At 37.3% G+C, this 202,354-nt stretch overlaps 5 protein-coding genes across 8 annotated transcripts; 3 read left to right on the top strand and 2 right to left on the bottom strand.

Moving 5' to 3' along the window:
- Positions 1-4,404: 4,404 nt before the first annotated feature.
- On the bottom strand, positions 4,405-44,697 carry LOC132113522 (proton-coupled amino acid transporter 1-like). 2 transcript variants are annotated; one of them, XM_059521319.1, is made up of 12 exons: positions 44,625-44,697; positions 42,959-43,068; positions 42,070-42,181; positions 41,900-41,990; positions 40,302-40,390; positions 39,885-39,974; positions 39,386-39,470; positions 38,709-38,927; positions 37,178-37,276; positions 36,909-37,075; positions 24,905-25,074; positions 4,405-4,780 (listed from the first exon to the last, which is right to left on the bottom strand). In XM_059521319.1, exons 2-12 carry the CDS (start codon positions 42,984-42,986, stop codon positions 4,512-4,514), a joined length of 1,419 nt encoding a protein of 472 aa, XP_059377302.1. In that variant the 5' UTR covers positions 42,987-43,068; positions 44,625-44,697; the 3' UTR covers positions 4,405-4,511. The 2 variants fall into 2 exon arrangements, with proteins under 2 accessions (XP_059377302.1, XP_059377301.1); XM_059521318.1 differs by having other exon boundaries at positions 44,493-44,634.
- Positions 44,698-46,399: 1,702 nt separating this feature from the next.
- Positions 46,400-48,255, top strand: atox1 (antioxidant 1 copper chaperone). The gene is made up of 4 exons (XM_059521320.1): positions 46,400-46,487; positions 46,665-46,737; positions 47,390-47,525; positions 48,016-48,255. The coding sequence occupies exons 1-3, from the start codon at positions 46,482-46,484 to the stop codon at positions 47,512-47,514; spliced, it is 204 nt and encodes a 67-aa protein (XP_059377303.1). The 5' UTR covers positions 46,400-46,481; the 3' UTR covers positions 47,515-47,525; positions 48,016-48,255.
- A 10,602-nt stretch (positions 48,256-58,857) lies between these two features.
- Positions 58,858-68,414, top strand: sparc (secreted protein, acidic, cysteine-rich (osteonectin)). Its single transcript, XM_059521317.1, has 10 exons — positions 58,858-58,933; positions 63,435-63,504; positions 63,741-63,767; positions 64,151-64,238; positions 65,061-65,182; positions 65,391-65,511; positions 66,000-66,133; positions 67,464-67,612; positions 67,734-67,882; positions 67,965-68,414. The coding sequence occupies exons 2-10, from the start codon at positions 63,448-63,450 to the stop codon at positions 67,991-67,993; spliced, it is 876 nt and encodes a 291-aa protein (XP_059377300.1). The 5' UTR covers positions 58,858-58,933; positions 63,435-63,447; the 3' UTR covers positions 67,994-68,414.
- A 4,703-nt stretch (positions 68,415-73,117) lies between these two features.
- On the top strand, positions 73,118-79,640 carry LOC132113519 (ras GTPase-activating protein-binding protein 1-like). Of its 2 annotated transcripts, none has more exons than XM_059521315.1 (12): positions 73,118-73,280; positions 74,438-74,554; positions 74,671-74,752; positions 74,839-75,012; positions 75,892-75,982; positions 76,088-76,178; positions 76,422-76,632; positions 76,764-76,865; positions 78,101-78,218; positions 78,511-78,639; positions 78,734-78,843; positions 78,929-79,640. In XM_059521315.1, exons 2-12 carry the CDS (start codon positions 74,460-74,462, stop codon positions 79,157-79,159), a joined length of 1,434 nt encoding a protein of 477 aa, XP_059377298.1. In that variant the 5' UTR covers positions 73,118-73,280; positions 74,438-74,459; the 3' UTR covers positions 79,160-79,640. The 2 variants fall into 2 exon arrangements, with proteins under 2 accessions (XP_059377298.1, XP_059377299.1); XM_059521316.1 differs by having other exon boundaries at positions 73,123-73,280; positions 74,425-74,554.
- A 5,163-nt stretch (positions 79,641-84,803) lies between these two features.
- On the bottom strand, positions 84,804-130,000 carry LOC132113518 (glycine receptor subunit alphaZ1-like). 2 transcript variants are annotated; one of them, XM_059521313.1, is made up of 10 exons: positions 129,073-130,000; positions 123,510-123,634; positions 117,033-117,071; positions 110,010-110,077; positions 106,999-107,222; positions 102,305-102,387; positions 100,816-100,953; positions 97,009-97,223; positions 94,498-94,644; positions 84,804-86,875 (listed from the first exon to the last, which is right to left on the bottom strand). In XM_059521313.1, exons 1-10 carry the CDS (start codon positions 129,117-129,119, stop codon positions 86,588-86,590), a joined length of 1,374 nt encoding a protein of 457 aa, XP_059377296.1. In that variant the 5' UTR covers positions 129,120-130,000; the 3' UTR covers positions 84,804-86,587. The 2 variants fall into 2 exon arrangements, with proteins under 2 accessions (XP_059377296.1, XP_059377297.1); XM_059521314.1 differs by lacking the exon at positions 117,033-117,071.
- Positions 130,001-202,354: the final 72,354 nt, after the last annotated feature.

The raw sequence follows: 202,354 nt of genomic DNA, 5'->3' as shown, positions 1-202,354 counted from the left end.
CAAATGGAGCACATCAGAACATTTTTAATTTAGGAGACATGTGAGAAGATTTTCAGGTTATAATTAAGATTATGATTAAACCTAAATCTACATATCATTTGATCTCAGTTTAATTTACTCAATCAATTAAAATTCACTAGGGTGACAGAGGTCACATATTTGAAGAAACTTGGGATGTAATATTAAATAAGAAAATATATCTATGTTACGAATGAATTAAAGTTAGCATATATTAATGAGGATGTTAGATAGGAGATTTTGATAGATTACATATATGAGCATATTTTTGCAGAGCTAAATGAATTTACTCATCTGATACCTCGATTGCAAAAAAAGAATGTATGACTTACATACATATCATTTATTTTACACAAATGTAATTGATAATTAATATTAGTTACATTATTAGTTAATATTATAGCTTGTTTTCTGGTTAAACACAGAAAATGGATCACAAGTAGAAAGTTATAGCAATTTTAATAATTCATGAATCATGAACTTAATGTTGCATAAATTTTCTGTTTTGCAATGGAAAGCACTTTCATGTATCCCTCAAATATTTGTGTTTTTGTGTGTAAAAATGCAAAAAGTGTAAAACCATGTTATTTGAAATCTCCACTGCACAATTTCTGATCAAATATTTATCAAACTATAATATTTTTTTATGGGAACATTAATGCACTGCATTCATGTTTTAACAGTAAGAAGTCTTAATAAAATTTAATCACTGTGCAACATATGTTGTGAAATATTCACTCCACTGTGTGGAAAGAAAGGAACATTTTACTCATAAAGAAACTTTTTCTGACACTGGTCGTTTTCATGGATGAACACCATAAGTACATTTTTGACAAGACACATGATGTTTTCAGTCAGTGCCTCAAGTGTCTCACACACAATACACACCCACTAGTCAACACACGTTAGAAACTAACACTTGCCCTGGGCAGTTTTCTTCATGGTTTGCTGCCAGTCATCATTATCCATTCAGAGCAGGTTCAGCAGAAGAAAAAGTATAGATCTCTGACGGGGAGCTTTGTGGGTCAGTGAGGACAAATAGCTTGTAGATGGGGAACAAAACAGGAAAATGTCACGCAGATGCTGAGACTCAAAGCCCAAATCACAGTAAACGTTAGCTTTTAACACTGCTTAAATTATGCTCAAAAGTAAGGAAGAGCTATGTTCAGACATGCTTGTTAATGATAAATGATTGTTCCAGGTCTAATGTAAGTTAAGCTATTGACAGTACAGCACCATTACTACGGAAAATCTTTTATCATGGATCGCATTTACAGTGGAAATCTATGGGCGGGGCAATTTATATTAAATGTTAAAATACTTACATGTGATATTATTGATGGGGGATTTCAAAACTGCTTCATGAAGCTTTGAAATTTTATGTATATTTTTTAAAACAACAACAAAAGTGATTCATGCATGTATCCAAACTACCAAAGTCATGTGATTTCGGTACATGAGGCTTTGTAATACCATAAGAATTTCAAAGTTTTAATAGTTCCCCACTAGGGGAAATTAATGCAATAGCATATAATGCAGACACGTCATATTGGTATTAGAGTCACTTGCAATTGTTTTGTAACAGGTGTTTTTAATGCATTTATGAGCCTAATTGCATCTCCACCGTTCTGACCACCACTATGTTGAGCATGTTGAAAAAATGAAGCATTTGGTTCAATTGGTTTAAAGTTTCAAAAAGTTGGTAACACTTTATTTTAAGGAATAATTCTCACTGTTAACTAGTTGCTTATTAGCATACATATCACTAGCATATTGGCTGCTATCGCTTTATCGTCAGAATGAGCTCAGAGAACTAGATCATTGATATTACTGACATTATTGTAGTAATCAAAGAGAAATGATGGAAGAGTTTCAGAAATCATTCTGAACAGTTCAAGGCAGAACAGGGAGATTTCAAGGTATAGAGAATGCATTGAAGAAACCCTATTTTGTTGTTGGTGTTACTTATTAACCTTGTTCACAGCTGGTAGACCCTGCGACTTTCTCATGAGTCATGACATGCTTCATATTTTGTTGATGTCAAAACTTACAAAATTACACAGACTATATTAAATACAGCTTCACTTGCTGCGAGTATAAATATGGTTTATGATAATGTGACTCCTCAAATAACACTCTCTATTGCATGGAAGAATATCAAGAATTTAACAAAAATATGAGTCCCAATTTTTACTTTAAACTCAGACGAATACCTTTTCCCATAGCACTCCAAATTACTGTGTATTGTAATGGACAGCATGCCACAGACGCTGTCATTACAGCTTAACTTGCAATGTTGATGCAAGTCAGATATTACTTGACCTTCATTACTTCCTGCAAACTGTTAGAAATTGCAGTTTCTTTTGTTGTTGTTTTGTAAAAACGAGCAGCTGGGGGAAAAAAAGCAAAGACATTCGAGGCCGAAACTACATGAGAGAACATGGTGAAAACTTGACTTTCGTCCACACTGTATTTTTTCCCTTATAAATAATGACAGCCTACCATAGCAATTTCCTTTTGATCTGTCGAAGTACAAAACACTGTTACTGCAATCAGTGACACAGTATTGAAGATGTCAGCCTTTATCACACCAACCAATCAAAGGCTTTGACATGATGCAACTTCAATGAAAGAGTTGCAGATTATACAAATCAACATTCTCAGCAGAAATCATATTAAGAGAAAGGTAGTCAAAGTAAAATGAACAAATAATCAAAGCTATAATTCACACAAATTGTTCATAAATGTCTGCAGTAGGCAAACACAGGTTATCACAGCTATGCTGATATTCAGTGATGAAATCTGCATTTTAAAAATGCATTTTTTTTTAATTCATGAGATTTTCACAGACACAAACATGGTTTTATTTTCTTTTCTGTCTAAATACAGTAAACCGGCAACCAAACAGTACCTTTAAAAATACTTCTTGGAGTGTTGCCCTTTCAAAAAAAATTTAACTAATACAACATTTCAAAATACCTTCACCCTTAACAAAGCGAAATCTTCCCAAGTACCATTGAAGCATGCATATACTTTTGGTTGGAAAACACTGCTTTACAACAAAAGACACATGCGAAGAAGAGTCAGAAGAACAAGACAGGCTATCAGTTCTTTAATTAAAACACACAGAGCACAGAGCAGCTCTCAAGGCCTGCTGTTTTAAATCAACTAGAGAGACACAAAGGGGCAACTCAAAAGCTGGACCATGAAACTCATGCTGATGATCAACAAATAAATGAACTCTGTTTTTAGAATCAATATCAAATATTTTAAAGTTTTAAAATAGAGATATGTTCATTTTCCACCAGGTCAGCATGAATTAAAGACCTACAGCATACGTACAACAAGGCGGAAATCCATGAAATCACAAAAAGTCAAATCAAATAACAGCAATTACAAAAGCTGCAGTCGAGTGAAACTAGAAAAAAATACAGTAAAAGATAAAACCGTCAATAACTTTGGCACTGCCATCAATATACATAGAGAATTCATACAACTAAAAACTAAAATTCAAGTACCCCAGTAAAAAAGTGTTTAACACAACAGTACAAGTGTTTTAAAATTAAAGTTACTCAACGTACATGCACTTAACTCCTGTTGCTTTGCCTGAACTTGAAGTGTTTTGTGTGCTAAACATCATGAGATCTGGAGCCTGTTTTAAAACTATTATATACTGCACGCATCTGGATAAGAGAACTGGCCACATGTGGATACTGAAATAATGTTTTCTAATAAATATATCAACAGATTTCTCTGTAAGATGACTCACTGATGGCACCTGCTGATTATAAACGACTGTTTGATGAGCGAGATGGCACAAATAAAAGAATACACCTATGAAACATTACTTAAATATGTAAATCAATAAAAAAAAAGACTAAAACAGCAGACACTGTGCAGATAAAATAGTTTCAAGACCACTGAATTGAGTGTTTTATGACTCAGTGAGACTGAGAGGTACTAGGTATTGTGTAATTGTGCAAACATAAAACATTCTGTATCTCGAATGGATTTTCCACATATTTACAATCAAGTCTAGGTTGAGTCTGTGGGTAATACGCAGAAGTAAATAACTCGCTTTTGGTCATGAAACAAATACCAATACACAGTTCCAAGCAGAAATCACTGTTCACTTCACTTCTTTTCAATTTCAACATGTAGAAACACTCAGAATGAGTAATCAACACATAAACCTGATAAGTCTAAATGAATGTGAAAAAACACTATAAACAAAACATTCAAATGAGCAACATTATTCCATTAATATTCACCATACAGTTTGAATAAAAGGCTTTGGCCCCAAAAAGTTTGTAAAAATGAGTTCTCTGAAACCAGTGTAACTTGGGATATGAAGAGACTTCAGTGCAGCAAAAACCGAAGGACAAAAACACGTTCTGTAAGAGGAATCCCAAGCGGAATTCAGCAGAAATCAAAGGAGCTATAGTAAGTAAATGATTCAGTGGGTCTGCATTTATTCTGTCGCTCTGTCAGCATCACAGCAGCTGCAGGTGTGTGCCGTTGTGTCTGCTGCTGTTCCGTGCCACAATCTCCTGGATGGAGATGTACGTCCCCGCCACAAAGCCCACAAAGCCAATGAGACTGATGCCGATGTCCTTGACCATCACCCAGCGCTTCATGTCTTCATTATGGAAGGTGATGATCTGAAGCAGGGGAGGGATGATGAGGGCCAGAGCGCTGCTGCTCACCGAGCCCACCAGAGAGATGACCAGGTCAAGCTCTGGGATCAATATGGCCAGAGCACCTGTGGAGAGACAGCAGAGGAACATCAGGTTAAACCGCTCGGGAGAGTGTGAGCGCTCCTCATGCGGTTTAGATTGTAACATGCTGTAGACGTTCGTAAGAGTGCATGTTTTATCCCCACAGGTTTACAATGAGCAGTCGGTGACAGTAAAGCATAGACTTTTCATAATCATAATTCAGGCTTGTTTATAATTAAAAGTCCTGTATCATGCATTGTAAAGAAATTATTTTCTTGATATTTTAAGTCATTTTACTTGCCCCACTGTCCGATATTTTCTGGTTTTAAACAAAAACTAAAAATTATTATTATTATTATTTTTCAGAAAACAAAAATGTAAGTAATTTTGCTTGTATCTTTGCTTGTAATTTTGCTTGTAAGTAAATGTATCTTGATTTAACAATGTTTAGATATTTTTAATGGAAAACATGGAAAAAATATTAAATTAGAAAATCTTTTTTTTTTTCCTCTTCATGTTCATTATTGCCATTTTGGTTACAGAATAAACGGTTTAATTTATATATTTAATATATACATTTGATTGAATGTAAACTCTTGTAGCTTCTGTTTCTTGTAGCCCGTCACAAGAAGGAAAGCCTAATTACAAGCTCTGACCCCTAATAGTTGACTACACATTAGTTAATTAAAAGAGGCTTAGTCGACCATATTTAAATTAGTTAGTTGGCTGCAGAAAAAAAATAAAAATAAAAATAAAAACCTCAACAGGAAGTAGTGAAGTCACAGAAAAATCTTTAACATGGTTGATAAATATTAATTTATTCATTTTTATGCAATGTAGCCTATAGAGCTTATGTTGCTCCGCCCCTTTTTTAGCACTGTGCTCACTGACTGCCTTTAGGCGAAGTCTTATGAATTTATGAATGAACTGCTCATTTTATAATCTTCCTGGTCTACTGACATTTGTTATGACATACACTTCATACATTACATTACACATAACTTTTGTTAACTCTGCAATAAATAAATCCACTTCACCAGCTAATTTCTCTTCAACAGTGATGCTACAGAACTACAGAAAAAAACAACAACAACAGAAATTCAAAGAAAATAAATTCTAAGTCTACATTCTAAATGACTGTGCACCTGTTTCTCAGTCATAATGTGTATAGGCCTAATAATAACTCATAAAGAGTAAAAGAGATAAAATGTTTTAAAACCTAGCATACGTTTTGTATTTTAATCAATAAAAAAATCCTTGTGAATGTCTCCTTGCATCCCTTTATAAATAAAAAAAACACATTATTTGATACATTTTCACAGTGCCTCTAATGTTCCTTAATGCGCTCCTTGGGAAGTAAGCGTTAAGCCCTGGAGAGGGAAAAAAGTAAAAAGCCAGAAGCCGAATGTAATGCTGATGAGTGCACTGGATGTTAAGGAGTGGACACTGGTCATGCCGTGCGCTGCTTTGGGAATGAGTTATCTTGATCGGTCACTGAAAGGAATTGAAGTGGGCATAGAAAGGCACTGTTTTTCATCAAACAAGCCGTCTCTGATGTCTGACGCTCTTCTCCTAACGCTCTGTGCACGGCGGGAACACCGCAGCTTTTAAATCTTCAAACACTCACACTGCAAATTACTGTCTGTTACACATGAACACACACCCACTTCCTGTCACTTATTATTATGTAGGGGTTGTCGGCTGTTTACTTTCTTCTCATTTGACACACTATTCTTTTTGAACCAGGATATCTGATAAATCGACATTGAAAGACTGATCTTTTGAACACTGTGCCATAATGCATGCTCTCGAAGGCCTTGGAGAGTGAACCGAACCGAACTGAACCGAACTGGACGGCATGTTTTGTGATATGATGTTTTGAGAGGCCAAATTTTAAGCCCAAAGAAGACACTGACCAAAGCGGCTGAGATGTAGGTCACTTTGAAGATTTGAGCTGCAAACTTCAAACAGATAAAGCAGACCCAGGTGACAGATTCCCCTCGGGGACTGAGAGCAGAACAAGGCTTTAAAAGCTATTGCAAAGTAAATTCACATTAAGGACAAGTGCTGGATCAATTGATGGATCCTACTAAGCTCGGCTCTTCCAAAAAGCTAAATTGTACAGGCCTCCTTGAGTCCTCGGCCGGTGACTCATTGTGATGATAGAGAACATACATTTGTAGAAAGATTAGAAACACATTACAGAAAGACTATTGTATGGGTCAATGACTTGATGCTAATTGTTTTAATCAGAAACACTTTAAAAATGCAGTTTATACATACGGGATTACAATGACTTGAATTAACTTCTATTATGAGCATGTTTCAATTTCTGAATTATATAAAAAAATAGATTTAAATTAAGATTCATTTAAGATTTTTTGTTGTTGTTGTTGTTACACCACTTGACATTTTTGAGTCAGCAACTGCAAATATTTCTTGAAAATGGTATAAAAGTTTACAAAACAATTTGAAGACATCATAAAAAGTACATTTTTTAAATAATGTTTTACACTAGACTGCACACTCTCAAATGTGTTAATTATCAAAGCCAATCGGCTTTAGTAATATTGAGAAAATACACCTGAAGAGGTTGGAGGTCCTCTGCACTGAACACTCGGACATCTTGTCTTTATTTGTTTGCAGTTGCCATCATTCAGTCAGAAGGATTTCACAGGGCACGTGTTTTGGACAACAGCTGGAGCTCTACTGCCACATCCTCACCTCTCTGCTCAGTGTTTAGTAATTCATGTCCTTTCCCAAATTTCAGAGATCAAGGCCAGTGCTGTATCGGAGACAGCTGCCATCTGTTTCTCTGTTATATATCTATATCTCCGTTTGGGATCAGTATGATCAGTACGAGCCTCGAGCTCATCAAGGCTGTATTCATTTGATAAAAAATACAGTAATAATCTGAAATCTTATTGCAATTAAAAAAATTTGCATTTTTCTATTAGAATATACTTTAAAACATAATTTATTCTTGTGATCAAAGCTGAATTTTCAGCATTACTCCAGTCTTCATTGTCACATGACCCTTCAGAAATCATTCTTAGATGCTGATTTATTATTATCAATGTTGGAATCAGTTGTGCTGCTTAATAGTATTTGGATCCTAACTTTTTTCAGGATTCTTTAATGGACAAAAAGTACAAAAAGAATAGCATTTATTCAAAATGTAAATATTTTTTACAACTATACACTACCATTCAAATGTTTGGGGTCAAAAGTTGTTGTTGTTGTTTTTTTTTTAAGAAATTAAAAAATGTGTTAAATTGATCACATGTGCTAGTAAAGACTTACTGTTAAAAATTATTTCTACTTTGAATAAATGCTGATCTTTTTAATGTTATATTTATCAAAGAATGCTGAAAAAAAGTATTACAGGTTCCAAAAATATTAAGCAGCACAACAGTTTCCAACACTGATAATAAATCAGCATATTCAAATGATTTCTGAAGGATCACGTGACACTGAAGACTGGAGTAATGATGCTGAGAATTCAGCTCTGCATCGCAGGAATAAATTACATTGAAATGTATTTTTGATCAAATAAATGCAGCCTTGATGTGAATAAGAGACTTCTTAAAAAATAAAAATTGTACTGATCCCAATCTTTTGAACAGTGCAGAGAAATGGTATTTGATCAGACAGGCCCATCCTTCGGTCTGAGCGAGAGTCCCTCATCCATTTCAGGACTCACCTCTGGCTCACCTTGACACATCACTGAAGCCACATCTGCAGTCAGCACATTTCTCCTCTTGGAAAAGAAAACGGCTATGCCTTGCCAATTGAAAGGCTTCTAAATTAATGAGGTCTGCCACTTTATTAAAGCTATTTTTATAAAGGCAATTCTCACACAGCAAGTATTTGATTTGCACACACAGCAACTTTGACAACTGTGCTTAGAGGAAACTTGATTTATGTATGGAAGAACATGAGAGAAGCCTACTATCAGACCTTTAGAGCAACTCAAAAAGTGTCAAGTGAAAAAGGTGTCAAACTACAGAGGATATAAAGCTGTTGACAACAGACATCATTTCCTATTAATCATATTTAACCCCAGAGCACGGTTTTACAGGCTCAGCACAATATGAAAATCATTATCAGATCCAGCGCATATCAAGCAAATTTGCTACAGTATATAGTTTAAAGTGGCATAAGCAGACTTTTACTCTTGCTGAAGAAAATGTGAATGTGCACATGTAACCCGCCATGATGCTTTGATCAGGTCTATTTTTCCTGTTTAAAAAAAAAAGTGAATCACAGAATCCCAGAAACCAATACAGATAACTCTATTGGGCTTTCACCCGGATAAAATTAGTGATTATTGCATTTTTTTTTTCATAACAATTAATAGGTCTAAACTGTAAATTATTAGACTACTAAAAAATTAAATATGGTTTGACTATCATTCTAAAGTTTGGGGTTAATATGTTTTTTTTTTTACTGTAACTGTAACATTATGAAATATTATTATTATAATTTAAAATAACTCTTCAATACTCTAGCATCATTACTCCAGTCTTCAGTGTTACATGATCCTTCGGAAATCATTTTAATATTGCTGCTCAAGAAACATTTACTATTATTGTCAATGTTGTGCTTCTAAAGATATTTGTGGAATACAAACTATATAAAGTTAAAAATAACAGCAACATAAATATATATATATATATATATATATATAAAAAACATCTTTATTGTGACTTAAAATCTCTAGTTTTATATAACTTTGCCTTTATATATTTCATCTAAAAATAACTCCAGATGACGCATTGATTGATTTATTTCTTTATACTCATAACCACATTTAGAGAAGGCAATAAACAACCAACAGCCTGTCTGGTGATTATTAGCCTTGGAGGTAACGAGATCCAACAACGCAAACATCACCACAGGATCAGGTATGAGCTAAAATCAGTCTCAAGGCAACAATATTCAAGGCTATATAAATGTTACATATCCATAGTCTCTCAATTACCAAATGCAGCGAACCTCAGGGACACATTTCACAATTGTAAACCGAAGACATATGGGCATATCTGCACTCCCCAGACTCATCGTGTCAGAGAGGGAGTCCACATTAAGAGTTTTGCTTTTCACAACACATCTCTTTCCCATCTCTGACGACCAGAACATTGGTTAGATGAATTTGGAGCATGGCCAGGCTTATTTGTTTATTTTATGCTTTAAAGGTTTCAGCGTATTCAGACCACACAAGTGTGATAATTTAATAACAATCCAATTTACATTTGTACACAGGGCAAATCCCTTCGGCCATGTGAAGATTTCTAGCGGCGGACTGTGACAAAACTACAGAGGGGAGCGCAGACGCTGTGACAAATTACCCATTATCCCCTTGTGAACAATTCTTGACTGTCAGACAATGACTGTTTGAAATATAAATAGAGGCTCATCATGGGCTCATTGTCAGGAGACAGATGAAGCGGCCTGTATTTGAGCAGCAATGAATGTTTGCATCAATAAAAAGTAAACTGAAAACACTTGAAGTGCACAACGAATCACCTTGGAAGAAATATCTTTAAAAAATTTAACTATTTATACATTTCTGTCTTCTGAAGATCACAAAGCGCAACAACACAAACAGCAGTCAGCTGTTGTTTGACGCAACCCAGGGCTGCATCTCTAATGAAAGTTTGATGCTGGCGATGTGATTGATGCGTCTTTTTCAAGTTTTCCTTTCTCTTTGGAGTGTTACAAGCTCTTGGTGCATAAAGAAGATCTGTAAAGTTGCAAAGACTAATAAGTCTCAAATCCAAAGAGATATTCTTTATAAAAGTTAAGACTTGTCCACACCCTCCTAAAATGTCTCGTTCTAACACGCCCCCACATCTCCACATCACTATGTGGGAAGATTTGCATAACACCGCCCAAATGTTCACGCAAAAGAAAGAAGCCGTACCTTTTATTCTTGCTGTTGCCGCTGGCACCATGTTGTGGAGACAATGTTTTGTTGTGAAAGCGAAAATACTTTGTTTGGCCTTCCAAAAGAGGACACAACTAGAATCAGTGGTTAAGTTGTATTTACAATACTGTTCCAGAACAGTTCAACCCAAATAGTGTGCAGCACATTTTATGAAGGACTGTTTCCAGATCCTGGGAGAGAAGACTACAATGCCGGCGCTTCTGACTCACAGTCTGTAAGTATGTTTACATATGTAAAGGATTTGCTACTGATGATTAAAAACATGAGTTTTGAGCAGTTCTCAATTCCAGTCCTCGTGCCCCCTGCTCTGCACATTTTGTAAGTTTCTTTTATCACTTCAGACGTTTGTTTCTATTCAAACATAAGTGCCCTGTGAAGTTGAAATCGTAGGATATTTCACCATGATTTCAGTTTGAAGTGAATGTATATATTCCATTCAAAGTGCATTAAAGTGTGCGAGACGTGGATTTTAATTGTATTTATTTACAGAGGTATATGATGTGACACTTGTTCGTATGTGAAGACGTTGTGCACTGCAAATCTGAATGAATGAATGTTTCGAAGTGAGGTAAACTTTAACAGATTTCCCCTGCTCAGAGAGTATGGAGCAATGAACACTGTGTATGTCAATGGGAACACCGTTCATTCACAGAGCTCACTTCTAATGAGCTGGTTATCTGAATCAGGTGTGTTAACAAAGAAAGACTTCCAAAATATTCAGAGCTGGGGATGCAGGGACTGGAATTGAGAACCACTGGTGTAGAGTGGAGCTTGTTGTTTGTCATTTCTCCAATCACAAGACATGGTTTTATGTTCACGTGGCACAATGCAACCCAACGCAACATGTAAAAACACAGTATAAGTCATTATAATCCATAATTATGTCCCCACTGGATTTGTTGCATCCCATTTTTAATGGGGTTTATTGTTTTTGTCTTGTGGCGCCGTTGTTCTGACCAGGACATGCATCAAAGTATGACAAGGGGCGTTACTTTTTCGTCACACACTTGAGGCATTTGGCCAAATCACAACACACTGGATGGCTGGCCATTCAAAGCACATCTCGCTTTTCAGACCGATGAGCTTTATAAAAAATTACGCGTTTCAGAAAGGTGGGGCATAGAGGAGAAAGAATAATGTACAGAATTTGGAAAATAACTGTTTTTTTTTTACCTTAAACTGCATGAACACATTTAATTACACCAAATGCACAAAGTAATTTTCTTTTTAACAACATTATATGTCCCCTTTAACATGTGATCCTCAAAAACATGAGCCAGCATTTATATAAATCATGCTGTTGTGTATTACGCCTCAAAAGCAAATAAACAGTTGCCTATTACGTTATTACAGACTGGCTGCAAAAAGAGATCAGTCTAATGTGATGAAAATGTATATCAAGGCTTTTGCCCATTCTTACAAGAATGAATAGAGAAATAAATACATGCATATTGCCAGTAACAAGTCAACAAGATGAACAAGATGTGTTCAGTCCATTAAGAAGGCCCGTTGTCAGTGGCCATTATACAAAATTAATAATTTAATCTCAGACATATCAACCACAAAATAGCTATTTATTTCTCAGTAGAATTTCAAAATGAGCAACTATTACACTGTCAGAGGGACAGAGAAGCACATGGAATATGCTGTTCGGAATAAAAGAGCCTTCAAAGATGGGAGGGAACACCACATAACGCCTCATTACAACATCTAGGAAAGTTAGTGTCATGAACACTGTCATATTAGCCATGAAAAATTCTTATGACAGAGAAGAAACTACCTATGGTCAGAATGAGGAGACATAATGAAGCTGAGAGTATAATGTCATTATAAATTAAAATATGAGTTGTATCTTAGCTCCAAAAATACTCCAGGAAGGGAATGGCAGGTCTGCTTGTACCATCTCATCAATGCATATGTATATGCATAACAGCTGGAAAAAAAAAATCGTATAATTAGAATGTGTTTAGTCAGTGTCGGGGATCATATGTTTGTTCTGATCATTTGATTCAGATTTTTTTGTATGGCAAAGTGTAACGGAGAGTTTGCAAAGAAACTTTTGTTGACAGATGAAGCAGTCAGTTGTGTAAGTAAATAATTTCATAATGCTTTGTCTGTAAATGATGGACGGTTGTATATGAATAATGTTTTAGAAACATTTACGCAAATGCAACAGGTTTGATACTCCGGGCTGCCCCCCTAATAGTTGATTAAATCTCAGTCGACGAGAAGAGGCTTAGTCTACTAAAATTGTATTCGTTGGTTGGTCGCAGAAAAAAAACATTCAGACAGACTGTTAATTGCTGCTCCTTTAGGTAATTACAGTATATCGGGTAGGAAATCCAAACATTCGCCTATCATTCGTCAACCTCAAATTTAACTTATAATTGAAACATGTAAGTAGTAGCAAGTTTACATGTAAACTAGATACGCTAACCATCCAAGTATTTGTACAGAATGTTATTAGCGTGCTACTGCATGACATGTCGGCGCGATCACTGGCATTTTTCCTTATACAAGTATAAACAAAATAAGCCATAATTGTTTTGCACATGCAGATAAGAGTACTATACCATTCGAAACTTTCATGGGTCTACTTGCATTTGTGTAGACTCATAACAACAACGTTATAGACGTTGTGCTTTTGTAAAATAAAGAAAACAAACAGCATGTTCGTTCTGCCGTCTCAGTCTCTGTGAACTAGTGCAACTCACAAAAATGAACCGAAACTCAGCATGTAGGTTACTGGCCTCACAATATATATGTACATTTAGGGGGAAGTCGTGGCCTAATGGTTAGAGAGTCGGACTCCCAATCGAAAGGTTGTGAGTTCGAGTCCCGGGCCGGCAGGAATTGTGGGTGGGGGGAGTGCATGTACAGTTCTCTCTCCACCTTCAATACCACGACTTAGGTGCCCTTGAGCAAGGCACCGAACCCCCAACTGCTCCCCGGGCGCCGCAGCATAAATGGCTGCCCACTGCTCCGGGTGTGTGCTCACAGTGTGTGTGTGTGTGTGTTCACTGCTCTGTGTGTGTGCACTTCGGATGGGTTAAATGCAGAGCACAAATTCTGAGTATGGGTCACCATACTTGGCTGAATGTCACGTCACTTTAAAGCTTGACATTTCTACTTTAAAATGAACAAATTCTAATCGAAAACAAATAGATTACTCTCTGATTCTGTAATCCGTATGAAAGGTGCATTTCTCTCTGAAGGCACGTCCACTGTGTTGAGTCAGCATCATTAGCTTCATCAGCTTCATCTTTGATTAGTCAACTAAGAACACTGTTAATCAGCTGTTATGATGCGCCCCTTAAAAAGGGCCAGAATGAGGATTATAAAATTTTCCTAATATAATCCTAATATATAATATTTGTTGTTTTTAGCAAAAAGACAAAATTATAATCATTATAAATGAACCTCAAAGAACACAAAGTAAAAATCTAAAAATCATCCAGAGTTAAGCGTAGGACTGTGTTTTTAAACATTAGGCTTGTGTTTGCAGCTCCTCAGTTCACAGTAAATGTTGCTCCACATGAGTTAAGGTTGTTTTAACACTCATCTGAGAATGCAACATGAGCATAATAACCTAAAATCTGACTGTACATTATCCCTCACCTACCAGGGGAAAAATGTTAAGTACAAATATATACATTAAAAGGTCAGATGTAAGGAACGGTAAGTGGGTCTCTAAATGATTAAAGGTCAGATCGAGCACAGTATCACGCGAGTTCATATAAGTAGTTCTGAAGACCTTCACTCTTTACTGGATGCCATTTTCAGAGACCTTTGGAGTCGCATGGTTCAGGTGCCTCCTTTTGTTTCAGCAGGACCGAAGGAAGCATGTTTGGAGCCTCCCTGGAGCTGCTGGAGGTCAATTTCAGCAGCTCCTGAGGTAAAGTAGAGGAATACGGCGCAGTCAGAATGCCCTGGTGCTCATGTGTCAGCATGCTGTCAATGGTAGCACTGCACTCCCGGAAAAAGCACAGGGCCAGAGGGGGCTCACGCACTGTCCATTCCACTTTCCATTAAGAGTGCACCCGGGCACGCTCAAAACCCTTGGAAACACAGTAATCCTGCTCTCGTCATTTCCGAGCTTTGATGTGCTCTTCTGTGAAGTTGATTTTGAACAGGCACTCCACTGTGAGAATGGATGATTTATGGGAAGCACAAATGGTTTGATTGTTAATTTGTGACACGCCCACTTCATTCCTACGGCTTTCTTCAGGAGAAATTCCGAATTGAACCATTGGGGAGCAAAGCAAACAGAGGAACTTTCTGTACTTGATTCATCCAAACATGATTCACGCAGAGGGGATTCTTTGCAAAGTCTTACACAAATGAAAGAGAGACAGCTTGCTCACCTCGATAAATCAAAGCAAGACACAACACTGTGACACTAACAGAATTAAACAACTCAGAACCCTAAGCTCTAACCATACTCCAACAATGCTGTTTGAATGCAAAATGCGGTCCCTGGCATTTAAAAAAGCACTCGGGACTTTTTTGAAAACACAGTTTACTCCATAGGATTATAATTATAAATGTATAATGCATAAATTATTATAATGTAAAACAGATGCTGGCAGCTTCAAAAAAGACGGCAAGTGTGAACAGAGCCTAACTTGTATGTGCCTGCCTAATACATACCAAGTGTTTGTAATGACTAGACAGGAACGATAATGTCACATCTTACAAGTTGCATATGCATGCTTGCTGTCATACACAAGCAGATTTTGTTTTTTTTCTTTTGACATTTAGGAAACTTATTTTTTGTATGTGACACCCCAATTACGCGCCGACAATGTCATAACAATAGCTTTACAATAAAAACAACACACACACACACACACACACGCACACGCACACGCACACACACACACACACACACACACACACACACACACACACACACACACATACACACACACATACACACACATACACACACACACACACACACACACACTAGTTTTATGCAGCAAACACAAACACTCAAGACATGGTCTCGTCTGCAGTTATAGATGCTCAACTATGCATGTCCATGATCCATTTTTCATTATTCATCTCTTATTTTGACGTTCCATTTCACTGGCACACTGGCTGCAGGACAATACCTCTTAAATATCTTGGTTATTAACATCACATATCAAGCCTAATGAGAGAGAGTTATTGGGATTTAGCCTTCTGTTTTGCCTTTGGCATCTCTGCAGCTTTTAAACAGGACACTTTATGCTTTATACTCAAAAAAGTGGAATATACAGGTGATTTACACAAAGTGCAAAGTTAAACAAACGGTGAAATGCATGTTTTGACAAATCGCATGCTAATATTAATCAGATAAATGCAGAGGCTAGACAACATAAAGTTATGTTTTAAATGTGGCTCTGTTCTAAATCCTGGCTCTGTCTAGACAAAATTAGACATAAGGGCATCATAGGCTCCTTAAAGGAATAGTTCACACAAAAGTGAAAATTGTGTCATCATTTACTTGCATTCTTTCGCATTAAAAAAGTTATGAGAAATGTTTTAATGCTTTTCTATAAAAAGTAAGTGGTTTTGGAGGCCACTGATTTACATTGTTTCGACAAAAAACATTTTGGTACGAAGCCCCACACATCACATGAATTAACTAAATTAGAATGATGCAACAGATTAGTACAAAATGGTTACAATTTACCTAAAACAAGGGATAAAATTAATAATTACAATCAATTTTTTCTTCCGCATATCACATGTGGAGCCTCATAGTTCAGCAAACCTTGACATGATGTGAGGGCTTAAATGCTAGGGGAAAAACGGAAGCTGATGCTTCACTTTATAGAATTTAATGCATTGACTAATGCAGACGCAAGCCATGGGGGAGTACACTACCCTTAAAAGTAGAAACATTACTCTTAGGACATTGCAAACTTTTTTTCTTTTTTTTATGATATGACTTAACCTGAGTGTGTCCTCCATCAGTCATTCATTCAGTCTTTCTCTTGCACACTGCACACGGCATGTTTTGTGCCATTGATTGTCCTCTTCATCAACTTCCTCAATAAATAAAACACTTCTTCACGCTAGGGTGTCACTGGTGAATCCACTGGAAATCCCCTCACAAGTAACTGCAGACTGGCATTCAGGTTTTCCCTTCATTTTGTTAGCAACGCCTCAACTTCCTATGGTCCAATCAATTCCCGAAGGACGAAATCTAGTACTGCCCTCTCATTACAAATACTGTTTCACTCAGATATATGTCACAGTAGAGAAAAAAAGACTTGCTTCTTCCATTTCATGCCGACTTTAAAGGTGCCATAGAATGCAAAAATCACTTTTATCACAGTGGGGGAAGTTGTGGCCTAGCGGTTAGAGAGTTTGACTCCTGGGTTGTGGGTTTGAATCTCGGGCTGGCAATACCATGACTTAGGTGCCCTTGAGCAAGGCACTGAACCCCCAACTGCTCCCCGGGCGCCGCAGCATAAATAGCTGCCCACTGCTCCGGGTGTGTGTTCACGGTGTGTGTGTTCAAAGTTTGTGTGTGTGCACTTTGGATAGGTTAAATGCAGAGCACGAATTCTGAGTATGGGTCACCATACTTGGCTGACTGTCACTTTCACTTTTTTTATATAGTGTTTGAACACAGTTGTGTGGCTGCAGTGTGTGAAAAGAACCAGCCTATAATGGTAAAAATTCACCCACTCATTTTTTATAATCCCAATAAATCATAAACAATCTCTCCAAACAAGCGGTTCCAGATTTCTCCTTATTATGATGTCATTCTCGGGAAAGTCCCACCCATTTCTGATGCTCTCTGCCCTATTAACATAGATCCCGCCCTGTGTGAGAAGCAGCGGTCCGCCATTACTGTGTACTTGCGGTAGCTGCTGTAAATATAATGTCAGCACCAAAGAGGCATTATCAGTGCTGTGTTTCGGGATGCACCAACGGACATAGGAGTCATCATAGACCGATAAAGACAAGGTGGTTAAATTTTATTTTTGTCCCGGAAAAAATATGAAAAGTCTTCTATGTAATATGTTAATACTGCCTCACAAATGAGGGTCAGTTGTGCAAAGGTTGCTGGAGTTGTGCAAAGGTTGCTTCTGAAAGAGAGACTGATACCAACATTTCGTGCGCAAACGTCGAGACAAAGTATGCATCACGCGTAATATTTTGTTTCCCAAAAGAGCTTCTTGTCTCTCTGTAAGCCTAATGTTGCTAATGCTACCATTTTCTCTGCCTTTTTTCATTGATGATGCCTTCACGAGCTACCAGAATGATCGTAAATAGGAATGTGGTAGTTTAAGATTGTATTTGGAGACAAATCTGAAGTCCACCAGTTAAACCGTAACTCCGGTGGTATGCCTGCGAGCATGAGCTCTTGAAGCTCCACCCTCTTCTGAAAAGGGAGGCGGGAGCACCAGCTCATTTGCATTTAAAGAGACAAACACAAAAACAAAATACCTTAAAAGTGGCAATTTCAACAAGCTATTAAAATTTATGGGCTATTTTGCGCTAAAACTTTACATACACACTCTGGGGACATCAGAGAGTTATTTTACATTTGTAAAAAGGGGCTTAATAGGGCAACTTTAAGTCTGCTATGTGTGTTTTTAATGCTAGTTGTTTCAGTGAGGATGTTGACAGAAGACCATGTAACATTGTTTTGTACCATTCATAATAGCTTGGTTGCATGATCTAATGTCTACACACTGTGCTCTTTTCTTCAACCTCAATAAAGGAAAAACATTAATAAGGCTCACAACGGATGAACAGGACAACAACTTTCATAAGACCTTAATCTTAAAGCAAACAGAATGAACACTTTACACAACTAGGTCACTGATCATGAGCCAAATGACGAGGTAAACTAGGGACTTTAACATCGTTAACATCCTCAGGCCAAATGCTAGATTAATCAAATTTTCTCAACATATTCTTGTTGCCTCAGTCTGATAGTTTTAAACTGGACTGACTTCTAAGTGGTGACGTGACGAACAGAGTGCTGCTTTTTTATCTCCTGCTGTGCATTTCCTTGGCCTATGGTGTTCATCTAAGTACTTTATACAGCTGGGGTGATGGAGGAGTGTGGAGGGATGTGCAGATCTATAAGCTCACTCATCTGGAGAGATACAACTATACAGTCCCTACTGACACCAATTACAGCGCAGCCTCAACTTCAAAAGTCCTTGAGAAGCTCTCATTAGTTCCTAAGGTGAACAAGTTGATTGACAGTTTCAATCTTTCAGAAAGAGGCCATATGAGGAGAGGATCAAAGGGTTGTGAGTTCGAGTCTCCGGCCGGCAGGAATTGTGGGTGGGGGGAGTGCATGTACAGTTCTCTCTCCACCTTCAATACCACGACTGAGGTGCCCTTGAGCAAGGCATCGAACCCCCAACTGCTCCCCGGGTGCCGCAGCATAGAAATGGCTGCCCACTGCTCCGGGTGTGTGTTCACAGTGTGTGTGTTATCACTGCTCTGTGTGTGTGCACTTTGGATGGGTTAAAAGCAGAGCACGAATTCTGAGTATGGGTCACCATAATTGGCCGTATGTCACTTCACTTTCAAAAAAAAAATAAATAAAACAAATGCTTAAAAAAATGAATATTTTACAATATTACAAATTAATTACATGAGGGAATTATATCACCTACTGAAATTATATTATATGGATATTTGTTTCTTTATTAAACAGGATTGAATGTTTGATTGAGAGTATGAAGTTTGTGCTCTGGCTTTCCAACTGTAAATGATGTCACTTCCTGAAAGATGATGACATTAAAGAAAAAAGACTTCAGGTAGTTAAACAGGTATTAGAAAAGAGCAGTTCATGCCAAATACAATAAGTTGTTATCGTTCTAGTTTAATTGTTCTAATTCTATGACCAAAAAAAGACACACAGGAACAATATTTTTGGAAACACTTACAGAACGATTTTGTCCCAGCTAATGAACAACAACGATAATAAAAAAACAACCTCATGTTGTTCCAAATCTGTATGACTGATTTTCTTTTGTTGAACATATAACAAGATAATTTGAAGAAAGTGTGTAACCAAACCATTGATGGTAGCCATTGACTTCCATAGTATTTTTTTTCCATACTATAAACTCAATGGCTACTGTTTGGTTACCAACATTTTTGAGTTCAACAGAAGAATTTCATACAGGTTTGGAACAACATGAGGGTGAGTAAATGATGACAGAAGTTTCATTTTTGAGTGAACTATCCCTTTTAAAAAAATGCAAATGCAAACTGCAAGTATGGCACCACTCAAACCATAGTAATGAAATAGTTTGAAATTCATCGCTACGTTAACAATTAAAATATAATCAAATAATTGTAAAACTATTAATAAAAAGGATTCTTCAACTTTTCTTCACAAATTTCCCTTTTATGGAAAGAGTGTATATAAAATAACCTATAATATAGCCTTTGCCATTTAAAAACGTCAAAACAGAATGCAATTGCAAAAAAATTTAACATTGAAAGATAGAAATAAAGTCACTTCCACATCAAAAATGTTTCAATACAAAAACACAAGCCCTAGGAGTTTAATTAGCTCTTAAAGAGAATCGCTCATGACATGACAATAAGCCTTTGAAAAGAGTACATCAGTTTAGAGGTCGACTCATATGGGTTTATCACTATAAAACACCCACGCTGCATTTTAATGTTGAAACGCGAAGTGTTCATTTTATTCAACAAAGTATAAGGGGTGTAATTAATTGGCCGGTGCCAATTAATTACAAAAATCTGAAGATTAATCGGCCGGCCGATCAGTCGGTTGACCTCTAACATCAGTCCCAACTGAAATACACATAGCCAGAATCGACCTATTCAGCTTTGAGAGGGATGAACAGACAATATAAATGCTCTTGGCTGCCCTTAACATCCATGTTTCAGCAACTGTTTTCGTTCTGGTGAAAGTGGTGAAGACTTCATTTAGCTATTGTCTCAGAGTATCAGTCTTGGTGTCACTTACTCTCACTGAAATGGAAAACACACTTTTCCTTTGAATCTGCATGTCAATTGCATCAAATTGTAAAGAATGATAGAGCCTAAAAGAGGAATTAGGAGAAAAGAGGAAAGCAGTATTTGCAAAGCATTTATGTATTGGCAAGCTGGTGTTTGTTCCTTTGAAGTCTGGTTTGATCAAATCACAACATGAGAGCCTGAGAAATGGCAAATAAGTCTTTAATCCGTTTTCATTTTTCTGTACACCAAAACTAAGCACAGAGAGGAAAATAAATGCAAAATAAACTTAATCAGTGTGTGTCAGATGATTTTTAAAGTGAATTGGGATTTTACACTCTGCATATCCCTTTAAGGCATTTAAATCTTTAAACTGCTTGATTAGAAGCAATGAGCAATTCGTCCCATTTCTGCAGCGTTTGAACTGAACAAACCAGGACAGTTTCCCACAACGCTGAAGAATCTCTCATCTTTTGTGTTGTTAAAAGAATAGTTCACCCAAAAAAAGTTAAACTTCTGTGAGAAATTACTCACTTTCATGTCGTCCCAAGCCTGTATGACTTACTTTTGCGAAACATACACAGAAGTGTGACGAGCTCTTTACTCATAGACAGAAGTCGTGTGGATTATTGTGATGTTTTTATCAGCTGTTTGGACTTTCATTCTGACGGCACCCATTCACTGCAGAGCATCCATTTATGAACAAGTCATGTAATGCTACATTTCTTTAATTCTGATGAAGAAACAAACTAATCTACATCTCGGATGGAGCAAATTTTCATTTTTGGGTGAACTATTCCTTTAAAACATGTGCCAACCTTTAAATATAGTCCTTGTGACAACTTTCCATTGGAACAACTAACCCCAAAATCAACTGACTTGGATTTTGTATGTATACGTGTTTCTGGCATGTATATATGTGTATGTTCTGGAACCAATCACTACTTTTGAAGTGACACCACTCTTTTGCGCGAGCAGCTCTACTAATTCTGTATGCCAGCTATATGTCAGTCAGCAGTGAAGCCCTTGAAGCACAAAGGATCAGTCCTCCTGCCAAACACGGTGTTCTTATCTTCTGACGTTATTCTCTGCGACACATGCTTATTGCATCCGCACTATCAGCACAGCCCAGCCACTGCTGGCCTTTGATGGATTCTACATACACTTGTGATCATACGAGGAGAAAGAGGAGCATCAGCTCTGCGCACTAGATGAAGCCCTCTAGCTACTCTCTGGAGATCTTTGAATCAGATGTCACATGCTATACACTCTTGGTCTCTCTTCATCTCCAAGATAAAGGCACTGTCAACTACATCCTGTCTGCCCTCAATGAGCCAATGCAGAGAGCCTCTAGTGTTTGATTTTGGATTCAGAATTAAAAAAAAAAGGAACTGACTTGCTACAGAATGGATATTGATGCAAATTGCTGAGCAGACAGAAGAACGCTGTACTTTATTCTATGCTTACACTGAGATCATCCAATGGACTGAAAACTTCCAGCGAAGCTGTAAACCGGGACAAAAGTTGGAAAACCCAAACGCTTAGGTATCGAGAGGTTGTTGCAATAAGAAAGTTTAAGATATAGCACATATTACGCACACACAAATACATATTTTGAGGATTTTTATCCAGCTTTCTAGTAAAATTATCTACACATCCTTAAAGCAAGTAAAAATTTGCATATTAATAACTGTGTAGATGTCTATATCTTGAATTAAGTTTGTTGTTTTTCCCCCAATAATTGGGGGAAAAGATTGTTCTTGTTTTAGGCATAAACCTCAAGAAATGCTGTTGCATTTATGTCTCAATGACCCATTAAAAACATAGCATTCATGATAAAAAAAGGCAAAAACCTTTTTTAAATCGAATTTAATTCTAGAAAAAAATAATAATAATCCATGTCGTATTTATGTTTCATATGGAATATTTTAAATATGTCCAGTGATTTAATGAGAAAGTAAAAACTCCTTTTTAATGTACACTACAATTTAAAAGTTTGGGGTCTGCAAGATTTTTAACAACTCACCAAATTTTTATTTATTGGATCAAAAAATGCATTTAAAACAGCAATATTATGAAATAATAAAAATTACTGTTTTCTAATCCAATTTATTTTTAAATGTAATTTATTCCTGAGATCAAAGCTGTATTTTCAGCATCATTCCTCCAGTCTTCAGTGTCACATGATCTTCAGAAATCATTCTAACATGCTGATTTGCTGCTCAAGAAACCTTTCTGATTATTATCAGTGTTGAAACAGTTATTTTTCTGGAAACTGTGATACATTTTTTAGGATCCTTAGATTAATCTTTCGCAAGATTAGAAATTTCACTTTTGGTTCACTGAATGCATCATTGCTGAATAAAATATTAGTTTAATTCTAAATTAAGAATCTAAGTTTCATTTTTTAATAATTAGTTTTTAAAAACAAAATCACAATTAAAATGTTACTATAAAAAAATACCAATTGTACGCAGTTTTGCTTTTCAAGTATCTATAACATGTTTTAAAAACAAGACACAACAACAAAAAATCTGACTTTGTCATCTGTGACAGAAAGGTCTGTCAACTTAGCTGTATTTTTGGCTCCACAGTTTTGACCTGAAGTCAGTGACATTCAAATGGAGGGCATGATGAATGGCTAGCTGAAGACCGTCTGAACTAAATGGTTAGTGGAGCGTCCAACACTCTGTCAAAGTATCATTCTGAGGAAATGACAACAGATTGCGGTCGGCACAAGCTTTGATGAGGTACTCCTGAACATGCCCATTTGTAACTGCCCGATGTAAAGCGTGATGAACTGTGAAGGGGCTTTGATGGCATCTTCACCTCAGAGACTCGCATCCCGTGTGAATCAGTGTGATTAATATTCAGAAAGCTGACCAACCCACAGTCAATATGATAATGATACGAAAATAGAGCTGCACACAAACTTATCCAAAAATGGAAATTTGGTCATCATTTACTCACCCTCAAGCTGTTTTTTTGTTTTTGTCCTTTAGTAATATCCACTAATATGATAATCACACGTGTTCACACTGGGTCATGTATGAAAAAAACATTCAGGATTTAAACTGTCAAAAATAAACTGTCAAAAAGCCAAATAAGAACATCAGACATGTTACACATGGTCAGATAATAGATACAAAGCAAATTTCCCGAAAACTGTCAAGAACATGTTTCATGTTTATTCGAACAAAATAATACAAATATATATAAACTGCACTTTTGTTCAAAAGTTTGGGTTTTACCATGATAACCGTGATGTTAAAGACCAGAGTAATTCTATGGAAGCATGTTTTTGCCACTGATAAAAAAATAAAAAATAAAAAAATTAGTTGTTGTTGCAAATCTGAAATTTTCTCAGAATTTTGACAAAAAAAAATAAGTCAAATTTGTGAGATATACATAAAGATACATAAAGAGCTTTTTTTTATTTTTATATTCTATATAATTCAGCTTAGCCTTGACAGTAATAAATTATATTTTCAAACTAAAAATAGAAGACTTGTTTTAAATTGCCACAGTATTCCTGTTTTTACTTTAATTTAAATCAAACAAATGCAGCCTTGGTGAGTATGAGAATCATATATGAATGTATTCTTCCATCTAAAGGAATATATTATTATATGTTCTTGACAGAAGTTTTTCTCAAAACAGTAAGACAGAAAAGTGGTGTAAAAAAATATTGGGTAAATGATAAATAATAAAAATGAAACCTGGCAGGAACGTGCATTAATATGTAATCTACATGTATGATCGTCATGTGACACCTGAGATTAAGTTAAATATATTAAGATTAATAGGCTGCCGATGTAAGTGGGAGAAGGTATGATTTCTTTCATTTACAGATAAAGAGGGACACATTCAGGTTCACTAGCCAACCACCCCTTGTGAGACCCACCTACATCATGCAATCAAAGCACAAACCTCATTTCCAACACCCCGTCTGAACATCTATTGCACGGCTGAGTCACATGCGGAAAACATTCGCTGTTGTGTTCAAGGTCCGGCTTATTTCAGAAAGAGTGACAAAAGGTAAAAATAGACTTATAACAATGACAAATGCTCTGTAAAGTGGCTGAACAACCTTGAGCCACAATTCGACACGCGCATGAATGCGTGCAGAAGTAAATGAGCCATTGAAAACACTCCTGACTTTTGACGCAAGCGACTAAACGGCTGATGGTTTTAGCTGAAAGACTAAAGTGAAGAGGTTTTGGGTTGTTTTCAGGTGTTTTGTTGCAGTATGACTTACATGTGAGGCCTACGAGAGCCACGCGGATGCTGAGGTCCACCATCAACGCCCATCTGGGACCGCAGCGTGCCACCGCCGGAGGGATCAGGATCTCTGCTGACACGTAGAACTGCAGCGCATACGTGATGTAGATCCCAAAAGAGTAAAGCAGCTTCACGCTCTGATATAACCTACAGAACAGACAGACAACACACAATCACTGAATATAAACCACTTAGACTAGTCTTAAAAAGTTAGTCGTCTAATTTCTATTCTTTAAGACTGGTCATAACATTTTAAAGTCCGTTATAAAAAGGGAGAATGGTCTAATTTGAATGCAAAAAGTAAGTCCAATTACCTCTTGGTAACACAGCATTAACATTAACATAGTGGCACCGACTGGAGTGTTTTTGAAGCTGCTGCCATATCATATGGACGAGAGCACAGAACAGATCTGTTTCTGTGAGGATATCTATATTCCTACCAGGACTTATTTAACATACAACAATGACAAACTATGGAACACAGCAAAACTGAGCAGGATGCCTAAAGGAGTAGGGTCAGAAAAATGTATAAAAAGGCCAAAAACACACTGACATAGGAGATCAGAGTCGCTAAGAGGTGCTACTCCAAAAAGCTGGAAAACCTGTTTACTGCCAATGACCCTGCATCAGAGTGGAAAGGACCGAATTGCAAAGCACAAGACACCAACTGGCCGATGATTTGAATTAGTTTTATTGCAGATTTGAAAAACCCTGTCTCACACCTCACACCCATTCTGACCTTCTCTCCATGGATCGATTAACACGTCCAGCAACCCTCCTCTCCCTCCCATTACCCTCCATTCACTTCAGTCCTGGAAACTGGCAAATTAAAGGGGTCAGAGCATCAATCTGGCAACCTGTGTGTGCGTCAAGTCTGAGGAGGAGGGGCCGTGTGAAAAAAACTTTCTCCAAAATTAGTATTTTTGGTCTGCAATACCTACTTCAACCACTCAGTGTCAATCATACATACAGCACCTTAAAATCTGACAATGCATCTGTAATATGGCTTCTTAAACATAAAAACACACAAAACAGACAGAGTTTGGTTAATAGATGTCTCTGTCGATGGATACGCATTCTGGCTTCCCAATACATCACAACAATGTTTACAAAAAAAAACACATGGACAAACCAGTCACTCATTGTCTACTTTGTTCAATGCAAGTGCTGCATGCTGGAATATGACCAGTCAGTTATGCCATCATCACCCGAGTGTTGATATCATGTGTGCATGGGTGAGATCTGTGTTTAAACTCAGTAAGCCTGGCCAGATTAAATAATCAAGAGCCAGAAGATGCCAATGAGAACTTGCACGTACAGTGAGAAGATTTGTGTGTGCGCTCATCGCAGATCTCAGAAAGTGTGTGTAACGGGTTATTACTTATAAATTTGGACTTCACTTTATGAACCAATTAGGAGATCAGAAGATTGTTATGTTCGACTACGGAGATGGAGAGTTATTGCTGAGGGATGACAGGACACCACTGTTAAGGTAAGTATATAACTTTTATAAATGTTTGTTTGAACACACAGGCCTTTCCCCTTTTAAAGTAAACACAATAAAATAAAATAAATAAACAATTAGAAGTGAATCACTTAAATTCAATGAAAAGAAATAGAATAAGTCACTGAACAAATCACTGTCAGTTTTACACTAGAAATACATTAATAATGTACCCAACAGCAAATTGACAAAACCTGTTCAGACTCAACCACAATTTTGTAATATCACGCTCACGTCGACGATAGGTTCAATTTCCAAATACTCAATCACTGATATCAGTCTTTTCTATTAGATATCTCAGTTCTCAGTCCCGTATGGAGAAGGAAAAAACAGTCTCTGTGCAGGAAAAGTTTTACCTTGAGCAGGGAAAAACAAAATATGAAATCAAGATACTCTCTTGGTCCTTTAAGATGAATTTTCTTCTTTTTTTCGTCCAGTATCCGATTAGGTTGGCTCGCCATCCATGAGAATCAACTCCACTCAGAAAAAAAACCTGACCACATCCAGATATTCACTTTCCAGCAATACGACGATGTAATTAACCCATCGATCGTCACAGGAGTAAAACAACTACAGAATCCACTCAATATCGTCCTCTTTTAACAATCCTGAAGAGATGTAAAGACTATTTTTATAGTTTTACTCAATTATTTCTCAATTTTCTTTATGACTAAACTAGACGAATTTCTCTCAGACTTCTCCACTCTCCGGTCTCGCGCATCTGCTCTGTGGGCGGATCACATCAACAGTATTCTGATTGGCTGAACCAATAACCCTAAATATTACAAATTATTTTTCCCACATAATTTATTCAACGAAAAAGGTTTGTTGACATCACCAATCTTTAATTATTTACGTTTTTGTGAACCCATTCATTTACAAAAATATATTTTATAATACTGAATTAGTCTGGGTTACATCCTCCCCTCCTAACTGTGCACGTCCCGTGACACAATAAAGAGTGACTCACATTTTATACATCCTGTATTGAGGATATCTCAGCTAAACTATTCAGACTTTCAGTGCCGCTCAATGCATTAGCGAAAGCAGTGTTTAACCCTTGAAACAAGGACTGCACTACATGTATCAAGGGGTTTCCAAGCTGTGGATAGGTAAGTATTTTAGGCCTCTCTCTTCGTCGAACCGATCGTCTGGGTAAGTCTCCTGAATGCTCATTTTTCTCCACATCGGAACTCTGGTTGTGTCCACTACATTCATCTTCAGCATTTACTTGGTCATTAACTGGTGTTACATCAGGTAAATGACTTGCCTCTACATATTCCGCAACATCAGGTAAGTATTCCACTGGAACTTCAACAGGTAAGTGTTCCCCTACAGCTCCAGTAGGTGAAGCTTGCTCTTGAACATCTACAGGTGAGTCACTACTCTGAACCTTCATAGCTGCATCATCTGCTGAGGATGAATGGACAACCTCAAGATTAGGAGAATCTTCCTTCAGATTGTTCGGCTTAAGAACTTTATGAACAGTAGTAAACCTTGTTTCATTGACTGGATATATACTTTGTACAGGATCAGGAATTTCATCATCTGTCTCGAGAGCAGAATCCAGACCATCAGGGCCTTGTGAATCAGGATTCAGCCGAGTCCTGCGCCTTGTGGTAGGTTTACTCACAGCTGGTTCTAAGGTTTCAGAAACAGGTAGGAACCCGCAAGGAAGCAAAAGATCTCTATGAAGAGTGCGAAGCGGACCATCCTTTGTCTCTGGACGAACCGTGTAAACTGGTAAGTCAGAAACGCGTTTCACAACGACGTAGACTTCAGATTCCCATCTGTCTGCTAACTTGTGCTTCCCGCGGATACGGACATTCCTGACTAACACACGATCTCCAACTTCCAAAGAAGAATTGGTCACATTTTTGTCAAATCGAATTTTGTTCTTTTCAGCAATTTTCTGTGCATTTCGTGAAGCAACCTCATAACTCTCTTTTAAGTGAGACTTAAGATGTTGAACATACTGTGAATGAGATACTTGTGAACTGTCTTTACCAGGTAATCCCAAAGCAATATCAAGTGGCAACCGAGGTTGACGGCCAAACATCAGTTCATACGGGGAAAATCCTGTGGCTTCATGCTTGGTGCAATTATATGCATGGACCAAAGGTTTAACAAAATCCTTCCAATGGCTTTTATCCTTTTCTTCCAATGTTCCGAGCATGTTTAACAAAGTCCGGTTAAATCGTTCCACAGGATTCCCCCTAGGATGATATGGTGTTGTTCTGATTTTTTGGATCCCAGCAATTGCACAAAGTTCCTTGATGGTATGTGACTCAAAGTCTCGTCCTTGGTCACTATGTAACCTCTCAGGGAAACCGTAATGCACAATGAATTGATCCCATAGGCACTTTGCAACGGTTCTTGCTCTTTGATTTGGTGTTGGTACAGCCACAGCATACTTGGTAAAAAAATCAGTAATCACCAAGATATCACGAGTGTTGCTCTTGTCTGGTTCAAGAGAAAGAAAATCCATACAGACAAGCTGTAAGGGTCTTGTGGCTTGGATGTTTACCAAAGGTGCACTTTTTTGTGGCAAAGTTTTCCTGCGGACACAACGATTGCAGGTCTTAACTTTTTGCTCTACTTCAGCTCCCATCCTTGGCTAATAGAATCTGGAGCGGACCAGATCCAGCGTCCTTTCCATTCCCATATGACCCATTTGATCATGCAAACTGCTCATAGCAAAACTTCTGAGATCTTCTGGCAAAACCAATTGATGACTGACAGAGTCCCCATCTCGTCGCCGCCTATACAGAACTCCGTCCATCAACTCAAGACGGTCCCATTCTCGTAAGTAAAAGGGAAAATCTGGATATTCCTTCCTTAATGCAGGTGGAGGTTTTTCACCTGATTCCAGACACATTATCACCTCATGAATGATTGGATCAGATCTCTGCTTTTCTATTAATTCTCCCTTCGTCAAATCAGGTAAAGCAGGTAACCCACTTAAGTTATTTTCTTGCTCAAAACACTCAGGCACTGCTTCAGGATGAAACGCAAGGGACTCAACCAAGGTAACACCAGAATCATCAGCCTGTTGGATAAAATGTTTATCGCAGATGGCTCTGATTGCATCATTATCAGTACTCTGTAAGGTTTCAGCACCCGTTGTATGGTACTGCACAAACTTCTGGATCCTCTCATACTCTTTTGACGACAATTGATCCTCTGACTGCTCTTTGTGTGGTCGCCTTGACAAGCTGTCTGCATCAATGTTTTGTTTACCAGCCCGGTACTGCAGCTTAAATGAGAATGTGGAAAGTGCAGCGAGCCACCGGTAGCTAGTAGCATCAAGCTTAGCGGTTGTCAGAAGATAAGTCAATGGGTTACTATCTGTTACGGCAGTAAATGTGCTGCCATAAAGATAGTCATGAAACTTCTCCGTTACAGCCCATTTAAGGGCAAGAAACTCAAGTTTATGAGCTGGGTAACGGGACTCGCTTCGCGATAAACCTCTGCTGGCAAATGAAATCACACGTTGTTTCCCATCCTGCTCTTGGTACAGTGCAGCCCCCAGTCCTGTGGTGCTGGCATCTGTATGAACAACATAAGGAAGTTTGGGGTCCGCAAAACCCAAGACAGGAGCGGTGGAAAGCTTTTCAATGAGGGTCTTGAATGCTTCTTGGCAAGCAGTCGTCCAACGACCACCAAAAGGCTCTTTGGGATCGTAATACTGACGTTCTTTATCAGCCTTCTTACAACTTTTCCTCAGTGGTGGATAACCAGAAGTCAGGTCATTCAGGGGTTTTACTATTTGTGAGTAGGCTTTAATAAACCTACGATAGTAGCCTGAAAAACCAAGAAACGACCTTAACTCCTTAAGGTTTCTTGGACATGGCCAGGTTTTTATAGCCTCAATCTTTTCAGGATCCGTTTCCACCCCACGCTCGGATACCACATGCCCTAAGTATCTGACAGAAGTCTGGAAAAAACGGCACTTCTCTGGCGAAAGTTTGAGCCCGTATTCCTTCAGGCGAGCTAAGACTTGCAGCAGCCGCCTCTCTTGTTCCTCTAGGGTTTTGGAGAACACAATCAAGTCATCCAAAAACACAAGCACTTCTTTTAGATTGATGTCTCCCATACACTTTTCCATCAGCCTTTGGAAAGTGCTTGGTGCATTGGTTACCCCCTGTGGCATCCGATTAAATTCCCAAAACCCCAACGGACACACAAAAGCAGTTTTGGGCTTGTCCACTTCTGCAACTTCAATCTGGTAATACCCAGATTTCAAGTCTAAAACAGTAAACCACTTCGAACCATTTAAAGCTGAAAATGTTTCTTCAAGGTTCGGTAAGGCATAAGCGTCCTTGACTGTTTGAAGATTTAACTTCCGATAATCTATACAGAGTCGTACATCGCCATTTTTCTTCCTGACCACCACTATTGGCGATGAGAAAGGGGATTCCGACTCACGTATGACTCCGCTTGACAAAAGCTCCTGAAGGTGTTTTCTTACTGCTCCAAGGTCTCGTGGATGGATTGGTCTAGCGCGATGTTTAAACGGGGTCTCATCATGTAATTTGATGGAATGTTTCACTTTCTGTGTATGTCCAAAGTCCAGATTGTGTTGAGCAAAGACTTCTGGCATCTCACATAGCTTTTTGGTGATTCGGTCCTTCCACTCCTGTGATAGTGGAGAATCACCAAAATTCAAAGTGAACATTTCCTCTTTGACCGCCGTGTGCTCATTACTTTGAGAAGCTAACTTAGACACAGCACTGTCAGAAGAAAGTACCGACTCCAACGCATGGATTTCTGCAATAACACACCTCTGCGGGATAGTGATGTCATGATCGGTTTCATTTGTAAGAACTACAGGAAGATGGCAGGATTTCTTAGAAGGAAGGGTAAGTAAGCAGTTTTTTACAACAACTCCTCCAGGTAGGGAAGATATGGAGGGGTGTTCCACTACAACCCACTTATCAGTTGAAACTCCACTCACATGGGCAATCCCTTCTAAAATGACAGTTTGGCCAGCAGCCATGACTTCAGGCACCCTACCCCTCAACCCAACATGACCGAGAACACCAGTTGTGCCATATTCATGCCGCAATCTGAGGGTATTCAGAACAGACCTGTAGCCAAACAATGAAGGTTGGAATGTGGTAGAACTCACTTTCAAGTGTTCCTCATAAAGGGTGTCCAAAGTATTTGTCCCAATCAGGACTAAAGGCATGGTGTGGGACTTTGGATCTGGAACCACCAAAGCAACGGTGGGTACATCAACACTTGTACCAATGAAGTCTGCCGGGAAGGTCACAATCAATTCTATGTACCCAATGTAGGGTACAGAAAGACCATTCGCACCTTCAACCTCCAACAAATCAGAGAGGGAATTGATAGGATATTCTGAAAGACATTGCTCATAAAAAGACAAAGGAATAGTGGTAACTTGTGAGCCAGTGTCTATCAAACAATTGCATTCCTGCCCTGAAATAGTAACTTGTGCTATACATTTTTCGCCAATCAAACCCTTGGGCAATCTGGAAATGTTCATCTTGGAGCAATGGTTTTGTGTGGAGACTTTGGTTTGAAGGGGACAGTTCAATATTTCAGTCCCTGGTTGTCCCACAACAGGAACTGATTCTAGTTTAAAGTGCCTTTTGTGATGTTGTTTTGAATTTCCCACTGGGATTGTTTCTCCCTCAAAAGTTTCCGCTTTTCAGCCACCAGGGTTGGGTTGGACTCTGACTCACAGGAGGAGGCAATGTGGCCATCCTCCCCACATTTAAAGCAATACCACGGCCTGGGTTTGTCAGTTTGTTTATGATTCACAGGCATTGTGGCTACAGCACTCTGTTTGCTTGATCTTTTCTCTGTGGAAAAAGTTTTCCGATCCACTGCTTGCGATGAAGATTTCTTTGGGGCATCAGCTTTAGAGGTAAGTTTTGCTAGTTGGCTCTGGAGAGTCGCTATCTGTTTTCTTAGCTCTTTAGCTTCTGTAGCCAACGACAGCACATTGGTGGATGAAGTTGGGTCAGTTTCATCAGACACCCAGGTTCTTTGGGTATGCATCAGTGCGCGCTGCTTAGTACCACCTAGATGTTGTTTCATACGCATGGTTTTTGCAGCATGTTTATCTTCCTCAGTCCGTAGCATCAACAACAACTGTGCAAAGGGTGGAGGATCATCACGTTTTTGTGCCAGTCGCAGATCAGTAATCAAGCCATCATCCCAGCAGCCCCGGCAGAACTGCTTCAAGAGATGCCGGTCTGCTTCACTGGGTGAAACACCACCACGCTTAATTGTTACACCCAAGGCTGCCTGAAGCCTAGACAGGTAAGCTGAAGGTCTCTCCCCTGCATCCTGCAAGGTATTCATAAATCTAGCAAAGAGCTCGTCACCGTCTTCTACTGTGCCGAAAGCAGAATCCAGTAACTGCAGGTAAGCTGCTGGAGAAGAATCAGGGCTCAAGTGTTTAATAACATCAGCAGCTGGAGACAAAAGACTGTCCAGGATCTTTCTTGACGTATGAAGATCAGATATTGCAGGATCTTTCAGAACAAGATCAACACTAGAACGCCATGAGTCATAATCCGTTTCATTGGCAGGTCTAGGTTTTCTCCCAGAAAATAATCTGAGTCGCATAGGCGCGTGCACCTGAGTAATAGCTTCTCCATTCCTCACCACGTGTTCAACAACCAACCTCTGGACTTCAGGTGGGTTAAGTATTGTGGGAGAGGTAAGAACTGAGGTGTCAGCCACGTAAGAAGCAGCAGGTTGGGTCTGCTGGGTTCCTCCTTTGTAAGGCTGAGCGGTGAATGGAGTTGCTTTGCCTTCAAGCGGTTCTTGAACAGATAGTCTAATCGGGTCTTTGTCAGCAGCTTCAGATGTAGTGCTTGCTGGGAGAACCACAGAACTCATTTCTGTCAGCATTTCACTTAGCATCACTTCAAAATTTGCCCCACTGAGTTTTGCAATTTCTTTTAACCCTTTGAGGTAAGATCTAGTAGCACTACCCCCCAATTGTCGGGTGTAAACACTAGATAATGATCTGACTATGTAAGTGACATTTGGATCACTGGTTAGCTGGTAAGTAAATGGCAGCGTGGGCTCTAACGACTGTAAAGCACTGCCACTGTCAAACTCAATAATTAAGTCATGATAAAACTCAGATTCAGGGTCCTGAATTTTCACTGACCTATCAATAGAACCATGTTCTTGCAGAAGTTTTATCAGTTCGTCATCCTCTGTTGTTCCAGTTACCCCACTAACTATTACAGCATTTGGGATTTTGATACCTTCTTGATCAATTACATCCATTTTGACAGTGAACTGGTTGATTTGTCTGAGCACTAAAATGGGTTTAAATTTCAGCTGCCTGTCCTCAGCAACACATCGCCATCTCCTGGCTGGCTCGCCAATGTTATGTAACGGGTTATTACTTATAAATTTGGACTTCACTTTATGAACCAATTAGGAGATCAGAAGATTGTTATGTTCGACTACGGAGATGGAGAGTTATTGCTGAGGGATGACAGGACACCACTGTTAAGGTAAGTATATAACTTTTATAAATGTTTGTTTGAACACACAGGCCTTTCCCCTTTTAAAGTAAACACAATAAAATAAAATAAATAAACAATTAGAAGTGAATCACTTAAATTCAATGAAAAGAAATAGAATAAGTCACTGAACAAATCACTGTCAGTTTTACACTAGAAATACATTAATAATGTACCCAACAGCAAATTGACAAAACCTGTTCAGACTCAACCACAATTTTGTAATATCACGCTCACGTCGACGATAGGTTCAATTTCCAAATACTCAATCACTGATATCAGTCTTTTCTATTAGATATCTCAGTTCTCAGTCCCGTATGGAGAAGGAAAAAACAGTCTCTGTGCAGGAAAAGTTTTACCTTGAGCAGGGAAAAACAAAATATGAAATCAAGATACTCTCTTGGTCCTTTAAGATGAATTTTCTTCTTTTTTTCGTCCAGTATCCGATTAGGTTGGCTCGCCATCCATGAGAATCAACTCCACTCAGAAAAAAAACCTGACCACATCCAGATATTCACTTTCCAGCAATACGACGATGTAATTAACCCATCGATCGTCACAGGAGTAAAACAACTACAGAATCCACTCAATATCGTCCTCTTTTAACAATCCTGAAGAGATGTAAAGACTATTTTTATAGTTTTACTCAATTATTTCTCAATTTTCTTTATGACTAAACTAGACGAATTTCTCTCAGACTTCTCCACTCTCCGGTCTCGCGCATCTGCTCTGTGGGCGGATCACATCAACAGTATTCTGATTGGCTGAACCAATAACCCTAAATATTACAAATTATTTTTCCCACATAATTTATTCAACGAAAAAGGTTTGTTGACATCACCAATCTTTAATTATTTACGTTTTTGTGAACCCATTCATTTACAAAAATATATTTTATAATACTGAATTAGTCTGGGTTACATGTGCAAATACAGAGTCTGGTGCTTGTGCAGACAAATTCACAAAAATGATAACATGCCTGTCTTGGTGAGTATCCTAGAAGACAGCTGAACGTACAGTATCAGTGTACTGGATCCATGCATTGACTTAAAAGTTTTTAATGTTAGTCAAACCGAGAAAAGACAAGGAAATCACTCACTGCTGACACTCACTGTTATTTAACTTTTGATTACTTTACTACATTTCTGTAATTAAAAACTAATGGTAGACCTACCTAAAAAAAACAAAACAGAAAAGCACTGTTCATTTTATTTGTATCTTTGCTCTATTGTATTTGTTTGTGCTGTTGCTTGTATTTTAATAATTTGTTCTCATTTTCTTTATTTGACAGTATAGTCCTTTTTTCCCTAAACATAGCAATAACCCTAACTAGGGCTGCATGATAAATTGCATGCATCTTGTCAGTAAAGGCAGCTCTGTAATCAGCGGTAAATCTCCATCACATGCATGCTTTCACATGGAGCAGCATTTACTACACAGAGCCGTTGTTCACCTACAAGCTGCGCAAAACCGTGATCATATATGAATGTGGTTTTGCACAGCTGGTCATCTAAACAGTTCTACTCTGCAGTCATTGAATCCATCCTCTGCACTTCTATAACTGTCAGCTACCAAATCAGACCTTAAAGTCCCCAGCGGAGACTCCAGACTGCTGAGCCAAGCACTGGCACAACCCTCCCCACTCTCCAAGAACTGCACTCATCCAGAGTGAGCAAAAGAGCTGACAAAATCATCCTGGAGCCCTCACACCCAGGCCACTTCCTCTCTGAACTGCTGCTGTCTGTTCTGCGCTACAGAGCACTGAGCACCAGATTGGACAGGCATTACAACAGCTTCGTCCCTCAGGAAATACATCTCATGAACACTTAGCTTGGCAATAAACGTGTAATACACAACACTATCTATACACCTCTTTTTATATTTCCTTGCATTTCCACATAACACACCTGTACCCACAAATACCATCTATTGTCTACTTTGCATATTGTGCTTTTTTTTCTTCTGTATATTCTTATTTCATATTTACTCATCCCATTTCTATTCTTTTTATTATCTGTATCTTGTCAGTGCCATTCTGTTCGTTCTGTGGAAGCTTCTGTGACCAAAAATAATTCCCTGTATGTGTAAACGTACCTAGTATTGAAGCTCTTTCTGTTTCTGATTCTGAAAGAGCATTTGTCTCTGGAGTGACACATCTATCACTAAACTGTAATAGCAAAACAAGACGCACACTTCTGCAATTCAGCAATTCAGTCCACAGTTTTTGTTGTTGTTGAAAGGCTAGGTCTCACTTGGTGTGAACAGATTTGGTACATAAAAAATAGATATAAAAATACTATGAATATTATTACAATGTTTATTATTGTGCACTTTTATAACTTACACTATTACAATATTTTTATCAAAATATTAACTTATCAAAAATACAGTAAAAAAGTAATATTGTGAAATATTATTAATATTTAAAATATTTATTTACGTTTATTCATTTTAAAAATTCATTTTTCTGCATCAACACTCCAGTCTTCAGTAAAACAGAAATAAAAACAGTAATCTTGTGAAATATTATTACAGTTTAAAATAACTGTTTTCTACTTGAATATTTTTTATAATGTAATTTATTTCTGTGATGACAAAGCTGAATTTTCAGCATTATTACTCCAGTCTTCAGTGTGACATGAGCCTTCAGAAATCATTCTAATATGCTTATATTAATAAATATTTATTATTATGATCAATGCTGAAAACAGTTGTGCTGCTTCATATGTTTGTGGAAACCATGCTATTTTTTCAGGATTCTTAGATGAATAGAAAGTTCAAAGAACATAATTTATTTAAATTTAAAACAATTTGCATGATAGTGCATGGTTATTAGTCTCATGTCCATCCTAAAAATCAGGATAGCTTTTATGCATTATATTTTTATAATATCTTGTATAATTTCAGTTTTTCATAATAATCATCATATTCAACATTAAAGCTCTCCAGGCACTCACCAGCACAATGGTAAGTTTAAAGTGATGCTGCCCCGGATATGCTCTCCGAAGCCAATGTAGCCAATGGTGCCCAGAGAGATGTAGAGGGTGGTGACGATGCCCATGCCCAGATACAGGACCCTGGGGAAATCTCTGGGATTCTGCATCTTATTCTCAAGTGGGAGCACCTGATGAAGATTGAGTATGACACCTTTTTAAAATCAACTTTTTTCACTTGAAGAATTTTTCTGTGGTGGCAAACAAAATATCAGAGCAAAAGAAAAACGTACAACTCCAATTCCCTCAAAGGCGAATATTGCTGTTCCAAAGAAGAGAGGATAGTCAACTGCTCTTCCTGCCAGCGGGAGGTTGATAGGGTATGGGATATTCTGATAAAGCAAAGAAGAAACAGAAAAAAAAAAACATTTTAAATGTTAAAATATATATATATATATAAATAAATAAAGGTTACATGGATATATAGTGGACTCACAAAGTCTGAGATTATGAAAATGCTTCTATTTAACATTTTATCTTTTTTTCTGCTGCATTTACTTGATCAAAATTTTTGTTGTTTAAAATAACCCGTTTCTATTTGAATATATTTGAAAATATAATTTATTTCTGTGATCAAAGCTGTGTTTTTTTTCAGCATCATTACTCCAGGCTTCAGTATCAAGTTCCTTCAGAAAGAAACATTTCAATGTATTATCAATTATTATCAATGTTGAAAACAGTTGTGCTTTCATATTTTTCAGTAAACCATGATACATTTTTTTTTATTAATAGAACAGCATTCACTTTAAATAGAAATATTAATTTTAGAAAGTCTTTACTGTCATTTGATAAATTTAATGCACCTTTAAAAGTTTTTATTTCTTACAAAAATAAATAAACAATAATCTTAATGACCCCAAAGTTTGTACGGTATTGTTAAAACGTCATAATATTATATATAAATATTTATTATTAATTATATCTTGCAAATATTTATTTACATTTGTCAAATTTTGTTATAAAAATATTATATAATAGAAATATAATATTTACAAAGTCTCGATACTTAAAACACATTGCATAAATCAGATCTTTAAAAAAAATATTTTGAGCAGAAATGTTGACTACAATTCACAGTATTAATTTACAGTGATTGTATGTGTTGGTTCAAGATGCATTTAGAGGAAATGCTTTATGTCCAGCCATGTAAGCATTTTTGAAACCCTTGACTCTTTACAAAAACAACAAACCAATTTGCAATCTCGAACCAGCTAGACAAAGAAAGACGATTTTCTTTCCTCACTGAAAAATTCTGTTACCTTCTTGCTTGTTTCTCAGTAGCTGCCTTGCCGATTACAGGAGGAGGGTCCGATTTAAAGCATTTAAAGCTGTTCAATATGAAATGGGCTCTAAAAAACAACACTGAAACCTGTCATCGACACTTAACTCTTCATCAATAACCTCTGAGACCCGGAGAGCCCTTGGTCCTGACGATTGCTTTTAGCAAAGGATCTATTGTTGTATCATTTTAAACATTCCGTTTGAAAAGTGTATCTGTGCTACATGTGTGTTTAAAATAAACAAAACTGTGTTTAATATTTTGTTTTCTAATGCATATATAGTGTTTTATATATTATATATGAATACACTACAGGCTATTCATTTATAGTGTGACTTGTGCAAATACTTTTTGGTCCACTCAGGATGATACAGTATCATACATGACACTAAATCACTATAAATAATGATGCAATATATGAAACGTAACTTGTTAGTAATTCAGGCCACATACTGAAAGCCTTTACCAGTTGAAGTGTGTCTTACCGTCAGACAGTAGTAGTATATGAGGACCAGGCTGATGCACATGGAAATGTTTGCTACAAACGAGAGAGGAGCCAAGTACTTGAGGTTGCGGATGAACACCAACACGATGATAAAGGGCAGGAAGAAGAGCATGTAGAGGCGAGAGTCATAGCCGGGGACAATCACTGCGGTTTCGTTGTTGTGACAGTTCCCGGTCGTCCCGTTTGCAGTCTCAACCACCTACAACATGCAAGCAAATGGAAAGATTCTTTAAAGGAAGTAACGATGCTCTTTTAACACCCTAACAGAGAATTTTACTTATGTGTAAGTTCAAATTATAGAAAGGAAGAACATGTTTTTGTTGGGGGAAGCAAACTTTGGAACTAAAGCACTAAAGAGCAATGCTGCCCTCTTGTGGTGAGTTAAAACAGTTGCTCACAAGTGTTTCTGTTGCATTTACTGATCTAAAAGAAACATATATTATTTTTTTAAAGGTTATGTTCACTGTGAATTAAATCTAGCAGATTGTATGTTCGACCTACGTGAACACTACTGCTTTATCTGGATTTTTATTTTTTTCTATGACAATAAAGGACATTATGCTGTTTGCAATTCACGCAGAGTATTATTTTAATGTGAGCAAAGCCTTTATTGAAATCTGAAAAAAGTCTCTTCTTCCATATTTCTAGCTCTCTTACCTGTTTGACATTGTCGCTGAGGAACACAAAGTAAACGCAGCAGAAGCCCAGCTGGGTTATGTTGAGGAACAGATTCACAATACGCCTGAAAGCCAAAAACAAAACACAAATCATTGTTCAGCTATAGCTCAAACTATTATTTTGGGTAATTACACAATCTAAATGTCACAAATCCTGCCATTTAGACAAACTGCCCTCTAATCACACATACATTACCGTTCAAAGATCAGTAAAATTTCTATTTTTATTTTATTTTTTTATTAATACTTAATAACATCTTCAGATTATCAGATGCATGGGTGATGTATGTGTGCTATCATCATGTGCAAGATGTGGAACGGTGACGTAGCACAGAGATCAGGTCCCCAGAGAGTCATTTGACAAATGGTTAAAGATCATGCTGAGAACAGCAGAAAGTGTCAAGTCAACTTTAACATACTGCTGAACTTAAAAACTGCTCTGTTAGCACTGAAAACAGACAGACGTTCAGTTACTGTACCTTCCCCACAGAGAGTGTCTGCTCAGCCACGACACGTTCTCCATGCCATACTCCACCGCATCTCCGTAAGAAAGAAAGGGCTTGCCCATCCTTATGAGACAATATTTCATTAAAACAAATGTGTGCTTTAACGGTCTACTGCCTACAGACACACAAGAACAATCAAACTGAACAATCAAACACATAAATTAATGACTAGACCATGGGTGGATGAATATATATATATATATATGAATGGATAGATAAATAAATAAATATACAAATAAACAGATAGGTAAATGAACAGAGATTAATAAATATCTCCCTATAACTATGTAGGCCTAATGATAATGATAAAGGAACCTACACTAAACCGTGACAGAATAAAAACAAAAAACAGATAAAAAAACAGAACACATTCAAGCTGTTTATTCTTACTTTGCACTTAAATGATGTGCACATTTCACGAGGAGGTTCATGCAGTGAACAGCCACGATACCCATAACCAGAAGACTCAAAGGCCCCAGCTGCAGAAAGAGAAGAGACAGAGAGCATCAGACCATTGAGAAAGCATTTAATCAACTACAACATCAAGTCTTTTAAAGAACATGGATTTCAAACACAGCCCACCAGGAACAGTCTGAAATCTTGTGCTTTAGCATGGCACTCAACATGTCGGTCATGGCTCTTCTACTGATTAGAACTGATCTAATTATCTCATTTAAAGTGTAATTCATTCCTGTGATGCACAGCTGTATTTTCAGCATCATTCCTCCAGTCTTCAGTGTCACATGATCTTCAGAAATCATTCTGATATGCTGCACAAGAAACATTTCTATTATTATCGATGTTAAAAACAGTTGTGCTGCTTCATATTTTTGTGGAAACTGCCTTTTTTTCTGGATTATTTGATAAACAGGAAGTTTATTTGAAATGGAAAATTTATAACATCATAAATGTCTTTATTGACAGGTTACTGCATTTCCAATTTGGGAGGAAGGGTTTTATATGATAAGGAATAGTAATGATACGGTGCAGCTACATCTCTAACTACACAAAGCAACTGACGAAAAAGGCAGAAGTGTAATATAGAAGTCTTGCATTGAAGCAGAAAGCATCCTTCAGGGACATGTCCACACACGTGGCATCTTTGATCAGGTGGAAAGACAGATTGTGTCCTGTTGAGTCCTCAGCTGACGCTGAGAGAGGTTTTAATGGTCTTCAGAGGCTGAAAACAATGACACAAGCATGCCTTAATGGTGCGGCTGCGCCATACACACAGACAGAAGACAAAGAAAGTGATCACTCAGTAATTAGTTGCTTTCAAAAAAAAACTAAACATGTCAGATGCTAGTGATGGTTAAGGCTCATACCTATAATTAGGGACTTAAACATTACTCTGCTACAGTCATGAATGAGGCCACCCTCAAAAAAAAGAGGATTGTTGAGAAAGGGCATGCTTTTACTCTTCAATGTGACCAGAGACATGATTTGATTTGGTGCATAAAATGGAAAGAATAAAATCTAAAATGATTTATTTTCAAAGGTTTGGGGTCAGTAACAAATACATTATCCACAAAGAAGGCCATATCGATTTGATCTGAAGCTACAATAAAAACATTTATAATGACACAAAATATTTATAGTTCATATAAATGCTGTTCTTTTGGACTTTCTATTCGTCAAAGAATCCTGGAGAGAAAAAAAATCATGCTTTCCACAACACTTTGAAGCAACACAGCTGTTTTCAACAACAAAACGTGTCCTAGGTGTGCAAGTTCTTAAAAATCACAAGACTTACGAGAAACCTGAGAGAAACGAAAATGAAAGGCTGACATGATATTGACAAAAGCAGATCATGTTCAGATAAGTACATACTACAGCTGCCACACTCATACAACAGCAATCTTAAAGAGAAGCGTACGTGCAACGAGACACATTTTAAAGCAATGATTATGATTTTATTAAAGGCAACCAGAACATTCGAGAACATAACATCATGAGCGTTTATCTCCAAATTAAATGTTCTGTCCTACCACGAGTCCTGCATTCTTGACAGCCAGAGGCAAGCCGAGGAGTCCCGTACCGATATTTCCTTTAAGTAAATGAATTAAGGTCTGAAAAAACCTAAAGAAAAAACATATTCACTCAAAATTAAAGCAGGCCTATGAACATGAAGGTTTCAAAAGGTGATCACAGTGCTTACGAGGATCCTGTTCTTCCTCCGATTCGTTCGTATTCTGTCTGTCGTGGGGAACCGGGGGAATGGATGGGCTCATCTTCAGCGGGACTCTCATCTCTTCTGGAAAAGTCTGGGCCTAGGGTCAACACATAAATATAGCTTTCACATAATCTTAAACAATGAACTAAAAACACTTCTGCTGCCCTTCAAACCTTTATGAAAAAAGTCTTGTGTTCTTCAAAGCTGCATTTATTTGATTAAAAATAGTGTACAAACAGTAATATTATTACAATTTCAAATAACTGATTTCCATATATTTTCATAAGTAATTTATTTGTGGGATGCAAAGGTGAATTTGAAGCATCATTACTCCGGTCTTTAGTCCAGGGTTATTATAGTTAACTATATAGACACATTTAAAAAAAGAAGAAAAAAAAAATACAAAAATTGCTTAAACTTCTAAATTGAAATGAAAAGAGAAAAAGTTAAAATAAAAAAGATTAATATCTCATTCATACATATAGAAATCATTCTAATATACTGATTTGCAGCGGAAGAAATATTTTTGTGGAGACATTACACTTTTTGATCACTTTTTATCAATGTCTTTGAAAAAGAATCTTCAAACTTTACAATATGCTTGTTAATTTATTTATGCATTATCTTTTAACAAGATTTTTTCTTAAGCTTAGCCACAAAATAATACAATTAAATAAAATTTAATTAAAAATAAAATTAAATTAAATAAAAAAATTAAATTAAAAAATTAAATTAATTAATTAAATTAAATTCTAAAGTAAAACAAAACAAAAACAAAATAAAAATAAATAAATAAAAATAAATCAAATAAAATAAAATGTAATAAAATAAAGGTCACCATCAGTGTCACATAATGAAAAGGAAATTGGTTTACCATCCTGATAGTTGATATCAGAAGCCATGCTTGATTTGCTGGAGTGTGATTTGCCACTGATAGCTTCACTGATCAAAAGCTTCCCTGCGGAGACGCTGCATCTACAGGCTCTGTGACCGCAGACAAATGAACAGTTAATAGCCCTCCCAGAACACACCAATGACGCACAATGTGCCCTTTCTGCGTCATTATATTCTCTATCATCTCCTGGGGCTAAAAACAATATGAGGATTTCAAACATGCCAAATGATAGTATACAATCAACATTAGTTATATCTAAAACAGCTGTGAGGATTTCACAGAGCTACTTCATCATTCACAGCCTCCATCTGTATTATTACGCATGTAGAGTAAACGATTATGAATTATATTGTCAAATATGCTTTTTATGTCAGCTGTAAGCACTAGCTATATGTTTTTTGGAGCTGAAGACAGGGTGTACGAGTCAAAAAGATGTTCCAACTATTCCAAACCACACATGTGCAGAACCATCTGATACAATACAGCAAACTCATTCAGCCACTGAACAGTAAACACTAACTAACATTAACACACAACAACAAAAAGACTTGGCTTTTACAAATACGCAACTCCACCAGCACACAATGTAGTTATAAACTGAAGCAGTGAATAAGTTAAAAAATAAAGCTTGATTATTTTGCTAGTTATGTGTGCATAAGATAATGCAAAGCAGCTCTATTCAGTCCTGTCAAATCTAAAATCAATGTTTGACTTTGGAGTGGCCGCTGCTTTGCCTTGAACACATTTCCCATTGACTACTTAATGTCTCGGTATGTAAAAGTCAAATCAATAGAAATACAGATCAATGGAAAAGAAAAGCCTTCCATGACCATGCAATTCACTTGCTATTTAATAAACATGTTGCATATAAAAACATGCTTTAAACAGAAGTCTTAATCAACAATAAAAAAAACATGCTTAAAATGTATAAATAATAAAAAAAGTAAAAAATGCAATAAAAAAACATGCAATAAATAAGATCCCATTTGTTTATTAAAAACATGCATTAGCTAGCATGACCTAACAGTAAATAACTAATTTCTTAAAACATTTCTTAATATTTATAGATGCTAGTAACGTTAAACTGTCCTGCTTGTTTCATGTAATTCATTCAATTAGTGTATTAACTAATAACAATGTTTGCTTTTAAAATATATATATATTAGTAGGCCTACAAACTGCAATTCACACTAATATTAATAAAGGTTTCGAAGTATTGTTAATTCATGTAAACTGATATTAAGTAACGTTAACGTTAACAAATGAAAGCCTACGGTTACCAAGCATAACCAGGTAAATATAGTACAGAAGAGCCATATACTGAATACCTGAACACTGTATAATAACTGACATGTATGTTTGCATCGATCACGACAATAACCCGTAAAGAGTAAAATCATAAATAGCAATAATTTCATAAATAGCCAGTGATATGTCCTTTAGACGTCGGCAGTCAGTGCTGTAACAACAACAACAACAGCTGTGCTACATGAAATGACAGATTTGTACTTACAGTAAGCACAGTTAAACGATGTACACATACTATATAGACCTCATAAAATCCATATTTGAACCCGGACGTGCTGTGACAGCTCAGAAGTGCACAGATGAGCTGAAATGCTATGATTTGAAAAGGCTTTCCTACCGAGATTGTGTTTATCCGCGTCTCCAGTCACATGACCATCGACGAAGTGTCGGTCAGCTGATCTCACTTCTGTTCAGCAAACCAACAAACATGACTCATAATTCTGTTTCTGATCGTACAGTTAAGAATTTAACGTTTAAAGTGTATGTACATGCAGTGTTGCGACCTTGATAAAAATTAAACCATCGTAAATAATAATTAAAACAAATGGAATCTGTTGTATTACTTCAATCCACACTTATTTTATCTTATATTTTATTTTATTTTATTGTTATATTTAATTTTATTTTAATGCATTGTTTTATTTTCTGGCAGCTGAAGGCGTTTCGAAAAAAAAGGGATCTTCTAAAAATTAAGTATTTTAATTACTCCCCCCCTCCCTTTTTTATGTATGTTGGTTACGTCTGTGTATCATTTTTGTGTCAGAATGATAACATCTGAGCTCTTGCAATGGAACATTTGACAGTATCAGCTCTTTAAACTGCATTAATTATATGTCACGAGGTTAATTCATGCATTATGCAGTTTTAATTATGATTTAGAGCTTTTTTGCATTTGGCTCCCATAGGGAAGGCTAACTCTGGAATAGCCTTCCTTATAATGTTCGGGGTTCAGACACACTCTCTCTGTTTAAATCTAGATCGCTTTGGTCAAGCATTCAAATAATGCATCTCATAATTTGTGACTGCAGTTGTATCTGATCAAATGTGCATTCTTATTCTTTAGCCTGGGTTAAACAAATTTTTTTTTTTTGGTTGGAACAGCAGCTACTCTAATAATATCTCTATTTGTTTCTCTGTTTTGCCATAACCAGGATTTACAAAAGCTCCAGTCTGGATCCAGAGATGACGCCAACTCTGAATCAACGTACAGAACTAACACATTTTGCTATAAGTGTGATTTGCATCATATAATAATTGCTGTTAATAGTGTTCATCGTCTGTTTGACTATGTCTTTAATTAATTTTTCAGAAAGTTTCTGCCATATGCACATAAACTGACAGTCACCACAGATAAGCTACTACTAAGTATTGTAGAAACGTAATTTTCTGTAAAGTTGCTTTGCAATGATATGTATCGTAAAAAACGATACAAATAAACTTGAATTGAATTGAATTTATGTAGAACTACACAGTTCACTATTGTCACTGGAACACAATCATCATCATTAAATGATATATCACTGGTATCATTGTTGTGTTAAAATATTTGCATGTAATTCGTATCCCAAATCTGTGTTGATCCATTGATCAGAGACCAACCTCAGCCTGGAGGTCAGCGTTCACTGACCGTGTCACGCGTTCAGCCCCAACGGTCATTCAAAAGACAAAGTAATACATTATTAAATAACCAATGAGTGATTATTAAAAAAAACGTTAACATGTTCATCAGTAGTTAATGCAAAATTTAAATACCTGAAATGATTTTTGTAAATCTAGTGGTCAAATGCTGTATATCCACCTGATTAACTCTCCACAAAATTGAAAGACTTTCTGAATGTATATAAATGACAGGCTTATTTAAAAAGAAATATTTAAAAGACAAAAAAAAGAAGAATTAGGGAGAAAGAAAATAATTTATGAATAATTTATTGGTATTGTGTGAATAATATGCAATCAAGTTATCAACAAAAAAGTAACTGTAGTTTGATTACGAGTATTGTGAAATGTAATTTAAAACTATTTACCGTACGTTTACTTAGTTAGTTCCAATGAACTCTTTGTAAGAAAATAGTAATTTAGAGATGGTCCCTAAATTGAACAGCGCGTCATCTGACTTAACGGCTCTGATCTGACTGAACAGCAACAGTGCCACAGAAGCCATTCATTTGAGCTTGCAGCGACAATCTGATCGATCATGACGGTATTTTCACATTTTATTTACAATATAACTCATAAAGATATGTTTATATTTTTCTTGCAAATTTCTGGGCACCCAAAATCACTTTTTGTTTAGCATAACTCCCCAGACAATTAGCTTTGTAGCTAGCTGGTGAATGGAGATTGGTTCTCTTTTAGATGTTTTCTTTTCTCATGACAGACTCACGAGTTTTTTGTTGACATGACATGTGAAGGATGCTCTGGTGCGGTCACTCGAGTGCTTCAAAAACTGGGTATGCTTTTTATTTTTTCAGATTTCAAACAGCTTCCAACACAGTCCTGCTGTAAGACATTTGAACTTTTTTTATTAATTAAGTGAAACTACTTTGGTTAAACGCATCAAAGTAAAAAAAAAATAAAAAAAATTGTGCTTTCAAACGATTAATCGCATCCAAAATAAAAGTTTTTGTTTACATAATATATGTGTGTATGCTGTGTATATTTATTATGTATATATAAAAGCACACACATACAGTATATATTCAGAAAATATTAGCATGTATTTATTTATATTCATATAATTTATATTACATATAAATATATTTAATATATAAACATTGCATATTTTTCTTAAATATATTCACGCATGTGTTTGTGTTTACATATACATAATAAATATACACAGTACACACTCATATATTGTGTGAACTTTTATTTTGGATGTGATTTAATCGCGATTAATCGTTTGACAGCACTACTAAAAATATATTAAATATATAAACATTGCATATACATTGCACATTGCATATCAAATGTGAACAAGACTTTTATTTTGGATGCGATTAATTGCGATTACTCGGTTGACAGCACTTCTAAATATATATATATATATATATTGTAGATGTGCTTTGCCATAGTTCTTTGTTCAGTTGTGTTTCTCAACAGATGTCAAGTTTGACATTGATCTGCCCAACAAGAAGGTCTTCATTGAGTCAGACAAAGGAACGGATATCCTTCTAGAAACACTGAAAAAGACTGGGAAAACTGTGACTTACATCGGTATGAAATGAAACATTCTAAGGTGAGAAGCAGCTGTTTAATACAAATAAGCAAATTAATACATTTGTTGTTAACTGAAGCATTACCTCATATAAATATATTTTGATTCAATATCAGAGAAGTTTCATAGTGTTTGCCTTTGAACAGCCCTGAAGTTTTCAGTTTTGTGATCAGTTTTTGTGTTGTATTGTGATTTTTTTTTTTATGTTAAATTGTAACATAATGGTTTTATGATGAGTTTCCATCCTGCTGATAAGCTCGCACAAGTAAATTGTGTCTCTGCTTTTGTATATTTTAATACCCTAATATACCGGATATATTTGTTTTTACGAGTGCATGGCCTTTTTTTTTCCTTCAGGTAGTGAAGATTTTAGTTTTTCTTTAATTGTCATTTTTCTTCTGATCCTCCTTCTCATGATGAAGATCCTGCAACACACAAACAAAGCATTTGAAATGACCTAAAGTGGACTTGTGTTAAGCTCTACTTTGATCTTTGAACTGTGTTTTAATAGGTTTGAAAATGATGCAGCGGGACTCCCTCATTGGACAAATTAGACAAATTATTACATATCTTTGGGACCACTAAAGGAAATCGGTTCAGCAGGGCCTAATGAAGAGCAGCTACCAGGCTTTATATCATCTGTATTATGAGAATGTTGGAATATAACTGTTTACAATGTAGTTGTTTTCCTGCCACACATACTTGTAATTGTATAAGTGTCTAGAACTTAAAATAAAGGTTCCTGTATTCACTGAGAGGAAAGAAAAACTGTGTGTGTTTGGCTATAATAGTGTTATTATAGTTTAAATTAAAATGCTACTATAGTTATTATTAATATTTTTATTTTTATTTATATTGTTTTATTAATTTTAATTTCAATTTTAGTTATTTTAATACGTCAAGTTAAACTAAATGAAAATGAAAGTGTCATGGAGTCCTTCAGAAATCATTACAATATGCTGATTTATCAACTGGAAACACATATATATATATATATATATATATATATATATATATATATATATATATACGTATATATATATCCTGTGATACTTTTTCAGGATTCTTTGATAAATAAAGTTAAAAAGAACAGCATTTATTTAGAATAAAATATTTTCTTACAGTATAAGTCTTTATCTCTTTTTATCAATTTAACTAATCCTTGCGGAATAAAAGCATTAATTTCTTGAAATAAATAAATAAATACTGAACCCAAACTTTTGAATGGTAGTGTATATTGTTACAAAATATTTATATTTTGAATAAATGTTCTGCATCACAGGAATAAATTACATTTTAAAGTATATTAAAATAGAAAACCATTATTTTAAAATGCAATAATATTTCACAATTTTATTATTTATTGAAGAAACACTTTTTGAGACAATTTTCAGCTTCAGTGCTAAGGCTCCTACCAGGCATCTATACTGGCCATCGGGACTACCGGGAGATTCCCGGTGGGCCGCGGTCTGGTTGGGCAGGTGCGTTATGTATTTTGTTTTTAAATCATTATTAATCGCAAATATATTCGTAAGTATATTGTTGTATAGTCCAGTTCCGGCCTTATGTGTCTCTCTCATGAAGCCGCATGATACTGATGCTGATGCGAGACGTGACGTGGCGTGTTCACTGCTCACTGGCCAATCAGAATCACGTTCTAGCCTTGAAAAGCGGCCGCATTACAACTTCAACGAAATTCAATATGTTAAATAATAAAATATCTAAACGTAAAGGAGGGGCCGAAAGTTGAGAGACAGAAAACGACAAGCACTTGAGGCAGATGCCACCAAATGTGTCAAGATAAATAAATTATTTGCTGGAAGGCAAAAGATTTAAGTGAAGACGTCAGCAGGGCGGGACTTGACTGCTGAGGTGAGACAGAAATGTAATGATACACGTAGGCTTCTGCATTGTTTTGTTTCAAAAAGTTAGGATATTCCAGCTGTAATATGCCACCACTCACTGATCTATATAAATGACGTTTAAAATTCTCAGCTCTCAGGTTCTGTCCATTTTATTACAAAATTCAGACAATACCGTTTTGGCGTTAGAAAATGTGACGTGACAGATCGCTTTAGCGCCTCAGTTCAAGTAAACCAATCTTTCTGTTACTTTCTGTTTAAAGATACAGTACAACTTACCGAAATGTATATATGCCTCATAAATAATATCGATCAATCAGTCATCAGTCAAAACAGCAGGAGAACAATTATGACACAGAACGTTACATTTACCTCAAGAAAGTCATTTAAAGACCATAGCAGGTTAGTTGAGAAAAATAACCATAAGAAAGGAGTATTTTGCTAAATATGTGCACTATAGTACATATTTATAATATTTTCACCTGTCATTAAATAATTGTTGTTATAATGAAAACTGCATTATATTTAATTTTAACTAGTTATTTTTAACCTTTAATAATACCAGCTGATGCTCTATGTCTCTGTATGTTTATAGCATTTATGTGAGATATATTTTTTCAATTTGTAATCAATTGAGAAAAAAATTCCTTAAAGTGCCAGGGAGAAGCCTTACCTGTCGGTCTGTGTCATTAATGTGAACAAAAGACAAAGAGAAATAACTCACTGCTCTTGAATAACAGCTTTAACAAGGATATATATGTATGTATATGTATATTTGTGGGTGCGTGCGTGTGTGTGTGTTAAGTGAAGTATTTTACATTTGATTATGCAATATATGTATACCTGAAAACGGTGCTATTTATGATCATTTTTTCTTATTTTATTGCTGACTGTTCACTTGTCTTCATTAATGTTTGAACTTAATAGTTAGTGTTTATTGTGGTGTTGAAATTGGAATTGTGAGATGAGATTGCAGCTTATTTACGAAGAAAACAATAACAATTTTATTTTTATTTTATTTTTATTTATGTATTTATTTTTGGCAGGGCAAGTACAGTTTTGAACCCTAGCATTGAGCTCTGCATTTGAATATATAAGCCAGTCTACTTCAAGTATTTTTTAAAGGCCTTTGATTATGTTAAGAAAAATTAATTATAAATCACTACACAACATTCTTTGTCTTAATTACTCTTTTATTTTATTGTAGATCTTTATAAATCACGTTTACTGTAGATCAGTGGTCTTAATACTAGCCTACTATAAGCAGGTCAGAGGTAATTTGTGTAAATTAATATAATAAAAAAAAACAAGTGTTATGCTGCACCACATTAAATAGTTACAGCAGAAATTGTGTACCCTTAGCATTAATATTTCTATTAGAATGATAATAAGCACATACATTAAGACCTTTAGATATTTAAAATAAAGCCTGATAAAATCATTTGCATTTTCTTTGTTTATTATTTTAATAGTTTTTTCTTGGTTTTGATAGTAATACATTCTAATCAGTAATTTTACATGCAGATTAATGTATGTATAGACATGTAGTGTTTGTGTGTGTGCGCGCGCGCATGTTTACATGCATAGTGGGCCGGTCTGGATGAAGTCCAGGGCTGATTTTTTGTCCCAGTCCAGCCCTGGCTCCTACTGGAGTAATATACCTACAGTACAAAAGTACATTTTGTATTTTTGTGAAGGAAACGTCACTGATATGTTTAATTGCCCTCAGTTCGCCAGTAGGGGGCAATGATACCCTGTCAACAAAACAAAGCCATTTCTCCAGGCAGCATTCTTTAAATCTGCTATCTGGCTGCTTTTTCAGGCCAAGGACCCCTAGCTGTACAGAGATATATTAATATCATAACTGCTGTACATAGTAATATAGTTTTGTACACATTTGAATGTGGGAGAGACAATTAAACACTATATAAGTTTTAGCTTTCAAACTTGGTTATCTTATATTGCATTCTCTTTTAATGCATAATTTAAATTAGATGAAATTAAATGAATGCATTTAGCAGACTCTATCAATATTTACATATCATGTGTTCCCGGGGAATCGAACCCCCTTGCGCTTGATAACACAGTGCTCTACCAATTGAGCTAAATGTTAACTGGACATACGTCACATCTAAGAAGGCAAAAAGCATGAAAAAAAAAAACTGCTGTACATCTACTTTAGAAATGGGTGTTTGCTGGATACCAATAACAGTTTTGTGCATTATCAGCACCGTCTAGTGTGTGGAATACAAATCCACAAAAATAACAGTGAGTGTAATAATTGTTCTCATTGATGCAGAACAGGTTCGTACCTGAACAGAATCTGAAAGAGTGAACCAGAGGCTTGCTTTCTATTGTTCAAGCTGGTATAATTGCTAAGGGAGTAGCTTATAAAAGCACAGGACATGCTGACAGATAATGCAGCTGTACTGAACCAGGGCCATCATCAGGGGTAAAAAAAATTAAAATATAAAAAAAAATAAACACTGTCAAGAGGGGCTATTTGAGGTCCTTTATGATTTTTAGCAACTGCACTGTATATAGAAGATAATTATTTATTTACTGATTAAACAAAACCATTTAATTGATTCCAGTCTGGATGGAATGCAGCAATATTGCAGTTGCATATCACTCAACAATTAACCGAAAGACGAGTAAAACCGTCTTCTGCCATTCTTTTCAAAGTTTGCCATGGAAACTCACTCATGCTACTGTGGTGTCAACACAATTGATCTTTTGTTTTTTGTGGAATGGCATGTGAAAAGAGAAAATGCAAGGAATGCTCAGCCATCCAGATCATGTGTAGTGACTGGAGAACTGTAACAAGTGTCAAAAAATATCTCCAGCAGTTCTTGTCGGTTGGAGAAATCAGTGAATGGAAAGGAAACCCCTGTATACAACACGGACAAGTGTCCTCCTTTTTGAACAAAGACAAGTATTCACTTTTTTCTTTTGTTTTTTCTTTTTTTGCATGACAAATGAAGTGTCACCACACAAATCTGCAGTACAGGGTAAATCCTTGCTTGCTAGCAGGAGCTTTGTCTCAAGCCCATTCATTTCTCTGAAGTAATGAATCACTGTTAGAGACTTACTGTGTTTTCAGTGTGATGCTGCAGATCACAAATAGAGGCCATTAGCAAGTTATTACTGGAATCTTTGTTTGTTTGATTCGACTTAATTTTAAATAAGAAGCTTGTTTTTTTTTTAAGTCCTTCTCTAAATCAGTGTTGCCAAGTCTGTGGTTTTCCTGCAGAATTGGGATACTTTAACACTGTTGATGTGGGTTGTTTTTAATTTCTGCGTGTTTGAAGCGACTCCAATAACATGATGTTTATCCCCGGAATGTGAATTTTAGCAGATAGACCCCACCAAAAAATGTGTATTTTAACCCCCAGAGGGCCAGAACACAAGGGACCCCCTCGAATGGCAATTGGGCTAGTTTTGGGCTAGATTTGAGACATGTTTTCTTGTGAATTATTTTTCAAATAATTAATGCCATTTACTTTGTTTTCCTATTTATTGATTTTAAAAGTAACTTTCCCCAACACTGCACAGTGGTTTGTAGGGCATATATTGATTTACAGTTTACTGCACTTTTTATTCAGGCGCTAATGCATCGGAAGTCTTGCGCATTCAAAGAAAATAGCCAACTAATTTACTTCCAAGATGCAAAAAAAAAAAAATAGATATTACATTTGTAAATAATTCAAATTACTTAAGTAAGATTCAAACAGCAATTTACACTTACTAATAAGACAGCAGGTAGAGTAGAGCTGCTACAGAAAATGTAAACATGACAGTAGTTCTCAGACAGCCTTTAAAAAAGAAATAACCTATAGGCTGTTTATATAATTACATACATTATATAACTGAAATAAATTGTATGGCTTAAATTGTATATTCATATTTTTAATTGGCTAGTTTTAACTTTTTTTGTATGTTTTTCAGTAATGATAAAAAATAACAATATTATACATTTGAAATAACATATACGTTTAAATCCTAAGCCTATGAAAACTGATTTGTAGTAAATGCACCAGTAAATGCCACTGCTAACTGGCCAGCGCAGCGGCCAGATTTATCAGGACAGACTGTAGAAAATAAATATTAAACATATTTTTTCAGTGAAAAGCACAAATTCTTTAGTACTTTCATAGTGTCTTGATACTGTATCAGATGTGAGTGTAAACTGTTTAATGCTCGACAGGGCTCAGTTCAGTGCATGAAACAAATGAAGTGTAAATCTATTGCCTGATGAATTTGATTTGAATGAAATTAAGTAAAATTCTGAAATTTAGACACAACTGTTTTGTGACAGGCTCAAACAGGACTTTCCATGTTCACACCAACGCCTTCATAAATGAACTCCTACTGTTTCAGGACTGAGTATCCTTTCAGGGAACTGAGTCCTGACCAAATCCAGTCTCAAACGACAGCTGCTTGATAGAATATTTGGACTTTTCGCCTTGGTGCTTCTGAAAGCAGTAAAACATTTTTGCAAAGGATAAAATCTGCAGAAAAATGTCAAATGGGGCATTGAAAAGAATTCCTTCTTTTCTCAAGATTTTGAGCCTGAAAGACGTGACTAAAGGGAGATGCCATGCAGGTAGAGACAAGTGCAATCATGCACTCATCAAGGTAAGAAGCATCCAATGTAGCAGAAGCACAGTACAGCACAGCCTTTTCCAATTAATCTGCAGACTTCAGAATGCCCAGCATTTTTAAAAATAAGAAAAAAATTATAATTATAAACAGATTTATGAACAAATTATGCACTTTATTGTGTATTGTTGTACACCCAAAGCTCTTTACAATCATATGGGGCTGTTTCTCTCCTCAATCACCACCAGCTTTAAATATTTATGCTTAAAACAACTGTGCTGGGGTGTGTTTCCCTAAAGCATCATTAGTCGACTATAGTCTGTTGTTACCAACATAGTCCAACCTCTAAAAGTGTAACATATAAAACCGTAGTTCAAGTGAACATTTGCGAACTGCATCTCAAGCATATGTGGTTGGAACTACAGCTCTCCACCTGTAGTTGGAAGCATATAATATAGCACAAGTTTTGTACAAATGTGCCAGAGCTGGTTTTCATACAGTAACTCTGGGTGAAAAGCGGTGCTAACCATATTTCTAAATTACGAATGTGAACATACCTTTACCCAGAGATAAAAGTGGGGTTTGGATGACGATGACCCAGAGTTAAGCTCAGTGTTAAAATGAAAATTATTATGAAAAATCACCCTGTGATGCCAAAATGATTATCAACATTAAAGATGTTTTTTTTTTTTTTATTTTTTTTTTTTTTTATGACAGCATGTTATCCAAGCCCTGTGCATGTGCTTGTTCGATTTCTATGAATTTAAGTACACCCTGGGGCCGGTTGTATAAAAGCTTAAGATCAGTCTTAAAAGTTAGTCAGCTATTTCTTTATTTCATTTTTCTTTAAGGCTAGTCTAAGTTGAAACCAAAAATAAGACTGATTACCCTTTGGCTAACTGCTAGGTGGTCAAACTTTCACTGACTTAGAGGCTTTAGAGGCTAATTTATGCAACTGGCCCCTGAACTTAATTTCTAAGCTTTAACCAGCTTTTAGCCTCTCGTCACCAGGTCACTGTAACCAGCAGATCTAGAACAAGACCTAACAACTCAATAATCACACAAGCACAGCCTGCTTACTATCCAGACCATTTGCTCCATCTGTCAGCTCACCATCTTCCTGATGTTTTCCATCCACGTCTATCCGTCCATCTGTAGAGAAAAAGATCAAAGGGATACAAAGGAAGCGCTATTGTATTTTGTCTAGTATGCACTTCTGCCTTCTGCATCTTCACCCATACAGAGTTCTCACCACAACACGGTTTTCTTTAATACCTCAGCATCTCTTCACTGTCAGATAAAATGGACACTTTATAGTCACAGATTCCATCTAATCTTACACGCAAATGGATTTGTGGCATCACTGACAGTGCTGTTAAATCCATGGCTTAATCTGCACATAGCAAACCATATGGAGATTAATTACACATGTACTCTCCACAGGCAGCACAAAAAAATAACAATTGAACAAAAAAAATGTATATATATTAAAATTAATGTAATAATACAAATATTGGGCATTTAATAAATTAATACTTAATTGTTTTTACAACTTTATTTGTGGACCTCATCCGAGTAACTGAAACTGGCACTACTTTTATGTCTCTATTTTTATACAAACACAACTTATTTTAATATTTCATATACAGTGTGCGTGTGTGTATATATATTCTGTAATATAGTGTTCATCTTGATGCAAGGCACATCAATGTCACACACTGTAATGGATATTTTGTCTTAAAGGAATGTTTAAGACAATGAACAGGCAAGATTTCAAAGCAATGTCAACCTTGAATATATGTTGATGTTGTTGTTTTTTTTGTTTTTTTAATGCTGCTTGCTAGAAACCAAGCTGTAAACTAAAAATTCCCAGGGTGTCAATTTTTGATATCAACACTTCAATTTTCACTATAGTTAAAATGATCTTTCTTGATTTCAGGAATTGAAATTTTACTACTAAAAATTCATTTCCTGATATCAAAAATTCCAATTGTTCCTAGTGAAAATTCCATTCATGACATTAAGAGTTCACTTTATCTAGTGAAATTCGAATTGTTGAAATCAAAGATTCATACCCTGGGAATGATTAACAGTCAGAATGGCTTGCCACAGCCAGGGTTTATTTTGCCGATAGTAACAGGATGGCTTTACATTAGTCCCTATATAAATCATTCATACATCTTACAGTCGAGAGTAGAGGACACTTAGGTTTTACGTTTTGAATCAAGTAAGTTAATTTGCGAAAACCACTGTGCTATTGAAAAAGGGACCTCTTTATACTGTAATAATATGAAACTGAATCTCATAAATAGTGTGTGTGTGTGTTTGTGTTTTGTGGCAGTAGTTTACACAGTAGCCACACTGACAAAAATGATAGGGTCCATTTCCAAATGACAGAGCAGCTCTTGAGACAATGAGATGGTTCACTGTGAAAAGACACATTCAGTTTGTGTGGGCTTCTTTCAGCTGACGTAATGAGAAAGAGAGATTTGTCTTGCCAAACATATTCTGTCATTGTATTTGCCATCACAACTTTTTCTGAGGATGAAAACGAATTGCTTTACTTACTGATGTTATAAGTTACATAATCCTGTATGCTGGACTCTAGCAGTTTAAATTACATTTCAGCTCTATCAGCATAATGCCACTTGAACCTGACCTGTAAAGTATATGATTTATGCACACATCCTCCAGTGTAGATGTACAGTAAACTAATGTGTGATGATATATTCCTGTCCAGTGTTGATGTTATTAGCTGATTCAGTTTATTTAAATTCTAAACAGGAATTAGGATGAAAAGAAACCTTACTCCTAAAAGTTTGTGAAGAGCCTTATTATTTAAGTTCAATTACAAAATATTTGCACATTTCTAGTAATAGTTTTATGTTAATACAAAAAATCTGATATGTTTACTTTTGACTGTGTATGTACCCCCCCCCCCACACACACACACATAGGTTTAGTTTTTTTTTCTTCTCTTTATTTTATATTCTTAGTAATACAAATGTGTTTCAAATCCTGTAATAAGTTTCAAGGAGTCTGTGACCCTTTGTGATCTTTTCAGGTCCCACAGACAGCGCCACGTCTGCAGTGCATAGAATAATTACACCTCCTCCGTGGCCCTGCTTTCAGTGTCTGCAGAGGCCAGAATGGAAAATGCCACGTTGCAAAGAAACTATTTTTTTCCAGCGTTGTCTCATCCAGATGTTTCTCTGCTTACTGTTCTGTACACTCAGAAAGTACAGACATTAGCAATCTATAGCAGAGTGAATTTCTTCAACTGTGTACTTCATGTGATGTCATCACGGGTGGAATGAAATGGTAGGCGTGATTAGTTTAGTCTGCTGGTCACACAAAACTAAGAGACAGTACAGTGGAATGGGCCCCTGGAATCTCAGACAGGATTTTTTTTAGAGGATTCAACTATGTTGACACTCTCTATCCAAAAAAAGAAGAAGAAGAAGAAGATCTGATCTGAAATGCATGCTACATTTGCAGTCAGCCACTATAGACCCTTTTCACAAGACTGTGATGACACGTTTCAATGGCCATCATCATTGTAAATCCTCCAAAGTTTTTGTGTTTATTTTATTTTTTCATCAAATAACACACACACACACACACACACACACACACACACACACACACACACACACACACACACACACACACAACTAGTTAAAGATAATACAAGGGTGTTTCTAATACAGCGTCTATGGAAGTGACGGTAAATTTGACATCGATCTCTCTCACTGGCTGCCTTCATCAGTCTCTTTTTTTTCCTTTTTTTGAAAGTCATGAAAACGCTATCATGGACCTTTTGCTATTTGAGCAAATGGGATTGCAAAAATTATATTTATGGTAGTCTCTCATTCACTGCTGTAAAAGTTTACCCAACTATGAGAACTTCTGCTGCTGAGAAACCTGGAAATATGAAAAAGGTCAATAGATTATATGTGCACCATTGTCGGATCATTAATGAGTTTACTTAAGAGTGAATTCAATGCAGAAAATCACTGAGTCGTTTGAACTTAATGAGTGAACACTAGAGAGGTTCTACCAGGTCTTTTTGCTTTCCCTTTTAATGAAACAAAGATGATAAAAGTGCATATAGCGTATAACACATAGAAATAATACATTGTGCAACAGATTTATAAAATGATTTATAAATGTTATCTTTCGATCACATAAAACAAGTACAGTTGTATGTACAGTATACTGGTTCTAATTATATTGGTGCATTTTATATGTATTTTTAAATGTTAAGGCAATTCATTTATTTATTTTTTTAATTGGTGCATTTGTAACTAAATAATTACATTTGTATCAATAGTTTTAACCTAATTTTGCCTAGTACTAAGTCTAACTAAAGCAATGATACTTTTAGGGTATTTTTAGTTTTAACAAAAGAATAAAAGGCACTTCCAGGCAAACAAACCCAAACCAGTTTTCTTTGTTATTCAGTCTATCCTTGCTTCAACACATGATCTGACATGAAGCTTAATTCAATAATACTTCGCTGGAAGGAAGAGTTTTTGTAGAGCAGGCACAAATCATGATCTGGACTGTTATGCTAGCTTATGTTCACTTCAATTAAAAGCACTTTTTATTACACAATTTATTACAACTATTTTAGTTTTAATCTTTTTAGCAAATGTTATGAGATAAACCAACTAGTTTTCCTAAACTATTGGACCAAGTAATGTTTAATACATTGAGATGATGAATATAGTGGTCTAAAGTTCAAACACGAGTGTGGTGGAGAGTATACATTGAGTATAACGCTCCACATGAGTTGGATGCACAGAGTTAACTGTGGGACGTCCCACCCTAACCGAGAGAAGTGAGGGGGGTTGACCGGATCTGCCCACAGCAAATGTCTTCTGAGTGAACTGTTAGATAGTTTCAGACCCTTTCACCAGCTGACTTCTCTCTCCTCTGGCTTCACTGTTAGACGGACAGAAGGTAAGATCTTTCATTCGAATCCTCTTCTCATTCTTACATAGACTGAATAATCAAAACGAATAAAGTCTCACAGTCAAGTGTTGATTTACTAATAGCCTACTTTTCAAGCCATCACCAAAACAAGTCTTTCTAATAGTAGCTTGATTTTAGTTTTTGTTCTACTACTTGCTTGTTAAAATGATTACAAGGTTTTAAAGATCATGTTCCCATGTGCATGTGATGAAAGCACAGATTTATTTAAAGCACTGGCTTTGCTCTGAAACTTCCACTGGAAGCAGGTGTCTGTTGTTCTATGTGAACTTTGTGTGCTGCTTATTTATTAATGATGAAATCATTGTAAAATGAATGCAAACTGATTATTTACCAAGCTAATGTTCTTATTCAATGTTTGAACCTAAACCGTGCAGTCTATGGCTCAGAGCAACACAATATTGAGGTATTGTGTGCCACATATGCAGCAGGAGGGGTGAAGATGGAGTCTGGGATGGAGGGGGAGGGGAGAGAGTCGGCGATAGGCCCCTCCCCTTCTAATTACTCCCATCAAAAGGCGATTTTTCACCAGCTGTTTAAGACCATGTTGTTGCTGTAGACATACAAGAATCGTGTGAACTGTCATCCTACAGCTGCTGGAAGGGCCCGTATATCTCTATAAAGATAAAAGAAAAGTTTACTTGAGAAAGTTGGAAAATCCTTATTATTATTATTATTTTTTTTATATATAAAACTTTATTGCTAAATTTACCATACCAACTGCGTTATCTTACAATATTTTATAAGTAATGTGTGCACCAGTATGGATAATATTTTTCCCCTGGTCTGCCGAAAAGATTTCCACAAGAGGGAGATGGCATAAACATTTTATTGAAACTCAGAAAGTTTTTATGTGCCTTTGGGTGAAACAGAAAAGGTTAAATGTGTGTGTGTGTGTGTGGTTTTTTTTTCATCAATTCTGTGTGGCTTATATTTACAATGCATATGGATTAGAGAATCGAAAAATGAAACAAAATTGAAAACAGTGAAGTTGTAGAAACTGCAAAGAGCAACAAATCAGGTTAAGAATGTGGATCTGGTTTTAACCCCATTTTTTACTCGGCGGTTCGTGACTCGCGCTCACCTTGAGGATTACATGTGGAATATAAATATAAATGAGTCATATTTTCTCGGCCACAGATAAGGTCTTTTCAAGGTGATACGCTCATATTTATAGGATGGAATTCATTTCCTTTCTCACAGACAGTTGCTCTTTGCACTGAATAAAAGAGAGAGCTATAACAGAGTGGTTTAACTTACAAACAGCGGTGAGGGGGAAGGGCGGGCGACTTAAAAAGGTCAGGTGATTGTTAACTCGGGTTACATGGATCCTTTTATGCTCAGTCACTCTCTTGTGACTGTCTTTTGTCTTCTTCAGAGGACCCTATACTCCTTTTCAGCAGAGGATGAAATTTCCTCTTCCCTCCCACCTTGTTTCTGGACACAAGCTCTAGCTTTGTAATAGCGATTCCTCAGTACTACGAAAAACAAGATTGGGTTCCAGAGAGATGAGTTTTAATTTCCTGTGAAACAAAACCTCGGGACTAAAACGTGTTGCTTTGGTACATTTCGGCATTAGCATGTCAATGCAGATTTGTTTTGAAACCCCACTTTTTGTGACATTAACTCAAAGGGCTGGCAGGTTCACTTTTTGTTTCAAGGATGCTTTCAGTCAGAAGGAGTCTGTTTTTCTGCTTAGCGCTGAACGTCACACAGATGCAAGCAAGTAATTGTGCTATAATGGACAGGTGGCTCATGCAGAGGTCTAGTGCTCATGCTAAGTGGTTTCCTGCTCCATAAATCAAGCACGGCCACAACGGCACTATCTCAGCATTGGGCACTGATATTTTGTGTGTGTTTAACATGCTAAGGCTACAAGGGATGATATTAGAGTAAGCAAAGCAAAGGTATGTTTGTTAGAGAAATCATATGCCATGTATTGTGTAGTATTTAAAAGAGCAAGACGTGCATTGGCATCAAGTCAAATGTTGTGGATCTAGTTTTGTTTATGTAGAGATTGAACCACCTGTTCTGTCACTCTGGAGAGAGGGAGGGAGAAAAGTCTTTCTGCAGAGCTTCTGGAAACTGACTCTTTGGGAAAAAACGCAGAGTACTGAGCTGCTGTTTTCCTCCCGGTTTACGCCCCACAACCTGCTTACCTAACTAAACTCTAAATTAAATATTAGGTTGAAAAGGGATCCTTTATACTGCTGACTTTGCTTCAGTTCAGGCATGTTTGATTTTGAATACGACCTTCCAAATAAAATAAGTTGTTTTGCTCTAAAGTGACTCCACCAGAGTAATGGACTTATACTTCAGCCAAAAAATGACATGCCAAGACGCGTCCTGAAATGAACAGAGTGCACCTCCAAATTAAAACGAATTAATTCATCCTATGACTCACATAGCCTCAAGGCAGTTAAAAAAGGGATGTTTTTTTTTTGTTGACGGAAAGCAAAAAGATTCTTTGTCTGCCACGTTAAAAGACGTCAACATTTGACGAAGGTGACAAAGTCTCTGTAGTTTTCCACGATTAAGTCTGGAGATGTGGGGTGTCCTTTCTTTTCCTTTGCCAAAGAAAACATTGAAGGGCTATTGAAGGGTTCACACACCTGCTTACATGGTTTTATGTGCTGAATACAAGAGATTATGTTTCGTGCACTCAACAAAAAGAGCTCTTTGGTGAAATTAACAACAATATTTCCTCAAAAATCAATTCTAATGTAGGACCTATGGATCTCCATGACATATTTGAAGATTATTTGAAACCTAAAACCACATTTGGCAACACTTAATGTGGTCAATCGGAGCCAAAATGTGCATCCAACTCATTTTGCATCCAATGTAAGATGGTGTTCTATCCAATAGTTGTTGATGGGCTAGAAGCAGATCTCAATGCAAACTTGAGATCCATTGTAAGAAATGAACAGGGTTTAAGAAGACAAAATGATTTGAGTCCAGTACATGTCACCAGAGAAAATTCTGTCATTTCAAGGGGAATTTCAGCAGTTGCTTGCCAAATTATATTCAGGTCATTGGTTTCAAGAAGACCCCTTAACTCCCATAGGAATTCTACAACACTGCTAATTATAAATGCACAGAAATTATGCAGCATTATCCACTAATGCACAAAAGGCCCACCACAGCTTGAGGGGTAGGACTTAACGTTGATTTCAATCGCTTACAAAGTCAAACACCAAATATGTCGCGATGCATCTTCATCATACTCACAACAAGAATTTGGCTGATGGATACTCCCTCAGTAACAAATATCTTTCATAACCACACATAGTCATAACAGTTTTTCTGCAACATTAGCATCTCAAATGCATAACATTCAGAAAGGGCCTTTTATATTCAGAACTGGCAGGATATCTGTTGTTTTGTAGCTGGTGTCTTTAGTGCATTTGTGTTTTTATAGAGAAACAATAGTGTCTGGCTTTGATCGTTAGTGCACCAAAAATGCAAGTTTGATAGAATCACCCACTGATGGTCTACCTGTGGCTGCTTTGAACTTTCCAGCCATAAACAAAATATATCTATAATGAAACAGAGAGATAAAGGAAGAGGGATCTTTGGTACAGAGAAAATGGACTAGAGAATGAGTGCTTTCAGACGAACAGCCCCTATCTCCCCGCAGGAAAGTGTCGTTTCTCAACAAGAACGTATCACATCAGTCAGTCTTCCGGATGCCCTTTAAGTAAGAGGCAAGCAGTCGAGCTAGCAGAACAAATACAGACTGAACTCTTATCTCGGTCAGCTTCTGTCTGGAGAGACTGACTTCTGTAGGTTAGTTATCTGTCGTAGAGCATACAGAGCAGGTCTGGGGGCCCAAACGCGTGTGGTTCAGCACCTGAGGTCTTGAACTGATGTGCTATTGATCTCAAGCCACCGGTGGACTAATTTAAAAGGAACATAGAGACCCCAGTAGCATGCATGTGTGTGATTCTGATGTCTACAATTTTCCTACTCCATGAAAATACACATCACATGCATGATACCAAAGACTGTAGAATACCCAAGTCTTGTCTCTCGTATAGTTTTGAATGGGGAAAAATGCAATGCTCAGTATGGCAGCTCTATCAAACAAAGCTCCGCCTTCTGAGTAAAAGAGCCAATCGCTAATCTGTAAAGTCTTCATGTCACTGCAGCTGCCAATAGAAGTCCCGTTTGCTAGAAAATGGTCTGCGTTTAGAGACGTGCACTTTATATGCTATTTGAGCAAAGGAAACAACATTTATGAGAAAGCTGTTGACAGGTTTCATTGGTGATTTCAAATATGAAATGCAATCTTGAGCTTGGCGAAGAGTTTTGGGGAATTTGATGTTTGCCAAGAGATAGGAGCTGCACTTTCAAGGAACTTTGATAATATTTACATGATATTGTGATGCAGTGTAAGTCTAAATCAGATTACCTTCAGTTTTCGGTGTTGTAGATTTAGAGGATGATGTGTGTTTTTATTTTTGCTTAGGCTGAAACTCAAGATGAGGGTTTGGATCTTCTTCCTGTTCTGCCTCGCTGGCAAGACTTTTGCTGCTCCAGTAAGTAAACCTGTAAAGGAAAAAAAGAAAAAAATATATATATATATATTAGATTTTTCTATATTTTATTTTTTTTATTACTAAATTTATATTCGGAAATATAATAAAATTGCATGAAGAGGGGAAAAAAAGAAAAAACAAGATTTTAAAATTCAAAACCAGAGAGCATTTACCCTTTTTAATGCCGCTTTGTGACTAAACTTTTTTCTAAATTCTATATAAATTTCATTTTTCAGACTGAAGAGGAGCCAGTTGTTGAAGAGGTATGCTGTATTAAATACATTTTAAAAATCTCTTAGCTTAAGGCCAAACTGCATTTTAAGCAGACTTTGACAAACCCGTCACTGGGCAAAAATAGAAAACTCGCCCCCATTATGGGACCAGATGTGTTTACATATGCAGCTTCCTGTTACATTCCCCCAGGGGACTGAAATCCATAAAGTTTGAAAATATATCTAAAAGGGACTAATTACAATTCACTGGTTTCCCACATGTGCAAACAGATGCCAGTTGTGTTGGACACAAAAGCAAAACTCTTGTTGTGGCTGTGCAGTAAAGTTTCCTCACACAAAAGAAGAAAGCGGTGTTTAAACTGGACTTGATTGTACAGGCCATACCCATAATACTTTTCTGTCTCATAATTCAGGAGCTGGAAGTGGGAGCCAACCCAGTCCAGGTGGAGACCGGAGAGTTTGACGAGGCCATTGAAGTCGTGGAGGATGTTATTGCTGAGAGTGAGTTTAATGTCTTTTCCACACCTCAAACTATTTGCCATTGTTTTGAGGCTGTGTTTCATGCACTAAAGTTACAGATTTATTTCCTTTTGAGAGATTTATCTGCTGTTTGCATCATGTATTCTCTTTCCCTGTGCACAAGTGAAGTTGTGTTTATGTGTGTAGATTATATATATGTATATTGTAGAAGTACACAAGGCTATGGGTAATAACAGGCTGCAGCTAAGTCAAAAGTAGACAGCTGTACTTATAGGACTAAGTTGATTCCAGTGCCAGTCTTCCAGCCACATGCCCACCACAAAACATCTAGGAAGAGCGAAGGGGTAAAAAATGTAAGTCCATTGGTGAAAAACATTTTTGAATATGTGCCCATAAAAGGAATCAAACAAAATCAAATCAAATCAAATCAAAGAAAACAAAATATAAATTATTTACACAATTAAAAAAAAAACTTTAAATCTATTGGAGAATATTTTTATTATATTCCCTTTAAAGCAATGGAATAAAATATAAATTAATAACAAAACAAATATAAATAATTAAAATATAATGCAGAAGGAATAAATTAAAGTAAAATGTAAAATATAAATAACACAATTAAATAAGATAATTTAAAATACATTGTAGATAAACTTGTTTGAATATTAGCCCTGTAAACGAATAAAAATTAATAATGTAAAAATATATTAATAACATAATATAAAATAATATGAAAAATATAAATATTTTGAGTATTAAATGAAAAATATTAAATATATACTAGAAATTATAAAAAAAAAATAATTAGAATTATTTTTTGTCTTTAATGCATTTTCTTTACAGACCCCTGCCTAAACCATCACTGCAAGAAAGGCAAAGTGTGTGAGGTTGATGACAGCAACCAGCCCATGTGTGTGTGCCAGGACCCTCTGACATGCCCCGCCCCAGTCGGAGATTTCGAGCATGTGCGTGTCTTTAGTCATTTCCTTCATTTCACGTCTGTCTCATGTCTCTACATGTGTAGTGACAGAAGTCCCTAGAAGCACATGTGCACCCTGTGAGCAGATTGATTGAAATGTTGGTTTATGCATTTGGCATTAGTATGACAACATGGGGAAATCAAACCTGTCAAGTTGACAATGGTTGTTCATATTTATGGCTTTTATTTCACAGGTCTGTGGCACTGACAACAAGACCTACGAGTCCTCCTGCCACTTCTTTGCCACTAAATGCGCCCTGGAGGGCACCAAGAAGGGCCACAAGCTGCACCTGGACTACATCGGACCCTGCAAATGTGAGCACATAACAGTGAAGTAAAAAAGGCAGACTTTGAAAGTAGACCACTCACAAACTCAGCTGTGAATGTAAGTGGAATTGAGTGCTCTGGAATGATTGATGGCTTGTAGCTTTGAGGCAACCCCATTGCCTCTTCAAACACTGAGCACAGGACGAGTCTGAGCTTGCCAGTGCTGCTCCACAAAGCAGACCCAATCCCTCTAAATCTTCCTCATCCACAGCCGTTGTGCGCCTGATGGGATGAGTCGGGAGTGAAGGGCTCAAATGGAGCTCCTGCTGTGGTGTGGTCTCATCGCTAAGCAGGGTGTCTCAGTCAGAGACTTGGCATAAACGAATTAGATCCTAACAGCTATGACACTAATATTAGCCAGAGGGCTGCAATTTGGCCCCTTTTAGACTCAAAGAGTATGATACGATAGGTGCATGCTGTTTGTGTTTAGTATTTTTTTTTTTAACAAATGTGTTAATGTTTGAATGTTTCCTCAGACATCGCTGCCTGCTTGGACAACGAGCTGAACGAGTTTCCCCTGCGCATGAGGGACTGGCTGAAGAACGTGCTGGTGACCCTGTATGAGCGTGATGAAGACAATAACCTGCTCACCGAGAAGCAGAAACTCAGGGTCAGTTCACCTGTTTGCTCTTTATAGTCTGAAAAACCTCTGAAAATGGCCCTAGTCAAAAAAAAAAACTATGCAATAATTTATTTCTAAACATACTATTAAGTATATTTCAAATCCATTAACATTTATTGACATATCACTTAAGACTCAATGATATAAAATTATAATTAAACTTTGGAGTATTACTTTATTGCACAATGCACATTTCTAAATATTATGCTTAATATGTGTTTTAATATCATTATTAAAAAGGATTGAATGATTTTGTATAATATCAGTCTTTAAATGCAAGATATTTAAAGTGTACCTGGAATATACTTGCAATAGTTCCACTTTAGCATTATCAGATATACTGAAGTATATCTTTTAGATGGACCTCAGCACTACTTCCACACAATTAAAGCGCATTAAGTGCAAAATTAGTTCAGTATACTAAAAGTACAATTGCAGGTTTTTTTTAGTATACTTAGCACAAAATAAATGTATTTCAACCCCCCCTTTTTTTTTTACTAGGGTAGGTCCATTGGAAAAAAAGTGCCTCTTCCTACATTTTCGCTCTAAACTCTAAAAACGTAGCTATATATTAAATTAACTGAAATTTCCAGCTGAACACTGGAGGCAATAAAACACCAACAACCTTTATTACTTTTCACAGTAATTATGATAACAGGTGCAGATTATTATTTGTTAACTAATATATTTTCATGATTGTATCGCATAACCAGCTCCATATGTATGTCTTGTCTTACATAGTAAACTTACTCTGTAGCTAACCCGGTACAGACCTGTAATATCACAATAAAAAAAAAAAACCAAAGACATATACAGTAAAATTATGCTAAAATTGCATGGTTGCTTTAGTTAATGCATTTTTAACATTATCGGTTATGTCTTGTGTAGGTGGCACAGACAACATTTTTGCACAAACCACCAGAAAGTTTGTTTCTGAACTGCTGCCATGTTTACAATAACCAATGTTAATGTAATACAACTTTGCCAGATTTATGTTCATCCAGGTACTCCCTGGAAATTTCACTTTATACGTACTGTGAAACATGCAAGAAGCAACATAATATAATTTAGCAGAAATGCCGCCAGCGGCACATTTTTCCATTGAGCCTGGGTCACAAAATGCTTTTTTTGGCCTGCTGAACATTCCATTGTCCTCTACATAACAATGTAAACAAAATTTGAACTAAAGAGAAGTTCAACAGCAGCCTTATCTTAGGGAAAGAAAATGAAAAGGAGTGTAAGCATAATTGAACAATATATTCAAATCCAGATGGCAAAGACTTCTGAAATGCCTCCAAACTTTATGGTGTGTTTGTAGGTGAAGAAGATTTACGAGAATGAGAAGAGGCTGGAGGCTGGTGATCATTCTCTGGACCTTCTGGCCCTGGACTTCGAGAAGAACTACAACATGTACATCTTCCCCGTTCACTGGCAGTTTGGCCAGCTTGACCAGCACCCTGTTGATGGGTATGTTCAACTCATTTTCACAGCTAGTTTTGTATCAACTCTCTGCCTATCTGCTGTTACCTTTTATGACAATAATAAGAGATAACAATTGAAATGTGCATGTGTTTGTGTGTTATATCAGCTTCCTGTCCCACACTGAGCTGGCTCCTCTGCGCGCTCCTCTCATCCCAATGGAGCACTGCACCACCAGCTTCTTTGAGCAGTGCGATGCTGACCAAGACAAGTACATTGCTCTCGAGGAGTGGGCCAACTGCTTTGGAATCAAAGAGCGTGAGTTTTTCACCATGCCGTTTATATATTTATTATGCTCGGTTGATTTGATTTGCTAACTTTAGCTGTTTTCTGCTTTCAGAGGACATCGACAATGACCTTGTCATCTAAGCAAGTCTACCATTGACGCTTCCTAGTTACTATTGGGGCGAGGTGCTAACCCTTAAGTTAAAATCAAAGTAAAGGTGCTAATTGCGATTTCTAACAACCTGCATATACCACTAAACATTCATTATGTTTAAAAAAATATAAGTGCGCAATCCACACAGTAACTATCACAATGAGTGACTGAACACTATGGTTTTTAAGTTGGCCAAGCAGCTGTTGCACAGGCTATATTAAAGACAGTTGAATATAATGAACAATGTATGTTGCAAGATACACCTTTTTTTGTTTTGGAAATGGATCCACAAATGTTTTTTACACCCGGAATCAGGGCTTGAATTGTAAGTTTGGAGTTTTGATGGTGAAAATGTACAAAAACAGAATAAAGTTTCCAAATAAATGTTCTTTCTGCTTGCTTTATAAACTTTTAGATTTGTTTGGTGGTGGATTTATTGTTTTGATTTCTTTATTAAATTTTTATTTGAGCCCTGAGTATCTGCAGGCTGATGTTTTTAATTGCATATTGTTTCCTGCCAGAAACCAGGGCCAAATGTTGAGTGTTTTAAAAGTTGAAATATTATTTGAATTCAAGAGGACAGAATCTCGCAGGATGAGATGATTTTTTTTTTCTCCCTCTAACATGTTCACATACATTTGAGGTATTTGCCACAATGTGAGCACTATGAATCTCTTTACATGAATAAAAGCTACTGAAATTTCCAAACTCAATCTTTGCATGCATTTCTCCATTTATCTTGATCTGTTTCCCCCATGTATATAATTGCATAACCCATTCATACTTTAATGCTTGCTATGGGCAAAATGAAAAACATTGTCAAACATGATGTTTGCAGATCATTTGTTTTATTCATGCACCCAAATTAACTTTAGCATTGAAGTAAATATGAATATGACTACATAAACACTGTATATGTGCAAAGGAAACAATGCTGCAATGGTCAATGAGGCTAAAAATCTGGAGCACATATGTTAGTAGTTTCTTTGAGGGTGGAGTGAATGTTTACGTAATTTCCTTTTTGCCTTTTTTTCAGGACCCTGTATTTAAAAGATTATTTTTAAGCCTACGTGCCAGTGTGGCTTCCTCAGTGTTTAACTGTATGATGCTGGATGGACTGAACAGTTAAATGCTGAAAAACATGAAACGGTCCTTTCAACAAGCATGTATTTATAGATTCGTGATAATACTGTAGGCTAAGAACAGAGGTCTCATGTAGAAAATATTTCCTTAAACATTTTGGATTATCCTAGATTCAGAAAGCAGGGAAATTTTGACAGTCTTAATGTTTGTTTTTGTGTGCTGTAATGTTTCTATTTATTCATATGCTATGTTCATACTTATAAACTCTCAGTCAGGCTCTACTATTGTTCAAACTAAAGCAGATTTACATTTTAAGTATGTTGCATGTGCTGCATTGCATGAAGCAGTGGGGAAAATAGTGTATGGTCTCAGTGGGGATAGCCAGTCATGGGAAAGCAGAGCTAGAGAGAGCAGGATTTACCCCGTCACCAGGCTTACCCTTCCAGCCAGACTCTCGCGTCAGGAATCTCAAACAATGGCAGAGCTCCAGCCAGAACACTGCGCTGCAGTCCAGCCCTCTTCTGCACCGGGGAGGGGGGAAAATACTCTTCTCCGCTGCTTCTTAACCCTAAAAACAGATCACAAAAAAATGAAACATTACCAACCCAAGCCCTAAAGTCACAGCATGAATCACTAGACATAAATCACATACTATTTCAGTTGATTTTCACCTTATTTGATCAAAATTATGACATACATGATCACCCACTAGTCACTACTACAATTACTGAGAGCGATTTATTTTATTTTATTTTTTTCATGTTTTAAAGTCGATTTCAATGTTTTTATCCAAAGAACTTTCAGTATTACAGCTACACATTCATCATCACTAATAAAGTTTTAAATACAGAAATCCATCACTGATCTGGAATAAAAGGTGTGAAATGCTGTGTCTTCTTTAATTTGGAACTAGTTCACTACTCATAAAACAGCCTGTGCTCAGACAATACAAAGTGAAGTGACATTCAGCCAAGTATGGTGACCCATACTCAGAATTTGTGCTCTGCGTTTAACCCATCCAAAGTGCACACACACAGAGCAGTGAACACACACACACACACTGTGAACACACACCCGGAGCAGTGGGCAGCCATTTATGCTGCGGCACCCGGGGAGCAGTTGGGGGTTCGATGCCTTGCTCAAGGGCACCTAAGTCATGTTATTGAAGTCATGTTATATACTATTAGTTTGCATAAAACTTTTTCCCCCCAGTTGATTGTAATAATAAACACTTAGTTTGAGAGATTAGCTGAACTCACTCTCAAACAGCCGGTGAGGTCCATCTCTCTATTGTTGGTAGATATTCTTTAAAATTTTTTAAAACGTATGTATTTTTTTCAACCTCAAATTGTTGCATGTATGAGAAGCGTGTCGCCCCCTAATGGACATTTTATTATGTCATTATATTCACATTTGCAAAATAAAATTTTATACAATTTCTAATGCAGTTCTGTGTGAGACATAGGATTTAGACTAAATTAATGTTAAGGATATAAATATGTTATAAATAAAACAATGTTCTAAATTGTTATAAAATTTTATCTGTGGTGTATTTGTATGTTAAATGTAGCAATAATATTGTTAAAATGTGTCAAGAATATTTTTTATTTGAAGTAATCTTTATCGTCCCACTTTAGAAAAGGACTTTTCAAGCATGTTTTGACTATCGTGGGACCATCAATATAATGTTATTAAATTTATAAAATGTGCATTAATAAAGTTTAATGCTATACGTACATGCATTTATGATACATTTTTGGGCTTGTAATGCAGAAACATTATTAGTTTTAAGATCCAGATTCAAAATTTAGAGACTAGAGGACAATGGGATCCTGAACCATGATGAGTCCATGACTGGTAAGGACTGTTTATTACAGTTATGAAGTGTTTTTATCATTTCAATTTGCTTGAAGGGATAGTTGACCTTCAGTTGCAGGTCTCTATTGACTATTGGCACAGTGTTTCTTTTTTCCATACTATGGAGATCAATGGGAAGAATCTATTCTTACAATGCACTGAGTAACAGCTTTAAAGACATTCCATGTTCCATAGTGTCTTTAAAAAAACATTTATAATATTTAACATCTATAATATTTTAATTTATTTAGCTTTTTTATAAAGTCCAGTTTTACATTTTGACATAATAACATGGTTATTATTGCTACTTTAAATAGGATATGATTTCTGCGATTTAAAATTTCACATGTGAATGTATAGGATACTAGTTTTTTAGACACCAAACACACTTTAGGCCTGCTAAATTAATTAACCAAACATATGCACATTTAACCAGGAGTGATAATGTGAGGTTTGCGTTGTAAAAAATACATAATTTCTAATTCTAACCAGTGTTGGGGAAAGTTACTTTTAGAAGTAATGCCTTACAATATTACGTTACTCCCTAAAAAAGTAACTAAATACGTTACTTAGTTACGTTTTATGGAAAGTAATGTGTTACATTACTTTTGCGTTACTTTCACGTTACTTTTTAAATATGAGCAGGGCTTGATTGTTTTTAATATAAGAAGTTCTACTTATAGCAAATGTAAAAGCCCTTTCACACCAAAAATTGTAATGAATAAACCTCAGGCTGAAGGAAAAGTAAATTCACGTCTGTACAGTAGAACACAGGAGAAGAAGGTTCAACACTCTTCAGCAATAAAAAAAAACAATGAAGCACAATTGTTAGTTTATCAAGTCATTTTTTAATTATTAGTATGGTTGAACTGGATCATTAAAGGTCAGCAGCAAAGACACTGTTAATAAAATGGGAATAGATACATGTGTTATTTAATATATTTAGTTATTGCAGGTTTGCGTCATATTTTGAGTTTGCATTTCACTGTTTTGATTAATTTTGATGAATACTAAATCTGTTTTGTTTTTTGTTTTTTTGTGAGTGGGATGAATTAATGCACATTTACATTTAGTCTAGAACTACAATAACATCATGTTCACACAGTGCACACGACGCCTCCATACTTCCGATTTCTCCCAATATGGGAACAGGAGGCTTGTCAGTCAAAAAATGGGAATACAAAGTAACTGGCATTACTTTTTTGAAAAAGTAACTCAGATATTTTCTTGTAAATTAAAAAGTAATGCGTTACTTTACTAGTTACTTGAAAAAAGTAATCTGATTACATAACTCGCGTTACTTGTTATTATTCTGTGTTATTCTTGTTACTATCGTTATTATTCTGATTCGGATGTATTGTTTTGGCTTCATGTGGAAAAATAATTGAAATTATGATTCAAAATGGCAAAAAAAAGTGTCCCACATTGTTCTAATCTGCAGTAAAGCAATTGTTAGCCTAATGAATATAACAGACCATTTGTTAATCAGCATAAATGAAAGTCTGTAAAACAAATATTAACATGATATATAAACAGATCTAGGGGCCGATACTTCAATTGAAATTATTCTTAGATCTCGGTAATTAAAATGCTTTTGAAATTTATTATTAATATTATCATCTAGTATTTTAATAAAAAGAAAGAGGTAAATGTTTAGTTGTAATAAAACTAATATCACACACACACACACACACACAAAAGGTCAATGCTGTTTAAAAAAGGGCTTGGTTTAATTTTTTTTTAAATGTATTTTGATTTTTGAAGTGAATGAGACTTGCACTGCACATCTCATTCACAAGCGTCCTAAGCATCACCTAACCACGCTCTTTCTTCGTTTTAACGTTTTCTCTCATGACTAAGAATGCAAGTTGAATGTTTGTGGTGCACAGCTTCTATTATACATAAACATCACCTGGCAACTCGTTCGTTAGGCAAACAAAACTGCTTAACGCAACAACAATACGACCAGCTGCTGCGTAACTATTGTTCTCCACATCGATTTTTCACGTCTGTCCGTGGTTAGTGCGCGCCTAACAACCTTGTTCTGAGCCTTTTAATTGGTTGCGAGAGGTCCGTGTAGTTGACGTTAATTGGTTGATTTGGGGTGCTCTGCGAGAGCTCAAATGCTGATAGGATGCGCCAATCCACTGCGTCGATCTGATTGGCTGTCGGGTTCTGTTCAGTAGTAACGAGTGAAACCGGCGTCTCTCCGCCACACGCGCTCGCGCTGTTGCCAGTGTCTGAGCTGAACGACCGTCTCACAGCTACCGGCGCAGGAGCTGCTACAGTCAAATTCCTACAAATTCAACACAAACACACCTTACTGATTCTCTCTCGGTAAGTGTATTTTTTGGATTTAATGTTGTATTTAAAAAATATATGAAGTCTTTTTTGTGTGTGTGTTGTAACGTTAGCGGTTACGCAGCTAGCAAATAGCATGTGCCTTAAGTGCGAAATTATTTAATGTAACGCTACGATTTTGCCAGTTGTCATCCTAAAACCTCCCGGATGGTAAACGTCAAACTTCAATCGAGTTTTGAAGCGGTAAAACACACCGTTAGGCCGCTGATTGGGTTTTCGTCGGTCGACGCTCTGAGGATTGTTAGCTTTAGCTGCGTTTCCCTGACGTTTCCGTCAAAGAGAGATCCCGCGTTTAACGTTACTCGGCTAACGAAGTACGTTACGCGTCTTTTATGAGGCGTATTTCCTCTTTAAGATCACTTAAACTCATTTCCGTTTATAATTTGGCCATTTGCTGTAGATAACGATCATCTCATCCGAGCTAATGCGACAAAGTGCTGTGCACGTGCCTTATTCATGAACGACGATTTCAAGAATCGAGGGTTTGGCTTAAATTGTGAGCGGAACGTTATCTCAATTTGTTTATTCGTTATATATATATATATATATATATATATATATATATATATGTATATATAATATAACATCATATGTCTCAGTGTGATCTCAAAGGAAACTGGTTTATGATAGTAACGGGGCGTGTGGCGGTTGGGCCTAACGTTACGTTAATTTCAGTCCATTTCGTGATGGATCCGTCTCATTAACCTCAGTTTCCATTGGCAGAAATGTCCCACCCTACACGAGCAGCTAAACCAGCAGATCTGTGAGGTTTCAAATGTTCTTCGTATAAGGGTGTGACGTTATTTGCCATAAATAGAAATGGAATCGACGTTAAACAAACCGTCTCAGCCTCGTTGCGACTCGATCTTGATGGGCTTAACAAAGGGATTTGTTTCAGTTTCACTTGAACGGTCTGTCCTGGGTTTCCCTCAGTGTTAAACAGGAATGTGAATTGTCATACCTATCATGTTCAAACCCATATGAATTTTTCTTGAGGAACACAAAACGAGAGGTTCCTGAGAGTTCCCTTTGTGTTCCCCAGGAGAAAGTCATATGGGTTTGGAACAACATGAGGTTATAAAAAGGCAATTTTCTACTTTTAGAGTTGATTTTTAAGCAGTCTTTTGTTTTAGTTGAAACCAGTTGACCAAAGAAATGGTGATGGAGAAGCCAAGTGCCCAGCTTGTCGGGCGAGAGTTTGTCCGACAGTATTACACCCTTCTGAACCAGGCTCCTGATTACCTACACAGGTCAGAATTTGCAGTTGTGTTCAGATTTCCTTTGACATGAGTCAAGTGAGTTTGCAGAAATCCCTTACATGTGGTACTTAACTGCAGTACAGCTGAACATTTCTTTTGTCTTTCAGGTTTTATGGCAAGAACTCGTCTTATGTGCACGGTGGTCTGGACAACAATGGCAAACCGGTTGAAGCGGTCTATGGGCAGTCTGTGAGTTTGAATACAAGTGTTGTGAATTCTGTTTTTGATTGGGTGCAGTGGCTAAATGCAATATATATATTTTTCGTTCTGAACAGGAAATCCATAAGAAGGTGATGGCTATGAGCTTCCGTGACTGCCACACTAAGATCAGGCATGTCGATGCTCACGCCACTCTGAACGAGGGAGTTGTGGTGCAAGTGTTGGGGGAGCTGTCCAATAACATGCAGCCCATGAGGAAATTCATGCAGACATTTGTTCTGGCACCTGAGGTATGGGCATTTCTTCATAAACGTGTTATCAGATCGAATTGTTAACATGACCTTGGGTGATTTTTAAACGGATGTCTTTGAGCATATGCCAGTGCAGATGTAGATCATTTTAAATGTGAGGTTGCACAGTGCAAAGCCTGAATTCCAAAGACCTGCAAAGTGAGTTGTTAGGCGTCATTGTAGGATTTAATGGAAACAATACTCATAGTCATGGAAATATCAAAGATTTTTGAAAGTCTGCTTGAATTGGAAATTACAAGCCATTTCTGAAACTGAATAGTGAATAAAAAAAATAAAGAGAACTAGGCACCCCTTCATCACCTATAACTTTAGACTTCTTTAAGGATGTCCTGCCCAAGCCATCAAATTGAGGCCAATTGAAGGAATGCCATTCCAGAGGGGAAGCACATTTTACAAAGGCAAATGTTTTCTTTCAGTTAACACCGATGAATTGTTCAACACGTGATTAGTAATGTCCGCTAACAAAGTAAATGGGCTCGATCTGTGATTTCATGTTGACTTAAAGAAAAAAAATCATTGGCTAGATATTGATCCTGTGAGGAGTAAAGCATCCTTGCAAACTGTAGTTGTCCAGTTTGTACACTGCCCATTTCCACATTGAGTCTTCTCCATTCATTGACTCAATTGAGCTTCAAATAATTAATAGTCCCTGACTAGTATACTCGCATGACTAAAAAAGTTAGACATTCAGAGGCTGACCATTGTGGTAACTTCGGTTTGTTCTGATGTTTAATATTTGATTAGTGCAAGCAGTAGCTCAATGTGTAGGCCAAATAAGTATGTTTATCCTTCACACTAACACAAAATGTTTCCTTTCACATAATTATTCTTTGTTTTTATGTTGCTGTAATCTTTTAGGGAACAGTTGCAAACAAGTTCTACGTACACAATGATATCTTCCGGTACCAAGATGAAGTGTTTGGGGACTCAGACTCAGAACCTCCTGAGGGTGAGCAGCTGATATTTTTGGTGTATTTTAGGGATCTTCCCAGTAATGTCTCCCAGTTGCTCCTGCTGTGAGCAGATGACTTCATTTATCTCCTGTTGTTCACAGAGTCTGAGGAGGATGTGGAGGAGCTGGAGCGGGTGCACTCGCCTGAAGTGGTCCAGGAGGAGTCTGCTGGGTACTACGAACAGCCGCCTTGGTAACTAGCATTTGTTTTTGCGGCTCATTTAATCTAGTTGTTTGGTAGTCATTAGAGTAAGGCGGGATGCAAACTATGCAGGTGTGTTGTAGGTCAAAACAAACCATACACTTTATTTTTGATCGGTCATTACATAAGAAACACTTCAGTAACCTGTAGTTTGTCAAGTTGCCATTCAATATGATACCCTCAAGAAAGAGGGGTGACAGTTTGCAAGTTTCATACAAGTTTGTGCGTTTACAGTGTGGAGCCCGAGGGGCAGCAAGAAGAGGGGTCCGTAACCCCAGAGCCCCAGCCTGAGCCAGAAGCAGAGGTGGAGCCTGAGCCAGCAGCTGTGGAGCTGAAACCAGAGCCTGTCAGCGAGCCTGAGGTTCACATTGAAGAACCGATTCAGAGATCTCCCCCTTCACCCACACCTGCTGACACAGCACCTGCCATGCCAGAGGACAACAGGGTAAGACCACCCTCATTCATCACTGTCTGTTGGGTCTCTCTCTTGTCAAAAGTCCTGTATTTGTGAAGATGTACACATCACAAACCGGATAAATGAGATCACCTGTGAAGACAATTGCTTTTAATTTTCAGCCGTCGTCTTGGGCTTCAGTCACTAGCAAGAATCTCCCACCAGGAGGAGTGGTCCCCATCACAGGAGTCCCTCCGCATGTTGTCAGAGTCCCATCTGCACAGGTAGATGCAGTTAGGGGTTCAATCTCTAGCTGGCTGGCAGCACAAGCCACTGGCAAGTCACCTGAGCTGCCAGCGGTCAGTGGCACCTGGAAGTCTGATAGTCCACTTCCTCTGCAAGTGTCAGGGACCATTGATTTATGGCAGACTTTGTGTTTTGCTCTCCTTTCATTCTAGCTCCGGGAATAATATTATTTTGGTAACACTTTACAATAAGTTTCCATTAGTTAATGCAAGTCGATGCATTAACAAACGATGAACGATACATTTATTACAGTATTTATGAATCTGTTAATAAAAATAGTTCATTGTTTAATTCACAATTCACTTAAGCACAACGTTTGATTTTAGTGCATTCGTAAATGTTGAAATTAACATTAGCTAACATTTAATAAATGCTGTAGAAGTATTGTTCATGCTTAGTTTAACTAATGAACCTTATTGTAAATTCGTATTTATAAAAATGAAACATGTATTTCCTTGCATGAGAGCATTAGGGAACACGTAATACTAGCTGCTCAGTAAGCAACCAGTTGGGATCATGGCTATGACACATCCGCAGATATATAAACGATAATAAATTAATGTTTGCCAGCGCTAGAGAGGAAGGAACACACACACAAAAAATCTGCCACAGATCAATTGTTGCTGAAACTTGCCAAGGTGGACTGACGGTTCACATGACCTGCCAGAATCAGACCCCGGCTGTCATGTGACCTGTCAGGCGGCTCCTACCAGACACTCGGTAGAGGTTCACAACCAACTCTTTCATACTCAAGGAATATTGTAAGGTTATCCTGGCTTTTAGACTTGAAATTAGCTTTTTCTTTTACATTTATATTAAGTATTATTATTGACTGCTCTGCTTTTAATGCAAGTAGATGATGATTAAATTCTTAAAAATATCATCACTTTCAATATTGTAGGTTTATTGTTAGGGTTTATCTTTTCTTTTATACAAACAATTTCTATGACCATCTGTTCTTAAGTGCAATATATTAAGTCCTCAGCAACTGGCCAAATCAATGGGAGCAGTGTCTAAACAAACTGTATGAACTACTGTGGGTAAAAGTGTTTTTCAGTCGATGGGATCAGACCCCAAATTTATTACTTGCGTTAGGCTATATTGCTTTTCTATAAACTAATGCTGCTACATTAATATTTATAGTTAAAATATACTACTAATAAAATATATTTATAGTTTTTCATTAGGTGATTAACTGTATTTGTGATCATAGTCGCGTGTGGAGGTGAAAGCAGAAACACAAACCACAGCACAGAGACCCCAGAGAGACCAGAGACCACGCGATCAAAGACCAGGACCCTCTCCAGCCAACAGAACAGCAAGACCAGGAGGTGTGCAAAAGTGTAATCAATCTAGTATGAGTGCATGTCAACATTTAGATGCATTTTAATTTATTTACGAAAGACCTGATTCGTTGATTTATCAATCTCATTGGCTCTGGAAAATTTCTAAAGGCTGCCTGAGCTTTTTAATGAACCTCATGTCTGCATATAAATAGCATCTTCCACAAAATCGAAAGTTAAATTAAAAGCACAAATCATGGCTGGTCCACTAGCAACCTGAAAGGACATGCATCATATCCAGATGGCAGCGTCATTTATCTAATGTTTAATCTCTGGTTAGCACCGCGGGAGGGTGAGAGCGGGGAGACAGAGGTGCGGAGAACGGTCCGCTATCCCGACAGCCACCAACTCTTTGTGGGAAACGTACCTCACGACGTGGATAAGAATGAGCTCAAGGAATTCTTTGAACGTAAGTGATGCAAGCATTTTTTCAACTCGTACTGAATTTAAAATGAAGATGAAATCCCGCCGCATTGACCTGCCTGCTTATTTCTCCTGCACAGAGTTCGGCACTGTCCTCGAGCTGAGAATCAACAGCGGTGGAAAGCTGCCTAACTTTGGATTCGTGGTGTTTGACGACGCTGAGCCCGTGCAGAAGATCCTCAGCAGTCGGGTATGTGTGGCTTTCAGATGTTGTGCAGTACAGGATGTTCTGACTAACGCAGGATCATCAGAATGACCTTTAATTTATTCCTTAGCCTATTAAACTGCGAGGAGATGTTCGGCTGAATGTAGAGGAGAAGAAGACCCGCTCGGCCCGTGAAGGTGACCGGCGAGACATCCGCCCCAGAGGCCCGGGGGGACCACGTGACAGGGTAGGCGGGTCAAGGGGACCACCCACCCGTGGAGGGATGGCTCAAAAACCCAGTTTTGGAGCCGGTCGAGGCACAGGACCCAGCGAGGGCCGCTATGCTGGACCACGTCAGTGAGGCAGCTCCCACATCATTCACTGCTGATGCAAGTCACCCTGGTTAACACCGATGGCTTCCCTGTTCCCCGTCTCCATCCTTCACTCCAGGACCCAGGAGTTGTGATTTATTCTTCTTTATCTGGACTCTTCCTTTTATTTCTGAGATTGAACTTGAATTTGTTGTAGAAAAACAAAACTACTTGAATTGGGGAAAGGAGAAACCTATCATTTGGTTTTAGCATTCTCTCCCTGTTTCTTAAAGGAACGTGTTTTTACTGCTTGGGCAATCCTGTGTATTGCTAGCACCCGCTTTCAGGCCAAGTGCAAGTATGGTTTTATTTGGATTTGTTGCCAAGTCAAATCATGGTTGTGTGTGAGTGACTGTCTAGCATGTAAAGAATCCTGTTTGCCTTCTACTGTTGCACTTCATCAAGAATGACAACATATTTTAACAACTCCACTGTTGAGAGAACAAAATAAACTCTATGTACTATTTTGAAGCATGGGTGTGTCTTGACTGGGGGAGGAAAAATTCATTTTAAATGGTGATTAAAAAATTGCTCAAAGTTGATTTTAAAATGCTTAAACAGGAGTACTGAATGAATGATATAAGTCAAGGAAATCTGAGTTGTCATTGAAATCACGTGACAAACGCTTCATTGAACGCGCTTCTGCAAGAGGCTCTAGTAGCATCGTGTTTGGTAATGCAAAGAACAAAAAAAAAATAATTACTGTGCTAATTTACTATGCATTTTTTTTATATCAACATTTCAACATCATGTAATCCATAAAAAGAAACTAATCTTATGAATATTTTAAAATGCAATATACTCTAATTACAAGTATTTAATGTATTGGATAATCCAGATTGCATGTAATCAGTTGCTACCCAGCACTGGTTTTAAACAACTATGAAAATATGATGCTGATCTGCTTTAATAGATGGCAGTGCAATGTCAAACACCTTTGTGGTTTTGTTACTTAAAGTATCACTAGCCTAAGAACTACTGAATGCATCTTTAATTGACCAAAAATTGGGGAACCTTTGTATAATATATACATATGTATATATTTAGGCTCAATCTTTTTTCCATTACTGCTTGGGAGTGCTGTTCATAACAGAAAAGTCAAGTTTGCACTTATAGACCTCCATCAGCCAGTCACCAAAATGATGAAATTTAGCAATATTGTGCTGCCACTCTCATCAATATGTAATACTGTCCCAGCAGTGTTCTTTATAGATACCTTATCCTGAGGCACACACCGGCCAATCATATTACTATTTTCTCAGTGTGATTGCGTTGCTGAGATTACTGGGCCTAATTGTGAATTCATGTGCTTGCGTCAGATTGAAACTCACGAATGGATTAACCGTGAGTATGATTAGCTGTAGCTGATGTAGGGGATGCAAGCAGGTGGCCCAGCATTAGTATTCATGAGAAGGAAAGTGCAGCTTCTCTCCCCCAATTTATTTTGAAGCCCCATGACCAAAAACTTCATACGTACGGCCCCCAGCTGGACCCTCACAAAGCCTTGGGCTTTGAACAGTGCTGAGGAGCGCTAGCTTGACCCCCTCTCAACTGTTCAACCCCTGCTCGTTTGTCAGGTTGTCAAGGTGGGGTCAAGTGTCAGATGCCTCCAATCCTGTGATTGGTCAACAGAAGATCGAAACGCTTGATCGTCACGTGATTCAAATAAGACTTCAGATAGTTCCAGAAAGTTCATAGAAGGCAATCGAATACTCCGTTAGAGAGACAGAACTTCGATTTTCTTGTAATTAGTAGACTATAAATTCATTTATTTTCAATATTTATAAAATACATGGACATTAATCAAATAACTATCGTTAGGTAACTATCAGGTTTTAACTAACAATCGTTACCTGCCGTCTTGACATGTTTTAGGCTAAAGTTACCTTGGTTAAAAACTGTTTGTTTTGAAATATATAGATATATAGATATATATATATATATACACACACACACACACACAGACACAAACAAATAATAGTGCTGTCAAATGATTAATCGCATCTAAAATTAAAGATTTTGTGTGCGTGTACACGTATTTGTACATGTCTTTATTTATATTCATATAATTTATATATATATATATAAACATAGCATAAATATATACATGCATATGTGCCTTTATATATCCGGAATAAATATATACACAGTACACACCCATTTATTATGAAAAAAATTTAAACTTATTTTGGATGGAATTAATCTTTTGACAGCATAAATATATCTATATGTATCTTTATATATATATATATATATATATATATATATATATATATATATATGTTCTTAAACTTGTATGTTATACAAGTGCAATCACGTGTTAATGTTCATTGTTGTTTCACTAATTTCATGGTAACTGAGGGCCTAATTAATCTTAATGACACATTGTTTAGATCGTTGTCTTAAACAATAATTCCAAATACAGTAAGTGAATTTTAAGTTATATATCCCTACTGAGGAGGAAATTTTTTTTGCATCAAATTTGAATCATTCACATTTATTTTTATAGGACGTTTTATTATACACGTTGTTTCATATCAACTTTACAGAACATGGGGCAGTTTTGTGTGCTTATTCAGAGTTGGCATCATCTGAAATCCTCTCAAGGGCTGGTTTTGGGTCATCTGAAGTCTTCGTAAGAGGCAGGATATAGTCAGGAGGAGCAATCTAAATATAGCTATAGCTTACAAAATTGTATTCTTACCTTTTAAAAGTTTATCACAAAGTTTCACATTTTATATCTCTTCCTTATATTCTAAAGCAAAGATGTATTTGTGTTGCCATGTTTTTTGTACATGATTAATAATAATAATAAAATAATAATAAAAAACAAACAAACAAAAACTAATATATATATATATATATATATATATATATATATATATATATATTAATCGCCATCTAGTTCACCCAAAATAAAAACTCTGCCGTTAATTACTCACCTTTTGTCTTTGCAATTAGGTTAATCCCCAAGGGTGCTGACGCTTAAAAAAGAAGAAGAAGAATATATATATATATATATATATATATATGTTTATATATTATACGAGTCTTCTGAAGCGTTTGAGGAACAGACAGAAATTAGAGTCATTACTCAATGGGAATCTTTCATTTATTTCCCGGCCCTTTCAGATGTCTGAGTACTGATATATAGGCCATTTAGTGAATGTAAACAGCTGAGAAACAAACTGAGACAGAAGCTGAAATTATTAAATTCCCATGTAAAAGAGTGACCTTCACATTCTACATTATGCATCCATTTGTGTTCCACAAACACATCTATGCAAACTTGGATCAACACGATGGTGAGCAAATAATGACCGATTTAATTCCATTTTTGACTGAACTATCCCTTTAAATACATTTCACCCCCAGAGTTTTTATTGTATTGCAAAGTTGCTAATAAAACAAAATGCTCAAAATTCCCAGCTCAGACTGAAAATATTCATTTCTCATATATTGAAGGAAAAAGCATTCTGTCAAAGCCTTCATGTTTCACTGGCTTCAGGCCCCGCGGCGGTTTTCAGTGTCAGCTGTAATGTAATTCCAGTCCCACTGTAAAGCGTGGGCCGAGGCAGTCAGAGGGGTCGGGTGGTCTGGAGATGGGGGAGGGGGGCTCTTCCAGACGACTCAAGCCAGGGAAAAAATTGACTGAGCCTTTGTGGTTCATAATCCACCTGTATAATTTAAAAGCCTGAGCGAGGATGGCCATAAGGCCGAGTATGGATGGATTTAAATGCAGCTATACAGGGCCTCTGGGAAATTTGTGCAAAGTGAGTGTACTTTCCAGTGCCTGAATCTGCTTAATAGACTTTCCTCTAAAACTAGTCGGGGTAAATAAAAATTCCAAACAAAAAACAAATGCTTCAAACTAAGAATATTAATTTGAATATTCAGCTTGATATTGACTTTTACATTTAAAAGAGGGAGAAGTGTAATACAACTGGTTATTCCAGTTTGCTTAACTGTTTATATATAGTATATATGTTTTGTCATATATTATGAGTAGCAAAAGCAGTAACATAACTGCTTCACGTACTGCTCTTTAGAAAAAAATTAAACACTTATTTTTCTTTTTTTTTTATCCCCACAGAAACATAAAAAAGAATTTCAATTCAGAAGTTGAAAACATCATAGAAGAGGTGTATTCAAGTCATTGTAGGTGTGGAATGTTTTTTTGGAATAAAAGAAATTTAAGAAACACACAGAACACGTCATTGAAACAGGTCAAGGTGATTCACAAACCCTTCAGATGTTTTAGTTCAGAAAACCTTTAATAGTAGAATTCGATTTAGCATTATGACATATTTCAATAAATATCGTGTTATATACAGATATAGCAGAAATGGTACATTCCTTTTTTTCTTCAAATTGCTCACATTTCTGTACAAGCCAAAAAATATCTGCCATTTAAATTTGATTCATGCAAAATTCCATGTTTTAGTATTGGAACATAAAAATAAGAATTTGCTGTTCTTTTCACTGCTTGGAAGTGCACTCGGATTATGACAAGAAGCAAATGAAGAGATGCACTTTGTGCCAATACACAATAAATAGAAGCAAATAAACTCCCAAAAAATTAAGGCCATACCAACTTGTGCAAAAATAAAATTTTACCCACAGTTTTGCGTACAAGTTCCATATGATCGCCATGTCCATCGTCACTCAGAGATCAACATTTCCAATGTGGCATTAATCAAAATAAAAGAATAAATGAATGCTAAAAAAAAAAAAAAAAAAATCATGCCTCCAATTAAAAACAATACATTGATATTTTCATGATTATTTAGCCAAAGAACAAATCGTATTTGCATATAGCACGTTTCACATCACACTGTCTTTATGTTCCCGAGCCAGTATTATTAGTTGTTATAAGTTGTCTTGTATATTGCGTTTAGCATGTGGTGTGTGTAAAGGCTCGGGGCATCACTGCTGTCATTTACACACGGGACAGTCCAGCAACATCGTGAATAGCCTTAAGAAATCGGTCATTAACAGCGACATGAAGCTGAACATACTTCTACAAATGTTCTCTAAGTGTGTTTTTGACTACATATTTGAGTTTCGAGAATGAGCACATCAAATGTATAAGCAACTTGATCGCTTTCCACACTGTGATGTGCCTCTATCAGTCTCACAGATGAAGTGTAACCCGCTGGAAGAATGACTCGTTTGGTGACTAGTTGAAATAACGATGATTCATATTGTTTGTAATGTTACAAATCCACTCGTGAACGCTCCTTTCAGCACAATTCATCATGTGTGAACATTCGAATGATGTGTGGAATGTGCTCTTGCTACATTGTGCTGCCCGTGGAGGTAAGCGTAGGGATAGCGTTTCACATTACAATGTTCTTCCTGTTCGAGCAGAATTCAGCTTCTGCTTAGGTCTAATATATCGTGTAAAATCCAGTGTCTTCATCGGTGAGGTGTAAACCAGTTTTTTACAGCACTGTAATCACAAGCCAATTCATTTGAGGGAGAAGATTTGACATTAACAATCAAAAATAGCCCTTCAAATGTAACATGGTGCATGGTCATTTTGATGAAATTTAAATAAAATTGATAAAAAAAATTAAAATACAATTTTTAATTATATATATATATATATATATATATATATATATATATATATATATATATATTTTTTTTTTTTTTTTTAATATTAAATCAAATGTTTCCATCAATAAACTATTTACTTCAAGCTTCACTCTTGACCAAAATTATACATGCGCAACAAAACACTATACCATTATTTAGATCTAAATTAAAGTTTGTGTTTCTTGATATTTTGCTGTCACAAAATGACTGACTAGTTGATGTATAAAGACAAACCTTTGTAGGTAAATACATGTTTGAAAAACTGAATAAATTACAAATGTTACAGGTCATACAAAATTGGTAAATGTCCACAATGTCACATCAAACTGGATGAAATGGAGACAAAAAAAAAGGTAAAATTTGAAAACCTGAAAGGCAATGTAGAGTAACAAAACTGCTCTTTGGTTTTAAACAAACAACACACACACAAACACAAAAAAGTATGTTACGCATGGCAAAATCTTGCATATCCTGCACAGAGCATCGATCACAAAGCCTGACACATGCTCACTTTATATAATGGTGTTTCTCTTCAGGTCGGCAGTCAAACAAAACATTACAAAAGTAACAAATGACATCTAAATCATCTGCGCCACAAAACCTAGCCATGCATAGACAGCAAATGAGCATGACTGTAAGAGAGAATTGAACATGTACGAAATAGCATTTTTTGGGGGGGCCTCCAGAATAAAACATCCATATTCAACATGATGAACACTGAAAATAATTGCATATCCGGTTATTGCATAGAGAAGCCAGATGAAGATGCATCCTAAATTTCATAAACTAAACCTTTGTGCATTGTTTATTCTGTTGCACAATGCAGTGTTTTTACATATAGATTGAAAAATCACTGTAATATACATTTGGTTGGAAATATAGATCTATTATCATGGCACTGGCTGTACTGCTAAACCATGCTTAGAAAAATAACACTGTATGAAATTTGAATTATGAAAGATCCCTTCGTTTTTCTTTCTGCCCATGATGAAAATGAAAAAAATAAAATAAAAATAAGAAAAAAAATTTGCTAAGATTTAAAAGTATATTTTATTTACAAACATTTATAGTTATTTTTCACACCCCTATGTATTTTAGCTTTAGTTTATTTCGGTTATATATCAAAAGGTGAACGCATGAATAAATCAATGGAATTGTGGAATCATTTTTTGGTGATGTTTGGCACATGAGTAGAACATAATCTGATGTTTTAAACAAAGATTAAGAAACCTGAAAATGAGCACAGATAGAGGAACACATTGACCACAGCTCGAATAAATATATATTTTTTTCACTGGCACTCATCAAGATCCATTAATAATCGATATCAGAATGAAACATCATGAGACCACAGGACACATGTACCAAAGCACATTTTCATTGTGTATTCATGGAAGCCCCAAACTGCCTGGAGACGCCCGAAAATGTTTCATTTTCAATGGCTGAAGTATTATCATTTAGATATATGATATATTACAGCAGTAATGTTTTTCCATATTCTCGTAATGCAGTACGTCTTCAAGTTGCAAAAAAAGTTTGACAAGTATTCCTCTCGGATTCCCAGTCATGAGTTCAGAAGTTCTTAAGTTGAATATTTACTTTTAGTCATTTTCATTTTTTTTAGTAAATATATTGCCACATTCATATATCATGCATTTTACTGCATTGCTATTGCACAGGTCCGGATTATTCAGGAGGACAGGAGAGAAAGAGATGAAAAAAAGGAATAAATACCTCTGCTGGGGACTCGAGTGAGAGCGCTGCAGTGAGAGGAAGGCGGGCACGGTGGGACGTGGGGAGGGTGTTTTCGCATCTCTTTACTGCTTGTGAACATCCTCGCTGCGTATGATCTTGTAAATGATCCAGTAAAAAATGTTAAAAATGAGGAAGACCAGTGGAAAGGCAACGCGCGACACCGTGTCGATCCGTTTGGCGCGGCCGATGAAGAGCTTGCGCATTTCGTCCACGGTCTTCTCAGGGGGGTTGGCAGAGGTGGGCGCGTTGTTGTTGTTGCCCTTGATGGCCATGCCATCTTTGGCCTGGAGACACGCCGGACCCATGCCATAGCCGGCGAAGTTAAATCGGCCGTCTCCCGCTTCGTCCTCCTGTCAATCGGTCAAGAAACCAATTAATCACACACTCCACCTCATGCACTGTACACAACCGTAGTTTCTTTACCTTAAAATATAATTTTACCATTCTGATGATAAACTGATGTTTTTACTAGGTTTCTTTCTTAGCTCCAACACACTTGCCTGGAAGTTTCTCCTGGTCTTAAGACCTTGATATCTTTAGCTCAAGTGTGTTTAATTGGAGTTGGCACTGAACTCTGCAGGACAAAGGCCCTACAGCAAAAGGTTTGGACACCCCTGCTATAAATCATCCTTTCATGCCAACTGTCATCATCCATGGGTTCATTAGTTACACTTAACAAAAACAGCAGCATATTGTGCACCATGGAGGAAGTGCATTGTTTACAGCTAGAGAGGTTTTAAACACTTATTTTTCTCACCCACCTATCACTTTTTTTCATATGGATTACCATCATTTTGTGTGGTCTTTGAGACATCAACTTTTGGGATACCGTCCTTGGATTTTTCTTAAAAAAATAAAAAGATCTTAATTTATGTTCTATCTAAAGAAAGAAACTCCTATATATCTGGGATGGCATGAGGGTAAGAGAATTTCAATTTTGGGGAGGAGTACCCTTTAAAATCCTTCAGTCTTGTTGGATGGATTACATGTTTGTATTGACATATGTGAGTTAGACAGGCACAGGGTGTAGTCAGAGGTCACAATATCTCACGCAAGTTAATGGACTGACCTTGCCCTGCTCCCCGCCTCCACACGCTCTTATTTGAGATTCAGCAGATGGACTCGATCGTGCACGTTAATGAAAACAGCCAAAATAACCACCCCAGTTAATTACATTTCAGTGTAGATATTTCACCGTGATTGTGCCTGTTTAAACACAAAACGCGGATGCGAAATAGGATCATTATGTTCGTAATGCATGTTTCCAATTTGCAGGTGCAAACATCTAGCACGAGGAACTATCCCGCACGCTTTTCCTGAAAGATCAGCCATTTTCTATGCAGGACTCCATTTTTAGACACTTAGTCCTCCTTCTGTCCTTGTCTTTCAGCCATCCCATTTATAACTGGTAATGTGTGTCGGGGTAAATGGAAGAGCACGCAAGGATGTGTGTGTGTGAGGGGTGATGTTATTCCACTGCCTCTTTGTTTTTGTATACAACGCTATCTTTGATGCCGGGGTGCTACGACCTTTCCTTGTCCTTCAGTTGCACTGGCTCACCATTTGTAAGTATTACAGATGCTCGGCTTTATTTCTGCTGCCATATGATTAATGTGGTGGCTCCGAGACGTGACGTGGAGCTGTAAAGAGAAGCCGGGCTGCAGCACCACTGTGTCCTGCGTCACTTTCCCTCCCGGCCCGGCCCCTGCCAGATTCATTACCCTCCCTTCCTAATTAAAAATCCGCCATTACTGCATTAGTCGTGCCAGCCATGTTCCCAGTCCGACTGTTAGAGGGGAGGGAAAAAACAATAAGCAGAACGCTCGTCTGAGTCCACAAGGTTTACAGCGGAGTGCAATATTATGGCCGCACATCAGAATGCAGCTCACAGCAGCGTTTGCAAATCAGGGGTGTGGCCTCCACCGCTATATACAGGACCTCTCGGCTCCTTCATCAATCAAAGCCCGTAGATCTGACTGATGTCTTTTATTGGGATGTTGTGATAAATGTTAGAAAGCGAAATAGCTGTAAGAAAGCAGCCTCAAACCTTTATCGTATATATATTCAAAATATTTAGCATCAGATGTACGGTGATGATTTTAAATAAAACGTATATTAAAGTGAAAGTCACCTCTGTCGTCATGTTGAGACTAGTATTTTGTACTACATTGATATGTGTAGACATTACACTGCATTGCAATTACATATGTCTGCTGTTTTATCACCTATGGGTGAGTTGGAATTAACATTTTACGAGTTGCGTGTGAAACCGATTCAGGAATTATACTGATGTGCCCAATGGTTATGAGTCTTGAATGAATATATGTTTAGAAAAAATTAGATTTTTCTCCAATAAACATCTGTGCCCTCATAAATGCTGGGAATTTAAATGAGAAGCTGACAAATAGCATTTGCTTGGTGTATATCATGCAAGCATATTATGCCTTTCAGGTTTGTTTAATGGCCAGAATCATTTTCAGCCCTGTTTCGAAACATTCTCTGAAATCAGCTGTAACAGGTCCAACCATATCTAAAAATCTCCATTCCTGTCGCCCTGTGCAGTGACCTCCAGTTTAATGAGGACCGCTGGCTCCAGAGCGACATTTCAAGCCAAGCATTGATTCTAACTATGCTTACTAAATGAACACTTCCCTTTTGCATTAATAGTGCTACGTATTTAGCCTTGTGCATTTTCTTAGAATAAAGAATTTGCCAAAAATGCAAATGCTTGCCCATGCAAAAGTTACCACCCCAAAAGAGGTCACTATAGGAATGTGTCCTAAAATCTAAAATCAATGGGTTTTTTGAATGGGTTTTTGGTTAAATGCCTGAAATAAGGTCTGTGGTTAACACAAGCTCAAAATAAGCCCTATTCAGACGGGACTAGTTTTACAGGGGGTCGTTTCACAGACGTACTTGGTGATGTTAATCCCGTCCGAATCTGCCACGTCTGTGTTTTTCTCACACAACCTCTGTGATAATTCCAGAGCAAATTACCTACTGTTTTTCAGCAAACTCCTCTGAGAAAACTAGTCCCGTCCGAATGTGAATGTCTGTGATTGCCGTTGATATTTTATTTCACAACGCGTTTCCTTGTGTGTTTTGGCCAACGTGAATTACCGTAGATGCTCTTACCGCGCGCATGTTTGATATATTTGCTTACCGACAAAGAAATAATAATAAAAAAATAATACAAATAATAAAATCAAGAGCAAGATCACGTAAACTGTCAATACCGGCTATAGTAATATCAGCATCAGGTAAGATTACTCACGTTCATTTATGCACTCAGTTACATAATATTTTAATTACATATGTACCTTTATGAAAATTAAACATACGGTAGGTTTAGCCTACTACACAAAAAAAGGAAAACAAGTTAAACTAAAGGAACCACGCATTAACATGGTTTTGCTATACTAGCCATTTAAGTTAGTATTTATTGTGTAATAATACTAATGGCAATCATTCTGAATGAATGCAATGCACGCATACAGAGCGCGTGATCTCTGTGACGCCCAGATGCACAAATTAGACCCTCCCACCTCTGTAATAAACACGGAGATGTTAGTCCCGTCCGAATTGGTACATGAAAATAGGGCTTTATTCTACCACATGAAATACATCAATAATATTCCATAAGAATTTTTTTTTTTTTTTTTACACATTTGCACAAGTCTTGCCAATGATCGGCTAAATGGGACTGTAGAAGTTGTCAGGTACTTTAAACATCATTACGCTGAGCAGGTAAAGTCATCTACACACTAGTCTTTACAGCCTCATTAATAGTCGCACTAGCAAATTATTCTAGCTTAAACTTTCAAATTTTTAGATTATAAATAAAGACTAAAAGATTTAAAGGGGTCATCGGATGCCCATTTTCCACAAGTTGATATGATTCTTTAGGGTCTTAATGAAAAGTCTGTAACATAGTTCGGTTAAAAGTTACTGGACACTACTAAACTATTAGCCTGTTATCAAATCATAAAACCCCTGAAGTTCATTCAGTCTGGGAAACCTGGAGTGATGCAATGTCAAAAGCGATCAGTTGCCCTGGTCGATGGACATTATTCAAAAATACCTGACATCTGAATGATTTGACTGAACAATAGGAATCAAGAATTCCAGAGTGTGGCGTAATAAGCAACAACAAAAGACTGCAGTACTTTGCAGCAAGCTACAGTCCAGTGCCAAGTCCACTCAACACCTCTGACTCTGTTAAACACTCCAGCACTCTGAGCTGCACTATAATTCAGGCTGCACCAAACGAATCCAAACAAGACAGGTCAGCCTTGCTCAACACCTTTACCCACCCAACTTAGGACGGCAAGCCAGAGGAGCGCGACAGTGGTTTACTTATCAGCTCATGCTTATTTGCACAGACAATCTCCCCTCATATGAACAGCAGCTGCAGCGTTCAGAGCTCCACCCTGCATCACAATCCGTCCTAACCAGGTGATTACTCTCCATCAATAGGCTACTAGCTAATATGCTCTTGTCTTTATTAGGCAAAGCAAAGACATCTGCAGTCCTGAGGTCACTGCTTCACCCAGTTATCAACACAGCTCTACCAGCCCATGCATTCTGGTAGTCTACTCAGGTTAAACCTGCATGGTGTAGCAATAAACTGGACTGGTTCCAGCAAATAATCGAACTATTAGTCAAACGCTATTAAAGTACATTTCATTAAAGAATGAGAGTTAAATTACAGTCTATTTATGCAAATGAACTTGTTCTTGAGTAGAAGAGTTTTAAGATTAAACAGTGGGAATTGGGCTCGCATTTTCGTTTGAACTCTAAAGGCGCTGCATGCAATAATGATAAATTATATTTACATGTTTTATTTAATTTTGGCTTTGTTCATTGACTGGTGTATTTTGCACACCAAACTGGAACATTGGTACATTAGTAATTTTTATTAACAGTTAGTATATATTAATAAGTAGTACTAGTAATTATTAGTTAGTACATTAGTAATTCATTCTAATCACATTAGTAATGTGTAGTAGCATATTAATACTAATGTTTCATATCTTTATGTGCTATTATGCTATTCTCAGCTTTTTATTCTTGATCTAACATCCTTCACTCTGATTGGTAGAAATAATTCATAGGTAAAACCTGAATAGTTGACTTTTGGGAGTAAACACACATTTTTTTTTTTTTTTTTTTTGCTATTCTCTAACTGGAGGAGATTTCTGTATTGAATCATGGATTTTTTTTATTTATTTTTGTCACTGGAAATTCCATGATTGAACATACATATTTAAAAACTAAGTTGAAACAACGCAGGCTGATGGCTTCAACAAAATCATTGATTAAGAATCTCGTAGCTCACAGTAGGTCTGTCTTTAATGGGTTGTAAGTTAAAATCAGTTTCTTTGTAGTTAAAATTAATGGGATTTTTACTTCCGGAATCCAACTATGGACTCTATGGACACTTTACTATCCCATGGGGCCACAGGAGAGGATTTGTGAAGGACAATAAATGCAGTACATCCAGATTTCATTCATACTACCTAGAACATATTTTTTAATGATTGCAAATTACAAACTTACTCAACAGAAGTACCTACTCAGAGAATGCAATTTTGGAAGCAGCCTAAGAGTTTGAGGCAAAAATAGGGTGATGGTGACACAAGCCAGATTCAGGTTGCCCAATGTGCACTCCCTGCCAGGACTCAATACTTCATTTTAAAACCAGTTTTCAATATTTAAATATTAACACATTTTCAGGTATTTTCAAGACAAGCTTCCTCTGGGGTCAGTCCCTTCACTGCTGAGCACACATCTCTGCTTTGTCCAGCAGGGGGAATCCTCTTTCTACACCCGACGCCAGCTGCCTTTCAGAGGGACATGCAGGAGGAGGAGGAGGTGGATAAGCTCCTGTGGTGATGCCGTGGAGTTGTTTTATTGTGTAGTGCAGGGAGGTGACAGCTCCGGGCTGCAGTGCAGAGAGCAGGCACTGACTGATAGCCCCAGTGAGGCAGAATGAAGGGCTGAACCCCAGCCGTGGATCACTGTGGCTGGGGAATTTCATTAACCAGTGGGTGATAATGATAATGCAGCAAACCTACTGCTGAGCTGCGCCTCCTGAAATGAAAACACTACATATACACACTAATATTTAAGCATGCAGCCATGGTCATGTGAGCTTCCTAAGAGCTGAGAGCATTACTTTAGCAACTATCCAAAGCCATGACGTCAAACACAAAATGGAGAAACAGTTCTAATCAGCAAGGATGCATTAAATTAATCAAAAAACACAATAAAGACTTAAACTGTTACAAAAAGACAGCTATTTGGTGTAGTTATCTGCACCATGCTAACCATGCAAACACTAGCTGCTTGGGATGCAGATCTATTGGATGGAAAACTGTGGCATTTATACCGAACAGCTGGATTTGCAGTTTGCACCATTTGCCCTTGGCGTCTGAATGGTGGAAGACTTGCTATCAGCGAGGGCTGTGTAGACTGTCTCTGTGGATTTACCTGTATTGGGCTAAGAGAACCAGAGACTAATCTCACTGCACCTATTACAAGCAGCCCAGAGGCAAACTGAGGATTACAACGGTGCGATTCAGGATTTATTCTGAGCTTCTCAGCCACTTGAAAGATCACACCATGCCAACTCACATTCCTCTATGAATGGAAGGAGCCTTAATGTTTCAACTTCCATTCGCATTATCTTGGTTTCAGTCTTAGCTTGCTAAGGTCAGGAGAGGAGATCAAACTGGCACTTCCAAATATCAAGATTTCATAATGGAAGACCCCTTTATTAAAATATAATGGCAATACATTACCATTCAAAAGTTTGAGGTCAGCGAGATTTTATTTTAAATAAATTAATACAATGATGCATGAACTGATCATAAGTGACATTAAATGCATTTATAATGCTACAAAAATATATATATTTCAAATAAATGCTGTTTTTTTATTTTATTTATTATTTATCAAAGAATCCTGAAAAGGGTATCATGGTTTCCAAAAAAAAAAAAAAAAAATTAATCAATAAAAAAAATTCCAGGATTAACAATTAGAAGAATTGTTTCTTGAGAAGCAAATCAGCATATAAGAATGATTTCTTTTTTTCTTTTATGCCAAAAATCATTAGTATATTAAGTAAGGATCATGTTCCATGAAGATATTTTGTAAATTTCCTACTGTAAATATATGAAAACTGAAGTTTCGATTAGTAAAATGCATGGCTAAGAATCCATTTGGTTAACTTTAAAGGTGATTTTCTCAGTATTTAGATTTATTTGCACCCTCATATTCCAGATTTTCAAATAGTTGTATCTCGGCCAAATATTGTCCGATCCAAATATACCATACATCAATGGAAAGCTTATTTATTCAGCTTCAGAAAATGTATAAATCTCGTAAATTTCGTAAAATATACTGGTTTTGTGGTCCAGGGTCACATATATAAAACCACTATGTGAAATATTAATCTTGAATTAAACATAATAAAGACAACATGTATTTTTTCTAAAAATACTTGAAATAGTGGCATATATTATTATTTTATTAAAGGAATTTAAACAAAATGTTTAACTATTATATTTATTTTCAGCAATATTTATCAGTTCTGTTAAATGTGTTAAACATATTTAATTAATATGTTAGCAATAAAAAAAAAATCTCTAAAATGTCTGCAGACCCCTAAGCATCCCCTCTTAAGGACACAGGTTTGACTAGTATACTAGTGAATCTAGCTTGTGATTTGTATGTTCATCAGCAATAATGCACACGTTTTGAAAGCGCTGTATGTGACACCATGCCATTTCTCATCAGCCTCTACTCTTCGATGCCCTGATGAAATTTTTACTATATATTGTAACTCCGAATGCAATCATGAGAACACTAAAGGTTTGAATCTCCAACACAGTGAATATTCATCACAGTGCAATATTACCTCTGCAGGGCTTATACTGTAGATGAAGTGTGTTTGGACTGTAGGGCTCACCTTAAGATGCCTTCTTCTCCTATGGAAGCGCAGCAGCTCCTTGTGTTGGCGTGCAATAAAGTTGACTGCCGCATACTCCAGAAGTGCAGAGAAGACAAAGAGAAGGCACACTGCCATCCAAATGTCAATGGCTTTCACATACGAGACCTGCAGCGAGACAAAACCAACAGGACTGGCAATAAGCAACGAAGAAGAGTCACCACCTGGCTGAAAGTTCACTCACTGAGTCACTCGCTTAGCTCAAGTGCTCAAAACTTTCCAGTAAAAAAAAAAATACTAAATTATGCCCATCATAGGGAAGAATACCTTTCATCTGAAATCCAGAGAGCTAAAATGACTGTTCTATCCAGTATGAGATTGAGGATCAAAGTGTTAATGAATAAACTAAGTCAATTTTAAGAATTTAGACTCAGCATTTAGAGTCTTTATGCACATTTGTGTGACCGGTGTCAGAAAGTGTGCTCCAGGAGACACGCTGAGAGCTGCTTCTTTGGCCTGGAAAAGAGCTCGGCTACCGGACCGACAGCTTGGCTGAGACTCACTTTATTTGACAAGCCAGTGACCAAAGTGGTTGTGGAGTTTAGGTGGCATTACAGAGCGCACGGTTCACAAAGCCCTGATGAAATACTCCACTCTGATCTTCACCGCTAATCTCCGATGCTCTTACTGAAACATTTCTCCTTTGTTAATTGAAACTTTAATAATTATTTGCATCAATAACACCTACTTTAAAAACCTAGTAGTCTTTTGAGCCTTATCCAAAAGACAAAGCTATAGTGGAGGTTCATCAAGCCAAAGACATGGTTGAGTGCTGCCACTAAAAACATGCATGATCATTACTGCTGCATAGGGGTGGGAGATCTGATCAAAACATTATATCATGATCTTATAACACAAAATCACAATCTGAATCGCGATCTTCCCAATTTTGAGATGTACTATTGATATTATCTAGACTGGAACAAGCCATCGATGTCTCTGTTTGCACAATTTAAAACACAGTATTGCATTAAACAATAAGTTGTCAAAATGGTTATTAAAACCTGAGTCACTACCAACACTATGCAGTCAAGAGCAGTAAGGGATTTTTTCATCTTTCGCAGTTTAATGTGCTTTTAATAGCAGTCACGTTTAAAGATTTGACTGATTTGGATGTTAAGTTTAAGTGCATTTAAGGTCACAAATAGAGATTTGGAAAAGATGGACATAATTTATGTTCTGTTATAAAGTAATAAAATGTCAACAACCAGAATTAAAAATGAAATAAGCTGAATCTAAAAAAATAAATGGCCAATAATAGCAGTTCATTGAAAAATCATCAACACAAACAGCTATCAATGCAAAGCATTAATGAATAATGAATCAGCTGTACAGCCTAATGCTGGCAATCCCAATGCTGCAGGCTAAATAGGTATAAAAAGGACTTATTATTCTTCTTATTATGATTATTCTTTATGAATCCCCAGGATTTTTTATTTTTCAGAGGCAGTCCCTTTGTCCCTTTTGAACACTGAACAACCATTTCAGTCCTACAGTGGGAATTTTGCAGTAGCCTTATATAAAAGTATTAAAAAATATGTGTTTATAAATTATAAAATGCACTTGATGTTTCATTTTACTTTCTTACATGGCTGTACGATGATTGTGTTTTCTGTGCTTGTTTGTACTGCGCAGTCTAGCCTATTATTATTAATAATAATACATAAAAAAGTAAATAAAAGAAAAGATTAAAAAATTTTTTTTTGAACATTAACTAAATAAAAATATACAAATTACTAAATATAAAAAATACTATAGCAATCTCACTGTAAAATACAAATAGAGTATTTAAAAAAATGTAATAGAAGAAGAAGATAAATATTTTATATATATATATATATATATATATATAAAGATAAATATTTTATATATATATATATATATATATATATATATATATATATATATATATATATATTGTTTTTGTTTATTGTTTGGGAAACTGCATATCAACCAAAAACTCATTAGTTTGGCAATCTCTTCTCATTACAAGTATGTGAAGATAGTTGGCACATGTTAAAGTGACCCAAACAGAAAAGATGCAGAGACAGAGTTTGTGTGGAGCAGCATTTACAAAAAAACAAACAACTAATAAAGAGCATACAATATTTCCTTTGCGATTTGATAATTGCACAAGTCATGTTAAATTTTATTTTGATTAATGGTGCAGCCCTACTTTCTTTTCTATCTCAGTGTGGGCAGATACAAAGATGCATGTGACACTGCCATTATTTTCTAGCATGTGTGTGATTGTAAACAAAGCTGCTGCCTATTACGAGCATCTCAAGACTTAAAAACTATTTACGAGGTTCCAGCATGATCAGAATGAATGTTTATGTCGACAGCAATTGAACCTAGTACAGCCAATGACACACTGCAGTGGTACATCAATAATATCCTTCTGAACAGAGGGAACGTTACACAATCAGGGATTTGTATTGTTGGGATGAGGATGATGGAGACCCTACTGACCTTAGGAAGAGAAGCTCTCGATCCTGAGCTCTGGGTGGTCATGGTCAGCACAGTAGTGATGCCCAAACCTACACGGGCAGGAGCAGCGTCCATGTTGATCCAGAAGGACACCCAAGACAAAATGACGATCAGGAGACTGGGAATGTACATCTGGATCAGATAATAGCCCATCTGTCTCTCCAGGTGGAAACGAGCCTCTATGCAGGTGAACTTCCCTGAAACACAAATAGTGTGCTGTTTTCATCGTCAACTCATGTTTTATTTGATTCTCTAGTGTTTTGTCTTTGCAGGAAAGAGATGTCATTTAAATAGGGCTGGGAAGCGAGAACTGGTTCTTATTTAAAAAAAAAGGTTCCAAAATACCAGAACCAAATGATGTGCGATTCCATTAACAGTTTACCAAACTAGAATACATATGTGAACCTGGTCCACAAAACCAGTCTTAAGTGTACATTTTTATAATCTTTCCATTGATGTATGGTTGGTTAGGATAGGACAGGACAATATTTGGCAGAGATACAACTATTTGAAAATGTGGAATCTGAGAGTGCAAAAAAATCTCAGAAAATCCCCTTTAAAGTTGTGTAAAAATTAAGTCCTTAGTAATGCATATTACTAATCAAAAATTGAGTTTTGATATATTTAGGAAATTTAGAAAAAATATCTTCATGGAACATGATCTTTACTCAATATCCTAATGATTTTTGATATAAAAGAAAAATCAATAATTTTGACCGAAACAAGGTTTTTTTTTTTTTTTTTTTGGCTATTACTCAAAACATACCCCAGAGTCTTAAGACTGGTTTTGTGCTCCAGGGTCACATATACTGAATCTATGAGGCAAATCAGAGAGCATGACCAGCGCAGTCCAATTACAGAAAAGATGACTCTTAAGAGTTGGTGCAAGTGCAGTCTGTTTTTTAGTGACTCAAATATATACAGTTTACAGTTTTGGATCAGTGAATTTACTGACTGGTATGTAGTATGTGTTTGTCAGTAGTACTTTGTAAAAGTAAATTAATTAAACGTTTCAACATTTTGGATTAGCAATTATCACCTCATTAAAGAAATAAATAAATAACTGCAAAATCTTTGCAAAAGTCATTAAAAGCCTATTGAAACTTTTTGGAAGAATTGTTTAAAATTGATTTATTGATCAGTAACTGCCTACCAGGAATCTGTAATGTCAAAAATTGATAAATATGTTTTGACATTTTGGTTTGTTTAGTATTGCTTGTATAGCATTTATACCACCTCAAAAATAAATAAATCTGCAAAAATCTGTAAAAAGTCACATTTTGGGAGAATTGTTAAAAATGTATTATTAAAATTATCTAATCATGCAGCAATACATTTAAAAAACGCAACATATGATTACAATTGCAAAACAATTACAATATATTTTAAAAAAGAAGAATCTTAATCATAAACCAGGAATCGTAAATCCAACTATAATTGTCAAATCTCATTCCTATATTTAAAGTAAAAAAATAAAAAAAGAACTGCTATAAGAAACAGGAACTGTAACCAGAAATGTCAAATCTAGTTCCTAGTTTCAAAGGCTCGTGGCTCTTCCATGTTCCCACACTTTAACTAGACAGCTGAGCTGAAAATGTCACGGTCAAGGTTCATTTAACTTCTAGCATTTATTCAACTGAATTGTTGAGTTTTCGCAGTTGTTACTGAGCTGATGCAGCATAAACCTCTAGATTATTCCCATACCCTTAGGAATATTATGTATTGATTACATTGTTGCATTTATGAATATAGATAAAGATAAAGGAAAATGCTAGTATAAAAAGCAAACAGAGGAATTGACTCAAACCGAAGCTCAAACACAAAGAGCAAACATTTTCTTTGGACTGCGATCTTTGTTGTTCCTAAACAGCCAAGTGAGAAACAGGAGAGATGCAACTGACCAGCGCTAAAATTAAAAGCACATCTATTTCTCCCAAGGGACTTGGAGGATGGAATTGGATGAGGAAGACAAACCAAGAGGAGCTTAGGCCTGCTCTGCAAATCAAAATAGATTGCCATTAATAAATCTGAAAAAAAACGACACTTTAATTTCCAGTTAATGCTTGACTGGGGAGCAGCAGAGCGCAAGTACTCAAGCACAGGGCCGACTGTCCAGAACAACAGGACTATACAGAGAGAGAGAGAGAGAGAGAGAGAGAGAGAGAGAGAGAGAGTGAGGGATGATCAGGGCATCTTCAGGCTCTTTCCATGGACTTGATGCGCACAAACACCAAGGTGATAGGTGAAATGCAATCAAGCAAACCAAAGAAACATGATCAGTTCCTGCATATGAGATGCATTTCAGACAGGAGTGAGAGAGACGGAGAGATAATTGTGCAAATATTGATCCTCATTATGGTAATGAATTCTGACTGGTATAAGTTTGTTCTGGATTATCTCATGGTCACATTTGCAAATACAGAGAAAAGTGATATCTAGATGAATAATACTTGATACAAAATGAAAATGACGGGTCTGCATGAGCAGAAATATGTGTAAACGTTTTGTTAATAATTTTTTTTAAAATTAATTAAAAAACTTTTTTTAATAGCAAGTAATTAACTTTTTGTAAATATCTTGTTATATTTAATTTTTAAACTTTAATTTTCCAGTAATACTTTAAAAGAAGGCAGGGCCGGCCCATCACATATGAAATGCTAGGGGCGCTCAAATGAGTTCATAAAAAAAAAAAAAGTTTTTATATATAAACTCAAAGAGGAGAAAAGGAAGAGTTCAGATGCAAACGCTTCGAAGTGCCTTCTGAAATTTTCTTCTAAAATTATCATTTTTAAATTCAACTTATCCGGGTTTAGATTGCGTTATAAACACAAAGCTCGACCAGTTGTCACAAAACAAATAATGTCTAATCTTATTTCTTAACTGAGAATTTTTGTTTTGATAAAATCCATTTTTTTTGTTATTTAGATAATTTTTTTTTTATTTCAATTAATTGACTTTTTTCAACAAGAAAAAATATAAAATATAAAATATAGATTTTTTTTAATTGGATGAATACATTTTTTTCACAATGTATCTCCGGTTGTAACAATGCCTGTAATTGTTTGTTATCAACAATGAAAATGATGTAATTGTCTTGGTCTTGAGTAAATTCAATTTAAAGCAAACATTTAAATATTTAAAATTCAAATTTAATTCTGCTTGTTTTTCGTGACTGAACATCAATGCTATAGGAATAGTCCTGTATTTTTTCCCATTATGATTATAGAATTTAATTGGAATGGTAAAATTTGAATCACCTTTTTAATGTAACATTAATCTAAAAATATTTCATGTAATTGTAACTAGTAACCTTTTTAACCCTTACAAGTTCTCTTAGTTATCAAGCCTGTTTATTATGATTTCAGCGGACCTTCTTTAAAAAAAGCCTAATGTTAATGCAAAAGTAAAGAAACTTTACTGAACACAACAAAATCACACAAACTTTCATTATCCCAATGATAATAATTCAGGAAATCTGCTCCGACTGTTTGGCTTGCATCTTTTTTTCGATCTGAACTGGTCTGGCCTTCAGCAATCTTCCGGTTTATCTGGAGTGTATCAAATCCTGACTGTCAACGCTGGCTGAACCAGATGGTATTTAACTCAATCGAAAGTTCACAAAAGAGATTCAAAGCAGAGCTGTGGTCCACAACCTTTCACTGAACCCATTTTGGTACCAAGTGCTTCATAACAATAGATCCAACAACAGTGATTAGCACACATTTAGTGTTGTGTCAGCACTGAACAAACAGCACAGCTTCACATGTACAGTAGATGAACCACACTCACCGGTGTTGTAGTGCTTGGTGCAGTAGCGCAGATCTTTCTCTTCCTTCAATATAAACTGAGGTAAAGTCAGTCCGTCTGCTACCTGCACGGCTCCCTTCTCGTCCCACTCGAATATAAGATCGTTCATCGTGTAGCCAACTAGTGGAGGAACAATGAAACTATAGATGAGTGTTGTCTATGGCAGAAAACAAAGCTCAGTTTGTGCCAGCAGGTCTGAAAATGGTTTCGAAGCCTATTTTAGTGGATCCCCAAACTTTGAAAGAAACAATCTAAACATGCACAGAGCTGGGTAGATTACTTACAATTTATAGTCCATTACTGATTACAGGATTACATGATGAAAACTGTAACATTAGTACCGTAATCTAAATTATGGTACTAAATGTACATTTACATTTATGCATTTAGCAGATGCTTTTATCCAAAGCGATGTAAATATAAAGATATCATTTTACTTAAATTCAGAAGCATGGTTTGCAAATTCATTTACATGACATTAGTGAATATAGTCGAAGATAAATGGTATGACAGTAGGATTTTTAGAAAAGGAAAAAATACATATTTTGGAGAATCAATAAATTATGAATAACTAACAGCCATTGTATGAATCGTACGTAATCATATAATCCATAAAAAAGTAACAGTAATCTGATTAGGAGTATTTTAAAATGTGATATACTGTAATTACAAGTATGTCATTTTTGGAATCTGATTACGTAATCCAGATGACATTTAATCAGTTGCTACCCAGCACTGAACATACACTTCATGAAAAATCTATGTATATAATGGCAAAATATGGAAATAAATTGCACAGACCTTAATCAAAGATAGTGCGCTTGCCTGCTTGACATGCAGAAAATGTATTTTAATGGGAGAGATTTGTTCAAATATTACATAACCTCCTCTGTCACCCACTCTCTTCACTCTTACAAAAAGAAAAAGTGCTTCACGATGCCATAGAAGAACCTTTTTGTCTAAATGGTTCCATAAAGAACCTTTAACATCTGAAGAACATTTCTGTTTCACAAAAGGTTCATTGTGGCAAAATAAGGTTCTTCAGATTATAAAAAGGTAAGAAAGAGATGGTTCTTTAAAGAACCTTTGACTGAATGGTTCTTCGTATGGCATCGCATAAAGAACCTTTTGAAGCACCTTTATTTTTAAGAGTGTTCCCCTCAACAAAAAACCCTGCCACATCTGTCATTTTACTCATGGTAATCAATAAAGTTAAATCAAAGTTTCCCCTGCAGAAACACGCTATAATCTGGTGAATTTGCGAATCAATAGTAAATAAGAGAACTGTAAAGGCAGGAAGGGCCAGTGCTGGCTTCAGCTGGAAGCGTCTCTCTGCTGACTGCTGAATCTACTCGAAGGTGGCCTTAAATCACTACGCTCTTCATCTGCTGGTGCCAGCCAGTACAACATCCATCTCTGCACCGCTGAATAAATCCTCTCCATCTGGCTGAAAGGATCAGGGCATACTTACAGCTCTCCAGCTGCATTATACAGGTCTGCACATCCATAGGGAAATTCTTCAGGTCCATGGGGCAGGCCAGAATCAGTGTTATTCTGAGAAACACAACAGAACAAATTACTATTTCCTCTTTGGTCAAAAGGTTTACATTTAAAGGAACATTTCACCCAATCAGTATTTTTTTATTATTATTATTATATAATATGGCATTTATTAATATTTTGAATTAGCCTTTATTTTTTATTTTCAGAAATAGCATTTATTATTTGTATTTATATTATTAATGATTTGTTTTAGTGATTTTAATACTTTAGACATTCTTCACCAGCATTTTACTTTTTTTTGTCAGGCACCACAAGCATTTTTTATTAATGTGTTATCATTTTCACATAATTTTTATGGCCCCCAGAATATTTTGTTCAAAAGAAAGAATAGGGTCTTCATGCATTTTTTTTTAATTTTTTTATTAACACTTGAATGTGGGTGAATTTCATAAAAAAAGCAACATTTTGTTCAAAAAGCTGAGAAAACCACTTTATTGTTCTGGATTAGATTCAGATTGATGATCAAAACACAGATGGAGTAGATTGCTTCTTCCTCTTCGACCAAATGTTCACAGTCCAAAAACACTTCCTGGATCGACATTTTACTCAATAACGTTTGGCAGTCTTGATTTATATGCCATTTAAGATCTGATTATTGCGTTATTTTACATATGCATCTGCTATTCTGCCTACATGTAAAATTACATTGCTTCTGCTTCATCTTCTGCGTGTTTTTATCCAGAGAGTCAATACTTGTTCCGAACATGTTTAATAAAGCCTCCTACCATATAATAGTGAAAACACACTGAAATGGAGGGAAAGCCTTGTCTCATTGATGGAAAATTCCATCAATGGCGGGAAAGAGTTAATAATTCATTTTAGAATGTTAGTTAGTTAGCAACATTTATAATTCTCTGATTTAGTTTTTTTCATCTAATATTACAATACCCAGGCTTAAACCAGATGTGATGGAATAAGACTCCAGCAACAAGTAATTCATTTGTCAACAACAGACTACAATATAAATACAATATCAATCAGAAAATCACAGCAGTCAGAAGGGTGTACGTACGGAGCCCTGCACGTCACCTGTAGGAGAAAAAAAACCAATCCGTGGGCGACGGTTTTGCAATCCGTCCCCTCAGTTTATAAACCATACTCACGAATTCATAAACTGTTCCCTTGGTTTAACAAACCATGCCCACAAATTTCCAATCCGTGCGCTCAGATTTTGTAAACCGTACCCTCGGTTTTTGAATCCGTGTGCACGCTTTCGCAATCCGTTCTCTCGGATTTGTAAACTGTATTCACGGATTCATGCAGCAAGCTCCTACGTGTTAACATACAGTTTTACTGAATATTATTATGTGGTATAGGTTTACAGCAAAGTGTCTTAAGTGATTCTCTATCATGTGTAATACGATCGAGGTGGAATACAAAGATTTAACAAGAAAGATGTGCATCAAAATCTTGTTCAATTTGTAATAATCTTATAATAGCACTTGATTATTATTGTACAATAAACCTGGCATTGTGACTGACTCTGGAGTAATTTTTTCCTCGTTTGTAAGTCGTTTTGGATAAAAGCTTCTTATGCATAACCTGTATAATAATATATAATAATGATAAAAATAAAATAAAAAGTTATTTTTATAATTTTAATTTATAGGCTAAATAAATGAGTACACTTAAGACAGTAAAATGTTTGTCATAAAATAATTAATGAATGCTTTACTTTTAAATAACCTTTGACAGTTTTGTAAATGCTTGTGTACAATTCTTTCTTAACATGTTATGTTTTTGATTTTATTAAGCTCCACCCATCCGCCCCCACCCGTTACATGCACGCGTCACTGTTAATGTTATTATTAAATAATTAGGCCAAAAATAACATTGCATTCAGTTAGAGAGAAAAGGAATGAAAACATAGCCAGCATATTATTTGTTTTGTATTGCTTTTTACCTTTTAACGTAATTTGGCTTTAATTTAATAGCATAATTTTGGCTATAAAACACAGGCGGTGGTGTCTTCTATTGCTGATTAATGAAAAATAAACACTAAGAAGACTATTTTGTGAATGCTGATCATGGTCTCATTGGATACTATGAAAAATAATGTTTAATAAACAAAAATGAATCTGCCGGATTGCGAAAGTGTGCGCACGGATTCAAAAACAAAATCTGTGCGCACAGATTGGAAATTCATGGGTACGGTTTATTAATCCGTGGGTACGGTTTATTAAACCGAGGGAACAGTTTAAGAATTCGTGAGTACGGTTTATAAACTGAGGGGACGGATTGCAAAACCGTCGCCACGGATTGTATTTTTTCTCCTACAGGTGACTTGCGTGGCTCCGTATGTACGACTAGTCTCTCTTTGCACTGCATGCATAATGAAATGGAGTGAACAATCTAATTCATAATTATCAAACCATTTTAAAATGATCCTAATATATACTGAGTAATTGATACAATTTTTGTCTTGTCGGTTCACAATGAGTTCACAGTTTTAATGTTTATGCTTTCTTTAATTTATTTTTAGGGCTACAAAGGTGCTGCAAACTAACATTACAAAAGCACATAATCAGAACCTAAGATTATTATTGTCATAGTTTGTGTGGTTTTGTTTCAGCCACGACGTCACAGAAATACAAATAATTTCTAAGATAGAATTTGATGTTGCTCGTCTTAGATTGCCTTCATGGCTGATTAAGACAAAAACTCTGATTAACAAGGAAAAAAATACCTTTTATAATGTGCATCTGGTTACAGTGCAATATTATTCATATTTGATTCGATTTCAGCTTTACTTCAAATAATGCAAACATTTTTTTAATGGTTTTAGTTTCGATTAACAATATCAACACTGCACCTATAATAACAAATCTGCCATTATTCGCTGGCTGCCATCAGTTGTTTTTCACTGATAATTTCCACCTCTGCTGCAGCTCTCAAATCAAATAAGCCGTTTTGGTTTTATGAGACACCTGGTTATGAGACACTGGAAAACCAATAATGTTTGATGTTATTGATGTCCAACCTGGAACATAGATGGCAAACTTAAACTTCATTCTGCTCTTCACTTCAGACGACTAAAAATGTGGTGCTGAAGTTGTACAGACCATTTCTATGGTGCTTTCTGTCAGCTTGTGGTCACTATGAATTGTTATTATCATAGAAATAACAGCATACAGGACGGGACCAACATGAATATAAGCAAATATTGAGTCATTTATGGGTGGCTATCTCTTTAAGAAATGCACCCAAAGTGTATTAAATCTATGATTTTTAACTCGGTCTCGAATGATCCTAAAGCTAGATAAAGAAACCCACTCAAGGCTGCAATCATGTCACTATCACAATATAGAGGTTATTTACCTGAAATGTTCCATTTAACTGTGCACTGTGGCTGGTGCAATCTAGAGGGAGCTCACAGCTGAGACCAAACTGATCTGAAAGGTTCATCTGATAGTGTCACATGGCTATTAAATTATAAGTTCAGTCCTCTTTAATGCTACAATGTTAAGACATAAAATGAATGGAAACATGCTTAGAAGGATACTCACATACAAGGTTTAAGCCTAGTCCCAGACGAAAGTGTAAATCTAAGCCGTTTTATCTGAAATAAACTTGCACCCATTGATCTTGAAATATATCAGTGGCTTTGTTTTGTCTTAAGATGCACACAAGTAATGTTTTTTTCTAAGCCATGTTAATAAAAATTACTTAAATGTCTTAATTGAACTATGGGCTAATCCTGGTTTAGTCTGTGACTAATCCTGTCTGTGAAACCGGGCCATAATCTTTTTGCTTTAAGCCTTTTCATTCTTTAATAATAAAAGAATTTTCATTTACACCACACAATTAAGCAAACATGCTGTGCAGTTTAAACTGTGTGATGTATGAATTTAACAAGATTCAGAACCGTTCGAAAGCCTGGGGTCAGCAAGAAGTCTCTTATTATCACAAATGGGCTGCATTTATTTGATTAAAACAATATTAAAACAATATTAGTTAAAACAGTTATAATTTGAAATATTATTTCATTTTAAAATAACTGTTTTCCGTTTCAATATATTTTAAAATGTAATTTATTCCTGTGATGTGCAGCTGTATTTTCAGCATCATTCCTCCAGTCTTCAGTGTCACATGATCCTTCAGAAATATGCTGATTTGCTGCTCAAGAAACACTTCTGATTATTATCAGTGTTAAAAACTAATATTTTTCTGGAAACGGTGAAAAATGTGTTTTGTTGTTGTTGTTTATATACATACATACACACACACGCACGCACGCACGCGCACACACATATATATATATAGAAAGCATTTATTAGAAATAAAAATCTTTTGTAACATATATATATATATATCATGTTTTTATTATTATTTTTTAATTCTATAATATGCATTTAATAGCAGGCTCCACTGCGACAACTTACCTCATGTATTGTGACAACATGACCTGAGCCATGTAATCCAAAAGGTCAACGTGTGTTTAATGAACTGTATGTCCTTTTTTCAAAGGGCACAAAGAAATAAATCCACCCTTAGAAATACAGACTGCTGTAAACACTGTTGTGACAACTAGTCCCTAACAAGTGTGCAAACACACCGTATAATATATTTCTAACAGAATAAGATTATATATGGCCCTCTTACCTTATACTGTACAAAACATTCCCGCTTTTGGAGATCCTCAAAAGCTTGTTGTCAGTAGTAACCTCGTGGAAATTGGCTCCCTTTTCATTGGCAAAGAACAGATCGGGTTTCCAAATGGAGTCCAACATGGAGGGATCAAGGTCAAGGGAGTCATCGGGATACTCGCTGTAGGCCAGCCGAGGGTCGTTCCACTGCTGTCTCAGGAAAATGTTCACTCTGTAATCCTGTGGCACACAAAGACAGCCATGTCAACAGATCACAGGTGAGGAAGCAAGCACATTTTATCAGCTTTAGGAACCTGTGAAGTGAAGTGAAGTGAAGTGACATTCAGCCAAGTATGGTGACCCATACTCAGAATTTGTGCTCTGCATTTAACCCATCCGAAATGCACACACACAGAGCAGTGAACACACACACACACTGTGAGCACACACCCGGAGCAGTGGGCAGCCATTTATGCTGCGGCGCCCGGGGAGCAGTTGGGGGTTCGATGCCTTGCTCAAGGGCACCTAAGTCGTGGTATTGAGGGTGGAGAGAGAACTGTACATGCACTCCCCCCACCCACAATTCCTGTGAAGCTTCACAAGAACATGCTACTATTTCTAATATCAGTCCAGGTAAATTTGGTGTCATCTCAGTATATATTTAGCTTGAGATAACTGTTATCCATACAGGCAGACAGGTGAGACGGCCAGTGTGTAAAAGCAGACATCATAAAGCAGTGGCATTTCGCCCCAACACACTGCCATAATTGTCAATTCTTCTCCAAAACAGGCATGCGGTCATATCATTTCAGGGAGACCATTAAACTGTCTGGGCACTAATGTACCTTGGGGTGACATGGGGTGATCGGCACAGCACAGAATATAGTGGATGACCTTTGCAATGGCAATCATTTTCAACATGCAAGGATATTTCAGGGCAATTATCCTAATGTAAGGTGACCCAAGACTTTAGAAATATTTTGATGGAGGTGAATCATCTGTCTCGGGTTATTAGATTTCCCTCTCAGAGAGCGCAGCCACCGTAGCACGGGAAAAGAACAAGTCCCATCGATTTAACTTTGTCAATATTTCTCCTTTATGATAAACAGCCCACGGATGCAAAATGAACCCTGCAAAAACAACAGAGCGATACATTGCGGCTTCATTAACGGTAGCATTATCTCAGGTGTTATGTAAACACATCGGTTCTCCACAGCAAGCAAACATTACACACATTTAACGTCACAGAAATCATGCATATATATATATATATATATATATATATATATATGTGTGTGTTGCAAAATTAGTAAAACCTTTTGCTCTTGTCTAATGCAAATATCTGACAGCCATTACTACAACAGAACAGGATGCCTGCAGTTGAACGCTTCAAATATACAGCTAGTTTTCGACACAATGATTTTGCAAACAAGTGAGGAGTGGGCGCACATTCATCAGTGCGCACGCGGCTTTTTTCTGATTTGATTTCTCTAGGCTAAGGAGAGTGATTTATGGCAACAACCCACTCATAATGCGATTCAAGCCCAAGGCCAGATCCTATCCTGACGGTGACATATTAGAAAAAGTTTGCACGACTCTCTCGCGCCCAACTCTGCTAACAAATGACGGACGTTGAAATTTACACGTTCGCTCTCTCATGCTTCCTCAAGAAAATGAAAGAGCTGGCGAGCTAATTAAATAGCCACTCGCCTCTCCCGTGGGCTCCGTGCCTTACAAAAAAGGGTAAACAATTAGGACAGTGAAAGGCCGGGGGGAACGCCCATCTCAGTAGTCGCTCAGATCATTACTGGATGAAACATTGTTCTCAGCTGCCCTGTAAGCGCTAAAGATTTATCGATATCGCTGGCGTTCCCCGCCACCTCGCCGCCGCTTGCTCAGTGTGAACACGAGCATGAGCAACTCTGATCAATTCTGCTGCTTATGGAAGAAAGAAAGAGTGGAAAGCACTGCATTTGTTCTGCTTGAGGGGCTTCTGCAAGCTGCAAGTTTTGGAGCTGCTCAGCTGGTGCCAAACATGAAATCTTGGCATTACTTATTGTTGCGCTCATCAAGACTTGAAAAAAGTATGGCCTTCACCAAACCAATGTTTGGAAAAAATACCATTGCTTTTGTAACCATCTAGCAATGCATGGACATGGAAAACACATTATAAACTTACAGGCATATAATCAATGGGTTCACATATTCAATTGACCATTTTCCCATTACTATGCAAAGAGTGGTGATCACATAAAGCATCAGGAATGATAACTATATTAGCCTTGGATGATAATGGTCTGGTTATTATAAGCTTGTGCTGCAGTTTAGTCTCCTGCCTCTTGAAATTCTCCAGCTGTTTAAAAAAAGATGAATTCTGATTGGGTGTCAATGATTTTACTGATTTTTACTGAATTTGATTCCAACAATATTGTTTCTCTGTGTCGTTATTGTTACCTTGTAGTAAAAAAAAATGCCATAATTTATTTAAAATACATTTATTTCATACTACGTATACTTCAAATCCAGTAACATATTTTTTTTCACATATCACTTATGACTAATATAACATTTTGGAGTATTTCTTTACTGCACAATGCACATTTATTAATATTATGAATAAAATGTGTATTAATATCACTATTAATAAGGAGTGTATGATCTTTGTACAATATCTTTAAATGCAAGATATTTAAAGTGTACCTGAAGTTACTTATACTTAAAACAGTTCCACTTTTGCACAATCAAAGATACTTCAGTATATCTTTAATTGGATCTCAGCACATCTTTGTACAATTAAAGTGCATTTATAGACTTTAATTATTCCAGTTCAGGATACCATAAGTACAATTTCAGGGTATTTTTATTAAGCACATAAACACTTAAATGTATTTGTATTATACTTAGCACAAAATAAATGCATTTAAAAATATATATAAAAAAAATTTCACTAAAATAGTGTGAACTTTCCTATTTAAACAGACATCAGATTTTTTCTTCGGGCTGCATAACATTAATCAACATACTCACCATTGTTGTTTCCGCAATGGATCCAAAACTGTTAATAAAAATGTTGCATGTTACGTTCACAGGTGGACCTGTGGGAAAAGAAAAAGGATAGAAAAAGAACAAATAAGTTAACTAATACTGATAACATTAAACGACTTATCCCCTAAATTTGTATCTTAAAATAAAAAAATACATTCTTTATTAAGAAACAACAACTAATGCTAACCAAAACTTACCTGTTACTGCTAAATAAGCACATTGTCATTGACATAATGCATGAAATTTTTTTTTTTAAGATTTTTGCATCACCTTAGCATACAAAACAAAGATATTGTAAAATATGGAGTAAAATGATTTATACAGGATGTTGAGGTGAGTCTTCTGTAAAGAAAAGACAAGCGTTTTTATTATTGGGACAAGGCAAGCCACTGTTCCTCCAATTTCTGTTTTAGGAATATTTAAAGGGAATCTCTTATGCTGGAGCACAAATGAAAGCCTGCAGTCATAGAGACGCTGAACAGAAACCATACGTCTGTTGTTAAAAAGAACCGAGCGATAAATCACATACGGCTCTGTAAACACAGAAAGGGGGATATTCTGAGTGACACGGCGCTCATGGCCTCGTAAAGACCCCGTCAGGCTTCTCCAGACTTCTGATTTAGTTAGATACAGAGCTGCTGAACAGCATGAGGAAACCCTCAACCCCATTTCTCTGCCTGCTGACGAGCCACTCGCAGCATCCTAAGGTGCTGAATGAGTAGATTACTGCAAAGAAACATATTGCAATCTGCAAAGTCTGGCAAAATCTGCAAATTTCTCCTGACGTGCAACCCCTAGAAAAACTATTACCTGGAAATAAATCCACCTTACATTGGACAAAATGTGAAAAAACAAAAAAATTAATTGACAAATAGCCCGTAGTCAGGGTAGCACCATATATAATCTTCGACAGGAATGAAAATGAGGCTGTGAGGGACAGAAGTACATACTCCATAAAACTTAAAAATAAAGTCAAGGAAAATCAGAGTTGTGAAAATGACATGATGTAGGACCTTCATACAGTGTGTGAAATGTTAATCCAACCCTTCACTGCATTGTTTTCATCCATGTTAAATTCAATACGGTGCCTAGTCTGACTAAGGGTTATATCTCCCTTAAGAACATTAACCATGGTTTGATTGGACAAACATTTTATGGTCCCACTCCTTCCACAGATGATATACAAGAGCCTTTTTCTACTAAAGAACATGAAAATGTTTTATGGATGTTAAAGGTTCTTCATAGATTCCTTTATTCTTAAGAGAGTGTCTATTGAACCAGCCTTTGCAGGTAACTAACTAGGTTTGGAACTGGCTCAGATCGTAGCACATTATCTGGCAGTTCCTGTTTGAGCCTCTATACAGTGTCAGACCCCTTAGTTTCTTGCTCCTAGCTTATTTCTTCCACTGGGTATTATACCGGCTGTAATCATTTGTCTCTTCTTGGCTTTCCTTGCCGTATGTGACGCAGCGCAGAGGAAATCTAATGTCCTCACCCCCACTGCAGTTCATTTGTGAGCTCAGCCTCCAATAAGGAGAGAAGAGAGAGAAAGGCAGAGCTCATTAACTGTCAGGAAAGCGCGAGTCATCGCCAAGAATGATTTGCTTTGCCATGTCTTTGCCAAACAATCTCGCTCTGCTGTCCTAAGAGCCGCTCACTGCAGCCAGCCAGTGAAGGGACATTCGGTTATTTATACATTTTTTACTCCACTGTCTTTCCCAACGAATCAGACCTTAATTTTTGAGCCGTGCCTCCGTCCTCGTCTCGTAGAGGTGACGGTAGTTTAAAAGCCTCACACGTTTCACTGCACTTCTCTTTCATTACACAGACACAAGCAGGACACGTGAGTCGCGGAGATCAGCTTTGAGAAAGTGAGGGACGAGCGTTTTTTGGTACTGTATTGGCGTTGAACCATTAAATATTTATGGAGAAAAGAAAGACATTCAGAGAGTCATTACCGTGATTAATTTTGTGCATAAACATAACAGTCATTAATCAAAAGTCCCCTGGGTAAGTATAACCTCTTTAGAGCTCCCATAAATTACAACGAACACAAAAAAAAGACCAATTACTTCTTCATAAACCAACAACCACAACTCATCTTTACAGTTACCAGTTTATAGTCATTCATTAACAAGGTCCATGTCTGAACTGATCAATAGAGTCCATCTCTTTACCTAGAATGATACGGCCTCAAAGCCATTGCTCTGTTTTACGCCGGTCAGCTGGTGGGAAAATGGCGTACGAGATGTTGTACCCGGAGGACACTCTCAAAACAGATTTATTACAAACAACGGGCACTTAAGATGCCTCCCGGGTAAGTGGACCACCACAAATGAAAGTGTCTGATATAAATAAAGAAAGCTTAATGATATTGCTCATGTTAAAAATCGAGCTGCTCTCAGCAGAAATACAATGGCACTGAGGCATTCAATATTTATAAGGCTTGGGTAGTACCTATAAGGTTTTGGCAAAGCAGCTTGCGATTGGAGAGAGATCTACTGGTAACAGAGGGACAGCAAAGCGCCCTACCAGCTTTTCCATGTTAGCACACTATTTTCATCACACCTCACTGAATCAACGCCGGGGCAAATGTCAAGGGCTTCCTCTTACTCCTCATACGCTGACATCCGGGCTGATGCTGAGTAAATCTATTGGCATGGGGCAATTTTCAATCTGCGCTGCTCTAGTTACACTGACATTGTAAAAAAGGTTTTAAGCTCTAGTGAAGGAGCGGAGCTTCATGCTGCTACATAATCCAAAATCCATTTCTATTGAGATTTTGGTGTTTGATGTTGTGATGGCATCAGCGGGGATATCTTCAAGTTTGAAAGAATTAAGTGCACAACAAAAAACATTTTAGTACTTAGAATATAACAAGTAGAGTAGATTTATAGTACACATAGTATACAGTATAGAATATTACAAGAAGATAATATAGTATAGATTACTACAAAACTGACAGAATTAATAGAATACTGTACAAAAACTGAACATAGTAACGTTTACTCCAAAAATGACAACATATATAATGTATACTACAAATAAATAGTTAAAGGAATAGTATTTTGAACACCAAAAATACAATATAATACAAGAATTCTATAGTATAAAATACTTCTAAAAACTACAGTACTACAGAAAATAGTGTAAAACAGTACAAATTTAAATAAAAATATTACAATACAGAAAACTACAAAATAAAGAATTGAATAGTGCACAAAAATAATAATATACTGGACTACTACTAAAAAAACCCTGTATAGCAGGGTTACACGATTATGCCAAAAATCATAATTGTTTATTATTTCCTTGAAATTGTAATTGCGATTATTAATTATGATTATCACAATTTACATTGAATGATGTTCATACCATTGTGTGATGCAACTGCATGCCGTATTTTTATATGAAAATAAACAAGTTGAAAACACTAACTCAAAACCTTTAGTGCTTTTTTATGGTATTAAGCCTCAAATGTCAGATCTACATTAGATAGTTTTTTTCTTATTATAAGTAAATAAAAACGTAAATGGTATTATAATGTTAAATTAAAATTTAAGTAAGGAGAAAAACCCTTAAGATAACATGTAGAAAGAAAAAAACACATCTTAAGCACACAGAATAACATAAGTGGACTTTGAACAATTAATTGCCGCTTTGAATGGTTACGTAATTGTGCCATCCATAATTGTAAATGCGATTTATTGTGCAGCCCTACTGTATAGACTAGTAAAAAAAATTAACTATTTCAAAGAATAATAAACAATGTATCACAGAATAGTACAAAGACAGAATACTACAAATAGTACACAAAAATAATAATATACAGGACTACTACTTAAAACTGTATGCTGTGAATAATGTAAAAAAACAATGTTGCACAAAATAGTAAAAAAACAAACAGAATGCTATCTAAAACAACATAATTACAAAATACTATTTTAGAATACTACAAAAAACGGAACATAATATAGAACAGTAAAGCAGAATACTATATCAGAATACTACAAAAACAGAATATAGTATAGGATATAAACAGTGCACTATAATAGACTAACATTAAAACCAGAATTATAGAAGAGTAGTACAAAAACATAATACTAAAAATACAGAATATACTATTGAATGGTACACAAAAAAACTGACTAATACTAAAACAGAATATAGTATAAAAATACTATTTTAGAAATAAAACAGAGTAAAAAATATTACAACAACACACAAACACACACATACAAAAAACCTTCTATGCATAAAAAATGCATTATAGCACAACAAGCCCTGAAATGTGTTAGCAAAGGACTACTACAAAACAACAATTAGCAAAACAGCTTGGCTAATGTACATAAAAAAGCAGCTATATGGATCCCAGACTGAAACATCATTCTATATTCCATGTGTTCTCTACTTAAAACAACCCATTCCAGCAAAACCAAATCCAGATTGAGCAGGAGTCACAGCCATCCATCACTCCAGGTTCGGTTCAGCTAGAGGCGACCCTAACCATTAAGGGGATTGTATTAAAATTCATAAGAGTCGGACAGCGGCGGCTCAGACGGGAAGAGATCCCTGTGCAGTGACAGCTAGTTTCAGAGAGTGTCTGAGTTAGCATTGTCACATGCCTATAAGTAATGACACCCTGCTAAATTACCAGCATCTCTTCCTGCCCCTGAGGCTAGAATCACTGATAGGGGAAACATGACAGCCTTGGAGGAGAGAGGCTGGAGAGAGACATAAATCAATAGGAGGGCTGAGGCTTTGAGTCCAGAATAGAGAATGAGTCGACTACAGTTTGATTACACTGGATTACCTGTGTAGCTGCGGCCGCAGAAGTCATGAGATAAAAGGTCAATATCGTAGCAAAATTGATTCACACTGAGGTTAACTGATGATTTAACATTATACAGAGCAGCTATGCATATGAAATAAGAAGATTTGAAATAAGAAGAAATTTATATTAATGTGACGAGTCTCTTTTAAACTCACCAAAATCGCAGTTGCGGTAGCGATGGCCCTGTACTACTTAATGTCCAATATAGGATTCAGTGGTCATACTACTGAAATGCTACAGGGGTTATTTACATTCAGATATTTAATAATCATACTACAGTCCTATCAGTGTTAAGAATAATTAGCTAGAAGTAGGAATGATGCTAGAAGATTTTTTCAAATATTTTGAACATTATCAAAATAGTGTAATTTTTTTTCCATTAACAAGCACTTCTTTAAGCTGTGTAGTTGACAAAATGCAAAATATGCTTTTGAAGCTCTGTTTTTATGAGCAAACAGAGGTAATACTCAAACATGCTCTGCTAGAAATGTCTTTTTCTTTCAAATAAATTTGAATATCAAAATTAAATTAGAATTTTATACACACACACACATATATATATAAATATATAAATGCCACTAAGAGGATGTTAAATGCCTGGAAACTGATCGATGAACAATGAAATGCATAAATATTTCAATATATAAGGCAATACCAATTGGAATTCTATATACCAGGTTATAGAATTTCAATTATATTGCCTTATATATTGTAATATGAAAGCATTTCATTGTTTGCATAGCTGGAAGTGTAGTTAACTACTTTTGCTAAAAAATAGCTTGATTTCAACATTACATTGTGATTAAAAAATCCTCTAACACAGAGTCCTACATTTTGTCAAAACAAATAACAACAACAACAAAAAAAAGAAACAACACACACTGGAGTAACACAAAAATTGTGAGGAACCTAAATGTTGCAGTCAAAACGACCTGGTTCCTCATCCCCAGCAAATAAAAAAATCATAAGCAAAGACATCTACAAGCCACTGCTTCAAGCAGCAACCTTTACATGGTCATGCCATACAAGGTGTCAAGGCTTGAAAGGAATATGACTAATAACTAACATTATGAGCATGGTTCTTAACGCACTGCTAATGTATGCATACAATACACATTAAACCCACTGCAGACATATTTTACCATACACCATTAGCTAGCAGTAATCTCAGCTGGGATAAATGATGATTAAACATTGTGTGATAAATACAGTATAATACTGTAGTAATATGATTTGTGAATACTCCTCCTATGATCGAAGACTGACAACACTGGAGCCATGATAAACATCCAGAAGACTAGACATAAGTCTACATAAAGGGGGTGAACGGTTTATAATTCCTTTAATAAAGCTAAATAACAGGGCTCTAATAAGAATCTAGCAGCAGTGTGTGGTCCACAGGACTAAAACTGCATCTCTGCAGCCTCAATACTCACAATAACAACATTGCATGCAGTATGGGAGTGACTGTACATCAGAATCAGATATGATCATTTTTAAATGCAATATCTGAAAGCATGGCTTGTTATCTAAAAGCAACACAATTTGATAACATTAGATGAATAACAGCGTCAACTTTTTTTTTCAGTCAGGTGTATACATTTATTTGCTCTCCTGATTTAATTATAATTTAAGCCAAGATTAGAAGAAAAATCAATGCTGCACAAATGAAAAGCATGCCCGGTTACACAAAGGGATGCACTGGCACTAAATAGCAGCAGTCAATAAGCTCCAAAGCTAAATCAACAACTGGAGGCTACATCCAAAATTAAATAAATACTCATTTCCCCAGCAAAAACAAAAGAAAGCGAATTAATAATTAAATGCATGCTTTTTTGCAAATGTCCCATCTGCAGCCCAATAACTATGATCCTCCCACCAGTAAATAAAGGTCAAGCAATGATACCCAATTATACCACAAAGTAAACTAAAACCACTATGCCCATGTGAATGTGTAATTTGGTGTTAGCATGCCATTTCTGAGAAGAAAAAAAAACAGGTGCATGTCTGATGTACGGCTGATTGCATTAGTTGGGTTACTCTCAACCATTGACCAAACACACAGACATCTCTAACTCATTATATCATTTAGCCCGTTCTCAGATGTGATATTGCCCGGATTGCATGAATCATTATGCTTGTACAATCCTGGATAAATAAAAAGAAAGTACCTTTCTTGTGAGTACCATCCGATTTGGAGCCTTGTGGGTCTAATGAAAAAAAGATCAGGATTAATAACATGATATTCTAACAGCAAGATGTTTAGCTTTTTTTTTTTTTTTTTTTGCGGAATCAACAACAACAAACAAATAACATAAGCTCGCTTAATCTACTTTACACTTGCCAACACTTGAAGTGTGTGGCAGGGAATATTGGGTGCTAAGAGCATACTAAGGGCAAGAGCAGGTAAGGAGGGATGCACTTATTCGTCCAAAACTTCAGAGCGGGCAGGACAAGAGGCAAAGCACTGAAATGAAAGAAAGGATGGGGGTTGCAATGCATATCTGGTCATGGGAGGCAAAATGCACTATTAAATGCAATACACTAGAAAGAGGGAAAATGCTAAGACTACATGTCAAACTGGCTTCACTTTTATTTTTAGTTTTTATGTCATTTTGTATATTTAATTGATTTGCCTGGCACTGGGTTGCAGATTTGTGCAATACAAAAGGAATGGGAACGTACTTTGGGAACTACAAAACAGCATTTTTTTTCTTTACAAAGAGAACCAATTTGGGGCATTTTCCTTACTGTTCAACCTAGAAAACATATGGCAGGTCACAGTGCACTCTATTCCAGTCAGATTTCTCTTGTGATGTTCATCAGAACCAGACAGAAAATACAACAACAGTGCATTTCTTGTGCAGTTCTGCATGGTAATCACAAGGTTAATGATGCTACTCATAAAACACTACCATGCACATGTGTGACCACAGATATCGTGTACAGTAATGCTTCACAGTGAATGCAGTACAGTCTATACCTATGATGAAACAGCACTGTGGGAGGCCGTCATTTGTGCGTTACCCTAAACAGAAATCACTCATCCTATGGATCCTAATTAATATAGATAAACACGAAAGATACTGAGTGATTTAAGGACTTCAAAATCAGGCTGTTCTTCTTCAGCCCAACCGAATGTTCACCAATAACGCAGACGTCGGCATAATCCAGGATTTCCCAAGAGGCTTATCCTTTGTGAGAAAGCTACTTTAACCATTCAACTCCTAGTCCCCATGACCCGCCATTGATTATCCCATCTAAAGCTCTTAGATAAATGACATTACCAGCAAATATTTTAGAGGAGCACATTTCTGTCGGTGCATTTCCATCACCAATGATACACAGCTAATATTGAGAGAGATCAGAGAAGAAAAAGGCATATTAATTTTATAAAAGAAAAAAATATATATTCATACTTTTAACTGAAAACCAATCTGGAAATGAAACAGCAATTCGATTAAGTGCACTGATATATGAATATGAACAATAATCTAAAGCCAATCTCAACTGAATCTCAATTTGTATATAAAACAAAGATTATTGGAGTATGTTTTATAAGAAAATACTATTTCAGTCTTAAAAATGACATTTAATTCACCATGCGACTTGCTGTTTCTTTGTAATAATTAGTAAAATTTATAAGCAAATTCTGATTGAAAATCGTTTCAAAGTTCAGCTCAATTCAAGTTTATTTGTATAGTGCTTTTCTTGATACAAATCATTGCAAAGCAGCTTTACAGAAAATTGAGTTTCTACAATATATTTAGTAGTAGCTTGTCAGTGGTCAAATTGATGTATATATGGCAGATATATAGATATTTTTTCAGTGTGCAGACAGACAGTGACAAATCGCTCTGGAGTTGCACCCAAGTTCAAACGTGAATAACAGAAGTTTTTAAATGAAATTTCCATGGATGATCATCTCCCCGGCCCTGTGAGAACTGGAACAATTTGTAGGCGACGAGGTAAAACGTGTAAGAAAAATTTTAATCACATCTAACCTTGCTCCGTCTCGGTGTCGTTTGATTGTTCTGTTGTGATGTTTCTGGAGGCCCGCAGCCTGCTCACATCCACCCATTGCCTTCTCTCTCTACCCATGAGATAAAAACGCAATTATCTAGCGCGATCCAGAGATGCTTTGTTACCCTCATAGTGGAAATACAGTTTATAGCATCTCTGAAAGCTTACAGAATCGTTTACAGTGGCCTCTTAAAGCAGATTGTGGCAGGAACATATATTCTACTACTCTCTGAAGACAGCAGATAAGTTATCCAGACATCGCACGAGAAACACTCTTGATCAGGATTTCAGTCATCTGTCATCATTTAAACCAAGTGAAAGGCATCTGTAGGTTCACCATTGCCATTCGTATGTGAACGCTGCACCCCGACTCATTAGAGAATTCCCATTAATCCTATTAAAGTCCCATTAAGCATGTGCTGATAGCACCAAATTAACATCAAGCTCCACCAGCTAATAAAGCTTCGCTTCTGCACTTTACATGAATGAGGAGGAGATGCAAAGAGGTAACAGAGACATACAGGACATCCAAAAAGAAATTAAAAAGCAATCAGTAAATATACCGCAGCAGATTGTATATTTACAAATGAACACTTGTCTCATCGAACCCATTCTGAAGCAAAGTGACAGTATTCAGAAAGCATTACATGATCATGACTATTGCATGGTGGCGGCTCATTGGAAACGGGGCGGGAGGGAGACTGCTGGTCTATGGGTTGATTGTTGACGGCCGATGATTGTGCTATTTGGGCAGAACCTGTAGCACCTCGTGGCTGTCAGCCTCATAGCTCTTCACTGTGACTGACTGATGAGAAGGGACAAGGTTAAGGTGGATACAGGAGGCGCAGCTGCACTCCAAACCATTCATCACTAGCAGCCGCAGATTACAGCTCAAGCTACTAACGAACAGTCCCTGCTCCTCTCAGGTTCAGACATCCCTAATTTGTCTAACGCAGCACTTTGACTCTATCAGCCAGCTCTACGAATTGGCCTATTGGGGGGGGGGGGGGGGGTGATTTTAAAAGCTGTAATATCTGTGGTACCAAACGGAATTTGAAAAAATAAATAAATAAAATAATAATAATAATAATAATAATAATAATAATCAATTTTCAAACAGGTTTCTGTTTTCTGTTCGCTATTAGTCAGATAGCCCAATGTGAGCCAATGACACTGTGTTGAGCTGGTCAGGATGCACGATATATTTGCATACGATATGCATATTTTGGGAGGAATTCATATGAAACTGGTACAGGAGAAAGTATGGTAATACTGATCAGCAAGATTTAATTGGTTAACATCAGTTAATGCAGGTATCATGAACTAACAATAATAATGATTATTATTTTTTAATTAACTAATAATACTTTAAATATGCACTACCATTTAAAAGGTTGGGTTCAGTAAGTTATTTTATTTTATATTTTAATTAATACTTATTAATAAATTGAATACTTCTATTTAGCAAGGACACATTACATTGATCAAACAAGACATTTAAAATGTTATAAATATTTTTCCTGATAAAAAAAAAAAAGTATCAAACTTTACCCAAAAATATGAAGCAGCACAGCTGTTTTCAAAATTGACCAATTCTGAACATGTGACACTAAAAGCTAAAGAAATGATGCTGAAAATTCAGTTTCACATCACAGGAACAAAATTTAATTTTACAAACTATTTAGATAGAAAACAGTTATTTTAATCTATTAATATTTCACATTATTACTGTTATTACTGTATTTTCGTGAGCATAAAAGACTTCTTTAAAAACATAAAATACTAACTTTTACATGGTTGTGTCAATGTAGATCAATCATATTTGTTATAATAAAGTTAATTTTAACATTAAATTAATTAAAATAAACCTGGATTAATAAATCATATGTTATCAATTGTTAGCTCATGATAACTGTGTAGTATTTCAACTTAAAAATCACACTTGAGACGTAGAATACAATCCTTACATAATTCAGTGACTGAAGAGATACACGTTAAAGATCTGAAAATATATCTATCCCTGTCCTAGCTGCATGGGCTGCCCCAAATATGCCAAGCTATGAGCTTTCCGTTTTAAATGGTCCCAAGTAAATCAGCTGGAAGGATTTCCCACAGCGAGTCCCAGTCATGATCAGTGTAATTTCTTCTCACGCTATCACATTGGGAGCTTCAGGCAATTCTTATGTTTTTCACTCCCTTTTTTCAATGTACGACCAAATTTGCAGGAGAAGCCGAGTAATCAGAGGAGGTGAACTCCTCCTCATCATGAGCTGGAACAATGTCTTCTCACATCAGATGTTGTTTATGCAGGAATGTTGGATCTTTAAATGTTCTCTCTCTGCTTTTTCTGTCGAAATTTGTGGAGAGATGCTGTCAGGCCGCTTGCTGTATGAATTTAAGGGATGCGGTCTATAGCGGAGCAGAGAAACCGGTCCGAAAACGCACGAGCTTCCGGCTCAGAGTGCAGTTACATGCTTGACCTGACAGCCGTGACCAACCTTTGTATTTCATAATGTCTAGTCTGTCCATGTGACAACACAGGGCCCATGTGCCCTCATGAAACGAGCTGAATGAATTACATAATCAGTTCACGTGTTATTGTAGCTTGATTCGTTTTCAGTGAACTCGATTTCTGGCAGCTAGGGTTTAAATGACACATCGAAAGCATAAAGGCAATGCGGTGTTTGTGATGTTGAGAATATCTGCTAGTTCAGGGTAAATTAAAGTGAGAAAATAATCAGCCAACTATGCAATTTGATGCCGGTCACCATAAAAAAGGTTGCAGCAAAACTCAGCAAAGATACAATTTAAGATGTCAGAAATCATTCATCATATCACAGCACTGACTGTCAACAGAAATAAATAAAGAAATAAATCCATTGCCACGAGCAAGGTTAAGATGCAAGGTCTCAAGCTCAGACAGGGGCCCTCTGCCATTTGAGCAGGTTTAACAGTCTGGACAAAGTCTCAGCATACATCACTCTAATATTTCTATCATTAAGTAATGCTTTTACCTACCTAGAGCTTCAAAGGAAGAGTGAGACTGTCCACATATAAACTGTACACATTTTCTGATATTTTACTCAATTTCAGTGTCTGCATTACATGAAACATATCTTGGTCAGAAGACAACACTTTATAATAACTTTCAATAATCAATAATTCGACATTTATTTATTGCTTAACAAATCAGTAGTTCATATTTCAATGTACTGAAATGATTTGTTAAGCATTATATAATATTGTGCTTGCTAAATGTATTATAAAGTGTTATTGGTCAACACACATGCAACATATCAAACATCTAATCCATTCGGCTCCAATAAACTATAAGCATTCAAACATTATTTTTGGGAGTCAAGATTCAAATTGAATCAAATATATACACAAACGTAATACATAAGCAGGGAATATATAACATTATTTCAAACAATGCTGAACATTGTGAAGTAACTACAATTTAATCTCCCAAGGTATTTATGTCTACATAATGTCCAAAATATTAGATTTTAAAATACACGTTTTGTTTTAGTTTTATTATTTAGTTGTGTTTAGTGTTTAATGCAATTCCTATATATGATACATTTTTACACTTCTTGTTTTTACTCATATTCTTTTGGGGGGGGAAAAAAAGAAAAAAAAGTGTATTTCCAAGAATAGCAAAGGAACAGGCAGACTATAATTTGCAGTGATTGACATGAATATATTGTTGAATATTAGGAAACCCCTGACATGTATCTTGCAGTGGCTATTTCTGACACTCCGGCACACGTCACACACACTAATATACAGGATACCGAGTCCCACCATAGACATTCACTCAGGATAATGAGTCAAGATCATGGACCTAAAAACAGGAAGGTACCCAGCTTGGGGACAGGTTTCTTAATATAACGACTACACAACTTATCCTTAGTAAATCAGAAAAAAAAACCATAATATGTGACCCTGGAGCACAAAAGCAGTCTTAAGTCGCTGGGATATATTTGTAGCAATAGCCAAAAAATAACATTGTATGGGTCAAAATTATCCATTTTTCTTTTATACCAAAGATCATTAGGATATTAAGTAAAGATGAGTAATATGCTTTGCAAAGGATTCATTTGGACAACTTTAAAGGGGATTTTCTCAGTATTTAGATTTTTCTGCACCCTCAGATGCAGATTTTCAAATAGTTGTATCTCGGCCAAATATTGTCCGATCCTAATAAACCATACATCAATGGAAAGATTATTTATTCAGCTTGCAGATGTATAAACCTAGGTCTCAAATTATGACTGGTTTTATGGTCCAGTGTCACATATTGTGTGTCAACCACTGAGGTATAAAGCAGGCTGCTGTTCTTTGATTATTAAATAACCTTCGGAGTGAATAATTCAAATTTGTGTGCGGAGTTGAATGACTTTAAAATTAGAATTTTAACGTGTTGGTGAAAACTTGTTTATCATTATACAACAGATCACTTGTTTCTACCAACTGACACATACTCAATCGTCTATATTCACTTACCATATATATATATTTGTGCACGTCAACTCTTTAAATATGTGTTTGAAATAGCTTTTTAAAGTAGCGCTTGGCTACATTCCTGTGATATCCAGCAGTGTCTTGGTGAATGCACCAACCTTTGAAATTAGGTCTGATTCTTGCATCATAACCGGACACTTTTCCCATAAGCTTGTCCAGGAATTCTGACGGGGGCATTGGGGTGGCAGCTTTCCGAGCTGCTGCTTGTTGGGACGCTGCCAAGCTGTGGGGGACAAGACAGGTGCGTTAAAGAACAGAGGAGGACAAGCGTTATGCATAATGAGACATTTTTTTCATTATTAGATTCTCTGACCTGAGGCAAATGTATGTCTCTGACTCAGGCCACTTTTTTCATTTCAATCTGATGTTATATGCTGTCATTTTCAATAATAACAATTGATTATAAATAGCTTTGGATTTAAAGTCCATGTAAAGGCACGTTACAAAGACTGTGAACTATGTAGTACTGAATTGTTTTTATTTCGAATTTGAATTAGTTTGAAATTAATTTGAATTAGTTTTTCACCAGCTTTCCCGCAAGTGGGCGTGGTTTCAGCACCAACAGCGGACACGCCCCCAGTGTTTGAGAGCCGACAATACTGCTGTTTTTTCACGATCTGGATACTTTAATATATTTACTTGCCTTTTTTTATTATTCATAATGGACCTAAAAACAGGAATGTAGCCAGTTTGGGGACAGGGTTCTTAATATAACGACTACACAAGTTATCCTTAGTAAATCAGAAAAAAAACACAATATGTGTCCCTGGAGCACAAAAGCAGTCTTAAGTCGCTGGGGTATATTTGTAGCAATAGCCAAAAAAATTACATTGTATTGGTGAAAATTATCCATTTTTCTTTTATGCCAAAAATCATTAGGATGTTAAGTAAAGATCATGTTCCATGAAGATAGGTTATAAATTTTCTACTGTAAATATATCAAAACTTAATATTAGATTAGTAATATGCTTTGCCAAGGGGTCCATTTGGACAATACTGCTGTTTTTTCACGATCTGGATACTTTAATATATTTACTTGCCTTTTTTTATTATTTAAATTTGGTTGGGTTTATAACAACACATTTTTCTGTCATGTAACAAACTGAAAACACATATTGCTTTACACAGACTTTAAATCTCCAGAGCTGAAGCTCACTGACTCTAGACTATAGGAGCTAAATGAACATGGAAATTAATCAAGACCTTGTCATACAATATCTGTGTCCTCATTAGCATTAGAAGTCGCTAGAACTTAATTAGTGATAATAGGGTGCAAGTCTGTTGCTTTGACACCTCAGTGTAACCTGAGTTCACACCGGCCTGTGAGTCACATTATAACTTATCCCATGGACTTTTAGCCTGCAGCCATATTAGTGCTGCTCAGTAACAATTTTAGTGCTTCCAGGGTTCTTTATCTGGCCTTCATGATGGACTTCAATATGTATCGACTTATTTTAAGTCCTCCACATACAGCTGAAAACCCAAAGGAACAATGGACTTTTTTTTAATCTAGCATCAGTGCGTCTGACAAAATGGAGGATAATAATCATAAAATAGCCTGTGGTATATTGATTTCATCTAAGTCCTTGAGACATGGTCCTCTTCTTGCCAATTTCATGGGTCTTTCTTTGTGGGGAATTGCTCTATTTTCTTAACCAGCCACTGAATCCCGAGTCTAACTGTTTTGGCAGCATATCCATTATTCTTTCATAGCCATTGACTTTCTGTGTCACCAGCTATCCTTTGTTTTCAAAGTATCCAATAGTCTGGCTTTTTCTGTTCTTGCACATCATTATTCTTTTTGCTCATTAACATTTACTGGTGTCTGGTCTAAACTAGAAAAGTGTTTGGCATTTAAATGTGGATACATCACAGGAAAAACTTTTCTTGGAAGTGCTGCTCCACATCTCTCTTCTTGAAGTAAAAAAAAAAAAGTATGATTTGTCCTAAGAAAACCTGAACAAAAATATTATGTAAAAAAAAAAAATAAATATATATATATCTATTTTGGTATCATTGAGAAATATATATATCATGTTGATCTTTATACTATGTAAATAGTTACATTGTGAGAAACCCATTTCTTTGTTTTTACTGTAAAATTTTCCAATGCAAACATAATAAGATTAGTCACGGTGTGCCAGATTATCGAGTCTCTTCCAGAGCCATTCTCTGTCACTACAGACTCTTTACATGAACGCGCCATTGAAAGAAATCTTTGTGACAGTGTGAAATCTGTGGATACAGTCTCTATTAGTTTTGCTTCCCTGCAAATTCATCTCATCGCAACCAGCAGCCGGATACGTAACGTGGGCTTTAATCTGCATCTTTAGTAATTAATGGCTTCACTAATCAAGGCAGCGCTGAACAAATGAAACTGGATCGATGCTGGTCATGGCAGTGGAGACGGTCTGATCCTTCTGCTGATGCAGCAGGAACCAAAGCAGAGCATCCTGCCAGAAAATATATGCAAACAACCCAGAGACCTGCATACTTTAATGTGAGCATCCAATCATTAGCTTTAAGTGAAGCTCATTACGTTCTTTGGACCACTGATGAACACAATCCTTATTGATCTTGTAACACTCGAGAAATCAAAGGCCTCTCTGGCACCAAAATGCCATTTCTTCAAGCCGCTCTTAATTTGTCAGTGTGAGAACTGAAGGACAGAAGAGAACAAATCCCAATAAGCCCAAAAAATCTAGATCTTCAAAAATTGTTGCATGTATACAACAGACCTAAATTTAAAGGAGGTGGATCCAAAATCAAAATGAGCATAGCTAGTGATGGGACAATGCTATTTAGGGTACAATCCTGTCTTTGATTATTAATTATGAATTAGGAGTTAAACTTATGCAAAACTCAACTGGGAAAATCAATGAAAAGCTCTGAAGCAGAGTGAAAATTTGAGATCATGCATCTGCTTATTTCAATGCTTTCACTACCTGTGCATATATGATGACCAAAGAGACTAAAACTAAACTCTGACGCTAATCTCTATTAGCAGATATTAACCCTTGAGGCATGTGCGTTTTTTAATCGCTGAGCTTTTAGCAGTAATATGCAGTAATGTCCTAAAGCAATGCAACTACTTTCAAAGTGAGTGAAGGGGCACATCTGGGTCTTCATGCAAACCAGAAGAGATGACGTAGTAAAAAATTATAAATAATAATAATAATAAAAAAATAATTAAATAAAAATGACACACTACAAATCAAGTGCTTGCTTGGTTTCATTTTATATATTTTTTCTGACTCTGCCTGAAAAAAAAAAACTATGAAACAAATAATTTCATTTTTATTTATTTTAATCATTTAATCTTTCATACGTTTTATTTTTAAATTTCATTTGACTATTATTTATTATTATTATTATTATTAGTTTCTTTAGTCATTTTAGAATATTAAATATTTTATTATAGTTTTATCATTAAATATTATATTATTATATTTTAAGATTATATTATATAATTAAAATATACTATATTTTTTATTATGAAATATATGATCATATATTTAGAGTTTATTATTTTGTATTATTAGGATGTTTCCTCAAATATTCTTATATCTTGTAATATGTTGCTTTCGTTAGGCTAAATTAAGGATTATTTTGTCATATTAAATAATGTTTCTGACTTATTTAGATGTTTTTTTCTACAGTCCATAAACTACATGCACACTGTTGTCTCTGCCATTAATTGGATTAGCCATTCACGGCTTTACCTGCATATTTTAGTGTGATAGTGTTATAACATAACATCATGTCTACTTTATGCATGTGCTGCATTTTAATTGCTATGCCTCAGTGACATACAGCAGCCTCTCACATGACAAATGCACAGGCTAATATGGAAATCAATTAGAGAGATGCAATTCATAGAGCAAATTATGTTTGTGTACAATTTGTATTCGTCAGTGGCATTAGCATTGACAGAGTGATCAATGTCTAGTAATAAGTCTGCATGTGAAATGAGCTTGGGGTGTAGGCTGAAACTGGGAAAGAGATATCAAATAACAAGCTCTGTAAAAGTTCAACAGCAAGAGCTGAGACTGCAATATCCTGACTCTAGTTCATTAACTAAACACGGGCCATAGGATGCAATATAATTGCTGCAAACCACTGGCAAGATAAGGTGAATGCTTCTGTGGTACATTTATTGTTATAGAGGATTCTTATATTTGAGATAATCAGTGTTATGACAGAATAATCCATATGTGGACCAGCTCGAAATTGCATCTGTCAAATTAAATATTCATTTTTAATTAAACTGGAAAGTATTAATGAATAAATCTGCATAAACATGGGAGCATAAAGGTGGTGTAAACCTTTTACAGGCCTATAATTTGTCATATAACTGAACTCTGTCATTTAATGCATTGTTCCTTGAATGAACAAATGGATAATGGATGGATTGATAGATATTATTATTATTATTATAATTAAATCAAATTATTATTATTAAATCAAATTTTTATTATTTGACAATAATCTAAATTAAATAATCATAATAATTATTATTATTAACATTTAATTGCGTTTTTATCATAATTTTGTCATAATAAACCATCATTTATGCTGGGAATTTTATTTTGTTTGTTTTTGAGAGGTTCTGATTCGCTAATTAAGGCATGAACACCCAAAGAAACAGGACATGGGTCTTAAAGGTATTTATTGCTTTTACATAATTATATATTTTAATATCGTTTTCAAATAATGCTTAATTAACAACAAAAGTTTGCAACGCGCTAAATGTAATAATTTATGAAATGTCATAATTTTTTCGCATAAAATTCAAGGCATTAATGTTTGCCTACAAAACCACCAATGGCTCTGCACCCCTTTACCTAAATTAATTACTTCAGCATTATGTTCCCTGTAGAAGCTTGCGTTCTGCACGTGAACGATGCATTATTGTGCCATTTGAAAGAGGTACAAAATCACTTTCACACACTTTTTCATTAACTGTTCCCTTCTGGTGGAATGACCTCCCCAACTCAATCTCAGCAGCTGAGTCCTTAGCCATCTAGAAGAATACATATAAACACCTTGCTACGTGTTCTGCATTAGACTAACCAAGACTTGCACTTACACATATTGTTGCTCTTTTGTTAATTTAGTTTTGTTAGTTAAGTTGCTTTGAATAAAAGCATATGATAAATGACTAAATGTCAATGTCGTGTTCGAAAACGATCTTATGAATCTCAACCCAGAACATTACTGACAAAATTATTATTTAGCCTACTTAAAAAAATTAATAAATAAATAAAAATTTGCACAAACTTTTTAATAACAGCCCAATTCATTAGAAACAGTGTGTTGCCTTCATGCCTGTTGATAACATTTCATTCGTCAAATCACCACTAGTGCTCGCTGTTTAGCTGATTTTAAAGGGAATCCTTTGCATTTCTGACTAGGATCCCTGAATGACACGGAATTATGATTTATTTTTAATTAGCATACATGAGATTACAGTTGATGAATTAGCATTCCAGCGAGTCAATCAGTATACTTGAAATTATCATAACTATTTCCTGAAAAAACAATATTCTGAGCAAAAGTAAAGAAACCTAACGTTATATCGTTGAAACAAAAGAATATCACAAACAAAATAATAATAAATAAAAAAAAAACACTCCTGCATTATAACAGCGCGAGACGTACCTGAAAAATACAATAGTTTCCCACAAATAAATCCCGAGTGCGAACATCGTGTCAGGTTGGAGATGAGAGGACGGATGTAGTTCGCTACAGCTCAGTGCACGCTACAATTCCTTCTTCTCTCACTTCTGAGGTGAACAATTCGTCCTTTGCTCGTTTCAGATTCCCAGGAAGACCAAACACATCTCAGGAGCATACAGACAAGGAGCTGGTCATCTTCCCGACAGCGGCTGTGCAGGTGAAGCGGAGCTCCTGTTTCACGAGGGCTGCGGAATTTCAGGTGGAAGCAGCGCTGTGAAAAACAACTCGATGAGACCAATTGAGATGTTCATTCCGGACGATCCATAGCAGCATTACGTGCGCAGTCGCCAATATTCAAAGACGCTCCATCGCAAAGATTTAAAACAACCGAAACTATGCACTATATCTCCTCAGAGCGCCGGAATGTCTCCAAAGTCATTGGAAATATATACATACGCGTTTGCTCTTTTCGTCCGCGCTCCCTTTCACGCGCATCCCTATGAACAAACGTGCCGCTTTTACGAGCCACGCGTTAGTTTTAACTACCTCTGGCTGAGGTAGTCTGATTTAGTGCGTTCTTGTTTCCCAGGGGTGAAATGTTAGCGCTGCTTGAAGCTACTTCCATTGTCTGGTCCAGTTAGGAGACGCTGCTCATTCTCGGTTTCAACGCCTTTCTTGAATCCTCGTCAGAAAAGCCCAAACGGTGATATTTCGGCACACAGAGCCTGTTCAATCGCTCATAAGCCCCTCAGCCCCGCTGTATTTCTTGCTGCAGTCATTTACTAAACTCAAAAAACACCACACACACTCTCAACACACGCCCACATGCTGCTGTCATTGGTCTGAATGGCACTCCACACAAATGCCTCCTCTCCTCCTCGGATTGGAGATGCGCACTGCCATATGTTGGACTTCGAGGACTACGCTGTTTTGCGGCTACATTTATTCATGGCACAGTTTTTAAAAACATACTACAAAAAGACATTGCAAGGCAGAGAGCTTCTGTGCCTATTAACTCTGTTCGCGCCACTGCCAATTGTGTTTATTAGATTGCCAAAGATATAATCTGTTATTTTGTTTATTTTTACGCAAAACTTAAAAAAAAGTATAACAAACAACTATTATTATTAAACATTTTTATTCGTTCACCTTTTGTATGGCATGTTGTCGCAACAAGGTACAACAAAATCATCCATAAAAAGCATTTGATATGCTTTTCATCAAAATTTGAACAACAGTCATGAAACAAAAACAATTCATAAACCAATATATATATATATATATATATATATATATATATATATATATATATATATATATATATATATATATATATATATATATATATATATAAGTAAACACATGCACTGCAAAAAAACAACAAAAAAAGAGATTTTAAAAATGACAGTTTTAATACAGAATGTGTGTTCAGAGACTAATTTTATAGAGTGTGCATGTGTTAAACTGGATCCCATATCTATCAAGGAAGGCAATTTAACAAACAAATGTGTCATTTAAACACATTGTTATGTGCAACTGAAAATTACAAGAAACTGCAAATCAATGCACAACAAAAAAAATAAAAAAAAATTGACCAGCCATTTGTAATTCTACGAAATCAAAACGGGAAGATATAAAAACGATTCATTTATGGTCAAATGGTGTCAGGGTAGATATCAATGCATGCACACAGGCACATCAAAATGTTTTAAATCTCAATTTCATAAATTCTGCTTAAGATGATTAAATGGAACAAATGCTTTGTAATGTTCTACAGCTATTTGCAACAACACAGTATACATTAAAAACTGTTAAAAAATGATGGTCAGATCATTTAAATCTAAAACTTTTTAAATCAGATAACAAAAACATTCCAAATCTGTCAATGACAGTCAATTACAAAAATAATAAATTGGAATTTTGCTTCATAACCTGGGTTCTCAATCTCACAAATCTCAAATATTACAATCAGAACATTAGCCTACTGACAAAAATGATCATATATATATAAGATAATATATATATATAAAACCACTGAATTCTCCTGAAACGTTTTAATTAATAAATTGCACAAAGTTTTTAATAACACAGCTAAACTAAATCAGCACTAGCTAATCACACACAAAGCCATATGACCTTCAACTGTTATTAGCTGTGGTCCTTTTGATCAGCTCAGCATGAAAAGAGCTTTCCTGGAGTGTTTCAGTCTTCAGTAGTGCAACTGAAGCAAACAATCAACTATAGTTGGTGGCAAGGCACTGTCAAAAGATCTCCAGGATAAAGTGTATCTCAGAATGCTACTGACACAATAATGTGTGTCGTTTTTTGACACATTTTTTCAATGTGCAGTTTTAGCATAATGTTCTTAAATGTTCTTTCCACTTAATTCTAGGATCATTGATTTGGAACATTCCAAAAACTTTTAAAATGTCCAGTTTCTTTAATATTAACATAATGTTATTTAGAGGTTAGTACGATGTTCCTGAAATGTTCCTTCAACTAAACTGTTATCAACAACTCATCATTTTAGGATGTTGATCTGGAACTTTCAAAGAACGTATTAACACATATTGGTGTAATTAAAGACTTATGTGTCAAAATTGGAATTACTGAGATTTATTCCATGTGACAACTAGCCCCGGCCTCCCCCTCATCATTCCTGCTACACACATCAGGAGTGAAGTTCACTGCAGCTCAATGTCACTTCACTGCAGGCATAATAACATGTACAATGTTTGCCAGCACAAAGCAGCGAGTGTAAAAACAAACATGACATAATCATGTCAAACATGTATTTCAAATGAACACTCTCAGTGTAATACAGTCAGCATCTAATGAATATGATACCCGAGAATAGAATTGTGAATCATGGTTTATTAAATGTTAAGTATTAAATATATTATTAAATATATTAAATATCCAGAACAGAACAGAAAGAAGTGATTAAAGACATCAACAGCTCTGAGACTGGAGGTAGATTCGCCCGTTCTGCATCCATTCTGTAAGTGGGCCAAAACACTGACAGAATTGAATAATGTCAGTTCAGGCTGCTTTGAATGCACATTAAAACCTTTGAATAGGAGGTTAAGATTACAATGTTATATACCACGCAAAATTGCTAACACTAGCATTAAATGCTGAACAGGATGACAGAATGACAGGACTAATGCAATAAAACACAACTTTAAAATGTTTATTTCCATTCATGGGCCTGTGTTATGCATTACCAGAGAGCCAGATCATTTTATATAGGATAAAACAACAGATCCTTCCACTTATTATACATTCGGACATGTATCTATCAATAAAAGACAAATTAAAAAATGCATTAGTCAGATACCAATGAAGAGAAATGTCTAAAATATACTGTAACTAAGCACTGAATTAACATATCTAATTGTTATCTAATGAGAAAATGCTCCTAATTTAATCCACTTGGTTCCATATTATCAGTGTGACGAATGTCAGTTTTCAATGGTGCTATGCAAACCCCGTCACTTATTGTTCAGGCACAGAAAGCTCTTACTTTCATCCCACATCTCCATCAGTGGAAGGTGAATCAGCTGACTGAATCATCTAGATTAGTACTTCCCAATCCATGGACCATGAAGTGATTCAACACTGCACATTTCTTTTGAATATCTCTTTGATAATGCAACTTGGAAAGATTACTTTACATTAGAAATGAACTTTCAATAGCTAAATGTGTCAGTAGAGATCACTAGCCTGTATACCTTTTAAATACACAGACAGACAGACAGACACATTTTTTTTATTTCAGACAATACAGTTTTATGAAGCAGACATGGGTTATATTCTAGGTGTAATCAACGTTGCGTTTCCTCTAGAAAGGCCATGAAATTAAAAAGATGAAAATGTGTTGTATGTTTCATCATAAACGAGAAGCTTTTTTCAGTAGGAGACACAAACTCATACAGTAAGTTCAATGTAGCGTGTGCATATTATCTCTCTTGATGAAACAGCTTGCTGGTAATCATCTTTATACATGTGGTTCAGCAGCAATAGAAATGCGCAATAAAACATCTTCTGCATGCATTTACAGCCGATAGATTAAACTGGTAAATAATGTGAAGATAGTGATGTGACTGACCTTTGGCGGTCAGACTGACGTATACTATTGAAGTAATAGTTAACCCAATGAAAAGTTTTGCTGAAAATGTGGTCACTCTAAGGCCATCCATGATGTAGATGAGTTTGTTTCTTCATCAGCTCAGGTTTTGGAGAAATGTATCATTACATCACTTGCTCACCAATTAATCCTCTGATTGGGTGCCGTCAGACGTCCAAACAGCTGATAAAAACATCACAATAATACACAAGTAATTCCAACAGTTATAAGAAACAAATTTATCATTGAAGTGTTTTAACTCTTAATGGTCGTTTCTGGCAAAAATACCAGTCCATAATCCATAATAACACTCTAGTGAAACAGTCCATCTCCTGTTGTCCTCTCACATCAGAATCTACTGATATATTAGTTTCGATCTGTTTTGGACTTGTAAACTGCACTTGATCTGTGAATATTTCTATCCTGATGCAGATTTTTTCACTGGAGAAAGCAATATCATGGATAGAGAACATCTTAATGGTGGATTTGTTTCTCACAAACATGCAACTTTTCACTTCACAAGATGTTAACTGATGGACTGGAGTGGTTTGGATTACTGTGATGTTTTTATCATCTGATTGGACTCTCATTCTGATTGCACCCATTCACTGCAGAGCATCCATTGGTGAGCAAATGATGCAATGCAAAATTTCTCCAAATCTGTTCTGTTGAAGAAACAAACTCATCTACATCTAGAATGGCCTGAGGATGAGAACATTTTCAGTACATGTTCATTTTTGGGCAAACTATTCCTTTAAAAATAAAGGTTCCAAAAGAACATTTTATTCAGTGGAACCTATTTATATCCATTTAAAATGAGCTGGAAAAGCTATCCTTTGGGGAAAATATAGATGTTATTTTGCTTCCTCGCTTTCTGTCTAGACTGATCATATTAAAACACAGACCCATTTTAGCAACTGGGAAACACATTCCATCTCTGTATACAACAGGATGGCACATAACGGTGATCATTCATGCTGAATGGGCACACCTGTGTTTGGGATCGAGTGTCTAGGAGCAAGGATGCGCTGGAGAGCCAATGTTTGCAGGTCACACATGCCAATTCTGGGATCTGTCAGCGATTTTTCAGCCCTCGCTGCTGCATTGATGCCGATTTCCCTTTAGAAGGAACACCCTGCTGCAGAAACGGGACGAGAGACAATTTGCTAGTTATGATTCCTTCCTCCATCTGGCTTCAGTTTTATGGGAATTATGTGTCTAGCATTTGTTATGGGGATGATAAATCCACCTGTCTCTGAAGTGAAAGAGCACATCCTCTGGTTCTCATCCAGGCTCAAAATGATCAGAGGGAGCGCGTGCCACTGATGCCGTGTGACAAATCGGCAGAAGCTGTTGCAAGATTATTTGTCTGTTCTGACAAATTTGTTTATGTGTTAACTGAGTGGCTTATGAATGATTCTACCAACTTGCCAGAGTAAATTACCACATTCTGTATCGGATGTGAGAGCGCTACCATCATGTCTTCAAAAGTATCTCATGCATATGAAGAGAGGAGAGCTGGCTCATTAATTTTAACAGGTGCTATTTCAAAGCATCCACATGTACTGTTGTCGCACACTTAAGATAGCTATGAAACCACTCCCTGACCACAAACTCCCAGCCCTAACCTTGACTGATGGCACAACCACCTCCGGCAATCACATTAAAAGCCACATTTGTTCATATTCGCACAGGGAACCACATTTTGCAATCTCCTTAATTTAGCCAGACTGATAAATCGCAGGGCTGGTGCTTTACTGCCACAGCGTGTTATGTCCCCAGCATTGACTGCCCTTGAAATGAGGACTTGTCCTATTTCAAAAATAATACTAGTGATGCATGTTTTGAGGTTGCAAAGACCTCTGAATTTGATCGCTTGGGGGGGATCAATGGGAATCTGAAAATCTGAGGAATGGACCGTGTATTAATTCATTAATTGTCATGATACCAAGGACGACCAGATATGATGATCTATTTGCAATGTATCCCCTTCTTAAAAGACAGCTATAGTTTTGTGCATTTCAATGCATTTATACTGTGTGAGAAAAATATTAAGTGTTATAGTGTGATATTACATCAAAAAAAATTGGGTTTAAAAGCATAGGGTCAGTAATTTTTTTCTTTGAGAAATTAGTACTTTTGACATTATTGACAAATTGAGAGTAAAGACATTTATAATGGTGTGAAAAGATTTCTATAAATAAATTGAACTTTCTATTCATCAATGAAAAATAGGGGGAAAGTCTGTCACGTTTCCACAAAATTGTTAAGCAGCACAATGTTTTCAACATTGATAATAATAAGAGATCAGTATGATTTCTGAAGGATCATGTGACACTGAAGATCGGGGTAATGATGCTGAAAATTCCGCTTTGATCGCAGGAATAAATGACATTTTAAAATATATTCAAATAGAAAACAGTAATTTTTAACTGTATTAATATTTCACAATATTAAGTTTTTTTATGTCTGTGTGTTTCTGATCAAATAAATGCATTCTTGGTGAGCTTGAAAGACTTCTTTCAAAAACATTAAAAAAGCATCCAAACCTGAATGTACAGGTGCTTCTCAATGAATTAGAATGTCGTTGAAAAGTTCATTTATTTCAGTAATGTGAAGTGAAGTGAAGTGAAGTGACATTCAGCCAAGTATGGTGACCCATACTCAGAATTTGTGCTCTGCATTTAACCCATCCGAAATGCACACACACAGAGCAGTGAACACACACACACACTGTGAGCACACACCCGGAGCAGTGGGCAGCCATTTATGCTGCGGCGCCCGGGGAGCAGTTGGGGGTTCGATGCCTTGCTCAAGGGCACCTAAGTCGTGGTATTGAAGGTGGAGAGAGAACTGTACATGCACTCCCCCCACCCACAATTCCTGCCGGCCCAGGACTCGAACTCACAACCTTTCTATTGGGAGTCCGACTCTCTAACCATTAGGCCACGACTTCCCAATTCATCTCAAATTGTGAAACTTGTGTATTAAATAAATTAAATGCACACAGACTGAAGTAGTTTAAGTTTTTGGTTCTTTTAATTGTAATGACTTTGGTTCACATTTAACAAAAACCCACCAATTCACTCAACAAACTATAATATTTGATAAGACCAATATTAGTGCATTGTTGGCCTTCTGGAAAGTATGTTTATTTACTGTACATGTACTCAATACTTGGTAGGGGCTCCTTTTGCTTTAATTACTGCCTCAATTCGGCGTGGTGTGGAGGTGATCAGTTTGTGGCACTGCTGAGTTTGTATAGAAGCCCAGGTTTCTTTGACAGTGGTCTTCACAGTCATCATTTTTTTGGTCGCTTGTTTCTAATTTTCCTCTTGACAATAGCCCATAGATTCTCTCTGGGGTTCAGGTCTGGTGAGTTTGCTGGTCAGTCAAGCACACCAACACCATGGTCATTTAATCAACTTTTGGTGCTATTTGCAGTATGGGCAGGTGCCAAATCCTGCTGGAAAATGAAATCAGCATCTTCAAAAAGCTGGCCAGCAGAAGGAAGCATGAAGTGCTCCGAAATTTCTTGGCAAACGGGTGCAGTGACTTTGTTTTTCAAAAAAACAAAATGGACCAACACTAGCAGATGACATTAGATTAGATTAGATTAGATTAGATTAGATTAGATTAGATTAGATTAGATTAGATTCAACTTTATTGTCATTATGCAGAGTACAAGTACAGAGCTAATGAAATGCAGTTAGCATCTAACCAGAAGTGCAAGAATATAGTGTTTTATATACATATAAGTGCAGAGTAAATGAAGCTAGGATTTACAGAATGTACAGTGGAGTTGCTATATACAGTATTGAGCAGAGTATATACAGAATATAAATAGAAATGCAATGTAGAGATTGTATGTACATTATGAACAGAGCAATGAAGGATTATATATACATTATGAACAGCAGCAACGTGAGAACAGTGGTAATAAATGCAGTTGGATGAGTGTGCAAAAGTAATGTCAAACAGTGTATTCCATGCAAAATAACAGTAGTGCAATGATATTTTTGTAGAAATAGTTTACTGTGCTTTGTACAGTAACAACTTTAGACAGTTTACAGTGCGATAGCTAGAACAGTGTGCAGTCTGTGCAAAATATGAGTAGCAGGCACGTGCACACATAGACATGAAAGGGGGCTTGAGCACCTGCCCTTTTTATTCCTGGAGAGAAAGTGCCCTTTTTTCTGGGATGCATTTTTTTATTTTTGAAAAATAATATACATTTCTGTTTGCACACAGCTTCCCTGTCAAACAAATATATTTATTGAAATATAGTGTCACGGAGTGACTTTGTAAGGGCGGAACTAAAAGGACGGAGATTGGTTCCGCCCGGACCATAATTCCTCAAACACCGGTTACTTCCGGGAACTCCGGGGAAGGAAATTAGGGTTTCATTGATCGCAGGTGGCTAGATGAACGGGGCGATCGCGGATTGGGCAGTGTGGAGAGAGGGAGGACTATAAAGAGGGCCGCAGAAATTGCAGAGAGGAGTGGTTTTATTCCAGCCGATACGGCGAGTGAGTTGGAGTGTTTGGGCAAGGGCAGCGGAAAGAAGGCGGAGGAATATTGTTGGCTGGGCGAAGAAGGAGACATATTGTTGGCTGGGCGAAGACGGAGACAAGGGTTTGGCAGAAACAGAAACCGGGCTGAGTATATTGGGATGTCTATCTAACTGTGAAATGCTCTATGGACATGTGTAACGAATTCTGAGTGGTTGAGAACAGGAAGACTCACCGGAAATATCGCTGAAGGAGGCCCTTTTTGGACAGGTCACGTGGCAGCAGGAGAAGTATCCAGGAGCTGAAAAGAGGGAAAAGAGACCTCGTGTTAGTAACGGTGTGAGTACTCCAAACCATCATACAGCAGCATAATTATCTGGAGTGAACTATCTGTGAGCCTTTTTGTGAGTTTTTGGCATAGTAAGTGAGCGGCCCCACCGTGGAGGAGGATTGTGGGTGAGCCGGGACCAGGAGTGAGGAGACGTTGGGGTGTCGTGGCGGCGACGTTCAAATCTGAATATTCTTTGCATCAGTGTTCTCATGATTTCCAGGACGAGTCTTTGGTCAGACGGGGGGTTTGACCCTAAATTCACCAAGAGTGTGTGGAGTGCAGTGGGTGAGCCTTTGTCCTTTGCTGTGAGTGTATACACTTGAAAATTGCAGTGTTGTGCTGTATTTGTGTCGTCAAAAACCACCCTTTCAGGCCCGGCGAAATCCTGTGGAGGAAGTACTGAGGCGGGCTAAGAAAACAACATCTCTAATTAGATGCCGTCAATGACATTCTGACCCTTCTACCCCACGTAACGGAGGTGGGAAACAAATTAAAGTAAGAACAGTGTGGATATAGTGGGAAGTATTAATGGTAAGGAGTTGGCTGCTGGAGCAGGAAATCAGCTGTGCGTGTATTACCTGCGGTGGAGTTCTTCAAAGGTTCGCCCCTGTCTAGAAGACTCACCCTGTTGGTTGGCAGAAAGGAGAGGGAAGCGTTCGACCTACCCAGTGTAGCACTCCCTGGGTGTAACAACTTACCTGTGTGTGACATCAGCGGAGGCCGTGTTCGGCCCAACGCAGCAGCTTTCGACCTGCATCCCTATCAGCAGTTGGTAAACCTCAGAAAAGGAACGCCTGATGTCTATTTCCCCAAAAGGTGTGAGTAACATCCCTTTCTGCTTCCCTGTATATTCACCGTAAGCTATTGCCCAAAGCTAAAGCCAGCATATTGTGTTGTACACCCGCCTGTATGCCCCAGTGAAGCCCTAGTTACATTTGATGTACTTACCTTATGCCCAAAGCTAAAGCCAGCATATTGTGTTGTACACTCGCCTGAATGCCCAGAGTGAAGTCCCGGTTACCTTTGTACTTCCCTTATGCCCAAAGCTAAAGCCAGCATATTGTGTTGTACACTCGCCTGAATGCCCAGAGTGAAGTCCCGGTTACCTTTGATGTACTTCCCTTATGCCCAAAGCTAAAGCCAGCATATTGTGTTGTACATTCGCCTGTATGCCCAAGTGAAGCCTCAGTTGTCTTTCCTACAGACTTACCTGTGCCCCGAGCAAAGAGCCAGTGGCCCCTCGGTCCACCGTCCATGTCCAGTCCTGTCATACATACTTGTATGTTCTTGTGCAGATCTAGCAGGTCCCTTTGACGTGTCTACCTGTACGTCGACCCGTTACTCCGGATACAGAAACCGCAAACACCTCCCGTACACTTACCAGTATGGTCTCAGTCGGGTCCCGACAGCCATTGTGCAGCTCCACCAGCATCTGGACGACTGGGAGTCCAACCTGCTGGGCAGCCTTGGAGTTCGCCACGGGAAGCAGCAGGTATCCACCGTGCATTCAAACTCTAAATACTTACCACTTGTATCTGATACGTCCAGGAAAAGGAGAGGGTGTGACATCAGTTTCCAGGAAAAGGAGAGGGCCCCGGGCAGCTGTCCTGCAAGCTAGAACAAAGGGGCACTTGTGAATAAGCTGATTGTCTTCACATAGCCAGAAGGAAAGAGGAGTGAAGGAATTACCGAGATCTCCCGTGACGGAGTCTAAGAGACTGATACTCCCCAAACCCCCCCATCTCCCCCCCCCCCCCAAATTGGAAAGTTGGATTTTAGCCTCCCTCCCTTCCCTATACCTTTTTTTTTAGTGATTTAATAAAGCTGTTTTAATACTTTCTTACCGTCTCTCGTGTGTCTGGTCATTGGGGTGTTCTTGGGACCTCCTCGAGGTGGAAACTAGGGAGGGGCGTGACTCACGACATCTGTGGTCCGCTCCGACCTGTGACAATAGTATCTAAATATCAGGTCAGGAGTTCTGAAGCGCTCTCTCCCCCGATTGTTAAACTCGATTGTATTGCTTCCACTAAAGAAAATAGTCCGCTCCGTCTCTACGGTTAGAATCCTGTGAGTCCATAGCAACGCTCTGTTTTTCATGGCAACGGTCTGTTATACTCCGCTCAGCGGTCTGTTGGTTATAACAGACCGCATTCTACATTGGAATTCAACCAAGCCATGTAACAAAATAAGTTAATAAAATAAGCATATATCACCACCAGGTGATATGCTTTAGTTATTTTGTTTATCCTATTTACCTGCATTTCCCTGTCAATTAGATGCAAATGTGCACATTTTAACTAGTTGACGCATAATTTGCATACAGAACGTCCCCAGTTATTGACTTACATCAAGAGTCGTTCCCCCTGAAATTTAGAAATCTAAATTGGTGAATTTAGAAGAAATCTACAGATGGAGGATACACTCTGAAAAATTTAGTAAATCTGAGTAACTGCATCTGGTACATTAATAAATAAAACGGAGTAGAAATAAGTTAACATTAAACCTTAAAAATAACAATATTTATAAATTAACTAAGTAATTTAACTTATTTCCTCGAAACCTTTATAAAATAGTACTCCATACCACCACAAATACATGACATTGGCTTTTATTGAATTTTTACTCTATTTTGGTAAGTTTAATTTTAAAGTTATGTATTCTGATAACCCCAAAATAATTAAAACGATGTAGTGCCTTGTGCAAAAATAAACAAATTATTAGTAAAACACGCCCCTCTGTTTGATGCAGTTATTTAGGTTATTCTAAATATGAAGAGTTCAGATGAAAAATCCTCTAAGTGCCATCTGAAATTTCCTTGAATAATGATAATTTTTATCAAGCTTGTATGTTTATGTTCATTTATTTCACATTACTGGCAATGAAAATTACCTATTAATTGTCATTTAAGTTAAATTACTGAACTTAAGTACGAGCTTGAAAAAAAAAGCTCATAAGAAAATTTCAGATGGCACTTACAGGCTTTTGCATCTGAACTCTTCATATATATATACTTGAAACTAGTAGCATAGATAATGTTTTCAAAACATGCACATTGTGGAATGGTTTCCTTTGCTGCTCTATAAACCTAGTGAATACTAAGGAGACCATGGTTTCTGTGTGAACTGATTATTTTGTAGACATCTTTTGAAAATGAAACAATTGCGCGAGTTTGAGGAAGATAAAATTAATTAACTTTTTTAATTATTTTTTTTAAAAGGAAGTCAGAGTTGCGTTAATATATATATATATATTACTTTTTTGTTAAAAAAAAAAAAAAACTAATTATTAGAAGTGCCCTTTGTTTCACATGAGCCCCTGCCTCTCAAAATGTCTGTGCACGTCCCTGATGAGTAGAGCAAATAAATTTATGTAAAGTACTGTGACCAGTGCAGTAATAAAGCAGGTGCCGGTTAGATTGGTGGTGTGGAGTTCAGAAGTGTCACAGCCTCACATTGCACCCCAAAATCATCACAGACTGTAGAAACTTAACACCTGACTTCAAGCAACTTGAGCTATGAGCTTCTCCACCCTTCCTCCAGACTCTAGGACCTTGGTTTTCAAATGAAATACAAAACTTGCTATCATCTGAAAAGAGGACTTTGGACCACTGGGCAACAAACAGTCCAGTTCTTCTTCTCCTTAGCCCAGGTAAGACACTTCTGACGTTGTCTGTGGTTCAGCAAATTCCTTGACACGTCTGTGTGTGGTGGCTCTTGATGCCTTGACCCAAACCTCAGTCCATTCCTTGTGAAGTTCACTCAAATTCTTGAATTTATTTTGCTTGACAATTCTCATAAGGCTGCGGTTCTCTAGGTTGGCTGTGCATCTTTTTCTTCAACATTTTTTCCTTACACTCAACTTTCTGTTAACATGCTTAGATACAGCACTCTGTGAACAGCCAGCTTCTTTGGCAATGACTGTTTGTGGCTTACTCTCCTTGTGAAGGGTGTCAATGATTGTCTTGTGGACAACTGTCAGATCAGCAGTCTTCCCCATGATTGTGTAGCCTAGTGAACCAAACTGATGAGAGACCATTTTGAAGGCTCGGGAAACCTTTGTTGAGATTCTAATTTGTGGTGGGTTTTTGTTAAATGTGAGCCAAAATCATCACAATTAAAAGAACGAAAGACTTAAACTTCTTCAGTCTGTGTGCACTGAGTTTATTTAATACACAAGTTTCACAATTTGTGTTGAATTACTGAAATAAATTAACTTTTCCAAGACATTCTAATTTATTGAGAAGCACCTGTCCTTTTAGACATTTAGTGTGTTTTATTAATATTAATTAATTAATATTGCTTGCATCCCCTTGACCACAAAGTTTCAAACCCACCACTCTAAATGACAAGGGTCTGAAAATATTTAAAGAAAACAGATCAGCAAAACAATGAAAAGCCCTTATAACAACATGTCTTCTTGGTGCGTTTATGGAGAGCCCAACAGATTTGTAATACACCACTATCTGTTTGTACTGGTAATATCTGTGCCTTCACTACCCCGCGTATGAATGTCAATGATCAACTTCATTCTAGAGAAGAGAAATGAGAGTGTCTCTGTCGTTAATTGCGCTCTTAAGGTGTTAGGGTGAGCCTGCTGAGTTATTGAGCTCTCTCGCTTCAGCAGAATCAATGATCAGGGAGAGTTCCTGCAGCGTTTCAAGGTGAGGAGATTATGACAGTTAAAAGAGAGAGAGCTGGACAGAAAACACCTTGTAAAGTACCTAAACCACATGGTGGTACTTGTAAATACAATGAAGGTTTTATGGTTCTCCTTCCCACCACAGTAGGAGTTTATTTCCAGTGGGCTAGTGTAATATCATCCCGTCCACTGCTAGATGATGACCTCTAATTTGAACTACAACTAAAGCAAAGGGAATGCAGATGAATTATGCATAAGCCTTGTCTGCTGGTACTGTTGGTCTGAGGCGAATGCAATTACACGTCCCTCAGGAACTAACCTAAAGTTACTGTATAGGGAGGATTCATGTATGAGGAGTGGAGTGTATCCTGAGTGAAATAGAGACATACTGTAACTATTCAGCTGAGTTTTAAATAATCCATGGTCGATTTTTAGTGCATAAATCCAAAGTAAATTAAATCATGATTGTAAATGACTGACTTGTAGTGCTTTCAAGGTAATTCATTTCCTAGAAATCAAACCTATGGCCTTTACATTGTTTGCACCACAGTCTACTGCTATCATCTAACTATATAGTTAGATACGATAGAGATACAAATAAAAAAAATGTTTTAACATTTAACATGTATACATTAATTTATACATCTTCATATTTATACATTATCTTTTGTTGTTTGATTGATATTGATAACAAAGACAGGTATTTAATTAGGCTGCTGTTCCTTTAAGACCCAATGGATGGATGTAATATACCGACAAATAACCGGTTTCACCCACCTGTTTACTTTCACTTAAGTCATAACCGACTGTATTTACGTGAGATACTCCACTCAATGGACATACTGACAACTGTATGTATTTGACAATTCAGGTGCAAGGAGAACTAATCGTGTGTCGTTCAGCATAATTTCGCCTGTCCCGCCTACACTAACTGCAAGTTAATCGATAATGAATTGTGATTGGATGGTAATTTGGATCAATGATGGGCTTGGCTACCTTTTGGTTAGGCTGTTTTCACGTGACAGAACTCCACTACTACTCATTCTGATCTCCTTGTTGTAAAGAAATTTTGAAATATGGGACAAAACATGATTTTTCTGAATATGTCAAGGTTTTTTGGGTCGATACCCACTAGCCGAAAGCATGTAGTTTACAGCTAACCTCAAATGCACTATGCACTAAAAGCCAGAAAAGTCCGGTTTGATTTCACGAGCTCTTAATAGCTCTCTCTCTACGTGGAGAGATTCAGTGATTCAGGACACCGAGCATGTGAGCAATCTATCGATCGATGAACCTAACCGTCTGCTGAGATCAAGCATTGTGCATCTTCTGCATTAACATCATTGATCAGCAAACGCCCCTGTGCTGACCAACGGCAAAGAGGCTGTTGAAACCAGTCTCCCTAAATGCTTCAAGAAAGACAGTTAGAATAATCCACTTGTCAGTCTGAAGAATCTGTCCAAAACCAAGTCATTCATGTAATGAATACGGCCTTCTTTATCAGGTTTTCAGACATTCGAATACATGCAAATCCCTGCATAGATTAAAAGAAAATAATGGCAGCTTTCAGGTTTCAGAGCAGGAGTGAATAGAAATGCTGTCTTTCTGTTGGACTAATAATTGGCAAGGTCAGCAGCGGTTGACATCTGCTTGTCCCACTCAATGCTATCAAACAGATCTGACTTGCCCCAGAGAGGAGAGTCAGCCAGCCAAGGGATCCGGGGAGCCAAGACAACTCTAATACATCGACTGCCTTGTCCACACCTTCCTGTGGAGAGCGAATTTGCAGTATTACAACTGGTTCGACATCCCAGGTGTCTCATGTATAAGAAACACATGAGTATTTCTAAGGGTGCTGACTGCTTTGATGATGAGTCCCTCATTTACCTACCAAGTACTGTTTACAAAAACACACTGATTACATGCTGTGCATGATGGGTGATTATGCAATTAGTCTAAATACAACAGCAGTAAACATGAAATTGCAACTGGCTTCCAAAACAATTGAAGAATGCAACTAGCCAGGCGTTTAGAATATTTTCTTGCTGCTTTTTGTAGTATTGTTTCATGTAGGCCACAGCCCAGCTGGATTTCCTGAGGGCATTACAAGCAGATGCAGTATGCAAGAAGTCGGAATGACCAAAAGCTGTGTGCCGCAAAATCAAATTGAAAGCATCAAACGGCACTTGATGAGTCATATGGCAGGATATATGTAGAGTTCTCTGTGCAAACACAGTCCATGACTGAATACTTGTGCTTTTAATGAAATGCATATATGAACAAGCGATTAGCGGCAAGTTTCGTATGACAGAGAGCTAAGTACAACTGTTCTGTTTGACTCGAAGCTGCGGGAAGTCGTGGCCTAATGGTTAGAGAGTCGGACTCCCAATCGAAAGATTGTGAGTTCGAGTCCCGGGCCGGCAGGAATTGTGGGTGGGGGGAGTGCATGTACAGTTCTCTCTCCACCTTCAATACCACGACTTAGGTGCCCTTGAGCAAGGCATCGAACCCCCAACTGCTCCCCGGGCGCCGCAGCATAAATGGCTGCCCACTGCTCCGGGTGTGTGCTCACTGTGTGTGTGTGTGTTCACTGCTCTGTGTGTGTGCACTTCGGATGGGTTAAATGCAGAGCACAAATTCTGAGTATGGGTCACCATACTTGGCTGAATGTCACTTCACTCACTCACTTAAACAGACTCATCACTACACCCTTTTGGGGCATGATTCCCAGTAAAATATTACTGATAACGCCTTATGTGTCAATGGGATTGACGTATACTGTACCTTCCTGAGAATCATTTTCTCTGATAATATTCTAGCAATTGAGTCATGTGTATTTTTTTATGTGTGTGTATGTGTGTGTGTGTGTGTGTGTGTGTGTATGTATGAACACTTGTCACAGATGCAAAAACCTCCATTTGAGACTATTTCTTAAAAAAAAAAAATATATATATATATATACAGTATGCTTACACAGTAGTGAGTGATATGCATGATATGCATTTTAAAATGCTTATTTTGCTTGGCTGCAATGCACATGAAATGACAATGTTAAAAGCTAAGCAGTAGGCTTTGCCAACTGGTTTCTTTGGCAGTGAGTGAAAGCTCAGGTTTAACGCTTGTACCAACATTCACCCTTCAGGAAATCAGTTCAGGTGAATGTCACATGACATAAATAATATTCATGACCAAAGCTGCCTTCACACTTTTTTCTACACCTCGCTAACAGCATACTTCAATGTCCGAATAATTAGCAGTCTCTTTTTAGATGGTTTTTGCATTTATTTTTAATTCCGAGAGGTCAATATTAATGTTAGTAATAATTCAGCAGCAGATACTTTAAAGTAATGAAACCCAGTCCTTCAGACTGATAGAAGCTGGTAGAAGTTTAATCACAGCTAGGATTATACATGAAAAACTAGGTAATTGATTATTAATTGATTATTAAATTGTGTAGTTAACTACACAATTTAACATCTTAGGTTATGTTACTTTATTTATACCCGCAGGTAAATTTGTCTTGCAGTAAAATGACAGTGACAACCATCCATGACACAAATTCAAAAACACATTTAAAAATATAACACAACATACCTGTATAAAAAAAGTATGATACAAGATACATGATATAAATTCTCCAAGATTCCCTTATCCTACAGCTTATTTAACAGGAACTACATATGAACTTACCTGTATTTTGAATTTTGCAGTTCATAACCGTGTTTAAGGGTTAATGGAAATTATGTAAAAAAAAAAAAAAGATTTAAAGGGATAGTTCACCCAAAAATGAAAATTATGTCATTAATGACTCACCCTCATGTCTTTCCAAACCTGTAAGACCTCCGTTCATCTTCGGAACACAGTTTAAGATACTTTAAGAGCTTTCTGTCCCTCCATTAATAAAAACATCATCAAAGTAGTCCATGTGACATCAGAGGGTCAGTTAGAATATTTTGAAGCATCGAAAGTACATTTTGGTCCAAAAATAGCAAAAACTATGACTTTATTCAGCATTGTCTTCTCTTCCGTGTCTGTTGTGAGAGAGTTCAAATCAAAACAGTTTGTGATATCCGGTTTGCGAACGAATCATTCGATGTAACCGGATCTTCTTGAACCAGTTCACTAAATCGAACTGAATCGTTTGAAACTGTTCGTGTCTCCCATACGCATCAATCCACAAATGACTTAAGCTGTTAACTTTTTTAATGTGGCTGACACTCCCTCTGAGTTAAAACAAACCAATATCCCAGAGTAATTAATTTACTCAAACAGTACACTGACTGAACTGCTGTGAAGAGAGAACTGAAGATGAACACTGAGCCGAGCCAGATAACTAACAAAAGATTGACAGAAAGTTTCAGATCACCAGTAGTGATGGGAAGTTTGGTTCTTTTCCGCGAACCAGTTCTTTCTGGCAGTTCGATTCAATAAACTGGTTGAAGAAAACGGTTTACCGGTTCTTTTGCGTTCGACGTAATGCGTCATTGGCGATGATTGCCCTTGATTCAAGCCTTCGGTTTACCTGGGCTCATAACACTAGCACAGAATCAGTTCAGAATCAATCACCAAATGAATCAGTTCAGTTCAGACGCTCTGTGTGTCGGTCTGCTTCACGCTGAATCACACATGCGCAGTATCATCAGCTCCTAGGTTCTCGAATCGGACGCGTCTGACAGAAATGGTTCTTGACTCGAGAACGAGTCAATCTTTTGTTCGTTATCTGGCTCGGCTCGGTGTTCATCTTCAGTTCTCTATTCACAGCAGTTCAGTCAGTGTACTGTTTGAGTAAATGAATTACTCCGGGATATTGGTTTGTTTGAACTTTTGAGGGAGTGTCAGCCACATTAAAAAAGTTAACAGCTTAATTTAATTTGTTAATTAATTTGTGGATTAATGCGTATTGGAGACGCGGACAGTTTCAAACGATTCAGTTCGATTTGGTGAACTGGTTCATAAAGATCCGGTTACATCGAATGATTCGTTCGTGAACCGATATCACTACACTGTTGTGTTTTGAACGTGCTCACAGACACGGAAGAGACGGAACAGACACGGAAGAGAAGACAATGCTGAATAAAGTCATAGTTTTTGCTATTTTTGGACCAAAATGTATTTTCGATGCTTAAAAAAAATTCTAACTGATCCTCTGATGTCACATGGACTACTTTGATGATGTTTTTCTTACCTTTCTGGACATGGACAGTATACCGTACACACAGCTTCAATGGAGGGACTGAGAGCTCTCGGACTAAATCTAAAATATCTTAAACTGTGTTCAGAAGATGAATGGATGTCTCACGGGTTTGGAACGACATGAGGGTGAGTCATTAATGACATAATTTTCATTTTTCGGTGAACCAACCCTTTAAGTTACAATTTGTAGGTTAATAAATGATGTAAAACACAATACTCATTGTTATAGTTCATGCTAATTAATGCATTAACTAATGTCAACAAATGAGACTTAAGTGTAAAGTGTTACCTCATTACTAATGAAGTCTTTAAGTCTTACTAGTGATATACATATTTATTTAGTGTTACATCATTCTATTGAAGGCTATTTCTGACTAAAAGGGAACTTACAAATTCTCTTTACTTGCCTAGCTAGTTGATTGATTATATTATGAAATGTACACATTTTTTTATATTAAAAGGTTTCATAAATATAATGTTTGAATATTTAAATGATTCTTAAATTATTAATTTATTATCCATAAATTATTGCAAAAATATGAACATTGGATGAAGCCAGGTTCATAAAAATATGAATAGAATGCTGTATAAAATCAGGCAAATTATATATGAGCAACATGTTCTGTAAAAAAAAAAAAACTTTAGATTGGAATAAAACGGGAAAGTTTGGTATACAGTAGGAAAGTGCTGCTCAAATGGAGATTCCTGGCTCATGCAGAAAATAAAAAAAATAAAAAAATCTTGTTTTCATGTATTGTAATTGAAACTGAAATCAATAAAGTGCAACAACATAAACACTTAAAAGTGTATTTTTGATGTTTTCTTTCCACTAGTCTGTAGCAACTTGAAAAGCAGCATGAAAAGCCAAATGGCCCAAACAATTGCATGAAAAACCTTTTTTTGCCTTGCCTTGCCTCTAGAAAACATGGGCAGTGAAAATTAAACATCGCAACAATACAACCTGAAAAGACTGTATATCACAGCAGCCTTGTTTTCATTACATGAAATTACATATTGCATCTACTCTGACTAAGATCTATTGCTCGGTGTATATAAAAGAATAATAATATTTGTGGACCTCAATGGAAAAAATCTTCCCATATGGCTAAACAGTAAATATTACTAACAAGTTCCTTTGTTGAGATTATAACCCAGCTTGTGTTTGATCAGTGTTCGTGCTGCAGTACTATTACAACACGAAACACATCTGTGCTGTGTCGTGCTTCAGATTCATTGCACCGTCACTCCTGTTTTCATCAGAGTGATTTCATAGGATGGAGGCAAGGGCTCCTTGCTAATTACACTGAGTGCTTTGTTGTGCGATCTGCAGTTCAGCTCTCTGTGATGGTCTCTCACTGGTCTTGACGTTCACATCAATAGCAGTTTGAGAATTATGGATTTTCAATGCCTGCAACACAAGTTGCCTCTTGTTTAGAAAGTCTGCATGTCTTGTAGTCACAAAGTTTATGTGGAAGGTCAGATGTAGGAAGCGTAATGCAGGCGAATCTGGGTTTCAAAGTCCGTTCATGACTCTGTGTTACTCGTTCAGATGGAATCAACAGTATCCTCTGACATGTCAGAGCTGTAAGACTCAAAGGCCTTTAGTCATAATGAGTAATCCTGCATTAGTAAGGTGATGTCCTATTTTAATGGAAGATTCCCTTTGAGACCTTTTTTCTGTGACTTACTTGAAAATAAAAATGTTTGCTGAGAATTTTGCCCATAAATGTGGTGTTTTGGTGCGAAACAAATGCATATTAAGCCATGATCACACTGGACACTTAACATGCAAAATTTCTTAGGACATCATACGAACAAGTCATGTGCTAGAGATTCTGTTTAAATGAATCGTGTACAGTACTGTTCAGTTAGGTGTCTACAATTTGTTTATACTTTTTAAATAATTATCTTATGCTCACCAAGGCTGCATTTATTTGACCAAAAATACTGTAAAACCCTAAAATATTATTACAATTTAAAATAACTATCTTCTATTTAAATATATTTTTAAATGTAATTTATTCCTGTGATGCAAAGCTGAATTTTTTTAAGCATCATTACTCCAGTCTTCAGTGTCACATGATCCTTCAGAAATCATTCTAATATACTGATTTGCTGCTCAAGAAACATTATTGGTGTTGAAAAAAGTTGTGCTGTTTGATATTTTTGTGGAAACTGGTGCTGTACAGTCCTAAAAAAGCAGATCATGCTAGTCTTCTACATTCTTCACCTCTAACCCAAAAGATGGAGAACTATGCCGTTCAAATTACATTAAGCACTAATTTTGTGTGCATGTTTGCCTGATTTGCATAATTCCTTTAGTGAACTGGGGATTAAAACAACCAAAAAAAAAAAATATAGTAATTTCGAGTAAATTCTCCAATTGATCTTTTATGAAGTTCTGGATATATGACCACATCGTGAACGCATAAAAACCATGCTGATAAGTCTTGCTGTGCTCTATTAAAAACGGAAGGAGACAGAATGGGGGAAGGAAAGAACATGTTTTCTCAGAAGACAGTGCTTCCAGGAAGAAGAAAAAAAGGGAGGGTGCTTCCTCAACACCGAGGTGTGTTTTTTATGACTTCATTTGGTCTGGGACAGGCTTCAGTTGCAAGCCATATTCTGACTTGCATCATGATGAATTGTGGTATACGGCAGGCCAAGATGAATGCAAATCACCGAACAGTTTTTCTGGTGACCCTGCTATTGATACCAAGGACTCACTCCAAATTATTCAACATCTTCGCTCGCATTAGTTTTGTGGCCAAGACTGTCAGAGTGAGAGACTGCAAATTCTGAGCGCTAACTACAGAGATGTTGTAAATAAAGGTCTGAGGACATATTGGAGAGGGAGCGTCCCCCCGCCCATCTCGATCGCTGCACTGCTGCATTCAATCTATGTAGGTCTGAACTGCAGCTAAATTTACATTCTATATCCTGTGACTGTCACAGGCTCCTGCCTTCAGGTTTATTGCCATCAGATTCTCAGCTGAACATGCTGCTGCATGAATATACTTCATTTGGAAACTTTTTTACTTGATGTCAATCTGTCAGCGTGTTCCTTATTCCCCAAATGTACATTCTGGTAATACTCGGCCACCTGACTGTGGGGCAGATTCACTATGTGTGCTACTTTTGCCCAGGACTAATAAGACTAGTGGGACATAGATATGTCATAACAATGTTTCTGCAACATTGTGAAAACACATATTTATGATGTTCAAATAGCACATGTATTTGTTGTATTAGGTGCCTAAGAAACTTTTCACAACATGCATTTTTCTTATGACGCAAAAAAATATTTTCACTACATTTTTAAGTGTCCCAGTTAAGTAAATTTTAAAACCTAGATAAAACATCCACAAATATTGCAGCTTGGAGTAGTTATATCGCTGTAGTACAAAAAAATGATGTTTTTATACTGAGATTTTGAGTCCACTTTAAGGTATAGTTCTTCCTAAAAATAAAAAATTTACAGAAAATGTACTCATCCTTAAGGCATCTTAGAGGTACCCTGTAGATGAGTTTGTTTCTTTATCAGAACAGATAGAAGTGAGAAAAATTAAAGAAATGTAGCATTACATTACTTGCTCAGTAATGGATCCACTGCAGTGAATGGGTGCCGTCAGAATGAGAGTTCAACTGATAAAAAAAAAAAAATTGATCATAAGTAATCCACGCGACTTCTGTTCATCAGTTACCATCTTGTGGAGTAAAAAGTTGCGTGTTTGTTTTAAATGCATCCATCATATCTATAATATTGTGTTTTCAAGTGAAAAAGTAGTCTTGTCTGAATCAGGAGAGAAATATGCACAGATCAAGTGAAAAGACTTCTAAACAGATATCTGGGTGGATTTTGATGTGAGAGGACAACAGGAGACTTTTTTCACAAAAGGGAAGAGTTATTAATGGATTATGGACTCAGAAGCAATGGCTAAAATGTAAAATGTCTTGATGGATTTGTTTCTTACAAACACATAGCTTTTCACTTCACAAGACGTTAGTTGATGGACTGGAGTGGTGTGGATTACTTGTGGATTATTGTGATGTTTTTATCAGATGTTTGGACTCTCATTCTGATGGCACCCATTCACTGCAGAGCATCCATTGCTGAGCAAGTGATGCAATGCTACATTTCATATTTGTTGGTAAAATGCTACAAAACTGCAGTGCAGTACTGCATATTTCTGTTAATTCTCATAAGTTACTTGCATGTCATCACATTATTTGGTTACATTACTTTTTTACACCACAAAACTGGTTTCTTTAACATTTTTAAAACATTGTACTGCAACCATATATATATATATATAGTATTAGCTAGATTAGCTGTATTTTATTTAAAAGAGATTGCATCTTTGAGATTATTTCCATAATTCCTTGTGATTTGGGTGCTTAAACAACACAGTTACATTTTTTAAATCAAAGCAAGTAAGCAATTTACGGTTGTACTTTCCCAATTGTATGTTTGTAAAAATAGAACAAGCTTCCAAAGGTCTTTTTTTTTATTAAATTTTTTTTAAGAAAGAGAATCAAAAATTGCTTTCACTGTTTCTATTTGGATGTTGTTTGGGAACAAAGGAAAAGCCTCCGCAAAAGTCAACCTTTGTAAGAGCTGCTGTTTTGTTTCCACAGCTTGGAAACCTGTAGTTGCTAATGAATATATACTTCTACCAGAAAGACTCTGGAGATAAATGATGTACGAAGCATACATTTATTGACAACTCAGCAAGCATAATTATAAATTTCTTTGGTGGAAGGCCCCGTCCATGGTTCGTTATCCGAGGGTAGCGGACCTGCATTTCCTGCCTGAAGACGAAGGCAGGGGCGCAGCCGACCCCCCTGGAAGGTAAGTACAGGACCATCCTGGTGGTGGTGGGGAGGGTTGAGGTTGTTATCACGTCGGCATCTGCGAACTCAAACATGTGTGAGTACAATCTTTTATACCGAAGTATAAAGACGTGATTGGATAATGATGAAGGTAATAAGTGACGAAGTAATTGAGTCTTCCTGGCAGAACTTAGGCTAAAGCTTTCATTTCTTGAATACTGATCAAGCAAGCCTTGCATAAACATACTTTAATCGTCCCACCTGCCGTTCTGATAACTACACAGAAACATAGGAAGTTTGTTTGCTCATTTCAGCAATGTTTCAACCATTTGTTTTACACAATTTGAGTGTGTAGCGGCGTCAATAGTCTGTGGTCACGCTTTGAACATTACATTGCCAGTTTAAGTCTTAACATAATACGGCAGATGTTCATGGACGGTCTGTTTGCTGAAGTGAGGAAGTACCTGTCTAAGGACGTACTGTGAGCATGAAAACATCGAGACAGAAAGACAAAACAGTATTTTGAATTATTTGCTTCAGAGACCGATTCCATGGATGTCTGTCAGGGGTTTTGCATGGCAATTCCTGGCCTTTCCTCTCGGCTCACTTGTTGCTTTTCAAACTCACGCTGAATTTGTTTCTCAAAGTGTCTATGGCTAAAGCTGTGATATTAAAAAATACTAGAGCAGGACTGACATGCATTCATGATCCACATGCTGTCATTCAGACTCCATTTTATTTGATTGTTGATTTGATCCTGATTCGATCAGGCTGCACTGGTAGCGATGTATGTTTCTGATGAACTACAAAGAGTCAGCTTATGAGAGTCATTTGTTCATGAATCATACCACTCATTCCCATTGTATGACTGCAGTTTAACAAAAAGATTCACATATTCTCATTTCTGATGAGCATACTCTTGTTTTAAATAGGTTCAATTCTGGAATCTGGCTACACTGGTCGTACTGCATGTTTCTAAATAATTAAAAAGAATCATCTCAAATGAGGCATATGTTTTTGAATCATTGTACTGCAGTCCTGATGCAGGTCAACTCAAAGTTCAAGTTTTACCTGGGTACATTACGAAAACCTGCACCATACATTACGAACAACATGCACCATACGAGTTAAAGCAGAACATGTGATGTGAAGCCTTATGTGTCATCACAGAGCCACTAAAAAAATGTGAAAGATCGATCCAAGGACTTTAAGAAGCGCTATTGGGATTAACTGACAATTGAGATTAATCGGAAGGGGATCATTTTACTCAGCCCTATATATGAGGCTATATATGTCATAATCCACTGCTTCAAAACCAAACCACTGTAAGCAGCCAATCACAAACACTCATTAAGTAACTATGTTGCTGCTTCACAGACATAATTATTTTATGGTACATGCCAAGCTGTTTAGTTAAGGTTGAAACAATGTTACAAGCATCACTGCATAAATTATATATGCATACAATATATAAGCCATAGTGCCATTCTGTTTTCATTACAAGCTGATTTGCAGCCTGTTGAGGTCCAAGAAAGCAACAAACAGTTGTCAGTTGGACTAGATGCATCTGTTGGCTCACAACCAGACCACATGTCCTAAAGGTGCCTGATCACTTAATTAGGCCGCCACCTGGGACTATAACTCACTTTCTGTTTCAGTTAGATGTGATAAATCAATAAATCAAATTCATTGTGTATTAATCATAAAAGTGGACCTCTCTAAAGCTAACAGCTCTCTATAATGTGCAAATAGTGTGTAAAATGCAATTTAGTGGGACTTAGAAATCTGAGGGTGCAGAAATGATCAGCAGTGAGAATTCTCAATCTTTTCCAAAATGGCTGATTAAGGACATTAATTAGCATGCAAATGAACTTGCTTTAGTGCTGACTTCAGTGGAGTGGCTAACACCCTTTTAAATCAATAAAGTACACTGGGATTGGGCTGCCATTATAGCTTGGTAATATCTAAATAAAACGAGAGTCTGCGTAATGAAAGTTGGAAAACACATTTATAAGGCTGGGAAGGTAATAATCAAATATTCATAGCAGGAATTAAAGCCTAGATGTCTAAAAAAATAAGATATATTTAATCTACACACACATGGTCTGAAAGCATATACAAAATAAATAAATAAAAAACACCAGATAGACATGTAAACAACAATAAAAACCTGATTTTCACCACAGGGGTACTTTAAGCTCTGCATGGTGGTGTTCCCTGTAAGAAGAGCTTTGATACAAGGTCTTTTTCTGGACTCTCTGTGGTCTCATTTAGCACTCTTTCACTCTTCCCACCGCAATCCTCCACAACACAACCACTCTCTGCTCCCTTTACACACATGTACCTCTGCTCTCCCTCTCTCTTTCTCCATCTGTCACTCACAGAAATGCCCCACACACAATCACAAACCCCAAATACAGCCATGCTCAAAACAGAAAGATGCTCAATTTGTTTCCAGATTGAGCTAAATTCGTACATTTCCACTGGATTCAGAAAGCCGCGGCTTATTAATCATTCCATCGATGGGAAGATTTTGCAGCACCTTTGCAGGCAATTAATCAGTCTGTCAAAAGCGATGCTTGTTATTCACTGCATGTGCATTTTAAAGGCATATCTAGGCAGGGATTGCTGGCTCAGACGCAGCACCGCACTGGCCGTGCACAATAGATACTGGCCGAAGCTCAGCGCTGGATGTAATTATATACATTCATAGCCGTCTGGAGAGGAACAGCGCTGGATTTCACGAGGCATGTGCACTCAGAGGCCTCCGTACTCTGGCAGTGCATGAGGAATTACCCTCTCTGCCCAGCATGGCAGCCACAGATTCTGGTGGCGATGGAGGTCATGTCCTCATGCAGCAGTTTTGACAATACGCCTGGAGTAAGTTGCTAATTCAGTCGCTGTGCTGGCCCATCTCCCTCCCTCCCTACCTCTCTCACTGCCCCATCTCTTTTCTTCCCCTCTCTTTTCATCATTTTCTTTTTATGTTAGATATATACATGCACTTAAGGTTATGAAACCTTCAGCTGAACAATGCTTCTGTGTAAGGCTCCTGTACAGGCTCCAGGAAAGGAGCGAAGTCACCACACCATTTTAATTTGTCCGGGCATTAGTGGGAGGTTTCGGTGACAGCTTCATTTGGTAGCTGTCATTCCAGTGTATAGGACACTTAGACCAGGGTGTTGTCACCTTGTAGGTCATATTTGACTTGAGTCTTGAATCTCTTATTATGACTCTGGGCCACTGAGGTGTTATTGCTCAAGGTGAATAGACCCAGAAACCTTTGAAATAGAAAGAAATCCCATTTTAATCCCTGTTTTGAGAGCATTTGCCAGACACACACTTACACAGCATTTTTTTTTAAAAAGAAAAAGAAATTCCAACAGAAATAATGGAGAATAATATATGGCAACTTATTTGATTTGTTTGTGTAATAGAGTGATTTAGTACATGTTAATAAATGCATAAATTAAAAAAAGAATAAATAAACAAATACAAAATTTGATGGTGAACCAATGGCACCCTTGATGTAAAATGTGCCTATTTCTGGTCCCAGAGTATATGAGGATCAAAAAATATACTTTGTTTTTATTTAAATATTTATTGAGCAACACAAATTGTGAAAGAAGAAATTTGTGTGAAATAAACTGCATTTAAAAATATTAAAATAGAAGACAAATTTTAACAGTATTTCACAATATTACTGTTTACAGTATTTTGACCAAATAAATGCAGCCTTAGTGAGCAAAAACATCAAATTTATTTCTTAAAAAATACAATAAAATGAATGCAAAATAATAGATAAATAAATAAATACCTTTGCAGCTGTTAATGAAAAACATAAAAAAAAAAAAACTTAAATACATTTTGGACAATGCAACATTTAAAAAATTACTAATTACCTCAAATCATCTATCATTGTAGGCAATGACCTCATGGGTTCACAGTGAAAACCAGGTATTTGGAAAAGTAAACAAACAGCTGCTCCTCAAATCAAGTGAAGGTTAAGTACTGGTTGTCCCTCACAGAAGACCTCAGCTGTTTGCTCAAGTTTATATTGCTTTATTTTTCTTTAAACTGTAGCAGGTCTCGGCTCAGGCTCATCCTGGGCTCACTTTCTTTCCAGCAGTCATCATCCAATCAGCATGCTTCACTGGAATGCTCACAAGTCAAAAGGTCAGAGCAGATCTGACATAAAGAGAAGATCTCTGCTGTAGACACTTTAGTGCAGCTCCATTTACTAAACAGCCTTGCTTAACCTTGCATACCAGCAATTGGGTGAGAAACAACATGAACAGAGCATAGCTTTTGTCTCCGAATTCCACAATCAGACAAGCTCAGTACAATGTGCTAAATGTATTACCTCTAATCCAGATGAAATTACAGTTTCCAGGCCAGGATAATGTATCAGAATGTGACAGTGGTAGAATCCCTCTTATCTGAGGTGTACATAAGTGCAGATTTTTCTGCTCTGTGCCAGAATGGGAGTTGCTTGAGATTTGAAGTTCACAGACCTTTGGATTTGTGGGATTTGTACCTTGCTTTACATGTATAAATATGTGGGAATACAATGCTGAACGGGAGATTTAGGCCTCAAATAGAGATAAATAAAGTAAAGTGAAAGTCTCGACAGGCATTCAGTCAGAAATGAGTCAGCGTTGCAAACTAGAGAACCATCACAGACACATTCAGAGCTGTTTTGAGAAGGGATTACAGTTCGCTTCCATTCATTTGTGCATTAACATCTGAAATTTGGTATCTATTCAGACATTTTTGACATGGACTCCTTCATTTTTTTTCCATTCCTCATTTGACTTCACTAACCAGCCTTGATTTGAGATCACAAATTAAAAATAAAATGGATTTTTTTACAGTTGCCCATTCAAGCTTTACTAATGGGTGTGCAGTGATTTGGTACAAAGTAGAGCTCGCTTGATAATAGCTGGTGAAGTCTGGTCAAACGGTTGACATTTAACTGACATTAATTAAGGCGAGTTTCCCACTATCTCAGGAGATACACCTAACTGAGTGTTCTGCTCGGCTTATTGACTTAATGTAGGAATGTAAGTCTGAATTTGCTTTAACATATCTAAAAGGGATGATTTCTGCAGTTTTGTAACATCTTTGTAGCCCATATGGTGTTTCTATAATCTCCCTAGCATTGCTTTCATAGAAGCAAAACAACAACCTCTAAACCACCACAGCGCCATGGTCTCAGGCTTCCCTCTCTGTCCTGCTCAAAGACAAACCATCTGGGAGCAGCCGAGCATTTTTAAAGTCTTCATTATAGGATGGGAATGTTTCAGCTGCAGAAGCTCTTATGGCAGGGCCGCTTCACTCACCATAAAACGAATCGGCGATAACTCACGCCGTGTGTCGTTATGCTAATGGTAAAGGCCAGGTAAAACCAGGAAAAGTAATTTTTCAAGACCAATATGTATACGACCCAATGGATGTGGCTTTGCCCTGTGCATTAAAATTCTGACATCGCAACCCTTACAGAAAGAAAGACTGTGTGCTATTAGTCACAACCCTATTTCTGTCATGACAACTCTCGGAGGGAATGGCATGGTAATATACATGACAATGTTAATGTATTTGGTCTTGGAGGAATTGATCTGCTATGCTGCTGCTGCGGCAAAGCAAGTACAGAGACTTGCCACTGCCAATGCATCCACAACATGCTACAGTGAGCGTGTAAGAAATATTACTGCAGCAACTATAAAATAAATGAAATAACCCCAATATGGCATACATGACTCACCTCGTTGCATATCTATACAGGTGGAGCTGGGGAAGGTGGAGAGTTGCACTGCTACGGCAAGCACTGTTCATATATTTGAATGTTGAGCAGCAAGCTCATTGGCTACCAATACAAGAGGGAACCAATCAGCTGTGCCATGTGATAATGTCAATAGGTGAGATTGAGTTAGACCTATCAGACTGCACCATCTAGAGTTTAATGCCAGAACTTTGTATTTATTCTTGGTCCTGTTCACAGGTTTTACATATCCAGAGTGTCATGTGTGCAGTCTCAGCCTCTGGTGCCAGGCCATGGAAAAAATCTTCAAGTAAAGAGTGCAAATATAAATACGGACGCAAATACGATGCACCATCTGGCCAAGGCTGTGATATCCATGATTCATTTGTTTCAGAGTGACTGGGTATACATTTAGATGCAACAAGCCAGTCGTTAACATTGGTGATTTTTTACTCCGAATCTGTCGGCAACAGCACAGGAATACATTACTCTTGCTGGAACACTCCTGGAGGCGAGTTCGGTACAGTGTGACAGCACGCTTAGACACACGATAGAGATAGAGAGAGAGTACATAGGGAGGGGAGCGATACGGCTATTCCCAGCATTAAGCCGAAGGCTTTTAATTGGAATGTGCCCTGGAAAGCCCAGAGGGTGAGTGATGAATGAATGAGATGGCTTAGGTCTCCCCAATACGGGTTGAGTCAGCACTACTTTAGCTGCATGAAAACACTTAATGGCTCATAAACTTGCAGGCCAGCTGAATTTCCCATTGGCTTTGTTCTATGTTGCTGAAGACCGATATCTCGTCCAGCAAGCATTTGGCCAAAGCTCTTGTTGTGCAAGAACGCCAGGATTGTTTTATTTTATCACTTTAATTTTCCTGTTTTTATATGCTTCTCTCTCTGAGGACAGTTATTTATCATGGGCCCTGCTGAGAGGGAAAAGCACAACAAAGCACAAACTCAGAGATGGGGAATGATTTATCTCCTCTAGCGTTGCTCTACTTTTTCCTCACCGGAGCTGAACACAGAAAAATTCACCCCTCCATTGCGGCCATGCAAGATTTAGGTCCTCTGCAGGACCCCAAAGCAATCCCATTGGCTGATGATTTTGGTTATTCTATTCATGCCTGATTGGAAAGCTGACAACATCACTTGATGATAAACATAGTCTTAACCATGAAAATATAGCAATTTAGGCATTTTAGATCATATACAACGTATGAGACATGACATAACTGAAGTAACAAATGGTCAAATATTTATCTTTCTCATGTTTTCAGTTAGCATGCTGTTGCTAACCACATTCTGTCATTCATTTCCTTCGGTTAGCATGCTTCATTTAGCTATTTCATATAATCATGTAAAAAAAAAATATATATATATATAATAATAATAATTTTGTGTTATATAGTAAAAACCTTTTTCATCGACATTTAGCAATATTTTATTATATATATGTTGACCCATTGACAGCTGAACATAATTTTAACATCATGGTATCATCACTGTAATTGTCATAGATAATATTAATAATCACACACACACACACACACACACACACATACATATATATATATAATATGTGTGTGTATTTTATAAACATAATAAATAATGTATAAATAAATATGTAATTGCTAAAATATAATATAATAAATTATATTAAAATAGAAAAACATTGTTTTAAATTGCAATATTATTTCACAATACTAAAAAAATTATATACTCAAACATTACAACTATTATAATAGCATCAGCAATATTAAAAACAAATTCATACAATATACACTATATTGCAAAATATATGCAGAATAAATATGCTATTTCTGTAACAACAACAACAACAAAATAAACCAGTCTAGGCTGGTCTGTCTTTCCGTATTAAGAAGGGTTTGCGGAACTTGAGAAAGCAGGTGAAGAATCAATTTACTCTTTAATATTGTCCAGTACAGTTTAATTATAGCAATATTAGTATTACATACATAAGCAGAAAGATCTGACGATATTTCTGATCAGGCATTACAAACAGCTACCTTTTGGAGTCCAAGTGACATTGCATCACATCTGCAAGAGGATCGAATCTTGCACAACACTGGCATCTGCTCCCTCACTAGTACCATTGCATGTCGATTTCACATTCCATCTAATGCTAAACAAATGAGAGTGGAGGAGGGCTCTCCATACAGCTGCTGCTGTGCATGTTCCAGGGAGGAGCCTCAGTTAATTACTCCACTAGTGAACAAGCGGCAGATTGTATTATGCGTCGCCTGCCATGAGACTAGACTGGGTAATTTGTGCTAAGGGACAGCTATCTCTTCCAGTCATGCACTGCATCTGTCAGTTGACCACCCATGTGACAAACTGTAATCCTGTACAACCAAAACTGCCCCGTGGAGAACGAAGACAATCCTACAGAAAAAAAAGTGTCAACACATCACACAGTGTCTTTACACAGTGGAGAAGATGACTCCATTAAATTACTAGCATTGCAGCTCACGGCAAAGCCACTGGAAGCCCTTGGCACACTATACATTCAAAGCATGGCATTCTGCATGATTCAGCTGTTTGAACAACATTGCCTGTAGATATTCACGATGCCATTGTGCTCTTTGGATGCTTCAACAGCCACAGATTGTGAGGAGCATTAAGAAGGGGAAATAGATTGGAAGGCTAGATGCCTTAAGATGTTAGATGTTGTTTTTTTATTATTATTATTATTATAAACACATTTTTTTTATTATCATTTTTAGTGTTAGGATGCTAATGACATCTTAAATATGCAAAACTGAAATCTCTAAATGAATCCTCTTGATTTCTAAACTCAGTCCCCTCTACATATGTCTAAAGCTTGAGGCTAGTGAGCTGCCTTGCCATCTGCATAGACAACTGTCTACAACAGCAGCATCCAGACTGAAGTGGAGCCTCATACAGTAAGTGACTGATTTGAGCTCCATGTGTCATAAAAACAGTGCTCTGCATATAAAGCACACAGGAGGCCTGACTCAGGCTGCAAGAGGAATGATGCAATCCTTCAACAAGCATACAAATGTTTGGCAAAATAATATGTTTTTCATCTTTTGATTGTGGTTATTTTTTATATAATTTTCAGTGTTGAAAGAAATATTGAATGTATTATTATAGATAATGTATATAGATATATAGATAATATTTATAAAATACATTTTCTCTTGCCCACGGATTACAAATCCACTCAAAGATAGTGTTGGTTTTGTATACTCTAGTATGTGCATTTATTTGATCAAAAATACATTAAAAAGAGTAATATTGTGAAATAGTATTACAATAAAAAATAACTACTTTCTATTTGAATGTAATTTATTCCTGTGATCAAAGCTGAATTTTCAGAATCATTTCTCCAGTCATTTTTCAAGTACCTCTGATGAATAGAAAGTAAAAAAAATGCTTCCTTTCTAAATAAGTGTTTTTTAATAATCAAATAAATAAATATCTTATTTGCACCAAAGTTTTAAACAGTAGTGTATTTTTTCACACTTGTTGCAATGCATTGAGATTGCCTTCTCTGCAATGTACAATCTTTCCTATTTTTTTAAGAGGCAGCCTACTTAAGTTGCCATACTTTTTGATGCACTCTTCATTGTGTACTTACTTTGTGTATATCCTTTTAAATCAGCTCAGTGTGAGCTCAGTATATTTCCCATAAAACATGCAACAATGCCATAAAGAGATACGACATTCAGTAACTTAACTACATGTGAAGTACTGTTTACATGGACCAAACTCCAAAACATTTGTCCACTTCAAAAATTGATGATGTACACAGCTTTACAGATCAAATAATACATTTTTTTTTATCAGAATCATGAATTAATGCTTTAACACAAATACTAGCTTATTTTTTGTGCATGCAAACACATTTTGGTTAAGTGTCACATTTTTTACACCTTAGATACTTAAACTGAAAACAATTATTGCCTACACTTTTAAAAATGAATACGGGTTTTCTTAAACTCAGAGATAGGGAAGAGCTGGTCGGCTCTTTTCAACAGGGTACTCAGACCATCCATCAAAACAGCTGACCACTGTGAAGCCCCACATTACATAAGTTTGCCACTGTGTACATGTCATGTGTGAAATACACAGTGTTGGGAAGGTTACTTTGGAAATGTAATAGGTTACAGATTACAAGTTACCTTGTTTAAAATGTAATAGTAGTGTAACTTTTTCAATTACTTTATTAAAGTAATGTAACTAATTACTTTTGAGTACTTTTTGATTACTTTTCTAAATTTGTGAAAATTAAAGAATAATAAATAAAAGCATATACATCAACTTAAATACAGTTATCTAATAAGCATGTGACGTATTCTGTGTAATAAACTCCTGAAACATTGGTGTTTTTTTTTAAACTGCTGTCTCTTTGTATATGATGATAGTTTTCTCAAAATAAGTAAAAAGCACATTAAGTGACACAAAGCAGTTCTAGAAATTATGTTTATGTGCTTGTGTACTCCTATATTGAGATGGCAGAGGTTGAAAACACTGCGAGCTTCAGTAGGCCTATGTGTAGTAAATGAAACCATGTCTTTGCCATTAATTTACAGCAGGGGCGGACTGGGAAAAAAATTCAGACTGGAAAATTCAAACTCATACAAACAAATTCATGGACAAAACTATTTTTTTGTATGGACCTGACATAAAAAAGTTTTAAATCTTTAATTTGGGGACATGCTAAATAATTAAAAGTTCTCTCCTGAACTGCACCTTCACTTCCATTTTTCTCTTCAGTCTCTTTATTTTGCCCTGTTATCCATCTCTCTCATGACTTTAATACTCAAGATTGAACAAAACTATACTTTACAATACAATACTCTACAATACTACAATATCTTTATAGAAAAATCCTAATACTGTACACGAGTCATGTTTTTCCCTTACAAAAATTAACCTTGCTTTTATAAGCCTATATAAAAGTAAAATTACCTTGTTTTGTTTTTGTTTTTTTGCAAATGGATTTGTATTTATTTTTAAATAAATACATTTGTAAAATAATTTTACATTTTTGGTTACCACATTTAAACAATAGTAACCATTTTCTCTGGATTTATAGTTAAATATTAAAATGTAAATTTTCGTAAGGGTTGTGTTGTTGTCTGTCGTAGCTCCCCCTAAACCTATAAAAAAATCGGATTTTTTTTCAGATAAATTCCTACTGTAACATTACAACAGATAATAATGATGTCCTTTATATAGTATTTTGAGTGATGACTGATGAGCAACGTGCTGCTGCTTGATTAAATAAATAAAAAAACAAAGACAAAAAAGCATCTTTACAGATGAAACCGACCTGAAACCCTGAACAGGAGTTCTGCTTCTCTGCTCCAGCAATTCACTCTATTCTCTCTCTCTCTCTCTCTCTCTCTCTCTCTCTCGCATTGATTACTCTGAGTTTGATCCGGCAAACGGAGGCAAATTAATTATCAAATGATAATTAATTTGATTAATTATCAAATGGCGGATTCGCAAATGATCGCTTTAGTACATTCGGCAGGCAATTATACAATAATGATATTAAATAGTGGGGCAAAATCGGCTGCCAGGTCACCGGGAAGTGTCCCGGTTCTCCCGGTGTCCAGTCCGCGCCTGATTTCCACAGACACGCAGAATGTGCAAGTCCTATAGGCTATTGCATTTTTGGGGCTTAATATTCACAGACACTAGTCCATGTCATGTTTTGATTCAAGTGTACTGACCTACTTTTGATTTAGTCATCCAAAATGTGGGATATTCCGTCCGCGTTAGGCATTCCGTTTTTATGACTGGATTCTACGAACCAGAGTGTGTTTCCGCATCCCGGAAATTATTAGGGCGGTATGTCTCAGAATAGTCAGCGCAATTTGGGAAATAAATCAGTTAAATCTGTATGTGGATGTGTGTAAATATTCAAATGTAATCCCCTTTGTAATCGTTAAAAATTTCATAAGTAACTGTAATTTAATTACTCATTTTTTCGTAGTAACTGTAACTAATTACAGTTACAATAATTTTGTAATTAAATTACGTAACGGCGTTACATGTAACTAGTTACTCCCCAACACTGGAAATACAGAGGGCCTGTTGTTATTTTTAATCTTTGTATACAGCACCATTGGGTGTCTGAACCAGCCACAGATATCCCATTGGCTGAGAAATCATCTTCTGCTCGCAGTGATAAAAATCATGATTGTGAAAAGAACTCATGCAAAACCTGCTCCCCTGTTATTTTATCTCTCCGATTCCCATTTTTCACTCTTCACTTTCTCCAACGAGGCCAACTCTCACTTAGCTCTTTCCTAACCGTTTTTCTGTCCAGTATAATGAGTCTAGATAACAGCCTTCGCAACAGAAAGAGGGTATGAAAGATTCAATAAAAACGTTTTACATATGTTAACAATAGCAATAGTTTTAACAATTCACATTATAATAGAAACAAAGTCACATCTTATACTTTCTTTGTTAACACTAAACCCAGTGCCTGTACAGCTGCCCAGTCTGTTGTTTCTCAACATTTAATTCCAAGTCACATTGTGCCCTTGAAAAAAGCTCATCATCATTAGTCTAGAGCTGCATTTGCTCAACACACGCTTGCTCATTTCATTCACTTGGAGCTAATGGTGCCTTCAGTGTCACGCCGCTCAATCAAAGTCCTGGTCTCTAGGCCTCTCTTTCAACGTGGCATCACACATTTGTTCGAATGCCACGAAGCTGCGATTCAAATTGATTCTCTGAATTTGACAAATGGTCGTTTAGCAGCTCAGCTAAAATCATTGAGACTGTAATATTTCTTAGAGCACATAAAGCACATTTTTAATAGAGATGAATCGAATGGAGATCTAAAAAAGAGAAATCCCCACTGTAGGCCTCTGCTGTAAACCGCCACGGGCACAAACATCTACAGTGCCAGTGTTGGCCTACCACTGAGGCAGATAATAGGAATAACCCAAATGACATTTAATGGGTGTTTATTTTGGAGGGAAACTCTGTTCTAAAGGCTGCCGAGCCACTTGTGAAGGTGGCTGGGATGCCTTTTGTATGCTAAATGATGTTCTCAAGTTTCATGTGGTTACAGTTAAATCCGCTAAAAAATCATCACAGTTGTTTTGCATTCTGCTTCAGAAGTACTAAACAACTAAAAATACTGAAACCAAAGCAATCAGCTACCTTAGACCTTTGCCACCATTTTCCATCTGCTCTATAATTTGCTGTAAATGATGCCGAACACAAAAAACCTGACCTGCACTACCACAGATATTCTCAAATGGCAGCCTGTGACATTAACATTTACTGTGGATTGTAATTAAAGTAAAAGCTTTTACATGCTTTAGCAGGCTACTTTGATTCACTTCAGTGGGTGAAAAGAGTAGCATGGAAATAAATACTATAATCGAGAGAGTAGTGGATTGGGATGAAACTTTCTGTGTTTTTGAATGTACTGTATACCTACCAAATAGTTCATCCAAAAGGGGACAATTTGCAGAGAAGTTACTCACCCTCAGACCTTCCAAGGTGTAGATGATTTGGAGAAATTTAGCATTTCACTTGTTCATCAATGGATGCCCTGCAGTGAATAGGTACCGTCAGAAAGAGAGTTCAAACAGCTGATAAAAACATCACAATACTCCACATGTAATCCACACCACTCCAGTCCATCAGTTTATGTCTTGTGAAGCAAAAAGTGTTTTGTTTGAAAAAAATAAATAAAAAAACATCCCTGTTATCCTCTGATATAAAGCTCCAGCTTTACTTAAAAAAAATTAAAAAAAAACTTTTTTTAACACTACTTTTTTATTTTAATAAAACCCTTCAACTCCAGTCCAGTGTATTGTTAATAGATCTGAACGTCATCTGGGACAGTGCATGCAAAAACGTGGTGCATCTGTATGCTTTAACTTTAAAATGTCAAATGTAAAAAATAAAACCAATGCTCTTGGGTTGAAGCCTATAAAAAAAGCACTTACCATACTGGACAGGACATGCATTTCAAACATTAAGGAATAAGCAAAGCTGCTAAATCTAACTGTGCAGGAACATTTGCAAAGCATTTGGGTCAGAGAATAACAATTACTTATTTTCATTTGTGTTCATCCAGCAAACGTTGATAGTTTAAATAATTATGTTTATATCAATCAAATATTTGCAGTCCAGTGGATAAGATTCATCGCTGATCAAAGAACAGTTTCAGCCCTATGTTCAATTCTCTAACTCAATTCCCCATTCAATCAAGAGAAGAAATAAATATTTTAAAGTGGTCTGCACTGAAGGTTTTTCTCCTTCTTGGTATATTAAATTTGAATCACAAAAATGTCTCACTTTTATTGGATAAAGTAAGTCATTTTTATATAGTTTTATGAGGATGTGCAAATATGTGTGACCTCAAAGCATTTCTTTCCTGAGGAAGCTAAAAAAAAAAAACAGTAGCATTGCAACTGCAAGACAAAATAAAATATTCCCACTAAAGCATCTAGATTTATTTGAGAATTTAAACATTTACCCTTTAGCCAACATAAACTTTTACACATTTTTACCTCACATAATGTACTGTATATACACAAACACAATAAACTGCAATAAACACAATGCATCATGCAGGTCCAAATGGTCCATTCCCTGTGGAATATCTTTATGCGCTTAATCAGACAGAAAAAAAATGATTTCAATGCTTTCACTCTTCTCATACATATTTTATGACTGTTGGCATAAATAGAACATCATATGTAAGATGAAGACATCATTTAAACTACATGTTTTGATTATGTCTAAGCCATGTCTCTATGCTATAGCCATTTCATTTGACACCTTATTTATTTATGGATTCATGCAGTTTGCACTTTTTCATGAAATTGTCTGCAAGCATTTGCATAATATACACTAAAATATAGTTCCTAAATAGTACATAATTTATTACATTTAGGATTCCCGATTATGATACATAAAGGGACTCCATGTATATAATAAAAAAATAATAATCAGCAGGGAAATGAAACCTAATAGTGGTGCATTTCAGTGGCTCAGTAAAAACTAATTTATCAGGGCAAATGCAATGAAATTTTACTGAACAATTCTGTTGAAACAATGCTGTTTCATTGTGTCATTATCATGTTACAAATTAGACTTTAATATTATTATACGCTGTAGAACAAACAGCAGAGAAAAACAATCTCTTATTAAATTAACTGTTAGAAAGAACTTGATGACTTTAGTTAATGAACAGTTTGTTTCTGTTTTTTTTTCCACTGTAGTTTGTTTCCCATGCAAAAATAAATAAATAAACACATTTGAAGCGTTGCCTTTCAATTCTTGCATTATTTCAAATGGACATTTTTATTTCCCCCTTTTCAATATTTGATGTTGACACTGTTTACAATGAAACTCTCTCCGAGGCCTGAAGCCACACATATATGTGTCACACAACACTGTTTGTAACCCATTCTGCTTTCATTCTAAAATGTTTTCTATATTGCTTTGAGGATATTTGCAGTTCAGAGGCACAAACTGCTGATGAAGTGGCAGAAGATAAACCTGCAAACAGCACGGCTCATTGATTATGACACCGTCACGTGAATGAGAGACGCTGTTCACTCACCATGAGCATGACTGATTAACACATGGAAATTTATGCTGAAGGCTGACGTTACATCTTTATTTCCACATATTAGAGAAGATGCTGCAATGCACACCAACGGTGGTGGAGATGTAAGTGATGCTTAAGCACTCGGCTGCCTCCTCAGTATTTTCTAATTAAAGTCAGTGCAGGCTTTTGCAGAATGGAGCAATAAATCACCCATTCTCAGGTGCATTGCCCATGTGGCGGCATTTTACTGTCAGTTAAAATGACTGTCCCTTCCCTCAATATTTCTTAGCAGAAATAACTCAACTGAAAGAAAAAAGCAAGATCACTTCAGATACACATCTTATGCCATACATGGCCTACACTAGTCATTCCCCTTGTCCCCTTCAAGTACAAAAGTCAAAGACCAAACCACACCAAAGTTAAGTCTGGTGACTTTGGGTGCAATATTTTTACACTGTCTTGAGCGCTGAAGCATTAAAGGGAAAATTAAAGGGTAAATATTTACCCCATCGGTATAATGTTGGGGTCTACAGGCCTATACAGGGTTCTATACACTTCTATACACTGAAAGACGTCAAAGTGAAACTAGGCCGCTGAACGAGCGTAACACATGGCTTGAAAGCAGCAGAGTTTTTATTATGTGATGTGGAAAAAAAGCAGTGCTGTTTTATCATACTAGATACATTTGAAAGTTCTGTTAATGCTACTCTGTGCAGTCATCACCAGTTTATCAAAACAGACAACATATTAAAGAGTCTTTGGTGTTTCCATGTTTTCGACAAAAAAGAACAAGAAATCGAGGGGTTATGATGTTATTGGCAGGCGACACAATAACGCTATGGACACGGTCCATGTCACTAGTTAAAATTGCTTATTTCTCTGGATTTAAACATTCTATGAAACATTTGGGATAATGTAAGTACACAAGTCAGCAAAATAAATAACACTGTTCTGGTTTTTAGATATTTTAATAAAAAATCTTACATATTGTGCCTTTAACTTACCAGAATATGTTTGTAAAATTGTGTCGGATGTCTTATCTTCAGAATGGAAAATGTGGATATTTTGTTTATAATCAAAATACGTTTTTTTCCACTTCTTCCAATTAATGTCATAAAACAAGCAAACTAAGCCAATAGTAGTACTGACAGTGTCGTATAAACGTGCAACAGACCGATTGAGCAAGTCATTTACGCTGGAAGAGCTCCGATTGATTCAAACTCAAACTCTGATTCGATCATTCATTTCAAGCTATCGGAACGCGAATCTTTTGATTCAGGTAGGAACTTCGGAGCGAATCGTGAATCTTTTGAATCAGGTCGTAACATCGGAGAGTATCGCAAATCTTTTGATTCAGGTCGGAACTTCGGAGCGTATCGCGAATCTTTTGATTCAGGTCAGAACTTCGGAGCGTATCGCGAATCTTTTGATTCAGATTGGAACTTCGGAGCGTATCGCGAATCTTTTGATTCAGATCCGAACTTCGGAGCGTATCGCGAATCTTTTGATTCAGGTCGGAACTTCGGAGCGTATCGCGAATATATTTATTCAGGTCGGAACCTCGGAGCGTATCGCAAATCTTTTGATTCAGGTCGGAACTTCGGAGTGTATCGCGAATCTTTTGATTCAGGTCAGAACCTCGGAGCATATCGCGAATCTTTTGATTCAGGTCCGAACTTCGGAGCGTATCGCGAATCTTTTGATTCAGATCCGACCTTCGGAGCGTATCGCAAATCTTTTGATTCAGGTCGGAACTTCGGAGCGTATCGCGAATCTTTTGATTCAGATCGGAACCTCGGAGCGTATCGCGAATCTTTTGATTCAGATCGGAACTTCAGAGCATATAGCAAATCTTTTGATTCAGTTAGGGGCTTCGGAACGCAATTGAACAAAGATAGATTTTGAACCAGTAAATTTTTGTTTATGTATGTGAAATTTAGCAAGCAGCAAAAAAAAGTTAAATTATATTTCCCTACACTGTAAAAAAAAAAAAGGACATTGGGTTGCTTACCATTCCCATATCTGGGTTACACATGGGGTATTCTAAACGTTTTTTGGGTTATTTCTATAACACCGCAACCAGATGGGTTAAAATTGCAACGTTCGATTGGTGCAATTGAGACAGAACATACATTTAATATCACCTTGTTTCATGTGATTCCGAAGTTAAATGAATGTTGTGTGAATGAATCACTCTTTAGAGCGATTCTTTTTTTTGGTGGACCAGATTGCAAACTTTGCAATGCAAAGATTGAATGATTGATTTGCGAGTCAGACTGGCGTGTAGCAGTTTTTCCCGAGTAACTGGTGCGGTTTAGACCTTGATCATCAAACTAATAGAGCTCGACTGTGCAGCAGATTTGACTGATGGATCGAGAAATAAGTTAGCAGATGAATGAAGCACGGGCATTAAACATATTGGCTAAAAATGGTTGCATTTTCAGAGATGCATATGGATTTGATTATGCTCTTCATATGACACTCGTCTTATTAAGACACTATGTAACGCGAACACATCAATAACTATATAAATAAAACAGCACTATTAATATATTATGAGTCAAATTGTTCCATAAAGTGTTCCTTTTATGAAGATTTATTTACGATTTTTTATTTTTGGTACTTTAATTTAAGTAGGCCTATATAATTTGTACAAATCCCTGTTATCATGTTTCTGTAGGCCACTCAATGATACCAATGTTAGAGCACAAGTGTTTACAGACTACTGTGAAATTAGCCTATAAATTGTGTGCATTAAGTTGGGATAGAAGGTGCTTTAATACTGGAAAATGACACACTTCACCTATAATATGCAAGCTTAAAAATAATAAAAATGCAATCAGGTAGAATAAAAATACAGCGTAATGCACCTGGAATGAGGTAAAGACAGAACCCTGCAAACAATTTAGATTGCAAAGTGGGTTTTACTGTCACATAAATTAACTTTAATGGAAAGTTAATGAGATGCACAAGCAGAATGCATTAATAAAATCAATCTCTTTGCAATTTAACAGAGGTACCCACTCCCAGGTAAGGTGAATGCATAAAACTGTTGCATCATCCACACATGGGTTCATGCAGCAGTGTGCTGAAATTGATGTTCTTAGCCACTGATTTAGTTTAATGTCCTAAGACCAATAATTAACCACAACAGAGCATTTGGGCTGATCTTGAGGCAGTAGGATGCACAGTGTTTGCAACATTAATTGGAGGCCTGTACAACAGCCCCTTGTTGGCATTATTTTAACTTATTCTTTTTTAAGTTATAAATATTACTCAAAATTGATTCTTGTTTTGATGCCTGCAATGAGTGGAATTTATTCACTGGGAACTGATTGGATTGTAAAATCTTTTTCTCTCTTTGGATTAAAATGAACTAATGAATTGTCCATTGGTCCAAGCAGTATTGAAAAATGACACTTTTTTTAAAATCTAATTTGGTCGCACAGTCACAGAACGTACAATGTAATTTTATTGATAAGCGAGGACGGGGCAGGAGACACTTCTTTATCTGTACTGTGTACCGGGGAATGTTCTTATCTGCTCTGGGCTCTACACAGATGGCTATAAGGTGACTGGCATGAATACTAATAACTTACCACTCTTCATAATGCATAATGAGTAATCTTGAGTGAAGTGAAAGCTGACAAGAATCCTGTTGTTTTGTTCTCAAAGAAGTGCACTTTGTGTGGCTTGTATGTTCCATTAGCAAAATGTCAGCTGATCTTCTAATGCTAATAATAATAATAATTCATTACATTTATATAGCACTTTTCTAGGCACTCAAAGCGCTTACATTGTCAGGGGGTATCTCCTCATCCACCACCAGTGTGCAGCATCCACCTGGATGATGGTATAGTGCGCCAGAACACCCACCACACACCAGCTTACTGGTGGAGAGGAGACGGAGTGATGAAGCCAATCAGCAGATATGGGGATTGTTAGGAGGCCATGATGGTCGGAGACCAATGGGTGAATCTGGCCAGGATGCCGAGGTCACACCTCTACTCTTTTCGAAATACATCCTGGGATTTTTACTGACCATAGAGAGTCAGGACCTCGGTTTAACGTCTCATCCAAAGGACGGTGCTTGTTGACAGTATAGTGTCCCCTTCACTACACTGGGGCACTAGGACCCATACAGACCACAGGGTGAGCACCCCCTGCTGGCCTCACTAACACCTCTTCCAGCAGCAACCTAGTTTTCTCAGGAGGTCTCCCATCCAGGTACTGACCAGGCTCAACCCTGCTTAGCTTCAGTGGGAAACCAGTCTTGGGCTCCAGGGTGATATGGCTGCATACTCTTTACTTCTCTCACTGCATCCTCACAGTCTCGACATTTCTCAGGATCCATAAGTGCCACACAGAGTGGATCATCATATTACATGAAGAGCCACTACTCAATTGGAGCTATATGGCATATAGAGAATATAGAGTCTGAATTTTTATTTTTTTTGTTTTGTTTTCCAGAGAAATATACATAGTAAAATGTGTTTACTTGATAAGAAAAATGTCACAATATATTAAAGTTTATTTTCCATTTATTTTCTTAATTGTTCATCAATTTTTAGACTGAAGCCAGAAACTGTGTGAACCCTTTGACTAAGCAGTAATTATGACAGGGACTAATTTACAGAATTTTACTTGAGGCTAATCTAATGGATGGTTCAGTCCATCCAGTGTTTTGCAGTTGACTCTGGAACTAACTCCTCATTAGATCAGGAGAGGGAGGCAGTGGCTTATTAAAAAGCCTCGACATTCAATAGACAAATGCCACAGAGAAATCTAATTAGATATACTTAAAGCTGGGACCTGTCCCTAAAAAAAAATGCAAATGCATATCATTTTGAAAACATTGTTACTTTTGAATGTTCTTTGAACGTTATGAAAAGAAGTAGTAACATTTAGACGAATAACTAAATAACTAAATAACTAAAACATTTTAGAAAAACCTTCCATGAACTATGTATATATATAATTATTTTGTGCTAATGTTTTGAGAAATATTATTAAAGACTCAATAACTTTGAATGAATATTCTATTATTGGATGAACTGGATGAACATTTAATGTCTAACTTTGCTGACAGAACATTAAAGGGATAGTTCACCCCAAAATGAAAATTCTGTCAATAATTACTGACCCTCATCTCGCTCCAAAGCCATAAAAGCTTCTTTCATCTTCAGAACACAAATCAATATATTTTTGATGAAATCTGAGAGCTTTCTGACCCTGCATAGAAAGCGAGGGAACTACCATGGTCAAGGCCCAGAAACATAGTAAAGGCATTGTTAAAGTTGTCCATGTGACATCAATGTTTCAACCTTAATTTTATGAGGCTACGAGAATACTTTTTGTGCACAAAGAAAACAAAAATAACAACTTTGTTCAGCAATTTTGTCTCTTCTGTGTCAGTCTCCGCCACCATTCATGACAGTACCACAATGTATTCCTCCGCTTGCAAACCTGAAACTTGCTCGTGAAACTCTCCTGAATGCATTATTTTTAACATTTATTAATGTAAATACTAAGTAATAGGAAATAAAATAATAAATAAATAATAATCTACACATTTGAATACTTTTCAGTTGGGGAGCATATAAATGCAGTTTTTTTATTATTATTTTTTTATGATTTTTGATATTTCCACAGCAATAAATAATCATGTATTATTTTTATCATTTTAAGTCATCCTGAAGCACCCAGGTTGAGAACTGTAAAATAATTCAGCTCAAAATCTCCAATTTGTTCCATTTAAAAACATTTCGGTCCAGAAGAAATACATCTAAGAATCTCATTAGTGGGTTTTCTTTCCTGTAGGATCCAGTTTCTGATTCAATCCACAGTTCCACCCTGATTGGAAGCGATATTTCCTCCTTTTTTTGGCAGATGAGGATGCTGACTTTGATTGTATTTTGCAGTATTCTGCATGACAGGTGACACCAAGAAAGGCTTTACTGTTCACTGATGCTTGAGCGTTGAAAACATTTACTTGAGTAAGGACTATGACCATGATCTTAAGTTTTACCCAACAGTATTGTGTCTGAAAAGCAGCTCTGTCAGGCTGACAAACACAATACAAGAGTCAGAGATTCATTTGGTATGCTGTAAAGCACAGATCCTTTTGACTCTTTTAACACTGTGGGAGCAGTGGTCACTTGTTCTCAGTTCCTGTGCCAAAACAGATGTACAGTAATTGGGCAGGAATGGTTGAAATGTCCAGTAATTAAATGTGAAGTGTGTAACCAGCTGGGACATTTGCTGACCTCTGTCTCCTAGACTCCGGCTAGTGTTCACTGTCCTGAATGTGCTTTGAATTTAGGATTTCCACCTGCTCAAGTAAGTAATGGTATTTTATGCAGATAGAAATCCTTTTGTTTAACCCTTGGTCAAGTTATACTGGAAAAAAACATTATGTAAATGTATGGCCTTGTGAGTGCAGAACATGTAATGCATCTTAAATGCAAAGCAGTTTTGTTGTATTCACGACATGTCACCTTTGTGCAGAGGAAACTTATATAAAGTTAGGTGGAAAAACATTCAACAGTGAGCAGTGGAGCTTTGACACAACCTATCAGCTTTTCCCTTGGCTGTCTCATCTTTCACGATGAAGTGCATATCCTGGAAGGCAAGGAACCAGCATTTTTCCCCTGGGTTGCTGTCGTAATCTTTCACTATCCACTGGTCCATGCTTATACAAGCACAAAATTACATCTGCAAGGCTGGCCAGTTGCTACAGTCCCTTATTTGATAGCATTCCTGTAGGGTAAAACTGAAAGGGAGGAACTCGATTACAAGAAGTCTTTGCTTTGAATCTCACCAGTGCACTCAGCACTCTTTCTGATGTGATTATTGTGATCATCTTGATGGGCAGTCTTCAGTTGGCCTGGATACTTTGTCACATTGCAGAAGAGACACACTCTATTGGCCCAAAAGAAGCACGAAAAAACTTGAGTGAGAATCCAGATATGGAGCATGAATCAATTTGTATGTGTTTTTGTCATTTTTTATTTGATTTGATGTTTTATTTCATTTCTTTTTATGGCTTTTTATATTTCTGTATAGCTTTTAGTAATTTTAGTACTTCATCTTAAGCTAATTAATTAAAAAAATCTAAAATTGATATGGTTAATATAACATATTGATTTTATTAAATGAATTAATTATAGCTTACATTTTAGTAATATTTTATATGAACTTTTGTAATTCTTGTTTGATTTGATTTTAATTTAATTTAGTTTTATATTCCCATCTTTTATTTTTATTGTAGTAATTTTAGTACCTCATCTTAAGCTTATTTATTTAATTGAGATAAATTTTTTATATTTTACATATTTAATCTTTTACTAATATTATTATCCAATATTAGATATCTATATTAGATATATCAACATTAGGTGTTAGCCTAATACTTCCATTATTTCTTTTTTATTTGCTTTTGTAATTTTAAATGTTTAATTTCATTAAATTATATATATATAGTTTTAATTTTATATTTAGTACTTTAAGCTTATTCATTAAATGAGTAAAAACCCTCTGATTCTTGTACATTATTCATCTAATACTGATACTATTTATTGTTCAAATGATTTTGGATAGTTTTGGTTTCACTTGACTCTAACAGCTCTGTTATGTCTTACACTTACTTGAATTTGTTGACATGATGTTTTGATGCTCTGAAAGCCTGTTTGAATCTTCTCTCAGAGGAATCTTCATACACGAACCCTGTCTAAGTCACTGAATAAGTGGACACCGAGGCAGATGTCTTTGGTGTCGGACACACAGCCGCTGACAGGTGCTCCGCTCAGTCAGTTTGACTTTATTTTTCATGTGATGCAGAGCACAGAGACCTGTTATGCAGTCAATACACAGACACCCAGTGACCATTGCTTTCCACACACACAAAAGAACAATATATCAGTTTTATAATACAGTAAATGGCACAACCACAGAATCCAAGAACAGCACTATAGAGTTTCCAAATTTCTCTAGGTCTCACAATTCTGACTTTCTTCTCATAATTCCAACTTTATTTCTCGCAACTGCACGGTTATTTCTCACAATTCTGACTATATAACTTGCAGTTCTGAATTGCAAGAAAAAAGTCAGAACTCTGCCCTATAATTTTGACTTTCTAACTCACAATTGCAAGTTTATATCATGCAGTTTTGAGAAAAAAAGTGAGAATTGTGAGATTAAAAAAAATAGCAAATAGCTTTTTAATTTTTTTTATTCAGTGTTGGTAACATTCTTCTATAGGTAATAAAGCAAAGCAGACAGTGTACAGAAATAATCTACTTTATGCTGGATGAAGTGCATCTGTAAAATCAAGAAATAACAATAATACTTCAGTGTTACTCCACTCCATAATACATTTATGCCAAGAGTCAGTCACACAGCTCACTTGTGATGCTTTGGGGTAAAAATGGAACTGTCTCTGATATTTCTGTGATAAGCTAATAGACAGAAGAAAGTCATAAAATAATAAGAATTTTCCCAATGTGTCCTGAATTAAATTTTAATGATCTTCCATGACATAATTACATCTGACTGCCTGAAACCTAATGAAAAACTGTTTTATTAACAAGACTTTACTTTTCAAATGATATTAACTTGTCTTGTGTATTAAATGAAGAAATGAAGAAACACTGCAACAATGCAAGCCTAATGTCAACTATGTTGTGCTGTGCTTAGAATACTTAATTTTGTTACCAGTCAAAAATGACTGGTCTTTAAAAATTGTGTGCAGATGTGGTATATTAGCATCAAATCTTGGATTCAGTCTTAATCATTTTGTTTTCTTTCTGTTAGCACAGGTTTTGTATTTAGTTCTGGAACTGATTGATCGTGTGCCTCATTGGTCTGAGCTTAAGCGCATCAGTTTTTGAGTGAAAAAGCATTAGTTTTTGTGGCAGTATTCACTCAAACACTATTATACATAAGCTCAGATAAATTAGGCCTACCATCAGTTCCAAAAATAAATACAAAACCTGTGCAAATTAAAAGAAGTCAAGTCAAGTCAAGTCACCTTTATTTATATAGCGCTTTAAACAAAATACATTGCGTCAAAGTAACTGAACAACATTCATTAGGAAAACAGTGTCAATAATGGAAAATGATAGTTAAAGGCAGTTCATCATTGAATTCAGTGATGTCATCTCGGTTCAGTTAAATAGTGTCTGTGCATTTATTTGCAATCAAGTCAACGATATCGCTGTAGATGAAGTGACCCCAACTAAGCAAGCCAGAGTGTATATACTTGACTAACTGGGGCCCAGGTCAGAAAGCAGACAGACTGGCTAAACCAACCGTCTGCAAGCTGCCTCATGTCACAGAGATCAGCTAATTCTCAGCACATAGAGACTCTTTCGCCTAGATATCAGACTATAGAGACTGTGTCAGTTCCCCGAACTAGAAAATACAAAAAACGTCCAAGCCAAGTTAAGATTAACAATTTAATTGAGGTTCAACAAATAAAAAACAGATGCAATATGGATAAACAAATGATAAAGCTTGGCTTATTGAATATCAGATCCCTTTCTACGAAAACACTTTTTGTAAATAATATGATCACTGATCATAATCTAGATGTGCTCTGTTTGACAGAAACCTGGCTAAAACCTGATGATTACATTATTTTAAATTAGTCCACCCCCCAAGATTACTGTTATAATCATGAGCCGCATCTAAAAGGCAAAGGGGGAGGTGTTGCTTAAATTTATAACAATGTTTTCAGGATTTCTCAGAGGGCAGGCTTCAAGTATAACTCGTTTGAAGTAATGGTGCTTCATATAACACTATCCAGAGAAACAAATATTAATGATAAATCCCCTGTTATGTTTGTACTGGCTACTGTATACAGGCCACCAGGGCACCATACAGACTTTATAAAAGAGTTTGGTGATTTTACATCAGAGTTAGTTCTGGCTGCAGATAAAGTTTTAATAGTTGGTGATTTTAATATCCATGTTGATAATTAAAAAGATGCATTGGGATCAGCATTTATAGATATTCTGAACTCTATTGGGGTTAGACAACACGTTTCAGGGCCTACTCATTGTCGAAATCATACTCTAGATTTAATACTGTCACATGGAATTGATGTTGATAGTGTTGAAATTATGCAGCCAACTGATGATATCTCAGATCATTGTTTAGTTTTGTGCAAACTTCATATAGCCAAAATTGTAAATTCTACTTCTTGTTACAAGTATGGTAGAACCATCACTTCTACCACAAAAGACTGCTTTTTAAGTTATCTTCCTGATGTATCCAAATTCCTTAGCATATCCAAAACCTCAGAACAACTTGATGATGTAACAGAAACTATGGACTCTCTCTTTTCTAGCACTTTAAATACAGTTGCTCCTTTAAGCTTAAGGAAGGTTAAGGAAAACGTACTCGGTTACTAACGTAACCTCGGTTCCCTGAGATGAGGGAACGAGTACTGCGTAAGCTAGCTTACGCTATGGGAAAAGGTCCCCTTTTCTCGAGAATATGAAGCCAAAAATTATCCTTAATTTTTAAATAATGTTAAACGCAGTGCAGCAGCACAGCAGACCTAAGCGAAGCGGCTCGCGCACTTATTGGCTGTGCTGTGGCAACTGCAGCAACCTATGGTGAGGCGTCGGAGAGGAACGAACCAATGGGGGCGCTTCGCGCCCATTGGACATCAGAGCGCGCCAAAATAGGCGTGGCTGGAACTATATAAGCCACCGCTTCGCCATAGGGATCAGGTTTTAAATCGACTGAAGCGATCACCCGGTCCGAGCACATAGCACGGCAGGTTACGCAGTACTCGTTCCCTCATCTCAGGGAACCGAGGTTACGTTAGTAACCGAGTACGTTCCCTTTCGAGAGTACTCTCGTACTGCGTAAGCTAGCTTACGCTATGGGAACACAATGTAAAACGCCGTGCGTGCTCGGGAACTTCGACCTGTCACAGCCCGAGGCGAGAGCCCGGGGCTTAATAGCAGGAGAAATCCCATTCCCAACAGCCAACCTTAGTGAGCTTTATATAGGGAACGAAAAAAGGGGGACGTGATAAGGCTTAGCACGTCTATATAGAAAGTACCCTGGCCTGCAGGGCAGGGACTTGCAGATTATAGAATCTAATAAATGTGGACGGAGAGGCCCAGCCTGCCGCCGCACAGATATCATCCAGTGGTATCCCGCAGGACCACGCCCATGACGAGGTCATACCTCGGGTGGAATGGGCTCTGATGCCGAACGGGCAGTGAAGGCCTTTAGATTTGTAAGCCAGCGAGATAGTGTCTACTATCCATCGCGATAGGCTCTGCTTCGTGGTGGCGAGACCTCGGGTGCGCCCACCAAAACATATGAAGAGCTGGTCCGACCTCCTGAATGAGGCGGAGCGCGCAATATAGGTTTTGAGAGCCCTGACGGGGCAGATGAAGCTCGCGTTGCTTTCGTCGCTTTGCGAGGAAAGGGCTGACAGCGAGATGACCTGTGCTCTGAACGGTGTTGAGAGCACCTTTGGGACATAGCCGTGTCTTGGTCTGAGAATGACTCTGGAGTCATTAGGCCCAAACTCGAGACAGTCAGCGCTTACAGATAGCGCATGTAAATCCCCCACTCGCTTGACTGAGGCCAGAGCCAGTAGAAAAGCGGTTTTGAACGAAAGAAGCTTCATATCGACAGACTGAAGCGGTTCAAAAGGGGGGCCCTTTAAGGCCTCTAGGACCGTAGACAGGTCCCAGGAAGGGATTGAAGGGGGTCGGGGAGGGTTCATCCGACGAGCTCCCTTAAGGAAACGAATGACCAGTTCGTTTTTTCCCAGTGATAGGCCGGCCACCGGAGCATGAGAAGCTGCAATGGCTGCCACATACACTTTGAGCGTAGACGGGGATCTGCCCGCATCTAAACGCTCCTGTAGGAAGGAGAGTATCTCCGTCACGTCACATAAGTGAGGGTCTAGGTTCCATGTCCCGCACCAGGTGGAGAACACTGACCATTTCTGCGCGTAAAGGTGCCTGGTTGAGGGCGCTCTGGCTTCAATAATGGTCTTTAACACTCCCTCAGGGAGGTTCCCGGGTACCCGTTGAGGGGCCATACATGAAGGGCCCAAAGTTCGGGGTGGGGATGCCAGAGCGCGCCCTTCAGCTGCGTGAGGAGATCTTTCCGCAGCGGTATTGGCCATGGGGCTGTACTGGACAGCTGCATCAGCTCGGAGAACCAAGGTTGGGTCATCCAGAGTGGGGCTACTAGCAGCATAGCACATCTGCTCTTCCTGACCCGATCGATGACCTGCGGTAGCATCGCGACCGGTGGGAAGGCATAAAGCGGGCGTCTGGGCCAATCGAGGGCCAGCGCGTCCCTGCTCTTTGAAAAATATATTGGGCAATGAGCGTTGTCTTCTGAGGCGAAGAGGTCGACCTCTGCCCTGCCGAAGATGCTCCACATCAACTGAACCGTTTGTGGGTGAAGAGACCACTCCCCAGGGGGAACATTCGCCCTGGAAAGCATGTCCGGGCCCCGGTTCAGGATGCCAGGTACATGCACTGCCTTTAGCGAGCGCAGATTGTAATGTGCCCATGTCAGAAGACGTTCGGTCAGGGTGTGCAAGGTTTTTGACCTAACACCACCCTGGCGATTTATGTAGGCCACCACTGACATGCTGTCTGATCTGACCAGAACGTGGTGGCCCTTTAAAAATGGGAGGAAAGCTTTCAGGGATAGTTCAACCGCTATCATCTCCAGACAGTTTATGTGTAACAGTCGCTCCGGGCTCGACCAGAGGTTGGATGCATCTGTCGAGACTACTTTCCATTTCGAGACAGCGCCCGTGCTTACACCTAACTGATACCAGTTGGCTATTTTCCAAGGGGCCAGAGCTGTGATGCAGCCGTGGGTCACCTTGATGCGCGCGCGGCCGGAAATCCAGGCGCGCGCTGGAACACGGTCTCTCAGCCAGCGTTGTAGTGGGCGCATGCGCAGCAGGCCCAGTTTGAGAACCGCAGAGGCTGATGCCATCAGACCTAGCATTCCTTGAAATCGTTTGAGCGGGTAAAGAGACCCGGCTTTGAACGACACGGCTAGATGCTGAATAGTGAGAGCGCGCTGTGACGTCAGACGCGCTGTACACGTCACAGAGTCTATGTCTATCCCCAAAAAGGAAATCCTCTGGCTGGGAGACAGAGCGCTCTTGACAGTGTTGATCGTGAGACCCAGGCATTCTAAATGGCTGAGGATCCAGGATCTGTGTGTCGTCAGTAGTTCCTCGGAATGGGCTAAAACTAGCCAGTCGTCGAGGTAGTTCAATACTCGCACTCCCCACATTCTCAGGGGTGCGAGAGCGGCATCCATGCACCGTGTAAACGTACGGGGCGCTACGGAGAGGCCGAATGGAAGAACCATGTACTGATAAGTCTGCCCCTCGAAGGCGAATCTCAAGAATGGCCTGTGATGAGGTGCTATTTGAATGTGAAAGTAAGCGTCTTTCAGATCCACTGAGAAAAACCAATCCCTCGGGCGAATTTGCGCGAGTATTTGTTTGGTAGTTAACATTTTGAACGATCGTGCCATAAGCGCTTTGTTCAAACGTCTGAGATCTAGGATGGGTCTGAGACCGCCATCCTTTTTTGGTACGAGGAAGTAGCGGCTGTAAAAGCCTGACTCGCGCTGCGCAGGGGGGACAGTTTCTATCGCCCCTTTTGCAAGAAGGTTTATCAGTTCGGCGCGAAGGACGTGTGTCATTTCGCTTTTCACTTTCGTTTCGACCCACGGCGCGAAAGCGCGGCGGTCTGCGAGCGAACTGGAGCGAGTAATCTCGTTTTATTATATTCAAAACCCAATTTGATATGCCGGGGATGGCCTGCCATGCAGCGGCTCGTGCGGCTATGGGTTGAATGTGCTTCGGGCACTGGCCGCCTGTTATGAGGGGACCAGTAGCTCGAGTATGCTGTGCTTGGGACACTGTGGTGACAGCGCTTATTTGTAGGGTTGCGCACTGAGAAGTGGGCACGCGCGCTACATTTAGAGCACCTCCGGCGCGAGCGGGAAGGTGGGCATGAAAGGGGACCCGAGTGTGTTTTTGTGACACTTGGGGGAGTGTGTATACATGTAGGGGTGTGTACTGTGTAGTGGGCACACTGCCTACATAGAAAAAGCTCTTTTTGTGCTTTATTGAGGTCGCCGTGAAAACAGCGTTTGTGTGCAGGCGTGCGTGCATTGTAACAGGCTCGTTTACTGCAGTATAGACATCTCCAACCGCCTTTAGTGAGGGGATTGGAGGAAGTATGTGAGGTTTCTTGTGTGGTGGTCCGGCCGCAGCGGGACTTAACCACGATCTTTTCAGCACGAAGGTCAGGAGGGCTTCGGAGGCTTGGGGTTCAGCACAATCCTGGGCCGAGGTCCCCGTCTCTCTGGCGGTTTGCGGCTCGTAGAGCGAGAGCGGTGCTGGGTTTTGGTCGCTGGGCGAGACTGTAAGTCTGGCTGCGATGGCTTCGAGGTCTGAAGGGGCGGCGCATTTCTACGGCGTCCCGCAACAGAGCTAGAGCGTTTCGGCAGGAAGTGTCTCATTGCTTGTGACGTCTTCTGAGCCTCAGTGAAGCGTTCAGCGAAACCCTTAACCGACTGGCCAAAGAGGCCGGAAGGCGAGATAGGAGAGTCAAGAAAGGCAGATTTGTCGGCGTCTTTCATCTCCGTGAGCGTGAGCGTGAGCCAGAGGTGTCGCTCTAAAACAGCGAGGCTTGCCATGCTTCGGCCGATCGCTTGTGCTGTGGTCTTTGTCGCACGCAGGGCTAGATCAGTAGCGCTGCGGAGATCTTTAAAGTCATAGGTATCTGGGGCAGACTCGTCCAGGTTACGGAGAAGTCTGGCCTGAAAAACCTGCAGCACAGCCATGGTGTGTAGAGCCGAAGCAGCTTGACCAGCGGAGGTGTATGCTCGGCCAGCGAGAGCTGAGGTGGTGCGGCACGGTTTGGATGGATGCACAGGCTTCGACCGCCATCCTGCGGCTGAGGGCGGGCAGAGGTGTGCAGCAATTGCCTCCTCGAGAGGGGGGAGGCTCTCGTAACCATGGTCTCGGGCGCCGTCGACAGAGGAGAGCGCTGACGAGACAGAAGTTTTCAAGCGTGCGGAGAATGGGGCTTTCCACGACTTCGTGAGTTCATCGTGAACTTCCGGGAAGAAGGGGGCGTTTCTTTGCGGAGGGGCCGAAGGGCGCCCCTGCAAGAACCATTCGTCCAGCCTGCTTTTAGCGGGCTCGTCTGGAGGAGACCAGTCGAGCTGAAGGTCGCTGACAGCCCTTGTAAGCACGCGAGTAAGCTCCGCGTCGATATCAGCGCGTTGTCCGGTGCAGCTGGGGGCTGTAGAGGGGGGGGGGGGGTCCGCAATGGAGCCCGACCATTCCTCACTACTGGACGCGGCGAGAGAAAGGCTGTCGTGTCTGTCCTCTTCCGCCTCAGGCGCTCCGAAGGAGAAGGGGGCGCTGGTGAGCAGAGACTGGCGCTGCTCGTCCACGAAGAGGGAAGGCGAAGGAGAGAGAGCGGGCGAGGCACGTGGTGAGTGTTCCGGCGTGAGCTCGCGTGTAGCAGTGTGCTCAGGCATTCTCTGATCGCGGCGTTTCTTACGCGGCACTTGAGAGAGAAGAGGCGGAGCGGGTGGAGCATCGTGGCTGGTTTGAGCTAATCGAGCCCGCAGGGTCTATATAGCCATGTTGTCGCACTCAGGGCAGCCGCCCTTGGAGAGTGCGTTCTCAGCATGCTCGCGGCCCAGGCAGGAGACACAGAGGATGTGGCGGTCCTCGCTGGGCAGAGGGCCTCGGCAGGAAGCGCAGGCCCGAGGCATTTGAAACAACGCCTCGAATTTTGGAGAAAAAAGTGTGATGCAGCGGCAAACACACTAGCTTTATAAAGGATATAGTCACGCCGGATGGCGCAGCAGGAAGCGAGTGCTGAAGGCGGCGTCGAGAAGAAGCACGAGCCGACGTCCTCAGATCTGCGTTGCAGTGCTATCCCGCTGAGAGGCTTTTCGACGGCGTGTAGAGGCTTCTCCGGAGAAGACAGCGAAGTGCAGGTGAGATCGCTGAAGGAGATGAAATCTGATCCCTATGGCGAAGCGGTGGCTTATATAGTTCCAGCCACGCCTATTTTGGCGCGCTCTGACGTCCAATGGGCGCGAAGCGCCCCCATTGGTTCGTTCCTCTCCGCTGCCTCACCATAGGTTGCTGCAGTTGCCACAGCACAGCCAATAAGCGCGCGAGCCGCTTCGCTTAGGTCTGCTGTGCTGCAGCACTGCGTTTTACATTACTTAAAAATTAAGGATAATTTTTGGCTTCATATTCTCGAGAAAAGGGGACCTTTTCCCATAGCGTAAGCTAGCTTACGCAGTACGAGAGTACTCTCGAAAGGGAACAGTTTGACACCATGGTATAATGAGCATACTCGCACCCTAAAGAGAGCAGCCCGAAAAATGGAGCGCAGCTGGAGGAAAACAAAACTAGAGGTATTTCGTATTGCTTGGCGGGAAAGTAAACTATCCTACAGAAAAGAATTAAAAACTGCTAGATACGATTACTTGTCTTCTCTTTTAGAAGAAAACAAACATAACCCCAGGTATTTATTCAATAAAGTGGTTAAATTAACGAAAAATAAAGCCTCAACAAGTGTTGACATTTCCCAACACCAAAGCAGTAATGACTTTATGAACTACTTTACTTCTAAAATCGATACTATTAGAGATAAAATTGCAACCATTCAGCGTCAGCTACAGTATCGCATCAGACAGTGCACTATAGACCCCCTGAGGAACAGTTCCACTCATTCTCTACTATAGGAGAGGAAGAATTGTATAAACTTGTTAAATCATCTAAACCAACAACATGTATGTTAGACCCTATACCATCTAAGCTCATAAAAGAGGTGCTTCCAGAAGTCATAGATCCTCTTCTGACTATTATAAATTCCTCTTTGTCATTAGGATATGTCCCCAAAACCTTCAAACTGGCTGTTATTAAGCCCCTCATCAAAAAACCACAACTTGACCCAAAGAACTCTTTAATTATAGACCAATTTCGAATCTCCCTTTTCTGTTCAAGATACTAGAAAAGGTGGTATCCTCACAATTATATTCCTTCCTAGAGAAAAATGGTATATGTGAGGATTTCCAGTCAGGATTTAGACCGTATCATAGTACTGACACTGCTCTCCTTAGAGCTACAAATGATCTGCTCTTATCATCTGATCGTGGGTGTATCTTTCTATTAGTTTTATTGGATCTTAGTGCTGCGTTTGACACAATTGACCACAACAATCTTTTGCATAGACTTGAACACTTTGTTGGCATTAATGGAAGTGCATTAACATGGTTTAAATCGTACTTATATGACCGCCATCAGTTCGTAGCAGTGAATGAAGATGTATCATATCGATCACAAGTGCAGTATGGAGTACCTCAAGGCTCAGTACTAGGGCCGCTACTCTTCACGCTTTATATGTTACCCTTGGGAGATATCATCAGGAAACATGGTGTTAGCTTTCACTGTAATGCTGATGATACTCAGCTCTATATTTCTTCGCGGCCCGGTGAAACACACCAATTTGAAAAATGAATGGAATGTATAGTCTATATAAAAAAACTGGATGACGAGTAATTTCTTACTGCTAAATTCTGAAAAAACAGAGGTGTTAATTATAGGACCTAAAAACTCTGCTTGTAATAACCTAGAACACTGTCTGAGACTTGATGGCTGCTCTGTCAATTGTTCGTCATCAGTTAGGAACCTAGGTGTGCTATTTGATCGCAATCTTTCCTTAGAAAGCCACGTTTGTAGCATTTGTAAAACTGCATTTTTCCATCTCAAAAATATATCTAAATTACGGCCTATGCTCTCAATGTCAAATGCAGAAATGTTAATCCATGCATTTATGACCTCAAGGTTAGATTATTGTAATGCTTTATTGGGTGGTTGTTCTGCACGCTTAGTAAACAAACTACAGCTAGTCCAAAATGCAGCAGCAAGAGTTCTTACTAGAACCAGGAAGTATGACCATATTAGCCCGGTCCTGTCAACACTGCACTGACTCCCTATCAAACATCATATAGATTTTAAAATATTGCTTATTACTTATAAAGCCCTGAATGGTTTAGCACCTCAGTATTTGAATGAGCTCCATTTACATTATAATCCTCTACGCCCGCTACGTTCTCAAAACTCAGGCAATTTGATAATACCTAGAATATCAAAATCAACTGCGGGCGGCAGATCCTTTTTCCTATTTGGCGCCTAAACTCTGGAATAACCTACCTAACATTGTTCGGGAGGCAGTCACACTCTTGCAATTTAAATCTAGATTAAAGACCCATCTCTTTAACCTGTCTTACACATAACTGCAGTCACCAGGATCCAGTACGTATCCAGACCAGATGGTGGATCAGCACCTAGAAAGGACCTCTACATCCCTGAAAGACAGCGGAGACCAGGACAATTAGAGCCCCAGATACAGATCCCCTATAAAGACCTTGTGTCAGAGGAGCACCAGGACAAGACCACAGGAAACAGATGATTCTTCTGCACAATCTGACTTTGCTGCAGCCTGTAATTGAACTACTGGTTTCGTCTGGTCAGAAGAGAACTGGCCCCTCAACTGAGCCTGGTTTCTCCCAAGGTTTTTTTCTCCATTCTGTCACCGATGGAGTTTCGGTTCCTTGCCGCTGTTGCCTCTGGCTTGCTTAGTTGGGGTCACTTCATCTACACTATTTAACTGAACAGAGATGACATAACTGAATTCAATGATGAACTGCCTTTTACTATCATTTTGCATTATTGACACACTGTTTTCCTAATAAATGTTGTTCAGTTGTTTTGACGCAATGTATTTTGTATAAAGCGCTATATAAATAAAGGTGACTTGACTTGACTTGACTTTAAAAAACAGAGAGTGATAGTAAGATAAAGATTCTAGAGAAAAAAAATAAAATAAAAACAGCTACACGGAGCTACGATTAGCTACAGAAGGTTGTTGTTATACCCTGTGTAAGCATAGATTTCTTTGTATTGTAATGTTGTAAGAAAGTAATAGTGGCATCTTGTATTGTAAACCATTTTTACTATAAATATATGTGAAAATAGCATCTAACGCTTAAAAAAAAACGCATGCTTATTGTAATTTTCTCTGCACATTTTCCTATCTTTCAGGCTAGATCTTAGTGCAAAGTTTATTTTTATTTTATTTTTTGGACTGAATTACTGTGTGCAAAAGTGCTGACTAATGAATGAGTTCTACAGAATTACACATGGTCATAGAAAGGCACACAGTGATGTATGCAGCACATTTTGCCCCAAACAGAAGTTCCACAGTCCTGCCCTCTATTTATTAGCACAGACAGAGGTGGACCGATCTAGCACCCATAATGACCCCAGGCCTCATAAACCACAGACAGAGGTCTGGAGGCTCGACCGAAACCTGCTCATGAAGTCCAGTTAATTCTCATTAATTTATGAAGTGTCTCTTTGGTCGCAGACACACCATATATCCCCTCACAAACCCATCTACAGCCTTACCAGCTGTCTGAACCGGCCAACTCATGTCACTCACTATTACTCTTAATGGCTACTTTATGTCAGGATTTTAAGCTCTGTTGTCTGCAGTTTTACTGAGATAGTCTGTATGAGAGAAGTATGAAGTACAAAATCACACACAAGCAAAGCTTAAAGGAATTGATTATAAAATAATCATTCTGTCATCATTTACTTACTCTCATGTCTTTCTGAAGTTTGTCTTTTTGTCTTTTCATCTAAAATAAACATTTTGAACGATGTACTGATTGCTCTTTTCCATGCAATTTCTATGCAGTGAATGAGGTTGGAAGCTTTAAAATTGAACACAAACGTATCATATTACTTCACTGTATTACAAGTCTTCTGAAGTTATATGATTGTTTTGTAAGAATGAACAAAATGTCAGTATTCATTGGCCATTTAAGTGACCAGATAAATGAATCAATGAGTTGAACTCAAACACTGGATCAGTCTAATTCATTAACAAATCATATGAACTCAAATTATAAGTAACACTTTATTTTAGGTAATAAGCATGATAATAAGCAATGAATAATGTTCCCTAATCTAAAGGGTTACCAAACTATTATGTTTTTGTTAAATTAACTCAAGTGCAAAATATTAAAAGAAAAACTGACTGAAATGTTAAACTGTATTGAAAAAATAAAATAAAAAATAAATGTTGTCATAAAAAGTAACTGAAATAAGTTTAAGTACTAAAATTCCTAAAACTAAAACTGATAAAAATCATAACAATGACATAACAAAATTACAAAATTTTGAATTGTAAATACACACACACACACACACACATACACATGCATGAGCAGATGTTTAGCAAATAATGACTTTTTTTGTGTGGAAATTTATGGGATTTTTTTTTTTTTGTAATTTTGATGGGGACAGACCTAATTCATTTTTTACATTGAATAAATTCTTTACAAATTTCAACTCTGGAACAACATAAGGGATAACTATCCATATAAAAACTGAACAAACATGGCCGGTGTTTGTATTACCATGTCATGTATTGTACTGGGAGAAGAACCAAGAGCTGATAAACCATTAGCCTAATTTCCCTGCACTGCCTGTCACTTTGCTCTTCTGTTAAGCTGTCACCTATTAAGAGCCTCTGTGCACAACACACTACAATCTCTTCCACCTGCTTCTTCTACCAACTTACAGACATCCAAAAAGAACAGAACCAGGGCCTTAGCAAAACATGTTGCATCTTATTAGCTCAGTACTTTGTTTGTTTGCATAACTAAGCACAGTTAGCACACACTGATGTTGTGAAACACCTCAGTCCAGCCTTAAGACCTGAGTACATAAAGCTGAGCTCATGGCCCTACAGGGTTTCTGGGTGAAGCAATTAATAGGATAACATTACTGAATAGCATAAGGCTAAATGAGCCTAGAGGTGATTTGTTGAATGTTCACCTCCAAAGGTCTATGACAATATAGATCTCAGTTTTATATTAAGGGGCTTGATTTACATTTTAATGGTCTGTGTCAGGACTGCGGTTGGCCTCCAGCTATTCTGTTATGGCCTAAGAATCTAATGAAATATGCAAAATGGTACACATCATAAAACACAACGCACATCACAACCGGACTGAACACAATTTGCCCGTACATCATTATTTGCATTGAATATTTACAATAGCAGAGAAAGAGTATTAATTTTATTCAGAGCTTTAAGCTGAACGAAGGAAAGAGTTCTATGGAAGCCTGTTTCTGCAACTTAATGAAAATAAAAAAGTTCATTGTGACTTTTTATTTCACAATTCTGACTTTATTAGTCAAAGAAGTCAAAGAAGTCAAAACTGCAAGAAAATATAGTAAGAATCAACATATCAACTCACCATTTGCGAGAAAAGTCAGATTTGTGAATTTATATCTGAATTGTTCATTTATAACATGGAATTCTGAGAAAAAAAATTCAGAATTGCGAGATTTAAACTCACAATTGCGAGAAAAAGTCAGAATTGTGAGATAAAAGTTAATTAGCCTACCTTTTCTTATTTTTTTTATTCAGTGGCAGAAATATGCTTCCATAGATTTCTATGTATTTTGTAAGGTCTTTAGTTATTCATTGGTACAGTGTCTCAGTTCCATTGTTAAGATAATTATTCAGTCTTTGCTGATCTGGGAAAACCATGTGAGATTTGACTGAAGCTATAATCTGACACCTGAGGCTTGGGGAAAATCGAATCTTTCTCTCTATATTAGATAACACTTCTCCCTGTGAGCTACATCTCTGAATCCTGAACTAATATCCAAACGTAAGCGCCATACAATATAATACATGCATTATGTACACCGTATTTGTGAGGCTGTGCACAGGCACACAGGACATCCCCACCACCAATAAACAAGGGCCCCTAACAGCAATATGAGCCAATTATGTTGTGGTTAAATTAGACTATCTAGTATGATTTTACTCTGCATAGAAGCCGCATCAAAGTGAAAAATAATGTTGCGATGCTTTAATGCTACACAGAGGAGCAGTATCACAGTGCTACCTAATTGAAAACAGAAATTCTAGAAGGAGAGGAGATTTCAGTATAATTGGCAAAATACAGATAAATATATTTGAAAGAGTGCAAAATAACCAAACATGACATCATCATTTGAGGAAAGAGCCCTGTTGTTGTTGTTTTTTTGTTTTGATTGAGTCAGTGACGATTAAAGAAAAGTAGAAATGTAGTTTAAAAAGCATGTGACAAGTTTTTATTTCAAAAGCAAAATGATAAAAAAATTATATATATATATATATATATATATATATATATATATATATATATATATATATATATATATATATATATTAGTCATATACCGTAGTCATACTGATCCTACTCTAATTTATCATGAATGTAAAAAATGACTTTTGGTAATTTATAACAATGTATTTAGTCATATAAAGAGAGGTTCATAAACCTCTCTTTATATGACTCTTATTAGACTGAGCCCATATTCAGAGAGAAGGATGGGATTTATGAAAAGGTCATATTGTTTACAAATCATTTTTCTTAGGCACTGAGGGTAAGGACAGCAATTAAAGTGGAGAAGCACTGAAGTACTTTACTCGTGGCTGTGGATCCACCAGCATCTTCCACCAATCTTTTAAGGTCTGCTGTTAATTCTGCAAGGCGGAGGCCATTGCGTTGTCCTCAGCTTGGAGGTTGCTTTTTATTATGTTGGCGGGGTGGAGCGGCAGTGCGGCACAGAGGTGTTCAGCATTCAGCTCAGAGTTTCAGCCCACAGAGGCTTCTAGAGAAATGTGAACGCCACTGTCACACTTGGCTGCGGTCCCGATATTCCTTTCTTTCTCTCTCTATCTCGCCATCTCTGGGCAGAATACAGATATCTTCGTTTTTTTTGTTCATGCGCTGTGTACTCAATAACATAATATGACTAGATAGTATGTGTAGGGAATCGTCTAATATTTGTCTTCAGGAAAAACCTTTAAATGAGTATAATTTATTTTTACTGTTTAATGAATTTACCCGCGTCTTATTGCAAACAAAATGTATGTTTGTTGTTGTTGTTCTGTGTTTTTTTCTTCTTGATGAATAGTCAAACATCAGTTTACCCTTCACTGGGAGTTTGATTGACAGGCAATCTGACCAATCATAACACCGAATCTGCCATTTTGTCTGATAAACAATACAGACAGGGGAGTAGATTAATGTCGGTGGAATTGAACTTGAAAAATGGCATGTATTGATGTACAGTTCAAACAAGATGTCTTCTGATGTTCATTCATGTTTATTTTGTGCTATAACTAGTAAAGAAGATGATGATCGGTTTTCTTTGCGAAGGGTCGATTTTGTTATTCTAGACTAGAATGCAAGTATTTACAAGTGGCCATTACACAGGTTAAAGAGATAATTCACCCAAAAATGAAAATTCTGTCATTTACTCACCTTCAGCTGCTTAAAAAAAAAAAGAAGATATTTTGAAGAATGTTAGTAACCAAAAAGTTCTCAGTATATATTGAATTCCATAGTATTTTTTCCCCCCATACTATTAAAGTCAATGGCTACCGTCAACACATTGGTTACCGACATTCTTCAAAATATCTTATTTTGGCTCAACAGAAGAAAAAACTCATATGGGTTTGGAACAACTTGAGTGTGTAAATGATGCAAAATTTTCATTTTTGAGGTTTAAAAAAAAAAAAGAAACTCAAGAGCTCCAGTGGAAGCGCAGAACATATTTGCTTCTCTCAGGTTTTTGATGGATTGCAGCTCTTTGTGTTGGGAAATTACATTGTTTTGGTGAAAATATGCTGCTGTCGAAAAGAGAGCCTAAAATAGAACCCAAAAGTGGGATGAATAGATTCTTAATGACATGATATCATTTGGGAATGTTTTAAGAAACAAGTGTTGAATAAATGATTTATCCCTGTCTGCACTGGTTCTTAATCATCAGGCTAGAGATCACCAGTCTTATTCTGTTAAGGCTAACTCATGTTTCACCAACCAACGCCGGAAATCAGTAGGTTACAGTGTCTCACTTCTCAGACATTATACGATCTGACAAATGCTGATTGAACATGTTCAGTTGGCAAAAAAAACTCACCTACTGAGGTAATACAATGATCTGAGAAAAGAAGACGCATCGAATGTGTCTGTCGCTGCATTGTGAGTTCACCTTTAAAGGTGCACTTTTTTTGTACTGTTTTACACCTTAAGAAATAAGTAGTACTTTTGATACATTTTTAAAGTCATGTATACTCCAGTCATATCAGTAACCTATCAAAAGCTATTGTATTTTATATGAAGCAGGTCACCTCAACTGAATACTTCTCATTGTATGTAATAAAATTAAATTTGAAAATTATTTTTGGTTCATGGAATACATTAATTATGGCTGACTGCTACTGTTGTGTTTACTCAATAGCATCAGTAACCATAAACTATAGTCTTTGCATTAATTTTACATCCACACCACTAGTTGTCAGTATTAGGTGTGTGTATTAAGTGCGAGATCAGATGCCATATCATCACAAGAGGTCAAGGTTTAGCAGAAGAGCATGGTAATGTTAGCCTCTGCTGGTAGTTGTAAGTTGCTTTGGATAAAAGCATCTGCTAAATGAATAAATGTAAATGTAGATGATAGTAATCCATAAGTATATGTGTAATTCACACTTTAAAAAAACATAATTTATATTAAAAAAAGACTAAAAATGCAACAGTAAAAACCTGTTAATAAGTTCTCCTATAAACAGTGAAAAAAAATGTAATAAAAGTAATGCCACAATTTGTGTTAGTTTAAATTTAAATTAACTAATTTTATCATTTACAGTATACAAATAACATTAAAATAACACTGGTCTGATCTAATCACATCGTCAATATTTCATTATGTTAGTGGCATTGATCAATTATTTTGGAGAACTCTTGAGTGTTAAATGGGCTTAAATGGACTGTTTGCTGCTTTTCATGTCACAGTTGTGAAGTAAAATGTCAAATTAGTACATGATTTGTTTGTGTCATTTAAATATTTCATATTAGTGTCATAGCAGATGCTGCTGTAGCAGTCAGCAAGTGTAATATGCTAAGTGTTCAGCCACGCAGAAGTGCTGAATGATTGTTCATTCATTCATGATGAAGGGAGGATGTCCTCTAGTGTGTGAGATGGAATTCCCCATCCTGACCTTCAATACTCTTGTAGATCAGTCGTCTCTATGGCACAGCCACCCGGGGTTTCATCTCAACAGCAGACCTGCAGTTTTCTGAAGGGCTCCACGTGGCTGTGTTTAATCCATGAATCCTGACCTGCCTCTGCCCGTTTGGAGAGAGCGATGCGATACAGGTGCATTTGCAGTCTGTATCAGCGCTTCAGCTCCTGCGTAGAGAGCAGATTGCAGTCTCTTTGACACGACAGTGCTGCCGCAGGCGGCACATGGTTGAAAAACAGCCCTGGACCAGCCACCTGGAACATAAGCTGTGTGCTGTGTTAAATCTGTGTATGCCTGTAATGTTTTGACATTGTGATCACCAGTGATTTGAGTCGTGCAGCTTGATGTACAGCGTGTCGAACACACTGAATCATATAGCTGTGAAAGAGGGCATGAGAGCCATTCAAGCATATAGACCAAGAAATTGTTTTTGTCAAAACAATCTATTTCAGAGCTTTTTTTCTGCATGGTCTCACTGTATATACATATAAATTATGCAGTTGTGATGAGGTTCGCCATAAGTAGCAGAGTCTGTTAGACTTTTGAATTTGTTTCAAAGAAGTCTCTTAGGCTCAGAATGGCAAGAATACAGTAATAAAATAAATGTTGTATTTATTTTAAAGTGTGATTGTTTTTACTGTGATGCAAAGGTGATTACTTTATAAATATCTTCACTGTAATTTTTGATCAATTTAATGTCTCCTTCATATATAAAAGTAACAATTTCTTATCTTGGCAATGTATTATAGAGGTACAAAGAGATTTTTAGTGCTATAAGAGGTTAGTAACATGAAATCAGTATAATAATAATAATAATAATAATAAAAAATTAATTTACTGTAAATTGAAGTTTGGTGCTGTAATTTTCCAGGAAAGTTCTGTCAACCACAGCTGTCAAGTTCTTACCGGAAATTTCACAGTGTTTTTATTGTTAACTCAAACTAAAGCTGTCCAATTACTGTATATAAATAGCTCACATCAGCCCAAAAAATGAAATTGTAATTGAAAATAAAAATATGAAATGAGATAATGATAAAACTAGTGAACTTTTCAATACTGTAATAACTCTATGATTTAAAGAGCTCACATACAGTAGCGAGTGTCTGGCTGTCCGAGAGACTAATGAGAGCCAGCTCTGTCTCACTGTATACACTGAAAACACTTCAGTCAAGTGTGAATCACTCTCACTGTTTCACGCTGAATGCACAGGCACACTACCTCTGGTGCATGTGGAACATGTCCAAGAGGCAGCAAATTGGAAATTAAAAAATAAAAAGGTAAATGGCAATTATAGAAGCCTAGAACTTAAAGGCATTATGAAAGAGGTTCATAATATTTCCTATAAGAGTGAACTTAGACAGGGTGTCCTTCATCATCTGAGATATCGTCTTGTTCAGTGTGCAGTCAAAAATCACATAATAATCATTATAGTATTTCATTTTAATACACACCGCTTTTAGACATAATCACTCTGTCACAAAAACTAGTGTACTGCTTACTTACTGTAGGCAATAAAGTTAGTTTTACATAGATTACATACCGCTTGAACTGCATTTGACCTAAAAATAAAGCATCTTTATTTCTAGGTCAAACTCAAATGTAGCCTGAAGAAGCAAATACCAAAATGTACTGCAACAAGCTCTATTCAAGATAGTGGACACAGCTGTAGTGAGACACATTGCATGTTGAATTAGATGTTGATTCTTTAACTTACTTTTTGTGCTTTAGCAGTAAAATATAGTTAGAAGTTATCTTGTCATATTTCAGTTCAATATTTCCTATAATTGACTATTGCTAATGGATAAAACAAGATTACACACAGTAGCAGGCACAGGGATGAATGACTATCTAATATCATGCTAAATAAATTAAAAATAACATGTAAAGCCTGACATTTGAAATAACACTGCATCCAGTGGGAACATAATCACTGATTAAAATGACTTATACTGTCTTTTTACGCATTGCGTAGCCTAAACATAAAATCATGTCTGCATTTGTGATCTGAGAAACTACTCTACACTGCTCAAAACTTGCGTTTGAATTGTCAGTGGCAAATTCTTTAAATATGAAAACTTACTAACAGGCTGTGTGTTGGAAGTGCAAGACTGTCCTTGCAAAGTTTGTTATTGCCCCACTTTATAGAAACAGACACCAGCATTGTCGGCTACTCTTCCAGGAAACAATCCTCGTCCTCTGTAAAATGCGCTGCACACATATGTATATTTGGGTTGAAAATATACAGTAAATACAACTCAACCACTGATTTGTATTTGTGTCCTCTTTTGGAAGGCCAAACAAATTAGTTTCATTTTCACACCAAAACACACAAAGTCTCCACAACATGGCGACAGCAGCAACAGTACTACAGCGAGAAACAAAGTCACGCCTTCTTTCTTTGCGTGAACATTTGTGTGGTGCTATACAAATCTTCCCACATCGTAGACATGTGGGGCATGTTAGAATGAGCCATTTTAGGAGGGTGCAACTTTACACATCTTCTTTGTGCACCAAGAGCTTGTAACACTCCAAAGAGAAAGGAAAAATTGAAATTGAATCATATGACCCCTTTAAGAGCATAAACTATCAATCAGACGACAAGGCATGTAGTACATTGTCTACAGTTTTTTCAGTAATGTTTTGATTGTCTATTGATTACTCAGGGTACACAGATTTTTTTAGAGTCTGAGGATGTGAAGAGTACACCATCCAGCTTTTTATCTAGCAAAATGTTGTGAATGTAGTGGCACTAATACTCTTCTGCTGTATCAGGTGGTCGATCATGTGACCTCATGACTTCTCATTTGTATAAAGTTCTCTTCTACTCTAACAAATGCCGCTGCTGATTTTGCAAGAAAACGCGAAATGTCATTGAAAATTAATGACTTCTGGTCACGTTGTTGTTGTGAACACCCAGCTGCTAGTTCAAGCAGCAGGCAGCGTGGTTTTGGTATGGAGCCAAAATGGGTATCTTCTATCAGTTCAAGCATCCACAAGATAAACAACACAATACAACCATTTATAAATGTAGTCATTTACAGGTGGAAAATATGCAATAAGATGCTGTCTGATAAGACATATATGCCGATGTAGTACTCCCTTCTTCATTTTTCTTGTCTGAAGCTCCACAAGGTGAAATTATTTATATTTGTTTTGTTTTTCTCCCACAATCTCACTCCCACATAACAAATATGCTTTCATAGTGGGAGCTGTTTGAAAAGGATGAGTTGAGGTCCCGGTACAACTCCATCCATTCTTTAAAGCAGAGTATTTTTCATCCATGTGACAGGCTAACTCACAGCTCTGTCTCTCTGCCTCCCCTGCTGTTTGCCCTAGTGAACTCTCATCACATCAATGATCACCACTCCACACATCATATCTTCTCATGACGCTGTCAGTCTGACCAGTTCGTTCTATCCGAAAACGACTGAAGTTTGACTAAAGCTTCTTTTGAATTATGGATGTAGAGTAACACTGGAAAATGTTGAAAAGACTCAAATTTGTGAAAGGCTTAAATGAACCTGTTACAGTTTATATGCACATGGAGAAAGCAATTACAGTATGATTTTAGCAACTAATTCGTAAGGTCTGCTTTAAAAGAGATTTGGGAAAAGAGACATTAAAACTAAAGCATTCATCTTCACCTCCAACCATGTTTTATTTTATTTATGTATTTTTATGTATCAGAAATCTTTCAAAGCTTTACATTCATGTAACTGTTCTCAGTGGCACTTATTCAGCTGGTGCATGATGCATGGTTTAAAATATATTTCAAAATATGCATTATATAAAATATATTGCTGATATCGATTTTAAGATATATTTATAGAAATATATTTTAAATAAGTTTTACTTATATTTCCAATCTAAATATATTTATCCAAAATGTATTTTAAATGTATTATGCATTTACCTAAAATATTTTACCTATACTATCTTTAGTCTTTTGTCAGAATATTTTGATTGATAGTGACATCGACTAGTATGCCGCCTTATAGCATGGCAGCTTAAACAACATTTGATTCCTTATCTCAGGGAATCAAGGTTATGTTAGTAACTGGAGCATTCCCTTTTGTTGTGTGTTGAACGCTAAGGGGAATGCATCCAATAGCAACATGCTATAATCAAGTGCAGAACGAAGCCGCCCGGCAAGCCACACCCCAGAGTTCCCATACTGAGGATTCCAACAAGCATGAGCCATAAGTCCCCGAGGTCTATAGATAAACACCAGGTCAGCACAGTATGGGGAGATGGCAGATTAAATCCCCAAACTCCCTTAAGAAACTTAACAACAAAGTCATTCTTGCAGACTGACTGGCTAGCCACGAGAGCATTATTCACTGCGATGGCTGCCACATATACTTTGAGCATGGAAGGGGTGCGCCCCCTATCCAGCAACTCTTGCAGGAAGGTTAACACGGATGTGACATGTCACAAGAAGATGGGTCCTCGTTCCATGCTGCACACCAGTCAGAAAATACTGACCATTTTAGCAAGGGCAGCTGTACAGACTCTTGTCGAGAATCCAAATATGAATGCTCCACGGCTCGGGCTTTGGATGTCAAATCAAGCCTCTCACCTGAGAGAGAAGGTCTTTCCTCAGTGGTATCGGCCAAGGGGCTGTCAATAGCAGCTGAATCAACTCTGGGAACCACATAAGATTCCTCCAGAGTTGACCCACCAAGAGGACCGAGCATCTGACTTTTCTGACCTGCCTGATGACCTGAGGAAGCAGGGCATTCGGGGGAAGACATACCAATCGTGGGCCAGAGCATCTAGCTCTTTTGAAAAGTAAATTGGGCAGTGAAAGACCAGATTGTCTGAACTGTCTGGGGATGTAATTTCAATTCTCCTGGTGCTACATTGCCCCTGGACAACATGTCCACTCTTAGGTTCAGTTTGCCCTGTGCCCATAAAAGGAGGAATTGAGCCAACCTGTAGAGAGAGCATGACCTGAGAATGCCTTGGTTATTTATAAAGGCTACCATCATTATGTTGTCTGAGTGGACCACTATGAGGTGCCCCTTCAAGGCTGATAGGAAGGTTTTTAGGGCTAGAAAAAACACCATAATCTTGATGAAGCTGATGTGCAAGCATTGCTCCAGGACTGCCCTCGTACAGTGCTCCCCAACCAGAGTTGGAGGCGTCTGTCATGATCACCCTCCTTTTGGAGGTCAGTCCCAATGGGACGCCTGACTGAAACAGTTGACAGGTTTTCCAAGACTCCATAGCTCTGATGCAGCAGTAAGTTACCCTGAGGTGAAAATGTCCCAGACACTAAGTGTGGGATGGTACATGGGATTTGAGCCAATATTGAAGGGGCCACAAATGGAGCAGGCCCAAGGGAATCACTGAGGGGGCGCCTGTCATGAGGCTGAGCATCCTCGGGAAAACTCTAAATTCCCAGGTTTAAAAGACGCCACTAGTGGCTGATTTGTCAGGGAGCGTTCCAGCATAATCCATGCCCACTTCGGAAGTCACTCCAGATGGCTGAGAAGCAGAAACCTGTAAGAAATAAGTTTCTGTTCTGATCTGGCTGACACCAGCCAATCGTCCAGGTAGTTCACAATGTGGATTCTTTAAAGCTGTGTCCATGTACTTCGCAAAAGTGCATTGGGCCAGAGACAGTCTGTAATATAGGACGGAATATTGAAAAGCCCTTGAATGCGAATCTCAAGAATGGTCTTTGATGGGGAGCAATCTACATGTGAAAGTAAGCATCTTTCAGATCCAATGATAAAAAACAATCCCCAGCGAGGATCTGCTTCAAAGTCAGCATCTTGAATGGCTGTTTCATAAGAGTGCGGTTCAACGGCTGTAAAAGTCTAAGTTGCTGTTCACTAAAGGGACTGTTTCTATGGCTCCTTTTGCAAGCAGAGTTTGCACCGTCATGCAGGGGGAATGTGAGCATTGTTGTCCTGTAAGTTTGGATAAGACCTCTGAAGCCAGGTGGTCTGCGAGTGAACTGGAGTGAGCAAACCTCGTTCTACGGTTTTAAAACCTAGCTTGACACATCCAGAATGGCTTTCCAAGTCTGGAGCCGGATGGCAAGTTGTCTGAGTTTTTTGAGTGGCAGGTTGCCACAAGGAGATGGGGAACTGATCCTTGTGATAGTGGGAAAGTATGTGGGTCCACTATCACAGTGGTAGTTTGCATGGGTGCGTGCTGAGTGGGAAGGACAGGCCCAGCCTGAACATAGCTTCCATCTCTCAAGCGGGGGAATGGGATGCGAGTGCGAGACTTCTTTTAAGGTAGTTTGGTCTCTGCGGGAATTGACCCTCTCCTCTTCCTTTCTGCTCTTGGATCAAGACAGCTTCTGTCCTGGTGAGTTTTCATGAACTTCTGGGAAGAATGGGATGGGCTATCGTCTGGAAGATCATTGACAGCTTTCTTGCAGGGACCACTCATCTAAATGGCTGTGGACCGGCTCTTCGTGATCCGACCAGTCAAGGTCAAGGTCCTACGGAACAACTTGCTGTCCATGCTGGGCTGTGTTGCTTGATTTGGAGGGAGGGTGTCAGGGTCTTCGCTGGAACATGCCTACTCTTTAGCATCTTAAGTCATCAGTGACATGGAGTCGTCAGGGACAACTTCGCCCTCAAACCCACCAAAATATATCAAGCCACTTGCAGCTGACAAGGGGCACTGGTCTTCATGTGTGAAATACACCAATGAGTTGAGGCACTGCGGGGAGAGTGAATCACTCAAGCTCAATTATTAAGTCCCATTGCCCCACTGTTTCTACCTCCGAGGCTTCTGGGAGGGAAGAAATGGAAAAGCAGACTGGGGAGGACCACCTTTATGAAAGAGGGCAATCCGTGAGCGAAGTAGTGTGAGACTCATGCTCTCGCAGTGAGAGCAGTCTGTCCTGGTGATTGCAGCCCTAAGCATGAGCGCTGTCCACGTACCCATCTGAGTCATGCAGGAACATTTGCATCAGTGCTGGAAATTTGCTTTTATTGTCACTGGATGGCCACAATAGAAGCACTAGTTGGAGCCATTCATCAGCTGCTGGGGCTTTTTCCACGGCAAGTAGGCTTCGAGCTTTGTGTTCCATTATCCAGCGGGGAGGTGATCTTTGTGCTGCAGGAGAACATTTCTGAAGACATGGCATTTAGAGCCGACTTCTATAGCAGCTGGTTCCTCCCCTTTTGGCAGGTTGAAGTGCCATTTTGTTCGTGCAGCTACACGAACATGAACAAATCAGGCTTCAGTATTCAGAGTAAACAGGAGTTTACCCATAGCGTTCAATGCTACGTGAGAGACCATTTGAAAAGGAACATACTTTCAATGCACACATGCATTGAATAGCCATTGAATATTTCTGTTTGCTTACATGAGTCCATATGTACATGTGACTTAAGTTTTATGATTAAGACAATGAAAACAAATTAGGATGTTCCAGTTTATTCAAATAGACTGTCTCTTCTTCCACACATTCCCAATTATTGAACACCATCCACCAGTCTACACACACACACACGCGCACAGACAGAAACATGTGCAGGCTCCGAACACAATTTCTTTGATGGCATTCAGTGAAAGTCCTCTAGGGACACTTTCCTCCATTGGCCATACCTAAATTAAAATCTAGTGCTTCCATCCCCATACATCAGATAGCTGCCCATTCTCATTCATTTCAAGAGCAACTGATAAGTCAAGGGCAAACATGTTCATGCAGAGGGAGAATTAATTTAAAAGTGAGTTGACTGTAGTTACAGCTCAGTGAATTTAATGAGTGTTTATACCATCTAATGGAACTCAGAGTGTGAATTGAATACTGAGCATTTCAGTAAATAAACAAAAAACACACCTGCATCTCACCATGGACAGTAAGACTTTGAGTTCAGCTCCAGAACTGAATGCTGCATAGCTTCATATTCTCTCTATATTGGATTTCTGTGTGTCTTATCTATAATCGGCTTCATTTCTATTATCATTAATATACCATTAGCTTATATTAGGCAAATACATTATCTGTGGGGTACAGTTAAATGAACTATGAGTTTTACCTCCAGGACTAACTCGTTTAGACTGAAAATGCTTCAATAACCCTTTATTTCCCTTATCATTTTAACCTTTTTTACCCAAAATTGAAGATTACTCTGAAGAAGCTTTTTAATTTCACACTCTGCTTCTGATCTGAGCTAGAATTAATTCCAGTATCTGGGTTTAACAAGTTTCTTAAATATTACCAAGTGTTTGAGACTATTTGTCTGTACACCAATAACACTCTATTAGTGATACACAATATGAGAGGAGCACAGACTGCATTTTAACCAGCTGTCTGTTGCATTGGGCTGACTTCTCTTTCATCTTGAGGTCAGACTTATAAGGAGTTATTTTTATGCACTGTCTTCCTTCTCTCTCTCCCACTCAATATCTTCCTGGCTCTATAATTTACACAGTAATATCAGTGTGCAGTCATTAATCATAATTGTAAGTCCTCCCACACATAAAGAGATGAATGTCGTTATACAGAACACTAATAAATTTTAATGTCATTAGGCCTGAAATGGAACCAGAATCTTTTCAAATGGCAATAAAAGTATGTTGGTTATTTTATGTGATGTATAGTCAAAAATTTTTTTGGCAAATTGACTATATATCTTTACAAAAAAGTTGGATGTCAGTAAGATTTTTTATGAAAGAAATTATTAGTTTTATTCAGCTAGGATCAAAAATAACAGTTAATAACAGACATTTATAATGTTATTTAAAATGAATGGTAAAAAAATCAATGCTGTTCTTTTTAACTTTACATTCATCAAAGAATCCAAAAAAAAAGTATCAGTTTCAACAAAAATATGAAGCAGCATAACCGTTTTCAACATTGATAATAATAAGACATGTTTCTTGAGCAGCAAATCAGCATATTAGAACGATTTCTTAAGGATCATGTGCCAGTAAATACTGGGGTAATGATGCTAAAAATTCAGCTTTGCAATCAAAGAATAAATTAAATGTTTTAAATATATTAAAAAAAAAATACAAAAGTTATTTTTAAATTGTAATAATTTTCACAATATTACTGTATTTTACTGTATTTTTTAATCAAATAAATGC

This window comes from Carassius carassius, chromosome 33 (assembly GCF_963082965.1).
Source record: "Carassius carassius chromosome 33, fCarCar2.1, whole genome shotgun sequence".
Taxonomy (NCBI): domain Eukaryota; kingdom Metazoa; phylum Chordata; class Actinopteri; order Cypriniformes; family Cyprinidae; genus Carassius; species Carassius carassius.
This window is presented reverse-complemented; position numbering and strand designations above follow the sequence as displayed.

Coding starts and splice junctions, on each gene's coding strand:
- atox1 (XM_059521320.1), top strand. Junction 46,738..47,389: donor TCGAGTGCTTCAAAAACTGG/GTATGCTTTTTA, acceptor GTTTCTCAACAG/ATGTCAAGTTTGACATTGAT.
- LOC132113518 (XM_059521313.1), bottom strand. CDS start 129,119: ATGTTCGCACTCGGGATTTATTTGTGGGAAACTATTGTATTTTTCAG. Junction 123,635..129,072: donor GAAACTATTGTATTTTTCAG/GTACGTCTCGCG, acceptor TGTCCCCCACAG/CTTGGCAGCGTCCCAACAAG. Junction 100,954..102,304: donor TATAATGCAGCTGGAGAGCT/GTAAGTATGCCC, acceptor TTCCTCCACTAG/TTGGCTACACGATGAACGAT.
- LOC132113522 (XM_059521319.1), bottom strand. CDS start 42,986: ATGGCTTCTGATATCAACTATCAGGATG. Junction 38,928..39,385: donor TCAGCGACAATGTCAAACAG/GTAAGAGAGCTA, acceptor TGCATGTTGTAG/GTGGTTGAGACTGCAAACGG. Junction 37,277..38,708: donor TATACTACTACTGTCTGACG/GTAAGACACACT, acceptor TTGCTTTATCAG/AATATCCCATACCCTATCAA.
- sparc (XM_059521317.1), top strand. CDS start 63,448: ATGAGGGTTTGGATCTTCTTCCTGTTCTGCCTCGCTGGCAAGACTTTT. Junction 65,512..65,999: donor CTACATCGGACCCTGCAAAT/GTGAGCACATAA, acceptor ATGTTTCCTCAG/ACATCGCTGCCTGCTTGGAC. Junction 67,883..67,964: donor CTGCTTTGGAATCAAAGAGC/GTGAGTTTTTCA, acceptor TTCTGCTTTCAG/AGGACATCGACAATGACCTT.
- LOC132113519 (XM_059521315.1), top strand. CDS start 74,460: ATGGTGATGGAGAAGCCAAGTGCCCAGCTTGTCGGGCGAGAGTTTGTC. Junction 74,753..74,838: donor AAGCGGTCTATGGGCAGTCT/GTGAGTTTGAAT, acceptor CGTTCTGAACAG/GAAATCCATAAGAAGGTGAT. Junction 78,844..78,928: donor AGAAGATCCTCAGCAGTCGG/GTATGTGTGGCT, acceptor TTTATTCCTTAG/CCTATTAAACTGCGAGGAGA.